Source organism: Camelus bactrianus, chromosome 15, assembly GCF_048773025.1.
Source record: "Camelus bactrianus isolate YW-2024 breed Bactrian camel chromosome 15, ASM4877302v1, whole genome shotgun sequence".
NCBI classification, from domain to species: domain Eukaryota; kingdom Metazoa; phylum Chordata; class Mammalia; order Artiodactyla; family Camelidae; genus Camelus; species Camelus bactrianus.
In genome coordinates this window covers 62780982-63037410 of record NC_133553.1, presented here as the reverse complement: position 1 = coordinate 63037410, position 256429 = coordinate 62780982, and the positions used below count along the sequence as shown (strand labels likewise).

Here is a 256429-nt window from a genome sequence, read left to right as displayed (position 1 = left end):
CATCTAATGACTTTGCTGGGGTATTCTTCACCTTACTTACTTGTTCTAATTATTCCTAAGGGTGAAGTGTTGAAATCTTCAACTGTAATTACGGATTTGCCCATGTCTCTTTTTTCAGGTTTTCCCCTCCCTCTGAACTATCTTCTCTTTCTATTTGGTTTTCAGCAGTTAATTTTTTTAATTGTATTTTTATTGTATTGTTTTCTGAGCTTTCTGGACCTGTGATTTGTTACATTTCACTAATTACGGGAAATTTTTGGCAATTATCTCTTCCAACATTTCCTTTGTTCTTTTATCTTTCTCTTCTCCTGAGCAAGTTCTAATTGTATTTGTTAGATTTTTGATAGTGCCAGCACTCCAGAATTTTTTAATTTGTTTATTTTTGTGTTGCTGTTTCTCTCTTTGTGTTTCAGTTTGGATAATTTCTCATGACATATCTTCAGGCTTACTGATTATTTTCTATCCTGTTTCACTGCTGATCATCTCATCGAAAGAAATGTTTTTCTTTGACATCATGGAGTTTTTTCATCTACAGCACATAATGCACTTTTTAAATAGTTTTTTTTCTCTCTGCTGAATTGTTCCATCTGCTCATGCAAGCTGTCCATCTTTTTTTTACTAGATTCTTCAACAAATTAATCATAATTATTTTAAAATAATCGTTTAGCTGATAGTTTCAACATCTTGGCCGTTTCTGGATCTCATTCTGATCTCCTTATCTTTTGATAATGGATTTTTTTGTTTTTTTTTTCCTTCTGTCTTATAATATTTTATTGAATGCCAGCATGTGAGTATAAAAGAAGAGTAGAGAGTAATTAAATAATATTATGCTGGGAAATTAACATACTTCTTTTTCAGACCGTGTGTGTGTGTGTGAGAGTGAGTGTGTGAAGGGATAGATCGATCTAATCAATAATTGAGCGTGGTTTGGAATTTGTTAGAAATTTTAATTGTTCTGTTGTACACTTAAAACTAATAGAATATTGCAAATCGACTATACTTCGGTTTTTTTAATTTTTTTAACTTGTAAATTTTATGTTATGTGTATTTTACCACAGTAAAGATGGGGGGCTCTATAAGGTCTCCTGCTCTGGCCCAGTCTTTCTCCTGAGTCTGCCTTTTTCTCATTGTTAGCGTAGGAGTGACATCCTTTTTCAGCTTTCTCTGTCCTAAATAGAAGCAGAACTCCCACCTTGATGTTTTACTGTTATTAGATCCTGAATTCCTTGACGACATCAATCAAGGTGACCTATTACCTCAAAATTGAACTCAGAATAAAATATTCCAATTCTATGGATGCTTCTAATATCATATAAACATGACATTTTAACTTCAGTGTATTGTAATATTGATTTCAGTTAAATTACCTATAGAAGTCAAATACCCTGGCTCTAACCTGCCCACACACTTACTCTAGCCCAAGTTATTTCTGGTAGATTCGTGGGTGGTGTACTTAGAGAAATCTCATTCCCATGGTACCTGCACGGTTCCATGGGCATGCACCATGATCTTTGCACCATGGTCGCTCTTCATATCTCCATGGGGCACTGCAATTTCCCAGCTTGTGGCCACCAAGCGGATTCTGCCCCTGCTCCAGTGCAGCTCTGCCAGAGAGAACCATCACTACCATTCTCCCGGGCTATCCTGCTGCAAACAGTAAGCCACGGAGAACTAGAGCCATGCAATGTTCTAGAGAGGAATGAGAGAGAATGGTTCCTTCTCTTTTGTGTTACGTTCGGTGTGACAGATCTCAAAGCAGGATTGCTTGCTCCTGATGTATTATACAATTTCCAGTTTCTCCTTCAATCTTTTCTCCCCCATATTAAGCTATACATGTGGGCATCTAGGCTAAGGGCAGATTTAAGTAATAGCAATTCTGTCCTCCAGATCCCTGTCGCCTCTGGGAAGTACATCTATTTACTGGTTCAGACTCTTCATGCGTGGCCCCTTCTTCCCTGAGGGTACAACCTCCCACAGCAAGCTTCTTTCAGACCACCGCACCAGTTCACCAGAAATACCCATTTATGTCCAAACTCCAACAATTTATGCAGCTTGAATTCCATGCACAGACACAGCACCAATCAGACTCCTTAGTCCCAAATTCACATAGCCATCTGTCATATCTGTTCACCAATTACACAAAAATATCTGAACTCTTCATAGCAGGCTGTGCCTCCAGTTGTAATTCTCATAATGAAAATATGGTTTTCATTAGCAAAGGTGCTCTTCCCCAAAGGAATCTGGAAAAATGCAAAGCAGCTTCAAATTTTCATAGTACAGTTGGAATTGCTGCATTTTAATGTCACCATTTGACATTTACAGATTTTATCCTAAGGAGAGAGGAGATGGTGAAAGAACATATGTGTCCAATGTCAAGATCAGAATTAAGTCAAATGATCTTAACCAAGAAATCGTTTCTTAGAAGTGAGTTAGTGAAACTAAGGGCAGCAAAAAACATTCAACAACAAGAAATATGTTCTTTTCTGTTTATGTAACATTTTAAATGAGGGATAAAGACACAACAAAGACACACAAAGGGCATTAACTTCAGAATGTATATACTATAATAAATCACAAAATCTCAAGTTCTTACACTTGATGTTTTCAGGTCATTTTTAAAAAGATGTAGGAGAATATATATTATTTTCTGTCACTGAGATTTAGGAACAGAATTTGAGACCCTTTAAGTTTTTTTTCATTAAATCCTCAATTTATACAGTAAAACAGAAAAATTAATTCTTGTTAGTCCTTTGATGTATACTCCTTCCTACCACACACGTTGCAATTTTTAATTAGCCCAGACACAGATATGCATTCTTTCCCTCTACCTTCCTTTCCCTGTAGCATCTCTTCCCTTTCATTCTTTCCTACTTCAGATCCCGACTACCCTCCGATATGTCTTTTTGAATAAGTCCTTTGAATAAGTCATTAATTCTTTATACCTTAATGTACATTTACGCCGATGAGTCATCTCTGTCAGAGATGCTTGTATTACAAATCTTTACCTCCAACTGTATACTAGAGTTCTTTAAATAAAAATCCAATATCAAAGGGGGGAGGGTATAGCTTAGTGGTAGAGTGTGTGCTTAGCATGCACGAGGCCCTGGGTTCAATCCCCAGTACCTCCATTAAAATAAATAAATAAGTAATCTAATTACTGCTCTTCTGAAAAAAAACAAAAAACAAACAAAGAAAAAAATCCAATACCACTTGTCCAAGAGATCCAGGCAAACTTGATTTAAAACCCCCAGTTCCACAGCCATCTTTATGATTTTTGTGAATTCTCAAAAGTTATGTACTCTCTTGGTGTTCTCTGCCAGCGCATCCTGAGCTCACGTGTACTGCCTCTGTGAGCCAGCAACTTGGACCCAGAAGTCAGCACCACTTTTTGAGTTTAGATGATTTTGCTAAAGATTTGGAGTTACGATAGACAGCACACGTCCCTCCACCATCTCCTAAGCTTCATTCTCCCTTTTTCCTTCTTTTCTCTGAACACACCCTGTGAACCTCAAATGCTTCCCTTCCTATCACACAGGGCATTTCTTCTCTCTTACAGATTCTGCTCTGAAATGTACAGGCAGAAACTCATCAGGACAAACAGCATAACTCAGAGCCTTCCGTTCGGCAGGAGCAACGTCCTTTACAAGATGGTGGGGATTGTTAAAAAAACAGGTTTTCTCCTTTTGCCTCCATATAAGGGAGTTCTGACAAGAAATGGGAAGGCTGCTGGAGACAACCAACTGTGGTAGTTTGGGCTGAATGAAGACTATTTCCAGCCATCTTTGGAGCACCATCGAGAGAGAGGTTGTGTGAGGAGGGGCACCAGTGGCAATGGCATGGAGTTGGTTCTTGGCAAGGGACTGCTCCTCTGCACACTCAGCAAAGTGTTGTCAGGGCAATTAAGCATAGTGCTACTGCAGCGGTGAGGCCAGCGGAAGCGGGCAATTTACCCAGCTCCCAGAGAAGAGAGGCTTTGGGGGAGTGCGATGAGGTCGGTGCACACTGGCACAGGCCATACTTCTGATTGTTATTTGGAAAAAGTGCTTCTCTCTTAAAGCAGGGTTTCTGCGATGAGCACAAAGATGGATTCAGTACGTTTTTCTTTTTTGAAGATTATGGACATAATGACCCCCACTCCCATAGCCAAAACCTTAAACCATGCCTCCTAACTCAAAGAAAAACAGTCAGACAACTAAATAGTCCTTAAAAATAAGTCAGAGTAAATCAAATATTTTTCCATCTCTTGAGGAACCACCTGCTTCATCCACAATCAAACATCTTAAGCATCCTCTCTCTGTAGCATTTTCCATTCTCAGTATCTCCCATGTAGATGGAAGTTATTCCCTGGGAACATTTTCTCTCTCATCCTCAAATCCCAACTTAAAATTCCATGAAACCTACCCTCCTGGACATTTCTAGTACTCATCTCATTCTTAGATATTTTTTTTTTTCAGTATAAATTTTCTAGCTCACACTTCTGTTCTCTAAAAACCAGGTCTCCATAATAGAAATGACTGTTGGGGACGTGGGGAGAGTGGGGAAAAGGAGAATGGGGAGGGGAACATGGTCAGAGGGAAAGTACTAAGTCACCAACGCTAGAGTCTCTATGGACAAGAGGACAGTCAATGGGAGGGTCAGAGGTTAGGTTTTATGCATTATTTGATTTCATCTGTATTGTACAGGGAAGACAGGATCTCTGGGAAAGGATCAAGGTTTTTGTTTTGTTGGATAGAGAGGAAACATCCCTCCATTACTTTTATATCTGGTAAGGTGTTCTAAAAGGAAAATAAAAGCACAAGTTTCGAGTGGGATTTTCTGAGACTGGCACTAGTAGATGTCCATGACGCCTCTTCCCTACAGCTCTTAACAGGTCCTTTCTGCCAGACGCGACCACAGGGATGAAAGCCTTAACCCGGAGCATGAGAATCCTTGGAAATGTGAGGACCAAGTAGTCCCAGAGACCTTGCGTGGCCCAAGTCTCATCCCTACCTATGACCTGGGGAAGGTCTGACCTCCCCGTCATTTGCTCTTTGCCCCTCAGTAGGATATTTATGAAGCTGTCCAGAATGATCAGCCCCACTTGGACAAGACTTTTCAAGGCCAGGCCCTGTGAGAGACAAGGGCGAGACCCTCCTGCTCCACCTACTGGCAGAGAGTCAGTCTCATTAACTTACTCATGCTGGTTAAAACCTGACGTCTCGCAGACACGGTGCAGAGAAATTGTCCCCCTCAGCTGCACCTTTCTGGAAAGCTTAGTTCCCAGCTGAGCATCTGAATAGATTCGAGGCCTTTCCTGTGTCCAACGACGTGACATTGCAGAATTGGCTTCTCTCCCCAGATGCTCTACCCCTGGGGGTGGGGTGGGAGGGTAGTCTCAGTGCAGTAAACAAACTTTTTCCTGCACAGCGGAGCCCAGACCAGGTGTGCTGGGAAGAACGTGGGCCCCTGTTAAACACCTAATTGTATTCCATGTGAGGGTGCGTGTCTTACTGACGCCGGTCTTATAATTGCCAGGAGGCACGACCAGAAGGTCTTTCATATTTCGATGTCTATTACAGACAGCTTCAACTCCTATAACACTCCTACGGATGATCAGATCTCTGTTTGGAGTTGCTGTTCAGTATTCAAATGTTAAAACAAAAGTGCAGACTAAAACATGAACTCAGACAGGTTAATACTTCTATGGCCTTACGACACCTTTAAAGTAAAGACACGCTGTATTGTGTTTCAAAATAACACTCCCGCGATACTAGGAGCTAAAGAGTGTTATATACATATTATGTATCGGGCACATATTATGTGATTTCATCCAATGCATGGTCTGTTCCTGCCGGTCACTTTTTGCTTCTGCTCCCACTGTGACTCTCAATACTGAGCATGGGTTCAGGCCCCCCAGGGAAGGGACACAGCGCAGAAGGCACAAAGTCACCACACACTGTGTTCCAGGCCAGTTGGAAGACACATCTTCATTATGTGAGTGAATGCAGATGAACACAAGTTAAATGAAGCCTTGTGAAATTACTCAATGGGAAGGCAATGCAAGAGCATTTCAAAAGAAGCCTTGCAGGGAGAGGCAGGCGAGCCACGGGTGGTAACGGCCATTTCATTTCCTGCCAGAACTTTCTCATTCCAGCACACCACTTCTCTGCTTTGCTGTCTTATCAATCAGCACAATGAGAGCCTCATGACGAGACAGTCCAGAGCCCAGAGTTGATGATTAAATGCAATATTCAAAATTGGCTTCCATAAAACTAAGCTCTCACCAAGAAGAGGGTGAGGAAGGTTGCTTAACTTCGCTGGTTTCAGTTCCTTTTCTGTGAAATGAGTTGCTGAACTTCATTTTCTCTGTATCCCTTAGCATCCAGCCCCCTTCCCACCCACCTGACCTAAACCCGCACAGGAGATGCTGATTAGTGGCAGGTGGACAGAAGATGCAGGTCATCATTTGTCCAGTTTTTCATGAAAAACCCTAGAAGCATCCTTGACTCCTGTGTCCTCCTATACCACATCCAATATTGATAAAGTCCTACCATCTTATTTTTCAAAACAAATATGAATCCACCCACTTCTCCCATCTCTGCCACTGCCATCCTCGCTGATGACACATTCATGTTTCATCTGGACAATCGCTTCCTAACTGGCTCCCCTACGTCCACCCCTGTAAGAGAGAGATCGTGTGAAAAAGAAATTCATGTTGGCTACTCCCTTGCTCAAAACTCCTCAGAGGCTTCCCACCCTCTTAGAATAAAATCCAAATCTCTTCATACCTGTAAGATCCTGTGGAATTTTCTCTCCGGCTGCCCTGTTCCTATGACCTATTTTCCCCCCATTTTATTCACTCTGCACCATCCACCCTGGCCTTCTTGCTGTTCCTACACACTCCAGTCTTCTTCCTCTTTCAGGGCTTGTGCACCTGCTGATCCTTCACCCTGGAATGTTCTGTCCCAGATATTTCCAGCTTGTTCCTTTCACTTTCTTAAGGTGTCTGATCACGTGCCAACTCCTCGAAGAAAATTTCCTTGCCCATCAATCTAAAATATCCATCCCCCTGCTCACGTCAGCCTTTCTGACTTTTTTCATGTTCTTCATCAGCTATTCATTTGTTTTCTGGTTTATTCGCTGCCAATCGCCTCCAGGATATGAGCTCCACAAAGCTCAAGCTTTATCTGATTCACCCTGCAGATGTAATGTCCGGAGCACTGCGTGCCACACGGCCGGCCTGTAATGACTATTTGGTGAATGAATGAATGAATGACTTGTAACCTCCTCTGGAACCCTGTCTGAAGGGCAATAACATTTTTCTGAAAGTCTACTACCAGTGAGTCATACAACCTTAAGCAAACTCCTAGGACCAAATTTCCTTTACTGTAAAACATAAAGTTTAGATTAAGTAATCGCTGAGGTCTTTCCCAGCTCAGCTATGGTCTAATGGTAAACCCTGAGGGTTCTGCAGAGATTTTCTTCAGCTCAGATGCTTTTAAAGGGGACCATCCATTGTGAGTGGGTAGTAAGGGTGGAACCTGAGTTTAGGGAGACTGGGCAATAATTGTCCAAATAGGGTCCATCAGATAGTTGACTTCTTGCAGTTCATCGCGTACCAGGAGCGATCCTGGCCAGTGTTATTGGGTGCTCTTGGGCTGGCAGGTTGATACCGATAAGATGCCAAGCCTTGTAGGTGTCTGTTGTTCTGAATTATAGCAGAATTGAGTTAACTTTCTGACATATATTACAGCAAGGTCTTCTCTTTCATAGTTAAAATATTCATCTGGACAAAATATATTAACAAAATATAAAGTCTTCAGCAGATAAGACTTTCCAAACCGTTTCTCCTCCTCTTCCCCTCCCTGGTCCACCGTGCTAGAACACTCATCTTCTTCCCTTAACTTGCTTTATTTGATCCGGGCCCTGATTGGTTCATTGATGCCATTTCTCCCAACTCCTCCTCTATATGTCATCACATTGCTTTGACATATATACACAGTCTCATAGCCTGGTTGTGCTTTTGCCTGAGAAAACTATCATTTTACCCAAAATTCAGGGGAATTTCACCCTCTTGATGAAAGCTAACTTTCATAGGGAAAAGGAGGGGGCTCCCTGGGGTACTAGCTTACCGTGCGGGAAAACAGTTGCTCTCCGAAGTACAGATGACAACGTCATGGGTGAGAAGTATGGGTAAGAAGATGGGGCAGATGAAGAATCAAAACTTTCCAGGCTTTAATAGCAAGCTGGAGGCCGGGGTGAGCTCTTTGATCTTGGCCATTCAGGTCACAAAGAGAGTCTACTCAACTTGATCAAATCAGGTCTCCTGAGCCTCCTCAGGGTCAGGGTGAAGTAGCGGTGCTAATGTCCTGAATGTCTGTGTGCCCCCTAAAATTCATAAGTTGAAACCTAATGCCAAGTGTGGAGGTAGAGGCTTTGGGAGTTCTTAGGTCATGAGGGAGGAGCCCTGGTGATGGGGTTACTGCTCTGATAAAAGGGACCCCAGAGCTACCCTGTGCTTCCTCTTCCATATGAGGACACAGCGAGAAGACAGCTATCTATGAACTGGAAACTGGGCTCTCACTAGACACTAAATCTGCCAGCACCTTGACCTTGGACTTCCTGGCCTCCAGAACTGTGAGAAATAAATTTCTGTTGTTTATAAGCCACCTTGTGTATGGTATTCTGTTTTAGCAACAGAACAGACTAAGACAAGTAGGAAGAACATTTGGCCGCAATCAAAAGAACCCAATCTTAGTTCCATGTTGGCCCCAACCAGCTGTGCAACCTCTCTGGACCTCAGGCTTCACACCTCTAAAATAAGGGACTGAACTGGAGAGTTACAAATGACAGATTAGATACTTACATGTATTTCTGATCCTTCCTAGTATCCATGAAAACAACTGCAAAGGGATTTTTAGCAACAACAACAACAACAAAAACGGAAGAGGAGAAACAGCAGTAGAATTTGGAAGTTAGAGAGCAGATGGACTTAGCGGTCCAAGAAGTCCAAATCCCCAAATTCAGTGATGACAGCTTGAGAAACAGCCACGTTTGCACCAGTGAATCCCCAGAAGGCCCAGGAATTAGTAGGACTTGGTGCTTTGGAAGTAGAGTAAAAATGAGGCTGAAAACAAGAAAACAGGAAGTCTGTTGAAGAAGATTTTGGACTCCAGATCTTCTCCCAACCTTACAGAGTTGGAGCTGGAGGTCTGTCCCAGCTCACCCAGGAGAAGACTGGAGGGCTGTTCTTTGGAGATGATTAAGCAGAGGGACTCTGGATTTGTGACACAAAACACAGTTGATGGATGAATGGAAAACACTCATGGGTACCACTGGAAAACAGGCAGATTACATGAACATTTATAACCTGAACGGTGAGAACTCCAGCCATGATGTGGTACTGTCCAGCCTATAACCTCCAGGTGGAAGGATGGGAGATCCTTCTCTCTGAATCTGATCAGTCCAAGAGAAAAGAACAGAAGTTAGATTTTGTTCCCAAAGGATATATTCCAACCAGGGATGCTAGAGTCATGTCCATAGTGGACAAGCATTTGCCTTGTGCCTAGAGCTCCAAGACAGGCTCCTGGTGCCCCATTCTTAAGTTTGAACAGAGAGTCAAGAATCCCCAGACACCTCAGGAAAGCATCTAATGTAGCAAATAGATCAAAGCAAATAGAAAAAATAAGAGCTGACTCTTACTGACTGTATATATGAACTTGGCACTATTCTAAGTATTTTATATGTATTTACTCATTTAATCCTCTGAACAAGCACTTGAGTTAATATTATTATTAACCCCATTGAAAGGAAGAAACTGACACGCAGACATTAAATAACTTGCCCAAGCTCACCCAGCCAGTTAGTGGGGAAGTTGTTATTTTAACCAAGGCAATCTGGCTTATATCTATGCTGTTAACCATGAAACCAAAAGTAATAATGACAAATTAATTAAATAAAACACCCTTGTTAGTCATTAAGACCATTCAGAGAAAATAGAACTTCAAAAGGTAACAATACAATCCTCTGTAATATAAGAGACGAAATTCCATCTAAGAAAATAAGGATGCTATTAAAAAGGGATATTAAGAGAACCAAAAGAATCTCCTTAGCAATTAAAAATATGGAAACATACTCCTGGGAATGGAAGTCTTCCAGAAAGTAGAGCAAGTCATAGCTTTGTAGCTAGTCTCCCAGCTTCCAGACTCGGCGCCCTCTCCCTAGACTATTCTCAGTGCAATGGGCAGAGTGCTTAATGTTAAACCCTCACTTAGAGCCACATTGATTCCTTGCTTGAAACTCTCCAGCAAACTGCCCTCACAGTCAGGATAAAATTCACACACTTACTGTGGCCTGTGAGGTCCTGCATGATCTGGTGTATGGCCTCCTCATCAATGTCAACTCTGGCCGTTTCTTCCTTACTTCTTCCAGCCACCCTAGCCTCTTGCTATTCTATACCTCACCAGGCTTGCTCCTACCTCAGGGCCTTTGCACTTGCTGGTTCCACAGCTTATAAAGCTCTTCTCCCAGATCTTTACGGAGCTGGCTTCTTCAAATCTGCAAGAAGCCAAGCTTTCCCTGATCTTCCAACCTAAACCACCTCCAATTCCTTTCTGCCTCATTCAATGAATTGTCCCTTGGTGTCCCTTTACCCTGCTCTACTTTTCTCATAACACTATCAGAAATTATATGCCTATGCATGTGCTCTTATTTGTTTGTTTGATTGCTTGACTGATTGATCTAGACATAAACTCCATGGGGGCTGGAACTTTGTCTTATTCACTGCCGAATCCCCAACACCTACATGGTACTGGTACAGAGGGAGCATTAAAGAGATATTTGTTAAAAAAAAAATGAATAAATCATCTGAGAGGCTAAAAACAATGATTCTAACTGCAATGACTGTTTTTATAGAATCCCTGAATTTTCAATCTGCAAAATAATAAAGCAAGCGTTTTTGCCAAGGAAATCGGTTTCATTTTTGTTACGCCCACAAGCCCTGGAGGGGGTAGCTGTGAACATCTTATCTAAGCAGAGCAGTGTGCTCTGACATTTCTTCTGTGAACCCCAGAGGGGTCTCCTTTCTGGCAGAGCCTCAGGCACAGAAGGGGAGCAACACAGCACTTCTGTTAGCTGAGTATGTAAACAAGCCAGCGGCTGGCTCTGCTTGTCATCTGAGTACGTACGATGCTTCCACTGGACACACCAAGGGAGAAGCATTCTCAGTTCCAAATGAGCTAAATTCTCCAGCAAAGTGAGTCTTTTCTTTTCTTTTTTATTGAGGTATAGCTGATGTAAAACATTATATAAATTTTAGGTGAACAACACAGTGATTCACAATTTTAAGGTTATATTTCATTTATAGTCATTATAAAATATTGGCTATATTCCCCTGTACTATATATTCTTGTAGCCTATTTGTTTGATACATGGTATTTTGTACCTCTTACGTCCCTACCCCCATTTGGCTCCTCCCCCTTCCCTCTCCCCTCTGGTAACCGCTAATTTGTTCTCTACATTTGTAAGATTCTTTTTTGTTATATTCACTAGTTTATTTTATTTTCCAGATTCTACATAGAAGTAGTACCACACAGTATTTGTCTTTCTCTGTCTGACTTTCTTCACTTAGTACAATACCCGGCAAGTCCATCCACGTTGTTGCAAATGGCAAAATTTCGTTCTTTTTTTATGGCTGAGTCATATCCAGTCACCTGTTGATGGACACTCAGGTTGCTTCCATATCTTTGCTATTGATAATAATGCCGCTAGGAACATTTCCATGTATCTTTTCGAATTAGTGTTTTCATTACCAACTGCCATTTTAAGAGTCTAGAGACATTTTTTTTCTTGGTGGAATCCAAAAATTAATCACACTAAAATTCAAATACCTGTTCTAATTCAAGGATTCTATAAATTTCTCTGTGTGTTCAGATGAAGGTGACCTTTTTTGTCCTCTATATTTTTTAGTGCTCTTAAAAAACAAAATATACCCATTTGGTTGTTTATTATTTATTGATGCTCAAACTGTTCTTCCTTGAAGTTCATAGAAGACTTTGGTCAACCCACTTCCTAAATAAAAGTGTCAGAGCTACAGACATACATTTTAATGCCTCATGCTGAGAACTGTTCTAACCCTGGGTTTCTGCAAGCTTACTCCCAACAAAAAAGTCTATTAATTTTAGCTTTCTGGTATAAATAATTCAGTGAGTCTAACTTTGAAACAGAGTTATGGGTGCTCGATTCTCTACTATCCACAGCCTCAGAGATCCCACCTTGGTGGCCAGTTTGGGGTCTTTTCCATCAGCAGTGTGTGGAAGCTGACAGCACCATTGGGTCCACCAGCCCTGCCTGTTGCCTTTTGGAGACAGGACAAAAACTCAGAGACCTGCTGTGCTTAGAATTCTCATCACAATGCAGCTAAAAAGTGGAGTCCTTCTCTTAACACTCCTCCGTACACAGATAGATGTAGAAGGGAAAAAGGAAAGGCCAGATAGGGTAGTTCCATATCAATATCATTCAGAGGTATCTCTTCTAATCCTTGGCCTAGCTGCTTTCAATACAAAGGTGGAAGAGACAAGTTTACAAAATAATGCATCCTAGGGACTCCATACTCTGAAACCAAACCATCCTGGTTTTGAACCATAGGCTGACCACAAGGCAAAGGACCCTCAGGAACGATATTACCACCCATCTCATAGAGTTATGAGGATTAAGTAAAATCAATCATGCTTGTAAAGTGCTTAATAGAGTACACAGAGACACTTGATTAATTAGAATTAATAGTATAATTATTATTATTACTACTACTATATTCTATACCACAGTAGTCAAAACGAACATTTCTCTCTTCCCATCCTCAGCAAAGCAGAACGTGGAGCACAAGCTAGCTAGCTGAAGCTCAGTGGAAGGGAACAGAGAGGGAGTGGAATCAAGGGGAATTCACTCATTCTGTATTTGGACAGGAGAGCTGGTTCTGCCCAAGGTGAGTTAAATAAAGCAATGCACATTTATGTGAAAAAGGACGAGCACAAGGAAGAAAGAGGAGAGGAGAAGAAAAAGAAACAAAGAAAGACCTGCGAAAGAAAAATGAGTAGTCTACTCTGGAAGAAAGAAATATCATGGGAGACAAAAGGAAATACACACAAAAATGCTGGAAATCTTAAATACAGAAAGAGAATACGGAAGCCCTGAACCAAGAAATACACTTATCAAACATAATAAAATAAAAAGATATATTTCCGAGCTAAAGATATTCTACACTTCCAACCAAGAGTAAAGTTCTACTCAGGCGAAAACTCACTCCCTTAGCCACGTGCAGGACCCAAGAAAGAATAAAAAGAAGTGTATGTTCAATTCAAGAAAATATGAAAAGGCCAACAAAATTAAAACGAGGAAAGCAGAAGCAAAATAATTCATCTAAGAGCAGAAAGTAACAAACAAGAAAAGAGCAAGCAGTCAACTTGAGAAGTAAATCCACCTCGTGCTTCCCAGCAACCAAATGCCTGGTTTCCTTACAACTGGTCATTAAGGGACAAGAGCCCGAAGTGTGTCCTATTCATTTTTGCAACATCACAGCTTAGGACAACAAACAGCTGTCAGATAATTGTGCGACAGAGTCCTGAATCTCCAGGTTTGCAGCAGAGAGATCATCTCTGCTTTCTTGGCTGAATCTTTGCCACACGGAGGGGCCCCATGAAGGCACAGGGCAGAGAGTGGGGGAACCCCAGTGCCTATGGAGGTGACTTTACAAGAAAAGTGCCCACATAGCACTGTAAACCAATCACACTTTAATAAAAAAAATTTTTTTTTTAATTTAAAAAAGAAATGTGCCCAATAGAGATCTGTGGATTTCATTCCATTTACCTCTTCCTGGCCGCCGTCTCCATTTCTACCGGCGCCCAGTCTGGGGCGCGCTTGCCTTGGCCTCCCGCTCAGGCTCTTAACCAGTTCAGGGGCCATAAACACGGATAGAAAAACATGCCTTGTCATTCTCACTAAACTGCAACTCAACTTCAGCGCTTCCTGCTGTTCTGACATAGGTAACGAGCAGCTCTAGAAAGAGTAGTCCCTGAAACTGGCCCAAGGGAAATGCCAGGTGTTTCTTGTTCCACTGCGGTTTGGTAAGAGATCGCAAAATGTCATTCACAGCCATCGCTGCTTCACAATTATGGTACTTTTCAGCCCTGATATTTGTCTAATAATTTAAGGCTTTCAATGAAGATTTAACATGAAGGAATTTAATATAAATATTCATAAAACTACACTCTAAATTTTTTAAATATTTTGATAAGTGTATATCAGTATAATTAATTTCTCTGGCATCCCTGTCTATTTTATTTAATGAATTTGAAAACACTGGGTTTTTTGTTGGGTTTTTTTGTTGTTGTTGTTTGTTTTTTGTTGTTGTTTTTTGGGGGGGCGGAAAATGTTTTTATTGTGGTAAAATATACATAACATAAAATTTGCCATTTTAGCCATTTTCAAGTGTACAATTAGGTGGCATTAATCACATTCACAGTGTTGTGGGTCCATCACCATGATCTAATTCCAAAATTTCTTCCTGACTCCAAACACAAGTTCTGCACCCATTAAGCAGTAACTCCCCATTCCACTCTGCCCCTAGATCTTGGCAACCTTTAACCTACTCTCTGAATTTGCCTATTCTAGATATTTCATGTAAGTGGAATCATACAACATTTGTCCTTTGTGTTTAGATTATTTCCCTTAGAATGAGACTTTCAAGGTTCATCCATGTTGTAGCATGTTTGAATGTCATTCATTCCTTCTTACAGCTGAACAATAGTCCAGTATATATATACACACACACATCACATTTTGTTGAAAACAGTGCTCTGCGAAGGGACTATGAACGTCACTGGATGCCAAAAGCACCCACACCCATGACACTCAAAGTTTAAGAACTCTGTATCAGGTGAGCTGTTGAGGGTGAATGAGACTTTTCACAGAAGGAAAAAAAAAAAAAAAACAAGTGGGACTTGTACTATGCTCAGGTTTTGAGGCAGTCTAGTTGAACTGAGAGATGATTTATCACTTAATAATAGGACTTAGGGTGGCAGGCATTTAGTTGGCTTATGAGAAAGCACACGGAGGACCTAGGAAAATCATTTAAAGGCTGCAGAGCACAGGGAGATCATGAGCTCGTGCTCTGGAGTCGAACTGCTGAGGCTCAAATCTCAGTCCGCTGTTTATGCCTCGCGTGACTTTGAGCAGCCTTTCTGAGTGGAGGCTTGATTTCCTCATCTGTAACAAGACAATTGCAGGGGCGAGTACAAACGAGCAAGACAATTCCTGTAAAGGGCTTCGGCTCAGCCCCTGACGCACGGTGGGTGCCCCGCGCTGTTAGCAATAAAGCCGGCCACGTTTGCTTCCAGCAACTTCCTCCTCAGCATCCTTTCTCCTGTTTTCCCCGTAATGATGAGATGCCGCCCTCACCGCATCACACAGACCTGCTTCATAAGGTTACTTTCTGTCTCTCCTCCCTGCTTTTTGTCCTCGTACGAGAACCCCCTCTCAGATAAGGCTGCAATATTATTTAGGTTTCTGAGTGTTTCTCCGGTTTTAGTTCCCTCTTCCAGGGATGACAATCCTATCATTGTGTGAGAAGCCTTTTTTCTCCCTAGCAAAAATCATTTTGGTTTCCAAGAGCAGAAAAAGGTATTGTTTCTCTTCCCCTGCGGAGTGCTTGCACTCTGCTTCTCTACACCCCACTTGTCCAGTTCAGTTCAAGTCTGACCTTGTCCAAAAAGCCTCCCCAACTCACATCTTCACTTCTGATGCCGATGAACTCCGAACACGTAGGCCTGCCGGCCATCTGGACATCCGGCCAAGCCTGTCTTCTTTACCTCTCCCCTCTGCTTTTCTAGGGAGCGGCAGCTGTCTTCAGGGATGGGGACCTGGTATCTTTTCTTTTATATCCTTAGGGACCCCCAGCTAAGCAAGGTAAGGACAGACCAGCTGTAATCACTTTTTAGGAGTTCTTCCCTAAAGCCTCCTGATCTCCACGTCTGTGCTGAGTTCCCAGGGGTAGGATGAGCTCAACTTGGCTCATAAAAGAACCAGGAATGTCTCTGCTAAACTCTTTAAGGGTCTCCAGAGAAGGCTAGAGTGGAGGTGAACAGTCACCTCAAGGATTCTTGGAAAGGATCCTTCTCTTTCCAAGATTGATGCTCCCCGAACCCATGAGTGCTGTGGCAGGGAACCTCTGGACTGAGCTCCGTGGGAGCTTTGGGGTCTCACCCTGGCTCTTACAGTGATCAGCTGTGTGACCTTGAACTTCTCTTCCCCACTCTGGGCTTCAGTTTCATTAACTGTAAAAATTAATGATTGGAATTCGATATTCTCACACTCCAGGAAAGAGAGCTAGACTCATTCCTCATGGACACAGTCCAAAATTTCTATTTTTCAAGAAGCAGGACGCACATTTATAATTTGCTGGCAATCTCACAAATTCTTTAGCATTCTTTTCCACAATGAGCATGGAACTTGTTTCACGCTTGAGGGCTTGCTGTGGTGACCGCCACTCCCATGGTGTCTCTGATTTAAGAAATATATTTTTTAAATGTCTGCTCACTAGGCAAAACCTCTAAAAGCTTGGTTCTAAACCTGCCCTTTTCTTTCATTTTAGTGAAAAAAAGATGGTTTGATTTTACAAAATTGTGTTTTTATTCTTCAGTATGTGACAATGTGATATCTCTTTGCATAATGAAAGTATTTCGAGGACAGAAAAGAAACACGTCAGCGCGAGTGCCACCTTGTTGGGCTGTCCACCAGTTTTTGGAGACGCCATCAGCGGGGCAGACCACCACTCAGTGCGATGAATCAGCCACGAATTTGAACGTGACGTGGTATCGGAGGTTCATCTCCTGGTTCAACTTCCACGTGCAGACATTGAACCTATTCAAAGTTTTAGCTCTAGCTTCTGTAATAGGCACAAAGTGGTCCTCGGACTTCCAGTCTTGGCACTCAGATGCTAAAAAGTATTAATGGTTTTACCAAAGCAGACTTACAGGAAGAAGAGATAAATCAGTCAAATCTCGTTAGGACAGAGAGAAGTTTGTAGGCAAGAAGATCACGCATCAGCATTGTTCTCAGAATCCGTAAGGTCATGGAATCAGCACTATGCAGGGCTCACTCAAAAACACGTCACACTGTAACTCGGAACAGGATGTGGGAGGGTGGAAGTTATAGGAACACTCCAGTCAGGGATCATATACATACAGATTGTTAAATTTCACTTGATAACACTTTCATTCACTGTAAAATCACAGACACAATATCTAGAAATAGTACAGAAGGGTAAACAAGTGAAAATGTGGTATTTTAGGCTGAAAATCAGCAAGAGGTTTGGTTGTCACATATTAAAAAAACCCTCCTATTTAATACAGTCAACTCTTGTTTATCATTCCTAATGGAAAAGACGAGCATAATGACAAGTTATATCATCTTATTAATTTTTAGTCCAAATACTTTCTTAATTTTAGCATGCAATATGTAATTTTATAAAAAATAAGAATTGTTTTCAAAGTATGTTGGCTTTAGGCTAATATTGAATTAGTTTTTATTCTCTAAGAGTATTCTGGTTAAACTGTAGGGTAAGTCTGCTGGCTGATGAACAGGAAGAAATAAACAGTTTTTTGAAATGTGTCTTCCAGGGAAATACAGTAACTATTAAAAAAATAAACTTTGCTACCAAAAATAAAGAGTTGACTATAGTTGGAGGGGGAAACGCCAAACACATGTCAATTAAATAGCACTATAATATGCTGCTCTAGAATTATTTAAGAAGAAAAGGACAAATCCACTCTATAGCTGTACACCTTCATGTCATGAAAATAAAATGAGACTGAGAAACAAGTATTACACTGTTCAGATTTAGGCTGGTTACAAACAGGCATAGGAACAGACATCAGTCGCTATTTCTGTGATCACAAAGATGCTCTAATTCTGAAGTTTCTAAAACCCAGAGCTCATCTTCTGACTGGAGACCAAGCTCCCATTTCCTTTCACACTTCTGCCACCAAATATCATTGCCTTGTTGTAACAGCATGTTATTAGGAACATAATGCATGCATAGCACTGTTAAGAAGGGTAAGGGAATAATTCACACAAAGAATAGTGAAAAGGGATGGTGGTGTTTCTAGATACATAAACCAAGGTGACAAGTCTTCCCTTGTCCACGGCACGACAACAGATATTGGTTCATTCTTTTGATTACTAGCATGCTTGAAAGAATTTTCCCATATATCATCTCATTGGCTCTTCACAACCACCTCACTGGTACCTATCACAAGGATGGTCTCCATCCCCACCGAGGGGCTTTACCTTGCCCACACAGGTGATGGAGCCAAGGCTGGATCAGATCTTCTGGTTCCAAATTTGCAAATTCCAAAATTCAAAATGCCAAACAAAGAAGGTGAGCTAGAAAGAGGGACGGGCCCTCAGTAAGCCTGTAGGTGCACTGAATCTCATTGTTGGGTACCCCTCCAACCATCTGGATGTCCTGTTTCTTTCCTGGGGGGCCAGGGTGAGAGTCAGGACCAGTGATGAGAAGAGAAGGTTTCAGAAAGAGCCAGGAGGATTTTTGTATTCTTGCCCAGCCCTGCAAATGCTAGGAGTGAACCCAAGCCTATTAACAGTCCCAGAGTTGGGCTGCATCAGTGTCTGATGAGTAGCTGAGATGGTCCAGAGAGACCCTCACCCTACAAACACATGTACCACAGTCTTAGATGCCTACTGTGGTTGCCTTCTGGAAACCCCATTATTCCAAATTGTCTGTGTACTAATATTTTTCTTGGTTTAATCCCTATTACGTCAATGAAATGTCATCAACATATATGTTTCACCAGTGCCTACTCATTGCACAAATTAGATGCTCAGTGAGTGTCAGCCACAGGTAATGGTGTCTAGTCACACCAGTTTTAGAAATTCCGGAGCTCCTTGAATACAGTGTTCCCACGTTTGTCCATTTACTGTGCCCTCTGCAGCAAACCAAGTTCTTGGTTGATGGTGTGTACCTAAGCACACTGGTCAGTGTCCCAAAGGTCCTGTTCTGTGTTTAAACGTTGAGAGCTATTTCAGCCTGATGCAGTCCACCTCTTCAGTGGCAGGCACCCCCATGGTTTTGAGGTCAAGGTCGCCGCTGGACTTACTTCCGTTGTAAGAAGCCCTCCAGTGGAGTAGCATGATCTTCTTGAAGTACTTGATGGTGTTGTTCTTGACGGTCACGAAGCACACGGTGTTGATCATACTGTTGCTCATGGCGATGCACTCGACGACGTAGAAAGCCGTGAGATAGTGCTTCTCCTTCACGAACACAGTGGGGAAGAAGTCGCGCACGATGGTGAAGCCGTAGAAGGGCGCCCAGCACAGCACGTAGGCGGTGAGGATGCACATGAGCACCAGCACCGTCTTCCGGCGGCAGCGCAGTCGCTTCCGGATCTGCTCCGTCTGGAAACCAGGGACGGCCTTGAACCAGAGTTCCCGGGAGATCCTGGCATAGCACAGGGTCATGGTGACCACCGGGCCCACGAACTCCAGGCCAAAGATGAAGAGGAAGTAGGACTTGTAGTAGATCTGCTGGTCTACCGGCCAGATCTGGCCACAGAAGATCTTCTCTTGGCTCCTGACAATGATGAGGACCGTTTCGGTTGTGAAGTAGGCTGAGGGTATGGCAATGAGGATGGACACCATCCACACCAAGGCAATCAAGCCCGTAGCTGTTTGATACTTCATCCGGGGTCTCAGCGGGTGGACAATGGCCAGATATCTAGGACAAGAACACAAATGGGATCAACCACTGGGATGAGGAAGCGCTGGAAGATGATATTATTTTTGTAACACTGAGGCACAATCAAATGGTACCTGTGGAGGAAAGAGCAATGGTAGGCAGGCTTCGGGAAGGGGAGCCTTGAATGCCAGACCCAGCTGCACCTCTTACAAGCTGTGCAAGCTCAGGCATGTTTTGTTTAATCTCCCTGACTCTCCATTTGCTTATCTGCAAACGTTTTTCTGTTTGTTTGTTTTTAAAGATTAAATGGGATAATATATACACTATTTCTGGCACAGTTTTGAAAGTGGTACTTTTGAAAGTTTTGAAAGTGTACTCAATAAATGGTAACTATTATTATTAAATATAATAATAACATCTCCTATGAGTTTCTAGCCTGGCACTGTTCCCAGATCCTTCCTGTTTTCAGGGTCATTCATCCTAATTACCCCCACAGTTTAGAGTTAAAAGGATCTGATCATTCCAAAGAACTGTTGGGAGAATTTGCCCTTTCTGTTAGAAACAGTGGGCAAAATTTTGTCTTCATTCCACATTTTAAAAAATATTGCTCTCCATGCAAAGGTAGAGGAAAAGCATATGACCATTCATCTTATTTTCCAGGTTGAAAAATGGAGCTTAGTGAGAGATGAGTGACTTTCTCAAGGTCATGTACCACAGGACTCTGGATAGAAAACATTTAACCCTATCTCATATGGTTGGCTTGAAAATCAATTGAGAATATACATGAACACGTTTTTGAAACCACCAAGCAACAGACAGTAAAAGACATTGCTTTTGTTCTTTCCCCCAAAACCACACGGCTGTTAGCACAGTGGTCCAGGAACCAAGAGAGAGCACTTTCTGGGGGATGTGAGTCATCTGTGCAGCATGAAAGCCTCCTTTCCAGAGAGAATACACATACTTATGCAGAAAGCTCTAGTTTCCTGGAAGACTTTCTGTGTCTGGCAGGCGGTAGACGCGGGAGAAGAGAAAGATGGGAAGTGAAGTGGGCGGGAATGAGTAATCAACACTGGAAATAAACACATTCTCACATGTCCACAGCTTATCCCAGGTGGAGCCAAGAGCCAACGTGACAGGGGCCCGAGGGAAAGCCACACAAGGCTGTTTCCTTTGCAGCCAATCCCTTTGAGGTCATATTTCTTGGGATTTTGATTGGAAGAGGAGATTCCTTCTTATTTTTTGTTCTGATCATATTCCTGCTGCTCCTGACCGTCCCTGCCACACAGACAGCCAACTCCATTGAGTGTCATTTGGAGACTTCACGGCAGCAAGACTCCTGCTCTAGCTCCCAGATGTTTGATGAAGTTAGATGGGTTGGATCCACCCTCTGGACACCCAGCTGGCTGCTTGACACACTCCACCACCAGCAACAATCGCTGGCACTCACCAGTCTCCCAGGGTGGATGCTGACAGTGGAATGGGAGTGTCTGTGGGGTGTTGCCAATGCTTTTGTCCATGCGCACACACGAAGGGCCTTCGTAAAGACCCCAGTGCTCCTGCAATAAGGAGGGCACCAAACCTCCTCTGAGTCATAACCAAAACTAAGAGTTTAGAGCTTTTGCTCCCACCAGCTCTCTCCCCCACCGCGTTCTGCTGATTGCTCTGCCAAAGAATATGTCTATATTCATACTTGCTTACTCTCTGAGTGTTCACTCTATAGTTCTATTCCTTCTTTGCCCACTAGTCATTCCCTAAGTCTATGATGTTTCAAACTCAGTGTTTTTTCAACAAACACGTAGAAGAGAATGCTGATCTAGGAGTCAGAATACCAAGAATCCAATCCCAGCTTTGCCACAAACTTGCTATGTGAATTTGTCATTTCCTTAGCTTGTGGACTCAATTTCCTCATCTGTGACATGGGAATATCAACAGCACAGCCAAGCTCACTGAGATACTCTGAGGCTCCAATGAGACACAGCACATAACATAGGTTATGAATATACAAGAAACTGGTCGTATCCAAATGTATTTTTCAGAGCTATTCTGTATACACAGCGATTTTCTGTCACCTTTTATTGGCAAATACTGCATTTGCAAGTTCTCTACTACTTTTTGTTTTAGTGGATTTATTTATCTTCACATCAAAATTTAATCTTCAAGGTAATCTGTGATTACCTAGTTATTTCATCCTGACATCACCCCACGTCCGTCCCCAAGGTTAGCACCAGGAATGTGCAGGAGGCCTTCCAAATACATTTGCCAATAGGCACACTGCAGAAAACTGTTTCAAGGATTGCCACCAGCCTTGGCTATGCTAGGCGCACAACTCCATTACTGGTGATACTTGCTTAAGTTTGTAAAGCAGTTTACAATACCCACATAACTCCAACCCTGTTGAATGGCTAAGACAACAAAGATGCCCATCTTACAGATGAGCAAACTGAGGTTTGGAGAAGTTAAATAACCTGTTGAAAGCCACATGGCTAGTAATTGACAAAACCATGATGCAGACCCTTCTGGATCTTGCTCCAAATCCAGTGGGCCCTCCAATCTGCCATTTGTTCCTTCTCTTTCCAACCAGAGCAAGCCATACCCCTTCCTCCTGCCATCCTGGCATCTTAGCAGACCCTCTCCTCTTTTCTTCATAGTTGGTTTCTACCTATTGATGTTCCAAAAAGGAGTCAGACAATTGGCAGCTATTTTTCTTTGCTTATGAGTATGCCCTTGGCTTGGCATGCGTGTCCACCACTACAATGGCTCAGGTCCAGATCCGCTGAGAGCCAGCATTTCCCAGAGAACAAAGAATAAAGGCTGCTGGACAAAGAAATGCCTGATCAGTAATTGTGTGATGATTGTGGGCCAGGTGATTAAGCAAAGAGGGTATAGCTCAAGTGGTAGAGCGCATGCTTAGCATGCATGAGGTCCTGGGTTCAATCCCCAGTACCTCCTCTAAGAATACATCAATGAGTAAACCTAATTACCTCCCCCCACCATAAAGAAAAAAGAAAGCAAAGAGCATTTGAGCTCCCTCTCTGTCCCCAGAACTCAGCCCCAGATCTAGTCATGGAAATGGTGGTCACAGTAGCGACTAGGTGGGTCACGGGATGGGTAGCAAATGCACAACCTGCCCCTTGGGCCAGCTGGCCCCGACCATTAAGGTCACCAGGGAGCATCTGTGCTTCCTACGGCTGAGTACTGTTACTCGCGCCTTGGCTGCCTCACCCAGGCAGTATAGGAGAGCTGCCGATGGGCAGGCGGATTGGCCAGCTCCTCTTGGATTCTGGGTAGAAGAAAGGAGGAAGATTCCTTAAAAAACTTACCTATGACCATAGACTTACCCTATGATCCAGCAATCCCCCTTCTGGGCATATTTCCAGAGGAAACTAATTCAAAAAGCTACATGCACCCCAATGTTCACAGCAGCACTATTTACAATAGCCAAGACAGGGAAGCAACCTAAATGTCCACTGACACATGATTGGATAAAATAGACGTGGTATATATATACAATGGATTGCGACTTAGCCATTTAAAAAAAAGAATGAAATAATGCCATTTGCAGCAATATGGATGGACCTGGAGATTGTCATTCTAAGTGAAGTAAGCCAGAAAGAGAAAGAAAAATACCATATGATATCACTCATATGTGGAATCTAAGGCAAAAAAGGGCACAAATGAACTTATTTACAAAACAGAGACAGACTCATGGACATAGAAAACAAACTTATGGTTATGCGGGGGTGGGATGGTAAATTGGGAGTTTGGGATTTGCAGATATTAACTACTATATATAAACAGATAAACAATAAAGTCCTACTGTAGAGCACAGGGAACTATATTCAATACCTTGTAATGGCCTATCATGAAAAAGAATATGAAAAGGAATATATGTGTGTATGTGTATATATAACTGAATCACTATGCTGTACAGTGGAAACTAACACAACATTGTAAACTGACTATACTTCAATAAAAAAAGAAATGAGGGTCTCCCAGTGCCCCACATGCCTGAGATCCAAGAGATACACCTGGAGGACACTGCAGGTGTCTCCACATCAAAGAGGAAACCCAGACCTGGGGGGACAGAGTCCTCTGATGGTCTTTTTCAGCTCCCCACTGCCCTCAGGCCTGACTCCCTGTGCCTAGATTTTGTGATGTTCTAGAATAAGACCTTATTCTTTCGGGTCTCCACTCCCCTTATGTTCCATGTCCTGTCCCACACGCCTCCCACGGGACCTCACGCTCACCTCAGGCATCCTCACCTCTCGGCCTTTGCAAACACTGTTCTACCCTCTTGGAAATCTTTTCTTCACCTCTGCTGATCATTTGTTGAAGGCCAGGTAAAAGTCCATCTCCTGCCTGAAGCCTCCGCTGACTACTCCAGTACGCAATGATCTCATCTTTCTCAAAATTTCATTTAAAATTGACCCTTTACTTACCTTCTAATTCTTTCATAGGTTAGCCCCCCACCTGCCTGCACTCTGGATGGGAAGTTTCCCCAGAGCAGGGATCGGGGCTTGCCTTACTTCTTTTGTAACCTTTATGCTGCCTGTGAATTCTGGGCACCTAGCATTGTAGTAAAACTTCGCCCTCAGCAAGTCTCTGAGGCACTGGATGAACAGACACGTAATAAACCATGGTGACGGTTCTTAAAAAGATTGCAACTTTTTTAGAAAACAGGACATCAATGTGTTTACCCAGCATGAGACTGCCAGGCACTCTGGAGCTCAATAATAAAACGGTGGAAAAGCAGATGAAAAGGTTCAGGCCATATTTTGTAGACAAGGGAGTTGTTAGAGGTCCTTGGAGCAAGAGAGGGCATCGTGCACGAGGCAGAAGGTTAATCTGACTGCAGTCTTGCTTTCTTCCCGCCAGCCACCGGGCCCTTCTCTCTCTTCCTAGAAACTTCAGGTTTGCTCCTGACTAGAGGCCTTTGCACTTAGAATTGCCTTTGTCTGGAATGATCTTTCTCAGTCTTCACAAGGCCAGGTTCGGGTTTTTCTTTTTCTGTTCTGCTGTATCTTGAGAGCTGTGTGTCTTAGAAACTTTGTATCATATTTTAAAAATCACATCATAAAAACAATCACTGCAGGGAAAGCAAACAGGTTAGGAAGTCGGAAATAGTTAATTAGTTTACCTGGTTTTGTTGTCGTTCCCTTAAGGGTTAATTTACAAATTGCCACACCCACTGTTTATTGAGTGCTTACTCTGTCTTAAGCCTGGTTCTAAACAATTACAAATATTATTTCATTTAACCCTCAAAGCAACCCAATACAGGAGGTTTTCTTATTATTCCCATTTTATGCATGAGAAAACTGAGGCAGAGGGAGGTCAAATAATTACACACGGCCTTACAGCTCATGGATGGTGCAGTGGGAGTTTAAATCCAGGCAGAATAACTGCTCACACTATTTCTACAGAAATTTCTTTTAAAATAAATACATGTTTATAACTGTGAGTGTTTTTGTTATATCAAGGTCAAAATTAGTTGCCTAAAACTAACCAAACCAAACCTGAAAACCACTGATCAAATGCTGAGCACATGAGGCCCTAGACCACAAAAATTGAAATTCGATGGTAAAAACACATAAAAATAAAAACAAACTGAAGCAAAGATCACAATCATCAATAAAGGAACTTGATGCATTGGAGCAGGCAGTCAGTTGGCCAAGGCCATTGATGGCCCTGTGCAGACAGCAGTGCCTTCCTCCAGTGTCTGGGTGGAAGTTTCCAGTCACCACCCCACTCTAAACAATAGCCGTTTCCATGTGCAAAGCACGTTCCCCAATTTATCTTTCTTATTGTTTCTAAATTCCGTTGTATAAACTCACCCTGTAAGAGAAATGCCGGCACTATTTCAGATAAGTTGAGTTTTGTATGAAAGTACAACGTGAGTTTAAAAGCGTTCAGTAGATGGAGGCAGATATGACAAAAATATTATCTCTTACGTGTTCAAAATAGCCCAATGCCCTAATGTTATCCTGGCTTCCATTATCCTTGAAGCCACTTCTTCGTGCAGTGTTACCCCTCTCGATGAGTCAGCCCGTGTGATAAAAATGGGTCTCCCCCAAGGAGCGGGGTCCCACCCCACAGCAGGCACCTGCTTACTTCACTCTCAGTGGCTGACAGCATCCCGTGTGAAAAGATGTCTTGATGGAATGAAACTTCCAGAAATGACCCCATATGTTTTGTCCCGTTCATGCACCAAGAGAGTTGGTGGCAGCTTCCACTTTCAGAGACAAGGTCCCTGGAGATGTTTCTTGACAGCTGGGAGGAGCTCTTGAGGGCAGATACTCTGCCTGACTGACCTCTCGTGCTCCTTCTGTGGATTCCCCCAGGGTCCGTTCCTGGGTGGACAGAACGCCATGGGGCTCGGAGACTCACGCGGAGGACCTTGGCCAAGGAGAAACAGCCTTCTCCAGGGACGACACCTCTGAATACCTTCTGCGGATGGCAGACCAAGGGCTGTTTAACGTGCTAACTCCCTGACCACCTTCTAGGTTTTAAAGCCAGGCTCTTTGTCAACCCCCTTTCCTAAGGAGTGGCTTATTTCTAGGTACTCTATGCCTGGTTGTCCTGCTGATGGCTTCAGAAAACAGTGTCTGTTCACTGTGTTCCTCCCGGGAACACTGTCCTGGGATGTCCTGTCTGTAAGAGGCAGGCTGACCTCCCCCAGAGCCCTGAGGCCATGCAGCACGAAGGGCATCTGTGTGCCAGGCTCTCTGGGTTAAGGGAGGGAGACGGGCTGTTCAGGTCCAAGTACACAGAGGCCCGATCAGACCCTCTAGCTAACCGTCTCGACACTGGAACAAGGTGTTTTGTAATGAGAGTCGGGCTTGGGGCAGAGGAGCCTGCAAAGATTGTCCCAAGGGAACAAAAACCACTCTGGCCCATGAGCACAGGTGATTAGACTAAATGATGAGACTGAAGATGCGTAAGAAAGATTTGCATAGGCTGCTCGCAGTGTCTTTATCTACCATCACCAGAAACAGCCCTTCCGTACTGTGGCCTGCGAGTGTATGAAAAGGAACAAACCTTTTACTGCAACAACCAAAAAAGAGTAAGTAAGCATATGTTCCCTTTTTGTCTTGTTTTGGTTTGTTTTCAAAACAAATCCCTGAACTTGATTTAAAATCAACCGGTGCTAGTAGTGAGGGAGAAATAATAAAATGGCCGCACTTAGGCTAACTAATTCTTGGCCGTATACTTGCTGTTTGCTTTGAGAGCGGTCAGCAGATCTGACTGACCGGACACGGCTCCCAGCCCCAGGCCCATTGTTAGAGTCAGAGCTATTGATTTTCCTGTTTGTTCTGCCTTACTCTGGTAATTGAAGTTTACAATCATGTTTGGATTTTGAGTCATTCCCCCAGGAAGGGAGTCATGGGACGATAATGTCAGGAGAATGCCCAGATCCTCTGAAGTTCCTCCTGGCACCTGATGAGTCTGATCAGATACAGAAGGTCACAGGCTGATAACCCTCCGGACCACCGGACAGCCCCATGACACCGGGTGGACACGCCAAGATTCCGGAGGAAGCTTTACCAGAGACTTCTGTTAATTAATATCCCCTTTTACACCCCAACTTGTTCACTATATAATCAGTAAGCCCCAACCCTAAGACGGGTTCAGTTTTGAAGGCACTAGCCTGCTATGAGTCCCCCTACCCCGGCAAAACAATAAATCTGTCTCTTTTCTTCTAAGCTCCAAGACCTTGTCTCTGAGTTATTCAGCTCATCAGGAACAGGGGCCGATTTTTCAGCAACAGTAGGGTCGTTAGTAGGGAAATAGTATCTATACAAAACCAAATGTTTGTTACTAGAACTTCTGCATCACAATGAAAATCCAGTTTTTTAAAAAAAAAAACACTCAACCCATGACTTCAGAATCAATAGGTTCTTTGAAGCCACAGTAACACTTGAATATGGTTAAGACTCGAATGCAGAACTTTGGTTGGTTGTAAATCTAATTAAGCTTCCAACTTGCTCAAACAGAATGACAAAAAGACAAAATTATATTTTTTGGAGATACAGTCCACTGGAATCACCAACACTGGACAGCTGTTGGAGTATTTATTTAGAGTCCCAAGATAATAAGAAACGCAGGCATCCTTTAGACAGTCTTCTGTTACCCTTTCTTCCCAATCAGAGATTTGTGAATGTGTGGAATGGCAGCAAAGACACCACCACCAGCAACTGTAGCCTTGATGAGAGATGTTTTAGTAGAGGAAGTCTTGATGAGACAGAGACCTTCCTCAAGATTTCCAGGAACTTAACTTTGCCCCTCCACACCTCCTTGTAGCTGTCTACCTCTAAATCTTGGCCAGATCCAACATCTAGGAGCGTGCCCGTAGAAGTGGGACCCAAAGCTGTCCCACTGCTCAACTCCAGGGGGCTCTGCCACCTCCTGCTGCTTACAGCTGAAAAAACTAGAACTCTTCTCACTGTTCAATAATTGGACCACCTTTGAGCCCCCATGCATCCACACCTCGGGGGAACACAGATACCTCTCATCAGTTACAACAGCCCCTTCCTTCGTTGTCCCCAGCCCTCACTCACCTGTCGATGGCGATGGCCAGCAGGGCATTGGTGGAGACGTAGAGAGAGACGGTGCGCAGGTAGTTGACAGAGGCGCACAGGACGTGGCCGTGCTCCCAGGAGAGCTGGCGCACCACGTAGTAGTCCATCTCAAAGGGGCAGCAGACAATGGCCACCAGGAAATCGGAGATGGCCAAGTTGGCAATGAGCAGATTGGTGAGGTTTCGCAGCTTCTTGTAGCGGGCCAGGGCAGCAATGAAGATGAAGTTGCCAATACCACAGACCAGCATGATGCCCACCAGGGCCATGCCGATGACAATCTTAGCAGCAAAGAAGGTCCGGGAATTGGTCACGTCCTCATCTTCATCCAAGGGCATATCGTAGTCGCCATAGCTGAAGTTGAATGGGAAGGAAGCAGTGTGGGCTCCATGGGGGTCGAGCATAGAAAAATAATTGGCTGAAGTATTGGTGACATTCTCATCCATGACCCCCATGGTGACCTCCATCTGGCCAGGTGAAGCCTTGAGTAACACTCCTGGGAATTCCTCTGGGGTGATGTTAAGAGGCTGAGGTCCCTCCTTTCTGCTGACACTCAGGTCTCCCTTAATGAGTCAGCATGTCATCCTTGGGGTCCAGTAACCAAGCTCCATTCTAAGCCTTTGAAACACAAACAATTAGCTACATATGTAAGTGAACCTGGCCAAGTTTTAAACCATCCTATAACCTAAGCTGACCCATTAGCCACCTGCTCAGAGTGAATATTGGGTGATGGAATGGAAATAAAGGAACCAGTGGAAGGAAGCAAATGAATAAAACCACATACCCTACTCATCCAGGAAAGGTCAGACTGTTCGAGAGACAAATAGGCACCGACTCAGTTTATTTCTATTCCACAGAAGACTGAAATGTTGCACTTTTTCATGTTGCACTTTTTCATGTTGCACTTTTTCTCAGGGACCAAAGTTAGGAGTGTGGGGAGGCTGAAGAGAATTAAAGTGACCTACTCCAAATTCCGTTCCTTGTCCCAACAGCCTGAACTTTGTCCTTGTGGAATTGTCCCATTCTGTGGCTTAAAAGAAATTATTCTGAATACCATGGAAGAGGGGAGGCTTTGAGACATGAGCTGGCCTCCTTCCTTCTGGGAAAACACTGCTTTAAAATCACAGAGTCTATCTAGTGGCTGCCTTCCCCTCTCCCTACTGGGCTTCCTGTTCCCACATCCAAGTCTGCTGTGACCCTAGAAGCCAGGCACAGTATTTACCAAGGCCTGTCCCCAGACAAAACTACAGGGGTAAAGTCACAGCTTAATCACCGAGTGGCTTAGAGAGGACTCTGGAGCGAAATCCTCCCCTGGCTAGTTGTATGTTCTGAGATAAATAGCTTAACTGCTCAGAGTTTCAAAATCCTCCAGGCAAGAAATCAATGATGTCTGTAAAGCACCGAGGTCCCTGGAGAGGGAGGGTGTTACACCCTAGGGCTGCAAGGAATTACCAGTGAGGACCCACTCAGGCCTCCTCAGTCAGCTGCCAGGAAGAGAAGGGCAATCTTGATCCAGATGACTGGACCACAGCACAGGATGGGGCTGGGGTCTCGGGAGAGGGTTGTCAGTTGCACTGCCAGGACGGAGAACCAGGAGGGAGCCAGGGTCCCCCAGACCCTTGCCCTCTCGCTGCAGCCCCCGTCCCTCCCAGAGCCTGCAAACATCAGACTAGGTTGCTGGGATGTAAGGAGACGGCTGGGGTCTGGAGAGCTCCACAGAGATCAGGAAACCCGCAGAGGGAAGGGGAGTGTGGAAATCTGTGGCTCCTGGAAAAAGGAGGCACAAGGAAGACCCCCACCCCCACCCAGGATCCCCCAGGAAAGCCTGTTGCCTGCATCCCTCAAAGGTGACACATCTGGGGCCTGTCTTTGTGGGGAGGACTCAAGTCCCCTGCTCCCCGGGGGAGGCTCAGCCCTAGTCCCATCTCTTTCCCCAACTCCTCACCTCCATTTTTCTCAGATTTTCTCCTGCCTCGGAGCCATCAGTTCTGCCCCTCTCAGGCCCTGCCCTTTGTCCCTGCCAGGTGTGAGAAGCAGAACCCAGAGCTGAAAAGTCAGAGGGGGCCAGGCTTCCTGCCCAGGCAGGAAGGATGCAGTCCCCATGGGACAGTCCTCGCCCCTCGCAGACCCTGAGTGTCTCCCAGGAGCGCCACCTCTGGAGGTGCAAGCTCGCTCGCCACGTGGAATTCTCAACGTCATGTTTAAAAAACAGAGTCATAGAAACTTCTTAGGGAGACGGGGTGTTAGAAAATCTGGCATTTGGGGAGAAATTATCCAGTGGTCTTTTTTTTTTTTTTTCCTCCTTTATTCCCATCTCCCAACCAGAACTCCATTGCCACCAGGTGTCCTCTGGAGCCCCTGAGTTTAGCGCTTGCCGCCTGGCTGGACCCTTCCGATCTCTAGAAGCCTCTCTTTTCAGCCCTTGCTGATAAGCCCTCTCCTGCTCCCAACTTTGTTCTCAGAGCCTCAGGGGCTACGCCTAAGGGCAGAAGGAGGGAGAAGCCCGGCTCCCCCTGAAGCAATGAACTGAATGCGAGTCTGTTGTAAAGCTCCCTCCCGGTTCCACAGCCCCAGCGCCCCGGCGGCCGGCGCCCCGCGGAGTCCTTGGAGCATCGCCCCGGAGGGCGCGCTCGGTACCTGAGGCATCTCGGCGCCGGGCGGACAGGGTCCTGAGCTCTTCATTCCGGGAGCGGGGACACAAGCCGGTTGTTCCAAAGGCCCGCAGGCAGAGCACAGGTTCCCTCTCTCCTTCCTCCGCTCCGGGCTCTTTCCCGACTGGGCTCGGAAGGGAGTTGCGCTCTCGCCGCCGCAGATACGAGGACGCGGTGAGGCCACCCTCCGCGCTCGCTGTCCCCGCCCCGGTGGCCGCGGGGCGCCCAGGGCCACGGCTCGGGGAGGCGTGCTAGGCGGGGTCTGCGAGGCTCCCGGAGGCACAGGGTGGCCGGGCTCCAGGCAGGGGCACGTCGGGTCGCCCGGGCACGCGCGCGGCTGGGGACCCGGGAGTCGCCCCGGGGCCAGAGCGTCGGGGACGCAGAGGCGGCAGCTCCAGGCGAGGACACGCCGCAGGGAGCTCGCGTTCCCTGGGCTCAGGCTTCGGAACGGCCGCCTGGGGCGGGAACTCGGGCGATGGCGCTCGCCGCGGGGCGCAGCGCGGACCTGGCGCCGGAGGCTCGCACCGCGCACCGCTGCGGCCGCCCCGGGGCTCCGCACCTCCCCGCCGGCTCACCTGGGCGGCCCGGGGGCCACCGCCGGGGGGGCGGTCCGTCCCGATGCGCCGGGCCGATTTCAGAGCACCGAGAGCTGCCCCCACTCCGGCCCACGCTGCCCTCGCAGGACACGCTGGGCGTCACCCAAAGCTCGTTCCCTCGGGCAAGCCCAACTGGACAGCGGACTCAGCTTCGTTTCGGCCGCCTGACCTCTGTGTTAGAGGCTCAGAGAACTGCTTTCTGGAAAGCAAGGAAGTGGAGGGAGGGGGACAGTGTGGATGCCTGAGAGAGGGAGGAGCGCCCCCCTCCACCACCACCAGCAAGAATGTCTTTTCAGAGAGCTAGGGTGGCCAGAGATGACTTACAGAGCACACATCTCCTCCAAAAGGCTACAAATTTCTCAAGAAGTTAAGTATAAAATTACTTTCTGATCCAGCAATTCCACTTCCAAAGAAATCAAACGCAGAGACTCGGATCCTTGTGTACCAATGTACATAGCAGAGATACTGACAACAGCCCAAAAGGTGGAAACGGCCCAAATGTTCATCAACTGATGCATGGATTTTTCAAACGTGGTATTTGCATACATTAGAACATTTCTCATCCTTTAAAAAAGTAATGAAGTATAACAAATGTTGTAGCGGATGTGGAGAAATTGGAACCCTTGTCCCCCACCTCTCTCTGGCATCCACACTCTTCCCCTCTCGCCACTTCCTTGCTTTCCAGAAAGCAGTTCTCTGAACCTCTAACACAGAAGTCAAGGTTGGTGGGAAGGTAAAATGATGCAGCCACTGTGGAAAACAGTATGGCAAGTCCTCAAAAAATTAAAAAAAAAATTTTTTTTCATTTGATCCAGATAATTTCACCTCTGGGTATAGTCCCAAAATAATTGAAAGCAGGGCCTCAAACAGATACATGTACACCTATGTTCATAGCAGCATTTACCACAACAGCCAAAAGGTGGAAGCAATCCAAATGTCTATCGATAGATGAATGGGTAAATAAACTGTAGTAGATACATACAAAGGAATATTTTTCAGCCTTTAAAAGGAAGGAAATTCTCACAGATGTTTCACTATGGCTGAACCTTAAGAACATTATGCTAAGTGAAATACACCAGTTGCAAAAAGACAAATACTGTATAATTCCATTTATTTGTGGTACCCAGAGGCATCAAAATCATAGAAACTGAAAATAGAATGCTAGTTGCAGGAGGCTGGGGAGCGGGGACGTAAAGGAAGGGGAGTTCCTATTTAATGGGTACAAAGGTTTAGTTTCTCAAGATAAAAAGGGTTCTGGTGATGCATGGTGGTGATGGTTTTTTAACAGTTTGAGTGTACTGAATTCACTTATCTGTACACTTTTAAATGGTTAAGATGGTAAGTATTATGTATATTTTACTACAGTGGGAAAAAATGGGGGAAAAAAAGAATTGATACAGGCTACAAAATGGGTGAATATTGAAAACATCATGGTGAGTGAAAAAAGCCAGACACAACAGGGCAAATACATGACTCCACATATATGAAGTACCTACAATAGGCAGATTCACAGAGTTAGAAAGTATAGAAGCGGGGAGGAATGGGGAGTTACTGTTTAATAGACACAGGATTTCTGTTTGGGGTGATGACAAAGTTCGGGAAATGGACAGCAGTAATGGCTGCACAACATTGTGAATACACTTAATGTCACTGAATTGTACACTTAAAATTGTTCAAAAAAAATAAGCTATTCGAGAGCTCAGACCTCCTTAGCAAAGCATCAGTTCGGCCTCCAGTTGTCCACGATGGAAAGGGGGCTGCCAGAGATCTGGACTTGACTCCTCTTTGCCGCTCTCAAATGTCAGGCGAGTCACATAACTTTTCTAAGGCTCCCTTTCCTCCTTTACTCAATGAATGAGTTGAGTTTGCGCTAGGAAATCACTGCCAGCTTCCCACACTTCCTGCAGTGTCTTCCCCTGGCCCATATCCCTCCATGGACACCTTCTTCTTCACAATTTTGTTATTGCCACAAAATTCCTGCCTTTTGCAAAAATGTCACCACCCTTTCACATCTCTGAGTCTCGCGTCTTCTGGAGCGTGGAACGTAAGAATGATTAAGGAGAGTGTTTAAAGGAAGTGATTAAATCCGCTGCCTCCTCTCTACCCACCACTGCACACAGGAGCTGTGTGACCCTGGGCAGTGTGCTAACCACAGCCTAGCTTTCCCATCTGTAAAATGGGTGACACTAGCTCCTACTGGGTAAGGTTGTTGTGAGGATTAGGTAAGGTGAGGTGGATGAAGCACTTGGCACAAATGCAGGCACCTGAAAAGTGCCACTGGTTACTCGCACTCTGTGATTCTTTCCATACACTGCCCCCTGAGATCCTAAGCAACCTTTGCTGGCATGTCATCTCTTCCAGGAAGCATTCCTTGATTCCCCCAATGCTTTTCACACCCTTCCTTACCACTGGGAGCCTCTCTTTAAACAGACTTCTGCGTACCAATTTGCTTCTCATCTTGCACAGTTTTCTGAAAAAGGGATGGGTCTTGTTCACTTTTGAATCCTGTTCTGCATTGTTTCTCAGACTTGCCTGATGATAAGATTTTTCTGGGGTGCTAGTTAAACACACTGATTCCTTGGTCCCGCCCCACCCTCGGGGAAGACACGAGTTAGACAGATACTGATCTGTCATTCCATACAGCGTATATGTGTTCATTCCACATTGTGTGTCTTCCTGACCACTTACTTCTACTCAAAAAATCAAAAACAAAGCACAGAGTGCATGAGTTATCTATTACTGTGCTGAATTACCTTCCAAATTAACAGCTTAAGACAACAAACGCATATTATCTCAGAGTGTCTGAGAGTCAGGAATCTGGGAGGGGCTGAGGTGGGGGGGTCCAGGTTTAAGGTCCAGCATGAGATTGGTGTCAGGTTGCAGATCTGGGCTGCACTCTCATCTAAAGGCTCAACTTGGGGGAGGAGCCACCTTCAAGCTCACTCACAAGGTTGTTGTCAGGCCTCTGATTTTCACGGCTGTTGCAGAAGACTTTAGTTCCTCATCATCACGTAGGGCTCGCTCTAGGCTGCCTGAGTGACCGCACTACGTGGTAGCTGGCCTCCTGACTTCTACAATATGCTGCTTATCACACACACACACACACACACACACACACAAACACATACACGCACACACACGCACGCACACACACAGATACCGTATGGGAGGAGACCACACAAGTACATGAATACTAAGAGGTGGAGATCATTGGGGACTGATTTGGGGGCCATCTTGGAGGCTGGGTACCATGTACAACCTAGAACTTTCCTTTTCCCCCTTCCAAAACCTGGCAAGGAACAGTTCTTAAGGCTCACAGTCAAGTTAGCCACATTGAAGATGTTTTTGACCTTCAGAGTAGGGAAGTCCTGGGTGACTTCCGGAGTTAGAGTCAGGAGAGTGTATTTGGGATGTTTTAGTGGCCAGGACCCCCATGGGGGAAACAGAAATATTGGAAGCAGACACAGTCTTGCTGGTTCTATGCACTGCAGGTCCTGGTGGGGACTCCTCTGAAGGACTTGGTCCCTCCCTGTCAGTTTTGGCCAAAGGATTCAGGGGAGCCCCCTCCATCTGAGAAACAGACATCCACTGGGGCCCAATTTTAATTGTTTGTCTCTGTGACTGAGTTAAACCAGGGCTACATAGGCTTCCAGCAAAATCTAGAATTAAAAAAGTTTTTTAAATAATAAAGAGAAGAAGGAAGGAAAAGAAAGAAATCAAAAACAAAATTTGGAACTCCAATTATGTAATTTTTTTTCAGAAATCTAGCCCCAAAGACACCAACAGCCTGGATCTATTTTCTGTGATTAGAGTCTGCTGCCCCAGCGGCCAGGGGAGTCTGGCCTCATCCTACTTGCAAGGCCAGTCACAGTATCCGAGACAATCTGTCATCCCAGGGAGTTCTCCCCAGACAAAACCAAAAGAAACCACTCACTTGAAAAGCACTTTTTTTTTTAGTGCTTTTAGGTGTCCCTCACCCTTGAAGCATGTTCTTGAGCTATCTTGAGCTTTTTTCCTTTCCTGTTCCACTGGCAGAAATCATCTCAAAGGCCTTTTGAAACCTCATTTCTTCATCCTATTATTCTATAATTATGTCCTTTGGTTTAGACATGAAAGTTTTCTGGGGGGAGGTGGTAATCAGGTTTGTTTATTTGTTTGTTGGTTTGTTTGTTTATTTTCATGGGGGTGCTGGGGATCGAACCTAGGACCTCATGCATGCTAAGCATGTGCTCTACCACTCAGCTATACTCTCCCCATCTCCCCCACCCCTGACATGAAAGCTTAACATCCTGGGGCTCTTTTCAGCCATGTAACTCCTGCAGGGCTCTAGTAAATGCCACTCAGAAACCCAGCTCAAGGAGGGCCTCAGAGGTCATACAGGCAGCACCCATGCTGAGGAAGGAGCACGCAGGTACTAAGAGGGAAGGCCTCTGGCCCAGGGGAACAGAGCAGGCTGACTGCAGAGCTCAGACTGGAATCCAAGTCTTCTGACATTTAGCCCAGTGCCCCCTCTCTGGCCAGAACACTCACAACGCACACTGCTACCTGTTCGCAGTTTGCCCCTCTTTCCCTGGCCCTTGGCTCTGGGGTTCAGCCACAATTCCTCCTGTCTGGCAAATTGACTAACTCAGCTTGTTTTCTGCCTTCATCAGATTTGTTCTCTGAGTATACACTCTTCATCCAGTTCTTTAAAAAAAAAAAAAAAAAAATCAAGGATTCCTGGAAGACACCCAGAGCTGGCTCAGAACTCACCCTGTCTCGTTTTCCAACCGCCCGCCCTCCACTAGAGCCAGCAATGCATGATGGATCAGCTCCCCAAAGTCCACTCAGCAGGGGGTTTGGACTGCTCTCCGCCCTTCCTCTCCAGCTCCCCAAATCCCCCTGGAGGAGACGTGAAGGAAGATTCAGCCACACACAGAGACACGCTCTCATTCCTGAGAGCCCAAACACTCCAAAGATGTCAAATCTCTCATCGATTTTATTGGTTTAATGCTATCCTTGACAAATTCTTCATGGTTGACAAAATTATTCATGTGTTTATCTGGCAGAATGCACAAGTGATGGCATACAAGAATTGGTTAAATAAGAAGAGGAATATGAGGAAATTTTACCTATTGATATCAAAATATTACGAAGGTTCCTGAAGACAGCTGGTAATGAGTCTGAGCATGAAGGGTGCCCACTGTTAAGACCTAGATACACCTCGGCATGAAGTCTCATAAATGTGGGATCATCAATCTGGAATATTTCATGTGGGGTCAGTGATGGATGTATGGTGTCTGCCTCGGGTTCTGGTCTTCTGGCTAAGTCCCAGGTGACGGGGCTACAGGCAGGGGACTCTGGGAGACGGGAGAAAATGGGGAGGGCTGTTTGAGGGCTCCTGGTACCGCATGGCTAAGAGAGGCCTTCTCTCCTTGTGTGAGAAACCTTGCCTGGTTCTAATGCAGTGAGGACCACATGGAATGCCACCTTGTAGGAGCAGCTTCTGAAGCTCTGATTCGGGTCCTTCCGCAGACCTTACACACTCTCAGGGGAAGTAGCAGAGCCAGGCCCCCAAAAGTCTTTATGGGAGGGTGTGTTGAGGGGTTGGGCAGAAGAAGAAAAATATAAGAGGATTGTTCAAGAACTAAACTGATAACCACCATTCCCCTGTGCCCCCACCCACGGCCAGGGACGTCCAGAGATACGGGGCTGGGATATTCTGCACTTCGCAGGTGGTGGCAGGATTGAGTTATATCTTTATGTGGGGTCACTGTATCCACAGGCTTGGGAGTCCTGGTAAGCCTGGAGTTAGGGGAGAAATTATAAAGGAAGCAGCCCGCACCACCTATATCCCCAAGTAGGACCCTAGGAGACTTGGAGGATCATAGCCATCGTCTTACTAAGTCCATTGTACTTACAGTGTCTACTAGTATAATTTGATACAGATTCTTCACTTTTATAGTTTCTTCTAAGGAACTATATTGAAAGGAATATAAAGGAATGTTCTATAAAATAAGAAAATGTTAGAGAAATCCCAAAGCCATCAAAATTGCGTTAGTTGTTAGTTTCTTAAGCCTGCCATAAAAGAGTTCCCCAAATAGGTGGCTTGAAGCAAGAGAAATTCATTCTCTCACATTTCTGGAGGCTAAAGTCTGAAACTGAGGTGTCCGCAGGGCCATGGTCCCTCTGAGTCTCTAAGTGGGATCCTTCCCTGCCTCTCCCTGGCTTCTGGTGATGACTGTCAGTCCTTGGTCTTCCTCGGCTTGTAGCTGTGTCACTCCCGTCTCTGACTCCGTCACCACAGGGCTTTCTCCCCGTGTGTCTCCGTCTTCAGGTGGCATTGTCCTTGTATAAGGACACTAGCCATGTTGGATTAGGACTCACCCTAATGACTTCACCTTACCTTGATTGCATCTGCGAAGACCCTATTTCCAAAGAAAGGTTATATTTCAGGTACTCGGGGGTTAGAATTTCAATATATGCTTTGGGAGGACACAATTTAACCCACAGTAAGTATATTGTGATCCATTTATGTGTGATGGAATACTGTGTAGCTATCGAAAAGGGAAATGAATCGATGCTGTGAGAAGTCAGGACAGAAGAACAGTGTTCACCTTTGGGGAAGGGAGATCACAGGAAGGGACTTTTTGTAGGGCTTGGAGATGCTAGCAATATTCTTTTTCTTGGTCTGGTAGCTGGTTACATTGGTGTGTTCAGCCAGCAAACATTCGTCTAGCTATATCCTTATGAAATGTTCACACTTCTGGATGTACAGTATATTTCAATGAAAAGTTAATTAGGACATAATGCTGTGAAAGAATATTGATTGACATGGAAAGATAGTTATAATAGATTACCAACTGGAAAAAAATCAGAATACAAAACCATATTACAATATGATTCCATTTGAAGGGGAAATACACACATACATCTATAGAAGAAAATGTCTGGAAGGCAGAGCAAATAGCTAACACTCAACTCAGAGTGGGAAGAAAATACAAGCGTTTCCCCCCTCATTTCAATTATTTGTATTTTCTGATTTTCTTAAATGAACCTATGTTATCTGTATAATGCTTTAAATTTCATAAGTGGGAAAAAGATGAGCTAATTGATTACAACAAATAGGAGATTCAACTATTAGGGAAAATCATTCATTTAGATCTTTATTTCATACTATATTCCAGGATGCAGTAAGGAAGGATGAAAGACTTAAATTCAAAGAATTAAAACTGAAAGAAAACAGCGATAAAAATTTATGAGATTCATAAGATTTCAGGGTGCCGCAGGCTTAACTCAGCAAAAAACCAGGAACTAACAGACGATCTCCTAAAGGCAATGGATACATTTTTCTACATTAACCTTTAAAACACTTGAAAGTCAGAAAAACCATAAACAAAACTAAAAGATAAATGTCAAACTAGGAAAAATATTTCAGACAAATACTGTAAACAAAAGATCAAGATCCTTCATCTATGAAGCAATCTAATATGTATTGTCTTACAATACATTGTAATAAGGACAAAGCTAGAACCCCAAAAGAATAATGGACAAAATACACAAACAGGCAATTCACAAGAAGAAATGCCCATAACAATAAAAATGTATTTTAAGGTGCTTACCCTCCCCAGTAATCAAGGACATTTCATCTAGAAACAATAAGATAGAATTTTGCCTATCAAATTAGCCAAGATCACAAACTGTAAAAAATGGAAATTGGATCGGTAGCTTAATTTGAGAATTCAAATAAACACTCTCTCTCTTTGGAGCTATCTTAATCTTTCTCTGATTCTTCAGCCTTTATCACCTTCTGCTCAGAGTCGCTTTGTAATCAGCATGGGTCGATTCAGTTGATTTCACACAACCATTTTTCCCTCTTCTGATTTTTGATCTGCCTGACATTTGCTTGCATTGCAGCCAGGAGACCAGCCACGGGCACAGGGCCAGGAAGATGACCTCATTCTAAGCCAAGTCAAGTCTCAGAGTTCTGTGCTCCTTGTACTGGGAGAGAGATGCACCGGAGCAGGTGGAAGTCAAATCACACGTAAAACAGTGTCATTAATCTCTTCCATGCTGTAGTGAGTACATTACAAAACTGTCTTATATTCAGATTGTTTTCAAGTTGTGTGGGTGTGTATGTGTGTGTGTGTAGTGGGTGTGGTGGGGGAGACACGTGATGCACACGGCAAACCCCTGTGAGCACTTTTATCACTGGCTGACAGCCAGGCTGTAATGAGTGGTACAGCTGATGTGATGAGACCGCTTTCATTGTTAATTAACCTAAAGTGGTGGTTGGGGGAGGAGTGGGAATATTGAGACAAAGGACTAGGACTTTCTGTGATTTAGGTGAGTAGAGCAGACGCCATCGCTGAGAAGAGTTGACGCTGCTCAGATGGAAGCGCCACTTCGTGTGGTAGCACTTTGGCTTCCTCATCAGCTCTTTACCTGTTGATGACGTCACCTTATCCACGCACAGGTGTGTCCCCAGAGTCCACGCTCACTTGCGCATGCTCGTGCTCTCTCTCCCCGCACATCAAATACTATTTCAACAAGGATACATAGATGATAGAGAGATAGAGAGATAGATAAATAGATAGATAGCGAATGTTTAATTAGGCATAGTACATGAAGTATATACTTCCAATGTCTTTAAGTTTTGTCTGTGATCACAAAAGTAACATGTGTTGTTGTTAAAAAAAATTTCAAACCATATCACGTACAGAAGATGAAAATTCTCAACTTACTTTTATCCTTAACCCCATTACTTGCAGTTTGGTGTAAATATTTTCCTAAGAACAGAGTGTCTTAAAAATAATCTTACACAGAATTCATTGTGTGACACTAGCATGTGGCAGTGTCTGTTTTCAATACACAGATAGAGAGGACAGACTACACACAAATGTTCAATGTGCCAGAGGACTGGCTTCACATTCTACAGGTGGACGCAGTTTATTACAAGAGCCCCTGTTGTATGTATTGAGGAGACCAGATGGGAGACTGAACAGAATTCCGAGCTCAGATTATTTTCCCTGGGGACACTGCCTCTTGGCATCCAGGAGGAAAAGACAATAATGCAGCTATTCCGCATCTCAGTCACAGTCGACAGGAAATGGGTGGGCACTGGGCCCGCGGAAGGATGGAGCTTCTGGGAGTATATGGCAGGAGGCCCGGAGAGGCCGTATGGAAGGTCCAGCGGTGGAACTGAACTGCCCTGGTCTTAGAGAGACAAGACGGTTGTGCAGCCAGACTTTTCCTCCGCTTCCCTGACGGATGATGTGTCGGCCATCAGAAAAGCCTTGGCAGTGTGCTGGAGCCCCAGGTTCCAGGCAGGGGGCCTCAGTGCCACCTCTAGCCAGGAAGACAGCTAGAACGATGCACCCAATACAGGGGAGAGATGCTTCTGGTACTGGAGGCAACGGCAGGAGAGAGAGGCTTCTGGTGAGAGCCTCTGAGTGTCGTGGTTTAAGCAGTGACAAGAGACAGAGCTTAGCTACACATCCTGGGGGAATCAAGTCGGGTAACAGTGTGGAGCCCTCCAGCTTCTAGGGGCCACGCCTGAGCTCTGACTCCACTAGCTAGCCCAGAGCACTTAAAGACACCAGGAAATCCCAGTAGGACATCATTCTCTTTTCTTGTTTTGTAATCCTTGAATCACACAAGGCTGTCCAGGTCTCCACCAACAAGAGCTGTTCTTTTTCCTGTCCTCAATTCAATTCAGTCCTTTTTTTTTTTTTGAATGCCTACTGTTTGAAAAGCTACATTTTTTTAGATGTCACAGCAAGAAGAAATGCCTAAATTCAACAATACCTTTAACAAGCACTTATTAACTGCTTGATGTATGCAACGCCCCACGCCAGGCAATGCAGGCCCTGAGAGGAGGAAAGGAGAGATGGGGAGGGCACTTCAAGACAATCTAACACAGCGTTGGTTCAGAAAGCTGCTAGATTTTAATTAATATAAATACGATCAATTTATATATATAATCTTATAAAATGAACAAATGAGCTTCTTTTAAGCCTTAGGGACTATGTGGTAGGTTGTATTATTTAGTTAGTAATTATTTGTTCATATTTGTCTCACAGTTGTGAGATTAGGTTAAGGAAGACTAGGGCTCTGTATTGGGCACACTCTCTTGCTCTCTCATTTTGATCTAGAGCCAGCAAGCGGCCGTACTGTGAGTTGCCCTTTGTAAAGGCCCACGGGACAAGGACCTGATGTCTCTGGACAGTAGCCAGTGAGGCCCTAAGGCTTGCCACCAGGCACAGGAGTGAGCTCGGAAGTGGACTGTCCCAAGTTGAGCCTTCAGTCATCCGCAGCCTGGTCTGACACTTCAACTGCAGTTTTGTGAGGAGTCCTAATGCAGAGGCTCCCAGCTAAGCCACGCCCATGGAAACTGAAGATAATAAGCATTTGTTGTTTTGGGTAATTTTTATACATTAATCAATAATTAGTACACCCATAAACATTTGATTCCTTTAACCACCACTGCCTCAATCTCATTCAGCTTCCATTGAAAAAACAGAACAGATGAGTCATGAATCATGCAGGTTCAATGTCCCATGAGACTTAGGGCTCCTCGGGACCCGGACTCTTCCTCCCAGGCAGCCGTGAGGAGGAGTTTCATGAGAAAAAGCAGGTGCATTCACGGAAGGAATGGCCAGAAGGCTGTCTTATCCTTACAAGGCAATCGTCAACCACTCAGGTATGGTCCTCAACCTCATGAGCTCAGCAACCTGATTTTGTGGCCGAATGAGCACTGACCCTTCTCTTAAGAGTGGGCTCACAAGAGTCAAGCATGTGAGACTGAAGAATAAAATCCCCACGTTTCCATTTACAAATTTAAAAAGAGAATCCTAACTCACATGCCATTGTGAGTACCCTGCTTGCCATGAATCATCTCTTCTCTCTGGTAAGTTTCCTGGGCAGCAATGGAAGATGAATAAGGTTGGCAAGTTGGTGAAAGGAATCAAATGAAACATTCATTATATTAATTATCGATTGCTACATAAAAATTACCCAAACCAATCAGCTTAAAACAACCACTTGAAACTCTGAAGTGCTTCAGAACCTAGAATGCTTACCGCAGGACCTGGCAGCGCTCAACAAACAGGGCCATTGATACCATCCATCATCTGTGCTTAGGCACAAGAAAGGGCGGCACCGAGCCCTGGATGTAGCATGGGACTTGAGATCAGATAAATCTAGGTCCAAATTCCTGTGCTGCCATTTATTGTCTGTACTTTCCACTTCTACTGCAGGGAGGGGAGCAGCACTCTGCTTCGTCAGGGGCATTTGAGAAAGTAAGTGGATGTGCAGCAGAGGTATTTAGACCATCTGGATACAACAAACAAGCCTCAGAGGTAAAAGGCACAGTACTGTGCAGCATATTGCATTGTAACCACCAGCTTGCTGAAATACTATCATTTAACTATTCCAGCTACTTAAAACAAGGATAATTATGTAAAGTGATAAATGTGCTAAATTTTGCTACAATGGCAATCACATCGCAATATACAAATGTATCAAATCACCAGGTTGCACAAGTCAAAAATATTTCAGTAACAATAAATAAATGAAATAAAACTAGATAACATATTGCCACAAAAAGAAAGAAAGAAAGAAAAAGAAATCATCTAGAGAAATCTAAAGATTATAAACAATCATACACTGTTAACAAGGCTGAATGGCAAAAACATTTTAGAACCAGGCGTTATAAACTCACGTCTGCCCGGAAGGCGATGGAAACAGGTGAATCCTCTAGAGGGAAGATAAAACCGGGTTTGAGGGTCATCTAACTCCTTCAGGTCTTCACCGCTTCTGTTTGTGCTGGCTACTTGGTGATCCAGCCATTTGTGCCATGCCCACGTGCTGTGGCCCGCAAACTACTTCAAGCTTCCCTGCCATCAGCCGTCAGGGTTCCTGGCAAACATGGGAAATGATGGGACAGGAGTGTGGGAACGGAGGCTGAGCTGTCCTGCCTTGGAGGATAGAGAGAGTAGTCTGCATGCTTGCGCTGCAGGGGTTTCATCATTTTTGGTATGGCGTAAATCTAGATCTGTGTATTTATTTTAATGTTTGTGTGTTGTAAGGAACCATTATGTTAGTTAAATTTTTTTTTAATGTTGATCATTCTGGTTCAGACACAGAATTACACCAAAGAAAGGCATATGAGACTGCAAGAGATTTACTACACTCACGGGTCCTAGAAGAGGTAAGCCCAGCCCAGGGGGACACACAGGACAGGTGCTAGAGAAATTGAAAAATTTAAATCAGAGTTTTAACTGATTTTTTTAGATTGTGCTTTGAAATATCTCTACTTGTGAGAATTTCTTTCTTTTTAATTGTGGTAAAATATATATAACATAATATTTACCATCCTAGCCATTTTTAAGTGTGCAGTTCAGTAATGCTAAGTATATTCACATTATTTTGCAAGCAATCCTCAGAACTTTTTTACTTTGCGAAACTGAAACTCTAGACCCATAAAACAGCAATCGCATGCCTTCCTCCTCCCCCACAACCTTCTGGAACCCTGTTTCTATGAACTTGGCTAATCTACTACCTCATGAAAGTGGAACTATTCCAGTATTTGTCTTGTGTGACCGGCTTATTTCGCTTAGCACAATGTCTTCAAGGTTCATCCACGTTGTGTGTCAGAACTTCCCTCTGTTGAGTAATATTCCGTTGTCCGTATGTAACCCACTTTGTCTGTCCTTTCGTCTGTCAATGAACATTTGAGTTTGCTTCCACCTTTTGCGTACTGTAAATAATGCTGCTATGAACACGGGTGTACGAATATCTCTTTGAGACCCTGCTTTCAATTCCTTTGGGTATATATGCAGAAGTGAAATTGCTGGACCACACAGTAATTCTATTTTTAATTTTTCGAGGAACTGCCATAATGTTTCCAACAGTGGCTGCATCGTTTTACATGCTGCCAACGGTGCACAAGGTTTCCAGTTTCTCCATATCCTCACCAACACTTGTTATTTGGGTTTTGTGTCTGTTGTTATTTGTTTTTTGAAAGGAGCCATCCTCGGGGGTGTGAGGTGATATTTTACTGCATTTTTTATCTGCATTTCCCTAATGATAAGGGGTGTTGAGCATCTTTTCAGATACTTGTTGGCCATTTGTATATCTTCTTTGGAGAAACGTCTATTCAAGTCCTTGTCCTTTGCACATATTTTGATCAGGGTATCTTCCTTTTTGTTGTAGAATTGTAGAGATTCTTTATATATCCTGGATATTAACTCCTTCTTAGATACATGATTTGCAAAGAGCGGAGGACTCTTTGCTGCCGCACCACCAGGTCGTCCCCAGTAGAGGGGGCTGGAGAGCAATAGGGAATCGAGAGAGGGGAAAAAAGGAACGAGCAGAAGGTGAAGACAGGCAGGAAAATAAGAAAATCAACGCTCCAGCTTGAGAAAACTATTTGTTATATGAACCAGCATGAACAAAGACCTGGGCAGAATATGAGAAATCTAGAGGTTCAAAACTGGTCACCTAGAGCCTTTATCCATTCGATCAGGAGCCAACACGCCCTCTTTCGGTGATGGGCGTGCAGAGAGCCAAGGCTGGGCACTAATTACAGAGTGGCTGCAGTACCAGCCATCCCCCAGAAGCCTGCTGTGAAGTGGAACGTTGGAGTAACAGAGGTAATCAGATCTGGGGATTGCTGGGGATGATACAAACACATCATTCTCCCCAAATTAAAGCACTCTATTCATGTCTAGAGCTTGAAAATTCATTTCTCAGTAAAGGTCAAGAAAAGCAAACACTGCTTAAATTTAATTAGTAAGCCAGCTGTCAGTCACCGGCAGTGACAGAGGCAGGAAGACATTTCGAGGCAGGAAATTGGCTGGAATTAGCAATGACAGGGTCCTTGCATCTTTAATCAGGAACTCTTCTTTCAGAGATATTTGATTCATCACTGAAAGAACGATGCCAAGTTGGCATCTATTTTATTCCCTTATAGATTTATCTCATTCTTTTAAGTAGCAAACCCAGCAAATAAGACCTTAGTTCACTAAGAAGATGGATTTCAGTGGGGCTGATAATCGGATGAATCTGTCACTGATTGTCCACATTCTAAAGGACTGCCCTGGAGCAAAATCAAAGCAGGAGATAAAAATCCAACCGACTGGCTTTTTGTTTTGTTTATAAGATTAGGTGGGGAAGAGGTTACGGTTAGGTGTGAGAGAGGTGGTTCAGGCATCAGGTGAACCAGGTCTATCCCGGAACCCACCACTATTAACTAGGGGCAGCTGGTGGGTTGGGGAATACTTGAACTGTTGATGTCAGTGAATGAAGAACAGGTCTAAATCACCCGCCATCCCCTCCCAGGACCACCACTGCTACTAATTTTTCCTCTGTAACTTTGGAGGATTCCTTAACATCTAGATCTTAAGTTAACCAGTTGCAAAATGGGAATAGGATGCTCAAAAAGGGAGTTAGTAGTGACGGTCTGCAGGTGGTTCTGGGGAATTTTTCTGCGCCTCTGTTTTCTCCGATTTTTTGCCAAAGAAATCTTAAGCATAAAAAATTTAAATATTTGATCTTTATACACCAAGATTTCCCTAAGATTGTTACTGCCTCGCCACTGATGAATATTCTTCTATATTTTTTGATGGCCCTTTACACATGGGGTCATCAGAGGAAGCAATCTCATTGTCTCGAATTGCAGTCAACAATTCCTCCACAGTCTGTGTTGCTCTCCAATAAATTCTAAAGCTTCTCCCAGCAGTAAAAGTAACTGATAATGATACGTTTACTACTTTCATCCAGTTCATATTCTCCAGTCATCATGATGAAACAGAAAGGCTTTTGAGGTTAATGTCTGACAGGGAGTTAATGAGCTATCTAGAAAAGTTCAGGAATATTAGCTAACCTGTCATCAATTCGAGATACTACTTAAAGGGCATGATCAGTTACATTTTCAATAGCTTTTCTTTTTTTTTTTTTTTTCCAGCATAATGATGGCCATGGAGAAGAAATGATGTTTTTAAGTTCGATGGAGTTGGAGAAAAATATTACCTCTAAAAGGAAAACGGTTTTAAATACTCACCCCACACCAAAGAGGGTTTCATTTCTAAGTTCAGTATCTCTTACACACATATCAACACTTAATATAGTAACATTTTATTAATATGCATACAAGGTGTTCATTATTTTCATTTAAAGTTTTTAAACTTTTAATAATTTGGGTGTTATTAATGGTTATGGGTAGAAATATTGGTAAGGTTACTTGTGTTATAGATTTATCTTTCTCTCAGCTGACGCGGACTTGGATTCTGTCGGTTAGAGTGTAAGTCACTTTCTCTTGTAGAATATTCATTGTCTCAAAGTCACAAGATCTAAATGAACTCACTTTGAAAAAAACGCATTTGCTGACACAGCTCTGTATACAGCATGGGCTGAGGATTGTGAGAGAAAAAGAGAACACAGCCCTCACCCTCAAGGACACTGGACCAGCGTGACACCCCTGGGATGACTGCCTTTCTCTGCTGGGGTAGGGCTTTTAGTTCGAAATACTGAAACCCCAGAGTTCTGAATGTTCCTAGTACTGCTTCCTCTTCCCCTCCTTCAGGACACCACAAGCCTCAGGTGCCCGTAGACCAAGCCAAGCTGGAGGCTGCAGTCAGAGTGAATTCTTTCTTTGGGATTTATCCCGTCAATGCCTCGCAGCCCCGTCTACCTCAGTCAAGTCTAAGATCATTCCTCACCCAGTTATCTTATGTGTGTTCAGCGTGTATACAAATCTGACTTGGTTTCTCACTCCTTCTCAACCCCAGAACTTACCCTCTGTAATTCACAGTCATCTCCAAACCCCCCTCAATGCTCACCTCTTTCTGAACATCCCCATGTTCTGGCGGTGCGTGATCCAGCTCCTGCCTCCCTCCACTAAAGGGGGACATCTCCTATCCGTCCTTGCCTCCTCCTGAATGTCATCTAATATTCTGTCCATATTCAAATTTCTCCACTAGTTCTAAAAATATCTTTTATGGCTGTTTTCCCCAAAGAAAGGTCAAATCAAGATTCATGCACTGAATGTGGTGGTTATGATTTTTTTTCTCTTTAAGTCTAGAGTGCCCCCCCATCTTTTCAGAGCATTATCTTTTTGTAAGAGATCAGATAGAATGTTCTACATTGTGTGTTTAGCTGATTATTTTATTGTGGTGTCATTTACCATGTTCCTCCATCCAGTATATTTTCTGTATCCTGGGAGTTAGGTTCAAAGGCTTAATTAGAGTCAGTAAAACATTCTGGTCAAGAACATTTTTCAGGAAGCACGTAAGGTCATGTTGGTGAGTGACACCTATCTCTCCACTGCAAAGTTACGTTTTCTCCTTTGTAAATTACCTTCAGGATGATGATACTTCCCAGGATGTGTGATGGTCCTTGCCTGAATCAGTGGTTACACTGGAGGTTAGAAAATGGTGATTTCCTAGTTTTCCCATTCCTCCTCCATTCATTAGCTGGCATTCTGTTATAAAGAAGAGATTGTCCTCATCCACTGGGAATGAAATACAGTTCCTCCCCAAAGGCAGGATAAATATTCCATTTAATTTCCAGAGTAGGAAGTTAGTGAGAATGAGTTTTTTCCCTTCCTTTACTTTGTGAAAAATATTTATTATTAATAGTAGTAACAGTAGTATCGCTGTGTACTCATAAAGTTGTATTTATTTCATGTTTCACTATGAATTAGTCACTAGTGTTTTGTTTCACTTCTAACTGCAGTAGTTTAAAGCTAAATAAATGTCGGTGCACTGGGGTCTGAAGATCTGCAAGAATTTTTTTCCTTTAAGAAATCCTTACGTATATTTGAGCTTAGAAAGCATTGAAATAGCGTCTGTATAACAATAAACTTTGAGACTTATCACAAGACAAAATGCCAAGAAGTTCACGGTAAAGCATTGCATCAGACATTTTAGAAGACAAACCGTAACTTTTCAACATTTCTACCTCAGTCTGCCTCCTTCGTTACTTCCGACTTTTGGAGAAAACAGGAAAGGAAAAGATCATAACAATTAGCGACTAAAATTCCTTTAATTAAATGAAGACTGTAATGTTGATTACATACCTTAATCAGAATGTACACTTTAGGGTAATAAGTTTTTTTTTTTTTTCTTTTTGCTGGAGGCAGCAGACCTCAATTCTAGCTAGCTTAAGGGAAATTAAAAAGAAAAATTCCGTGTAGTTCAATCAAAGATCTGGGGACCCGCTCTCCAGATGGCCACAGTGTCCCAGTACCCCAGCTCCAACTCCTCCTCTCTGTCCTCATCCAGCACAAATCCCCTGGGAGGAGCAGCTAATGGACCGGGCAGGGTCTGGGCTCACACTGCATCAGTGGCTGAGGTCAGAGGCAGGATCACGGAGCTGGGATGTGGCCCCCGGAGCCACTCCTGGGCATGTTCTCAGAGACAGTGGGTCATCACCAGTGGGCAGCTCCACTAAGGAAATGTCAAACATTCTTTAACAATGAACTGAGGGTGGCTGTCATTGGTGTGATAGTGTGTGGAGTGAAGATGTGGGAACTTCATTAACTTTACACTGTCATTCTGTTACGGCCAATAGCTCTTTTGTTAAAACCAAACCTCTCAGGTGACTGCCTGCGATCTTTCTGGTTTAGGGGGACTCTAGATAGGCTGCCAGTTTGGAAGAAAAAAGTTTGGGGGAACAAACATGTCTCTTTGATTAGGGAAGATGTACATAAATACCCAGACTGCTAATTCCAGACTTTTATTTATTTCACAGACTCGTAAACCTGCTAAGTCTTAAAAGGGTCACCTTTTTATCAGGTGACATGGTTACTATTAGGCAGAGATGATTTATGCCATCTTGAGATGTCAACCATTAATCAGAAATAACAAGTGTTATATCCAGGAAGAAAACAGGCAGATTGATCTGTGGCTATTAATTAGACACACCAAGCAACACGATTTTCTCTCCTGTCAGTTAGCACTTAGACAGCACTATCAAAGGCAGGCAAACTTCTCCGGCAAGTAATCAAGGGTGCTGGACAGTTTGCTTAATCTCAGTTTTGGAAGAACAAATTTCTCTTTCAAAAAAGAAGAGATCAGGGTAGGTATAGCTCAGTATTTAGCAGATTCTGGATAAATTCTGAAAGTAGAACCATCGAGATTTTGCGGCGTGTGGGAGAAAGTGGAAGGTCAAGCATATCAAGTTGTGTCGACTGATCAGGAGAGGACGGTTTGCGGGGAGTGAGGAGGGCAATTAGAATTCAGTACTGAACGTGTGAAGTTTGAGATGTCTATCACACACTTAAGTAGAGATGCCAAGGGGACAACTGGGTGGGTCTGGAACTTAGGGAAGAGCTCAGGGCTTGAGATACAAATTTAGGAGTTATCTGCACATATTAAAAAGCCACAAGATTGCATAAAATCACCAAACAAAGCAATGTAAATAGGAACATGAAGACCAAGGACTCTGCTTCAAGGTACTCTTAACATTAAGAACTCATGGACAAATGAAACATCCAGCAGTGGATACTGGGAGTCAAGGAGAGAAAACTCAAGGTGTTCTAACTTCCTAGCAGTCAAGTCAAGGAAGTGTTTCAAGGAGGCAGGAGTGACATATTATTTCAAATGTTGCAGAAAGGTCAAGAAGAATGAGAGCTGAGAACTGATCACAGGATTTAGCACAGTGATCACTGATGCCCTTGATCAACGCAGTTTCAGTGGAGAGGTGGTAAGGAAAGCTGGATTTCAATGAGTTTCCAAGGAGGAGAGGCACTGGTGACAGCAAGGATAGATAACACTCTAGACGAATTTTGCTGTTAAGGGGAGAAGAGAAGTGAGAGTAGTAACGCTGTGGGGAAAAGTGAAGTCGAGGGAAGATACTCATTTGTTCTTTAGGATGGAAGAAATATTCTTTATATAGTGATGGGAATGGTTCAGTATTTGGGCAGAAACGGATGAGGCGGGATCCAAAGGGAAGAATTACCAGTATGATACCCATAAGCACGGAAGAGGTGACTGAGTCTCAGGGGTTGGCTTTAAATAGGAACACAGGCAATTCAACTGTTCTATCAGGAAAGACAACAGACAATACGGGAGTAGCTGGGAGATGGGTAGACACAGGTGCAAGTCTGTGCAAGTTCTCAGAACTTCAATTATCTCCACGAAGTAGGAAGGCAAATGCAATCTCAGTTCTCGGGCTTGTAACCATTCTGTAGCAACCAACAATGTCGGCTACTTTCTCTTTTAACACTCGCTCTACTTTTAGCGTCTGCAACACAGCAGGCCCCTGGCACCCCTCTTCTCCCTCTAACTCCTTTAAAGAGTCTTCTTTCTACTTCTACTCCTTAAATGGTTACACCCCAGATCTCGTCCTCATCTCTCCTCTCCCTATCTATCACTCGCCCCTTTAGTGACTGTAGACATTACTAGTGTTCATTCACTGTGTCTGGTTCTCATCTTTTCTGGGCTACAAAACTGTACTTCCCGGGTCCTTTTCAATGGGAGAGGCCATGTGACTACTTCTGGCCAATGGGCTGTGAGTATGAGTGTCACTTCCAGCCTGAAGCATTTAAGTTTCAGGGTACAACCCTCCACTTTCTCTATTTCTCTTGCAGTCAGGATTATTAAGTTCTCACATCCCAGTGGTGCAACCATGATACGAGATTTCTGAGCTTCTGAAAGCCTGGAATGCTGAATTGCCACCTGGAAGACAGCGCCCTAGTCACCTAACAGAAAATCTTGGGAGAAGGAAACTTCCCCTGTGTCAGAACACAGAGATTTTGGAGTTTACCCTCCCTGACCCATAACTAGCCTAATCGAATGGCACAGTGATCTAATTGAGTGCTTCTCAAAATTTTGAGGCTTAGGACTTCTTTAACTCTTAAAAATTTTTGATGACCCCAAAGAGCTTTTGTTTATGAGGGTCAGATCTAAATATATGTACCATTTTGGAAATTACAATTGAGAAATTTTAAATATTTATTTGCTAATGCATTTTAAAATAATAAACCTACTACATATTAACATAGATAATGTATTTTATAAAAAATAATTAATTGAATAATATGAGTGGCATTGTTTCACATTTTTGTAGATTTCTTTAATGCCTCGCTTAATAGAAGACAGCTGAATTCTCGTATCTGCTCTCAGATGTCATTTGCTTGAAGTATATAGAGAAAATTAGGCCTTACCCAGATATGTAGTTGGAAAAGGAAGGAGTATTTTAATAGGCTTTTCAGATAATTGTGAATATTATTTTTGATATATCACCAAAAATAGATAGCAGCTTCTGAAAGGTTAGGTGCAACGTGTAATCTGAAACCACATTAATGAATTTAACAGACTCTGAATCACCAAGTTTCATTGGTCTATCTTACGCTTTGAATAAATCTTTAACCCATGCCTGACTTTATAACATACATTGGTCATTTGGAAAATGCCAACTTGCTCAGTTTTGTAGATCTTCCAAATGTTGATACATTTCATTGTATTATATCAACAGTAGCATCAGTTTTAAAAGTTTTGGGAAGCTCTCAGTGACAGATACCAGTTTTCCAAAACTCTAATTTAAAAAATACTTTATTTATTTACTTATTGTATCATTTAATTATCTTATTTTGGCAGGTGGAGGGTAATTGAGTTTGTTTATTTTTAGAGGAGGTACTGGGGGTTGAACCCAGGACCTTATGCATGCTAAGCATGCCCTCTACCACTTGAGCTACACCCTCAACCCCAAAATTCTAATTTCTGTTTGAAAGCTCAGTTTTTACAATTACAACATATACTGTTGGTTGTTTTTCTTGGGGAAAAAAAACAATACAGGCTTAGTTCATTTTGGAGGAATACTCAAGGTTGTCACATACCGTCACATACTCAAGTTTGAAATAACCACAGTAGGTCTGCCAGTCATTCCTTCGAGTAAAAACTGTGTTGCATGAAGAAATCTACTAGTTCAGCTTGCAGCTGAATCAGAAGAGGCTCTTCCTCAAGACTGAGATTGTATGTCAATACGCAGCAAGACAGGACATTTACAGCACGCTCCAGCTTCCCCTTCTTAGACTGTTTCCTTTCTACCCATTTCGTTCTTTGCGTTCCTGCCTCATTGCCTGCGAGCTCTTTGACTGTAGACCCCAGGTCCTTTTCTTTCTTGTTTTCTCACCGTTACTGAATGAAGAAATAGCCTATCTTCCCAAACAGACTGAAAGCACATAGAAAACAGAAACTCCATCTTATTCTTCTTTGACTCACCAGCACCTCACACAGGGTCTTGGGCGCAAGACAGCACAACTGTGGTTGTTTATGATAACGGAGTTTATTATGTACATTGTATCAGGCTGGCCAGTAATGAACTCAGCAATCATTACTCTTTATCATTTTCTTTCAATACCTATTATAGAGGAACAGCTTCGTAAGTTAGGTTTGCAGATTGGCAGGAAGAACCCCCCCCCCACCACCGCACACACACACTTATAGATTCCTGCTCAAGAAGGCGAACGGAATGGGAACGAGGTGGTCTCCCAGAGCAGGGCTGAATGTAGCACCTCGTGTGTGGTTTCTCCCTCCACGGGGTGTGTTGGTGACTCTGAGCTCTGCACAGATTAACCAGAAGAAATCCACTATCCATTTATTTAGTCTCAGCTTTAGATCACCACTCTGGAAAAATTATGCTCATAAACTATTCGCTTTGATTACAACGAATGTTCACAACCACTAGGACTGTCCAGTTCTAGAAACTCACAGAGTCAACAAGGCTGTCCTCGACGTGGGGGAAAAGCAGAATCAGTGCCCACGCGTCACCAAAACATCCTCACGTCTCCAGCCTCCCAAGGTCCCTGAAAACCCACTTCCCCTCCAAGTCAACAAAAATATTTGCTTTTAGAATTAAACATGTAGGTGAAAAATTGATCATTTTTAGCTTGATGGAAGAGACTGAGATAGAGTTTAAATTCCACAAATACCAGGATAAGGAGAGTTGGCTCTTCTCCACTGGTCAGGACAGCAATCAAAGAATCAAGTTTCGGTTAACATTGCTTCTGAGCCCACAATCTCACGAGTTTTCCCTCTATTTTGAAAATCACAGATTTAAACACAGTCCAGTTACAAGTGGCAAATTTTCATTACAATTAAGTTACATATTTATACATTGGTTATACTCAAAAGTGACTTCAGGACGATTATGAAGGCGCAGCAAACTCTCCTTAAAAAACAGCTACCGTGTGCTATCACATTCCTCTACTTCCAAGAAGAACGTATTGATATTGAATGCTGCTTTTTCTTTCTGAAAGACAATTCTCACCTTTTGTATTCTTTTTTTTTTATAACAGCCTTATTGAGATACATAATCCACATACCATAAAACCTACGCTGAGAAAGTGTACAGTTCAGTGGGGTTTAGCTTACTGACAGTTTTGTGACCATCGCCACTAATTTAGAATATTTTTTATCAATTTATAAAGAAATTATCTATTAGTAGTCACCTTCTATCCCCTCCACTCCCCCAGACCCTGGCAACCACCAATCTAATTTCTGTCTCAATGGATTTGTTAATTTGGGGTATTTTATATAAATGAGCTGATTCAACACATGGCCTTTCGTATCTGGTTTCTTTCACTTAGCGTAATGTTTCCAGGGTTTTTCCACACTGCGATATGTTTCAAGACTTTAGTTCTTTTTCTATGGCTGAAAACTATTCCCTTATAGAGACAGACCATGTTTTGTTTATCCATTCATCAGCTGATGGACATTTAGGGTGTTTCTACCTTTGACTATTGTGAAGAATGCTTCTGAGGACATTGTGTCTGAGGTTTTTTGGTGAACACACATCTTTTAATTCCTTTGGGATACATCTATGAGTAGGTCAAGGAACACTTTAAAGATTAAATTAGTGCAGGAATGAGGATAAGTTTAAAGAATTTTTTTCACAGGTTTGTCAAGCCCCCAAGATAAAAGGGCCTTAGGAGAAGAAAATTAGTTCCTAAATAACAAGAGACTAAGTCAGAATAATAGATAATAATGGTCTAGAGAAATATTTATCTTCTCCTTGCTGTAGTGTAAGTAAATTTTAATTTTATGCAATTACCTGAAAACATTTAAAAACACTAAGAAAACAATTATAAATCTGTCTTCCTCTTTTAAGATATAAATTTTTAGGTTCTCTTAGAATAAAAGGTATCAGTGTTCAACAAGGAAGCTTCTTGGTTCAGTGAATTATGATTTCAGTACTAAACCTGCTTCTCTGTATACACATCCCCAACTGTTTAATTTAAAGATTCTAAACTGTATTTCAAAGATCCTAAGTCACCGAAAATGAAAAGTATTACATGCTCTATGGTATTTTAAGAATAGAGATACACTTCATAAATGTGAAAGGGTCTCTTCTTGAAATAAGAGGCCAGAATCTTGAGTGCTGGCAGACAACTTACTAGTTTCATCTGACTATAAAAGAATGAATGCCATTTGAGAAAATTATCGTCAAAAATAATTTCTATATTCTTAATGTAAAGACAGCATATTGAGAGTTAAAATAACCAGGCGGGCCTTCAGTATGAAAAAGAAATGGCCAAATTCCTTGAGTTTTTCTACCTTTCAACTCAGATGCACAGTAAATCACAGACTTGAGCATTCCCTGCAGGTTGGACATTTCTATAGTCTAGCTGAATCTATTTTCAGTATCCATTTGATAATTTTCCCAAGTTTCAAAGAATCAAAGTAGTAAATGAAATGGCAAAGCTCACATCCAGGGTACTAGAAAAAATAATTGCCATTATATGATGGCTGTTATTTCTTCCAGCCTGCTTCTGCTTGAAGAATTACTTCAGCAGGAATGAACGAAGGACGCTTTCCCACCAGTTACGTCATTTGCCTGGTTACACCTGCACAGCATTCTACTCAAAGACAGAATCTTTGGGAAAAAGGCCAAAGTTTTGTGCAACCCATAGCTTTTACTTTTTATTACCGACACACAAAGTACATGAAAAATATCAATTATTTCTCTTTAATTCTCTGGCTGCTTACTATTTCTAGGTGCTTTAAATAGGAATGAAAAAGCAAAATAACATAGCAAATTCCATCCACTACACTGCAGGTTGACATTTCCATGTTTCATTTACAGAGAATCAATAGTAGAGTCATATCTATAAAAAGAAAGAAAATAATTATTGCTTAAGTGTTTCCTTAGTTCCTGCATTATTTTTCCATACGGGAAGAGTAAATATGAGCCATATATTATCTCAGAGAAGAGTTACTTTTTTCTTTTCATAAACTTTTGTGCTTCTTTCAAAAGCTCTTCCATGTCTTCCTTCTCCAGGTCTTCCTTTCCTGGCTCCCAGTCGGAATCTTCATCTGTTGGCTCGTATTCCTCTTCCTCATCATCTAGAAAACTGTCATCCAGGGGGTACTCACTGGGTTGCCCAACGTTATCGTCTTCATCTGAAATGCTTCTCACTGAAACACAGGTGTCCAGTACACAGACCATCAAGCCCCACTCAACCCAGGATCAGAAACACCTAACTGTAAATTATCTTTCTCCGCCAAGAAGAACTAATTGTACTTAATACATAGCTAACCACTACAAATTTCTAGAAAGGGGGCTAAAATTATCATCTGCCAAAATTCTAACCTTTTTTTTTTTTAAACATTTGCTTAATCCTAACTGTTCCTACCACGAGGCTCCCGGGACTAAAAGGTCCTCTGAGATTCATAATAATGGCTCTTTAATAATATCACAATCATATTCTTCCCAAGGGGCAGGATGTATTTCTGTCCCAGTTCTTCACCGTCCCTCCTTGTGATGTGATCCTTGTTACCTACCCCACTGATACTAGACTTGGCCAAAGAAAAGTGAGTGGAAGTAGTGAGTGCTACTTCCACGGAGATGCTTAAAGAGCCTTTCTGTGGTTCTACTCCTGCCACTTCCCCTCCGCCACGAGAACAGCGTGTCCCAGATGGTGCTGCTCCTCTAGCCTGGATTTCAGGATGAGGAAACACATGGGGCAGGGCCACAGCCACATGCGTGTAACATGAAGGAGAAATACATCCATTTCTTGTAAAGCGCTAAAATTTGGGTATTGTTTGTTATTGCAGCAAACCTAACACAATCGGACTGACACATCAGGGTTGTGATCAAATGAGGAGATACTGGTTTACATACTTTGGGAAGTTTTATAGCTCTTACAGTTCATGCTTCAATAAGACGAGGATTACTATGATAACAGCCATTAGAATTTATGGATTTCTAAATAATATTATAATACTAGAATTCTGTTGCAAAATTCATGTCTTCCTTCATCCCACTCTCTTTTATTTTCTTTCCACAGCGAGCAACAGAGATGGTTTAAAATAAGGCCAAGAGAGACTCAAGGATGATGTGGGGCACTTGTTAACTCAAGGAGGAAGATTCTATCTGGAAATCTTCTGAGTGGCAGAGGACAACCCCTATGATGAACAGCAAATTATGGGTTAAAAATGTCTGTAATTTTTGTATATACTTTAGCTAACTTCTTTCTAAAATGTTCATATGTAATGGATAGGTATGATTTAGATGACAGTCCAGAAATGTGATGTGAAAAAAATGAGAATGATGACAAAGGAAGTAATTTATCCGTCCTCTTACCTCCCACAGCCCAGACATTTATATTTTCCTTAATATCACTACTCACTCCAAGAGCATTTGAGTAGCTCGTAACAGTAATAATGAGATAATTAAAAATACAAATAAAAGCAGAAAGTAACAAAAAGAGCAGCACACAACCCCAATTTTTAACAGAATTAGTATAAACCAAGCATCAGATTTCTCCCTGAGTTTCTTGGAGGCCAAGACTAAAAAGGCTGAGTAGTAATTTGCACAATTCTCATTAGCATAAGCAGCATACCAGTTCCTAAAGGGAAGCTTGGCACTGTATTTACTTGGATACATGTCTCATCTCCTGTATCTTGAGGGCATGGTTTACGTCCAGTTAATCTCGATTCCCCATATAACTTTTATGATAGAATACATTTAAAAATCATTTAGAGGACAGTTTGTTGACGGAGAAGGGAACGAGCAGGAAAGAACATCAGGATTTCTGTTCCCGTCCATTTTGCTCTTGGAAGTGTCTCACATATACAGCCAATGGCATCTCAATAGAGCTTCCTTTCAGATTCAGAAATTATCTTAGCACATTTATAAGAAATGCATATATATATATATAAAGCTGAAGCAACTACAGGTTCTCCTACTCTATTCCTTCTCCATCTCCTTTGCTGAATCTTTCTCATCCTCCTAACCTCTAAATTTCGGACTGCCCAAATTTCAGGCTGGGACCTCTTCTCTAATATATTCCTTCGATGAGTCCATCTAGTCTTATATCCTAAATTCCCAAATTTGTATCATACGCTCTGACCATTGCCTAAATTTCACACTCATTGTATTTTACTGTCTGTATATTATCTCTGCTTGGATGACTGACAGGCATCTGAAGCGTAACATTCCTGTAACACCGTTCTTGAGGTGCTTCACCCAGATCTGGTCATTGTCTCATGAATATATGACTCCTCTAGCCTTCCAAGCTTCTAGTTGTTTTGGCAAGAAACCTTGGAGTCATCCTTGAACATCCCCCACTGGAAACCTATTATTTAATATGTCAAGAGGTCCTACTGGCTCCACCATCAACATATAGCCACCACTTCTCACCACATCCACTCCAGTAACCCTAGTCCCAGCCCCATCGTCTTCTTCCTGGTCTATTCTAGTATCTTCCTAACTGGGTTCCCTGCTTCCACTCTTTGTCCGTCCTACACAAAGAAGCCAGAAAACTTTCCAATAGCTTTTCGTCTCCGTCTGATTAAGATCTGGAGGCCTTCCTTGTAGCTCTTGGCCTCTAAGACCCCACACAGCCGGCTCACTGCTAGCTCTTCTGACCTCATCTGCCACTCTTCACTTCCACTGTTCCACTTCTACCCTCTCTTTGCTGCTCCTTGAGTAGTCCAAGCAGGGTCATCTCCAGGGCTTTAGGAGCACCATTCCCACCGGCTGGTATGCTCTTCCCTCACAGACTCACCAGGCTTGCTCTCTCCTTCAGCCTTCTGCTCTAATGTCAAATTATCAGAGTCCTTCCTTTACTGTCCTAGCTGGAATGGCACCAGCCTCCCACCCCCCAGACACACCCTCGCCATGCTATCCTCCCACACAGCTTTATTTTCCTTCTTAGCAGTCATCACTGCATGACATCATACAGTTGTTAACATGTGCACCGTCCATCTTTGTGAAATTCTACAAGAGCAGGGTTTTGTTTCTATTGTAGCCTCAGCTCCCACAACAGTGCCTAACACACATACAGCAATTAACATACATATATTTGTTGAAGATATGAATGGACGAACAAATGAACCAGTTGCAAATCAACTGCTGAACACCTTTAGTTTACAGAAACCCTTCTAATTATAACCTACACTTTTAACGACTAGCCTGCCTGTTAATGCGATGAGTTACATTAAAGACTTTTATGTAAACCCTGCTAACTGAAGGCACTTTAAGCCTTAATGAACCCTGCAAATCCTTAGCAATTTATTGAGCAGGCTTATTTGTTGAAGCAATAAGGACATGTTAGTCAGAAGAATTCCATTTGTTTCCTTAAAAATTTGTTTTTATCTATCAAATCATCATTACATTTGATGCTTACATAAGCATCCCATTCATGTTCTTTTAACAGGAGGTTCAGATTCTGAAAAAAAAACCCTACATAACAATGGAGCTGGTGGTCAAATTTCATCCCCTTGACTTCACATGAACGGGTACCACGTGCTTTAAGTGAAAGCATCTGAAAAGCCAAAGTTGTGACAAGGGCGAAGTCAGCGCTCGAACCCAGCACTATGTCCCTTGTTAGTGGCGCAACGTTCACATTTCCTAACAGGATTTTAAATGCTGACATGTGATTATCTCTGTGGAATCAATTAAATAGACTCTCTTGTTGCAAATGTAAGTAGTGACTTAAAATATTCCACATTACAAATGCCATCTAGATGGGAGTTCCTATTCTTTTTTTTTTTTTTTTAAGTCCTGAAGGTATTTTTAGAGAAATAACAGTGTATGAAACTGGGCCACAGAGATAATGAAACTTTACTTACTTGGAAAGTGCTCTGAATCAGCGTACTTGTTGATCTGAATTAGTACATGATTTCCTGAATTGTGGGAATAATTTCCGGAAGCAGGGTTCTGAAATAAATATGACTAGCACCTAACCTAGGAATAAAACGTCTGTCTTTGCCATAACAATTAGTAAGTAAGCTTTTACGCAAAAGGGATTCGCAGAAAGCAAGAAAAAAACACCCATGTATGTATTCTCCGGACAAGCTGAAGCATGGTATCTGAATATCTGGATTTAAAGTGATGAAACCAGTAAAGTTCACGTAAACCTTGCTATAAATAATACTGTTTTGTTATACAAAAATTTCAAAGAAAGCCTCTCAGACAAGGGAGCTTGTTAGCTAGAGAACCAGGCGGCTCAGATACGAGGAGCCACGTAATAGAAGACCCCGAGCCAAGAGCCCAGTGCTGGAGAGAACGCCACAGTTAGGGAAAAGCTCACAGGGGCACAAAAATCATAACGGGAGGTGAAGTAGCAGTTGTTTAATTTTTCAGTCAATAGCAAAAGATAAAATTCTTGTAGTTTTATTGGAAGTTGTGACTTCCAACAGATTTCCACAGAATTAAAACGTTTAAAAGCCAGTTTTGAAAAAAAGTAAGTCTATACCTACACGTAGCATTTTCTTATACTGCGACTAGCTCATTGGAAACATAATTGTTAAACTTCAATTTTTTAAAAAAATAAATGTAATTGTTGAGCATGTCTGAGAAATGAGAAGTGAGCTTGTTTCTTCCAAATCAAGGTGTGCTTGGAAGGAACGCTTTTTTCCCCTCTGTCTTCACCTAGGTCTCTTTTAAGTTTCTAGCTGCTATTTACTGCTGTTTTTATGGGGTGTTCCATCCCCTCGCCCAACAAGAAGTCTCTTTAAAAAATAGCATGGTTTGAGGAAAAGAGATAGACCAGGAGGGCAGAAGTATAAAGATCTGTGTTATAAACAAGCCATGACAATGAACTAGGCACTTAATGGAATTTGTCTTTTTATCTGTGAATCCAAGGATGCTGATTAAATGACCTCAAAGATCTTTTCTGACTCCAAAATCCTAATTCGATGGCCAAAGCAGGAAGCATCATTTTCTCTACACATCCGTAAAGTAATATGAAATGAAGGGACAGATTGACAACTTGACTACTTGAAAGCAGCACAAGAGAAAAAAGCTGTCACTTATTTTTAAAAACTGACAGATAACCTATACCCATCATTCCCATAACAATGAAAGAAACAACCTTTCGAAAAAGCAACAAACTCTTTAACAAGTTTGAAGGAACATGCTATTAACTATCGGCATTAGGATGTGCTGATTTCTGACTTTTCTATTTACGCAGAGGAATCTGTGATATCAGAATGACAACTCTGAAATTTGTATCTAACATTTCCTTGACAATTTAGAATGTCACTGCCAATTCTCATCCCCAGAACCAAGTCTGTGGAGCTAATGAAGGGTATACTGTGTCACAAGCAGGCTGGAAGACTTTTACTTGAAAAAAAAATGTTTCCAAATTGCTGATTTTCTCCAAATAGTTTTCTGGTAACAGGATCTAAGAAAACAGATGCCTCACAGCAGACTTACAGTTTAACATCGGTAATTCTTCAGGTTTTACTTTCCTTTCTCCTCCAGTAAACCTTAGGACTAGTTAGGATGTCAATTTTCATTTAAGTGAAAAAAAAAAAACACTTTAGCCCCAAATTTCTAAAGATAAAAACTTGAAACATATTACAAGAATAAACATTTTTTAATGCCTCATTTTACTACTAAACACTCATCTTTCTAATGTACCAAGCTACTATTTGGGTATTTACATTTTAACTCTGGGAAAGCAGTTTGTGCAGGTCTGATTCACTTTTTTATACATGAAATCTTTTTTTCTTTTTAAAAACACCATTGTGTTAGCCTTTTTCATGTTCCAAAATCTCTCCACTTTCCCCACACTTAAATTTCATTTAAGTACCACTAACCTTCCTTAATAGATTTCTTTCTAGATCTTTTGGCTTCTACTTCTGAAAAAAAAAAAAGTATACATAAGCACATGTATGCATACAATTGCAGAACTAGAGAAATATTAAAACAGCTATCCGTAGAGCATTCTGAATTTTCATCCACGAGTGGTACTGACCACCTAAAATCATGGATATCACATAATAATAAAAGTCAGAAAGAATGATCCAATAATCAGGTGATAACATGCTGATGACAGCTTCTTTCAAATGCTGTCAACAGGTAAGGCAGCTAAGGAAGTACAAAATACAATTGTCCTGGCATTGGTCACTCTTGTATTCAGTATTTTGTGTCAATGCTGCAGCACTCTGAAAAAAGTGTGGAAAGTTAGTGAAATTTTAAACCAATTAGATATGCAAGAAACTTAACAGATGACAGCAGTCAAACCTACAAAAATTGGAATACACTGCACACACTGCTACATGTGTGGAAGAACTTTCTTTATACAGTCAAGTGTTTCAGGAATGCTACAAATCAGAAGTGGAATAATAAGTTTAATGTAGATGTTTTATATTGTAACATTCTACAGTATTTGGTACTGTATATGGGTCTATATTAACTTTTATTGTTTCATTATGTAGTTATGACACCCCCACCTCAAATTTAACATGTTTAAACTTTAAAAACCCCATAACTACCTGGTTCTTCCTCCTGATCTCTATTACCATCTCCAGTCTCCTGATAATTTATACCATAATTCTGAGCCATTCCTAGTTCCTCTACCGTATCCCATCCCCCACACCACAGCCAATCAATTGGCAAATCCTATGGAGTCTTCCATCAAAATCTCTCGTGTAACCAGTCCTTCCTTTCCATTCTCATGGTGGCCTCATTCTGGTCCTTTATTCAACTGCCTCACTAGTCTCCTCTCTAGTTCAGACTGCACAACATCACCAGTTTCATTTTGGTAAAATACCTGCTCACCATTATATCGCTATTTGTCCACGTACGTACAACACTGGACTAGCTTTCAAGAGCTTCTATGATCTGACCTCAATACATCCTTCTCTAGTACCATTCAAAGTAACTACAGAGATTCTCCCTGTCAGTTAAACTGATCCACCTGCTAACTCCAAACACAACTTACTATTTCCTCAATGGCCTTGACTGCCCTGTTACTCACTTTGTCTGGGATGTTCTACACCCACTCCCCCAGAGCTAAGAAACAAAGACGACTGAAATCCTACCACCTTAAAGACCAGTTTAATTTAAGATTCCCCCATCAAGTCTACCCTGAAAAACCCCAGCAGAGAGTGCTCCTTCCCTTTCCACCAAGATTTTAGAGCATCTCACCACAAGTATGTAGAGCCGGGGCTGGCTCTCCTGTTACATCTGTAACTTTGCTCACATGCAAGACATATAATAAATGAATAAATGAGTGTATCAGTAAATGGATCGTTACATAAATGAGATTAAGATCTTGGGTAATGTTGAACTTTCAGGATTTGGGAAATAAGAAGAACAAGTATGTTAGAATTCTGTGTCAGGTATCTCCAAATTAAGAAATATAATGAGACCTCAACATTTAATATTTGAAATACTCCAGACACTTTAATTTGTAGGTTTTAGAGTAGGGAAAGCTACTGTGTCTATATTACATTATTCTTGAAAGTACATTAAAAATATAAGGTTAGACTGTTACTTTAAAATATCATATATTTTTTTTCAAAAATTGTCTTTCCAATGAAATAAAAAGCTTTTCTTAAAAACATTGTTTTAAAAATATGCCCTTTATCCAGAAAATACTTCAGTGATAATTCAAAGACTTTTCAAAGGAAATTCAGATACTTTTAAATTAACTATGCCATATGATGTATATCGACGGTTTTTGGGAAAAATGGTTCCTAGTTCTGTAAAGATATACAAATATATCAAAGGATCTTTCATAAAACAATGCTAGAATTTGTCAATAAAATCAAGTTTAATATAATATATTAAGTTACTGTTTGAAATAAAGATCATTTAACAACCATAAATGCTATAGCTTTAGATACAGCCTTAGTAAAGAAAGTATTACATTTAACCTCCATACCATCTTAGCTCAGATAAAATGATTATATTCGTGTCTGGAGTATTAAAGCACTGGAGTGTGTTTCAATAAGAAATAGCAAATGTCCCTTATGGTGACACTGATTGTTTTTATCACTTGGTTACGAGTTGGCTGTGTTTATACACATACAAGGCCTGTGGGCATAGCCTGGATCAGTACGTATTTATCCTCTCACTCTGTGGGCAGACATACTGGGTGCTGAATTGGCCTCTACACTATAAATGGCATGAAGAAGCCAGGATTTGTTAAAGGGAAAAAATATCAGCATTTAGAAGCAGGGGAAATACAAGGTAAAACAGACTGATGTAAACTGGACTGATGGACATTCAATAATTGCTCCTCTGGTGTCTTAACACCCCTTCTCCATCCTGCAAAACTTTAGTTTCTATTAGGGATCCCTGTGGTTCTGAAGAAAGTGACTGTACCCTGCTTCCAAGGGTGGTACAAACTAATCAGTGGTCATAGTGATTCATCAACAATAAGAATGTGATCTAAACCAGCTTTTTTTTTTTTAAGTGAATTTCATGATATTTCCTGGGAATAGTGAGTCAAAAGCTGCCCTCTCTTTCTCTCTCTTTACATGTAAACACAGGTGCTTATCACCCCAACTGAATAAGGATGCGTATAGTCCCTTCGTGGGGAGAGGAGCAAGTCTTAGGATAAAAGTCACCCCTCTAAAGACAGAATGATGGGAAGGACATTGGGTTGTTGGTGACATTGATGACATTATTAATGAACCAAAGCAATAAATCTTGTCTAAATCTAGCCCGACTTCTGGACTTTTCAGTTATAGAAGTCAATAAAGCCTCTGTATCACTTAGGCCAGTTTGAGATTTTGTTTTAAGGTACGTGCAAACCAAAGAATCATAACAGATGCAAAGGCAAACATACATCGTTAGACAATGATTGCAGTAAACATGCATATACAAATTAACCATTTTTTTAAATTGAAGAAAATCATTAAAATCAGCAGTTCAACAAATCCACAGAAGCACAGAGAAAAAAAATCACAATAACTGCAAACTGTATCTAGGTTTAACAGGAGAATCATTTAAAGGTTCCATTCTGGGTTTCCTGAAGTAAAATTTCTTACCTGGAAGTGTACTATGTCTATATTCTATCTTGTGCTGGGGATTCTTCCTAAAAAAAAAAAGAAAAAAGAAAAAAAGAAAGAAAGGAAATATAAGGTCTAGTTTGACAATCACTAAAAATGAATAAGGCTATTTAAATTAAACTATAGTACTCACTAATCTACAAATAAAATTAACAATAAGCCTCTTATTGAAAAGCATTTACTTTGTTACTGTTGTTGTTGTTAACCACAGTCACCACGCTGTACAAAGCATCAGCTTTTTAATTACAACATTTATTGGGTGCCAACTCCAGGCCAGGCACATTTCTAGATGCAAAGACAGAGTGGTGAACCGGACAAAATTCTTCCCTCATGACTTACATTCTACAGAAAGGCAGTATGACACAAATCTAACATACGGTATTTCTAAAATGTCAATGTCATATGTCACATACATAAAATACAATGTGCATTAGTATATAAAATATATAACACAAAATAGCAAGTGTGTGTGTGTGTGTGTGTGTGTGTAATGCCTAAAGGATATTTTTAAGGCTCTTCTTGAATCCAAAGACAAAAGCTCATGTCATGTCTCTCCAAAGATTATCAACCAATTATTAGGAGAAAACAGGTCAGTTTGCATTGAGAAAGTTATATAACATACAGCAAAGTCAGACAGACACTACTGTTTGAATCTACTTTTGATTATATGCACTGATGACCCCACCTACTATTTTATTAAACAAATATTTGGGTACACTGTATATACAAGACATTCTCTAGATAATGCAAAACTACCCAGGCAGCAAAACCCCAAAGCTCTAACTGGTTGATCATGATCCACTCGGTGGGTACCTTTCTCTTAGGGGAATGACAAAGGAGAGCTGGGGAATGTCGACAATAGATAAGCGCCACGGTGTACGGTTCATATGAAGCTGTTGTGAGGATAACAAAATGCACAGTAAGTCCTTAGTCTAAGGGTGCAGTAGGTGGTAAGTAATTAATGTTAGCCATTGACTCATCATCAGCGGTCCAAGAAACACGCAGGGGGTACTTATTACATGCCAGGCTCTGTGTCAGGTGTCAGCAACATTTCTTATTGGTTAAGATCTTTTCTTTTGGGGTAACTTTTCCCGCAATATGAGCAATAAACACCATATAAGAGTGCAAGCACACAGTTAACTGGGGTCATAAGTCAACAGTTTTTAAAAGTGGAAAAAAGATTCACCAAAAGATTGTGTGTTTGGGGTAATTAACCCAAATTGGACCTTTTGATGGAAACGAAAGAAACTGGGCAGCTTAAATGTGATGAAGAGAGATGCAAATGATGCTTTGTGGGGAGATCTTCCCTTACTGAACACAGTGGCACAGGTTACTGACTTGTGTAATTCAGTCTTTATCAAAGTACAGTTAATACTGGACATCAGGGGAGGTGGAACAGAAAAATGAGGGACATTAATATCAAAGGTATTTTTCATCAATAATCTGGAAAAAAATGCTAACTGTTTGAGATTACTTTTTGCAGTCTTTTTAAAATCTTTTTTTTTTTTTATTGTGGTAAAATACAGTGGTAACTTTTTATCCTGAAAAAATTTCAAACCACTGAAGAGTGGCAAGTTTAGTACACAAAAATCCCATACATCTTCATCAAGATTCTTCAAGTGCTAACACTATACACATGTCCCCCTCTACCCACAATCATTTTTAAAGGCTTTTTCTCCTTCTTGTTAATGCATGTTTGCTTCAGACACCAAGCAGTTCTGTCTTTTTCTGTTTTGCCCTTAACAGAGCATGATTATTGGAAAGTTCAACATGGACTTAATCGTTTGCTACTAGAGCCTCCCTCAAATACTGCTTTAGAAACTTTCAAGTAACTAAACGTCAGGCCTGAAAAACAAGCACAGGAAGGGAACCAAGGGGGCTGACAGGGACAAGTACACTTGCGGACCAAATGCCGGTTAAAAGGCTGCTGGCATCAGTTATCGGGCTAGAAAGACTGTAAAGGAGATTCAGTTCTTTAAAAGGCCAAATGAAGGCACAGCATCAGAAAACAGGGCGGGGGTGGGGGTACCGGTTCCACCTTAAAGTTGCCGAAGGTAGTTCCCCAATCCCTGTTATCTTGGAACGCATGCCCTGGGGTGCTTACATACCCAATCTGCACAACCTAACCTCCCATACTACCGAGGAAAGGGCAAGTCATTTCAGACTAAATGAATAGGGGAAAAGCCTTACACCGGTATATTCCAAAAAGAAGAGCAGAAATACGTCTTATGAAATTCTGTACTCAGAAAAGGAAGAGATTTCCAGCTCCACGTGCAGAGTGTAATCTGCCTTACAGGGCAAAAGTTGTTTCTTTGCGGTTCTGCTAATAGTTTCCATCCGTTTCTAAGAGAACTCGCTATTTTCATTAAAGACAGCTGCAAGCCTGCAGTGTAGACCAGAAGAAACCAGCTGAGTTGGTGCTTTTCCACGTTTAACTTAAGAGACGAAATTTCCAATTAATAATTAACGTCAGTAAAGATTTTGCTAGTTATTTCATTGAAAATGAAGAAGAAAATACCAGGACAGGTTTGAAAGTTTCCTGTTTTAGGGTATTTTCAAATATACTTTATTCTTTCTTGATACTATAACTCACAGACTACACAGGCATCAATAAGAAAATGAGCCAAAGCGGAAACAAAAATATATCATCAAAGGCAACAGCACATACTCACAGCAAAACCAGATTTTAGACATGTTTCTTTTACCCAGCATTTTAAATGTAAAAAAATTTAAGAAAATTAAGAACTCTGAATGCTAAATTCCTTAAATTATCCTCTCCTTCAAGGCCCCCATAATCTCAGTCCTCACCTTTATTTGCAGCCCAATCCTTCATTTCTACTATGGAAAAATAGCTTTTGAGTCTTTGCCATTGATAGGTCCTTGCTCATAGCCTTTTTGCCAAGAATATTCTTCTAACTCTACGCTGCTTGTCTAAGTTCAAATCATACCTTCCTCAGGAAGGCAATTCTGGTAACTACTGAGAAATATCTCTGGAACATATTGTCTATATCTACCATTTGGTACTTACCACATAATTTCTTATATTATCACCTAAATGTCCAACACAAGTGTGTGTGTGTGTGTGTGTGTGTGTGTGTGTGTATTATTTCTGTCATCTGTCAAATGAGCTGCTGGAAGCCATGGATTTTTCTTATACTTTTTAATATCTTTTACAGCACTTATGCATATCTTTCACAAGGTGGCATTCAACTATATTTGTCATAAATTATCTATCTACAAGAATATAATCAACTTTTTTCCTACAAAAAAGTTTTTTAAATTAAGCTTTTACGTGAGTTTCCGAAACGATGAAATATTTTCTATTTCCCTATTTAATGGGAAAAAAAGACACTTGTTTTTTGCTACCTTTACTGTCATTTCTTAAGAAAATGGCTGTTGGAAAGAACTTGCAAGAATCATTCACAATACAAATCAAAATTTAAAATTCCCATTGGTTAGCGTACAAAAAAAAAAGCAGTTTTTAATAATTTCTAGACTGGTGAGTTTTCTTAGTTTAATGTTAATATTTAATTTTTTTATTTTTAGTAAATTGTAATCCATGAATTCTGATGTTTTGAGAAGTCTGTCCTTTGAAAGGCAGTTTTCTTATTGGATATAAGCCAAATGCCCATTCTCATTAGGGTGAGAAGAATGTCAATGTGCTGAAATTGCTTTGCACTCACACCTATAAAGTTAATAAAGTACTCACTGAATCTTCTTACATAAACCTAAATACACAAAATACGTTAGAATTTCCTGCCATTAACAATTCATATTACTTCCCCAGGAAACAATGAAAATCTGACGATCATCTTAAGCGGACTCTCCTGAAGTCAGGTTCCTGAGATACTGACTACTCAGCATTACAGGCTACACTCAGCTCTAGTCAGTCACTCACCCTGGTCAACTAGGAACATAGTGAGTCCTTCACAGACGCTTAAGAGACAGAGGCCACTGCGACCTGGACCTGTTCTCACCTGGTTTGTTAAACTTTAGATCACCCACATTCTGCTGTGGAAGGCTTAGGTTTCAAGATCAGAAGAACTGAGTCTGAATTCAAACCATGCCCTCTACTGGTTAATGCAGGGCGCGTCCTATGGCCAAGCCTCCACTTCCTCATCTGTAAAGCAGGTGTAGTACTGCCTACCCCACACAGGGTTGTTCTAAGCATTAAGTGAAGTGATGTGTATAAACATTTGCAGCCCATTAAGCATTTTATAGGCGTCAGCTACTTTTATAGAAACAGAAATCAATTTTACTTCAAGATAGCCAACAATGACTAAAATCTCTACGTGCCGGTAAAAGTAACTGCCAATTAATACCAAGTAGCTGAATCTTTCCTTCAATAATACACACAGTTATTATAGTTGAATATTCCCCCAATCACACATCACATATTTACAGAATATTTTCTAACATTTGCCTATGCGTATCCCATTTTCAAAAATCAGTTATTTTGCAACAAGGCAAGAATGTCTTTTTCATATAACCCTGGGTTAAGGCGAAGTGGCAATCCTGTACAGATCTTTGGGGACATATGAACATCTGAAATAACTTTCAAGGACGATGTCAAATTCCATCCAGGACTTTTTCCTAAAAATGAATGGAAATACTTACTCAGAGTTCATTCACAAAGGATTTACATCAACCTTTTACACAAATGGTCATTTTCTGTAACTCAGCAGGCCTCAAAATCCTGTTTTGTTTTGTTTTTTTTTAAATCTTTGGGTTCTAAACACAGAGGTATACATCCATAACCACATCAAATTTTTGTGAGCTGTTATATTTTAAAATATACAACTTCCGAAATACTTCTGATTTTAATGATATAGATCTATGAATAACAAATACGTACCTGAAGGAAGAACGCTCCAAGAAGATAAAATAGAAAATGTCTTCAAATTTCCTAAGGCACTGAGGGGGGAAGAAGCTAGGGTATTTGGAAAAACATACAAAGATTTGTACAGATCAAGAGGAACGGGTGAGAAGGAAGATAGTAGGAAGTGAAGTCAGAGAAGAACTTGTAAGTCATGGGAATGAGTTTTGTGGGATGCTATTGGAAGATTTTGTGTAAGAAATCAACAAAATATGACTTATTTTTCAAAAACTGCATGGAAAATGAACTATTAAAGGGCAAGAGAAGAAACAAGGATATCAGTGAAGAAGCTACTGCAGTACACCGGGTAAGAGACGATGACCAAGATGATGGCAGTAGCAGAAGTAAGAAGCGGCCAGGTCCCTAACACATTTTATGGCAAAAACTGCTGATGGACTGAATGAGTGATGTGAAGCAAAGAGAAGAATCAAGGGTGCTTCTTGGTTTGGGACCTAAACCCTATGTGAACAGTAAAGTCATTTACAAAGGGGGAGAACACGGGAAAGCAGTTTTCCTGATAAAGTCGAGAGTCCTGTTTCAGGTGCGGTACATCTGAACTACCTATTTTACAACCAAGTGAAGGTATCTGAACATATGAGTCTGGAGCCATTAAAGTGAATTAGTTCACCTAGGGAGCAAGTACAGAAGAGAGAAGGAAAAGGATCAGAGAACTGAGAGCCCTGTGGCCTGGGAATAATTACCAGCGGGAAAACAGAGGAGACAGCAAAGAAGGCTAAGGAAGAGAAGATACGAATGTAACTGATGTGACCATATGAACACGACTACACTGCTCTCTGCTCTAGATGTCCGCTCTTTTGAGGGGAGGCCCCCAGCGCACACGTGAGCCAACCTTCCTGTTTCCATGAGGAACTTTGAAGCCCAGGAAAACCAGATGACATGCAAAGTTTTGCTACAGAATTGGCATAACCCTAACTAGAACCTAAGCCTGCTGATTTAAAAACTCATTATCTCTCCATCACGAAGAGCTACCTGAAGATTAACTAGGCAGTGACAAGAACAGAGTAATTTTTATTTTTGCTTACTTCCAAAAAATTTCATAACCTAATACCAAAACTCACCTCTCAAAATTTTAAATGAACCAAAAGTACCGTTTTACACCAGCTTCTATAATACTGATTAGCATTTCAGATGTTCAGTTTGTGCAAAGAACAATCATACTATATTTTTGTTTTTATTCCCAAATAATTTATCGTGCACTTTTGAAATTCAAGTTATTTTAAAAACCTAAAGCAAAAACATGAATCATTTGTTATCAAATATCTAAGTCTCAAATTTAGGAGAAAAAGGAAAATTAAGAAATATGGCCTCTATTAAATACTGAAAGATTAAACCAGCATAAAATAAGAGAAAGGAGTCATTCTGTTCATTGAAAATCGTTACAATTTATCATCTATGCCAGAATAATTCCAAAAATTCTTATACGTGTGCAATTAACACTAAATACAACAAAGAAAAACAAATGTATTATTATGAAAATGAATGCATATTCAAATAATGGAGAAAGAAAAACAAAACCAGAGAAGACACTCCAGCATGTTTTAACAAGGCTGCCTGACATTACATGTCAGGCAGCAATGTTGTTACCGCTATTTCTAAACGAAGTTTTAAAAAATTAGAGCCAAATCTCGTCTAAAACTGTATAGCAAGTAACACTTACTCTAAGATACCGTCTTCTAAGATTGCACTCTTACACATGGTTAAAAAACCGTAAGCATGGCCAGCGATGATGAGTTACTTCCTCCATATGCAGATCGTATAGAAATGGATTAAGATCTATCAACTCTGATTATTCTTAACTACAAATAAAATTATCAATAACCCCACATGACTGATTCCAGGAATCTTAACCACCAGGCAACTAGAGTTTCTCTATTAAAACCTATTTATTTTGCCTCAAATAATATAATATGAACTTACACTAAACACCCATCTGTATGTCTGCATATATATGACCAATTAAGATAATACTGAAATAGCTTGGGACACTTTTCAAAAATAAAAGAGGAGATAGCAAAAAATTTTAGATCACAGCTATACATCTGGGTTAGTAAATAATAAAAGATAATAATTTTACCATCAAATATATGTTTTTAAAAATGAATTACGCTTGTGGCAAAAACACTATGTTCTTCCACAATATACAGATTATACCGCAGATTCATTATAATGAGAGCACTTATTAGTTGATGACTGATACGTTTCCTGATGTCATCCCTCTTAGAAGGCATTATAGTTAAAAAAAAAAAAAAATGTAGGGCATTGGCTTCTGACAAACATGAAGGCACCAACGTTTTCATTTGTATAATATATGCCTGCCGAAAGTTTTGTAAATCTAAGGCAATGTATGTGAGCTTCCCTTTACGTTTTTACACTAAGCTGGTTGAAGTAGGATTCCATTCATTTTAATGTATATGTATATTCTAAGATTAGTGCTTAATTTAATAAACAAGAACAGGAGTAATGCATTGCATCAAACCCTATTATGCACCAGAGGAAGTGAATGAGTCAGAGGCAGGCGCTGCCATCACTGGGTTATCCTGGACATTAAGTATCTAATGTTCTCATTTGGACAAGTACCGTAAGCTAATCAAATGCATTAAACTGAGTGAGTCCTCTGACAGACTGCAGTGTACAGCACAAAAGGAAAAAAATCAGCTAAATGGGCAAGATACCGAAAATGACATCAACCAGTTCTTTCAAATTATCATTTTTTTCCAAGTTGATTTAATTTTGTTAGATTTTTTTTGGGGGAGTATAATGTCAAGAGAAAATACTAATAATGCCCATAGTCTAGAAAAAACTTTAATAATTAAAGATCCTTTTCCCAACATCAGCCTTCTATATATTATATTACCTGGGCTATGAGAATCTTTATTCTTACCCTAGAATATATTTATTAATATGTGAACCATATCTGTTTTTCTATTTTACTCCCTGGATGAAATTTCTGAAAATTAAGTATATGCATGTATGTACAGTGTCATGTTTTTATATTTGCCCTACAGTGATAAAAATATTATCCATAGGTGACAATACTTGTGAATACAATACATAAATATATAAATATAAAAATACAAATTTAGGTAGCTGATGCAGTATAAGACTGAGATTATTTAATGCATTATATAACATTTGAGATCACCTAGACTTATTAGAAAGAGAAAACACACATTTAAGGGATTAGAAATTAAGACTGGTAAGTAAACAAATTAAAAGCCAATGTAGTATTTCACTTGAGAGAATAATTCTTATCTTGTTTTGTGAAGACAAATTTTTAAAGATAAAAAGTAGACAAAGATCTTTCATTTTAGCTCATGAATTTCATCTCCATTCCAAATGTGTCAATCATCGTGGAATAAAGGCTTATCATGACTCTATTTTTTGAGCATATCTTTTTACTTTTTTAAATACAGTAATTTCTGGCTGATTTTGTGGGTTATTTTATGATCAGCAAGGTTTCAAAATTTTTCTTCTGCGGCTACTGGAAAAATCTGGCATACATTTACATGAAATAGGCAAGCTCAATTAGAACATTCTATCATTCTGATACAGCAGGCTTACACTCTAACACTGCTGAAATAAACATCTAGGCCCAAGATGGAGCTGCTCCTGCCTGGGCCACCAAGTCAGCAAACTGAAACTTAGATGACTTTCAGGCCCCTGTAAATGCTCTGCTTGGCCAGAGACACAGTGCATCCAGTCTGCCAATCCCCAAAGCCCAAGCCAACTCTGGGCTCTATTTTCTTGTTCCTTCTCATCCCACACAAGGCTGACTATGTGTCCCCAGCCAATCATATATTTTCTGTTTTTCTCTTCCTCATTCTTTATTCTTCATCCTATAATAGCTTCCTGCCTTCTGCCCCACGTTGCAGTTCCCCGAATGGAGACTGACTGCTTCATGCAGTGTTAAAGTTAGTTCGTGTCACCCAAACTGTCTTATTTAAATCATTTTTTAACAGCATTAAACAGTATACGGCAAAAAAAAATTTTATTCTTGCAAATTAAGACTGTTAATGAGTAAACTGATCATAATATAATATCAGTTTACATGATACAAAATAAATCTACTAGATCATGTTTTTCGCCTAACTAAAAATGATAATATGACAAAAAAAGGGTTCAAAAATATATATCATGCTTCTGCAGTCAGGGTTTCAATTATCTTGTTGATCTGAAAAATTCATGATTTCTTCAATCAAAGTTACTTATCAGGGTTTTAAATTATTTTTTAGTTAAAAAAAATTTTTTTAATTTTTAAATTCTTTTTGTGGGGGTGGGGGTGGTACTTAGGTTTATAATGGAGGTACTGGGGATTGAACCCAGGACCTTCTGCAGGCTAAGCCCACGCTCTACCACTGAGCTATACCCTCCCCACTGAGTTTCTCTTAAACTCCAAAATATTGTTTTGTCATTGGGCCAAAAAGATAACCACTATTAATACTTTAGCAGCCATGACTAACAACGGTGGAATCAGGCCATGCCACAGAGAAATGCTGGACTGGAGGAGGGAAGACACTTGGTTCTGATCTCCCTAGCTTTGGAGTCTTAGGCAATTAATTTAATCTTTCTTAGTTTCCATTCCCTTATTTCTAAAGCAGTAGTCAGAGAAAGCGATCATATCTAACGTTCTCCAAGAGTTTCCCTGAACTGCAATTACAATTAATGAGGGGGGCAAAAAAGCCTTAAGACTTAATCTCCAAATAGAAACAGGACACCAAGCAACTCAACAGATATAAAAGAAAAATACAATACATGTACCCATAAATATACTTAGGTATAGATTCGAAGTTTCTGCTAGTTGATGTGAGTCACTGGACTTCGAGTAATTTCTCCTGGCTACTCCATACTGCACCCTACTTTAAAGAGATTAATGAAATAAAGCAGCAACTTTTGACATCATTATTTTTAGGAACACTTTATATTTTGTTTTTATTCTCCTCAAGAATAGGCATATTGGGATTTTGATTCTGAAAAGGGTACAGGATGTCACACCAGCCCATTACTCTTGTTCTAACAACTAGGTGGAAAAAAAATCTCATGAATTGTAAAAATTCTTTTTATGAGAGAATTGCGGGAGCAACGAGAATTTTATATCATCTAAAATTCCACAGAGGAAAAAGTCTTTCCTAGGCAAGCCGGCAATTACTGGCTCTTTTCTTCCCTAGAGGCCTCTGACAATGCTTACTGTGGGCTAAGGATGAGATCGGACCAAGTGGAGGAGCGCTATTTGAGGAAATAGACACTAGCTGAGTAAGGTAGAGTGTAATCCGTCAGCGATGCCTATTAAAACCTAGTGCAACTAGTGAAAAAATTAGTGAAGGAGAAAAAGACAGAATGAAAAACAAAGAATAAAAGAATCCAAAAGGAAAAGAAGAATAAAGGAACAAAGACTATGCGGGACAAATAGAAAACAAACAGCAAAAAAGACAAAACTGAACTCAAATATGTCGGTAATTATATTAAATATAATTGGACTAAGCACTCATTCACTCTTTAAACATAAAGTTGCTGATAAAAGAGTCCTCACTGTTAAGAAACTTACTGTCTGGAGGGGAAGCCAATCCAGGAAAGAACCAAACACAATCTCATGAGATAAATTCCACTGTGCATCACACGCACGGGCACAAGGTGCTATGGAAGGAGAGAGGGGAGGCACTGTCTTCTTTAAGGATTGAGTGTCATGTGTTGGCAGGAGCGGTGGAATGGCAGGAGTCGAGGGAGGCAGACATAACATCCAGACTTGATTTATGTCACACTGAGGAGTCTGGATAGACTGTATAATGGGGTAGCACTGACAGCTTTTAAATGATCTGATTTGCATTTTAGAAAGTTGGAAATGAGGAACAGTTTCAGGCATTTATAAGGTTAATAACTTCAACAATTTAGAACTATCTAAAAAGAATTATAATCCTATTTATTAACAAAATGAAAACCTATTATCTATGGAAGTTTAAAAACTAAAAGTTAAAGGCTTGAGATGAAAAGCTTGCCTGCGGTTTCTCCTGAATAAGTAACAGAGATGAAGCAGAAAAGGAGGCCAGCCAAACAGGTCAGGTTTCCATACCTATAACAAGATGCTCCATAGGGACACTCGGGTCGGCCATCAGCCTCATCTTGACACGTGACGTGCACACCTCCATAGTCACCATCGCCTGGGTGACTGAAGTGCTGAAAATGGACAGGATTCTTCCTATGACAGGGACAAATATGCTGTCAGAATAAATAATTAATAGGACAGACTAGATTTCTAGATATACTAGAAAAGATAATTAATAGGATATAGCAGGAAACCAAACAATAACACATCTGATTATTCCAGAATGTGAACCAACATGCCACATTGTTAAAAACAAAGCTCATGACATCCAGTCAGTACAGAACTCTCATGGGAGCAAATTTCTGGTGACATGGGGTAGGCCATGAATGTCAATGAACAATTTGAAAGCAGTATTTTATATAGGCTATATATACAATAGGATATATGGGATATATAAAATAAATATAAACATATATAATATAAATATTATAAGCATACATAGTTTCAAAGTGAACACACCTACACGCCCTCAGTCAACATAAAAAACAGAACATTATCAACATTCTAAAAGCCCTGTATGTCCCCTTCTAATCACTAAACCCATTTTGCTACCAAAAGGTAACCCTATCCTGTCATCTGAAACAGTATTTCTCAAACTTTTTGGTCTTTGGGAAAACATTATTAAAACTCCAGAAAATTTTTATTTATGTGCATTATTTACCCTATTAGAAACGAAAAGGGAGAAAGTTTTAAAATATTTATTTTAAAATAACAATAAACCCCTTACATATTATCACAAATAGCACATCTTAAAGTAAATACCTATGTTGAAAAAAAAATTCATGGAGACATTGTCTTATACTTTGGAAATTTCTTTAATGTCTGGCTTTATAGAGGACATCTGGATTCTCATGCCTGCTTCTGCATTTAATCGTTAACACAGACCATGCAGCCGCTGAGAAATTCTACTGTAACTTGTGAGTGAGAAAATCAGTATGAAAAAGACACACATATAGTAAATATTGTTATGAAAATGGCTTTGGCCCAATAGATTTCCTAAAAGCATCTTGGGACCAGGACCACAGGAGTCTCTGAACCATACTTTGAGAAGCAATGTTATAAAATAACAGTATCAGTTTTGTCTGTTCCTGAATTAAAATGGAAATAGATAGTATGTACTTCTTTTTATGCTGGTATGATTATTCCATATTGTTGCATGTAACAATTTTATTACTGCGTAACACTCCATTGTATGAAACTGCTATAATTTATTTGTCCATTTGACTATTAATAGACTTTTGGATTCATTCTAGGTATTGATTTTATAAATAATACTGCCATGAACATTCCACTTTTGGTGTACTGTTGAAAAAATAAATTCACCAAAGTTGTAGGATACAAAAATCGACACTCAAAAACCAGTGAGGTTTCTATACACTTACAATGAACAATTCCAAAAGGAAATTAAGAAAACAATTCAATCTACAATAACATTTAAAAATAAAACATTTAGGAAATAAACTTAATTAAGGAGGTGAAAGACATACACGGGCTTAATTTCCATTAAAAGATTTCATACTTCCTTATTTCAAAATTTATTACAAAACTACAGCTATCAAAACAGTATGGTACTGACACAGAAACAGGCATATAGACAACACGGAAGAGAACAGACAGCCCAGAAATAAATTCTTGCTTATATGGTCAAATGATTTTCAACAAAGGTGCCAAAACTGTTTCAAAAGTAAAGAACTGTCTTTTCAACAAATGGTGTTGAGAAAACTGGATATTCACATGCAAAAGAATGAAGCTGGACCCTTCCCTTACACCCCATTACAAAATTAATTCAAAATGTATCAAAAACCTAAACTAAGACCTAAATTATAAGACTTTCAGAAGAAAACAGGGAGAAAGTGCCATGACGTTGTATTTGTAAAGGCTTCTTGCTAAATGCAAAGGCAAGAAATGTAAAAACAGACAAGTTGGACTACAGAATTAAAATTTTGTGTGCATCTAAGGACACAATTAACAAAGTGAAAGGGCAGCCTACAGAATAGGAGGAAAATATTTGCAATCATGTACCTAATGAAGGGTTAATATCCAGAATATATAAAGAACTCCCACAACTCAATGACGAAAAAATAACTCAATTCAAGAACGGGCAAAGAACTTGAATAGACATTTCTCCAAAGAAGAATGGTCAAGAAGCATATGGAAAGATGTTCAACATCACTAATCTTTAGGGAGATGAAAGTAAAAAATGTAGTGATGTTATCATACCTCACACCTATTAAAATGGCCACTAAAAAAAAAAAAAAAAAAAAAAACCAGAAAATAACAAGTGTTGACAAAGATGTGGAGAGACTGTAACCCTTGTGTTTTGCTGGCAGAAATATAAAATAGTACCATGGCTATTATGGAAAACAGTATGATGGTTCCTCAAAAAATTAGGAATTAACATACGACCCAGCAATTCTACTTCGGGGCATATACCCAAAATAATTGAAAGCAGGATCTCAGAGAGTTATTTGTGTTCACAGCAGCAATATTCACCATAGCCAAGAGATGGAAGCAACTCAAATGTCCACTGACAGAAGAATGGATAAACAAAACATGATATACACATATAATGGAGTATTATTCAGCCTTAAAGAGGAAGGAAATTCTGACACACGCTACAATATGGATGAACCTTGAGGACCGAACAAGTAAAATAAGTCAGTCACTAAATAACAAGTACTGTATTTTTCCAACTTACATAATGTAACTAGAGTAGTCAAAACTGACTTGCTTTAATCTCCAACCACTTCTGGGCTATTTCCATATATGTTAATTTCACAAAAATTTTATATGGAAGTTATTACTGCTTTATATAATCAATATTCAATTTTATTATGCTATTTTCCCTCCCGACTGTGTATACTCCCAAACGAGGCCCCTCCTACTTAGAAATACTGAACTCCGTTTTTCTTGCCGAAGCTCCATGAGACTGCCCAAAGCTCTGCCTGTCCTCAGAGCTCTCGCCTGAAATACTGAAGTATCAGCAAATGTCACAAGGGGGAAACGAGCCTCAAGGTCCTGGCTGCCTCTGATGTTCTCAAACATGGGCGTTCAGCTTTGCTAGCTGTTTTCAGAGGGAGGTTTGATCCTCAATGAGACACTTCACCTTTATCAGAGATGAAAGCCTTATTGTATATACTATTAACTCAGATAATTTATACGACCTTATGTTGATAAAAGCTACAAGTTTTAATAAAGGTATAAATTTCTTATATGCTAAAAAGAGACGTTTCAACTTCTGTCCCATGTTTAAAATCAGTTTACTAATGGAACCATATGCGATTAAACAGAAGAACTATATGAGCCCAAAAGAGTACATCTTTCAAAGAGTTTTTTGGAAGCAGAAGTTTCTACAAAGTTAAATGCTATTTTGTTGTTATTTTGTTTCACACAGGATCGAAATAAGACGTGACTGCTTTAGACAGGTTGCATTTGAAGTGCCTGTGAGACAAGTGCTGATTACCTGGATCTAGAATTCAGTACAGAAATCTGCACTGGAGACACAGACTTGGGAGTCAACAGCATGACAACAAGGGACAGACTATGACTACTCTTGAGGAATAATTTTCTATAACAAGGCAGAACATACAAATAAATCATTAGAGATCAATGATCAGATATTAAATATTAGATCTAATATCAAATATTAGAAACTGTATGAGGCAAAAAGTTGCATAGATTAGGTGATGAGCAATTTGGGGAAGAATGGGCATGTCAGAAAGGAGTTGAATGTGAGCAGGGTCTTGAAGCAGGGCGGGAGTGAGAAAAAGGAGACAGTTTGTCCAAAGGACATACAACAGCCTGACGGCACGGTGCAGCCAAACAATTAACTGGGAGTTCGGGGCCTTCTGCATTAGGCTAAGAAACCCAGCCGTCAGATATTGAAACATTCCGCACGGGAGGGTAATATTGTCAGGTTGGGGTTTTTTTGGTCTTTCTTCTCTTCTTTTTTATCTTTGTTTTTATTTTCTTAGCCAGATCACTCAGGCAACAATGAGGAAGTACTATGAACTTGAAGGAAAGGGTAGAGACTTGGGAGGTTATTCACCTGTCCTGGAGAGACCATGGCATGAGCTAATGCAGTGTCACTGAGGCTGGAGAAAAGACACATGTAAATGATTGTTATGATGTATGTACATAGATACCAAGAACTCAATACAGGCTACTTTTTTCCCTTTGTTACAAACATAAACCTTTTGTTTTCAAGATTTCAGTGGCAAATATTTCCCAGGTATTAAATATGTATATCAAAATTAGTGAAAAAAGTAAAATAACTATTCATAAGCTATGAAGGAGTAACATGTATTATCATCATAAAATACGAATGAAGTCATTATGAACCTGATAAAACATTTAATAAAGACAAATGCCAGGGCTGAACACTGTTATGGACTAAATTGTGTCCCCCCTCCCCCGTCAATTTATACATTGAAGCCCTAACCCCTCCTGTGACTATATTTGGAGACAGGGCCTTTAAAGAGATAATTCAGATTAAACAAGGTCCTAAAGGGAGAGCCTTAATCCAAAGTGACTGGTGTCCCTGTAAGATGAGGAGGACACACGAGGGCTGCATGCACAGAGAAAAGGCCACACGGGGACACAACGAGAAGGCGCCGTCCGCAAGCCAAGAAGACAGACAGCCAGGGCCGCAGGAGAAGCCAAATCTGCCGACGCCCTGATCCTAGGCTCCCAGCTGCTACAACCGTGAGATAAGAAACTCCAGTTGTTAAACCACCCGGGCTGTGGCGTTTTGTTATGGCAGCTCTAGTGAACTAAGTAAGACAACCACCAAGCGGGATTTTTCAAAACCCCAAAGTAACAGAAAGTTTATACACTTCCATTCCACAACTTTCTACATTGTGTTCTACACGTGGAGATAAAGCCCTTGCAAACAGACAAAGTTGGGAATAAATGCATACATTACAGCTGTTGAAATGGAAAAATATGGTTATTCAAGTGTTACCATGGCACTGCATTTTAGAGAGAGAATACGAAATTAGAAAATACGGTGCAATGTAATCAAATGAAGTTCAGTACAGGGGTAACCCATCAACCCAGTTGTCTGAGAAGATATCACGGAGATGCAAAAGCACCACTAGAAAAACATAAAGGAAAATGCACCGGAGTAATAAGATGCTCAAACACAACCTACAATTCTCTTGGCAGTGATACTGCATACAATGACTGTGTATGAAGCCATCTTTCTAGCAGCTACATAAGACATTAAATAAGCAGGTATTCAGGACTGAGTGATTCTGTTTTCAAGCCTGGATTCCCCAGTTCAGATCTTCGCATTGCACAGTATATCAACATACAAAACACCCATAATTCCACACCATATTTTAAAAGCCTCCAGCAGGCTCGCTAGAATGCGTGCTGACAAAGTGCAAACCAGCAGAAACATGGTGACGCTCCTAGCCTTGAGGCCAGTGGGCTTTACCAGGCTTTTAACACTCACAGTTTACACCTACATAGTTACCTACTGTTGAAATAACAGAACTATATGCTACCTGTGATTTCATTTTACCTGTAGCAGTTTGCCCCATACATGCAGGATGTCCGCTTGACCTTGTGTTCCTCAGAGCCATGTGGAACTGCATCGGTTGCCTCTGCTTTTGTGTGCGAAGTTTCAGGACTGCAGGGACCAGAGCTGGACTGAGGATGAGATCTTTGAGACCCATCACGGAAGGACTTGCCCTGGGCACTCGAACGGCTCTCAGAACAGCTCCTCGTCTCGTCATCTTTATTTCGTGTTCCTTTAGTGATGAGTTTATGCTCAGAAGCCTTACCAAGCTCCTCTGTTGGGATTTTGTTTCTCTGTGTACCAGTTTTCACGTTACTCACTTCTGTGCTATGTAACGTGGTTGCAGAACATGACTGTGGCACTTCCTATCAGACAAGTTGGAAAAATAAATAATAAAGCGAGTTTCAAAAGAAATATGTAAATTTTAGCATAAAAGCATGAAACTACAAGATTCATGCAATATACATATTTTAAAACTTTAAGATTCACATTTGAAAGTTATTAAAAATACCATGCACTGTCCTTACAATTTTTTATGTTACTGTAATACTTTATTTCTACCCTTTAAATATAATCATGATTTTTTCCCTATAGCTAAATAATTGCTCCTCCCTCACAGGAAAATTTGCATGAAGCTATGACAGACTTAGAAAATAAACATGATTCCTCTGAAGTAGTATAAACAACAGTTTCAGTTTAACCAATTAAAAGTATTCCGAGTCAAGTAAATATTCTCATTAGCACTGCAAAAACTTTTTAATGCATACTTATTACCAGTACAAAGAATAAGCCTGGTCTCATCCTATTAAAAATAACCTCTTAATTATCCATCCTTCCTGTGGAGCGGAAACATTGCTCAGATAAACCCCAGTCCTCCCAGCAACAATTTCTAGCATGTGATGACAACATACCAGATATACGTCAATGTTCACCCCTACATGTAACTAAGAACTCATGTACGCTGGCTGTCTTCTGGAAAATAGCTGGTTTTACTATTATTTACTATCCAATAGCTCAAATTTCTTGAGAAGATATTAGCATGACTTCTTTTCAACTAATTACTTAGATGTTTTGGTAAGTTTTTTCTTTTTTAAGAAACACAGTATGCAACTTGAAAATGTCATCCAAACTGACAAAAGACCTGGCAGAAAGAACCTAGGTCTAATCATGGCTCTTGCAGAGTAACAGATAACCTAGGGGAAAAGCAATCACGTGGCTACCTCTTGGAGCTGGCCCTCAGCTGGTGGCATTCATGCCACATCCTTCTAACATACACATTCTTTTCTCCCAAGCTGCTCAGCTGCACCCCGATCCCACCTCCCTTTGCTACGGGACCAACTAACACACGCCAGGAACTGGAACTGTGGGGTGGGAACAGAGCAATCCCGACCCGCCTCCCCACCTGGCGGTCCCCCACTGGGTCAACTCGCACCAACTGTCTTTTCCCCTGTAGAGGAAGCAATGGGGTAGGTCAGCAAATCCACTGGCTAAGTTGTCCAATAAAACGTCACTCTCTTACTCCTGTCGGCATCTCGAAACTCCACAATAAATTCTCTTAGAGTCTCTTTAACTTCTTCCCACAAGCACAGCACTATCCCCAGTGTTAAAACCTTCTGGGCTCTCGGTTCTCTCTGCATAAAGCCCGGGGGTGGGAATGTGAGTATGTCTCATACCTTTCAATCAGCCCCACGGGGAAAGGTCTGGTCTCACTGCTGGGGGCTCCTTTCAAACATAAGATACTTATACCAATTAATGTAAGCCCCCAGCTTTGGGCCTCAACAACAGTTTGGGGACAATGGGGTGAAAACAGCCCACTCAGTGTCCTGTCACATTTATTAAAGGGAAAAAAGGGCACACCTAGGGAAATAGTTAAGTAAAGCAGAATACATTCCTACCGTGAAACACTATGCAGAGGCTGAAAAGCATGAGGAAGATCTATGTATATCTAAGGATTTTTAAAATTAAACAACATATACTATGATTTCATCTAGCTTAAAAAAAAATCCCTATATATCTATGTGAGTATTTACTTGTGGAAATCCAAATGAGAAGATTTAAGATGCAAACCAAAACATCAGTAAGGCAATGGGACTGAAGGATGAGGCAAATCAGGATTCTCACTTTTTACCCCATATGCATCTGAATATTCTAACTTTTTACAACAAGCATCTACTATACTACCATTTAAAAATGAAAAACCAAAGGAATGAAATAAAAGAAATGAAATGTAGAGCATCATATTTCAACCTCCTCTACTTCCATGAAATGTAAAGGAGGATTTGGTTGTTTGTTCTGTTTTTCTTTTTAAGTATCTTTACAAGGAATATGTTTAATAGGTCAGTTTATTCCAAAAGAGAAAAGAGTAATCAAGCCACAGATATCAACACTACGGGTCAGGGGTTAATATATTCTAAGAGGTACAAAAGCTGGAATTCATAATGTTCTTTATGGAACTCTATGAAATATTGATATTCAGTAGACCCTTGGCATTCAAGAATTTAACATTTGTGGTTTCAATTATTTATAAACAGTCCCAAAAATCCATTACATGCAGTAATTTGTAAGTTTGCTGAGACATAAATTTGTACTGTGCCAGTTACGAAGCTCATGAGCCAGAGCAAGTCACTGAACTGGCAAATGAGGGAAGAGGAAAGATGCAGGATGCTCTGTACTTGGAAGAAGTAGGGGGAGGCAGAAGCCCTGTAGTTTGCAGCGCCCACATTGTTTATGCCCTAGATTAGATGAAAACAGGAAGAATGAAGTGTGGGAGGCTAGAGATCATGACAGAAGAGGCCAGATCCCTTACATTTTGTAAAATACATGCAAGACACCTCAGGGGATGGAGGAGCATGGAGCTGGTATAAGGTGACCTTGGTGCTTGAAGGTGGCCAGAATGTACTATCAAGGCGATTAAAATCCCCTGTGAACGCCCCAACAAGCCCTCCCCTGTCCCTCAACCACCTGAAGTTCTAATATACTACAAAGGAGAGGATAAAAAAGATCCCCCTAATACAAGTTCAGTGACGTAATTCGTTGTTTCCAAGCTGCACTTGGAAAGACTGACTGTGCTACTAAGTTGCCTTAAGAGCCCTGCATCAATGCCATTAGGACCCACACGGTAAGGACTGAGAAATCCAAAACTCCGGCCCCAACTCCACTCTTGAGCTTCAAACTCAGATATTCAACCACTAGCTAGACATTTCTTCCTCAAACTCAAAACGCCAAAATTGAAGTCCTCCCTCTGTATCATAGTTTTAGCCAACATAACCTATCCACTCATTGTAGCCAGAACTTTCAAAGTCTAACTTTCACTTCTTTCTTTCATTTTTCCGCAGATCTAAGCAACAAGTCCTGCAGTTTGCTTCTTAAATATTGACCTAATTTAACGCCTCTGCAAAGGAAGTTCCCTAGAGGTTCTACTTTGTTGTACTACGTGGATGGTTTGCTTCTTCGCTCTCCTTCTCAAGCCCCCCTCACAGGAAGACAGCATCCACTTGCTAAAGCTTTTAGCTTTAAAGGGACATAAGGTCACCAAAGGAAAACTGCAGTTTGCCCAAACCCAGGTTCGACATTTAGGGCATCTGGTATCAGAACAAAAGCTACACGTAGACCCAGATGTATTCTGTGATGATACTTCACGGTGCCCTAAGTTTCCCCGAGCCCAGAACCAAGTGCCACGGCAAGGTTTTCTCAGGCTAGTTGGTTACTGCCAACATGGAATTCCAGGCTTCTCTCTCTCGTGGGCCAACCTCTGTATGCTTTACCAAACTGCAACAACTGTGTCCCCACCTTTACGGGAAGAATCAAACAACATAGCCTTTATGGCCTTAAAGTTGAGTTTGACGAATCCACCTGCCCTTGGGGACCCCAATTATTAACAGCTTCTCTTTTTTCCTTTTTGTACATGAAAAGGAAGGGAATGCCCTTGGGGTGCTTACCCAAAACCATGGGGACCACCATCAACCCACAGTGTATGACAGGCAGCAACTGGCCCTGTGACACAGGGATCGCCTGCTTACCTTAAAGCCATTATGGCTACTGCGCTTCTCGTTAAGGCGACCAAGAAAACTGTGGGATCCTCCTTAGCGATTTTTGCGCCTCATGCAGTAGAAGCCCCCCTGAACTTCCATCATACTCAACATTTCTCGGCCAGCTGCCTCACCTATGAAGTCCTTCTGTTAAGAGCTCCTCACCTAATTCTCTCATGCTGTAATCACCTTAACCCTGCTACCCTCCTCTCCCTTCTGTCACCAAAGAAGTCGCTTAAGACTGCTTAGCACTGTGCTAATCACCTCCTGACTCCTCATGATGATTTACAGGAAACACCTCTTGGCAACCCTGACTTCTCATGGCTCACTGATGATTCACTATTTAAAAGGTGACGGTGGCAAACACTGTGCTGGGTGTGTTATTGCAACTGCCCTTGACATTGCTGAGGGCACATCTTCACCTTGGCTGCTTTGGTCCGACAGGCTAAATTATATGCTGTCACACGGGCTTGTTCCTTAGCCAAGGGCAAACCTGTCAATATTGATACTGATGGTACATATGTTTTCAGAATAGTTCATGAGTTCGGAATGTTGTGGAAGCAACATGGCTCCCTTACTTCCCACAGAAATAAAATTTTAAATGGTCCTTATGTTCAGGAATTACTGGATACAATACTTTTACCTACCACTGTAGCTATTATTAAGATTCCGGGGCATTCCCAACTTGACTCTCTGGAAGCTAAGGGAAATCACCTTGCTGACATTTCTGCAGGGAACGCTCTGCCCTTAAAGGGGCCAACAGCAGCCACACCACTGCCACGGTCCAAAGGGACGTTTTCCCAAATGATAACTTAGAAAAACTGGCTAGAGAAGCCCAACAACTGGCCTCAGAAAATGAAAAACAAGATTGCAAATTCAAAACCCGTTGGTTAGATAAAAAGAGAAAGCTCTGGTCTGGACCAAGTTACAACCAAGCCTGACTGGAGACTCTAAACTCCCCTCTCCTCACCACAATACGTGCACTATAGCACTGGTCTACTGACAAAATGATAGCATTCCTGAATCGATATTGATGGGGAAACATTAACAAGGCCACCAAAGGTGTCTACCTCACTTGCCCTACTTGTCCCAAATACAAGCCAGGGAAGCCTGTTTGTACTGCTCCCAATTTAAACGGCCTAACGCACCACTCAAGGGCTGGCAGATGGATTTCATATAACTTGTTCTGTCTCATGGATATAAGTATGTTTTATTAGTGGTCTGTATGTTTTTACATACAAATAGGCTTCCCTTGCAGACAGGCTGCTGCTGCTTCTGTGTTAAAGTCCTTTTAGAAAAGATTATCCCTACCTGAGGAACACCTCTCAAACTTCACGGTGATCAAGGAACACATTTTATTGACTGAGCATGCCAACAAGTCTATGCTGCCTGGCCAGTTTTACAACACGTTCACTGTGCTTACCACCCTCAGTCTTCTGGTTTAGCTGAATGCACTAATGGTGTTATTATAACTCAATTGGCAAAATTTGTTAAGGCCCTCCAAACACCTCGGCCAAATGCATTGTCATTGATCTTTCTAAATCTCAGATCCACCCCTTTTGGAATGCATAAGCTCTCACCCTTTAAGACACTCACAGGATGCTCAGTGCACTTGGCTCTTGCCTCTTTTGACTCACAAGCGATAAAGGAAGAGACACTCCAATATTGCAAAGGCCTAATTCCTTCATTTAAAATAACCACGTTTTGACTAGAGCAATCTTTTCACAGTATATTCTCAGGAGATGATGAACTGAAACGTCACATCTGGCAACCCGGATATTTCATCTATTGGAAAACACCTCCAGAAGAATTCTCTTCAACCTTGCTAGAAAGGCCCCTATCAGGTACGGCTAACCAACCCTTGTGCTACCAAACTCTAAGGAATAGACTCTTGGATTCATGTGACACACCTAAAAAATGCACCAAACCCTGACTGGACCTGCATATCATCTGATGACCTGAAAGTAAAGATGTCCCATAACTGACGCAGATGATATCTGATGACACAGCTTTCCCAAGATATCCAGACCAGGCCCATTGGAAGTTTGTCTGCCAAACCTTTGATGATGACGTAACACTTCAGATGCTCTCTAATCTCTACAGTCTTGATAACATACAGACTTTAGACTAAAAAATGCCTGAAAGTTCTTCCTCCTACCCCTCCTCAGACTTGAATGTGACTACAATAAGTTTCCAATCTGTGCACTTTCCCACCAATGTGAGACACCATACCCAGGAAAGGTCCCTCCTGGCATGAAGGTACAAAGCCACTAAAACAAGAAAATATGACTCTTGATCAGCAATGCTTTCAGAGAATGACCTTGATCAAAAGGGGGAAATGTAAAAAATTAATAAACAGAAACCTCAATTAAATAGTCAAGAGACAAGAAGGCAGAGCTCTCATGCTCTGTGATGACAGCAGAGCACAACAGGAAGAAGAAAGACTCCTCTTCTTTCCTGGCAAAAACTCAGCCAATGAAAAATCATGGACTCTACTACCGCCCTCCCAACTTCCTTTTCCCCTCTATAAAAGCATTTTCCTTCCCTTGCCATGAGGAACTTGCACGTGGCTCACCCATGACTGCAGACTCGGAATTGCAATTCTCTGCTGATCCCAAATAAACACATCTTTGCTGGAGAAATATCTGGAAGTCTATTTGCTTTAAGTCAGCAATATGTTTAGAGGGTAGAAGATATTAGGGCTCAAAGTTATATAAAACAATTTTATCTTAAGTTTTTATGGCCAACATATATGAGTCAGAATACATTTTGTTTTCATTTATTAAACTTGACTCCATAAGTAAGCAAAGGAGCTGAGTGTATCGTGACTAGACCCCACTTCTCTAGCTGGAAGAAAGGAAGCAGAATCTTCCCTAAATGGACAGGAGGCAGGAGTGAGAGGAGTACTGTAAAAGGACTGACTCTCTGGGCCAGCTGCTGGCATTTCAATCAATCCAGTGCATCCTATTCTAAAACCAATCCTACTCCTCTGGCTCTCGCTGAGATTAAAAAGCTGGGGACCCACAGAGCTTAGCCATAGGTTTACAAGGATCATGAAAACTGTCATCTAAAGTCACCCCTCTCCTGAAATGAAGAACACTTGATCTTTCACCCAAGGGCCATCTCTCCCTCTCTCTCTTTTTAACCTTCTCTCTCTCTCTCTCTAAATGCACCCAATAAATGGAATTTACTTGCTTTAAGTACCCAGTATCGAAGAATGCTCAAGTCAATCAAACCATAGCAAAGAAAAGATTTACAAACACCGCAAGTTAGCCCAGAAGCAATCCTGCAAAAGGCTGTCAGGAACTACCCATCAGTTCTTCTCTTCATACGTATCAAGAAAAAGGTAGTGACAGGCAGTCTGAGAATGGCCAACAGAATAGAAGAAACCAGGTTTTCAAAATGGAGATACCAAATTATGACTGGAGTCAGGTGGTTTCCACCCTTTTCCAGTCCGAAAATTTCTAAATTAAATAGCCTTATTTTCTACAATGCAAATACTATAAAAAAAAAAAAACAAAAAAAAAAAACAAAAAAAAACACCCGGGCTAGTTTTTATTTTGATAAACTCAATAATAAAAAGCAGTTTTGGTTTTCTCCTTCACGTATACAGCATATAATTATTTCTAACTAGAACACTTGATGAAGAAAATAAACAATCAAGTAACGAATTTTTAAAACTCACCTTGGATGGGATGACAGACTCTTCCTGACCAGCATTTTTACACTTTTTCCCTGCGTCTTCTTCTGCTGATGTACCTTCTGAATTTCCTGATGAAATAGATAGCTTTCTTCCTTGCTGTGTTATGTTTACTTGGGTTTTATCTTTGCAGATTCCTTCTTTTCCACTTTCCTGGATTACGTTATTATCTGACACATATACAAGTATATACACATAAAAAAAAAAAAAGAAAAAAATTATCTCCTGTACGTTTAAATGTCAATAATCTGAACCAAAAACAAAAGGAAGAAGAAAAGAAAAGATGGAAGGAAAGAAAAAGGGATGAGGAAAACTAAAGTTCTATTTATATTAAGGCCAACCTGAAAATGCACATTTGCAAATCTCAAAAAGTACTAAGCAGCACCACGGCCAAGAGCTCCTGCCCGGGAGTCACCCAGGCCAAGATGCTGACGTGGGCAGGCCCCATCCTTTAACAGTTTCATCTCACCTCTCTGAACTTTGGCTTCATCATCTAGAAAAAGGGAGTTACAATCATAACTCATGGAGTTATCAGGAGAAGTAAATGAGGTGAGATATATATAAACTATCAGAGCGCCACATGCATCTTAGCTATCATGTATGTTCTTTTTAATTTTAACACTGAATTTCTCTAACAGAGAACCTGACACATAGCGACCCAACGAGTTTTACATATCCATTGAGCCCCAAACATCCACAGTGAGGAATGCAACTTCAGTTATCTTAGATATAGATTGAGAACCCAAAATAACCAGAAAGGGAGAGCAATCTATAAAATTTACTGATAAAGACAACAAGTCTCTTGGAAATGTTAGCCCTCTTGATTGTGGTGGTGGTTTCATGGGTGTAGACATCTATTAAAATTCACCAAACTGTGCATCTGAAATATGTGTGATTTACTGTACAGGAATCATACCACAATAAAGGTGTTAAAAAACAAAACAAAATTAAAAACAGAAAGCAAGTCTTAACAATGGGCACTACATCCCATATACGTAAGGTTCAACATAGTGGGGACAATTAGGTCAGTATCATATTTTGTTAACAAATTCATGAACAAATTTCTAATCAGAAAAGAAAAAAGATGTACTTATTTTAAGAGAAAAATCTTCATTGTTAGTTGTCTTTTTCCCCTACCTCATAAGGGCAGAGACTTTCTGTGCCTTGTTCACTGTTCCCAACTTGTGCCTCCAGTATCTAGAGCTGAGCCTAACATAAAACTCGTGCTCAATGAATATGCCTGAGTAAATGAACTGTGAGCACAAACAGAAACTGTCCGCAGATCCCCCTGAGAGCCTGGATGCCTGGATACAGGTATGTAAGGCCATCCGTAGTCACCATCCTAATGCTCTAAAGCCAGGGTTAGCAAACTTTTTCTGTAAAAAGTCAGACTAAGTATTTTAAGCACTGTGGGCCACATAATATTTGTCACAACTACCCAACTCTGCCTTTGTGGTGTGAAAGCAGCCACAGACAATACATACATGGATGAGAATGGCTGTGCTCCAATAAAATGTTCTTTATAGAAGCAGGCAGTGTGCTGAATTTGGCTTATGGGCTGTAATTGGCTCAGAGCTGTTCTAAAGGATATTCAAATGGCCTGAAATCATACTCCTTTATTAAGTTCAGTAAAGAAATACTAATAGAACACTGTCCATATTATTAAACAGGAAGAAAATCACTGAACCGATCTAAAAATAATGTATTATTAAAGGGAACTTATGAATAAACTATCTAATAACTAAACTTGGCCTCACTTACTTAAAACTTCATTTTAAATATAGATTAGGAAATATTTCATATCATCTTAGAAACTGTCAGAAATAAGACTAAAAAGGGCTGACTGTACAGCTTGGTGAAGCAAATGACCAAATGCTACAACAGTTATGAGTTAGCTGAACCAAGGAAAATAATCAACTATGATATTGCTTATTAAGCTAAGACCTAAAAAACTGTAAGTTAAATAAGACACAGCTTTTGCCCAAATGGCAGTTTACCACATTCCAAGTGTCACACATGTATATAAAATTCTAAAATTAAATATATATATATTTAAAATATTAAATTCTTTAAAATTCCAAATTATCTACTACAAATATTCGTTCTGGGGACCAGTTAATTTCTCTTTGCATAAGGCATTTTGATATTGTTAAAATGCTCTTCACAAAGTATATATAAAATAAATAACTGGCTCAGAAAAATCTTTATATCTGGCATATAAAATATTTTTCTAAATCCAAGATAAGTACAGTTAAATAACAGAAGTAGAAAAAAAAATTAGCTATTAGAACAAATCACTTTATTTCCAGCAATTACATTTGAATTGCATTTACTTGCATGAGCTACCACACCAGTACTATATGAATGCTAGCTCAACTACATGCATAGACGTCGCTAAAATCACATCCATGCAATCTTGTCCTCCAAAGAAACCACTCCTAACAGTTACATTAGCAATGTGATGAAACAGACTTGCACTCATAGTAAACAATTTCACGGTTACCGGAAGAAAGGGGATGGAAAGGGATAAATCGGGGAGTTTGAGATTTGCAAAGGTTAACCACTATATATAAAAATGGCTAAAAAACAGATTTCTTCTGTATAGCACAGGGAACTACATTCAATATCTTGTAATAACCTTTAATAAGAAAGAAAATGAACATGAATATATGTATATATATGCATGACTGGGACATTATGCTGTATGCCAGAAATTGACACATTGTAACTGACTATACGTCAATTAAAAAAAACAAAAAAGAAACAAACAAATTTGATGTGTATCCTTCTTAACTTTTTCCTAAGTTTAAGCAAATATATCTACAAATGCATAAACACACACAGGGCTAAAAGTATACATGTTACTATTTCTGTGGGATAAATATCTAGAATTGTAATTTCTGGATCAAAATGTATTGTATATTTAAAGATTTAACAGATTTTTGGCAAATAACTTTAAAAGGCTATACCAGCTTACAGTTCCACCAGCCATGTTTGATGATACCTATTTCTGTCAGTACTGGATATTATCAATTGCTTAGATTTTGAAGAGTTTAATGAATAAAAACTAATATCTGGTTGTTTAAATTTACATGTTCCTATCTGATAATAGTCCTATATTTATTGGCTATTTATATTTATTCTTCTGTGGTATATAATATACAATACCCAAAATTTCTACTGAGTTCTACTTTCTTTTATATTACTAAGTAGACAATTATTAAAAATCTTCTATTTCATAACCAAGACAAATAATATATCCCAGTATATTGTTTGTCAGTCTGCTATCTGCCTCTGACTTTGTTTACAGTGTCTTTTGCATAAAAATTTTTTTTCATCTTTAAGTACATCTGTCAAGTTTTTCCTTACAGTTCAAGGTTCCCCATCATCTTAAGAAAGTCTCCCAGAACTAATAAAAATATTTCTTCATAGTGTCTTCAAATGCCTTAACAGTTTCAATTTTTACATTGGTTATTAACGTAATAGAAGTTTATTTATGAATATGTTATGAGCATTGCTCTATTATTATTTTCTTTCAAATGCAAAGCTGATTTTCCCAACATCGTATTTAATAATAATATATCCTTTCCCCAGCAATTTGAACTGATAATTTTTTATACATTAAATGTATGTTATTCTAATCTGTTTCATTCTTTTTCACTGATAGAACTTACCTATTCCTATGCCAGAACTACCAACTACTAAAAGTAGGCACCAGGCCCAGATTGCGATAAAGTAAAATTCAACAAAGAAACAGATATTTCTGTTATTCACGCTGCCCTTGAACATGTATGGAAAGTCTTCTAATTCACTTTATACAGTGCTGACATAGTTTTAACGCCAAAATCTGATATGGACGGCACACACGGAGAAAAATACTAACCACACTTATGAATATAGACATAAGTGTCCTAAACTAAATATTAGCAAATCTAGCCAAGCACAAAAATAATAAGCCACCATGATAAAATCAACTTATTCCAGGAACACAAGCATGGTACGTTAGGAAATCTACCAACACCAGTAGTTACGTTAATACATGAAAATGCAGGACTGTTTCTACACCAAAAATTTTTTCAAAGTAGTCAACAGTTATTCCTCAATTGATCAATCAATCAATCAATCACTCTAAATACAGTAAGAGTATCAGAATCGAATCCTAATCATATCAAATGCTGAAACACTAACAGAATTTCTGTTAAAATCCGGAATAAAATATAGATGCCAGTTTTATCCATTTTTATTTAGAATTTATAGGATCTACTTACAAAATAAAATAAAAAATGTTTTAAAAAGCACTAGATAGATCTGAAGAGCCAAAATTATCACAACTCTGTAGATACGATTATACAGCTAGAAAATCCAAGAGGCAAAAAAAAAAAAGAGTTAATTAGATCACTGAGCAAGTTGCTGAAAATAAATACATAGAATAACTAGCACTTTAGGTAAACTCTGAACCATAATTAGATTAAACAATGTCAGTTAAGTATTTATAATCTGTACCGAGTTGTCATACAGAAAATATTCAGAGTGCAAAATTAAATGCAAACCAAATGGTTTGGGGACTACTTACTACTTCAGTCTTTATCAGCATGTGTCACTTTTCATGACTTCATGTTGGAGGGTTAGAAGATGGGGAAAGGAGTACTAAAGGGTACCATGATACCCGTGAAAATGTAAGAGCTCTTTTTTCAGTCTAGCAAGCGCGCCATACACTAGGAGTTGTAACTCGTCCTGGGGCCCAGAAGGCTGAGAGAACACAGATAAGTGGAAGCGAAGAGAGGGAAGGTTCTAATAGCCTTTGCCCAAATATATTCACTTATCGATCACTACAGAGACGAAAAAAATTTTAGCCCAAGCCTAAGAAATTCATGATAACATCCAAGGGCTAGTATCTGGGGACCCAGAGAAATAAATAAACTAGAACAATACTGGCTGAAAAACAGAAAGGATAGACTGATCACACCAACAGTCAAATACATACAAGAACTAAGCCAACAGTTACAATGAGAAAAGATCCAGGAGGGCAAGGGCATATTAATAAAATAAGAAACAGAACCAAAACCAAACTCCGAGAACATATATTTAGGTGGCCATATAGTGATATGGTTCGGGGCATGAGCTTTATAAAGAGTCAAGCAGAGCTGTTCTCAATTACAGCTTTGGCATTTATGATCTTAGACAGGTCATTTAACATCAATTAACATTATTACATGTCCTGTGCTTAATGATACAGAAGGTTCCAAAATACCAAGATGGTTTAAATAAAGATCCATGAACACAGTATAGTACTAACGCTGTAAAAGACATAAGAAACTATCCTACATCTAAATGAGCCTACAGTGCATCCGGGAAATTGATTTTTAAAAATCACTAGCATTGGTCTATTGACCTGGATGATACATTACTTAAAAAACAAAACAATAACAATAATAATAAAAACTACACAGAAGAAGTCAAATTATTCCAACCTTTAACTAGCTGGATTCAAGCACTAAACTGCCCTTTACTTCTAAGTCTTCCTGTCTTTAAAGGAGTTAAGTAACCTAACTTTGTTCTTACAAGTGTTTCCCCAAAGTCTAAAATATAAGACTATATGACTGAATGCAAAGGCTTTTTTATTTTCTCTTGAAGCTTTAATATTTTAAGTACATTGTGAACTATACAGTGTTCCTGTCCAAATCAATGTCACATTATTCTCATTTGCATTTTCAAGGCAAAGTGCCCAAAAAAGTGCTTCTTATTTTATATGGTGCATCTATCAAGTGAAAGTTAAAGGCTATATTTATAATCTGAAGCAAACATATTTTGGACTATTATAAATAACGTAACAGCGGAAGTCAAGAAGCAGTTGCAGCACAAAACAACTCCGAAAGAAAAGAATTTGTAAGGAGTCAGTTCACGCTGGTCTAATTTTTGGTCATATAGTTACTCTCTCTATATTAGAGAAAATGTTCTGCTGAGGGAAAGTACCTGCCCCTTCTCCACTACCATCCCCCGTTCTCCAATCCATTCCTGCAAATTGAGGAGCACCACACTTAATGAGAAATGTTACCGGTAAGAATATATTATATATGTAATGATGGGTGATAGGAGATTGAAAACCACTGTCCTGGAATACAACTCGTGCCAGGAAATCTTAGATTTAGATGTGAAAATTCTCCAGATTAAATAGCATCTCCCTCAACACATAATACATAACCTATTTTTCCCACAAGATCGCTCTGATCCTACTATAATCAAAACTAGCATTAAATAAGGAATATTCTGTACACAACATATTTGATCAAAAACTTTAGAAGACTTCTATGATCACTATGCTGAGTATGAGAAGTGATAAGAATCATAACATTCAACTGAAATATTTATACAATTGTGCTGTTAACTGATAAAAGATAATGTCCAAAGTAAAATGGCAGAGTAGCTTGATTGAGTGAATCATCCCAAACAAAGCCATTATAAATTTTGGACAAAATATTAAAAAAAACAACAAGTATTTGAAGGCACTGGAGAGTAACCAAAAAGGCAGAAATAAAGAGTCTGACCTTGAAAAATTAACTACGGCCTGTGAGGTTTGTGAATTTGTGGTGTTTCTCCTGAGGGCAAACCTCAATTCACAGGTGACAGAAAGCTGCAGCCTTATTGGCTTAACTGGTCAGGGGACAGAGTCTGAAGCTCATGGAGCAGATAGAAAGTTAAAGACAAAATCCCAGAAGGAAGAAAGGTTTAGAGGAACAAGAACCAAAATCTACATGTAAAATTGACCCAAATCCTTGGCTAGTTGCTAAACTTCACGTGCACGGGGGAAACCCCAGGAACCCGGAGGAAGAGCAGCAGCTGGAAGCTGGAAGAACCAGGCGGGGACTGCAGCTGCTGTACACACAGGAGAAAGAGAGTTCAGGGCCTGAATTAAATGCCCATTAAGAAACCAGTAAGAAAATTTCCTATTACGCCAACGTAACTGCCTGTTGGAATAAAAATACGTATTCAGAGGAACATAAAATCAAAGCCTCTACACGCTGTCATTCATAACATCCATCCAGTAGAATAACCAGGAAAACGTGACCCAGATAAAGGAAAAACAAGCAGCCAACAGATACTAAACCGAAGATGACTGAAAAAAACAACTAGTAAAACTTTTAATAATCTTGGCTTAATGGGAACACCCAGCAGATGACGTAAGTCATTGCAGTATCTGCCATGACAGTGAGCTATATGCTAGGACACTGGTCTCATCTAATTGGACTCCTTCGACACTTAACATTGTGTTCTTGGCACTTTTATATTTAATTAAATAAAATTTAAACACTCTTACTGAGCTTGTCTTTTATCTTAGACGTGATCCAACAAGTTAGTTTGAAAATGTATGTTAATAAGTCCAGCATATAAGATTAACAGTACTTGTTAAATCAAAAAATAATTAGCAGAATGGTGTTTGATAGGTGGCATAAAATAGCTTATGTTTTAAGTTAGACTTCATGGATACATCTAAAAAAAAATGTTAGCTTAAGTTATACACTTACGCAATCACTATTCTATCTCCATCATTTGTTCAGAAAAGCTTTCGAATTCTGCTTAATGTTGTCTTGAAGCAAAACCCACCTCCACTGCTGACTGGCGCTGAAAGGTTTTGCTCACTTAGATCTTCTGTTAACATCCAGGCTGGAAGGATTCTTCTCCTCTGGGCAGGGTTTGGCTGTTGCTTACTCATGCCTCTGCATTCACCTAGGAGGGACTAAAAAGACATCTATATATTAACTGCTAAAAAGAGCCCGCATCCTTAATGGAACTGTAACGTTATTTACTTTGCAGGAAACTGCCATTAAAAAACAAATCCATCTGCAACCGTGGACTGAGTTAGTCAAATTTCTCCAAGAGAGAAATTCAATATCTCTATTAGCTGAAGTGTTGGTCTCGGCGATATTCTCTAGAGCTTAACTTCAAAACAGCAAAAGCAGATCAATGCTAGCAAGACTGTCATGCTACGTCTAACAGCGGCTGTCTTTTCTCTCCTCAGATTACCTAAGAGCAAATTTTAAATGGATGAGACCTTAAATTTCTCACCACGCTGTTTGCGGTAGGCTGGGTCTCTGCTATTTCTGTGCTGCTTTCCAGCTGTGGGTCACCAGTTGTCTCAACAGGCAAGTCAACTGAGGAAGATTTTGGTGTCTCATTCAATACATCATCTTCATCAAGCATTTGACTGTTCCTATAAAGTAAAACTGAAATTCATTTAGTAATCATTTAAACTCAAACCACTTCTATTGTCTACCACGGCATTCTCCCGAGTACATCTAGCTCGTGAGTTACGCCACTTTCCCAGACTTAGCAAGACAAAAAAGCAGATTACAACGTGCTAGAATAACATCTACAGACTACAACGTGGTCTTCGTCGTCTACCCACCGCATCACCATAAAAGACATCAATCTTTCCAAATCATGGGCCTAGAAACCACAGCTACTTATACAGTGGGCAGTAGCCACCTCTGTCAAGGCTGAAGGGCTGTTTACTTATTTAGTGTTTGTCCAGATAATCCATAAAAGTTCAGATCACTACCCATTAGGCTCCTGAAGAAAAAAAAAAAAGAAAATCTTGAGGTCAAGTTCACACATAGCTGCTACTGGGGTTCTGGCCAGTACCGCCATTCGTGAAATCTCCCCCAAACTTGTAGTCCAACTGAAAGCTAAACGTTCTGACACAAGAGCATCCAAGGTCACATGTGGGACATACCAGTGGAACCGATTACCTCCTCCTCACAGCAAAGTGTGGTAAGATCGTGCAGAGTTGATGGATCATTATTCCTCATGTCTGCCTAGCGATGACCGAACAGACTTATTTTTGAAATTTTTAAGATGTAGATATGAATACCACTCGGAAATAAAAAGGAAAAAACTACTATCATTGATCCAAGTACAACAACTTGGATGAATCTCAAAGGCAGTTTGCAAAGTGAAAGAAGCCAGACACAAAATGTACATATACCATGTGATTCCATTTAGATGACATTCCGAACAGGTGAAGCATCAAGGACAGAAATCAGATCAGTGGCTGCCAGAAGCTGGGGGTGGAGGAGGGGAATGACCACAAAGCAGCAGCAGGGAACTTTCTGGGGAAAGGAAAATGTTCTATATCTCACTGTGGTGGCACTGACATGACCATACACATTTGTCAAAGTGCACTGAATTACACATTTACCCGGGGTAGACTTTACTATGTGTAAACTGTTCCTCAAGTAAAAGTAAATTTTAAAATACTGAAGATACAAGATGTTAAAAATTTGTCTAGCTGAGAAGAGAATTAATGGCTTGTTTTGTTTGATTTAGTGCATCTTACAGGAATAACCTCCTCCAAAGGCAGACTTGAATTCATGGCAGAAATCAGCCAAAAGAGAATAACTTAGACTAAACCTCTGTGCAACACCACAGTTTTCGTTCATTCAATAAATGTTTTTTTAAAACACCTAGTGTATGTCAGACACTGTTCCAGGCACTGGGGATTCAGACTTGAAAATGTATTTTCAAGATTTACTTACTTTCCTCATCAGTGTCTTAAAGAAAATAACCTCTCTAGAGAGACAATGTACTTCCTCATCAGCAATGAAATTCAGATAAAACGTTTTACAATATTCAAAGTCACGTATTCAAGAAATCAGTGCCTGCTAAGCACCCACCAATGGAGAGGCAACAGGAATGCAAGACAAAATTAATGTTAGTCCTTCTATATGAAGCATGTCATAATTTAATGAACTAAAATATAAATTTTTTTTTTTTTTTTTGGTTTTCTCTTACCTTGACTTCTCAAACAAGTATGAGTTTTGGTAATTCTAGCAGAACAATTTCATGGAAACATACAGAAAAGAGTGAAAAATGAACAAACTAGGCCTGGTGTATACAGACCACACATATGCTCCCACTGAGTTGGTTATGAATGGGTTTCATTACACAGTCTAAATACTAAACAAAAAGCATACTGACATGAGAAAAATGGAATCCTCAAGAAACGACCAGTTTTTGTACTGTTATTTTGTTGTTCAAACCTGTTTCTTAGATTCACAACTGGTTGGGAAAAAAAAATTTATAGTGGTATCAGGGTCCTTAAAACTGCCATAAAGCACATTTACAAATTTAGATATAATTTATATATTCTGGAAAGCAAAGATCTGAGGTGCACAGTTTGATCAGTTTTGACAAATGCATACATGCATGTAACCTACACCCTTATCAAGACACAGAATATGGAAGTCAATCAAGATGGCAGAGTAGGAGGACATGGAGCTCAACTCCCCCAACAGACGCATCAAAAACATATCTACATGTGGACAATCCTCACTGAAAACTGACTGGAAACTGGCAGAAAGAGTCTTGTACTTCCATGCACAGTAGGTACCGTTTTGTGCCTTGCTTCATTGGTAGATTCCTTAGGATTTCCTAAATAGACAATCATGTCATCTGCCAATAAAGACAGTTTTATTTCTTTCTTTCCAACATTATGTACTTTATTTCTTTTTCCTGCTTTACTGGACTGGCTAGGACCTCCAGTAAATGTTGAACAGAAGTTGTGCAAATGGATGTCTTTGTTTTGTTCCCAGTCTCAGGGAGAGAAATTCTAATACTTCATTATTAAGTATTTTTTATAGGAAGGAAATTCCCTGCTTTTACTAGTTTTCTATAAATCTTGTTTGTAATTTATCATGAACAGATATTTAATTTTTGTCAGAGTCATTTTTAATACATCTAACTGAAATGATAGTTCTTTCATCTGTTACAACTAATTGCATTGATTGATTTTTATATGATAAATCCATCTTGCATTTCTCAGAAAAATTCCACTTGGTCATAGTGTATTAAAATCCTTTACACAAAAATAAAATAAAATAAAATAAAATAAAATAAAATCCTTTATACAAATTGCTGGATTTGACTTGTAAATATTTTGTTACGAAGAATTTGGATCTGTATTTGCTTTTCTTACAATGTTCTTGTGTGATTTTAGTATCAGGGTTATGGAAGTGTCATAAACAAGTGGGGAAGTATATCCTCTTCTACTTTAGAGAAAAAGTATAATATTGGTATTATTTCTTCCTTATGAGTTTAAGAGAATTCACTAGTGAAGTTCTTGTGGGAAATTCTTAAATTGTGAACTCAATTTCTTTAATGGACATAGGATTCATCAGATTTTCTATTTCTTCCTGTATCGGTTTTAGTTGACTGTGTTTTTCCAGGAACGAATCCATTCATTTAGCCTGTCAATTTTACTGGCATAAAGTTTTAAATATTTCTTTGTTATTCTCTTAAGGTCTGCAGGCTCAGTGCTGACCTCCCATCTCTCACTCCTGATAGTGATCATTTGTGTTTTCTAGCTTTTTTTCTTGGTAAGACTTACAGAAGTTTTATGAATTTTGTTAGTCTTTTCAAAAACCAACTTTTGGTTTTGTTGATTTTCTTTGGTATTAATTTTCTGTTTCATTCATTTCTAGTCTTATTCTTACTACTTCCTTTTTTCTATTTTGGATTAATTTACTCTTTTTGGTCTATCTTCTTAAAGCAGAAGCACAAAGCATTAGTTGTACAGCTTTCTTCTCTCCTAATATAGGCATTTTATATAAATTTCCCTCAAAGGACTACTTTAGATGTAGCTCATAAATGTTTTTGTTGTGTTTTCAGTATTATTCTGTTCAAAATATTTTCTAATTGCCCTTGTGATTTCTCTTGGTCCCATGGGTTCCTTAGGTATGTGTTGTTTAATTTCAAAGCACTTAAAGATACTCCTAGATATTGTATTTCTATGGATTTTTAATTTAATACAGTGCAATCAAAGAACAAACTCTATATTAATTTTGTCCATCTACTTCTATAGGTTCAGTTTAAGTATTCTATAATTTAAAAGCTAAAACAAAGGCAAACAATCTGCTAATGACTGCCTCAATAAAACTAGTATATTAATTTCAATTTCACACCAGATATTTATTACAATACCCCATTTCATCAGTTTCCCTATTCTGTATTTTCTGTTATTCTTATAAGAAAGAAGAGTTATACAACTGTAGCCTAAGCAGAAGTTAATACCTTAAGAAAATTTTAAAAGCTAAGAAAAAGATTAAGAAAATGTAGCCAGTTTCAAATTAACTATCCTCTTATTATTGAAAATACACTCTAAGTACAATGGTAAAAGATACAACAAACAGGAACGTATTACTATTGAGGTACAAGTTTCCAAAATCAAATGTTTTCTAGAAACACACGCACATACACACATCACGGAAGTCCTACGTCACCAACAGAGTTGAATTCTAGAATGGTTTCTACTCAAGCATTTGTCCATGACTGAGGAATTAGATTACAAATCCCATTACTTAATCTCATCTCATCAGGCAATCCTACCTTAAAGTACATTCCATTTCTGTTTCAGAATGTGTAGATAAAACACGGAAAATGTATTTGTCAACTAATAGAGAAAAACTATCTCCAGGATTCAACCAGCGCCATAGGTTTGTCTTCAATGGTAAGAGCTGGCCCTTCTCAGAAGACTGATAAAAACATGGATTTGTGTGTATCTATCAAAAAAAAAAAAGAAGTGATGTTATAACTCAAAATTATGACAAAAATAAAACTAAAATGAACTGATATAAAATTTTAGTATCAAAACAATTTTAAGTATAAACTTGGACTTAAAAGTCTAATAAATCCAGCACTTATAAGTACCATAATTAATATCTACATGTAAGAAAGAAAAATAGCTTTACTGTACCCCCCATTTCTCCAGGAATCAAAGGAGAAAGCAAAGTTATCAATTAACTGGTTAAAAGATACTTCTTTTTTGCTTAAGACAGATGACAGGACATTGGGAAGAGAAACATGAAGAATTCTCAGTCCAGAAACTGAGTCCCCCCAAATTCACTAATCCCTTGAAACTGGCAAGCTTCTTTTCTGCTCAGTTTCCCCTAATAATTTCTTACTATGATTAAGAAATGAGAAACTATGAGAAGGAGAATTTTGATCAAATCTCTCAGGCAAACAACGCAGCTTTTTTTTTTTCCAGTCCTCACAGAGGAATTTCTTTGTTTTGTTTGAATGAAACTCCCACTATGAAGATCACCACCCATATTCAAATTGCAAGAGGTAAACATGTCTCGATGTCAAAACTATTACAATGGCCACTATCTTGAATTATGTTTCCAATGATTACTTCATGTTAGCAAAGATAAAGAGGGTTGCCTCCATAACTAAGATCTACTGAAAGGTACCTTAAAAATTCTAACTAGAGCTGAAACTGGCCATCTCCAAAGAAATGGAACAATGATTAAGTAGACATGAAACAAAACTTTGGAAAAATAATAGAATACTATAAATACTTTATACCAATGTATTTGTAGATATGGCCAAAATTGACAATTATCTTAAAGAATATGAACCAAACTGACTTTAGAAAAAAGCACGTATATTTACATGTATGTGTGATCTGTTTAAAAAATATTATAAAAGGAGATTGAATTATACCTATATTTTAAAAATATAATCAATAACTAAAATCTAATCCTTCCCAAAACCAGACTCAAATGGATTTAAAGATTTTTCTTAATATTCAAACTCTTCCCCAAACCAGAAAAGATGGAAGGCTCTGACTCCTTCAAGGACGTTAGTTTAACTTTGATTCTAAAAGCAGACACGGGCAGAAAAAATCCTGGCAAACTCAAACCCACAGTGAATAAAAGACACAAGCTACCAATATGAGAGGCACGTCTGAAGTACCCACATATTTTTTCACATATCCATGGGATTATAGATGTGAACTTAGATTATGCGATGTTCTTAGAAGTGGTGCAAAGGATACCATTATCCCTGAAGAAATGGAACTAAAATACATATCAATCTTCTATAGCTTTCTCTTGGAGTTATCATTAAATATTAAAGAAAGATTGATATGTACCAAAAAAAAAAAAAAAGAGAGAGCTTCTCTTCTTTTCAGTGCTTTTTTTTTAATTTGGAAAAAAAATTTTAACCAAATGAGTTGTGGAAAAGCTATTTTAGTATTTTATAGCTAGTTTACAAGTGCATTCATAATTTCAAGGGAAGAAAAACAATCACAACTCAGAAATTTTATTGTGCAATAGAAAAACTACAGTCACCCAAAGATGCATATTTTGAGAATCAACACCAAATAGTCAAAAAAAAAAAAAACTTTTGCAACTTACATGTATTTATAGAACTACCCCCTCAATCAACCAAAAACCAAAGAGTAAGTTTTTATTAAAATGAAATAAAAGCGTTAACAGCTATGAATTCACCCTGAGGACATAACTAACTACTGGCGATAGTCATTTACAGAGAATATCATCGTTTTGCCTTTATAATGCATTTTCTCCCTGCTGATACCAGACTGTAGATTAAATTTAAATGACACATAAAAAAGCTAACATCATCTCCTTGTGAGCTAACATTATCTGCTCATGCACTATTTCCAAGAACTGGTAAGAGCCAGAGCCTTTTCTAAAGGGAAATATCAGAAGGAAGAAAGACAAATTCATCCAATTTAAAAATACAAATTAGTTACTGCCCTAATTGCATTCATCTATCATTGTCAAAGCTACTTTTTTATTTGGTTGGATCCCTAATTTGAGGGAAACAAGAAAAATATCTAATCACTTAAACAAAGTATGCAGCATACAGAAGGGATCACTGTAACAAAATATTTGCTATATTCATTTATATAATTTTACATAGCTTTTTAAACTAAAGCTTCTGTCTCAACACTTTATTACAATTGTATATATAGCTTGCTTTAGCTAAGGGATCAAATAATTTCTGATTGACTAGGGAATAGGGAATAAATGATATTTATCGTACATTATAAATAAAATGAATAACCTAGACGTCATTTGTCCATCTCGTACTCATTATTTTTTTTATTTTACTTAAATTTTTTTTTATTGAGGTATAATTGACATATAATTTTATATTGGTCTCAGGTGTACAACAGAATGATTCAATATTTATATACACCTTGAAATGATCACCACAGTAAGTCTAATGACCATCACCATACAACGTTAACTTTCAGGATTTACTCTCTTGGCAACTTTCAAGTCTGTTGTATGATATTACTGACTGTAGTCATCATGCTGGACATTACATCCCCATGATTTATTTATTTTGTAACTGGATGTTAATACCTCTTGACCCGCCCCTTTCCCATTTTGCCCAGCCCCCAAAATCCTTCCCTCTGGCAACCACCATTCTGCTTTTTGTATCTGTGGTTTTTCCCAGGCCCATTCTTTTTTTTTTTTTCTCCATACTCATAATTTCTGATCTTACACTTCTATTAACAAAGGTAGTTTGAGAATCTCTCTAAATTTCTCTAAATTGCACCTGGAAGGCACAGCTACAAGAAGTAGTTGACTAAATAAATAAGTCTATTTCAAGGGGACAGACATTTTATTGAAACTATATTGATATAAACAAGAGACCAAGCATTATATAAAGCAGAGAATTTACACATATATCACTAAGTCCAAGAAGCAGCTTTCCTTCAACTAATATAATGCGAATATAATAATTCTTGGAATAAAATTCAAAACCCAATTACATATTTTTCTAGAAGAACAATCAAATTCTAGTACTAGAGCTGCACATTTCCTTTTTAAAATAAACTTTTTCGTGTCTCACAGTGTTTGGTCGTTCGGAATTACAGAAATAACTGCAGTACATCGTACTAGTCTTTACATCTTTTTCATGATGTGAGTGTTCCATAATAATGTTTTAGAGACATAATACATGTAAGATATTATGCGCAGGTTCACCACCCAGTTTAAGAATATTACCATTAGTTTTGATGCTCCCTGTGTCTTTTCCTATCCATTCTCTTCTCAGTTCCCTCAGACGTAATTATTCTGATTTTTGTGTTTAATTACTTCTTTGATTTTCTTTATGGTTTTACCACCTATGTTTATGATCTTGAATATATTGTTTATTTCGTAGGATTTGTAATCTTATAAAAATGGAGCCATACTATATATATTCTTCCAATGCTTGCTCTCATCATTCAGTGCTATGTTCCTGATTTCAAACCATGTTTTTTCAGCTTTCACTGTAATGTATCCTCACTGTTGTACTACATTTCATTAAATGAATATATCCCAGTACATTTATCAATTTCACCGTTGATGGAAATTTACCTTGCTTCCAGTGTTTTGCCGTCACATAAACAATTCTGCTCTCCAGGCTCTTGTACACAGCTGTTGGTACCTGTGTGTGTGTGAGGTCTGACTTGGATGGAATACGAGCCTTCATCTTTAGGAACTAACGTCACACTATTTTCCAGAGTGGCTGTGCCATTTAAACTCTCACCCATAGTTTATAATACTCCACTTGTGCTATATCCTCACCAACACTTGAAGTTGTTAGACTTTCCATTTTTGCTCATCTGTTGAGTGTGGAATGATATCTCACTGTGGTTTCATTTATTTCTCCATTTAATAAGGAGGCTGAGAATCTGCTTTTCATGTTTAGTAACCACGGGTTTCCACTTCTGCGATGTGCCACTAATGTCTTCAGCCCATTTTTCTACTGGATTATCTTTTTCTCACTGATTGAAGGCATTTGCTATGAACTTTGAGTATCATTCCTTTGTCAGTTAATTGTGTTTTAAATATCTTCTCCCTATTGTACTTTTCATTTTCATTAGACTGTCTTTTGACAAGCAACAGTTCTTAATTTCAATGTAACTGGCTGGTTTTTTATTGATTTATAATCATTTTACAATGTTGTGTCAAATTCCAGCATAGAGCACAATTTTTCAGTTATACATGAACATATATATATATACTCATTGTCACATTTTTTTCTCTGTGAGCTACCATAAGATCCTGTATATATTTCCCTGTGCTATACAGTATAATCTTGTTTACCTGTTCTACAATTTTGAAATCCTGTCTATCCCTTCCCACCCTCCGCCCCCTTGGCAACCACAAGTTTCTATTCTATGTCTGTGAATCTGTTTCTGTTTTGTGTTTATGCTTTGTTTGTTTTTGTTTTTGTTTAGATTCCACACATGAGCGATCTCATATGGTATTTTTCTTCCTCTTTCTGGCTTACTTCACTTAGAATGACATTCTCCAGGAGCATCCATGTTGCTGCAAATGGCGTTATGTTGTTGGTTCTTATGGCTGAGTAGTATTCCATTGTATAAATATATCACATCTTCTTTATCCAGTCATCCATTGATGGATATTTAGGCTGTCCCTATGTCTTGGCTATTGTAAATAGTGCTGCTATGAACATTGGGGTGCAGGTGTCATCCTGAAGTAGGGTTCCTTCTGGATATATGCTCAGGAGCAGGATTCCTGGGTCATACAGTTGTAACTGGCTGTTTTCCAATCTTTTCTTTTACAGTTTCTGCTTTCTATATCTTAATTAAAAACCTTTCCCTACTCTAAGGTCATAAAGGTTTTTTCCTAAATTTTATAGTTTTGATTTTCACATTTAATCTACCTGGAATTGACTTTTGAGTATGGTGTGAGGTAGGGGGTCTAATTTTTTTTTTTCCTGCCCGAACAACAAACTGTCCTAGTACAGTTTACTGATAAAAAAGTCCTCTTCTCCACTGACAGGTAATGCCAGCCCTGGTCCAAATCAGATCCCCACATATTTAAGCTTGAACCTAAGATTGCTTTCAGTTCTGAAAGTCTATTCAACTGAAAGCACTAAAACTTCCTACAAAGATAAAGCAACGATTAGTCTGAATTTCAAGAACTTTTTAAAAGAAGAGAACACCAAATGGCCAAAGAATCCTAACCTGGAAAATATGATGAAAAAAAGAATCTGAGTTCTAATTCTCATTCAACAACTTGCTGCCTATGCAGAATTAGACATTCTAAGATGTCAGAAATAATGGTACCAATGACACAACATTGTAAGCTGATGATACTTCAATAAAAAAAATATAAAATAATAATAATGATACCAAGAATAGGGTAAAAATGTTTACATTTTTCCCATGTGTATATTAAGTAATATTTTTAAAAATATAAACAAAAGTATAATTTATATAAATAAACTTTATCATCCCAAATTTTAGTTTTATATCTATAATCTAATGAGGAGTTTTTGCTCTAATTTCTAGAATTGCTCTTTTAATTTCGCATCTACCACAGTTTGGTGCTCAAAAGTCACCTGTTGACTGTACATAAGTACAGTCTAATGAAAGACCAAGAAAAGGTAAAGAATGTTTTCTAAAAGGTGTCTTCTTTGATTGAACATTGTTAAACTCCCATTCAGAAATCTGACCCACTTCATAATGGATAAAGTTTAACTCAAAGAGAGAATTTTCCACTAACAAAATCACCTTTGAGAATACTTACTTTATATTATCAACACTCTTTTAAATAGTCAGAGAAGTTCCAAATACATCTGAATATTTTTCATCCAAGTATAGACACAACTCCAATTAGTATTTTTATTAATAAGCCAATTTGGAAAATACTCTAGGCATAGAAATCTATTAAAGTAAACCTATAATATTTAAGTGACTCTGGTTGCTACCCCACCGCCTAAAACCCAATCATTACAGTTACGGACTTTCTTACAGAATCTTACTTGTAATAAGCACTCATAAACAAAATCATAATGTGTACATGAACTGGTAGTCACCTTTGATGAAAACTCTAAGCATATAAATGTAGCACCACCCTATGGGGGAAAAAAGGTGGTGGTTTAAATAGGTTAGACCTTTAACTCCCAATTATCTTTTGGCAATAAGAAAAATATACCCTGAAGTTAATTCCCTGTTTCCATAATCTTTAAAATAAGCCCCTCTAATCAGGAGCTCCAATCAGGTGAGAAAGAAAGAGTTAAAGTAAATTATTAATAACATATTTACCGGTTTGATTCGAAGCTGACCACCCACCACCTCAAGAATGGCATGTCTTCTGGACACTCTCTTGTCTGTTATCTACAGGGGGAAAAAAGTAAAAATTTCAAACACAGCCACTTCCCTAAAAAATAAGAACAATGACAGTAACAACAACAAAAAACACAGCAATGTTTCTGAAATAAGTAGACTAGATATGAAATCTATGATTCATTCAACAACTGTATATTGAAATGACTGTCCTCACCAAACAAATAATGAGACAACTCAGAGATTAAGGGACCTGCCCAAAGTCACAGAAGAATAAATGGCAGAACAGTGACTCAAGCTTGGAATCTAACAGATCCCAGAACCTTTCTTGATAGTTTCCATTCAAGACAGACATTTAGTGGGGATGCTTATCAATAAAATTCATAAAATCTGAAAAAAAAAACTATATAAATATGTACTTATCAGTAAACATTTCAAACACAGGAAATATAAATTTGTTACAATGACAAGAGGTCTTAAAAAGCAGCAGTCTGGTAAATGGGAGAGGAATGACTACCAGCTTTGGGGTCAGGCAGACCCAGGTCAGGCAGACCTGCATTTGAGCTGAGGGCCATCAGCAGCAGAGAGCACAGCAAGGCAGGAGGGGGAGCAGTGAACACCAAGCACTGACAGTGAAGAAATTTTTTTAATATTTATTTGCTTCCTGTTCTGAGCCAAGTGTTCTACTTAACGCCCACAATCACTTCTGCAGAGCAAAGTTTAACAATTGCTTACACTTTATAAATGTTGAAACTGCCAATCAAGCCTTCCCTGCACGGCTATTAACACAATACTTAAGATCACTGTTGTAATTTGTGGCTGATATGTAATGAAAACATTTTAATCACCAGCTTTACTTAACACCACAATTATCTGGCTTATCTCTTGGTCACCTGAATATCTATCACTTCATCTCTGACCTTATCCACATCAGGACCAAAATTATCAGTAAAAGCAGACTATAGCAATGCCTAAATTCAATTAAACCCATTAGTTCAGCAAAACCTTACAAAAATATGAAACTTACAGGAATCAGTACTCATTTTTTTAACCAGACAGCAATTCCACACTTAAGGCTGTGACTATATAAAAATAGTAACATCAAGCATCCCAGGGGAATAAATTCCACATACGTGAATATTTCACACAGCTATAGTTAACTTTTAGAACATTTTCTAAAATAAAGTATCTTAAAGGTAACCTATTTTAAATATACCCACTACCGGCCACAATGGACATTTCAAAAAATGAAATACAACTAGGAACCTATTCTATCAGAAAAGAGAAGACAGAAATTTGGAGGTTCCTATATTTTTCCAGTAATGTGCCTTAATGGGCCCAAAACAGCAGTTATCTGATAATGCACTTTACGATTCACATAGATTTTATCATTTGCATAGAACTTGCACTTAAATGTCGAGCATCACCATAATACTGTCAGAGCTATTATTCACATCCTACACATCCGGAAGTTGAAAGTCCAGAGAATTTAAGTTGCATGTGCAGATGACTCTTTGGGTAGGCAGTGCTCCGAATCCATACTTATTAACAAAAATAAATACATGAGAAATGTTGCATATATTACTCTCCACCTACAGGTAATCATTCAGAAGTAGTTTCAAGAATTGCAAATCGCTCTGTGGCAGGGGGTAAGAAGCTTCTATTTATAACGTGGGTAATAATATCTCATTGTTAACTTCAACAATACAAATTGATTTCCTAACCAATGGAGTAACAAATTGTCAAACATAAAACCATGACATATAATGATGGCTCTTGTAATAGTCCAGCTTGGGTTTCTTTCTTTTTCAAGCCATATTTTTGCAGGAAGCAATGATATAAAAGTGCAGGGTGACCTCCAGTGGACACATGTTTCTACAACAGTGTAATTTCATCACAAACTATGCATTTCTAAACTACCCAAAAGTGTTTTAAAGAGTCTTTGAAATTAACAGCACTCAGACATTTAACTGTAACTGTCCTTTTTAAACCATTCCTCTATATAATGAGTAAGCTGCACAATAATAATTTGTGCTTTTTCAATGGAAAGATTAAAGGTTTAACAAATTATCATTAAAACTTATTTTAATTTCAGGATGGGTGGCAGGGGTGATAAGATCACAAACAGATCGTAGAAGATCGAATGATCCACTTTACGAAAAAGTGATCACTGCTTCCTGCCCAGAGTAAATAACCATACGTTCTTATTAATATACTAACTGTAATAGCAATTATTTATGAAGACCAAGGCACTGTTCTATATTTATCACATATATCTTTTTTAATCTTCACAAACTCTGTGGGAGACACTACTAGCTTCATTTTGCAGGTGAGAAATGGAAGTGCAGAGAGGTTAAGCAACTACTTCAAGTGAGAAAACCAAAAAGCAGCAGGACTAGGATTGGAACCCAACGAACGTGATTCTAGAGACATCTTCGCTCTTAACTGTACTGCCTCCCTCACTATCATTATGCAAAACATCGTTTTTTAGATGATTTACCATCAGCTATTGTATCAGCTTTAGAACATCCTAAAAACACTGACTGATTTAATAAGCCAGTAGACACTCTGAGAAAACTCAAGCTATAAATAAAGTAGTTCTAAGAGGACTTCAGGCTTTCATGTGGTCCTGTTTACTCTCATGTCACACCCAAGTCTAGCAAGATGAGTTATCTGAATTCCCAGCTCTCTGCTCACAGCAGACAATAAAGTGCGTAGGGTTTAGTAGGCAGGGCACCGACAATGATGTTGCTCTGCAAGTGGAGGAAGGCCACAGCAAAGCAACGCAACGCAACTTAAGGACTCAAAGAAGTACACAGGCTAGAGGCTACTGGGAGGAGAATGAAGGGCATAACATCCCTCCAAAGGTACTGCAGGCCTACCTGAGTTAACTTACTAATTACCAACTCCCAATTTACCCCTCCCCTCTCCCTCTCCTCCCGGTAGCCAGAAGTTTGTTTTCTATGTCTGTGAGTCTGTTTCTATTTTGTAGATAAGTTCATTTGTGTCATTTTTTTTTTTTTTTAGATTCCACATATAAGTGATATCACATGGTATTTTTCTTTCTCTTTCTGGCTGACTTCACTTAGTATGATAATCTCTAGGTCCATCCATGTTACTACAAATGGCATTATTTCATTCTTTTTTATGGCTGAGTAGTTTTCCATTGTGTGTGTGTATGTGTATGTGTGTGTGTGTATGTATACACACACATATATACAACGATATATATATCACATCTTATTTATCCAGTCACCTGTCAGTGGACATTGAGGTTGCTTCTATGTCTTGGTTATTGTAAATAGTGCTGCTGTGAATACTGGGAGCATGTATCTTTTCAAATTAGAGTTTCCTCCGCATATATGCCGAGGATTCGGATTGCTGGATCATATGAGAGTCACCAGGTTTAAATGAAAACTTCATTTGAAAGTCAGGCACTTCACTTCTTAGGAAGTCATAAAAATAGTTAAAATAGAGGAATTCCAGTGTCCCAGTGAATAACTGTAGCCATTTAACCCTAATCACACCACATAGCCTCCAAAAAATTAGAGATCAACAAAGAGGGCAAATAAAGCCACCTATATTTCACATCTAAAGCACAACTAGGAGATAGATTACCACTAACTTTAGTTTATACAGAAGAGGGGAAATGCAGATAAAGCTTCGGGACCTATGCTGGAACAGAAGTCAGGTGGCAATTGGGAGGAAGAGAGAAGAGAGGGAGCGGAAACCACAGAGTGGGAAATGCTGCAAATGCATCTCACATCGAGAAGTTCAGAGGTCCAGCAAACCTGGAAACAATTTGGGCATCAACATGAATGATGATAATAATGGAATATAATAGTCCATACACAAAGAATCCGAGTTCATACTGAACTCCAGAAAGGGGCTGGGGTTAGGGCTGGGAGGAAAGGCCTTTCTTTATAAAAGAATGACAGCTAATACAGAAGAAGATGATGGAGCCAGTAAATGACAAGTTTGTAACTACCAGTGTAATCACGGACTCGGTAAAGGATCAACGGATGTTAATTTTCAGGTGAAGGCTTGATGGGAAGCAGAATATTCTTGAAGTCTCAGAGCATCACCCACAGATTACTCACAAGAGAACGTGCCTTCACTGGAGGAGACACCACTTTCCCCAAGAGATCACACTTACAACGCCAACAACAGGACAAACCAAGAGCGAGCTGCGCCTCCTGACCTGCTGCTGAGTTCACGTCACTAATAAAGGGAATGTTCTTGCCCAAAGTGTTTAACCTGAATCTAATTATGTGGAAACCACCAGACAAATCGAAATTGTGGCCATTCTATGAAACAGCTGGCCGGGCCTCCTAAAAGCATTAATGCCATGGAAGACAGTTCTAGATTGAAGATAATATATGATTGGATTCTAAAATTTTTTAATGCTGAAAAGAGCATTATTTGAAAAGTTGGGTAAAACTGAATATGAAATACTAAAATTGATGCACAATTATAAATTTCTCAGGTATAATTTTATGCAGTTTACACACATAATTTATGTAGAAATAGTCTTGTCTTTAGGTGATGTGTGCTGACATAGGGAAGAAGCACCACAAAGCATGAATGTACTTCCAAATAGGTTCAGGAGAAAGGGGGAGAGAGAAAGAGAGAGAAAAAGAAAGTAAATGTGGCAAAAAGTTAACCCTTAATGGATCTAAGTTAAGGGCACATAGGTGTTCGTTGTACAGTCTTTCAACTTTTCTGCAGGTCTGAAATCTTTTGAAGAAAAAGCTGAAGGAAAAATAGCTAAAATTTCAAAAATGTTGGTACATTTTTCGTTGGTACTAAAAGAGTCATCATCAGGAAATCGAAAATGTAGTGTACGTGATTGCTAAATACGATAATTGAAGTGTGATTCAATTTATAGCCATTCCAGTGAAATTTTTAATTTTTAATAGCATCTGTTTAGTTATGTGCTTTTCTTTTAAAAAAAAAAAAAGTCTTTGATTTAGACTAAGCACCCCAAACTGTAGTCAACACACTATAAATCACACAGTATCTTTTTTAAACTGTTACTCTGAGGAGTATCCGTACCCTCCTTTTCTCCACAGTCCCCAGCACTCCCTACAATCTTCCACATAGCCCATTTCACTCTTTATTGCATACCTGGCCTCCGCAGGCGTTTTGAACTTGTAATTCATGATTTACACTACACTTATCCCTTCCAGATGCTAATTCTTCACAAATGACACTGTGTACCAGAGGCTACCAATTGCTTAATCAGTATCTATTCATTTCTTCTTTCAGACTAATATTATTTCCAATTTTTCAAGGGTAACAATACACCCAGCCCAGAATTCGTCTTAGCTGTGGGTGACTGAGGCACATTTCCAGCCAAGGATATACGAAAGGGTGTGTACCGAGGGCTTTTTCTAGTTTCTGTATCTGATGTTTTGATATCTAAGAATTTGCTGACTGGGGAAGTACCACCCCTCCCAGGGTTACCAGATTCTCAGATAAGAAATGACTCACCTGCAAGTGAACCTTTCACACGCAAAGGGACACATCCAAAGCCACACCCCATCAGGGCTTTACCTGGATCAGAAAACTAGGGGTGGCCCCTACACCTGTGCCCCCTGCCTTGTCCATTCCTTCCCAAGAAAACCACAATAAAGGCTTTCCTGCAGTCCCCTAGCTCTCTGCCTTCTGCCTTCCACCAACAGGGCCTGGTGTGGCTGTCCTGCTCTCTTCTGCAAACTGTGAGTAATAAGTTATCTTTTCAATGATCATCTCCCAGCCCGCAGGCCTCACCATACCCAGCAAAACAACAAAACTACATTTTAAAGCACAGTGGCGCTTCCGAGAAGATTACAGTCTTCCTGATAAAAAGGAACAAGTTCAACTGGCATGCGCCTTTCCCCGCTACCTTCCTCCTTTTTTTCCTGCTTAAATGCGACACTTCAAGATACAGCGGCCACCTTATGAGAACAGGAACACAGGAAAGCCCAGGTCTTGAGTAGTTACCCCTGTCCTGGACTGACTGTCCCTGAGGTTCTGTTAGAGGAAAAAAAAAAATCAATTTGATTAAGCTGCTGTCAGTCATGTTGCTGTTCCGTGCAGCCAAAGCTTTTATGACCAGCACACATTACTCGAGCAATGGTTATATTAATACTGGACAACTGATGGCAAATTCACTTATGCTCGGTCAGTCACAGAAGGACTATCAGGAAACAGAAAATTGAGCGTTCAAGAACAGTTAATATTAAAAGAACCGCACAGCATACAGCAGGAGCTTAGAAGAGAGATCCTGGAGGCCACACAGACTGAAGAACGATGCTGAAATCACTTCTGGTCTTTGTTAGCAATAGCTAAAATGACAGCAATTTTTCTTCAGATACTATGGAAAAAACCCTTCTACTTGAATTCTTCCTACTGTTTCTTGACTGGGGACAGGGCTCTCTGTTTCTGTACCACTTTTGTGCTGATACAATGTGGATCCCTTATCTCTGATCTTCTCGCTTTGAATTAGATATTTCGTGTATCATGACGTACATATTTAAGATGTGAAGTTTGTGGCAGAAGACATGAAAACACAATAGAACTGTTTGTGATTTGTCTGCCAAATATTTATTTGTGGCATTTATAGAAGTCAAACGAAATGAAGATTTTCTTATGCTACCAGCAGAAATGCTTAGATGTTTTGAATCAAGGTCTCTGACCTATTTGTTTAATATTTCCAAAATTCTAAAAATAAAAAAATTAACCTGAAAAAAGTAAAAGCAGAAAAGCTACTGGACCCTGAAACAGAAGAGAACGGTACCTTTCATTTCATTTTTGCCCGTATGTAACACTGAATGAAAAACCAACATCAGTTAATTTTTCTGCCAATGCTTTCCTAGAAAAATTTCTCATTATCATAGACAGAATATAATACATCTCATGAATTCAGTGTTCCCATTTAGCCTGATTCCTATAAAAGGAAGAATAGAGAAGAGGCAAAATTTGTTTGTTTTTCTTAGTATAAACTACATAACAAACCAAGGGCTAAGATGATAAAAAATTTCCTTGTACAATACTTTATAATTTACAGTGCTTCCACACAAGATTGCCTGGTTTGCTCTATCAACAACAAAGTCAAACTTCCATGGTAGAGAAAAACAGAAAATCAAAATGGTATGGGATTTCAGCCTGTATTATGAGATAATACATACGCCTAAAGAAATACGAAAACTACTTCAGGCATAATTGGCATAAAATTCTTTCCTAGAATTTATTTTGTAGGTGTGGCAAGTAACTAAAATCTAAAAGGAAGACCTAAATTGAAGAGAGTTGACAAACGATAAAATTTTCTTATCTAAGGTGTTTCTCAGTATCGGGTCCAGCATCCACTCCAGAGTCCAGCTGTCAACGCTGAGATGGCTGTAACGTGAGGTGATAAGGGAATCTAATTTAAAGAGCCAAGCTGACTGGCACAAGGTGTTTGACATCACTGCACGTGGAACGCACCAAGGTCCAACTTCTGATATTCAGAAACGACACGTCTAAGGAAATGGACTCGAGTTTGGCCAGAGGCTCTCAGGGCAGACTCCAGCTCATGAATAATCTCTCTTTCAAAGGTTACTAATATACTGGACACGGCCTTTGAAACTTGTGAACTGACTTTCACGTATGAGAAACCGTGTAAATAGCAGTTCGGGTTTCAGGCTACCTCACAAGCGCCTGTGTAATCCATAATACTGATAAATATGGATCATTTAAACTTTTCAAAGTAAGATCTGATGCTTTCTGAGCTCCTAATTCAATGTGGCTGAATTGTTAGGCAATATGATCGAATTTTGTGCTGACTTGTTTCCAATGAAATTTCAACTCAACCTGTCTGGACTGCGGTCCTGCTTACACAGTGAATGCGGTACAAATGTGATCATCATCTCCATAATTATTATGATAGAGGCAACACAGTGAGTAACAACAGAAGCACAGCTTAGTAAGATAAAACTGGGTCTAAAGCCCCACTTGGGACTTTGGTAAATTGAGGTTTCTAAGTACTTATTTGGTTCAGTTTGGCAAACGTTTCTCAAAGACCTATTCCATGCCAAATCTGGTTTCTAAACAGAACTATATTTAGAGGTTTTAAAAATACAGATACTCCGAAATTACCTACAGAATCTTATTACCAGAGAAGGGAGCTGAGACAGAGGTCTGGAGGCATGTGAGAAGATGGCGTATTAACACTGAGTAGCACGTGGGAGACGATAATTTGGAGATGTTGATTTTGAAATAAATAAGTATGTATGAAAAATAACTCACTGCACACCTATTAGAATGGCCAAAATCCAAATGCTGACAAGGATGTGGAACAAAAGGAACTCTCACCCACTGATGGTGGGAATGCACAATGGTACAGCTGCTTTGGAAAAGAGTTGGCAGCTTCTGTCAAAACTAAACACACTCCCACCATACTATCCAGCAACTGCACTAATATTTACCCAAAAGAACTGAAAGCTGATGTTCACACAAAAACTTGCACACAGATGTTTATAACAGCTTTATTCATAATTGCCAAAATGTGGAAGTAACCTAGATACCCTTCAGTAGGCAGATAACTGTGGAACATCCAGACAATGGAACATTACTCACCACTAAAAAAGCCATGAAAAGCCATGGAAGAAACTTGAATACATATTAGTAAGTGAAAGAAGCCAATCTAAAAAGTCTACATATACACATGGCATGATTCCAACTGTATGATATTCTGGAAAAGGTAAAACTATGGTAGAAAGATGGTAAAAATGTTCAGTAGTTGCCAGGGGTTGGGAGGGGAAGGGAAGATGAACAGACAGAGGAGCACAGAGGATTTTCAGGGCAGTGAAACTATTCTGTGACTACAGTGGTGGATACATGTCATTACACATTTGTCCAAACCCGCAGAATGTACACCAAGCGTGAACCCTACTGTAAACTGTGGGCTTCGGGTGATAATGACACTTCAATACAGGTTCATCAGATATACTGCTGTGGTACCAGATGTTGACGTGGGGGAGGCTGAGCGGGGAGGGGGCAGAGGGTACATGGGAACTCTGTATTTTCTGCTCCATTCTGCTGTAAACCTAGTAAAATAAAGCCAAGGAAGGAAGGAAGGAAAAAAGAAAGAAACAGAAAGAAAGGAGGAAAGAAACAGAAAGGAGGAAAGGAAGCAAGGAAGAAAAGAAAGAATGGAAGAAAAGAAAGAAAGAAAAAAAGCAAGAAAGAAAACAAACTAGTCCATAATATGAAAGCAACGTCTGTAAAAGTTTAACAGAATCACTGATTTAATACGATCATCCCTCAAGTCTACTCAGCACTTGACCAATCATCCAATATGCCACACACTTTCTAATCTTGGAGCCTTAAAGTACACATTCATTTAGCCTGACGGGCCCTCCCCGTGCCACCCCCCGTCCCCCACCCACTAAAATTCTAACTGTCCAAACACTTCAAAGTCAGCGCCGTATGTCCCTGAGGTCACGAAGCCATCCGACCCTTCATCTGAATGGTGGGTTCCTTCCTCCGCCTCTCTGTACCACGTCACATCCTTCTGTTTGGCTCATGGTATGGAAACAAAACTTCTCACGTGACCTTTTAAAGATCAGAGGTTACAGTATCTAAAAATCTAGGTGTCTTGCTTTTGAGAGCAATGGTATGACACTACTTACCAGGTGGGCATGGGGGTGGGCAGCGGGAACAGCACTACAGGTCCCTCTCCTCGTGGCCTCCCCAGCGCCGAGGCAGTGGTCATCTACGACACTGCTGTCATTCACCATTGTCCCTGCGTTATTTTTCTTACTCCCTCTCACTCCGCCCCCTGGAGATGCCTGCCTAGCTCCCTTCCCTAGTCACTCGCTTCTCTGTCTCTCCTACCTACTGCCTGTAAGTCTCCTGAGAACAAGGTTTTATTTCTCTTTCCTCATTCCCATCTAATTATAGATATTTTCATTAACTATTTTCTCTTTTTTCTGTGTATATATATATATATATATATATATATATATATTTTTTAGTTGAAGTATACTCAGTTTACAATGTTTTGTCAATTTCTGGTATATAGCATAATGTCTCAGTCATACATGTACAAGCATATATTCCCTTTCATATTCTTTTTCATCATAAGTTACCATTAACTACTTTCTGAATTTACTAGTCAACAAAATAGGAAAACTGTTAAGACAATCCATCACAAATGCTGCTCCTTAAGCTGTAGCAGTTGGTAGCCCTGCCTCTTAATATTTATATTCACTTCCAAACTCTACGCTATCCTTTTCACATCTAAGTTTCAGGTAGGCGCTTTATGAGCGAGGCTGAGATGCAGATCAGAAAGAGATCATGTGTTGAAGGCCTATTATGTGCCAGGCATTGTACTAGGCTCGAAGGAGGGGTTAAAAACCCAGCAGCTGGGAGTGTTTGGCATAACCTTAGGGACAAACCTTGCCAGCCTAGGTAGGCCTAGCATTCCAGGATAGCCGGTGGCCTCTGGCAACAAGCAGGAACAGGGCACGGTTACCAGGCCCGTAACCCGGAGGGGTGGGGGCGGGGTTACATCATATACACTTAGTGGGACACCCAGCAGTCTTAGATGTGTGAACTGAAGCCAGGTGAAGGGTCTACACCAGAGCCCAGGACTACCCCCATCCCCGACTGGGGGCCTCCTCTCTGTTTAACTAAAGCAGTAGATTCAATCACATCTGCCGTTAGAAATCTCACTGGACACCTGGTGCTATCCTAGGCCCTCAGAAAGAAGCCTGATCATAAAGAAATGTATCCTATTATCCCTGTTATCAAAACAGAATAAGGAAAATTTGGAATCAGAAAGAGTAGTTTTCATCTAAGAGTACAATCAGATTTAATTAAAGAAAAACCATTAAAGCAAATAATTGGGCCTAATGGTATGCTGTTGAGATGCTGTAAAACCTTTTTCTTAACTAAATTTTTTACTTAAGATAGTTGTAGATTTGTGGTTAAAAGATATGTTACAGAAAGAGCTCTTGTACCATTTACTGTTTCCCCCAGCGGTAACATCCTGCAAAACTACAGCAGTGTCACAACCGTATACTGATACTTATGTACTCAAGACACAAAGCAAATCCCTCACTGCTGTTTTACAGCCATACCAGATTCCCTCCTGCTCCCTTCACCTCCTGAACCCCTGGCAATCCCTAATCTGCTCTCTATGTTTATAATTTTGTCATTTTAATAATAGGTAAGTGAAATCATATAATATGTAACTTTGGGGATTGGCTGTTTTCACCCAGGATAATGCATCCTGCTGTAAAACCTTTTAATTGGTGATCATGAGACAAGTACAACTCAGAAAACAAACACCTTGGTTTCGCTGATTCACGCGAACTCAAACAGCACAAGGAAATGAAATTTCCCTGTGCTCTGTAACCTACAACGGTCATCCATAAGGGTTTTCCTGCCAGTGTAATGACATGAAGATATCCTCACTGTCAGACTGTTTTACCACAAAGAATGTTTTACACGTTGGAATTATAAACCTTTACGCTTGTGTGACCATGAAGCTTTGTGAAACTTGTCTCCAAAAGACACAGCTTGTTATGTTCAAAAATCATCCTTATTATTATAAATCACTTTAGATGGATATGAAATTTACAATGAACTAGTTGAGTTTTCCCACTCAGAACTAAGTCTTTGCTCTCACACTACAAAAAAAAAAAAAAAAAAAAGAGAGAGAGAGAGAAAGAAAAAGAAAGAAAGAAAGAAAAACCCTCACTGGAATTGCTGTTGTTTGAAACAGCAGCAGCGCTCATGTAGAGTTTAAACTACGGCAGAGAAGAAACACCTGTCAGCTCCAAAATCTTAAAAAAACCCAAGGTGGTTTGCTGATTCTTCAAAGTTTTCCTTCAACACATTCAAAACCACTTCTCGTATCTGCCAAACCTAGCCAGAGTCTCATCACTGAATGACTATTCAAAAAGGAAAAGCAAAATCCTGACCCGTTACCATTTTTAAAAACAGAAACCAAACAGGCTTGTCACACATTAGCAGGCCAATAACACGAAGATCAAGCAGCAAATAATGAGGGGGTTTGCAACCTGTTAAAACATAAGCCTAAAATTCATCCACCATTCAAACCATGCACAGCACACTCTGTTGGTGATACACTTTGTTTTGGAAACCAAAATTCATCAGTCACCAGACATAAGATTCTAGATGAATCTCCACTAAGTTTTTAATTCAGATACAGACAGACAGAGAAATGGGGGGGGGGGGGGAGGAAGGAAGGAAAAGAAGGAAGGAAGAGGAGGGAAGAAGAGGGAGGAAGGGAAACTCCCAGGCAGTTCCTTCAGAAGTCTGTATAGGTTAATAAACTATGGAGAAAACAATGTTATTTAAACATTTAAGTAACTATTTGTCCAGTAAAAAAACCCAAAAAACAGCAAACTTTCTTGGTAACCTTAACACATATATGTACACACACATCCCCCTTTAGAACTGACTTCCCCTTCACAACCTCAAACCATCAGTCCTCCTTTTCCTGCCTGGAGAAGGATCCTAAGACTAACAGCAATGAATCCATTTAGGCACTAGCGGTTAACCAGGGTAACAGTCCACACTCCTTCCTCCGTGGTATTAGCTCCCTGACACAGGTTTGGCGGGACAGTTCAAGAGAAAACCAGAGGGCAAGGGAGACCCAAGCCTCTTCCATCTGTCTGCCCCACAGTGCTAGGGTCTGCACAACCTGCTGCACAAAGTGGGCACTAAACAAGATATGCTGAACGTTAAGAAAACAATATATATGCATTTTGGGAGAGACCTACAAAATTCCAGAAGATAGCACGCAAGTTCTCTAACTCCTCAACATCCCAAAGAAACAGAGCCTCGTGGCACTCTATGTCCAAAAGCTTCTGCGTGCCCTTTAAAAACCCAATCTATAGCTCAATTTTCTCATCTGAAAAATGAGGACAAGAGCACCTAACTCAAAGGGTTTTGAAAGGATTGAAGAAATTGGTTAACAGGTGAAGTCCTGAGATCACTGCCTGGAGCACTACACACTACACAAGGGTTAGCCATTGATATTACTGAAAAAGGCTAGTACAGTAAAAGTCAGGCCCACGCAGCTCAAAAAGAGGCCAAAAGCTTAAGAGAAATTCTTCTAGAAAAGCTAAGATCACAGGTTGGCAAACTTTTCCTGTAAAGGGACAAATAGTACTGTAAACATTGTTGGCTTATCAAGCCAAGAAGCACTATCCTTAGTGCAATTATTCTCCCTGAAAGACTAATACAGGTTTTGTTTTAAATTTGTTTACATTTTACATTTTAAAATTTGAGAACCATTCTTAGTATGTGGGGGCCATAAAAAAACAGCTGGATTTGGACCCAGAGCCACAGTTGGCCGACCCGTGGACCAGATTACGATGGTAACCCAAGTCAGTGCTTTCCAAAGGCCACAGAAGGAAATGTCTGCGAGTTGATGAAAAGTAGCTGAAAAAAAAGTGCTACCCCCCCAAACTTCTAAAATCCACACTGGCGGGGCGGGCGTGATGGGGAATAGGGCGAGGACCCGGAGTCGGGCCTCCGGGGCCGGCCAAGCCCTGCCACACTTACTCCCAGCAGCGGCCCGCGGCCGATCACCGTCTCCCCAGGCGCCAGGGCCACCCGGGGGCCGCCGTCCTGCGGCTGCAGCTCGAAGCCCCCGGACATGGCGGCGAGAATGAGACCCCTTCGCAAGGAGACAGACCCCGCAGCCGCTTCCGCCTTCCATGGACAGCCGAGGGGCCTACGCAGGCCCCAGGAAAACACAGGGGGAGAGGGAACAAAGCCTGCGCCCTGGTGTGTCCCGTCCGCGAGCAGCTCGTGCCCCCGCGCTGGGTACCGAGTCCCGCCCCTCCACCCGGACCAGTGACGCACTCGGGGGTTCCTACTTCACGCCGCCTCCAAACTATTGTTTAAAAGCCCCGGTTAAACACCCCCAGCCGTTCTCGCCGCCCACACGGCTCGGAGGACGCCGGACCTTGTAGTTCGGCGCGCCCCACTTCCGCAGGGTTGCTGAACTGAGACGCCCTTAGAAAACTACCCGTCCCAAGAGGCAACGCGCGCTCCTCTCTGCGCCTGTGCGAAATCGAGTCGGCAAGGCGGAGCTAGAGTGGGCGGGACTTGAGGGACTACGGGGAAGGATTCGAATTCGGCGAATTTAAATCGCGGAAGGAGTGGTCGCTGCGGCCCAGTAGGTAGGGGAGGGTCTTCCCTTCCGGCTGACGTATGGCGGTCGTGCTTCGGGGCGCGGCCCTGGCGTTGGCGCAGCCTCCCTCGGCGGCCGGGAGCTGCGGTGACAGTCGGGAGCTGCGGTGACAGTCGGTGCTGACGGTTGTTTCCGTTGTTTACCTGTCAGTGCAGTGTTCCCTGGACTCCAGCAGCTGCCGCCAGCGCGGGGCACGCCAGGAGAGTGGCTCAGATGGGACGTGGGGCCGTTCCTTCCGACCTGCGCGGTCTACATGGGGTGGGGGCTCCCCGAGAGCCGGGCGTCGGCTCGGGATCCGAAGATCCCTCTCTTTGTGTGACACCTGAAACAGGGGTGAGCGCTCACCCACATAGAGAGGTAATTCAGCAAAGTTTGGTCCATAAAGAAGAAGGGGATAGCTTTCTAGGCATCCAAGCAAAACTGGACCTGGAAGAAGAAAAATGCCTAGTGGGATTTTGGGAACCTCACCAAGTCACCCCCGAGTGTTCAATTAAAAAGCCTTCATCTGCCTCCTGTGGAATGACTAGCGGGAGCACACACTTTATTCCCACTGAGCTCCTGGGAGAAGTACAAATGTGCATTTAAATGCACAGTAACTACTATTTTCAAGAACAGAGTAGTTTGGCTTTGGTTTGTATTGCTGGGGGTGGGGTGGGGGGGTGGGGACGGAGCTGGTGGCAAAAACTTGATTTTACCAGTTTGCTTTCTTACTTCCCCAAGCTGTCAAGGGGAAGTTCTCTGTTGAACACAGTCATTAAAATTCTAACCACCGTAACTAACTTGGATCACAAACAACCAAATGAATGGAAGCGTCTGTGGTCTTGGCAAGTCCAGAAACATATAGGTGAGTAGCACACCTGGAAAGGGGGATTTGTCACTAGCTCAGCTGAAATAAGTATTTAGCTGTTTCTGAAACCCCTCCTGCACCGCCACCCCTCGTTATAAAAAGAAGTGCAAAATGGAATCAACTGATTTTAAGTAAACAGAACTGTCTTCACATGCAAAAATAGCTCCATTCTTTCAACTCATTTCAGAATGTACCTTCGGTAAATTAGCTGAAACTGAACTTAAAGCTTTAGTCACATACTATATCTAGCTGAGTTATAAACATTATTTATAGTTCTTAGTCACTGTTACTTATTGGCCTCGTGACTGTTATCTTAGTTTATGATTAACTTAGATTATAATTAACTATGCATGTATGCATGCATATATATGTATGTTGAAGAAGCCGTTTCTAAAATATTAATCTTACAACTAATGACTATTGGAGACTTCATGTCATTATAACCCAGACCTCAACCTCTTCTACATTCCAGATAGGATCTAGAGTCTGATCTAAAGAGAGTGAGTGTTTTTAATCTTTGCCTTTTAGGCTACATATGACGATAATTTACTAAAACATCAAGCTATGAAGAAAAACTCCAAGAGGAACAACAATTCAAGAGTTTCTAACATAGAATCGAACTCTGTGGATACTGAGAAGGGAAAAAAAGAGAGTCAGAATAACTTTGTGGATCTGCTGCCTCCAGAAGTTACTTTTAAAATTTTCAGTCAGCTGGACGTCCAGAGTTTGTGCAGGGCTTCGATGACTTGCAGGAGCTGGAATCATGTAATAAGAAACAACAACTCCTTATGGAAACCTCATTGCCTGACTCTGAGAGCCGTGTGCCAAAGAGAGATCGATGATGATGTAGAAAGTGGTTATCCTTGGAGGGTAAGTTTCATCCTTGTCGTCTGCAGTGTTTTTTGACAACGTGGTGGCAGTTTTGAGCCCACTCCACCCTCTGCTCGGAGGAGGGAGCATCGCATACAGAGTGACGTACAGAGTGTGTTGGCTTTGGGGGTTAAAGTTGAATTATAATTCTTTTCCTGCAAGTCACGTGCTCTCTCGTCCATCCTTTTACATTTTTTAAAATCCTAAATTTAGGCATGCACCTCTGTTAACCACAGGGAAGTGGCTGCTTCATTTCACTCCACCTTATCCAGACCCCCACCAAACTCTGGCTCACTCCGTGATACATGCACAGACACACACACACTTACTGGTATATGTGTATATCAATGTCAATATGTAATCTTTTCAGCCCTGTCAGTCACATTCTCTAGTTTCAGACAAACTCACCCACCAACCACCTACTAGGTTCTTTGACAATGCTGGTTTACCTCTTTCAGGTAATACTCCTGAGGAATTACCAGAAGAGTAAAGTGAAACATGACTGGCTAAGTGGCAGATACAGCAACATATGTTCTCCTGTTAGCCTACCAGAAAAAATCATGTACCCGATGGATGCGGACACATGGGGGGAAATTTTAGAAGCAGAAATGGAAAGATAAGCAGAAAAATCACACACAGATCTCCTAACTTTGAGAGTTTAAAAGTAAAATGACTCTTGAGGTTGTAAAAGGTATATCTTTAACCGTCCATTTTTTGGTTTGCCTTTTTACTACTTAGCATTTAAAAGAAAACTAAGTAGAAAATATAAAAATAAAGCTTTGTTTTTATTGCATGCTTTAGCAAAAAAATGTTTCTGGTTTAACTGTAATGTGAAAAAATCATGAAATATTATTTAAACTGTACTAATAGAGTGATTTCAGAATGTACTATTTCATGTATTTGTGTTAGTCGGTTGCAATGCATTAATGACAAGACAATTCGATTGGTGCTTTTTACTTAATGATAATTTGAAAATTCAGGAAGCCATTTGAAGAAACTGACTTAGAGATTTATAATTAGTAGACATAACTAGGTTCATGGGAAGACTCCCTAAATGAAATTAATAGCACTGTGTTTAAATGTATAGTAAATTTATATTTCAGTAACTTTAAAGTTTTCATTTCTAGGGAATCGAATTGAACTGTCAAAACATTGAAACCATTTTAAAAATGTGTTAAACTTGTGGTTTAGTTTAAAATTAATCTGACCAGAGGGCTAAAACTTGAGATTAAGATTCCCCATTACTTGCCTACAAACCTGGAATTGTTCTCAGGGCTGAAAATATATGGAGAGTTTCCAGAGCACTTAACTGCCATCTAGGCCTCCAACCAATTTTTCTTGGTAAAACGTACCATCTTTCTAACAGCCTTAGAGCGCCATCTAGTGTACTACTGGTGCATAACCACGACAAAGGACTTCAACTCCTTTTTCCCTCCACTCTCAAAAGAAAGAAAAATATTATTTTAGAGAAACCTACATACTTGACTTTGTTGAAGTTTATTGCTTTGTAAGAACCTTTAACTTTTTTTCTCTTTTTCTTAAAACTAGGTGATATAGTACTCACTGTACCCGATTGTTCATTTTGAATCTGTGGCCAGCACCGTAGTTAAAAGTGTTTACAAAACATTGTAGTCATTATGGGTTTTTCTCCTTAAATTGTGCTCGACAGCATGAAAAATAGGAGTCCAGGAAACCAGGGTTTAACGAATAGGCAAATATCAGAAGGATGCCCCACACTGTACAAACTCCTTTTGTTGGGTCAAGTAGGCGATGCTTGATTGTCGCCTGCTGTCTTCGTAGAGTTGGAAGGCGCCTTGAACATCGGGCAGTCCACTCTCTAAGATTGTCCTGTAATCCCGCCGTGGGAACGGTCTTCCTCTCACCCATCATTGATTCTTTTCTTGGCAAACTCATTTGTAAAACTCATCATCTTGACCTGGAAACCATCCTTAACTTCTACCGTCCTCAATTAAGTGACCCCGACCCTCTTAAGTTTCCCATAGTTCTTTGTGCATACCGTTCTCAGCACTGTCATACTACCTTAAATTGTCTGTTCTGTTTGTCTGTCTCCCCTTTTAGACTATGAGCTTTTTACACTTGATCTTAGCCAAAAGGCCGAGAAGCAATGACTGTGAGCTTTTTAATGGCAGGGACCATTTATTTATTTTTGTATTTCCAAACATGGAACACAGTAGGTATTCCATAAAGATGTATTAAATTATTTCTTTATTATTTATTTTAATCCTACCCAGAATGTATAATAAAAATAATTTATCATATTGTTAGTGGACAAGATTGTATTGAAATGCAATGTACAATCCATAAAATATATGAGAAGCTTGATATGAATGCTGATATGTGAATTATTCTCGTCTTCTCCAAAGCTGTGAGAGAAAAACAGGAAAGTAAACATTTTTTAAATTTTTTGAATAAACACTTGAAAATAAACTTAACCCAGAAATATCACTTATTATTTTTAATTATTGGGTCACCCCCAATCAGTTTTAAACATTATTTTGTTATATGACTAATCTTTAGGTTTTTTTAGTTCTATACTATGAAAACAATTCTTTATAAACTAAGTTATAAGCTATGATCACAGTCTATAGTAAAGGGAAAATTTTGGATACCTTTTATGGAATGGGCTTAGAATGAACTGTACATTTATCAGACCAAGCCATTGGCATCTGAGAACATGTGCAGGTGGAACAGAATGGAAGGAAGGAAGGGGTGTTTTTACTCAGAGATAAAATGTCATGTGCACCCAGTTTGTAAAAAGAGACAAGTTTACTGGGGACAGAGGATTAAGGAATTTCCGAGTTTTAAAAAATACTTGACCAGCTCAAGATCTAGTTTTTTGGTTTTGTTTTGTTTTTTTTTTTTTAATTTAGGAATCTTTCTCTAGTTGCCTCTAGTTTATAACAATCTTAGACCAGGATAATCATCAATAAAAATTTACCTTAGAATTGTCATGTATACAAGCCTAATTTGAAAAATACACCCCTAACCGCTAATTTTCATCTTTGCTTTGACTTGATATGATATCTTCTTTCCAAAACTTCAAATGCCCTAGTAATAGTAATAAAAATAAGTTGAGGAGTAACACTAAGAAATGGCTTGGGAAGAATCATCCATAAGATTGACAATCACACATTTTTATTTAGAGTTGAAAGACCAAAACCATCAAATGGATGAAATTAGATCAGCAATGAACAAAGTTGATTAATTACAATAGCCAACATTTATTGAATGCCTACTCTGCCCCAAGCCTTGTGCTTATGTGGGGGGTACTATTACTCCATACCCATTTTATGCCTGAGGAAACTGATAGTTAAGAGAATGATCTCATGTATCAAGTTCAACCCTCCTCCCCAGCACCTATAAAAGTATGTAATACACAGTAGGTGCTTATTAAATTTTTATTTTGAACGAATTAAAAACTTCTATGAGAATGAGTAACTCAAACAAAAGAGCCAAGACTGTTCTTCAACTTTCCATTTTGAAAAATTTCAAACCCACAGAAAAGTAAAAATATATGACAAAAAAACTCTTACGTATACCCTTCACCTAAATACACCAGTTGTTAACGTTTCCACATTTTATTATTTGTTTTTGCTGAAGCATTTGAAAATAAGTTGCAGACATGACACTTCACCCCTAAATACTTCAGCTTTCATCTCCTAAGAGTAAGTACACTCTCCTATAGACAATATTTCTCATCTAAAATGTTTTATATTAATTCACTAATATCATCTAATTTACAATCCCTATTTAAGTTTAACCAATGGTTAACCAGAGTTAATCTGTTGAAAAGTAAAGACAAAGAGAACAATGAAAGCAGTCAAAGAAGACGGACAAACTACCTCTGGATAAACAGTAATTAAACTGAATGATTTTTTTTTTAAGTCTTCTGAAATTCAAAGCAGCTAATTCCTTTCTTCTTAGCTGGATCCACCCTCCCCACAAAGCTCTGGATGCCTGTCTTCACAGGTGGAGGGTGACTTATTGGGGATGAAAAGTACAGTGGGAAGTGTTACCAGAAAAAAAAAAAAATCACCCATTCTATTGTTCCTCTACACGGTAAAACAAGGCAGGAAAAGGAAGAAAGAGTAAGAATGGTAGAGACTGAATAAGACCGAAAAAGGTCAGAGTACAAAGCAAGGATGCAAATCAGTTCTGACAAAAGCTCAGCATTTTTTTGTTGTTGTTTATTTTTTGGCAGAGGAGGTGGGGTAATCAAGTTTGTTTCTTTCTTTGTTTATTTTGATGGAGGTACTGGGGATTGACCCAGGACCTTGTGCGTGCTAAGCACGCGCTCTACCACTGAGCTATACCCCCCCAAACAAAAGCTCTCTATATATTATAGATAGATATATAATATTTTTATATTCAACCATACTATAAATAACCCCACATTTTTAGTAAGCCCTTTTCACATTTTCCAACACCTCCCTAGTCCCTGCCAGTCAGGGCAGAATGGATGATAAAATAAAATAAAACTAGAGGTTTGCAAACCACACCAATTATGCCCTGTTACCGTAAACACTAACTTGTCGAGGAAAAAAATTTTCATAACCATTTTCTGAGGCCTGTTTTACAGCTACGGGTCTTCTGAGCTCTGCAGGGAAGAAACTGACTGCTGGTTTCCCAGTTTGCTCATTTTGATTTAGTTTTAATACGACAAAATTATCTATTTGAGTATCACACAGTGAAAGCCTTGTGGGAAATACATAAAATCATAGAAGAAGCTTTCTAAAAGTCACATTTGAAAATTTCTTAACTCAATGCAGTGTCTGTGTTTTTTATCGCCAGTAAGAAGCCTAGGCAGGATTTTGTTTTTTTCTTTATTCTTATAAGTTAATTATAATAATTTTTAAAGACTTTTTAGCATTGTTTTTTCCTGTGTGGCCTATTGTTTTGTCAGTTCAGCTTCTTTTTTCTCTCCTAGATTTCTTTTATGATATATTTTTAAAATTTACCTTTTCCCTAAATGTTTTGTCTTGAAAATTTTCAAACATACAGAAAGTTGAAAGAATAATTTAATGATACAATCAGCCCAGATGATCCAATTGTTAACTTTAGCCACATTTGCTTTCTGTATAGCAGGTTTCTAGACCTTGGCACTGTTGACATTTTGGGTTGTTTAAGGGGCTGTCCTGTACTTGCGGGATGTTTAATAGCATCTTTGGCCTCTAGTCATTAGATGCCAGGAGTCCCCCTTCCCAAATAGTGACACAAAAATGCCTCCACGCATTGCCACATATCTCTGATACACAATCGCTCTATAATAAACACACACACACCACTTTTGTTGAGCTGAAGTATTTCAAACTAGGTTTTCAGGCCTCATGGTATTTTACTCATAAATAACCAAAGCATGTATTTCCTCAGGACATACACCCACTCTAATACAACCACAACCCTATAATCATACCCAAGAAATTTAACTTTCATACAATTGTATATTATCTTAATACTCAGCTCAGATCCAAATGCCACTCAATTGATCACAGAAGAGTATGATTTCGAGCTTTTGAATGCTTGCCAATCTGTTAGTGAGAAATATCTTAATGTAGCTTTTTGGCAATGATTTATTTTGAACGTTTTCAAACATACAAGAAAGTTGAGATAACGTCCTCATTGTAGATTTCATTTGCATTTCTCTTGTCATGAATTAGGTTCATACGTTTAAAGGCACCTGTATTTTAAAGTCTTTGCTTTTCTCAAGTTTTGAATGCTTTGTAAATAGAAGTTAGCTCTTTGTCTATTGTATGTGGCAATTATATTTCTCCCAGTTTGTCACTTGTCTTTTGATCTTGCTTGAAGTGGCTTTTTTCCCAAAACTTCTTATTAACGTAGTCAACTTTGTTGATGTTTTTCATTATCGCATCTGGATGATGAGCTTATTATAAAAGGGTTTCCCACAGCAAGACTATAAATAAATTAACTTGGGGTTTTTTTTTTCTAGTATGCTTTTAGTTCACTTTTCCATTTGGAGTTTGTCCTGGAGTATGATGTATGTTACGGATCCCAAACGATTTTTTTTTTTTCAAATAACTGTGCGGTTGTCCTGACACTGTTTTCTAACAAGTCTGTCTTTAACCCAGTCAGTTGAGATGCCACTTTACCCATTAATAAGGTCTACTTGGTCCTATTTCTGAATTTTCAGTTATGTTCCAAATCTATCCATCTATTCATGCCATACTGTTTTGGTTATAGAGGATATAATAGTATTTCATATTTAATATTTAAATTAATATATTAGTGTTTAATATATTTTCCTATATATGCATGTATGTTCATTTTTCCATGCAAACTTCAGAATCTTGTCTAGCTTCAAGAAAAACACTTGTTGAAATTTTATGAAAGTAGTGTTAAATTAGGGATAAGTTACATACTTAGGATGTCAAATTATCTTACCGCAGACCAAGGAATTTATCTTGCAGGAATATTTTACGTTATTCCTCATATGGGTTTTGTACATTTCTTTTTAAGTTTATTTTTCAAGTATTTTTATCTTTTATGCTATTATTGGAAGTGAGATTTCCCCCTCGTTTATCTTCTAATAGGTTACCATCACAAATACACACACACACATACAGACACAGCATCAATTTTTGGACATTGTACATTTGTTGCTTGCTAACTTATTGAATTCTTTTGTTCATATTAGTGTTATTATTGATTCCCCTGGAGTTTCCAGATGTATTACCACAGGACTTGCAAATGCAGTTTTACTTTTTTAACCCCAATATTTTATGTCCGTATTGTTTCCTTGAATGAGTACACTGACTAATGCATCCAGCATGATGTTAAACAGTGAACATCTTTGCCTTGTTCCTTACCTTAGTGGTAATGCTTCCAGTATTTCTCCATCATAACATTTCCTCTTTCTATTATATATCTAAATCTGTATCTATAATTTGTGTATATATAATCACGTTAAGGGAATATCCATTAATTTCTATTTTATCTAATACTTTTTATTAGGAATGCGTAATGAAATTTATTAAGGGACTTTAAATCTATAAATTAAGTTGTGCATTTCTCACCTGAGAATGTTTAAGAACTTTACAAATACTATGTTACTCTTCTACACACTATAACAATGGTTTCTTCGGTTGACATAACACGTGTATTTTCTCAGACCCAGAAAACCAACAATATTGAAGATCATATGCTGCAACTTTGAAAAACTTGATGAACAAGCATCTTTCTTCTCTAAAATAATCTTATCTATAATTATCTATTATACAATAATAATATCTTTCATGAATTAAGTACATTTTATGTGGCCATTTACCCATAAAAGTCTTGAAAAGTAGTTTTTGCCATCACTGTTTTAAAGATGCACACATGAAGGCTCAAAAAAGCAAAGTAACTTAAATGGTATGACATAGCTTTTACATGGGGGATAGAGACTCTGACCCTGGGTCTGACTCAAACTTTCTGCCACACAGTTCCTGAGACCTGGTGAATGCTAACCGGCTGCCAGCAGAGGGAGCGCTATTCCTATGGAAACTTAGACAAAGAACTTGAGCCAGAGAGGAAACAGTTCATTTCAACTTTGTTAACTGACTGGAAAATTTCAGACATCAGAATTTGTCTAAACCCTTTTAATTACAAATGACAGAACTGAAACTAGCCCTGCCCATCCCAGGTGAAAGGGTTGGTTGGACTGAGAGTCGAGTGGAGTCTTTCCTGGAAGAGAATATAGGATATAATCCAAAAATAATAAACAGATTCTATAGCAAAAAAGTTAAGATGTCAGAAAATATAATCCTCTCCAATGAAGAGATTTTCACTTTATACCGCCCTCCAGTCCTGCCCTGACCGCCCAGTGGGTTTCCACCTTAATCGCCAAAGGCACAATTAAAAACATCTGAATTCAATGGTTTTTTTTGGTCCAGAAAAAAAAAAAAAAAAAAAAAGTCCACGTCATTATTCTGTGCAGATGTTTTTCCATGGGGGTATTGTTTCATTTTCCATGGGTTTGTTCTCCACATCTTCAGCTCCGTGCCTCCGCTGATTCTGCAGTCCTTTGAGGTTGGGCTGTAGTTGTGAGTCTATTGTACTGAGGTAATGAAATGCAAGCTCTGAAGTTGGTTCCAAAAGCTTAAAATTAGACATTTATGGTTTAACAGTCTTTAAAGGTAAAGAAATTTCTCAGCCTTTTACTAACATTGTGAATAAATTCTGCTCCCTTATATGAAAAGACTAGAAAAGGAATTCAGCCAGGAGTCAAGACACTTCTAGAATCATGTTTTATCCTTTCCCTTTGAAACTCTCTTAGGCAGAAAGAGTGAGCCAGGGACCTTGGGAAGTCGAGCAAGGTAATCAAAATTCACATGCAAGATTCCGTTTCATTTGAAAACACACCTGTCATGTGTAAGCTTTGAAATTTATCTTCTGAATTACACACTTTATTATGTATACAGTATCTACATCTCAGAATGGAAAGCAAAATATTCCCAAGTACAATGTAAAATTGTATCTCAATATGACTTAGTTTTGACTCCATATGACTCCTTTCCTGAACCTGCGGAGAGCACAGTATATTGGTGATACAAAAGTCACCACTCAAGTTTAATGGACAGATATTTAAAGAGATATGTTCCCTCTATACCCACTTTGATAAAAGTTTTTATCATGAGTGGGTATTGAATTTTATCAAATGCTTTTTCTGCATCTATTGAGATGAACATGTGGTTTTTGTCCTGCCTTTGGTTGATGTGGTGTATCACATTGACTTGTGTGTATTGAACCATCCTTGTGACCCTGGATAAATCCAACTTGACTGTAGTATATGATCCTTTCTTTATGCGTTGTTGGATTTGGTTTGCTAATATTTTGTTGAGAATTGTTGCATATTCACTATGCTGTATGCCAGAAACTAAAACAACATTGTAAATCAACTATACTTCAATTTAAAAAAAAATACATTGATTGATACTCAAGGAATGTTGTCTTTCTGGTGTTTTCTGTATTGTACACTTTTGTGCAGTTGCAAACAGGAGCAGGTTTAGGGTAATAGAAATATCACTAACACTAGTTAGTAGTAACAGTCTAGGCTGCCTGCCTGCTGCTGGCGTTAAAGGGGCATTTGCAGAATCACAGAGCCTGGCAGTAGACCACCCCTGCCCTCAAGAAGCTTGCTGAAGACCCCAACCCCTGGGGGCTACTTCAGCCCAGAGGTCACTCTGGTAACGCATGTCACTTGTCAGCGTTTGTCTCTTTTTAGGTAACGGGAACGTATTTTTCCAGACCTTCGTTCCATAAATACTTGGGGATTTGGAGTTACATGTTAACAAGTTTTAACATTTTGATTTTGCACATTTCTTCCTTTGGTCTTTTGTCACCTCTGTTTTTGTTCTCTGCATTTATCTTTTAGCTTCTTTTGGCTTTGTCATGATTTTATCCTTCTAAACCTTGGGCTCTAGAATTTTAACTTTTCACCATTTCTATTCTTGACTTTACAGTATGTATTTTAGCCTTTTTATATTCTTTTTTATTTAGCCCTAATTGTTATCCTTAATCTGTGTTTAACATTTTAGTTCTGTCCATTTTCATCCCTCTTTTTTATTTTATTTTTTTAAATTTTTAATCAACTGTATTACTTTAATTTTCTGAGTCATTCTGGGCTCAGACCTCTTATTTATAGTTCCTTTTTTATTCTTTTAACTTAAATTTCTGTTCACATGTTTTTCTTTTTAACTGTTTTCTCTTGTGTCCATAGTAACTTTTTTAAATCTGTTTTTAACTCCCGAACTGTAACGACAGGCAAGATTTATGGGTCTAAGAGTAACCCAGCTGTGGTGAGAGCCACACCACAGACAGAAATGTGGGGTGCGCTCCTCCTTCTAGCCGGCTCTCCGCTTGCTTCCCTGGCTCTGCCTGGCAGATCATCTGTCTTAGTCAGTGTTCTTCTCCAAAAATAGATGTTAACTGGGTTGTACCAGAAACTCAGAAATGACAACTCCTTCACTTCCTGCTTATGTAAAAAGCATATTTGAGATGCTGGAATGACTGCTCTTTAGAAAGAGTTCTAAGATCTATTCTATTCCGTATTCTAAAATCTAGGGTCTGTGCCATACATAGCTCGTCTACATAAGGGGCTGAGATTTAGGCAGGAAGGACCTCTTCTTCCTCCAATTTTCCCTCTTGCAACATATCAGGTATCAGCTGCTCAAACCAAAACCCCATGAGATCATAGAAGCCAAAGTGATTTGTGAATAAATCAAATTATGTCGTCCCCTGTGCAAAACCTGTCAATATCTATCTTTCCATCATACCTCAGATGAATCAGAACTCTTTCCCAGAGCCTCCCCCCCTGCTGACCTGGTCCCTGCCTCTCTCCTCCTCCTCACCTGACCCTTTCCTGACCACACCGAGCTCTGGCCCACCCCAGAGCCTTTGCACATGCGATTCCTTCTTCCAGGGTGCTTGTTTCCTACTCTTTGCAAAGCGGGCCCTTTCTCGTCCTTCAGGCAGGGTGGCCAGCCTTCCAGGTTTGCCCAGGCCTGAAGGGATTCTAGGGATGCAGGACCTTTAGCTTGAAAACCAAGGAAGCCCTAAGCAAACTGGGCCAAGCTGATCACTTACTGTCATTCCTCAGCTAAGCTTTCCTGGCCTGTGGTATCCAGAGTGGGTTCCGCACCCAACTGCCTAAAAGTCCTCATTTCAACGTGGTGATGGCAAGCCCACTGGCTCTCAACATGGAGCCAAGAAAGGCTTGTGTCTGTGCCAGAGCTGCCTCCTCCTCGGCCTTGCCCAGCAGCTCTCTCGGCTGTGCTGGGTCACCGGTTTGCCACGGAGCCTCCACATAGGAGTCTCTTCCAGAATCTCCAAGTGGAAGCAGGAAAAGCCATCCTCCCTTCAGTTTACCTGCCTCTTCCCACTCTCCACACCAAGGCCCAAAGATGGACATTCACAACACACTTCTTCAGTCCCTCCTGATTCTTTCTTTCCGCCTTTCCCCACAATCCCACAACCAGAATGGGCGGCTTTCATGACCACCAGCGCTTCCCACATCCTGGCCTCACCATCTGGCCACTCCAGCAGGAGTCCCGTCTTTCCTGGGCTTACACACTCCGTGGTCTCAGTGCTAGGTCTTCAGAAAACTTAAACCCTCTCTCTCTCACCATGAACTAGATTTCAAGCCTACTGTCTTGCTGTAAATCTCAAAGAATGGCAAACAAAGGAATAGTACCCTTTTCTTACTCTCACATTGCCTCTGTAACAGATCAAAATCACCCCCAAGTCTAACCAGGGAGATGGTCATATACCAGGAAAGGCACAATATTACTTTTCTCTCAATATCACCTCTGTTAAATTACATTTTCCTTTTTTAATTGGTTGCGCCTTTAGTCTGGAACTAAAAATCTCACGCATTTCCTTCCTCCCTAAGATGTCACTGTCAGGTTTGCAGTTCTTGTTCCAGTTCGCAGAAATTAGCCTTAAATCTTTTAAGTAAGAGAGAGGTGCTTAGTTTTATTCATACTGAAATCTGCTGATTACAAACACAGGTATTTCCGAATGCAGATACAATCTTTGCCCCATGGTTTTCATATCTAGACTAACCACTCTAAAGATAATTATAAAATTCTGCTCTTCTGGCATCTCTTCATTTCTTTTTTATGCTTTTGTTGAACTGCAATTTAGTAACTTCCCCTTGGTAGCAGTTTTTCATTCCATGAATATTCAGTTAGATGGTAAAAAGAATAGTCTCAGTTCATTTTCACCACGTCTGAAATCAGAGAACTTTTTGAAACTTAGTTCTTAGCTTCACAGTTATACTTCATACCATGATTCCTATTTTTGGAGACTGACTTCAGTGTAGCAAAGTGGGTCAGATTATTATTTGCTAATCGAGTTTCCTCAAGAAAGATTTCTCCAGGAATAAGTAGATTGTGTAATATGTTTATGTCACCATTTATGAATCCCCACGCAGGATCATGTTCAGTGTGATAAGCTGAAATGTCAACCAAATGGCCAAGTCTTTGATCCAATCTTGCTGGTTACTTAAGGCAGGCATTCTTTTTCTTTTTTTTTTTTTTTAAGGCCTAGGAAAGTTTTTTTATAAGTATCTTTTATTACCTTTTTGGGGGGGGGGGCGGGTAATTCGTTTATTTATTTATTTATTTTTAGAGGAGGTACTGAGGATGGAACCCAGGACCCCGTGCATGCTAAGCATGTGCTCTACCACTGAGCTACCCCCCCCCCCCACCTAGGCTTTCTTTTTTTAATAGCATAAAAGAAGTTTGCTGTTTTGTTTTGTTCTACACGTCAAGCAATCTCTTCAACATTTTGCAGAACTAAGTCATTTAATTGCTGCAGCCACATTGTGCAGCTGATTTATTAAGCAGCGTATACGACTGTCTGGGTATTAAGTAATGGGGCCATGTTGAGTTCATCGTGAGGCATCCGTAGTGTTTCCCGTCTTTTATTTCAAGGACAGAGTATTCTTGGTGACTCTGTCATGAACATTTGTATGTATCATGTTCTGCCTCTGAATTTAAGTTTTGTAACAAGCCCAGCATTAACACTAACCATCACAGGAGCATAATCATTTTGATCAGATTATATTAGAAATTTTTGGACTGTTCACAGCACAGGATTAAGTAGATGAAGAAAATGTCCAAGCCCTGAGAGCCCTGAGAAACTCCATTATTCAGAGATGAAGAAGATGAAGAGGAGCCAGCAAAGGGGACTGAGAAGTGAAGTAGAGGGAAAACTAGGAAATAAAGTGAAAGGCTTTAAAAAGGCACTAGGCATCAATGACTCCACATACCACTAGGTCAAATAATAGGATGACAGGGACCATTGGTTTAATAATGTAGGGGTCATTTTTGTGTCTAAGAAATTGACAGGTATGATTTATTGCATGTATAAATCTAACTGGAAATATTATTGCTCAAGAGTTGAAAAAATGCCTGCGCACTTAGAGGACACATTGCATGAAAATTTGTATTTATTTGTAGTATTTCCAAAAATGATCCTATATGACCAGGACTCCACTGCTGCTTTGATCTTATCTTCAGGATCTTTTTCTCTCCCACCTCCCACTCCTGCTTTGCCCTACAGGCATCCTTGATGTTCCTCAAGCATACTCCCACCTCAGGGCCTTTGCACTTGCTGTTATCTGTCTAGAATGCCTTTCCCCCAGATATCAGCATGGCTCAATCTCTTCCTTTAGGTCTCTGCTCCAATGCTATCTTATCAGAGAGAATTTCCCCAACTCCTTTCACTAAAAGAGCACCGTTAGCCTCTCACCCCCAACTCTTCTTTCCTGGTAGCTAACTTTGTATGTAAGAACTATCACTATATTATAATTTTATCTATTTAACGAGAATATAAACTCAATGAGATCAGCAGCTGAAACAGTCCCTGGCACTTAGTGGTTATTCAATAAATATTTTGAATGGGTATTAATTAAATAAATGAAATGAAAGAAAAGCAACTGGCCAGGGTATTTTCACAGTAACTAGATACAGCATAATTATTAATCTGCCAAGAAGGATGAAAACCTCAACTTTGACTACAGAACATATTTTTAGAATCAACAAGGCAAATGTCTTGCAAACATCCCCACACCCACCCTTTTATCTAACAAGATGTAAATATCCATCTCAGAGCGTTCTGGTAAGAACTCTACTGTAGTCTTTCCTAGTCTCTGGTACCCAGTTTCAATATTGCTGTTGAGGAGACTAATAGCGTCCTTACTCCTAGTTCCTTACATGTGCCCTATTTTTATTTCTTTTCTTCTCTGATGTTCTTAAATTTCACAGTGACATGCTTTGAAAAATCAGTACTAGACTCTCTATTCTAAAGTTTCCATCTTTATACCCTAAGCTTTTTTTTTTTCCCAGTCAAATCCAAGCTTGGGATTTTTTCAGCCTTCAGCCTACTGCCTTATTTGCAGTCAAACTTCCAGTTGGTTTTCTAACCTACAAATTATACAGGATTACAAAACTACCAGGTTGTTTAGTGCCATCACCTCCAGCATCGTAGTCGGCAGTGCTTCCCCGTCGGGACTTCAGAGAATCTATGTGGCAGTTAAGAGAGTGAGGACTTACCATCGACCTTGTTTAAAATTAAAAGCAGTATAAGCCACGTTAATTGTGTGCCTTGTCTTGCCTAGAAAATATGCTCTTTTATAAGTATTGCCTAAAAATTTGAAAAATGCGCAGGGTAGACTGGATCATTGCCCCTGAGGGTATTTGTTGGGCTGTCTGACCAGGGGAATGGCGTCACAGCCGAAGGGCAGAACTCCCGGAAAGCAAAGGCCCCCTCCACTCTAACGACACAGCCAGCCTTCCAGGTTGGTCAAGGTCAAGGAGGCTGCCTGTTTGTGTTGCTCCTGGAAAGGTCCTTCTCCATCAAAAGGAAAATAAAACTGTTTGAAGGATGTATTGACCTTGGTTTTCTCGAGATGGAAGTCACAGCTGATTAATTTTCTTCTTTCTCAAGTGCATTTTGCTATTTTTTTCCCCACAGAAACCTGGGTTTTTTTATCCTTTTACAGCTGAATTTTCTCTATTTGATTTCAAAGAATGGCCAGGACAGGAGACTGGCTCGTCACGAGGTGCATTATGAGCACCTGAGCCCTCAAAGAGCACCCCTGGAAAATGATGTTGCTGGAGAATCGGTTCTTGCCTTGCACAGGATAGAATTCAAGAGCGAGGCATAGCAGAGTGAAAGCAAGTTTATTTAGAGAGATACACACTCAGTAGACAGAGTGCAGGCCACCTCCGAAGGCAAGAGACAGGGCAACCATGAGGCTGGGGGCTGTTAGTTCTCATGCGCTCAGTAATTTCATATGCTTCAAGCAGCAGGATTTTTCCAACCATTTTGGGGAATGGTTGGGAATTACCAGGAACTGGGCCGCACCTACTTTTTGACCTTTTATGGTCAGCCTAGGAACTGTCATGGCGCCTGAGGGTGTCCCGTGAGGCTTAAGGTCCCCTGGAAGTCGAATCTCCTGCCATCTTGGTTCTAACCAGTTTGTCCTTCCTCAATGGCTGTGTCATTCCTTCAATGGTTGTGCCCTGCCCCCTTCAGTCCTGTCTCAGTGGGATCAAATTTTTATGGTGAATAATATAAAAAATTTTTTTGATTGGGACTTTATCTTGAAAACTTTCACTACAAGGTAAGAAACTATAATAGAATAATAATTGTGGTAGACAGGATAACGGCCCCCTCAAAGACGTGCAGATTCTATTCCCTGGAACCTGTATATTAGGCTATGTAGTGAGAGGAAATGAAGGTGTTAATCCACTGACTTTAAAATAGAGAGATTGTACCGGATTATTCAGGTGGGCTGGATACATTCACAGGGGTGCTAAACAGGGATGAGCGAGGCAGAAGAGTCGGAACCAGAGAGATGGCATCAACCGAGCCATTGCTGGCTTTGAAAACGCAAAGGGTTTCTGAGCCAAAGAATGTGGGAAGCTTCCGGAGCTCCAAAAGGCAAAACAAAACAAAACATGGTTGTCCCCCACCCCCAGAGCCTCCAGGAAGGAACACTGACTGCTCTGTAGACGCCCCGATTCGAGCCCAGAGAGGCCCATTTTGGACTTCTAACCTCCAGAATGATTAGATAATAAATCTGTGCTATTTTAAGCCACTAAATTTGTGGTAATTTATTACAACAGTAAAAGGAAACTACTACAATAAATTTTTATTGAAAGACAACACAATTAAATTCAAAAAGCACATTAATCTTAAGTGTACAGATCATAAATTTGTCTTCCCCATATTAATACACCCAGTTATGGAACATTCCAGCATTCTATAAGATTGTCTCCTGCAATTTCTCAGATTATACACTACACCTCTAAAAGTAATCAATACTCTTACTTATACGAGCATCAATTTTGCCTGATCTTCTTAAACTTTACATAAATATAATCATGCAATATATATTCTTTGCAGGCTGGTTTCTATCATGCAACATAGTGTCTATGAGAGTAACTTATGCAGGATAATCATTTGAAATATTAACAGAAGCACTTTTTATTCCGGGCCATTTTTATTACTCCCTTAGCCTCTCCAGAGCGGGGAGCAGAACCCAGCTACAAAAAAAAGGAAACCGTGTTCAGTGTTTAGTCCCAAACTAGGCGTTTGATACCCATTTTAGAGATAACAGTTATGAAAGACAACGTTTTCATTAGCGAGTGCTCAGTTTTACTAGGAGAGGAAAGAAATTTTATGTTCAGTTAAATCAAAGCTGCGGGACTAGATGGAGTTCACATCAAAGTTAACAAGACAGTAGGGAAATATAAGGGTAAGATTTAGAAAGACATTTTCTGAAATACAGGAAAAGCTTTTTAAAAAATTCATTCCAACCAAATATCTTTTCCCAACTGCCTTGGTGCTATAAACACCGCACTCCCCTCACACAAGCAGGTATCACCTTAAGGAGGAGGCAGGAAAACAGCCTTGAATTTGAATCTTGAGTATTTCAAGCTTAAGGTCCCAGTGTGCTCTCTCTGCAGGGTCTGCAACGTGCACCCTCTCTCCAGCACCAGGCTCCTAAGTGCATGGTGATCAGCGGTACCTGTTGGCCAGTGTCTTCCTCTAGTACCACCCATTTTCCAGCAGAATCCCTCCTCTGAGATTTCCCTGTCGATAGCTTTCCCCAGCACCCTGGAGAGTAGATTTCCAGTAAGTTCCACCAGTAGGGCACCTGAATGACTTCTCCACCATCCAGTGAACCAGGGCAACAGCCTCCCCAACTAGGTCTGAATCTCAGCCCCCAGGGGACCTTCTCTCTTGGGTGTTCTAGATCTGCCTCTCACTTAAATCCTTGGCAGGTGCCTTCCTCTCTTGCTTTAGAGAGATGTCAGAGGGCAGGCAGCATAAACTCCACCCTCTTTCTTCCTCTCAACCTCTAAAGAACTCTGTTTCTACAACTGTCTCAATTTCCTTTTTCACATCAGTAGTACCCCTCCTGCTTTCCATGACATGCTCTGTCTGGGCCAGTGATCCAATCTTTCACCGCCTCCTCCAAAACTCTCCTCACTTCCTCCTTTCTTCTCCTCTCCAGCGTATTCCTACTCTCAGTCCACAAACACTGAGTTCCCCACTAAGAGAAAAATCTCTCACTTTGTTCTGACCAGTCCTCCAAACCCCACCTCTACGTGGATGACTCAGAACATGAAACATATGAGCAAAATCAACCCCTGACGCTACTGACCTACCACATCCCACATCTGTGCCTCCCCCAGTCTTCCCACATCAGTAAACGTTTCCACCGTTTGTCCAGTCAGTCAGGTCAAACACCTCGCAGTCAGCCTTCCTTTGTCTTTCTCCCGTAACCCAGCATCATTCAGCAGGTCTTGATTGATCGTTCTACCGCCAAAACACATCCCAAATCTGACCCTTTCTCTCCATCTTCAGTGCTACTAGTCTGGTCCTTGCAAGTCTTACTCTTGGCCTGAATGATTCAGCAACTTCCCATGTTTCCGAGCGTTAATACATGCCTCCTGTGGTCCATTCTTCATGAAGCAGCCAAAGAGAATTTGAAAGTTGTCACTTCTCTAAAATCCACAAATGGTGAATCACGTCACTTCTCTAAAATCCATCAATGATGTCCTCTCACCCTTAGAATGAAACCCAAGCTCCTTCCCTGTCTCTCTGATGTCTCCTATCACTTTCCCCCTAGTTTATCAAGCCCCGGACACACTGGCCTTCTTTGTGTTCCTTGATGACGCGGCGTTCAGTCCTGCCCTGGGATCTATGCACTTTCTCTTTCCACAGGCCAGAAGGTGCTTATTTCGTGCCTGTTTACTTTCATCAGTAGCACATTCAGTGTCTGAAGTTGTCTCGATTGTTTACGGACCGTCCCTGCACACTAGATCGCAAGCTCCCTGGCAGTGGGGATCGTGCTGCCTTAATCACCTAGGAAAGAACAAGCACTAATGAACTAACATGGGCCCGTTGAGCAAATAAATGAGTGAGTTACTCTGAGTTACCATCTGAGGTCCTATTACTCCTGGAAGCTACAAAGCAGTTCTCTGTAATTCACCATGACATGCTTTTAGAGTGAATCGTCCGCAACCACTGCTTGTTCTTTTTACTTACTTACCCTCACCGTTTTCTCTGTGCTGTGACTTTTCACCTCACCGTCCTTCTGAAAATTCTCCCTTGAAGGTCACTGCTAGCTCTCATGACCAAACCCAGCAGCCTACATGAAGCCTCAGCCTTCTCACCCACCATGCCTGTGACACCGCTGCCCACTTCCCTTTTCTTGCGGAATCACACTTGTTTCTAAGCTTCTGTAGACCGTGTCTTGCCAACCCCTTTGCTGGCCCCTCTTCCGGCTCCTGATCTCCATCCACGGGTCGTCCTGCTTGTCAACATAGAGTTGTGTTAATTTCTTAATTCTACGCGTCCTCCTCTGGTGATCACATCTGTCTCCTAGGACTGCAGATCCTCAATCTCCACTCTCTCTCCTTACAACAAACTCATGTCCCGAACACGCCCTCATGCTACGATTTTCTTTTCTCGATTAAGGAACTGTTCTTCTCAGAGGATGAAATTACTACAGTCCTCTCTGAGTACCTCTTAACTCTCACCATCTTATTCAGACAGTGCCATCTGTGGATTCTTGCTTTGACATGATTGTGTTTATCATTATTTTTACTACCTACCCTCTGATACATCCCATGAAGGTGAGCCACCAGAGTCCACTAACTGATTTCCTAGTCCATGAGTCACCTTCCTCCAAGCTACCTCCATCCCTTGAACGAATGGCTCCCCATTGCCTCCGAGGAAAAAGGAAAATCTCAGATTCTTTAGTTATTCATTCAGTACAGAGTCTTTAGCCAGTCTTCTAGACTTTCCTCAACATTTCTTTTGAAGCAGAAATCTTCTAAGTCCATTATTCACAGAGCAGAAGAATCAGATAGTAAAAGTGAATGAACTGTCTATTATAATCATTAATAAAGATTATCAAAATCTCTGCAAATTTTAACATTGTTATGTAATCAACTGAAATTTTTGTTATATTTCTTTCATTGACAAGGAAACTTTCTTTTTCAAGTGTAGGTGAAATTCAACTACATTTCCAGCTCCATAAAGTCTCTCTCACCATTGAAAAGTGTTCTCTTGGTTTTCTATCCCATCTCTATCAGCTATGTATCTATTTCCCTGTGCAATCAAGTGTCTTAAAAGAAGAGTTTACACTCTTGTTTGTCTTTAATGTATACACTTACCCAGGTTGAGCTCACGTTTCTTCAGTTCCCACATCATGGGTGCACAGTAAATAGTGAACACATGAGTGGATGAATACGTGGGCTCTTGTTCTCCCTGGGCATCCTCTCTCATTACCACAGCTTCAAATACCCACAGACAAGCTCGTGACTCCAAAACCTCAAACTCCACTTTGACCCTTCTTCTTCGCTCCACTCCTGTACATCCCCAACTGCTACTGGGCAGTGACTCCTACCCAGGACTTTAGGTTTAGTATTTTCCTATCTAGATGTATCATCTTTACCACTAACCAGGTTGTTCTTTTTGTATTTATTACACTCACCAATCAAGTGATCATCTTCCAGGTCCACTGGATACAGGTCAAGGTCAGAGTCTTCTTGAAGCCCTTGAAGGTCTGCTTGGGGTGAAGGGAAGTACCCTCCCCCCACCCCCACGGAGTGGAAAGGAAAATTCCACTGCATTACAAGTCTTTTCCCCAACGAAACAACCTCCTTAATTTCCAACTGATCTCTCCAAGTTCTTCTTTCTTAGATTCCCCCAGACAGGAGAAGAGCCAAGGTTCACACATCTGGCTTTTGTTCTCCTTTAGCAAGTTTTGATATGAGAGTACCTGTCATCTACTATTTGTTCTGGACCTTTTAAGGACATTAGCTGAACAGAGACAGAAAGAATCTCATTTTACCACCTTGTTAAACTACTGTATATTGACCTCCATGCCAGCGTCAGTAATTTCACTTCTGTGATTTTATTTTATCCTTACCTCAGTGCTGCAACATAGGTGCCAGTCTCTCCATATTCTGATGCAGATTCAAGGCTCAGAGGGGTCAGTTAGGAACTGATGAAGTAGGTGTGGCATTTGATCTCCCTCCTGACTATGAGACAAAACCCCCTTCTGCAGTGGGGGTGGAAGAATTCAGAATCATTTAAAATTGTTTGACTTCAGTGGGTTGATCTCGCATCAGAAGTGCCCTGTGAGGAAGAATGACAGTCTTCCTTGTCTGAACGTGAAGCCGACAACGCTTAAATCTTCATGCGAGCTCACCAGCAAACGCACTACTTTTCTGTCATCGTGGCCTTTCTTGGGAAGCTTGTTCAGCTTCACTGATTCGCGTACATCAGACAATCTATTTCCTCTGAGCCGCCATTCAGAGGGAAATTTGATTATCAGAATTACAGGAAGCATTTGGCTGAACAAAACCCCACTGATCAAAACTCCCAAATAACAGGAACTTTCTTCTATATTCCAGTTTAAAGATAAAGAGGCAAGTCACAAGGCAGGAGATCAATGTGAGAGATGGGGGAGGAAGAGGGATGGAGTGTTTAAGAGAAGAGCTTCCTGTTGGTTGTGGGTTGGGGCCACCTGAGCTGCTGATCCTGCGTCGAGATGCTTTGAAACCTTATTAAGAATGTTACCAGGAGAGTTGGGTGGGGATGGGGTTGATGGGCTCCATTGTTTAAAAAATCAGGAGTGCTGATAAAAGAAGTAAAATCTTGAAAGCTTCCAGTCCTGCGCCTGCTCATGTTCACCATTAGCTAGCTTTACGTGGATGGAACGTCGGTCTGGCTGTGTTGGATGGGAACGTGGGGCGTCTTGTTGACTTGTAGACATGCCACTGCCCTCATGTATGAGTAAACATACCTGTAAGATCCACCAAAAAAAAAAAAAAAAAAAATAGAGAGAGAGAAGAGCTTCCCCATTTCCTTCTCCTGCCTTGGGCAATGATAGCTGAAGACCAGAAGGCTATCATTGCCTCCAGTAATGCAGACTCCTCACTCAGCAAAGAGAATCTCACATAGCTTCATCGCACTCCTTAGGAAGACAGGGGCCTGGCCTTGCAACTTTAAGAAGGTTGTCAAGCTAAAGATTTGATATTAGGAAGCTGCCTGTTTAATATTCAAAGAGCAAGAACTCTGGGTTATCCTGAACATTCCCAAAGCACTCTGGGTATCCACATTTTACTCTCAGGTGCTCCTCGGCCCACTATGGAAGGAGACAAGGGACAGTGCTTTAAATCCTGGTGACTTCTGGACTAGCCCCTCGGGAGTCCCAGCCAAGAAAGTCATGAGCAGCTACCCATGCTACGGGGCACTTGTGTCTGCCAGACCCCAAATACAAAGCCTCCTATGTGCAAAGCATGGCTTTATTGAGATATAACTGACATACAAAAGGCTGCATATGTTTAAAGCATACAACTTGATGAGCTTTGACGTAAGTATATGCCTGCAAAACCATCACCACAATCAAGGTAAATGGACACATCCATCACTCTCAAAAATGTCCAGTCCTTTGAAATTCCTACCTGCTCCCCCAAATCCTGCCTCCTCTCCAGCCCCAGGCAACCCCTGATCTGTTTTCTGTCACTATAGATTCGTTTACATTTTCTAGAATTTCATAATAATACAGTATGTATTCTTGTTTGTCTGACTTTTTCCACTCAGCATACTTATTTTGAGATTCATCTGTGTTGCATGTATCAGTAGTTCATTTATTTTTATAATAATCCTTTGTATGAATATACACAATTTGTCTCTCTATTAACCTTTTATTGTGTATTTGGGTTGTTTCCATTTTATGGCTGTTACAGGCAAAGCTTCTATGAACATTCAGGTATGCGTTTTGTATAGACATATGTTTTCATTTCTCTTAAGTACCTGTCCACGAGTGGGCTGGCTGGTACACATTAAACTTTTTTTAGAAACTGTCAAATTGTTCTCCAGAGTGGTTGTAACTATTTTGCTTTCCCATCAGCAGCGTAGGAGAGTTTCACTTCCTTCGCACTTTTTTGACACTTGGGGTGGTCAGTCTTTGTAATTTTGGCCATTCTACTAGGCAAGCACTCGCATCTCATCACAGTTTTAATTTGCGTTTCCCTGATGACTTATGATATTGAGCATCTTTTCACGTGCTTAATCAGCCACCCATACCTCTTCTTCGGTAAAATGGCCCACCTTTTCATTAGGTTTTGTTTTCTTATTATTAACAAAACACGACTTTTGACCACATAGTGTTGTTGTTGTTGTTTTTTTTCCTTTGCATGCACCCAGTGATATCAGTACAGTTAGGTTAAAAAAAGTTTAAATACACACACAAAGGCACAAGTGTATATATATATATATATATTCAGAAGCCTCAAAACCAATATGAGCACGGCAGGGCAGAGTTATTTGCAAAGCTATATCTGACAACAGAGGTTTCCTTTTAGGTAAAGAAGGGCCTGGGAGTTGGCCGTGGCCTAGCCGGAAGTGCTGCGGAGGCTGATAAGCATGCGCGGTGGGTGTAGCAAGCGGGGGTGTTCCCATGGCAACAAGAGAGCCAGCCAAAAGGTGGCTAGAACCAGCGGTATCTACGACAGAGCAGGGCGCTTAAGCACTTGGATTTAGAAGCCAGGCTGACCTGGGTTTGAATGTCCTTAAGTAGTGGGCTTGGGGCTCTTAGGTTATTTTGATTAACCTCATATTCTTCATTGTCAAGTGTGGATGCAGAAGCCTTGCATTAACTGTTGTACAAATTAGGTGAAAATCTTGTGTGGTACGTAGCAAAGTTCCTGGCACTTAAAGTCTGAGCTCATTAAACTCCGGCTCTTATTATGAAGGGAAAGTTAAAAGTAGTAGTTAAAAGCATGAACTCTGGAGCCAGCCAGACCCAGCTAGACCTTCAGCGCTGAAAATTCCTAGCTGTGTGTCCTTGGACAAGTCCCTTTCCTTCTCTGTGCCACAATTTCCTCATCCACAAAATGAGAATAATATGCTATAAATCTCCTTGGGTTGTTATGAACATTAACTGAGTTCACGTCTGCAAAGTACTTAGCATGGTGGGAGCAGACAGGAAGTGTTTGCTATGACAGCCACGGTGGTCCCCCAAAGCTCCAGTCGGTGTGGAAGGAGCCTCCTGACCGTGACTAATAATTACCTCATTCACATTACTCCACCAACAGCTATTTCTAGGGCACCTGCTACACACAACCGCTGAGCTAGGTGTTAAGAAGGATTGAAAGAATTGTATATACAGATATTTTTCTGACCCCAAAGAACACAAACCCTAAAACAGGAATCATGGTGGACAGCTTCAACCAACACGGTATATGATTATTCATAAATGCTTGCTGCAGATTGATGATGGAGAAGTTCAGAGGGATAATGTCTGCCACGGACGTGGAGCGACGTACAAGAGAAACGGGGAGCCAAGGCATTAAGCTGGGCCAAGGAGGAATAAGAATGAGGGAGCCAAAGAGACAGGGAATCGAGAGGGTTCTAGAACTTGGGGATGCATGAGCAGGAGGAGGCTTCAGAAGTGTCCCGGTCTCCCAAGGACCAGGGAGAGGGCAGATGTCTGGAGTGGTCAGGGGGCAAGGGACAAATCAGTTAGGAAGGCAAGTGGGGGCCAGTTCTTGAAAGGCCTTTAAGCATGGCTATTAATTCAATGTCTACACTAGAGGCGGTGGGGATTCACACAGTTTATTGGTAGTTTTTAGTTTTTAGTTTTTAACTTTACTGTTGATTAAAATTACCCATCTGATTAAAAAAAAAATGTAGAAGTGCAAATCTACAGGCCCCTCTGCCCAGTGATGAAGTCAGAATCCCTGACTTTGAGGCTCAAGCTCATGTTCAGGGAAGGGATTCCAAAGGCTGTTCTGACACAGACCAAAAGTTCAAAGCCATTGCTACAGAGCCTTCGCAGCCGGTGGTTAGGTTCTTGTCTCATCACAGAAAGAATTCAGAGACACGGAGGTCAAGAAAGTAAAGTGAGGATTTATCAAGCTATAGGTAGTACGCTCTCAAAGGGAGAGAGGGCAGACTCAGGCGATCAGCTGTGCTGAATAACTCTGGCAAGTTGGTTATACAGGGTGTAAAAATGAATGGGAGAAATAATCATTGTGGAGGGCAGGGTTAGGGATCATAGTCCCTGATTTTCATCCCAGCTCCACCTTCTTGAGGGGAGGAGGGATTTTTGTCCTTAGTTAGTCTGGATCAGAAGTGTTGTGGTGTCAGTGCGTGATCGGGACTTCTAATCGGCAAGGCTAATTTTAGGGGTCAGAAGAAAGGAAACTAGGATCTGTTGAGTGCCCACACGGGCCAGGGGACTGACAGGTATTTTTCGAGTGCTACAACAATCCTAAGAGATGGACATTCTGATTCTCATTTTAGGGACAAAGAAGCCAATACTCAGATGTGTTGCAAACATAGTAAGTGACAGATGGGCCGTATCACCCAGCGTCCCCAGAAACACTCTTGTGCATCTTTCCTCCGAAACTTAATGCGACTCTAACCAAGTCCAGTAGCAAATGTGGCATCATAAACACTCTCCTCCCACCCTGATTTCTCTCCTCCAGTAAAATCTTAATTTACCTTCCTTTTGCCCTGAAGCTGAGCCAAAATCACTGAGGGCCATCATTGGAAGTGGAGTTTATTTTTGTTACTAAGCTTCTTCTCACTTCCTTTTCCCTCCACCTTTTCCTCTGTGCCGTCTCCTAATTCACGCTATGGAGTTTTGTTTTGTTTTGTTTTTCTAAGTTTCAGGCATGCAGCTTATAGGTCAGCCTCTCTCTGCTTTACAGAGTGACCGTCACCACAAGACTAGTTACCATCCATGACCACACAGCTGACCCCCTTCCCCCGTTTCCCCCTTCCCCCTACCCTCTTCCCCTCTGGTAACCATGAATCTGATCTCTGTATGTAAGAGTTTGTTTTTTGTTTTATTTTGCTTGTTCGTTTTTTTCATTTGTTTTTTAGATCCCACATATAAGTGAAATCATACTATATTGGTCTATCTCTGACTTATTTCAATCAGCCTAATACCTTCAATGTCTATCCATGTTGTCACAAATGCCAAGATTTCATTCTTTTTTATGACTGAGTAGTATTTCAGGTGTGTGTGTGTGTGTGTGTGTCCCATCTTCTTTATCCATTCATCCATTGATGGACACTTACGTTGCTTCCATATCTTGGTTATTGTAAATAATGCTGCAATGAACATGGAAGCAGCACCCTAAGCAGGTCTGAAACTCCTTATTCAGAGTAGAACATGAAGTGGAACCTGAAATTTTAAATAAGTCCTTTTGTGGTTTTCTTTTTGCCCTAAGGGTGACATGGGGTGGCCGTTAGGGGTGGAGGAGGGCGTGTCCATAGTAGGCCTCACCTAAAATCCACTGGAACTTACGTGAATGCTCTATTTAGCTTTCTCTAATGTCCACCAACTAGCACTGGGAAACTGGTTGTTATTTTAATCTAAGCAAGTTCCCCATTCTGTTTTTGAAAGCCATCTCCCATTGGTAGGATTTTAGCCACTGTATGTGGGTCTGTGTCTGTGTGTGTCTACAAGAGACACTTAGCAACTTTCCTTAAATTAGTACTGTGGTCTCCACCTGAGTGTAAGGTTCTCACCTTTCTCGTCCTCCTTCTATTTTTTTTTTTTTTAACCAAAAGGGTGTTAGATTTTTCAGATTTAATGCTTTATTTTCCTGACTTGCTGTCGGTCACATGATGCAAGAAGCCATTTCCCCCCTTTATATATACTCTCCTCATTCTCCCACAAATGATTCTTTTACAGTTTTTGTTTTTCTCCCCACTCTAAATTGGAATCCTGGGTAAATTCCAAGCAGTCTTTTTTTCCAGCTTCTCATGTCCTTCAAATGGGACTGACAGTTCTACATTCCGTCATCCACACCACTGAGGACAGTGTCTGTCACTCTGGGGCTCAGCCCCTTGTGACTTTGCTTATTACTATGCTGAAAGGGCCTGAGCATGATTTCTAAGCCAGAGAGGTTCAGATGTAATGTCTATCCCTAGATTCTAAACATCCGCTTTGGTAAGTGACACCTTCGTTCCACTGGGAAGAATTGATTGCCCCGGTTACGAAGCCATAATGATGCTTGGAATTGTGTACAAGTTGTGTACACTGTGGTGAAGACTGTGTAAGTAATACAAATCCCAAAGAGTGACAATCACCTGGACTACAGTGAGAATAGTGCCCCCTGGAGATGAACAGTGCACACCCTGCTCAACCATACTTAGCGGCCTTTCAGTTAGAAACTTATTTTCCCCTAATGTAAATCGTTTTCTGCAGTCTTAACAAATAACAGCCATTTATGGATTCTTTTGCTTGCCTAAACATTATAATCAAGGTCTCATAAATTAAAAATTAGTGATAAAAGGTTAGGGAGTAGGAAGATATGCTGCCCATATAGCTTCCTATTCCCTAAGCCTCATCTTTATTTTCCTCATATTCTTGTTCCCTAGAATACAATTTGGTGTTGGTTTGGTTTGGTTTTTCAGTTTTCAGTTTTATTAGGTAGAATTGTTACAACAGAATACACATCGTTTTTTAAAAAAGTCATAAAGTCGTTGACATGACTCACGAGATGAGAGATGGTTTTATCCTCAGCAAGTGGAAGTAGGTTGTAGAAAAGGAAAGTCACTAACAGCAGGAAAAACATCAGAGTCATCACACCAAGAAGACACCATACACGGTAAGATTTATTTCAAAACATAAAGTGGGCTCTATGTTAATAAATACTTTTAACCTTGTATGTAGGCAAACTACTGTGCACGTTCTAAGACAGGTCACTAAAGAATCAGGGAAAAGGTAGTCTTTTACCTCTCAGCCACTGAGAAAACAACCTGGGAGTAGGAACAGCCTCAAGGACGCTGTATGTGATTGGGGGAGGGAAAGGCAGGAGCCAACAAAGTCAGGGAGAGGTTTCTACTTTCTTTTCCTCACTAGGTCCGTCGAATTAAAAATCTGAAGTTGGAAAATACACCTTCACGCTCATACCTGGTTTCTTTCTCAAGTCTGGATTCGAATCACTAGTGGACAGGGTCAAAAATTGGAAACAGGTACACAGTTTGAGTGTAGATCAGATCCCTCTGGTTGATAATGGGCTCGTGAGGCCCCTCGGAGGCCAAGCAGGAGCTGGGACAGTTTGGGTTTAAAGCTCAGGCACGCCCACAATATCGTTAACTGGAGAACTGAAGGCACGGCACAGTGTGACGGCCACCTCCACGCATTAAGTCCTTTCAGTGCTGTCTTTGTATAAACCCATCATCCAATCAGCTGGCCTGTGATCCAGCCCCTCCCACCTGCTGGAGCTGGGGGGACACGTCGGCCCAGCCCCCTCACCCATGGAGAGACTCCGTAGGGAAAACCCACCTGACTGCTTTTTTCTGTAAACGCTAGAATGAAACAGAGTCTTGCAGACTTGGGGTTCCCACTCCTAATCAGAATACATGACAGAGCAATGCTCTGGAAAGGGACAAAGACAGCCGCTTGTCAGACCAGCCTCCAGTAGGCATGGAACGTTCCTGACTGGCACCCTTGGCTACTTCTGGTTTCCACCAGTCCCCGTCTCAGAAGACGAAACTTTCCAGGCTGTAGTCACAAGGCTTCAAGCTAGAAGCCACCCCTGAGGGACTGGCTTTCAGGGAGTTTCTGGGTAGGGCAAAGAAGGAAGAAGAGAGTTCTTCTTCACTGAGCTGAAACATGATCTTGTGGCCAAGAGCAAGGAAAGGCAGCCAAAGGGAACCAAAGAGGTTTGTACCTCATGCTCTTAGGATAGATGGGCAAACAGCTTAAAGGGAGGAGTTGTTTCAGGTTCTGAAGACCAAGACTGGGTCACGGAGGGACTCCGGCTGCACTGCCATGGGTATTAGAAGCACAGGGCTTTGGGTTCTGGTGCTAGGGAGGACCTCAGGGCTCTCCTAGTCCATCTCCTTTGTTTTCCAGAGGAGGAACCTGAGACCTGGGCAGAGTAAGCGATGTCCCCAGGCCGCACAGCTTGTCACATCTGCTTGGGCGATGTGGAGAGTGGCCGAGAGCTTTCAGTGAGCAATGTGGTTGGTGCAGGTGAACATCACGTGGCATGTGGTTAGTAACATTCAGGACCCCCAGGGATGACAATGTCCCACCCCTGGGCCCTTTCTCATTGATCTATCCTAGAAGTGGCCGCAGGTCCTGGACCAAGCTTATCCGTGTGGTCCCCTTGGGATGGGGGTGTCGAGCTGCAGATGCGTCCTCACTTCCTGGTCCGGGAGGCCACCTGGATGGCTTTGATCCACTCGGTGCGCTCCTTGGGGGTGGCCGCTTGCAAGAGATAGTGAATTTCATCAGCCGTGATGATCTCAAAGAGGTTCTCTTCTTCATTCTTCTTGCCTGGCGAGACAGAAAGTGAATGACCGTGCACATGGGTACCCAAAAGGCCACCTAGCCCACCCCCCTTCTGCAAGTAATGAAATCCCCATTTTTTTGAGTGTTCTAAGAAAATTAAACGCGTGCCTTTCAAACTTACCATCATTGTGCGATCATATATGTTCATTGCATGATTTTATATATAGTATTTATAGAGACAGGTACAAAGCATGATTGTGTATGTGTGTGTGTGTGTGTGTGTGTGTGTGTTTAAGAAATAAGTAAAACACTCAAGGAGAATCGTTTTCTTTTATAGTTTATAAGCAAACTAAAATTCTCACTTTTGTGTACAAATGCTGTTTAATGAGTATCTTACAACAGTGTGTAGTGAATACCTTTCCTCTGCTCATAATATAAACCAAGGGCTTACCTTTATAGAGTTTTTAAAAAAAAGTGAAACAAGAAACAAACAATCAAAAAAACAGGTACACTACCAGTCCCACCAGTATAACCTGAACTGGTTGTTGTTTGTTTGTTTGTTTGTTTATCGAGGGCTAAGTGAGAGTCTCTGCTGAAAGATCAGAAGGCAGCAAACTGGCCAATATTGTGACAAGACTTAAAACACCCGTCCCAGATCAAAAAACAGCACTCTCCCCACCCTGACACCAAAGATAACTCTTCAGGGAGAAGGGGGTGGGCGGATCAGGGCATAGTAAAACTCTTGGGGTTTGCAGCTGTGGTGTTTCCCTGTCAACCTCTATAACATCACAAACCCCAAATGACAAGGCAAAGCCAGGGTCCGGATGTCTGAACCACCTCCTCCCACTGACACACTCATCCCTGCACCTGAGAAGTCAAGTCTACACTGACATGGTTACTCCATCACTGAATCACAGACTTATGATCAGGACCCAGAGGTCATCTGGTAAGACTCCATCACTCTCAGAGGAGGAACTAAAACCCAGAGGAGTTAAGGAACTCACCCAAGGTCATACCACTAACTAACTAGCATAGCTCTAACTAGAACCCAGGAGTACTTCCCACCCCCTATGCTGCCTAACTGCACAAACGTCCCTTTTGTTGGGGGGGGGGGTCCTGGTCTGGATACATAAAGGCCCTTTGAAGGACTGCCAGGGCTCAGTCACAGGCGTCCACAGGTAACAAGTCTCTCCATCTAAGCTGGCTCTGAGATGATGGACTCAGCATTGCTCAAGGATTCATCCAGAGGTGCCCGCACAACCACTCCAGCTCCCTGGGGCCCAGAGATCCAGGGCAGCAGTTGGGAGACAAGGAGTCTGGGTCTCTCCAAAGTTTTCAGACAGTAAATTCATTCATGCCTGAGTCAGCAAGGGAGGGAGGGAGTGCTGTCGGCTCAGAACGACCAGGTGTGGGGAGGGAGCCTGCGTAGACACACCTCCCTCCCACAAAAAGTCATTCTTACCATCTGGGTTGCTCTCCACGGAGGTCACCACACAGCCTCTCAAGTGAATCGCTCCCAAGGGATCTTCCCCCTGGAGGAGAGAGGAGTCCTTCAGCATGGTTCCAAAGTACAATGAATGGGTATACCTTGTCCTGCTGGTGCAAAGCCACACAGACTCACTCTGGGATAGACCGAGGGCTCTCAAATAGATAAGAGCAGAAGGAGACAAAAGGAAATCCCTTCCGGATCCTCCACCAGCCACTTCCCCTGGGGGACAGGGCAGGCGGGGTGGAAGCTGGATAAGGAGACACAAGTCAGTCTATGCTTCAGATCTGGAGAAAAGGGGCAGGGGAGGTGGTAAGGCTGAATCACCACGTCCCGTGAGAGGAGAGCCGTGTGTTTCCAGAGCCCCTTGGCCCCACGCAACTGACGTCACAGTAAAACATCACGGGAGGGAATCAAAGAGCCTGCCCTGCAAGCAGAGGCTGAGGACCCAGCTCAGACCCACGGGCTTCATTTTACTGGGAAAAGCCCTCTTCTGAATAATCAACAGCCCAAAAGGCTGGACTCAAGCAATGGTCTCATCCAAGTTGGCCTAGAAGAGGAATTACCACTTTTTTGTGTCTTAAACCAAATCCAAGTGTTGGACTGGTTGAGTTCCTCTGAAAATATCCAATTGGAGCAAACAAAAAAATTTATGTTAAAAAAGAATGAAATATTGCCATTTGCAGCAACATGGATGGGCCTAGAGATTATCATACTGAGTGAAGTAAGTCAGAGAAAGATGAATATCATATGATATTGCTTATATGTGGAATCTAAAAAAAAATGATACAAATCTTATCTACAAACCAAAAACAGACCACAGACACAGAAAACAAACTATGGTTACCACGGAGGGAAAAGGCAGGGGAGGGATAAATAAGGAGTTTGAGATTAAAGACACACATTATTGCACATAAAATAGATAAGCAATAAGGACTTATTGTTTAGCACAGAGAATTATATTCAGTTTCTTTTAATAATGTATAATGGAAAAGAATCTGAAAAAATATATATGTATGTTAAAAATTATGTTGAGTTGACCAAATAAATGATTATAGAGTGACATCTTCTTCCCTCCCTGAGGTTCTGTTGGCCTCCAAGCCAAAGATCTCAGATCTCTGAAATAAGAGGGGGTAAGAAAAGGTAGAGGAGGGTGGGAGGAAAAGAAGGGAGTGGGTGAAGAGGGAAGGACTGTCAACAGAGCAGAAAGAGGGCTGGGGAGCCCAGTGAACAGATGCAGCGGAAGCTTCTGGGGGAACAGAGTTATCGCCCACAGCATCTCACCCCAGCAGGGTCGTAGTAGTGTAGGTACGCAGGGTCTTCTCTCAGAACGAACTTCCTCACTTTCCAGTTCTTCCTCCTATGCCCCTGTGTCCAGGATCAACACAGAAAAAGGAATGATGAGTTTTCAGCATCACTCTGTACTCAGAGTACCTACAAATAAGTTTCGTTGAATTGAAAAAAGAAAAAGAATGAAATACTAACTTCAGGAGAAACCAGACCACAGCCCAGGTCTTTGTCAGAGACAGCACTGGAGCCAGTGAACAATTTGAATGTTGTTAAATTACGGATTAAATGATTTCTAAGATCGTCTCACAGCTTGAGCCTGATAGAAGCTAGTCACCTGTACAATTTACTATGTTAGATAATGTGGGGGCTATAAAGAGATTTAAGACATGGCTCTGATCTTCAAAGAGTTTATAAGCTGTGTGGAAATATAAAATAGCAAAAGTCCAAATCAAATCATGTGTGCAGATAATGGGTTTCAAAGGATTTAAATGAAGTGGGTGGGTTTGGGATGTCAAGAAGACCCCCACCTACCCACATGGGACACACAGGATGGGAGAGAAAGAGGTGAGTGGGGAGACAGACCATCGACAAGAAAAAAGCAGCAGTGGGAATATACAAGGACATTCAGATGCTGACGAGTCAGACCAGTCAGGCTAGAAGGCAAGGTTCATGAGGAACAGCAGAGGCAAGGCTGGAAAAGTGGGAAGAGACTTAGGAGAAACAAAACATGGGGGCTGTTGTCACTGATGGCTTTTGAGTTGGAAGCGAAAAGGTTACAAGGACATTTTTACGAAGATTAACATGGGGGACAACCTACAGGATGGACCAGCTGGCTAAGTTAAAGATAAGCCAGGGGGAAAGATAAGAAGATAGAAAGGAGGTTGTTAAGAAATGATTGCAACAATCTCAGCATAAAATTATTCGGGACTAACAATAGAATGCAACAATGGAAATGGGAAGCCACAGTGGTTGTGACAGACATAATGAAAGAGAACAGGACATGGCCCTTCCCCGTAGAATGAAACACGACATTGTCTATACTGTGGGTCTTCAGGCAAGATCTGTGTCTTATGTATCTTTGTTCCTCCGATACCCAGCACTGTGCCCAGCACAAGGGAGCCACCTCACATCTGTTTGTAATTGCTTTGAATTGCCCAGTTATTTTAACTAGCTTATAGCAGTTTTTTAAAAATGTTATGTTAAACCTGATTCTATGATTTCCCACAGTAAATTCAAAAGGCTTAAATAACCCAGAAGCCCCCAAAATTAGATTAGAAAATATGTAATTTCTATCTTGCCAATCTGAAGATTATTTGTTAAGTCTGAAGCAACACTCATTGAGAGACACACATACACAAATTTTCCAAAAGTCTTCATTGTGCTTGTAGAGAAAGCAATGAAATGTTTGTGATTTTAGCAAACTCTCTCCTTCCTAATGCCAGGTCAGAGGAACTTAAAAAGAGCTTTCAAGAATAGATCTAATCAGAAATTGACACACTGTAATTGACTGTACTTCAATTAAAAACAAAATTAATTAATCTTAAAAAAAGAATGGGTGTAAGTTCTCCGTCACTCTTGGTAGGAATGTAACTTGGTGCAACCACTATGGAAAACAATACGGAAGCTCCTTAAAAAACTAAAAATAGATTTACTCTATGATCCAGCAATCCCACTCCTCAGCATATATCCAGAAAAGAAGAAAATTCTAATTCGAAAAGATGCATGCACCCCATGTTCATAGCAGCACTATTTACAATCGTCAAGACATGGTAGCAACCTCAATGTCTATTGACAGACAAATGATACACACACACACACACACACACAATAGAATACTACTCAGCCATAAAAAAGAATAAAATAATGCCATTTGCAGCAACATGGATGGACCTAGAGATTATACCAAGTGAAATAAATCAGACAAAGACAAATGAACTTTTACCAAACAGAAAAAGACTCACAGACAGAGTTACCACATAACCCACAGTTACCAAAGGGGAAGGTGGGTGGGGAGAGATAAATTTAGAGTTTGGGATTAGCAGTAGAAACTACTATATATAAAATGATAAACAACAAGATCCTACTGTATAGCACAGGGAGCTATATTCAATGGTAATAACCTATAGGAAAAAAGAATATGAAAAAGAATATATATATGCGTGTGTACATTGAAGAATCACTGTGTTGTACACCTGAAACTAATAAAACATTGTAGAGTAACTAAACTTCAATAAAAATTTTAAAAATTAAAAAAAAAGAATGGATCTAAGTTATTTGGCAGAGCATTTGGTCAAGGAGCTCATCTCCAAAGAACCTTTTACTTGCCTGAAGGGTAGAACCAGGAACCCTACAGAGTCATATGGGAGAACAGAGAATATTTCTAGCTGCAATATCATATCCAGAATGGCTTCTGTAAAGCATCAACTTCTAAAATTCTTATTATGAGTTTCTGCTCTTTGCCTTAGCTGATGTCGCCCATAGGATGAGGACACTAAGGTTTCTGCCCCACCCCATTTCCTCCTGATCTACTGACACACAAATTGTGTTCTTTTATGCAATCACTAGGTGAATATCAAGTTCTCATGTGTCAATGGAAGAGGAAAGGACTGGTGGATGTGAAATCAGCCGACCCTGGCCAACCGCCATATCACCTTTAAGCCCTCACTGGCATCACAAAGTGATGCACTGAAGAGCTATCTTTCATTGAGTGAGTATTTCCTGAGGCATTTTAAGGAATGCACACATGCTTGGGGTTTTCCAGAATTGTCAAGTCATCTATGCACGACGCCATTTTCTGTAAGGGACTTGAGCATCCACAGATTTCAGTATCCGTGGCAGGTCCTGGAACCAATGCCCTGCAGATACTGAGAAACAACTGTACATATATTCAATTCAATTCACTCGACAAATGTTTACTGCCTATTACAGACCCACCAAGGATGCCGAACTCTGCAGCAGATACAAGAAAAACACACATAACACAGTGTCCCTCCTCATCAGAGAAAGTACACGTGGTAGAGGAACTAGATATTTCATTCAGCATCATAGCAGAATGAATTACAGAAAAAAATAATTATATTGACTATAACCCAATATCATTCATCCTCAAACTTGCTACAGCCCCAAATAGAATTATTTCCTCTGGGATGGGAGGAGTGGGGAGAACTAGTGGAGAGAGCGGGGACTGACCTCCAGTTGGATGCAGCTGCTTCCCACCTGTGAGGCATGGAGCACAGGTGTCCTTTTTTGAGATGAGCTTTCTACACGGGTTAACCCTGGCTGACTCCCAGCAGTAGACACGAGGTGCTTTAGTTTTGTGGTACTTAAAAAGGAGATTTTTGAAAATTTCTTGGGTGATTCTGATATGAACCAGAGTTATAAACCACTGAGATAAGAGATGGGAAACATTAAAGGGGGCTGTCAATTCAAGTCAAAGAGGTTTTTGTTCCCTTTCCCTCCCTGCAAAATCAGGGGGGAGAAAATTGAAAAAGAACAAAATTCCTCAATACACAAAGATTTCCGTTTTCCTCGTGTTAAAAGGAGGCTTATAAACATGACAATTTACAGAGTGGTATTTTGATAACAGGATAAATTAACATTTAAGAAAAAGGTTAACTCTGTGGTTCTTAGCCTTGACCAGACATCAGAATCTCTTCGGGATCCGTAAAATCCAGAGACCGATTTAACTGGCCTGGGATGCAATTTTAACAGACCCTGCTTGGATTAAAATATGCACCAATGGGCTAGGTAAGGCTAAACTGTGCCCGTCAAAGGCCACGCAAGGGAAGGCAAAGGATAAAAAGGAAGTACGCCTGCTTCTAGCCCCCATTATCCTCAACCCACACTCACACCCATTACCTCATCCGACTTTTGACCATCAGCATCTCCATTAGGTCCTTTGCCCAGACGTGACTCCAGTCCAGCCTGGACTTTGTCTACCCCCTTTTCAACCTTCATGTTCAGTTTTCTCAGGGTTCTACCCTAACCTAAGCCTTGTCAGAGCATCAAGCAAAGTCACTAATAGCAGATACCAATCTAGAATTATAGATGGAATCAACAAAATAAGGAAAAGATGCAATGCCCTCCCAAGTTACTTCTGCCTTAACAGCCACCTTTCAGCACCTGTAGTCAAAGAGCTAGGAACATTGGAACGTTCGCCAGAGCCGAAGAGGAAGCACGTGATGGGCAAACTCATCATAGTTGCTTGGCCTTTAATTTAGTCGGTGGGCACCTTGTCATAAGAGTTATTAGAATAGTCTGTGAATTCTTCTAAACCCTTGCAGGATTGTTTCTTAGGACACTGTTCTCTCAAAATACCTGATATTACGGTAAGTTTTCCGCCCTAATGCCCCACCGCCCCGTATCTATAGTTAATCTCAATTAACCCCAAGTCCTCCTTTTTAAATGCAAGTACATGCTCAACCTTGGGTCTTCCCTCTTCACCCTGGAAGTTCAGAGTCGTATGACAAGTCAAATCTCTCAGTCCCATGGGACCTTTAGACAATGCACAGAAATCTCCTAACAGCAACCAGACTCTCTCTGTTGTATACTGAGCAGTGCCTTTATGACCGCGCACAGCACAGCCACGAAGCAAGACCTTGGCCTTAGAAAGCAGCTTTGGCTTCTATGACAACATATGCAAGCAGCAGCTGTTTCACCCTGAAAATCCCCGTGTTCCCCTGTTACTTCTTCCTCTGCAAGGAGCTGGCCCCAGCTTCCTCACTCAGCCCCAGCCCTTGTGTTGTCTTGTCTCTTGGCATCCTGTGCGTTGGTGCCTGGTAACTTACAGAGCTCTTCAGCTCACCCCAGCCCCTGCCTGCCAGACCAACAGTGGCTGGTACCCGTGGATACCTAGTGATGACTCCCCCCCAGGACTGAATCCATGCCCTCTGGCTGGATTTGACCTTTGTCGGCTGCTGCTCTTGCATAGTTGGCCTGAATTTGGTCTCACCATGACCTTCCCACAGTCTGGAGTGGTACTTCCTGGCTGTCAGCGGTTTATGGTGTTCCTCTTTTGGATGTGGCTTGTTTCCTGGTTACTTTGTGAAGTAGGGCTAGGCTGGTGGAAACACTTTTACTATGAAACATCTCCATCTTTTGGATGGCATCTCTTCACCAGTTGATATCCTCCAGCTCGTGAAAAGGTCAGCATTTTCACTGAAACATGTATTTTCCCATGAATTGATAAAAGAGGTGTTTCCCTGTATCGAGAGGTGCTCCCCGCCTTGCCTGCCTCTGTTCTCCTGACCTGATGCCGTGGTGATCACCTCCTTAGCTATGTGTCTCGTTTTCACTCAGTGAGTTTCATTTTCTGGTTGACTATTGGACAAACAAAATACCGTCTGGTAATTTAGAAACAAAAGGGACCTGGGAAGGGAGAAAGGCTAGAAGGAAACAATGGTGTCACTCACCTGTTTGAGTAAACATCCCTGCTTGATAATGACTCCTCTGAATTCTTCTTTTAGAATCACATCATCATCACTGGAATTCTCTTCACAGAAGAACCCACTGTCTGGCTATTGGGAAACCAAACAGCAAGTTTACTTTCCCAGTCTTAGACACATGGCTCTTTAAACAAGCTGCACCTCTCCCTCCCCTCCAGGCACTGGGGCAGGTGCCTTCTCCTTCCCTCTGTGGTTCATACCCCAACCACAATTTGACAGTTGTCTTTGGGTAGTTCGCTTCCCCTCCCCTCTTTTCTTATTTCTAGAGGCTTGTTTCTTGCTGTTAGAGGCTCTCTTGTCTCCATTCCAGCACAATCTTGTCAATATCCTTTCAGTTTCTTGGTCTCCGAGCCTTACTTAAAGTCCAGCTCAGCACTTATCTTCCTTCAAAGCCTTCCTTCTCTTGGGACCTCATGGCCACAACTGTGAGAGCAGAAGCTGGCTAGCTTGTACGACACTGCACCGCCCAGTCTCTGGGACGACCTCGGCCCCTCAGCTCCTTCACTCTGACACGACCAAGATCATGTGCCTGGCCGCCTCTTCTGAGGGCAGGAGGGGACTGGGACTTGCTCAACTCGAAGAGAGCAATGAACTGCACAGAGGAAGAGGAGTCGCTGTGCTGGGTGTTTTTAGAATCCCACATTTAAATAGTCATAAATAACCAGATCAAAATTCTGAAAAAAAGAAATTCTGACAGGGGAACTTCCCCCAAAGTGAAGTGAAACTCTCTTAGGGACATTCACTTCAGTTTTGTAAGTAGCTTCCTTACTTTTGTGCTCTGACCTCAAATAGAATCAAAACTGCCAAAAATTCCCCTAGAGATCCACTGTGGCCGGATTTCTCATGTTAACCCAAGATTAGGTGCATATTCTATAAAATCGCGTTTCCCAGTCTGCGGTAAGCGTGCCACCAGCGGGACGCAAGAGGGCTGGAGGAGGGAGCGCAGAGGGACACGTTTTGTATGGAGTCACGTGCTTTAATGTCTATGTGGAAACACACAGCTAGTACATTGTGATTTTGCACACCTCCCTCCAGAAAGGAAGCTCTCAGAGGGCCTTCATTTTTGCCTGTTATTTTTTTTTCCACTACTGTATCCCCTTTGTCTTGGTGAGTGCCTGCCATGCACTAGGGCCTAATACATTTTTATAAATGAATTATTGCTTAGAATAAGAATAGATATGGCATCTTTTAAGTAAATAAAGAAAACCGTTCAAGTAAATAATATTTTCCTCTGAATGGACTCAATGGATGTGACAGGCATTGTAGAAGGGGACAACTGTCAGGTCAGGGACATGGAACAACTCTGTAGGGCTAAGCTCTATTTTTTTTTTTTTTTTTTTTTTGCAATGCAGATATGAACTGAAATCAACCTAGAACCTGCCCGAGGCAGCCCCCATCCCAGGAGGAGTGGACGGGTGGCTCCCTCACTTACAAAGTAGTAGAAGGCGTCGGGGTTGTCGAGGAAAGGGTTCTCAGCAATTCCGTCCACAGCGTTCTTGGAGAGGTCCCCAGCGGGCTGCAGGTACCCTTCGTTGAGCAGGGAGGAGGCGATCATGAGGCCTTCCTGGCGATTCCGAACAGACTTGTTGGAAAGTAGCCAGTCAATGACACAGTTACCTGGAAAGGACCGTCAGAGGGAAGGTTAACTCTCTGAACCAAAGGACAAGTCACTGACAGTCACCCTTGGAGACAGCTTCACAGCACCCAAGTATCTGATTTGTCTCATCTTCCCTGCTATTCCAAGAAGGAAAAATGGAATCAGTGAGATAGATACCTGGAAAGAAAAGGAACCATGTGGAAGAAAGAAAGAAAGGAAGAAAGGAAGGAAGGAAGAAAGGAAGGAAGAAAGGAAGGAAGGAAGGAAGGAAGGAAGGAAGGAAGGAAGGAAGGAAGGAAGAAAGAAAGAAAGAAAGAAAGAAAGAAAGAAAGAAAGAAAGAAAGAAAGAGAAAGAAAGAAAGAAAGACAAAGGAAGGAAAGAAGAAAGAGCGAGAGAAAGAAAGGGAGAGAGAGAGAGAAAGAAAGAAACAAAGAAACAAACAAACAAACAAACAAACAAACCATCTACATGCTCCTTAAGGAGTAAGGCATGCATAAAGAAATAGTTGTTAGCAGTACCATAAAAAATAACAAAATAATGCCATTTGCAGCAACATGGATGGACCTGAAGAATGTCATTCTAAGTGAAGAAAGCCAAAAAGAGAAACAAAAATGCCACAAGATATAGATTATATGTGGAATCTTAAAAAAAAAAAAAAAAGACAAACAAACTTATTTACAAAACAGAAATAGACTGACAGATATAGTAAACAAACTCATGGTTACCGGGGAGGGGAAACGGGCTGGGAAGGGATAAATTGGGAGTTTGAGATTTGCAGATACTGACTACCATATATAAAATAGATAAATAACAAGTTCATACTATATAGCACAGGGAACTATATTCAATATCTTGTAGTAACTTATGGTGAAAAAGAATATGAAAACGAGTATGTGTATGTTCCTATATGACTGAAGCACTGTGCTGTACACCAGAAATTGGCACAACACTGTAAACTGACTATACTTCAATAAAAATATATTTAAAAAAGAAATCGTTTTTACTAGCCCCCTCATTTATCCCATTAACTATTGAGCATCTGCTAAGTGCTAAGTACTGCCATGGGTGTGAGGGGGCTCCCCCCGCCCCGAGAAGCTAAAAGTAGATCTGGGGGATAAGTTAAGTGTTGTTCACGGGTGTTTTGTTGTGGGTCAGTGCAGTGGGGCTGCTGGGTCAAATCTGCAGGAAGGGGTGGAGGGGGTGGGCAGGGGGAAGGGTACTATGCATAACTCATCAGGAAAAGATTCACAGAGGAAGTGACACTGAGTAGATGTTTGCCGAGCACCTACTCAGGCCGGGGCTGACAGGAACCAGCAGGAGCTGAGGCAACAGCAGCATGAAGAGTTACACGCAGGAATGAAGTCATCCCGCTGGGAGGTGGAGGGAGGAGTTGGTGGAGAGAAGGCAAAAGAAGGCCAGAGAGAGAGGAAGACACAGGGTGAGGGGGGAGAGCTTTGATGGCACATTGAGAAATTTGGCAGTGGGGAGCCATTGCAAGTTTTTAAGCAGAAAACAACATGCTCGTACGTGTTTATGTCCTAAGTTAAAAATGGGTGACATCCCTTGCACTAAATGTCACATCTTTGCAGGGGCTAGCAGGAGCCTTGAGAAGTCATTCAATCAGAGAGGAGTGCAAGGAGAATAAAAGGACATTGACCCATCAACTGGATTGTTAGCAGGCTACAATGAAGCTTTGTATTACAAATATTCTGCACAAATGTAGCCAACCAGGGAGACAACATAACAGGTCCCAGGTCTTCAAAGCAAGAGCAGTAGGGTAAGCCATCCTTGAAACAAGGATGAAAGGGGCTGACGAGTGCACCTTCCATGAATTTCATATATGAAAGGCTTTGCCCACTGTCCTTTCTCTAGAAGGATAAACTAATTATACTGCAGTTCAGCTTTAAATCCTTGTGGTGGCCCTGTAAAGGACGTAGGGCAGGAATTACATGTCTCTGTCAAGAATGAGAAAATCAAGACTCAGAGGGTTTGTGATCTTTGGCCTGAGTTACACCTGCAATGGACCGTCACTTAAGTGTTCTAACCCTACATTCCATATTTGTTCAGCTGGGCGTGCTGGCAGCTTGAAAGACAAGTTCAGTCTAGTTTCCCTGTCACCCGACACTCAAGGTCCTCCTTCACATGCCTGAGTCCCAGTCTCTGCCACAAATTTGTCTCTCTGCTGAGATGGCCTGACTCCTACACCAAGGCTCAACTCCACCTGAATTTCTAGAGCCCACTCTGACCTTCAATGGAAAGGACTTAAGAAGTTCAAGTCCAACACTCAGGACTCAGTAACAGGTTTCACGGGAAGTAAGACTCGCCTGGACCTTGTGCCCAGATCGACAGCAGAGCCTCCCCCTTGTTTCCTTTTCCAGAGGCTCTGTCTTGGTGGCCTCAGTCCTGCTAGAGTTTGGGCCCTGTGTGCTCTTGTTGGTTTCCGTTGCACGGTCCACAGCGTGGTATCCTGATCCCAAATCTCAGCCCTGAGTTCTCCGATGTTAATGGGCTGCTACCTTGGCTGAGGGTGAATTCCCCTGGGATACCACCTGCTCTGTCCAGGTCACACCCTGTATCCCGCCACCTTCCTGAGCTCGACTTCTACCATTTTGGTGAATTACCTGTTGATTGGGCATCCCTTCGGGTTCTGTGTCTGTTGCATCTTCTCAGAGTATTCCTCCCTTGACCTCTCCTATCACCATAGGTCAGCCATGTCTGACGTCTGACAACCTGGTCCCGAACTGTATGTCCCATTTTCACCCCTACTGAACTTTCAACCCTACCAGGCTGGTCATTTTCTTTCCATAATGAATATTGTAGAAATCCCAGCCCCATAACTTTGTCCTCACCATCCTCTGCTCAGCCTCCTGATCAGAATTCCTTCCCACAAATACTAAGTGAAATTCTACCCATCTTTCAAGGTAAAATTTAGGCACCACCTTTACGCATCTCGACTGCCCCTGAGTTCTCTCTCTTTCCTGACCTCACAGAATTGATCGTCTGTGCAGACATATGACTTCTTAATCATAATAACCATACTGAGAACTTGCACCACATAGTACGTAGCTTGTGCCAGGCACTGTTCTAAGCACATTACAGTTACAGCAAGCTTTAAAGTAGGTGCACTATGATTGTCCCCATTTGATAGACAAGGAGAGTGAAGCACAGAAAGCCTAAGTTATTGGCCTGTGGTTTTACAGCTAGTAAGTTGCAGAGATGGGATTTGAACCAAGGCAGTCTGGCTCCAAAGAACATGTCTGTAATCCCTACATCACCTACCTAAACTCACAGCACATCATGCCTGACCCTGTGCAGCCTCAGACATCCCTAACATTGTCACTTAGACCTTACAGTGTGTATCTTGATGCCTGCGTATCATCTTATTCAACCCTGTGTCTATTTCAATGTACCGTCATTTATTGGGGCGGGAGGGGGAATGACTCTTTGACTGATACAGCTGGAACTTCAGAAATTTTATCTTGAACAACCAAGTTTTTTTTTTTTTCCCTACCTTTCTTTCTCTTTCCATGCTAAGGAAGTTCAATTATCATGTTCACCTGTCTGTGTTCCATGACCCCACCCTCCGACCACACTCCACGTCCCCCACCCACCCCTGAGGCCAAGCAAGAACCCCACACTGCCTGCCCCAGCCACCCCCGTTCACGCCGCAGGGCCGTTTACCTGTGAAGCAGTGATTAAAAATCTTCTTGTCTTTCTCCAGGTTCAATTCTTTCACCCCTTTCTCGGTGTCTTTCATGGACAAATACAAGGCACTGCACAGACAAAAACAGATGGATAAGCAGGAACATTCCAGAACGACCAGTCCGCTCCGGGTGTGAGCACAAGGTTTCCCCTCCCCAGGTGACCCCTGAGCCTAATCTCTCCACTAGATCATAAGTAGTTAAAGGGTAGAGTTCATACCTGCACACATCTGTGGCCTGCACAGCATTCAGCAAAATGTACTAGGAAGCTACTTAATGTCTCAAATTCATTCAACTCTGTTGATTTAACGCCTAGTGCCTGAGATGGGGAGTTGTCCCAGTTAGGCGCCAAGCATTAAAGGTTCTCCAGCCGATTTTCTATACATATTCTTGATCTTTAAGGTCCCTCAGTCCTCATGTGCCAGTTCCTTAAGTGTCCTTCAAGAGGACACTTCAAGCAACAAAACAGAATGTGGTTACTTGACCACCCCACCCAGAGTAGGTGCCTCCTCTTGGGTCTTTACCAAAAAGCATCCTTGATGAGAGAAAGTGCTCATTCTCGCCAAGCTCGATGCACAAACTTCATCAAACTCCTGTGACCTGCCCAGTCCTGTGTTAAGCTTGTAGAGGGCTTTCTTCAGTCCCCTTCTAGGGACTCCCCGCCTCCCACATTATGTAAACAGAGTTCTGGTTGGACACTTTAAGTAGCCAACATGGAATTCCTCCTGGCATGGCTCCTGTTTCAGGGTATGTTCCCCATAAAAGCAAAAACTAGCAAAAAGTAAAGAGACTCCTAGGGAAAGGGGCTCATGTGATAACAACTTTGAGGCAACAACTTATCACCTGCAATTCCAGGCCAGTTATCATCAGAGGCCATTAAACTAGGTCAGGGCACAAATGGCTTCTGCCCAGGATGGGTGTTCACCCTTGCTGAATACATGAACTTGAACTTGAAACCTTCCCTACCTGGACACATAGCTCCTGCCTTTTCCTACCTATAGATCCTGAAGCTGTCTTTTAAGATGAACTTATTATGGCTACTTCATAAATGGAATGATGCATTTTCTCTTACTGTCTCTGTTTCTGTCTCTCTCTCCCTCTCTCACCTCTCTCTGTCTCTCTCTCCGCCCCCCCTCCCCTTTATCTCTGCCAAGATTATTCAGAATGAGGGTATTTAATCTCCATTAGCCTCCAATCCTCAGCTGCTGGGACTTGGAGAAGACACGATCTCTCCTCCATACTCAGATAAACATCTTAGTACATCAAGCAACAGCACTAAGGATGGGGAAGGGTGGATACAGCCTTCCGAGGTGACTAAGTCAAGGTTTAGAGTGGGATATGTTGTGACATTTCCTCAAGCGGATGGGAGGAGAGGGGGTGAAGGGAAGCAAACACAGAAATTCACCCTAAGTCAATGGTTTCTGGCAGTCGAATGGACCTCCTGGTGGATCTCCTAGCAAACTTCTGGCCTCCTTCAATGCATTTAATGGCCTTCTTGATGTCCCGAACCCAGGCATCTCTCTCCTCCAGGAAGGCTGCCTGGAAGAAGTGGTCCTGCTGTTTGGTCGTAGTGATCTTAAACACAAACTGAAATCAAAAGACATCCCATTAGGACTGACTCCTTTCAAGGCGCCGAGCTGCCTTAGGAAGCACGGCAGTTGAGTCAACCACATTCTGGACATGCTCGGCCAAGAGAGACCCAAATGGCCAGGGTGGAGGTAAGTGGTGGGGAGAGGGACCGGCCCAGGGAGCATCACTCTTGTGTAGGCTCTGCATGGGCTCAAGGTGTTCGTTGGGACATCAACTCACCATCCTTTTGCCAAAGTCCTGGCAAGGGCTCGTCAGAGTGCTTCCTTTCAGGGGAATCATTCCTTTGGGGCTGTTGTCACTTTTCTTCTTATAGAATTCAATTCCATCTTCTAACAACACAACCCACATGGCTTTCCAGGTGTTGAACACGCTCCCCTGTCATGAAAATGAAAAGAGCTGAGTAACAATGTTTTCTAAAGCTCTTCTATGGATGGCACAGGACTTGGTGAATAGCCGAGCTTTGGCCAGCGTGGACGCAGGTGACCCATATTTGTGTGACCAGGCTGCTAGAAGAGAAGCCTTCAAGGGATGAAGGGAATGACATTCTGTTGGAACTTAAAACAAATAGATTTAGGATGCAATGTATACACACCTCATGGGCCGTTACCAAGGGAACTCTCCTTGTGCATTTCAGGCTGACATTCTGTAGCTTATTTTCTGTCCCCAACCCTACCCATTGCCTTCAGTTCAAATAGGTTCTCCCTCAAGTGCCAACTCAGACTGAATAGTAGCTAATGCCTGAAGTTGGACTTTCTGGAAAAGGGCCACCATCAGTAGCTAGTGTCCACCATCAATAATGTCCACCATCAATAATGTCCACCATGGGTGTGGAGGCCACACATGGCTAGCTGCAGTTACTTCCATCCTTTGCTCTAATCAGATTTTATCTGAATACAAATGTCAGGAAGAAACTGAGAATACAGCCTTGTGTACAGGCATGACTAAGAGGTATGAAAAACACTTGCAGAATGCTGGAGTGATGTCATCGTGTCAACGTGGCCTTTAGGAAAATCCTTACTTAATTAATTTTCAGTTTGGGTTAATGCCAACTCCTCCTTTAGCAACAGATAACCATTCTGACCACATCAAGGAAGGAGTAGACAAGTCTCTTTCTTGTCTATACTTTGAGAGGGCTTTGGAAGAGGAAGAGAATAGGGTTCTTTCCTTCTCCTCTTTGAACCCACGATGTCACACTGTCATGACTACTACAAAATAGAATTATCATCCAGTTCCCAGAAGATCCTGAAGCTTATCTGAAAATACAAAGAGCCTCTATATAAAGGTCCAGTTGCCCAAAAGGAAGACTATTTACACAAAGAAGATAAATACTCGTGGGACTGTCATTTTGCTTGTCCAAGCGTTTCCTTTCTCTTAGCTACTAAAAAAAAATTTTTTTTTTAAATTAAAACGCACTATCTCTTTTCTATACAAATGGAATAACTATCCATGCCAACAGTGGGTTATTTCCATTTTTAGAAAAATGGGCAAGGTCAGACATTATGCCAACACATGAAATAATTTCAATCAAATGTCTATCTGAGAGAAATTCAGAAAATAAAGAGCTCCTGCAAATCAATAAGAAAAAATACAATCTGTTCTTTAAAACAGCGAAAGACTGGAAGAGGCATTTCATTAAAGAGGATATCCAAAAAGGCTCTGAAAAGGTGTTCAACATCATTATTCATTGGGGAAATGCAGATTAAAACCACAATGAAATACCTTTCCCCACTCACTAGAGAATCTAAAAACTTAAAAGATTGAGGAAAGCAAGACTTGGCAAGGATGGTAACTGGAACTTCCATACGTGACTGTCAGGAATGCAAACGGGTACATCCAATTTGGAAAACAGTAGAGAATGTTCTAATTCTTAGAAGATATATCTTGATGAATTTAGGCATGAGGGGTGAACCTTATTCTCAGATATCTCAGCATAAAAATATGTACATATATTTATTTTAAAATACTCTGCCTCAAACTCCAAAAAAAAAAAAGAAAGAAAAATATAGAGATAGGGAGAGATAAGGCAAATGTATCCATGTGTTAACAGTTGATAAATACAGGGAAAATGTATATAAGTAGTCTTACTATTTTTTTCCATTTTCTGTGGGTTTGAAATTTTTCAAAATAATTGAGAAAAATTAATAAATACATGAACAACACATGAAACTACTACATATTAAAATTTGGGATGCGCTTTTAGGGTAATATGTAGGTAAGTCTAATAAAAATTTAAATACTGGAAAGTAATAAAAGATATATTCGCAGATATATTTAGGTGTAAAAAGTTGGACTAAATGACTGTTAAAATGCCTTTCAAATTTAAAATTCTATATTCCACCTCAGACCTATCAAAGATTTATAACTGCCATAGTCACTCAGGGATTTTGACCTTGGAATTGGGATAAATTGGAAGAGGTTAGCCAGCAGTGCCCTCCTTCTGAGGACAATTAAAATAAACCTTCTACGGAGCCAACAGTTCAAAGTGAGTCTGTGCTTTCCTAATTCAAATGTAGCCTCAGGGTCTGGCTCAGTCGGAGAAGGATGTGTCATTTGGGATTCAGGGCCATTATGCACATTGAGGAGGCTGATTCTCAGTACAAGAGAAATTGAGTAGCTCATAAAGGGGAACTTTCTTGGCAGTGGTTAGTTAGGTTTTGGTGATGGAATGATGGGTCATCTCTCTCCTCTCAACCATCACTGCACCCGCTAGCTTCCCACTAGAGTAACCCGACAGCATCTCCCCTCTGCTGCCCCTATATCTACCCATCTCCATCCTTAACCCTCTTGATGTTCACCCGAGAGCAACCCGGAAGTGCGATCACCGAGTGCCCGTGCTAGAAAGGCATTGACAGGCAACCACCAACACCCTCATCATACCAGTAAGAAAGCTGGGGACCAGTTAAGTGACTGAGGCTAGTACACCAGGCCAGGTGATGTGGAACTGGGATTAAAATCCAGGTCTTCCCAATTGTGTGTTCTTTCCACTTCCCCTTAGATGCCATCTTCCTTTTGATTCTCATGTAACTGTGAGTAATTCTGGAATCTAAATCAATTTTTAGGCCACTTAGCTGCATGTCTATCTATCTACATAGCTATAATTATGTATTTTATATATATATATATATAACCTCATATATGTATGTGTGTGTATAATATAATCATAAAACATATCTAAGTCATAAATCACATCATAATATGATTATATATAATAGATACATTTTATATTATACATATATACATACATATGCAAAAGGTTTTATATATATATATATATAGCATATGTCTTCTTTCTTTCATTATAAGTCAAAACCTATACAATTACAGTCAGAAGGGGCAGGTTTTAGATGTTGAGTCAGATTTAAAGTTTCCAAATGAGTCACTGTACATACTCATGGAAAGGGTATAGTTTAGTGCGTGAACATTGCCTGACACCAAAAGAAGAAATCTTAAATGACAAGCTGTTTGACCATATTAAAAAACTGAATTTCTGTACAGTAAAAAACAAAAAACAACAAAATAAACCTGAACAACTGAAAAGCAAATGAAAATGTGTGGATATTCACAATATATTATCGTATAATTAAAGGTTAATATTCTTAATATACTTTTCAAACTCTTGAGAATCACAAGTTTAAAAATATATTTATAGATTAAATATATTTGTAAGAAATATACAAACCCTCTCAAATTTTTTTAGGTGGGCAAACAATAGAAAGAGGCAATTCTCAAAAGAAGAAATAGCTGGGTTTAACAAACAGAACAATAGTCATCTTCAACAGCATTCAAAGAAATGCAAATTAAATAAGGTAAGGTCATACTCTTTCATAAGTTTTATAAAAAAGATTTATAAAATATTTAGGCGAAGATTTGGGGAAATGGGTATGGGAGGGGGAGAAAACAAGAAGCTCTATGAGTCAGCAGTTTGAAGTGGGCTGTCAAAAAACTAACGTCACTCATGGGCTATATAAATAGGAACATGGACTCTAAATGGAAGAAAGTAATGCTCTGACTCTAAACGGAGCATAACCAGTGGGTGACCATGGGCCCTGGAGCTGGATGGCCCAAACCCCAGCTCTACCACATTCCAGCAATGTGACCTTGAGGAAGGTTTTAAACCTCATTTTCTATACCTGGCAAATGGGAATAATGCTACTATCTATTTCTTAGGATTACTGGGAGATTAAATAAAATAATCCATGTAAAAGCTGCTTAGGGCAGTATCTAGAACCTAGGAAGCCCTCAATAAATACTTCCTCTTCCCTGTCATTCTGTGCACCTAAAGAATGTTCTAGAATCTTGATGCTGCAGATAAAGTGGAGCCTGTTCAACAGAGAGTGACAGGATGGCATCTCTGGTGGGGAATTATTGAAGGAACTGGTAAGTTTTAGCCCAAAAAGGGACAGGCAGAGCAGATGACTGCTGTCTTCAGAGGTGTGAAACATTGCCATGGCTTGTTTTGAAGTCCCAGGAGGTGAAAGTTTCAGGGAAAAAAAAAACTCAAACAATTTGCTGCATCATTTCAGGAAGAAAGTTGAATTAGTGAGTTTCTCTGATCCCAGAGGTCTCCAAGCATGCTGGGGAATGGGTCAGCGAAAGAAATGCAGGCCACATTGGAGAAGTTCGATTCAATACTTATCAGAATACCTAACATTCCTTTCACCCCTCAGATTCTGCATATCAGTTACAAACACCCACTGTCCATATTATTCCTTTAGTCTCCTAATTCCAGGCGCCCCTGTCCTCATATGAAACCTTGGGCCTCATCTGCAAGCAAAAAAACCAAAACAAAATAAAACCTAAAAACCCTCAAGGACATTTAGCATGAATAGCTAAAAATGACCCCATTAGAATTTTTTTTTTAAGTTACTATGATACGAAGCTCTGATTCTTTGGTTTCTCTGAGCCTCTTTTGGGCCAGTCTCTTTCTTTGAGATATGTTCATACAACAAATAATGATAGATCAGCTCCAACATGCAGACCCTGGCCTGGGGGAGGGGGTAGGAAAATGAACAAGAAGCCATCTCTGCTGTCAAAAGGTTCACAAGCCACCAGGGGAGAGTGCCCTTGACCAGCGACTCCAGACCAGTGTGATAAACACACAAACTGGGACAAGCCTTCCTTTGTGTGTGCAGCTTCGCAGAAAGAAGCCATGACTCATCTCTGAGGGAGGGGCAGCTAGGTTGTGGGGTGCCGAACCCCCCCCAGGATCCTCCCACCAAGTGAAGACACCTTCCTTCACTTCTCTTTTGCCCCAAACTTCCCTTTTCACACGTTCCCAGCTAGAATTCTAAGGAACGCACATATGGTTAGAACTACATATAAAAGCAAAGCAGAACCGTGAGTTATGATCATCCATCCTCCCACACTCGTGGGACGTGTTATTTTAAGTTGGTGCTGCATGAAATGAGATCCTTATTTCTGCTGCATTGTAAATTGCATCATCCACGTTTCCCACGTGATCCATGACGCCACCTGTGTAACAGCCTCAAGAAATGGCCATCGGGGGCCTGTTTAAATACTTGGAAGACGAGGAAATGAATCTGTTCACTATAAACTCTTCTGGTTTGGACAATTCCTCAATAAAAACATATTAGGTAAGCAATGGAGAAATGGCACAGAGTGCTTACCAGCATGATGTCTGGAGTTTTAGGGATTTGGGTTCAAATCTCAACTTTGCCTCTTCGGGCCTGTGTGGCCTTAGGCAAGTTCCTTAGTTTTTCCAAACCTTAGTCTTTTCATTTGTAAAATAAAACTAATACAGTTCCCATAGTCATAAAGACTAAATGAGATAATACACTTAGAGGGCCTATCTCTATGCCCAGCTTGCAGTCGGTGCTCAAAATACGGTACCCACACACACAGACAGAATGACACAGTTTTGCAGGCGATGCTGTGAAGTCATCCTGGTGTTCGGTTCTCCTGGGTACCACCCATCACAACAACAGTGCTTTGGAAAAGACAGTCCCCTCAATGAGAGCCCATGAAGGCCACGTGCAATGTGATTAGGCACGGCTCTTTGTGAAAATGGGGCCACGCTGGCGGGTTCCAGTCCAGCTCTGCCACTTAATAGCTGTGTGACCTCAGGCAAGGCCCTTTGCGTCTCTGTACCTCACTTCATTATCTGTAAAGTGAGGATAATTGTTGTACCCACTTTCTAGGGTTGTCATGAGTTTTTAAATGCACTGACGCATTAAATGCTCAGATTTGCCCCTGCTGCGGGGCAAGAACCACGTACATTGATGGTGAATCAGTGATGACAGTGAACAGTGGGTGTAAATCGAGGCGCATTATTATTTCATTGTGTCCAGAAGACAGGTGCCATGTGGCAGAATTGCTGGGCCGGGACCCCTGAGTCCTGCTCTCTGTTTCCCCCCAGGCTTTCCATCTTCTGCATCAGCTTTTTGCAGCCTTTTTATTTGTTGGCCAAGCCCCCTGTCCTTCGCTTTCTCACCACCCCAATCCCTGTGCTTTCTCCCAGCCTCACCGGCCACCGAGATCCCTAATACACTCCTTGGAGCAGCCCTGCCACTCAACGTGCTTGCTGGATTGGTTGTGGCAGAAATGCCGGTTGGCCCCGTAAACCTCTCGGAATGAGGCTGGTTTGGGATGTGACTTGGTAGAGTCTAGGTGACTGCTTGCATGGAACCTGCCCCTCTCTCTGTTTTTAAGCTCTGAGTATCAACATATCCAAATCAGTAGTATGTTTTCAAGAACCTCCAATGTATGTTTATGTTGACTGGCTGGAAGTAATCCCCTTATCAGAGAGAAAGGAAAGTTGACAAGGTCACAACCCTCAGCCTTGCCCACAGTGCAGTTTGTCCAGGCCCCACTCTGGCTCTGCAAACTTCATCCAACCGCCCTTCTGCTGGCTTGCGGAGCTCACCTTTCAGAATGACTGGGTTTGAATCCCAGGTCATCCCGTTACAGCTGTTGAACTGTGGGCAAGTCACATATTCTCTCTGAGCCTCAGTTTTCCCATCTGTAAGATGGGAATAAAGATACCATGGCACAGGGTGGTTAAGATTGAACGAAGTGAAGTTAATACAATGGCTAACTGCTACATGTTAAGCTCTATGTACTTTTTTTTTTTTTTTTTTGTCAAAATGGCAAGACTTTGAGGCAAGGAAATCTGGATCTTGTTTAAAATGAAAAAGCTACAAAATGACCAAATCATGTATTTTCCCCTCCTGCTCTTAACCATCATCTTTATTTAAAGATCTTAGGCAGGAGGCAAAGAAGGAAACCTGAACTGTGAACTGTGGATGGTTATCTTGCACAGAAGAAAAGCAGAAACATTTTATAGTCCGTGCCATTGACCGCTGACCCCAAGATTTCTGACTTGACAAAACGCTTGCACCAGTGTATTCTAATGTATTTTTCCACCTCAAATAGCTTTATCTTCAATAAAAAGAATATTTCATAAAACAAAAATAAGGAGAAAGATATTCTTTATTACCCTCGAGGTATCTTAAACTGCATAAGAAGAAAAGGTGACCGGGAGGCAGATTTATATATCATTGTCCATTATGGTTTAGCATCAATTCCCACAGTCCAGGCATCTCACAGCCTCGTTAGAAAGATCTCCAAGCTCCTTCTTCACTATTAGCTTGGCAAACAACCCAGGAAGCAGGACATATGCCCATCAGCATCTAGAAGGGGACTCCCAACCTACTGACGTGTACAGCACCCCTGATACCAATAATCATTGTCACTTATGTGGCACCTACTGTGTGCTAGGGTCCTGACATATACTTTTTAACCTGGAAGAAGCTGAAATAAGTGCGACATCTAAATAAGTTAAAAACTTTAACATCTTACTGGGAAATTCTAGCTTCAGGTGTAGTTCTGGAGCTGACAGAGGAAATATTTCTCTTTTTTTTTTTTTTTTTTTTTTTTTGGACAGAGGAAATATTTCTACAGCAAACATTTCTTTAAAATAACAAATTAGTGGACCTTAATATATGATAGCAACCAGTGTTCAAAAAGTCCCAGAGAGAAATGCAGAAACTATGAAAGATGTAAATTGTAGACATGCAAATTATGGGAAATGTAAATTGTGGAAAAATCAGTATGAAATTTCGATATGTTTTTCCCTAGGTGCATTTTCTAAACTGACATTCACAGGACATAAGCTGAGAGAATTACTCTCACTAATTAAAAACTATTTCTTAATTTAAGTCCATACACTTGACAACCCTAACTCTTCCATCCTCGTGTTCTAGTGGGCAGACTCACTTACTAGAGATTTAGACTTCAATTTCTTTGTAATTTATAGAGTTTAAAATATGAGTATACAAACTTAGCAACAACAATTTGCATTATAAGATGCTTAAGTTGTTTGGGGATTTTTTTTTTTTTGAGGGAAAAAAAAACCTTTGCAACCTTTGCAGAAAATATTTCCATCCACCTACTCTTCTCAGGATACTAGCCTAAGCGATCAGGGAAGAAATGTCAAAATTTATTATTATTGGTTTTCAAAGAGAGTATGAATGTCTATTGCAAAGAATCTGCATACATCTCTGTGTATACATGTGTCTTTTCCAAAGAATATTTCAAAATATAGCCAGTTAGAGAGAACACCAGCTGAGGGCTCACTTATTCTCCGGCATCTGCCTGTAACTCTCACAGCCATAGACACATTACAAACCCTGACCTAGACTGAATTTACTTTAAGGAAATCCCAGTGTACCAACAGGACTCAGTGCCAGGAGTTGAGGAGTCCGTTTCTCGTTCCAACTCTGTCACAGCCTTGTGACCTCGAGCAGTCCCCCAGCTTCTGGGTCTCAGCTAACTCTACTGGAAATGAGGGAATGAGGTCAGACGGTCCATGGTCCCTTCCAGATGTAAATCAACACAGACTCAAGCAGCCATACGTGCTGTTTCACCCCTTCATATGTAGGACATTCAGGCTAAAATGTTAAACCATGAATGGCCTGAAACAGAGCCCCATGACACTCTTAGTTAATTAAAAAGCTGAACCTCTACAGGAACGGACTGAATTTAGCTCAGTTCTGACACCCTGAGCTCATCACGTGGGTCAGTGTGAGGGTACGTGTTCACATAGGTGTTGTCCACAGGATGCCAACAAGCGGCATGTGAACCTACCCTGGTGTGAGTCTCACAGCGACACCACATTCACTGGGCGTCAGGAGAAAAACCAGCAGTGCTACCAAAATTCAATTTCCTGATGCCACGCCAGTGAGACTCAGCGATTACGAGTAAACGCATGTCTGTTTTCTAATCTTCAACAGGGTACCTCCACCTGCCATCTCAACGGCACACAGTACAAATTGACTACGAACTGTGAATGAAGAGATTTCAGTCCAATAAAGAAAAGATAAAGAAGATACAATTACTGTATCACTATGTTAGCTCATCTTTTATCATTTTCTTCTTCCTCCTCTCCATAAAATAAAAAGAGGCGGAGGGGAATTTAAATCGCGAATGAATGGTCTCGCGGAGTAACCGCTCTAGCAGACCAGTCTGAGTCTTGGAGCATAACATACCTGCGTGACTCTTACAAAGGATGCTCTAAGTCATGGGGGACGTTGCCTAGGACCTCACCTTCCAGACCCTGCCGCCTGGAATTCTCAGCCGCACAAAATCAAGCTGTACTGGCACCTGAGCTGGATTAGTTCACCTTTAAGAACCAAAAAGCAGTGGAACACGTGCTGGCTTCTCCCAGCCAACCTCACACTCTACGTGCTGCGATGCGCTCCTGTTTCAGCCCAACAGGTTCAGCGGGCAGTGAGCGCCAAGCTGGACCCCAATCGTCCCCAACCCTCCCTCCAGGGACGCCCCTGTAGGTGGCACCTCGCTTACCTTCTTCACAAGGTAGCCCTCCCTGATCCGCTTCGGCTCCATGTCGGATGGACAAACAGACGGCCGGGTCCCGTCTCAGACACGTCGTCCCAGAAGCTCGCCCTCCTCTGAGAGCTGGGGCCGATGTCGGTGGCTTTTCTAGAGCCACAGCCCTTTCACAATTTCCCGTAGGCTGTTGATCGCGTGATCACACCCTCTTCCCCTCACCCGGGTGGAAGATCAGAAAAAGGAACTGCAGAGCAAAACAACCCACTCTTTGCTAATGTTGGAAACATTAAAAGTACAACCGGGTTGAATATTTATCCAAGGTAAATTTTTATGGCCATTAAAAAAAAAATCATTCTCCTGAAGAGAAGAAAAAATGAAAAATAAAAACAAAAAATAAAACGCAATCTTGTAAATCAACTATAATTTAAAAAATTAAAAAATAAAAAATATATGATAAAAGGAAGAGGAAACGTTACTGGTGGAAATTGCCCTGGCTGAGGAATTAGTCCTGAGATCCCAGAAACACTTAATGAAAAGGCCAAGAAATTCAGAACCGTCTGGTTAGCATAACAAAGGCAAAAGCTAGTAAGTGAACACCTGCTTCTATCTCAGGTATTCTGCTTGGTGTTTCTCAGCCGACCTCATTTAACATAGTTCTTACAAGAAGCCCCCAGGGGAAGGTACACTGTTGTCTGTATCTTAGACATAAGGAATCTCATGGTCAGAGAAGAAAGCAGTTGTCTTAAGGTGAAATTGCAGGTAAGAGATAGAACAGAAGCGCAGGGAGGGTCCCCACCAGGGTGGCACTGCCTCCCATCGCGCCTGAGATCCATGTCACACAGAACGCTAACCCCACAGCAGGCCTGTGAAAAGAAGTCCACACTCAAACATGTTCGACAAACTGTATGCTACAGCCCCAATTTGGTGGCCCCCCCTCTCAGATTAACAAATTAAAGACCCTCCCAAGATACTACAGCTGAGAATCCTATTGTAATGGTGTTTAATCCTGTGCTTTCTAAATTTATTTGACCACAGAATTCTTTTTTGAGCAGTTTCTATGAACATTCTTGTTATGAGTTGAATTGTGTTTCCTCCCCCACCCCCTACAAGAGTCCTAACCCTCTGTACCTTAGAATGTGACTTCATTTGGCAATAGTGTTATTGCAGATGTAATCAGTTAAGATGAGGTTACACTGAAGTAGGTGGGTCCTTAAATATCCAATATGACTAGTGTCCTTAGAAGAAGAGGAGGGAAGGGTATGATCATACCGTGGAATATTATACACCAGTGAAAAGCATGGTCCCTTGTAAAATATGTCTGAATCTCCATATACAGCTGAGGGAAAGAAGCAAGATACACAGAAACAAAAATATGCAGTATCACTCACTTATTTTCATTCAAAAATAAGTAAAAATCACCCATGGGGTTGTAAGTCAGGAAAGCTCTTTCCTTTGGAGAGGAAAAAATGAATAGTGATTAAAAATCAGATGTGATGGGAGAGGGTAGTGATGGAGAGATACTGGAAACATTCTAGGTCCTGAACTGTGTGGTGATTACACATGTGTGTTCACTCTGATCATTTATCCAGCTGTATCTTTATAGCTGTGCCATTTTCTTTATGTATTACTTTGATTAAAATGTTTATAGTAGAAAAAAAATCTTACTGTTTGATTTTTGTTTCCATTGTGGTTTAGAGAGAATAAAGAACAATGATTCTGTTGTGTTATGTTTTTAAAAAAAGAAGAGGAGTGAGACACAGAGAGAGAAGACAGCCATGTAACAGCAGAGGCAGAGATTGGAGCAATTCTCTACATGCCAAAAAATGCCAAGGATTGCCAGCAAATACCAGCAGCTAGAAGAAGCAGGCTAGGATTCTCTTCTAAAGCAGTCATAGAGAGCGTGGCCTGGCCAATGCCTTGATTTCTGACTTCTACCCTCTAGATCTGTGAGACAATAAATGTCTGTTGTTCTAAGTCACCCAGTTTATGGTATTTTTCCAGAGCAGCCCCAGGACACTGCTACACTTTGGAAAACCTAGTGTTCTAGAGAACAGACTTTGAGAGTGTTAATCTTGTCATGTGAAAATGGGCAGGCTATTTAATCATCTGTGCCTCAGTTTTCTCACCTGTAAAATGGGAGTAATGACATCTATTCAATGGGGTCATTCGGAAGATTAAATAAGAATACAGGTAAATGCTTAGAAAAGTGTCTGGAACCTAGTATGTGTCCATATATGTTAGCAATGCCTCATTTTCAAGGAATCTCCATTTCTTTATGGCTAGTCCTTTTCAATAAGCCCAGCAGAGATTAAAGACATAACGTAGGACTAGATTTTTGATTAGTTCCGCTTCCGCATTACATCAGTCAGTATCCTTTGGCTGCAGCCAATAGACACCAACTCTGGCTTGTCTAGGCAAATAGGAATTTACTAGAAGAGTGTGGGGTGGCTCACAGACTTGAAGGAAAAAGGAAAGACCCAGATCTTTGAAAGAACAGGAACTAAGACAGTTGTGGGGTTCCAGGAAACAAGAACTAATGGCCCGTCTCTTTGAGACACCAAGCTGAAAGAATCCCAGTGGTTTTCAGGCTTCCCAAGAGTTTCCAGGGACTGGGCTCTTGGTTGGCCTCACTTGGCTTAGTGCTTACCCCCTCAGCCATCCGAAGGGGGAGCATGTGAACTGACAGCCCCATCAGGGTAGTGCCCAACGAGGGAAGCGTTCATCCCCAAGGGGAAAAATCAAGGTGCTATTTTTTAAAATTAACTTTAAATTTTTTTTTAGCCGGGGAGATAATTAGATTCATGTATTTACTGCTTTTAACTGAGGTACTGGGGATTGGACCCAGGACCTCATGCATGCTAAGCATGTGCTCTGCCACTGAGCTCTACCCTCCCCTCCCCACCAAGATGCTATTAACAGTAGAAGAATGAAATGTTCCTATGCAGGCAAAACCAACAGATGTACAAAGACGGCATGAAAGGAACCAGGAAAGTCAAGGGCAGGAAGAAACTCTGTTCTTGGGGTTTCCTAAGAGCTTCCTGATTCACGCTCCTCCTTCCTCCCAGCTGTGGATCTAACCAGCAGTCACTGCCCTTTATTCTCCACTTTGTATTTTATGCTAATCGATGGTGTAAAAATTATAGATGGCTTTCCATCAGTTTCTCACTGCACCAAAATTAATAAGAAATTATTAGAAACTTGTGGAGGATAAGAGTGGAAGAGTCAACATTTGATGGCAACTGGGCAGAAGAGAATCAAATAAAGGGTAACTTGTCATGTCCGCATTGAAACAAGTATCTTGCTATGTTTGTGTTTGGACAGGCAATGGAAACCGTTCACAGATTTTCCAAGTCTAATTTCACGGCTAAATGTATCTCTTTTTGTTTAATTAACCTAGTGACTTCGAATTTATGTTTTCTCCCTTTATCCTCATATGACCAGAGGTCTTAACAAATCCTAACTCCATAATACCTTAACTCTTGGATGCCGACAGTGTAAAAGCATCCCCCGCGTTCTGAAGAATTCATTTCAAGAAATATGTATTGAATGCTTACAGTGTAAAAATGCCTTGCCACTCAGGAGCTTCCCAAAACAACTTACCATGGGTGGGTTAGACGCTGCCACTTCCGCTCCTCCTCCTCCTGCCGGGGGGTCTCGCGCCTGCTTAGCGACCCCTACTGGTCAGTAGAGGGACCTGTCTGAATCAATGACGTATTAGGACTTCCCCCTTCTCTTACAAGAGTCTTGAGCAAAAACTGCTCTTCCGCTCTGGCAGCTCCCATTCCCAGATCAAATCATTAGATCTCTTCCAATATCTTTTTTTATGTGCATGTGTGTAGGCTTACTTTTAAAAATCCATTTCTGTCCTACTTTCCTACTTTTAATTCTCCCACATCGGGTCAATACCTTGAAAACATTCCTATAGTACATTTTATTGGTGTAAGGAAAATTTAAGACTTTGGAACTAGTTAAAAAAAAAAAAAAAAGGATTACGTGCATCTCCAGTAGAAGACTATGCATCATTTACACACCTTTCCAGGTTATCCTATTCTATGTAGTCTTATGATTTTCCTTGCATTTGAATTATTTTACAACCCTATACATTGTGGCTAACTGATTCCAATGCAAATAATCCTTGTCTATGAACATGCAAATAAATTCTGTCTGATGAAGTTTCAATAGACTCCATGCTACTCCACTACCCTACCCCACCCCCCATGGAAAAAGCCAAATTGTTTGTCCATTTGGAAATTGATTTTAATGTTCCTCTACTCCACTTTAATTTGTCTTTGACTTCTCCTTTGAACCAGTTGTGATCACTAACAAGTTCCCTCTTCAAATCATGAGCTAAGTAAAATTTTCATTATATTATATGTGAGTCATGATTTTATTTTTAAACAAGTTTTAATTTGTTTTTTAAATTTTTTTAAATGTATACTTTAGCATTGGTAACTCCAAAAAGGTCTTATGTCTGGCTGAGAAATATCAGAATACTGTTCGTGCTCAACCTAAATGCAGGTCCAAACCAGGGAAGAGTCTGAGGTCTACCTACATGCAAACTAACAAGCAGTCTGCACAGTTTCGTGGAACTTACCAGAAGACACCAGACTTCCGGAACTTACAATGGGACGAAGGGCTTTACAACACAATAGGGGAGATAAGCTTCACGTTTGTGTTGTTCCTCCTGCCTCAACTGCTGTGAGGCAAGATGAAGTAGTCCAGAAGGATGCTGCAAGTGCAGAATGTTCACACCACAGCTGAGGATCCCCGAGATTAGGCAATCCAAATTTTTGGTCATGCGCTGCAAGCAAACCTGCTTAAACTTTGCCTCATTGGGAGATACTATCCTTATGATGTAACCAAGCAGGACCCCATGGGGGACCCCATGTCCTCTGCCTGCCTCTTGTTTGCAGAAGAAATTTAGCCTCCTCAGTGTTCCCTGAGTTCCAAAGAAAAAATTTAATCAGAGAGGTGAGAAAATGCAGAAACAGGGAGGCAGTCAAGCAAGACAAAATAATCATAGTCTAGCCATTAAACAAAGTCAAGGACATTTAGTTCCTCCTCAAGGGCTATAGATAACATTCTGAACCATGTCCTTTGAGCTGTTTTGCCAATACTGAAACCCTCACCACGTGGAAGAAGCTAACTGCATTCTGACCACAAGCATGTAGACCTCAGACTGGTTGGAACCAGAAGGTTGATGATGTTCGCTCCTGATAACCTCACCACCAGCCCATCAGAAGAATGTCCATGAGCTGATCACGCACCCCACAACCCTCTCCCTCACCCTGTCTTTTAAAACCTTTCCCCGAAAGCCATCAGGGCCTTTTGAGTATTAGCCACCCGCCCGTACTCCTTGCTTGACGCTACAGTAAATGCTGCACTTTCCTTCACCACAACCCAGTGGTGGTAGATTGCCTTTACTGCACGTGGGTGCACGGCCCCAAGTTGACTTCAGTAACAACTATACTGGCCAATATACAAATTTGCCCTTGCTCTGAAGAGAGACACTATCTCTACCCTCCAAGGCTGTTGTTCACTATACAAACATCCATGAAAAGATAGTGCTTCCACTTGCAAGTTATAGAGAAACACAAGAGATCCACGGAGAATTATCTCCTGACCAGAGGAAAGCCTTAAGTTGTTCATTTATTTAAATCCATTAGAGAATACCTGGTTGCTGCCCAACGGGCCTCCGGCTCAAAATAGGTAACTAAGCACACATACTAAGAAACTCCTCCCAACAGACACGTGACACAAAATTCATGTGGAAATGATAATAGAAATATAAAAGTGTGCACATGCATACGCCCAGTTGCTTCAATGAAAACATTTCCACACGTCTATTTCCTTCCTTCGTCAGCTGAGAAGGCCCAGGAGCAACAACTCTCTAATAGCAACAGGCACAAGGCTGTAGACGTACGTGGCTCCAAAATTCCTAGGTTGCAATTCTAATTCCCTATGTGACGGTGTTAGGAGATGGGGCCTTTGAGGGGTAATGAGGCCATGAGGGTGGAGCCCTCATGAATGGGGTTAGTGCCCAATGAAAAGACACCAGAAATCTTGCTTCCTCTCTCTCTGCTCTCCTGACACATGGAGACACAATGAGGAGATGGCAGTCTGCAGCCCGGAGGAAGGCCCTCATCAGAACCGAACTATGCTCCACCCCAATCAGACCTGTAGCCCCCAGAGCTGTGAGAAACAAATTTCTGTCGTTTATCACTCAGTCTGCAGTAGCTTGTTACAGCAGCTTAAACTGACTGAGACATACACCCAGTGCCCCAGATCTTGTTATGCCATCTCCAGTGAAAGGAACTAGGGCTCTTTGGAGAGTGAGATGATTCTAGGATTGGGGCGGGAAATAGACGGGATGAGCCTGGAGTGTCTTGTAGTGTCAGAAATTAAGGAAGTGCTAAATAAATAAATAAAACCGCATGATGGGTTATGTTGAAGGAACACAGACGCCAGCTGAAAGAAGTCCCAGTGGCCAAAGCTGGGAGAAGTTGGGCAACAAAATACATAAAGTAGCATTTTTTTTTTTTTCAGAAACTAAAGTGACTTCTATTTTTTTTTTTATTGAGATATATAATCAGTTGACAATGTTATGTCAATTTCTGGTATACAGCATAATGTTTCAGTCATATACATATACATACATATATATGTTTTCATATTCTTTTTCATTATAGGTTCCTACAAGATATTGAATACAGTTCCCTGCACTACACAGAAGAAACTTGTTTTCCTATTTCATATATAGTAGTTAGTATCTGCAAACCTCATGGTCGCAACTTACCCCTTCCCTCCCCTTTCCCCACTGGTTATCATGTTTGTTTTCCATGTCTGTATGTCTGCTTCTGTTTTGTAAATAAGTTCACTTTTTTTCAGATTACACATGTGAGATATCATATGGTATTTTTATTAATAATTAATTAATTAATTAATAATTAAACAAACAAACCTAATTACCACCCTACCCCCCACAAAAGAAAATATACAACTCCTTTGACTCAGCAGTCAGGATCCCCCACACCTTGAGAAGAACTATAGTTGTGGGGAGGAAATATAACCATGAGGATGTTCTTTGCTGCATGGTTTATATATAGTACAGTTGGCCCTCCAAATCTACGGGTTCCAAATCTGAGGATTCAACCAAGCACAGAAAGAAAATATTCAGGAAAAAAACTTCCAGAAATTTCCAAAAAGTAAAATTCGCTTTGCTGAGCACTTACATAGCATTTATATTGTCTTTTTTAACATTTTTATTGAGTTATAGTCATTTTACAATGTTGTGTCAAATTCCAGTGTCGAGCACAATTTTTCAGTTGTACATGAACGTACATACATTCATTGTCACATTCTCTTTCGCTGTGAGCCACCACAAGATCCTGTATATATTTCCCTGTGCTACACAGTACAATCTTGTGTATCTATTCTACATTTTGAAATCCCAGTGTGTCACTTCCCACCCCCAGCCCCTTGGCAACCACAAGTTTGTATTCTATGGCTATGAGTCTGTTTCTGTTTTGTATTTATGTGTTTTTTGGTTTTGGGGGTTTTTTTTTTAGATTCTGAACATGAGTGATCTCATATGGTGTTTTCCTTTCTCTTTCTGGCTTACTTCACTTAGAATGACATTCTCCAGGAGTATCCATATTGCTGCAAATGGTGTTATGTTGTCTGTTTTTATGGCTGAATAATATTCCATTGTATAAATATACCACATCTTCTTTATCCAGTCATCTGTTGATGGACATTTAGGCTGTTTCCATGTCTTGGCTATTGTACATAGTGCTGCTATGAACATTGGGATGCAGGTGTCATTTTGAAGTAGGGTTCCTTCTGGATATATGCCCAGGAGCGAGATTCCTGGATCATGTGGTAAGTCTATTCCTAGTCTTTTGAGGAATCTCCATACTGTTTTCCACAGTGGCTGCACCAAACTGCATTCCCACCAGCAGCATTTATATTGTATTAGGTGTTATAAGTAATCTAGAGATGATCTAAAGTATACAGGAAGATATGCATAGGTTATATGCAAATGACATGACATGACATGACATGACATGACATTTTATATAAGGGACTTGGCCATCTGCTAATTTTGGTATCTGAGAGGGTCCTGGAACCAGTCCCCTGTGGGTACCAAGGAACAACTGTAATGAGAAGTTAGAAGGAAATCTAAATGTGCAAGAATAAAAAGTTGGTTAAATAAATTATAAAACATGTATAGACTGAAATAAAGGCATTAGATAGAAATAAGTGGAAGAATTAGGACATGAACCAGTTCGAACGTTTATGTGCTAATTTTTGCACAACAAACTTGGAACTTTTTTATGAGTCTGAAAAGGTGTTGAGTTCTCTGATGATCTAGGTGCTGTGGAATAAACTGTCGAATTTTTTTTAAATTGAAGAATAGTCAGTTTACGATGTTGTGTCAATTGTCGAATTTTTAAAAGAGCATGTTTGATAAAGGTCTAAAGATTTCGGTAGTAACAGGCATAGAGTGCTGGAGATTTTAGTGTATAGCTTCGGGGTCCAATGAACAGATAAATAGCATTAACAAATGCCAAAATGCCCTCTGCTGTTGGTGTAGCTTCAGCTACACTGAAGGCTCCAGAAGACTAAGCACAGTTTTTTCAGGGGATCAGACCCACACTTCTGCTGGCAGCAGCCCCCTCACCTGGTCTCTGCAAAGAGGGGATGTGCTCTCAGTCCAGACATTAGCATCCTCAGCGTCATGCATCCGCAGCAGGGATGCAGCAGACGTGGGCAGGCATCACCTGCTGTGGTGGCAGCAACAGGGGAAACCCACGGTAACTGATAGGGCTGCCCATGGGTCCACGTGAATCATCTCCTGCAGAATTTCCAAAATACACAGGGGACCAGGGAAGGGAGCCAGAGCTCCCATCACAGAAGGTATGTGCTGAGCTCAAGAAATACCATGTGCAACTGTCGTTGTGTAGCTAGATTTTCCCCAGACTTGCTCGGCTGGGGATACACAAGTTCTATATCTGCATCGCGGTCACTGGATGCCAAGGGTATCTTCAATCTTCAGCTTGTTCAGACAAGTTCTTTCCCAAAACAGGCTTCTGGAGATACAGCTGCTTGAAGTTCCAGTTGTCATCCATCCTTCTTATATTTCCTGCCTGTGTCCAGATGAGCTAAGTGGCATTGAGTGTAGCTGAGGTCACTGAAGAGATTTTTAAATGAGCTATTTTAAAAGTTACTGACATCATCAGCTCAGAGCTGTTATTCCCAGGTCAGCACAACGTCGTCTCTGCGGCAGTGGCCGTGGTGCAGAGTGATGTTACTGCCTGACTGCGCAGAACAGTGGTGGGTACCAGACCTGAGTGGGTGCCACGGGCAAGGTGAGATCTCGCACCCTCTAGCAGCTAACCTCCCATAAAAGATGGAGGAAACTGTGTCCCAAGAGAATTTAAAGCAAATGAAGTATCAGATGATCATTTGATTCTGAAAATACTTGACAATTAAGAAATAATATGAATGTATTTCATTCTGATTCAGACCGACTTCCCTTTTCTTTTGAAGACACCTTAGTCTCACTCATAGGGAAAAAAAGTTAAAATTTGGATTTGTTTAACTATTTAGCAAATAACTCTGGGAAGGAAAACCAGGTAACATCTAAGTTCCTTTCCAACACCTAGATTTTGTAATTCTGTGAAATGAATAAGATTCAGTCACATTTGCCTTGTGTTTGTTTGTTGATAGTTTGATCTTTTTCAGGCCCTCAGTTTCTAGGATGTTAACAACAATAAAAAAAAAGAGAAATAATTCACATCTTCATGGGAAAGACAGATTGCAGTGCAGCTAAGGCTTGTGTTTATCTTGCAAATGCCATCAACCATTTTTAAAACGGCAATGGTCCTTAACACTTTGTTCAACATGAATCCATAAGAAGAAGAGCTAAGATTTATTGAATGCTTACTATGTTTCTGCATTGTGCTACATCCTTCATTTATTTTAATCTTATCTAATCCTCCCAATCTAATGAACTATTATTATTACCCTTGATGTACAGTTGAGGCAGCAAACACAGAGAAGTTAAATGACTTGCCCAAGGCAGCTCAGGTCGTAAGGACAATGGGCTGAGATTTGATCCAGGTCTGTCTCATTCCAGAGCCTGCATGCTCCGCACAACACCTGGCATACAGTCCCCTCTAAGCTCTAGCGCTTGGCAGCCAGGAGAAATCCATCATTAAATTCAAATCAACCCCCCCAAAAGAGCCACCATTTCAACATAAGAAAAAAAGCTACACCAACTCTTCATTTTTAAAAAAATTTGCTGTGTATTTTTTTATTGACGTATAGTTGATTTATAATGTTGTGTTAGTTTCTAGTGTGCAGCATAATGATTCAATTATATATATATTCCTCTTCATATTCTTTTTCATTATAGGCCATTATGAGGTATTGAATATAGTACCGTGTGCTGTACAGTAGATCCTTGTTGTTTCTCTATTTTGTATATAGTCGTTTGTATCTGCTAATCCCAAACTCCTAATTTATCCCTCCTCCAACCTTTCCCCCTTTGGTAAACATAAGTTTGTTTTCTATGTCTGTGAATCTGTTTCTGTTTTGTAAATAAGTTCACTTGTGTCATCTTTGTAGGTTCACCATATAAATGATATCATATGATATTCGTCTTTCTCTGTCTGACTTACTTCACTTAGTATAGTAATCTCTAGGTTCATCCACATTGCTGAAAATGGCATTATTTCATTCCTTTTTATGGCTGTGTAGTATTCCATTGTATATATATACCACATCTTCTTTATCCATTCATCTGTCGATGGATATTTAGGTTGCTTCCATGGCTTGGCTATTGTAAATAGTGCTGCTATGAACACTGAGGTGCATGTATCTTTTCAAATTGGAGTTTTCTCCAGACATATGCCCAAGAGTGGGATTGCTGGTACAGTCAATTAATCTTTGACAGAGGAGGCTTTAATATACAATGGAGAAAAGACTGTCTCTTTGGCAAGTGATGCTGGGAAAAGCTAGACAGCTGCGTGTAAATCAATGAAGTTAGAACACTCCCTCACACCATACACAAAAATAAACTCAAAATAGTTTAAAGATGTAAACATAAGACAGGGCACCATAAATCTCCTAGAGGAGAACATAGGCAAAACATCCTCTGACATAAATCCTAGCAATGTTTTCCTAGGTCACTCTACCAAGGCAACAGAAATAAAAGCCAAATTAATGGGATCTAATTAAACTTATAAGCTTTTGCACAGCAAAGGAAACCATAAACAAAATGAAAAGACAACGTACGGAATGGGAGAAAATATTTGCAAATGGTGAGACTGACAAGGGCTTCACTTCCAGAATACACAAACAGCTCAGACAACTCAATGACAAAGAAAAACAAACAACCCAATCAAAAAATGGGCAGAACAGCTAAACAGACATTTCTCCAATGAAGACATATAGGTGGCCAATAGGCACATGAAAAGTTACTGTGTATTTTTATATAGAAGTCACTGAATAAAATATCCCTGAAATAAATGCACTCTTGGATTTTGTAAAGAAATTTGTTAAAATCTCTCAACAAATCTGACGGAAGGAAGTGAGTGTTCACCTTCCAAAAGGTGTTAAAACAATAGGAGTTACAGATAAAACTCTGTCTTAGTCCAGAAAGAAAACTTGAAAACACACACACACACATAAAATGGCAGATGAATATCCTTTAAACAATCTTCCATGTAAATTATCTTTCATCTCAGTGCTTAAGATAAAAGTTGAGTAGTAAAAATTTGAGGTCAGTCTTTGGCAAAGGCTTAAAGTGTGTATATTCTAGGTGGCCAATTAAGAGCAGATACATATGCTCTGAAATAATATCAAGTTGTTATTCAATATATCAAAGTGATGATAACCATATAGAAAAAAACAGATGTATTTAGATTCTGCATCTCACACCTTATATCAAAATAAATTCCAGATGGATTGAAAATGTAAATATTAAAAATTATATCAGGAAAGTTCTATCAGAAAATGTGAGTAAAATTAGTTTTATAATCCCAGAGTGGTGATGCCGGAAGACACTGATAAATTACAGGAAAGTTTAAAAACAAAAACAAAAATAAAACTATGAGAAAAGCACCACGAAGCAAAAAGACAAGAGTCAAATTGAAAAATAAATGTGTTACATATTCTAGACAAAAGACTTTTTCCCTTGATGTACTAAAAACTCACACAAAGATAAAGACAATAGGAAATGGTCAGAGAACTTGAGCAGTTCACAGGAAAGGGAGTTGAAATGATTCTTAAACTTACGGGAAAATGTATGAACCCATTTGTGATAAAAGGAGTCACAAAAAAGCAAATGAGACACTATTCTTTATGCATCAGATGGCTCCGATCAAAACCTAGATTGCACCCTGTGTTGAAGAAGATGTGGGGAAATAGGTATGTGGCTGGAAGCAACATATAGTAAACTCTACAGAAGGAAATTTGGCAATATTTATCAAAAATTATAAAAATCACATATCCTTTGGGTGCTTCTGAGCAGAAATCCTATGAATGTACTTACCTGTGTGCATAAAACAAATGTACAAGGACTTACCCCATCAAAGTATAAAGTAGTACCTTCCATCACTCTCCATTTCTTCCTTCTCACTGCTCATCACTTACCAATACTGTCCTTACAACATTCTGTTTGTTTTGTCTGTCTCCCCCCTCGAGAGTGTGCATGTGAGTACGAGGTAAGCAGCAGGCTTGCTTGAAAACATGACCCTGGGTTTGCTTTCTCAAAGCCCCTCTTCCTTGCATAAATGTGCACTATCACATACTACGTTTTTGCCATCTGTCTTGTTTACTGAGAAAGCAGTGAATGGGCGCTCAAGCCCTGGGGGGACGTACTGGAGACAGGCAGGGGACTAGGGGATCACATTCTCTGTTTCAAGCTGAATCACACATACCCTGACCTTGTTTGTGGAAGCTATGTTTGCGCTCCCTGCATGGAGTTGCTGGATCGCTGATGAGCCCAAAGATGCTTTGCGTGCTGCTTTCCATGACCCGTTTCCGTATACAGAGCAAACTAATCACCAGACTCAGTCCCACTGAGTCCTGCCGGTTGGATTGCCCGTCTGAACCTGGAGCTACTGCTGGGGACAGGACAAAGCACCAAAAGGCAGGCTGCACGCCCAGCATGTGCAACGATACCTGGCACACGTTGAGAACGCTATCAATTGTATTTAAATGATGAATGAATGGGTGAATGAATATATTGTTAAGTGGAACACAGCAGGGTACACAAGGGTGACACTGCACGTTATCATTTGTGTAAAGAGATAATATTGCTTGCATCTGCACAGGCTAACCCTGATCAAATGCACAGATAATTCACACCTCAATAGATGAATATCCCACTTCTGCATTTGATGGTTACAAGATTTTTTTACACGAGGATGGAGATTCTTCTTGGATAACAGGTGTTGGTCTGCACTGCCATATTTATAAACACGTAAACGATTCATCAATGTTGTAAATCATAGGCAACGATTTTGAACTAGAAAAGTATCAAACAGACGTTACTGAAATAGCTCCATTGTCTGCTTTCAGAAGCATAGTGTTCTAGACGCTCTGAGGGACATGGATGTGCCACACTGAGAAAAAAAAAAAGGCCCTGGGCAAAGCTGGGAGTGGTAGACAGGAGACAGGCAGATATGAAGCAACATAGGATCATACTGATCCCCCCGGGACAGAAGGTTGGAGAGTGAGATTTCACAAATCGCAAAACAAAGTAACACAGCCAAAAGTAATTAATCATACTGCTCTTCCCTGTGAAGTTGTTGAATATCCATCCATAGGTTCTGAGGGAAGGGATGCTGGTTGAAAAATAACAAGTTTTAAGGAGTTTGTATTAAGCTTTCCGATCATAGATAACAACACACACACTCCAATTCTTATCTTTCAGGGATTCTGTTGAAGTATTTCAGGACTAAGTGATATGATTGCTGATATTTGCTTCAAAAATATGGGTGAGGTTGACTTGCAACAGGATAACCATTGGTCATGAACTGATAACATTGAGGTTGGGTGATGAGTGCTGTCTGCTTTGTAATGTTTGAAATTTTCCATAATAAAAAGTTTTCTGAAATCAGTGGTAAGACCCTCTATGTTTAATGCCCACAACACGACTTCTACTTTGTCAGCTTGGCGAGAACAAATAATCTGAGGGCAGGCCTTGGATGGTAGAAAGGGCAGAACGTGAAGGCACGCGATGTGAAAAAGAAACTGAAGGAGAGGGAGACTGAAAAGCTAATGGCCATCTTCAACTGCTGTATCTTATCAGTTCAGACGACAGCCCCTCCTGATCAACCCAGGTATCCAGGACCTGGCACCAAGCCACGCCGACAATAGTTTCTCCACTTACACGTGTGACTGAGAGGTGGCAGGAGCTCCACCCAACACCATGTTGTTCCTGCTGCCATGACTGCCTGGTCCTTATTTTAGAGGGTGCGATTTCACAAATCGCAAAACCAATCTGTCCTATCACAAACTCTGGCGAAATAGAACCTGGATCACCATGGCAACAGCCAAGGCAGGCAGTGCAGGACGGTTGCTACTTTGTCAGAGACAAAAAAGCTGGTGAAAAGCAGAAGTCAGAGAAAGCAGCCCATGCATTCCTCCAGATTCAGCCCAGATTTCTGTCTCCTCTCAACCCTCATTGCCATCGAGTCCAGACACATTCTGCTCGCCTCAGGACAGATCAATAAATCGGGAGATGAGGTGTTGGGGCAAGGAATAATGACTTTATTCGGAAAGCCAGCAGACCAAGAAGATGGATGGCAGACTAATGTCCTGGAGAGCCATCTTCCTCGAGTCAGAATTCAGGCTCCTTCTATACTACAAGGGGAAGGAATGTGGTTGGTTGCTGCAAACTTCTTGGTGTCTGGATCCTTTGTTCTCACAGCTGTCCACGTAGGTCAGGTCATGATGTTCCTGTAAAAACCTCCAGCAAGACAAACGGTATTCTCTGTTCTGCAACTTTTTATCTCCATAAGAATAGAATAATGTTACACCTTTAAAGATCAGAGCGTTGAGGATGGGCCATCCTGTCTATTTCAGGCTGTAGGCAACATTCTTTGCAAAAGCTGCAGAACCAGCGTGACAGAGCACAGGGGACAGAGCACAGGGTTAGAGCTGGAGGAACAGATCTAACATGGAGTCAGATTTGTTCTTCCCTATTATACCACGGCCTCCTCTATATAACTACATTTATAAAGCAGCTAGTCTTTGCATTCAAGGAAAGTATCATTATCTCCATTTTACAGAAGGGAAAACTGAGGCTCAGAGAGAGGAAGAAAGTCTCTAAAGTCTAATCAGAGCCAAAGCGGAGACTGAAGCCCCCGTCTGCCTAGTGCCAGGGCCCGTGCTCTCCCATCTCCGATCCTGTAGCATTCAGCATTTGAGAGCACTCATCTAGAAATTATCCGTGTAAACCGGTCAGTCATCACTTATAAAATGAACACAATGGACCATATCAAAAAGGCAAAGGTACACATAAAAGTAATTGTTCAATTTAAAGATCCAGGGTGTTTCAAGAACTCGTATTTCATTTCCCTCCTCTCCCAAATTTCAACCAAATAAGAGCATAACATTGGAATATAATAACAAGGGGGAAATCTCTTTCCATCATAGAAACCTGAGAATAGACACATAAACAAAGAGCCGCATTAAGAGATGGACCAAGCAAGCAATATTCTAAGACATCAATCTATTTATTTAAATATCATCGGGCTAAATAAAAATTACACCGTTTCATTCAGGCCTCCTCATATAACTCCTCGAACAAAGAGTACAATGTAAATTAGTCTGGGTCAGTATCTATAATAAAAAAACTCTTTTATCAAAACATTTTAAAATGTGGCGGAGAAAAGGATATTTATCATCACAAACTGGTTTCTAAGGAAGGAGTTTTTGTTTGTTGTTGATGTTATTTGGGGGGCTTTGTGTGTTTAGGGGCTTTTTTATGTTTTGTTGAACACAAATGCAATTTTTATCTTCAGTCTAGTTGCCTTGTCATGCTTGAAGATAGAAATTAAGGGTATTCTGGAAGGAGCGCTATGACCGAGAGGCTACTACCAGCACAGAACACCCAGCACTGACCACCACTGCAGCTGATGAATTCTCACTGTATTTCAGTCTTTGTCTCATTCACTCAAGATTTAAATCCTGAAAAATGTTTAAATGATGTAAAAAGACCTATGCCTCACACCTTATGCAAAAATTAACTCAACATGGACAATAGCTCTAAATGTAAAGCCTAAAACTAGGAAACTTGCAGAAGAAAAACAGGGAAAAAATTTGTGAGACCTTAGATTAGGCAAATATTTCTTAGATATGACAGCAAATCATGACCCATAAGAAAAATAAATTGGAGCTCTTCAAAATTAACAACTCTTCTCCTCAAAAGGCACCACTAAGGAAATGACAAAACAAGGCATACATGGGGAGAAAATATTTGCAGACAACACTTCTGTATTATATCTAGAATATATGAAGAACTCTCAGAATTTAGTAATAAATAAAGCCAATACAGAAGCTGGGGGAAAAATTCACCACTTTGTGGTAGGATGAGCAATGACCTCCCAAAGATGTCCACATCCTAGTCCCAGGTATCTGTGACTGGTACCCTTACCTTACCTGGCAGAAGAAACTTTGTAAATGTGACTAAGGATCTTGGGATGGGAGGGTATCCTGAATTATTCAGTTATGCCCGATGTAATCACAAGGGTCTTTATAAAAGGGAGGCAGGAGGGTCAGAATCAGGAAAAGGCAATGTAATGACAGAAGCAGAGAGATGGGAAGATGCTATGCTGCTGGTTTTGAAGAAGAATGTTGCAGACACAAGCCAAGAGTACAGGCAGCCTCTAGAAGCTTGATGAGGCAAGGAAGGGTCCCTCCCAGAGCCATCGAAAGAAAGGCAGTCCTGCCAACACCTTATTTTAGACTTTGACCTCCAAACTGTAAGATTATAAGTTTGTATTGTTTGAAGCCACTAACTTTGTTATAATTTGTTACAACAGGAAAAAGAAAAAAAACCACACTTATATATATACATGGATATATGTATATATAATATGCATATACATATGTACCTGCATATACATATATGCACACATATTCATTTTGTAATTTTTCTTTGAACTGTTTATATATTTTATGCACTACTCTGTGTGTATATATATACACACATATATGTATATATGTATTCACACATCTTAAAGAAAAAGTTAAAATTTTTATATATATACATAAAACATATAAACAGTTTAAAGAAAAATTACAAAGTGGATACTGTGTAACCACCATCCAAGTCAAGAAATAAAATATCTCCAGCAGCCTAGACACCCCATATGCCCCTCCAGGTCGTATCCTTCTCCCTTCTCCCAGAAATCACCGTGACCTTAACTGCATGATACATCACTTTCTTGTTTTCCTTTGTCATTTGTAATGCACGTGTAGAAGTGTGTTTCTAGCCAGTATAGTAACTTTGTCTTCTGAAATTTTTAATTGTGGTAACATACAAGTAACATAAAACCGTCCATCTTAACTATTTCATTCACACGTTGTGCAACAGAGCTCCAGAATTTGTCATCTTGCAAAACTGAAGCTTTACCCCCATTAAGCAACTCCCATCCCCTCCTTCCCCCAACCCTTGCTAACCTCCATGCTTTGTTTATATGATTTTGACTACTTTAAATAACTCAGTAAGCGAAGTAATACAATATTTGTCTTTTGTGTGACTAGTGTATTTCACATACCGTAATGCCTTCAAAGGTCATCTGTGTTGTGGAATGTGTCCGAATTTTCCTTTTTAAGGCTAAATGTTATTCCACAGTATATATAAATCACATCTTGCTTGTCTAATTATCTATCAACAGGCATTTGGGTTGCTTTTTACCTTTTGGCTCTGGTGACTAATGCTGCTACAAACATGGTTGTACAATTATCTCTTCAAGTCCCTGCTTTCAATTCTTTTGGGTATATACCCATTAGCAGCATTACTGGGCCACATGGTAATTTAATTCTATTTTAATTTCTTGAAGAGACACCATACAGTTTCCCAAAGCAGCTGCACCATTTTATATTCCCACAGGGCTCCAATCTCTCCACATCCTCGCCAACACTTGTTATTTCCTGTCCTTCTTTTTAAAACACCATACTGGGTGTCAGATGATATTGTGTTTCTGATTTGCATTTCTCTAATGATAAGTGATGTTGAGCATCTTTTCATATTTTTTTGGTCATTTTTGTATCTTCTTTAAAGAAATGTTTATTCAAGTCATTTGCCCATTTTTTAATAGTTATTTGAGTTTTTGTTGTTGAGTTGTACAAGTTCTTTATATATCTTGAATATGAACCTTTATCACGTATATGATTTACAAATATTTTCTCCCACTTCTTGAGTTGCCTTTTCACTCTGTTGATTGTGCCCTTTCACACAGAGAAGCTGTTAATTTCGGTGTAGTCCAATTAACCTATTTTTACTTTTACTGCCTCTGCTTTTGGTATTATATTCAAGAAGTCATTGCCAAATCCAATGCCATAGAGCTTTTCCCCTAGGTTTTGTTCTAAGGATTCTATAGTTTAGATCTTACATTTAGATCTTTGACTCATTTTTAGTTAATATTTTATTGTGTCAGTTAAGAGTCCAACTTCATTCTTTTGCATGTGGATATCCAGTTTTCCTAACACCATTTGTTGAAGACTGTTCTTTGCCCCACTGAAAAGCATCTGAGTATATATGCAAGGGTTTATTTCTGGGCTCTCTATTCCATCCCATCTGTCTATATGTCTGTCTTTATACCAGTACCACACGGTTTTGATTATTGTAGCTTAATTGTGCTTGTTTTAGAACTAGTTTAGAACTAGAACTTTTATTACAATCCTATTTGTATTCTTGAGGATCTTGTTTCTTTGTTTAGCACCGAGAGATACATTTATATTGTTGCACAGAGTCTGGTTTTTATTGAAGTATAATATTCTATTGTCCAAAGTGTATCCATTCTACTCCTGGTGAATATTTGATTCTTTCTCCAATTATTTTTTGGAAATGGATTGCTGCTACTTGGTCTCATTGAGTTTTAAATCCTTTTTCATAGCCACATGGGTCTATTTTACAGTCGCTTGTGACCTACTACATCATTGTGATTTCATCTTTTGTTTCTTTAAGCATTTTATTCATGGCTATTTTATAGTGCCTGTCTGATACTCTAATTTCTGAAGTTCTTGGTGGCCTAAATTTGTTGTTTATTGTTTGTGTGGAATCTCATTCTTTTCTCTTCTCTACATGGGTTTGGTGATCTTTGACTGTAAGCTGACATTTGGTTGAAATTCACCTGTTTAAAAAATCTCTGGTCCAAACTGAGGCTTCTTCCTCCAGATACAATTTCTATTCACATCTACAAGGAGCCTGGGACTGCTGCAAACCTGGAACCACTTTTAACCTGTATTTGGAGCATCAGGAGTCCCAGGAGCACCCCTTCCCCCCTCCCCCCACCTCCATCTCGCCCCTGATCTAACAGCTTCGTTTCTGGATTACTGGCTGGATACTGTACTTTCATTCACCTCCTGTTCAAGTCTACCTTCTCAGAGGCATGAGATTCATTGGGATTTTGTTTTTTCCTTTGGAAAATTCCCTCTTTGCTGTGATACAAGCAATATAACAAAAATTGTGTTTTATGTAAGTTCTAGGTGGTTTGTAAGTGGAGACTCTCTGGTCCACCATCACGACAACAGCAGAAGACCTTCAGATGACATTTTTTGGTAGGTTGGTAAGGCATTACAGTCTTGCTTGAGAACAATAAAAGTTATTCCACTAACCAAACCAGGCTTTGGTTTTATTGAATACAGTAGACAAGAGCTGGACTGTCCTCAGCTGAGGACAAAAGCTAAATCTAGACCACAGAGAGGACTTGTAGTAATTCAGGGAAAAGGAAGATGAAAAAGGGGTACCTGGAAAGAGGAACCAATTCTACTGGGTGAGTTTGATTAAGTTTTTGCTGTTTGGTGAGGAATGTGACTCACAAACTAACTACAAATATGACCATTTTTAAAAAAAAATAATGTGAATTTGGATCTGTTTTGGAAGAGTAATGAATGTCTGTGTTTGGCTCTGAGGCAGGTGAGAGAGACAGGGTGTATTACCTACATTAGGTAATATCTGGAGACTGAAACTTACCTCGATCTTATTATTTTGGTCTCTTGCAGAAATGTCTTTACTATATTAAGATGTCATGTAAGTTTCATAGTTTTATAGAATACTAATATAAGAAACTCAACTGAAGAACATTCTGTCTTTTGCAAAAACACATTTTAAGATATGTATTAAATTCCTCAGCATACCTTAAACAAGAACCCACACATACCAAATTTTTCCTTAAATTCAATGCCAGGAAAAACATTGCCTTTTTAGAAAAATATGTTTGCTTCTTTTTATCAGACTAAATAACCCATATGTTTCCTGTCTCAACTTTTTTCATTAACCCCCAAAAAAGTCAGATCTAAACTAAGCTCACTTGTGGTAACCAGTGCATCCTCTGGTCTCACCTCTGTCTCTGATTCTGTTTGTAAAAGTAGTTTGATCATCCTGCCATATTGTGTTATAAAAGTAATACATACTCATTATTCATTGTAGGATATATAGACACAAAAATATAGAAAAAATCAACTGTTACTTCTGAAACCTTAATGCACATTTCCCTGGTTATACCAGCCCCACCCCCACCCCAGCTTTATTATTAATATTTGGCTGCCAGAAAGGAAAACTGACTCTGACTTACGCAGGGCAGGGAATTTTTCTTTTTCTTCTACACATCTTAGGTGCCTTGAGTGGGGCCCTGAAAATTAGACTGACAACAGATAGGTTAACGAGGGAAAACAAACAGAGGTTTATTAACAGGTGCATCACATTTACACTTGGGAGACTCCAGTAAACTTATATAGCATGTTAGCAGAGAACAATAATTTTGTGGAGAATTAATAGGACAAAAGAAAAAGACTGAGTTTCTAGGGGCAGCAAATTATGGGAAGACCAACGTCCGGGGACATGAATGGTAGATAAGGGCTAATTTCAGCAAGGTTCGTTATGTGGATCCCTCTGGTGCCTTCTCTGGGTTGATAAGGGTCTAGCACAGTCTTGGTGATTAACTTCTGACCTTCCTGATAGAAAGAGGAGTGGGGGACATCTTTACAAATTTACATCTGTCCTGCTTGTAGGCGAATAGGGGAGGGCAGAGAGCTTCTCTTGTATCTGCTCTTCTCAGTTGCCTTCAGCTCAAGTTAACCGTTATGCCAACGTGGCGTATATGGGGGGTGGCAAATTCTACTACCCTTCAGCTACTTAAACAATAAAAAGTATTTATTAGAAGGATACTCGTAAGCTCCCATGATTCAAGTAAAACGCCCCGGTCTCAGGATGCACAGGAACCTTGGTAGCTTTCAGCCTCCAGCAATGAAAATCACAGACAACCTCTCGAGGACTCATCTCCAAACTGCTTTTCTTCCTGCCAGGATGAAACACCGCATTCCGCGATCCCACTAAGACTGTGTGGAATGGGGCAGGGCCAGGGAGCCAGTGCAAATGAGTGTGGGGTGATTCTGTTACCATAAAAATGGTGTAGATAAAAATGGTGGAGTGTTTCAGACCACGGAGCCATCTGCTTTTTCTCCTGTCTTTGTGGTCACATCCAACTGTTCAGGAATTTATGCTGCTATGGAAAGGAAGCCCCAGGCTGACTCTCATTCTGGTGGATTTCCTGACCAGATGCCCATCGCTGAGGACTGGCTTTCCACTGCCTCTGTGCCCTTCCTGCCCCTTGTCCCACCAAAGGTTGCTGGGGGGCCCGGAGGAGAGAGAAGAGGGAGTCCACACTGGACAGGAGGCCATAATCCCCCCTAAGTGCATTACATGTAATTAAAGCAAAATAAAGGCTGGCTGTATTTATTTTAAAAATCACTGGTAGATGATGTGAGTCTGTGCTATGCCCTCAGCAAATGAGACATAAAGGCAACATCCTCAGATGTGTATCTAAGGCAGTGTTTCTTAGTACTTATAGGAACACTCATTTATAGAACGCTAGTACACTCAGTGATATTACTGTTAATTTTGAGGAAAGAGTTTTGGCAGCCAAAATACATTTGGGAAACATTGCATACTACGTTATATTTTTGGATATGCAAAATACACTGTATCAAACTAAAGGCTCTAGGAAATTCTGCAATTCCTTTGCTCACGCTGTCTCTTTAATGTGTAAATACATACACTAAAATATCCAATGATTATATTCCATGGGGTAAGTGGAACTGTAGACATTTTGTTTTGTTTTGTTTGTCATTATATTCTGACCACCCTTGATATCATATTCTGATTTTGATACTATATTCTGATTTTTCTGTAACTTATATATTTAAAAAGTTAAAAATCTATATGAAATAGATGACAATTTAAAGATTAAATATCTGTTAAATACAAGAAATAAGGAGAATTTACTCTCATCAAAGAACAGAAGTGTTTGATAATGTCTCCCATTATCTTTAAAGTACACCACGTTATTCAGTAAATATCTGAATTGGATATATGAACACAGCAATATCAGGGTGTCTATAAGAGTTAACATAATATCCCTGTGTCATTACACAAATATTAATCCCTAAGACGTTATCAATTTTAAAATTTCCTTATATTCTTTTACCATTACAAATAACAACTTTTTACGTAAAAAGCTAAATAGTAAATCTTTTAGAATTTGCAGGCCATACAGTCTTGGTTGCAATTATTCAACTCTGCTGTTTTAGTATGAGAGCAGCTCTAGACAATACCTAAATAAATGAGTATAGCTGTGTTCCAGTTAAAGTTTATTTTGGACACTAAAATTTGAATCATGTACTTCTCAAGTCATTAAGTATAATTACTCTTTTTTTCTCTCTAACCATTTCAAAATGTAAAATCATTTTCAGTTCAAGGGCCATGTGTAGTCCCCTCCCACATCACAGTAGCATATGGGAGAAGTGATGGGATGTCCTTCCTAAGATGAGGTCGTAAAGACTGCAGTTTCTGTCTTGGATGCATGCTCACTCGCTCTCGGATCTCTGCCATGCTGTGTGGTGAGGTCCACGCAGCAAGGAACTGAAGGCTCCAGCCAACAGTCAGAGAGGAACCGAGGACTCCAGACCACACCCATGTGAGTGAGCTTGGAAGCAGACCTTCCTCTCCCAATCGAGCCTTCGGATGACTGCAGCCTCGGCTAACAGCTCACACGCAACCTGCTGGGAGACTGCAACAAAGTCACCCTCTACCCTCCTAGGCTCCCAACCCCACAGGAACTGTAGAATAATCAATGTGTGTTGTTTTTAGCTGCTAAGTTTCGGGGGTAATTTTTTACACAGACATAGACCATTAATACAGCACCTGTGTTAGACCAGATCTGTTGGACTCCAAACACTAACCCCTCACATACTGCTGTTCTGACTCAAAACCCAACCCCTTGTCTGGGTGCCCCGTCTATGAACCCTGCTGTGCTAAGACACTCCCTGAAACGGAGACTTAACTCCAGCCGTTGGAATGTCTGTGTGTCACATGTGGAACTAGTAAAAGAAGGGGGGTATTTTCCTGCACATTATTTTCCATAAAACACTGGTCAGATTTTCTGAAACTTGTGGTTTAATTGCATCTTTCCCTCTAAAGGAAAAAAAAATGTTTATTCACTGCTTCCTAACCTGCCCAGTAACACCTTATCTCTTCTCAATTAACTTTCCAGTGTCTTTCCAGACAGTATGTGGTGCTTTGAGTGACAATTTTGTTTTTAAGAATTGTGTTCTGTTTTTCAGTTAGTCCCCTGATTTTCCTTTGTAATGAACAATCTATTCCACTGTTTATTGCTTCTTTCTCATCAGTATTAAAGGTCTTGTGAATGTTCGAGATCACATTTTGTAAAACATGAGGCAGGAAAAGCAAGAAAATAATGATCACTCTGCTAAGCCAGTCACATGCTCCTGAGAGAAGCTTGGAGCCGGGCCAATCATCACTAGCACGAAAACATCTTGTATTTTGTGATGTCAGGGTATTTAAATTTCTTCTTGTCCACAAATACCTTCTATACACTTAGAAAATGACTGGATCTCTGCATTCTGTCTCAATGTGAAGGGGTTTCAGGCACCTGAGCCTGTGGGCACACATGTGCATGAGGAAGAGAGCCAAAGGGTGGGAACTGGAAAATACCCAGTGTTCTAACTTCCTTTATTCAACTTGTTTCTTAATTAATCAGGGACCTCTAAATGTAGAATAAACTACAAGAGCTCATTAAAAATTCCCATCTGGTCTTCAAACCGCATAACTATGTCTTCTATGAAGTTGAACAGAATCATGGGAGCCAAATTTGACTAACTTCAGACGGGCTCTCAGTGATGACAGGGTTGCCAGGCACTGCGCTCAGAGCTCAGGTGCCGGACTTGGACCATTTCAGCTCACATCCCCTTCTGTCACTTATTTTTGTTCTTATTTTTCCTTTTGCCTGCCCAGAACCTTCCCTGGTCCTTCTTTGGGAACCAGCACCCCCTTATTTGGGGAAATGATTCTCTCCAAGTATCTGGTTCTAAAATTTCTAGTTCCAGTTATCCCTGAGGTCCAGCTGAGCCTTTCCCTCCACTGTACACTGCCTCATCCATTCTTCCTTTTGTTACATTATATGCACAGATAGTCTTTCCCTAAACTGGTTAGAACTGAGTTATTTTATGTGCAACCAGTTGCAAATGAATCCCAACTAATTCAACTGTGCTAGGTGTTGTGGTGTAAATAAAAGAATAAGAAATACAAGGTATATGAAAAAGAAAAAAAGTAGAGAATTATGTCAGAAAGTGAATATAGGTAATTATTATGTACTATATATTGTACATAATAATTATATGTAAATATAATATAATAATTATATGTAAAACTACATATAATATAATAATTATACCAATATATGTACTGCATTAAATATACATATATGTATTATGTATTATAAAAAATGCATATATTGTATTATGATATATACACTACATATATAATATATAATTATATTGTAGTAATATAATATAGTAATTATAATAATTATTATAATAATCGATTATCTGGTGGTGTATTAGGTGGTTTTCAGCTAAAGTGCATTTAAAGAACAATATTGCAAACATAAAAAATAAAATAAAAATAAATAAATAAATAAATAAATAAAAACAATATTGCATTTGTGAAAAAAATCATTAAAAATTGTCACAACACCTATTAGTTATGATCATATGCTTAGCATTAAACAAACCCCTCACTAATGAGATACAACCTATAATGCTGTGTTACAACCAGACATTCTGCCGTTGTTCTGTGCGTTCATTGAGTTAAAAACCTTGAATTAGGGAAGATGAAAACATTCTGGAGATGGATGTTGGTAAAGATCGCACAACAATAATGTACTTAATGCCGCAGAGCTGTACACTTCAAAATGATTAAAATAGTCAATTTTCTGTTATGCATATTTTAACTACAATTTTAAAACAAGATGTTATTTTTAAAAGTATCAGAAGAAATAGAAAGCCACCTTCAAGGAACCTAGTTTTAATGGAATATTTATTTACATCTGTGGAGAAAAAGTGCGTCCTGTTGTCCTGGTTGTTCAGATAACATCTGTGGCAGAAAACAGCAGGAGTTTTATTTGGATGTCAGTTTCTATGCTAAATTGGTCCAGAACAAATGCAAGTATTAAGCTCAACACCGCTGAGACAGAGTCTGCCCTGTGACTGTAGGAGGAGGTAACCATGTTCCCTCAAGAATCTAGCAGGCAAACAGGAGGTGTGCTGCTCATTGCCATGGCTACAAGATCCTCTGGGCCTAAGGTAGGACCTAGATTCTTCAGAACTGGTCCAGGAGGATGGCTTTGTCTTCAAGTCGAGCAAGTGAAGCTAGGAGAGGAAGTCTTAACATAAACGTACAGTGATCTAGTTAAAAATCTCTGATGCCAAGGCATCCTGAGGCTAGAGAAGGGAAGGAATCTGGCACATTGAAACCCATTTAAAAAAGAAAAGAAAAGAAGAATGAAATAGCTCCAGCAGTTGTTAAACTGCACATGAATATAGATTGAATGATAAACACAATAAAGTGTCTGCTAGGATTGCCTTACACACACACACACACACACACACACACACACACACACACACACATTGCTATGCCCCGGGTCATAATTCTGATTGTTCTTGAAGTCTATGACATGAATTCAGCGCTGAGACTGGGACAGTGAACATGAAATGTTAGCCCAGTTCCTCTGCCAAGCCCACCATTTACTTGGGCTTAATTTACCAGTTTCCAAAAGAATGGTAATAATGGTTGCCACTTAAGGTCACCAATTTGAGGTAATAATGCTAGACACCTTAAAACTGTAGTAATATATTGTCATATAAGCAATAATAGCTACAATTTACTGAGTGTCTATATATGACTGATACTTGTGTGTTTTATATAATCCCATTTGGTTCTATGAGCATTGTATATATTACCATTACCATTGAAAAAACAGAAAAACCAGGGCTCTGAGAGGCTAAGTAGCTTGGTTGGTTCAAGGTCACCCAGCTTGTAATCAACAGAACTGGGACACAAACACATCCATTAGACACTATACCTGTATCCTTTGCACATTTGTATCAATAATGAGAAATTGTCCCGTTACTTTGACATCTACTTATTCCATTCTAAGAAGCTGCATTTTCTTGTTCTGAAAAGGTCAGTCCTAATGCAAGTTGCCCAGCATTTGTAACACCTCATATTTGAAAAGTAATATATTTTTTCAAATGCTTTCCATTTTCTCATTTAATTCTTACAACACTGAGAAAGGAGTATTTTCATTCCCATTTTACAAATAATGAAAATTGAAATGCAAAGATGTAAGTGCATTGCATAAAAAACCAGTTAGTGGCTGAGCCAGGACTCAAAGTGAAGTCATCTTCCTCGATGTCCAACACTGTCTTCAATACACAGTTGGAAGTTGACTAGACTGTGGGATTGTTCAAAAAGTTGAGAAAAAATGACATTTTCAAAAAGACTTTAAAACAATTCCAAAAGGGTATCACTTTCTTTCTAGTCCCCATCCACCAGCGTAACCAACATTAAGTGTGCTATATACCCTCTGATTCTTTTAAAAGTGCTAATAAAAACATATACAAATGTATGTGTTTTAAATAATATCATACCATAGATATTATTTACAATTAGATTTTTTTCCTCTTAACATTGTTCCAGATAAATCATTTGGATCCAATTACTTTTCAAGATATGCAGAAAAACCACATAAAGACATGTTTAAAGCAAGGACAGAAATTCAATTCAACAAATATTTATGGAGTGCCTCCTGTGTGGCACACACTGTTCTGTGCACTCTGGGGGTACAACAATGAACAACACAAGCAAAAATACCTGGCCTTGGGTTTCCACAACTTGCCACTATGGAACCACCCCACTTTTATCATTAACAATTTTAAGCATACATGTTTGCCAATACAACGTATAATTTATTATTTTAACAGTGGCATAAATTCTATAGTATGGGTATATGAGAAATTTTTTTCAGCCATTTATTGGTTAACCTTCAATTTATGGTTGGTTTTGATCTTTACAATCAACACTACAATAAACACCTGTATTACAATTATATACAGTGTAACGATGCTTTTACTTCTTCTGAAGGATACATATTTAAAAGTAGGATTTCTGATGAGATATATATGTAGTTTAATTTGATTTTGATTTTAATTTAATAGATTCATCTGATTACTTCTAAGAGCACTGATTTCCCTACATCTTTACCAACACTGAATTTTAAGTCTCTTAAAATTTTGCCAAGCTGATAGGCCAAATAGTTCGATGTTACTGATTTAATTTGCATCCTCTGGCTCTTCTGCTAGAGATGGTGAACGTCCTTATATATGCTTACTGACCATTTGCATTTCCACTTAAGAATAATTGCTAATATTAGAATCGGGAACTGGAATATGCATTATCTTATTTGATCCTCACAACAACTCTACCAAAGAGATAGCACCTGCTTCCCTCCACCCATTTTACAGATGAGAAAACCATTTCCAAGAGATTATGAAATTTACCCAAGGTCACACACCTGGCAAAGTGGTAGGGTGGGGATTTTAACAAGTTTGATTGTAGTGCTTCTGGGCTTAATCACTGCACAAATTACTTCTGCTGCCAGGAACATTTTCAAGCCATTCCCTCCGGTCTTACTCTTTACCTTCTAGAGAAGTCTGAACAACTTAGCTAAATTAGCAAATGCTTGAAGGCTCCCTTTGCAGAAGACACTATGGTAGACATCATTGGGTGGGTGATCTGAATCTTCTTGGGGAACCAAAATACACCATATGTAAGGAATATACATCAGTGTCTTTAGAAGGAATACGATTTAACGTCAGTAACTGTGGTGTGATCAGCAAATCTATCCAACGTCAAATAGACTGAGAAACAAATGACTACACACAATTCTGGAGCCCTACAGAACCGAATACCCTTCAAGGAATAGTGTAGGGAGTATTGCAAACAACTCTGAAATGAGGGTTAAAACTGATTTATTTTTGTAGAATACTGTAGAAAACAAATCACGTTCGAGATGATGCTATTTCTAAAGAAAAGCAGTTCTAACTTGAGTGAACAAAAACTATCAAACAGACCCAACCCTCCCCGTTTATCCCCACTAACCCGCTTCTGCGTGTCGCAGGTGTGCTCACTGGCCCTGGTACTATCCACCTAGGTGGTGCTGAAGCAGGTGCTCACTCTCTGCTATCTGAAGCCATACCAGCGGAGCCACAGCACCCTTGGTCTCCCCCGGCCTCCAAAATCACGAGCTGTCAATCGACTTCTGCGTTAAAGACTTTCTAATCACTCTTAATATGCAAATATAAACCCTGCCGTATCGCTCCGGGTGCCCCGCCAATAATCTTTCGACCGATCCCTCCTCTTGGCCACGATAAGCAGCTACGCCTTAGACCCATGCCAGTTGCCTTTTACAGGGTTAATATTTCATCCTACAAGATCTGTGTAAACATACGTGATAATTTACACCGTGTCATTCTTGAAACAAGCTTATGTATAATGGAAATACACACTCACAAGAAGGTGTAGCTCCTTAAATACATATTGGTTACTTTCCTTTTTCCCATGCACATTCCTAATCCAGTATGGCTCGCAGTCCACATTAGATGGAATTGCGCCTTCCCTCAGCCATTTCCCCTAAGCTTTGGAAAGATGTATTTCCTGAAATTAAAAACACTGGCTAGCGGTTTCCTGCCCTGCTTCCCGTCTCCCGTTCGCCTCTCGGTCTCCTCCCGCCTGGCTGGGGCTCGATCGGGGTGGTGTCCAGATTCCGAGGTCTCGCTGGTTGGCGTGTGCGGCTTAACTCCAGGACCTACCCTCTCCCCCCCAGTCCTCTCCTCCGCCCGCCCCGCGCCGCTCTAGGAGGAGCCTAAATGTCCTCTTCCCCCGCTGAAGGGGATTGCGCTGCGTAAACAGGATTAACTCTCTCGCCCCCAGCAGCGCTGATCTGCCCGCGGCCTGAGGGCCGGAGCGAGCTCCCTGGTTCGCGGAGGGAGCGGCACGGAAATAGGGGAATGGGGCCGCTCGGGACCTCGGAGCTGTCTCTGGAGCGCACTTCCTCGCTGAGGGGGGCGGGGGCCTGCGGCCCTGGGAGCTGCTCCTCGGAAGCCGGGGCTGGCCGCGGCGACAGCGCGGGCTCCTAGCGGCAGCCTCCGCTCCGCCACCTCCCTCTCCCTCCCCGCTCTTCCTCTCCGCCCACCGCGCTCCAGCCGCTCGATCGCAGCCCGCGCCGTCCTCACCCCCCGGAGCCGCCGCGCCCGCCCGCGCTCAGTCATGGGGGACCTGCCGGGCCTCGTGCGCCTCTCCATCGCGCTGCGCATCCAGCCCAACGACGGCCCGGTCTTCTACAAGGTGGACGGGCAGCGCTTCGGCCAGAACCGCACCATCAAGCTGCTCACGGGGTCCTCCTACAAGGTGGAGGTGAAGATTAAGCCCACCACGCTGCAGGTCGAGTGAGTGCGGGCGCGCGCCGCCGCAGACCGGCCCCGCTTGGGGCACGCGGGGTGGGTCGAGGCCCCCGGGACAGCCGGAGCCTCTCTCGGGCGCCCCTTGCCTCGCGCCCAGCAGGCCTGGGCGGGGTAGGGGGATGAGGTCAGCTCCTTGCTCCCTTGGACCCCATTCAGCCTTACGCTTCTCTTTCCTCTTTTCTCTCTTCCCTCCACCCATCGCGGGGTGGGATGTTTAAATCAGCGACAGGAAACCAGGGAGTCGGGGGGCTTTTGCTTTAATTGTAAATTTTTCATCCTTTCTGTTCAGCCATCAGCATGGACCCCGGGAGGCCGGGGTAGGGCGAAGGGGAGAAGCTCGCCGCGGGCTTCACCTACCGCAGTCCCCGTCCTCCTCTCCCAAGTCCCGGCCTCTCGCCCTGTTCTGCCCACGAGGGTGAAGGAGGGAGAAAGGCTGAGGGATGAGGTGTAAAGGTGGAGTGGGGTGGTTACTGGGGCTCCCTGAGGGATGCTCCCCCCTTCTCCATCTGCCCCTAAAGTGGCTCGGACCCCTCGGCTGGAAGAGCAGCCACAAGACAGAAGGCAGCCTCCTCTGCTTGGGCCTAGTTTCACGGTTTCCCTTGCCTGGTGTTTTTCTTTTTCTCCTGTTCAGCCTGGTGATGGTGCCCGCGATTAGCAACATCTTTACAACAAAAGGATTTTTTTTTAATTTATTTATTGGTGGCAAGGATTATCTCTTCTCTGCTACCACGGTTTGATGCACCCAGCAGCCCTCTGGCTGGAAAGTCAGTGTGGAAGCGTGCAGTAGCTTATGGGGAAGTTTCCAGAGGTGGAGTCCTTTACCTCCCAGCTTCCACCTAAGCGTGGTGTGAGGTCTAGTGTGGAAAGAGGAAATAAACCACCATGTATTGTATCTACCATTTGCTGAGCTTGGGAGTTGCAATGGAGAAGGCTTTGAATCCACCAGACACCTTTTATAGCTTCTGCCCACCAGTAGTTATTAATCCAATGAATTTGTGCTGGCCTTCTAGGTTCCAGGCCCAAGTTCAAGGACCTAGAACCAAACCTGGGCTGTTGCTGGTTCTCCTGGTCCATTTACTTGTCAGCATCTCTGACAGCTCCATGCACCTATTACCCACATATTTCCTAGTGTTCTGTGCAACTGGCTATGATCTAGGCTTCTTTCCTGGCAACCCCTTCTCCCAAGTCATCTGTTCTATTTTCTTTAGGGCAGTTCTCTATTTTTCAGGCTAATCTAAAAACAAATTTGTGTTCATGATATGACTTTTTTTTTTTTCTTGTTATGCTTTAATTTTATCAAGGTTTTTCAATGCCTTAACCCAGTGGTTCTCCAACTTGAATGTATGTCAGAATCACCTAGAGGGCTTTAGTAAAACACAGATGGCTGAGACTCATCCTAGAGTTCCTGGTTTACTACAGTGAAGTTACTGCTAGTTTCTAGAGTGAAGTGTAAGAATTTGCTTTCTAGCAGGTTGGTAGGTGATACTGATTCTGCGGGTCCAAGGATGACACTTTAAGAACCACTACTCTAACACAAAGAAGTGATGCTAGTGAGAATTTTGGGCGTGTGGCTGGCTTGAGGAAGAGTATCTTGAATCATGGGACCCCTGATTGTTGGAACAGAAAAAAAATCATTAGAGAACTAGTTTAGTGTTTCTAAACCCTACCTGCACATTGGAATCTCCTAGGCAATCTTAAAATATATTTACCAGTGCCCAAACCACACCCCAGATCAACTGAATCCTAATCTCTGGGGTTTGAGATAGGCTGGGTGTAGTAAGTTTTTAACAGCGCCACAGATGAGAAACTGAAGAGGAAGACCACTGACAGAGTCCGACTCACCCTTGTACAAGTATTCTGGATGAGAAAACTGATGCCAGTCCAGAGAAATTGAATAGTTGGTCTAGGGTCACATGACTGCTTAGTTGGGAACTCAAGCCTCCTAAACTTTCAGAACTTTCTACCATACCACAGTGTTTCCTTCAGTCACACCCTATAGAGTTTCTGCCTAGGGTTGTGGTCCAGCCCAGGACAGGGTGCCTAAGCTAATTCCTACCATATATGATCAACTCGAGTCCATTGCAGGAATATTTCCATTGGTGGTGTGGTTGTCCCACTGGAGCTGAAGTCTAAAGAACCTGATGGGGACAGAATTGTATATACAGGCACATACGACACAGAAGGTGTGGCCCCAACCAAGAGTGGAGAACGGCAACCCATCCAGATCACCATGCCGGTAAGGACTGCTTGGGGGTGCTGGGATGTGGTACCAAGGAGAATGGAAACCATGGAAAAGAAGATAATCACTATCTCCCCTTAAGAAAAGGTCTAAAATGAAATATTGTGAAATTATGAAACATTATTTTAATTCATGCTTTTGTATTAGAATATGTTTGTTCATAATATCCCAGCACAATCAATTAACTGGGAGATTGAATTTCATCTAATTCCTTTTCCCATCTCTGGAGATAATTTATCTCTTTTGGTATATTAATGGAATAATTATATGACATACTTTGAAATACTAAACTTCATTTATTATGTAAAATAAATCCTACTTAATGTCATTAATCATTTTTAACATATTGCTACATGCAATATGCTAATATTTCATTAAGGGTTTTTAAATTTTCATTTTATTGATTTTTTATTTGCTTGATTTGTCTGCAAATATATAAGGATTTCCTATATATCAGGTACTGGGAGAAGAGTGGTAAACAAAATAGATATCCTTGGCTTCATGAGGCTTCTAAAGGAGGAAAACATACTGTATACATGAGTGTCAATAATAAAGTAAATAATTATTATTATATAAAATATACTGAAAAAGTAGTGGTGAGTGGAGCATATACCAGAAGTCTTATCCTAGTCCAAGATTTTGGGGATTGCTTTCTTAAGAAAGAACTAAAGAATACGTTGAGGGAAGAGGGACCACTAGAGGAAAGAGGAGCTACAAAGGTCAAGAGATGGGGGAGAGCATCACATGTTCCAATGAATTAGAGAAGCCCAATATGGCTGGAGTAGAGAGTGAGGCAGAGACTGGCTCAAGATTAAGCTGGAGAGGTAAGTAGAAGTTAGATGTTACAGTACCTTCCTCCCTTATTGGATTTATCCTATTGCCTCTAGGAATTCATTGAAGGTTTGTAAGTCAACCTTGATATGCAATTTACATACAAACTGCATGTAAATACATAAACGCACCAATTTAAAGTGTACAGTTACATAGCTTTTGACTACTGCATAATCACTACCCCAATAAAAACATAGAACATTTATGTCACCCAGAAAAATTACTGTTTGTAATGGATGCCCCAAATTCTAGCCCACTCTGAGCTTTTTGTCTCAGTGACTTAGTTTTAACTATTCTAGAGTTCCTTCACTTAGCGTAATGTCCTTGAGACTTGTCCATGTTGTTACCTGTATAAGTAGCTAAGTCTTTTGATCACTGAGTAGTATATACCATTGTATGGATATACTAGAGTTTAATTATCCCTTCAACAATAAATGAACATCTGGGAGGTTTTCAGCTTTTGGTGTTATGAATAAAGTTGCTATGAATATTTGAATAAGAGTCTTAATGTGAGTATGTTTTCGGGTCTCTTGAGTAAATACCTGAGAGGAGATTTGACAAGTCACATGGTAAGCATGTGTTTCACCATGTAAGAAATATCCAGACCGTTGTACTATTGCATATTTCTACCAGCAATGTATGAGAATTCTAGTTGCTTTCAATACTTACTAATATATCAATTTTTTTTAATTTGGAAAAAAATTAATTTTTTAATTTTTAATTTTAATTAATTTTTTAATTTAATTTAATTTTAATTGGAAGAGCCAATATTATTTCATGATCTATATTGTGGTCTTTCAGTCAGATAGCCTAAATCTTCCAGTTGTGTTTATTCAAAGTGATTTTGGCTGTTCTTTGCACTGTTATGTAGATTTTAGAATGAGCTTGTGGATTTCTCCAAAAATTGGAATATTAAATGGTTTTGCGTTAAATGTATAGGTCAATTTGGAGAGATTTGACACTTTAATATTAAGTCTTTTGATACATGAATATGGTACATCTCCCTATTTAGGTCTTCTTCAATTTCTCTCTATAATGTATTATAGTGTGCCCTGTATAGGTTTTATACATATTTTGTTAAATTTATCACTAAGTATTTCATATTTGAATGCTACTATAAATGGTGGTTTTTATCACTAGTACATAGAAATAAAATTGATTTTTTTGTCCTATATTCATCTTGAAGCCTGAGGCCTTGGTAATCCCACTCATTAGTCCTAATAGGTTTTGGGTTTTTTTTTTTTTTATAGAATCCCTAAGATTTCCTACGTATAATATAATGTCATCTGCAAATAAAAATTTTTTCTTCTTCCTTTCCAATCCATATTCCTTTTATTTCTGTCCCCATGGCAATGGCTAGGACCTCCAGTTTGATGCTAAATAGAAATGGTAAGAATGGACATCCTTGTCCCTCAGTCTTAGGGAGAAAGCATTCAGTTTTTCAACACTAACTGGCTGTAGGTTTTTTTCATAAATGCCTTTTATCACATTAAGGAAGTTCCCTTCTATCCCTAATTTACTGAGAGTTTACTGAGAGTTTTTAAGAAAAAAACATGAATGTATCATAAAATGTTTTCAAATATTTTTTATTTATCTATTGAGAAGATCATATGATGTCTTCTTCATTCTGTAGTAGATTATATTGTTCTTTTGTGTTAAAACAGCTTTGAATTACTGGGATAAATGCCACTTGGTCATGGTATATTCTCTGTATATATGACTGGATTTGATTGATAAACATTTCATTGAGGATTTTACATCTGTTTTCCTAGGAATAATGGTCTGTGGTTTTCTTTTCTTGTAATGTCTTTGTCTAGTTTTGGTATCTGAATAATAATGCTAGCTGCATAAAGTGATTTGCAAAGTTGTTCACTCTTCTGTCTTCTGGAAGAGTTTGTATAGAATTAACATTATTCTTCTTTAATATTGGATAGAATTCACCAATAAAGGTATGCATTTTACTTTGTATAAAAGTTTTTAGTTACAAATTCAACTTCCTTGATTAATATTGGGCTATTCAGGTTTTATTTCTTGAGTTAATTTTTGTAATTTGTCTTTGATATCATTTATTTATTTCAATTAAACCGTCAAATTTGTTGGTACAAAATTGTTGGCAATAATCCTCCACCATCCTTTGCTGTCTTAGGATCTCTAATGGTGTCCACTCTTTCATTCTTTTTTTTTTTTTTCAATGTATAGTATTTTACTAAAGGTTTAAATGATGATATACATTATACAGAAGGAAATTGTAGGAGATGGAAGGTTAGCTCAGTGATAGAGTGTGTGTCTAGCATGCACGAGGTCCTGAGTTCAATTCCCAATATCTCTATTTAAAATAAATAAATAAATAAATAAACCTAATTACCTCCCCACCAAGAAAAATTAAAAATAAATATTAAAAAAAAAAGAAGAAGGAAATTGTAATAGTTGTATTTTTTAAATATACTGTGCCACACAACGTAAGGAAAAAGTACCTAAGAAGTTAAATCTTTTATAGGAATCAACATTTCCTAAATTAGCTCTCTTAACCTAAGGTTGTATATTCTCTCTGGGTGATTATCTTCTTTTTTATTTCTTTCTTTCTTTTTATTGAAGTACAGTCAGTTAGAATGTGTCAATTTCTGGTGTACAGCACAATGTCCCAGCCATGCATATACATATATATATATTCATTTTCATGTACTTTTTCATTAAAGGTTATTACAAGATATTGAACATAGTTCCCTGTGCCATCAGTAGAAACTTGTCACTCTTTCATTCTTGATATTCATTATTTTTCTTTTCCCCCCAACTGATCTAGCTAGAGATTTATCAATTTTATTGACTTTTCAAAAACCTAGCTTTGTTTTCATATGCTTCACTGACCCATTTTTCTGTTTCATTGATTTCTGGTCCTATCTTAATTCTTTATTTTCTTAAGATATTTTAATTGAGGTTACACACACACGCGCGCGCGCGCGCACGTGAGCACGAGTAAAATGTCCCCTTTGTATATGGCACAGTTCTGGTTTTCAATAGTTTGACTTTATGCACCCAAGTGTGCATTTCTTTGAATCGTTTCTGCTTGGGCCCATTGAATTTCTTGAATCTATAACTTAATGTTCTTACTGAATTTGGGTTGTTTTTAACATTATTTTGTTTCAAATTTCTTTTCAACTTTATTCTCTCCTTCTCTTGTAGTACTGCAACATCACGCACATTGGACAGCTTGGTATTATCCCACAGGTCTTTATGGTCCTGTTCGATTTTCTTTTATGGTTCTTCAAATTAGATAATTTCTATTGAGATATACTCAAGCTCACTAATTTTTTCTTCCACCATTTCCAGTCTACTCTTGTGCTTATTTTTTGAATTTTTTTCTATCATTGTATTTTTCAGCTCCAGGATTTTTATTTGTATTTTTTATAGCTTCCTCGAGATGTTCTTCCTCAATGCTCACTCACTGAGACCATGTGTCCTTTACTTCTTCAAGCATATTTGTAAAGTCTGGTTTGAAATAGTTGTCTGATAAATTTCAGCATCTAGCCCTATTTAGAGTAAGTTACCACAGAATGACTTTTTTCCTGAATGTGGGTCACACTTTCCTGTTTTATTACATGTTTGATAATATTTGATTAGAAACTCAACATTGTAGATAACATAGTATTGATTCTAGTTTCTTTTAGTCTTATGAGGATTATTCTTTTTAAATTCTAGCATTCAGTAACATTCCTGGACTCAAACTACAAATCCTGTCTTTCCAACAGCTGATACCTTTGCTAATTTTTTTTCAACTTCCAATTTCTGCTTTTTAGCCTGGTCCCCTTATGCCAGTGGAGTTTAGGAGTCAGCCAAGAAATTGGACAATTTATACTGAGATTTTGTGATCCACCCACCCTGAGGTCCCTCTGTATTTCCAGCTGCTTTGCCAGTCCTGAGCCCTTTGCTTTGACAATTCAAGCCAGTAAGGCTCCAACTTCTTGGATTTGGGAATGTATTCAAGCCAAAAAAAGAAGGAAAGAAAAGAAAAGGAAAAAGACAGTGAACTTACAAATCTTATTCAGCATAATTTTCTCTTTCAAGAATAGACTTTTCACTGATTTCTCTGCTTGAAAAAGCCTTCTCCCACCAGCCCATACATGCAGTTAGCCAAGAATTATGGCAGAGTTATAGTCAGATTTGGGATCTCACCTCTTTTTTTGCAGCTCTCTTGCTTCCAGGATTTTTTCCCTAAATTGCCAGCTACTCTGCTGGCCCTGAACACTATCTTCTGCCACTTTTAGCAGATAAAGCTGCTGTTTTCTTCTGTCTGAACTTCCAGGAACTGGGGAGTACCTTGAGGCAAAAAAGCCACAAAGATAATTCTTATCTTTTGTAGTTGAGGCCTTTCAAGGGTAACAGTCTGGTTTCTGCCTTGCTTTTAGTTGCTTTTTAAAGGCTTCAAATAGTTTTTGTTTCTATTTTGTCAGATATTATAATTTTCTGCGTAAGTTTCACCCAGTGACTCCACTCCACCATTACCCACCCCACCCCCCCTTTTAGAGACATTTCAATGTAGGACTTCTGGTTTCTGGTACTGTGATAAGATTTGCATGTTGTTAAAATCAGTCTGTTAACATTGTGCAGATTGGAAGGAGAGATGGGCAAAGGACAAATTAGAAGTCTTCACAATTTAAGATTTGTTGTTAAGGTTAACAACTTTAAGAAATGAATTGGGCACATTTTCATAGTTTGTGCTCTGAAACAATTTACCTAGCATAGGACTTAGCTGTTAACTCAAAAGTCGGACAGAATTTCCCCATAAAAGTCAGGATCCAAAATAAAGATATTTGGAGGGAGTATCTCCAATTTTCAACTTCGCCCATAACTTTCGCCTTTGGGGGTCTTTGAAGATTTTACTGAGTCCATTTCAGTTGTTTTTCTGAGGAAACCATCCATGGCTACAGAAACACATTTTAAAATGTATTTTCAGACTTCTAGGAAAATATCTGCAAATCACATATCCAACAAAGGGCTGGTGAATAAAAATAAATCTCTTTTATATCAAAGTGCCCTTCCATTCTAGTGTATCAAGAATAGCATATGTAATTAGAGTTGAAAGGAAATATTGACGCAGAACTGCAAGTACTAAAGTTATGAGAATTTTAATGAGTGCCCAGAGAGTCAATGAGCTAACTCATTCAAGTTGTTCATTCTTTCACTGAACTTGTGCAGAGCACTGGGTCAGGTGCAGAGATGGCCACCATAAATGAATGCACCCTCTCTTCTGAGTGCTCACAGAGCAGGAGACGAGACCTCCCCACCTTCTGCCTGGAGCCAGCATGGCCTTGAGGGGACCAGAGCCATAACTTCTTCTGGTCTTAGAAGGGTGGAGTCATACTTCTTTTGCTAGAGGTATAAACAGAACACTAGGGAGGGAGGTTAACTCAAACAATTTAGAAAGGGCTTGATTAAAGACTTCTTACTTGGATCTGTAGCGTGAGAACTTCTACATTATTTTGAATGGGGTTGAAGCATAGGTTCGGTTTCCTTTTGTTTTTTAATGTGAGAATGATTTAGACTTAGTCATGTAAAGAAAGATTTTATAAGTCTAGATTGCTAGCAGCCAGGCACCTGCTGAAAGGTTGGAGAGCCTTTAAGTTGCTAGATGCTTTGGGATTATATAGTAGGGAAAAGATTCTCTAGACTATAACTCACGAATCCTAAGTCTCAGCAGGACAGCCCAGATTCTTACGTATAATTTCCACTCTAGAAGAAGCAGACGACTGAGAGTTGATTGTTCCAACAGTGATCACAACTTTTTGTTTGAGTATTGTTTGTATCTTATCTGTAATAGCTGATTCTAAGGAAAACAGTTAAAATCAGAGAAGCTTTTTTGATCAAGTCAGCAGCTCTGATGCAAATTCAGATGTTCATCCTAGTGGTGAATGGTGAAGCTTTCAGCCAGCCTTCATCGTTACCCTGTGCCACTTTTAAGTTACCAGTATTCCAAACTTAAGTTTTTAAAGGATAGGTGTGCCATACTCTCACAGACAACGTGGAAACCTTGACACATCCAGGTAAATGCAATCAATTAAGCAGCAAGTTCCTGGATTATTGAGTTCACATACCCCGTAAAGGGAAACATCAGTGGTGTGTGGGTGCCTGAGAAGCACCAAGAATGTCAGAATCAGAACTGGAAGCTAGGAAGAGATCGGGACGCCTCCGACCTGTGTAATTAACTGAGATCCCAGGCAAACCTTAACTCAAAGCGCCTGTTTCTTCAAAGCAGCATAAGTGACTTTCACTATCTGATCACCAAGACCACTTCCAGCTCTAGCATGATATGAAGATTATAAACTTACCTTTAGGGTCAGGATACTACTTATTTGCTGAAGAAAGTCACTTTGTCAAATACTGTCATTTAGGATCACACCAAATAAGACTGAAGGCCAACAAATCCATGTAGGAATCTTTTTTGGTTGGTCGCAGACACAGAGAGGAGGGTGGGAATGCACCCCAGCATCTCAAGAGATTTGCATAACTTTTTTTTTAACTGTGAAATAACCAAGTTCAGAATTGTGAGCAGACTTTTAAAGCACCAGTAACCCCTATATTTTGATTTGGTTCATTTTCAGATTACCCTCCACATATATATACATTTTACAATTGCAATCAGTTTTAATACATATTTTGTCCAAGTTTCTACATATTCATTGTTATAATTTTAATGGTAACATAAAACTCTATCATATCGTAATGATGTATCACTATCAAATATATCACAATGATAAGACTACTCTCCAGATATTAGATATGCTGGTTGTCCCATCAAAAAAAAAGTGCTGTAATGAATAATTTTGTGCATATATCTACCTCAATCTGCATAAAAATATTTGCTCAAAAGAACTGAATCTTTATGGCTATTCCCACTAGGGTCTTTTTTTTTTTTTTTTAAGTTGTACATATCATTTTACTGTTACTAGTAATAAAGAAATTTACTGGCTTTGTTATAATTATGACTTCATTCAGAATTACCCTAAAGATAATACTTTTTAGTTTATTTTTCACTATCACAAGAATGAACATTTTCACATGTTAATTTTGTTTTGTCAGTACTTCTATTGGAAATTGTTATTTTTTTAAAAATCAGACTCCTCACAAAGATTAAAAAAAAAATCTGTCATATCTGTCATATTTCTCCCACTACAGCTATTTTATTTTCCATTGTGTAGGAACATAATTACATTTAAATTTTTCATTTTCTGCTATGATTTCTTCTTTTATAATGAAAACGGTAATTTTTCCATAGATTTGACAGTCTGTTTTGATTTTCCTGTAATTTCGGATTTTATGTGACTTAACTTTCCTCTGATTCAAACTTGATTTGTATGTTTACACTGTACATCACTTTACAAAAGATTTAAGATGGTATTTAGCATTTTATGAGTCCCAGCAGTAGAGCCCGGGTTCTTAAATGTAATTTTCACTCTAGAAGAAGCAGGTGATTGAGAGTTGAGTGTTTCAGCAGTGATTACACAGTTTTTGGTTTGTACATTGGCCATGCATTTGTGTTTTATCTGCAATAGGCTGACTCTATGACAATTGAAGTTAGAATTATTATTCAGTGAAATTAGAAAAGGTTTCCTGATCAAGTCAGCAGCTCGAATTTTAAGTGAAAGTTTCATGCCAGTGATGAAAGTCTGACATATGATTTAAGACTATTTTATGACTTTTGTCAGGCTTAAGTATCATAAATTACAGGCATAACCACTTTCACCGGTCGGTTGTAAGGAAGGCTGGCAATGTCCAAGTATATCCGATTAATCAAGTAGTCGAATCCAGCGAGGGAAGCTGAATTAAAGATATACCAAAGCACCTTCTTATGCATGTAAAGTTGCCTCAAAGTAGCTTTTCAGATTTTTTAGATCATTGGATAAATCATGCTGAGATAATTGGCTGTTTGGGGGAAAACATCACTGTTGTTCTTTCCTGATACCATACTTCAAAAAATATTCCAGATGGCTCATGGGATTATCCATAAAAAGTCAACTTTAAAAAAAATTAAAAATGAAAAGAATTAATCTAAACCTAAAAGAAATGGAAATAATCCAGAGGTAAAAATGAAAAACTTTGATTACATACAATGTAAAATTCCTGTTAAACACTGCAAACAAAGTTAAATTTCCCTTAAAAGCCACTTTAAATTAAAAGGCAAATGACAATGGATGAAAAACTAATTTGCAAAGTAGATTGTTACGCTATGTTGCCTCGATTTGCCACTGCCCCTACAGACCCTGCTGGTGCCTTAGTACCTGTCCCCAGCCCTTTACCGCCCACTGAAGCCAAACTCAGGAAATAGTCAAATGCCATCTGATTTAGATTAATGGAAGTAATTTCTTTATTCAGATACTCCCAGAGCCCCTGGTACAGGGAGTTAATAAGCGATACCCAGCTCTAAAAGCTCTCCACTCCCACTTCAAAGAGCAGTGCTGACTTGTATTTTAATGTGACTAAGTCTCCACTCTGTCCCTCCAAGGAGAGAGCCCGGGTAGAGATTCTGTCTGAATCATGGTATTTATCCTGACATTCCCATTGTTGATCCTCTTCGGTGAGAGAGGGTGGGAGTTTGGAGCAATAAGGCAGGGAGGTGCATAAGCTTGTTGTGTGACTGTGTGTGCGGAGAGAGGTAGACTTACACATGACTCCCAAATATAAAAGGCTTCCCTCATGTCATTTCTTTCTAGCCACTTGGGAAGATCTTTAACTTAAGGCTGCAAACTTGCTAAATTTCATGATCAGCTTCTCCAAGAAAAGCTCAGAAATCCTTAAAAATAGCTGTAACGTCTGCGTCAGGGGAGATGGTGTTTATCCCAGTTTGCATTCTTGTGGCGAAATAAAATCCTTTTCCAATGAAAAAACAAAAGAATTCTTAGAAACTGGTAAGAAAAAGATAACTATAGGGTGTGGGAAATAGAAAAATAAGCAAAAAACATAGAAGCAATTCACAGAAGAAATGTAAATGATCAATAAGTATATAAAATGGTTTAATTTCACTATTAGTAAAAAATATATACACAGATAATGAAATGCCAATTTCACCTACGAAATTGGTGAAATAATAAAAAATAGTTTTAATCATTCAGTGCTAGTATATTTCTTTATGAAACATGGTGATTTTTATACATTGATTTTGGATCCTGCAAACTTGTTAAATTCACTCGTTAATCCTAGTAGCTTTTTGTTAGATTGCTTAGTATTTTCTGCCAACAGTTGTTCACCTGTGAATAGAAAGTTTTTATTCCCTTTTTTCCCCTCTTGCCTTAAGGTACTGGTGGGGACCTCTAATACGATGCTGAACAAAAATAGTAAGAGCTTCTATCCTTGTGTTATTTCAACCTTATAGAGGAAGGACTCAGTCTCTTACCATTGATGGTGATGTTAGCAATAGGTCCGTTATTGGTGCCCCTTAATCAATTTGAAGAACCTTCCCTCTATTCCTAGTTTGCTAAGACTTTTTATTGTGGATGGAAATTGAATTGCCAAATACTTTCTGCATCTATGGATATAACTGTATGGTGTTTTAACTTTATTTTGTTAATATGGCGAATTACATGGATTTTCAAATATTAAACCATCCTTGAGTTCTAAGGATAAACCTCTCTTGGTCCCAATGTAATATCCTTATTATGTATTGCTGGATTTGACTTAACTAATATATCAAGCAAATAAAATTAAAAGCAAATTTTATGCATAAATCCGTGAGGAATTTTTGTCTGTAATTTTCCTTTACTCATAGTATCTTTGTCAGGTTTTGGTATTAAGGTAACAATGGCTTCACAAAATGAATTGAGAAGTGTTCCCTCCTCTGTTACATAGAATTGGTATTTTTTCCCTTAAATATATGAATTTATCAGTGAAGCCACTAGGGCCTGAAATTTTCCTTTCTGGGAAGATTTTTTAACTACAAATTTGATGTCTTTGGTAGTCAGAGGTCTAGTGATAGCTTGTGTCTTTTAAAGAATGTGTCCATTTCTTTAAATGTATTGGTTGTTCTTAACCTGAGAATCCCACATTGTTCCTAATATAGAATCTATAGTGATGGCATCTCTCTCATTCCTGATACTGGTCATTTGTTTTCTTTTTCCTGCACAGTTTTGCCGGGATTTATCAATTATAAAGACTTTTTTAAAAAGAACAGAGTTTAGTTTCATCGATTCTTCTTTATGGTTTTTCCTTCTTCTATTTCTTTGATTTCTGCTCTTTATTGCCTTTCTTCTTCTTACAACTAGGCTGGCTAGAATGAAAAGGACTGGGAACGCCAACTTTTGGAAAGGGTGTAGGACAACTGAGACTCTCATATTGCTGGTATGAGTGTAAAATGGTGCAATCATGTGGGAAAAAATTGAGTTTCTTATAAAGTTAAGCATACTTTGTAAGACCCAGAACTTTTAGTCCTATCTATTCAGCTAAGAGAAATGGAAAACATATATTTACTAGTAAAGCTTCAAGCAGTACAGGAATATAGGGGCTTGGAACCCAACAGGAACTGGTAAGTCACACCACACTAAAAGTCACAGATGCCTTTTTACACTGCAAATTCGTTTACTAATGAAGTAACATCATGTTTCTATCAATATAATAAGCTTGTTCTGTGCTCCTAAGTTGATGGATTTCTTATTCTCGGTGAATTTCATGTCTCCAGTGGTGTTAGGTGGCAGGGGGAGTGGACAGAAGGGCTCTGGGGATTCTAAACCCTCTGATTGTAAGACCACCACAGAAATTGTTTAAAACCAGCTCTTCTGACTCCTCATTTGTTGCTGAGGACAACAGATGAGTCTCCTATCCTTGCAATCTGAGAGGTTCTCTTTCACATTGGCTGTGAAGTAAAAGATGTCCCAAGGCTTGCAACTTGGAAGAACACTAAGACAAATGAAATGTCCAGCTGTCTAGTAGAGTGTCAGTTTCAGAATTCAATAGACGAGGTGGCTTACACACAGATATTTATTTCTCCCAGTTCTGGACGCTGGATGTCCAAGTTCAAGGTGCCAGCAGACCTGGTGTCTGGTGCGAGCACTCTACCTAATTCACAGACAGCTGCTTTCTTGCTGTGTTCCAGCATGAAGGAAAGAGAGAGACAGAGAGATAGAGACAGAAAGAGAGCAATCATCGTTCTCCTGTGACTATTTTCACAAGGGCACTAATCCCATTCCTGTGGGTTCCACCCTCATGCTTTAATTACTTCTGGAAGGCCCCACTTCCAAATGCCATCACATTGGGGCTTTAGGCTTCAACATATGAATTTGGGGGAGATACAAATATTCAGTCCATAGTACTATACGAAAACATTCTACGCATGACAGTCCATATATGTTCTCACTCTGGGAGAAAAAGGAAGAACCATTCAGCAACTCTTAGCTCATTTGCTTAAAAAAACAGTTTAGTACATTGATTCTAGTTTCTAGATAGGAATTAGGAAACCTGGGTTCCTGCCCTGCCCCTATTATTAGCTGGACACACAGTCCAGACCTAGAGTGAGTCACTTAACCTCTCTGAATCTCAATTCTCACATCCATAAAATGGAGATGTTAAAACCAGTCACAAGACCAATATGGAATGACACGTGTGGAAGTAATTGTATTTTTTAAAAAAAGAGAGTTTTAAATGCACAGAATTATACTATGTATAATTGCATCACCCAAGGAGCCTGCCTGGGTAAATTTCCCTTCGAAGGCACAGATGGGTTGGGAGGGAGGAGAGAGCTGTGTGTTGCTTCTGTTCTTCAAAGGAAATGCCAGCTTTGGAGACCCCATCTGTTCTCAGCCAGAGCAGAAGAATTCCTGAGCTAGGTAGTGAGATGCCCAGGAAATAGAGCTCCAGAATAAAGAATCGGAAGAAGGCTAATAGGAAGCTGAAACAACTAAAGTGTGGGAGAGAGGAAAATATATGCCTAACTCGCAGCAGTTAATTAACTATAACATGACCTTGGGTCCAACATTAATAAAAGAGAAACAAAGTAAAAGCACTTAGATGTCCCATGTCTTAACTGTGACTTGCCGTCACAGACCTGATTTTGCTCTCCTGTGTTCCTGAGAACTCTCAGATTGAAGCTTCCTTAGTTTTAAGGTTATTCAAATGTAAGTGCAGTGCCTTAAGGGTTCAGGGTTTGGGGTTTTTTTGTTTTGTTTTTTTTTTTTCCTTGCCTGTGGTCAAAATCATCTTTGTATGTTTGTTTGTTTGTTTGTTTGTTTTGATGACCAACTTGATTTATATCTATTTCAAAAAAGGCCTCAGCATTGTTTCTCCCACTTACCCAGCCTGGTTTCAAGCTACTCCCTCCAAAGATTAGACGGTGTTTATAGAATATTTCTATAACTTTATTTAATTCAGTTGCACTTAAAATGTACAATGTCTTGTGCTAATCAAAAATAATAAGAAGTCATCTTGGTGATTTGTAAAATGAGATTTCAGTTTATTCTTACCACCCTTACCCTACTGTAAACAAAGTTGTAATATTTTCATTAGCATATGTGTATCCTTAATAGAATTTATAAAATCCCTAGGATTTGAGGGATATGTATGTTAAGATTTCAGGGATGACAAATCCATTTCACCATCGAAATATTCTTTCTGATGATAAAAGTAAGTGTTTATTGCAGAAAATCTAAGTAGAAAAGATAAGAGAGCATTCCATTTCTTTACTTAGAGATCTATTGTTAATTTTTTTCATTTTCTTTTCTCTATACATCTTATTTTGTATATTTGAGCACATAATGTATATAAATATTTTAATCCATCTTTTTCTTGTTAACATTGTCCTAATCATTTTCTCTCATCAAAATTCCTGAAACTCCTGTTTAATGGTTATATAAAACCTAAATTCCTGTTGAATGGTTATATAAATTCATTATACAGATAAGCCGCCATTTGCATAATAATTTCATCAAGTTGGATGCTAACATTGTTTCCAGTATTTAGAAATGTTTGCTAAGTTGATAAGTAAATAATATCTCTATAAATTTGTATTTCTTTAATTACTAATAATATTACATTTGAATATTTTTCCAGATGTTAGCCATTTTTTTTAATGAATTGTGTTCCAGTTTTATCCAAATATCCTTAGTAGTTCTTATTAATTAATTCATATAACATTTTATGCTAAGGATATTAACCATTTGGTCATACTTGTAAATACTTAACAGTTTGGCTTAACATTTTTTTCTGGCTATAAAAGTAAAATTAGATTATTAAATTTTGAAAATACAAGTAAGTACACAGAAGAAAATAAAAACTTATTCCATCAGCATTAACATGTATAATTTTAATGGAATTAATACTAGATATTCTTGTTGGTACTCTGCTCAGTTCAGGTAACAATATAGAACAGTAGAAAATGTTTATTAAATATTTACATTTAGAATTGCTACATACTATTTTATTGTATAGATATGCCATAATTAATTAATGTCATAAAGGTGGAAATTTAGTGTTCAATTTTTCACTACTTCAAACACTATGTAGTTCTTAAAATAAACTTTAAGTGAAATGGCTTGACACAATTATATTTATACCTTTAACTTGATACAAATCCTCCTTCCAAAAGGCTGTATAATTCAGTGTCCACTGGCAGTGTTTAGAATATCTGTTTCCTTGTAACTCATTAAAAATCAATATTTCCCCAGTACCTCCTCTAAAAATAAACAAATAAACTTAATCATACTTTTCCCTGCCAAAAAAAAAATCAATATTTCTATTTTTTAATCAACTTTGTGTTATAATAAATGACCCATTTAAGCACACTGATCAATGAGTTTTGACAAACATATACATACACTCTTGTAACCACAACCCCAATCAAGATGTACAATGTTTCACCCTAAAAAGCTCCCTTTTGCACATTTTCATCAATCATCAATGCCCTCCTCCCACCCCAGGCTCTAGGTAACCACAGATGTCTCCTGTCAACATAGATTATATTCTATCACTATAAATTATACATATACATAATTATATATATATATGACTTTTGTGTAAATGGAGTCATCTGGGGTCTGGATTCTTCTGCTCAACATGTTTTTGAGATCCATCCTTTTGCTGCCCGAATCAGTATGCTCTGCTTTATTGTTGAGTAAAAAGCTATCCTGTAGATAGACAAAAATGTGTCTACCCCCAGGTGGAAGATGAAATTTTGGGTTGATTCCAGTCTGGGGCTTTTGTGAATAAAGCTGTGTGTACATGTACATGTCTTTAAGCCATGACTTTAAAAAGAGATGCTTCGTTTTCTTACCTGGGAGAAGATTTGTGGACTCCAGGTATGTCACCCAGTGTTTCAAGTCAAGCAGATTTCCCAAAGGAAAGCCAGACCTTGTCTGGGGATCAGATTAGCAGGATGAGGCAATGGTGCAGGATATAATTTTGAGAGCATCTTGGAAAGCTCTCTGGGAAGCACCTGATTGCCCTTCTGCAGCCGCCACAAGCATAAGGCTCCTATTGCTCACTGCCCTTCCCCCGCCGCCACGTCTTCTGGCGCCTGACAAGTCTAAGAACCCTGCTAAGTCAGTCCCTGGCCCCTCCCATGACAGGGGAGGGTCAGAGGAGAAAAATAATGACAGGCATCATGCTGTTTGATGCCAGATCCCCTAAATAGCTCCCGGAGGCGGGAGCAGGGTCAGGCTACCCCGCCGGCCGCTTGAGCCCCTGCCCAGTGGCCTCTAGGGTATTCTGTGCCCTCTTCTCGGCTACATGAGAACTGCATGCTCATGGCTCTGGAGAATTCTGTGCAGTGTTTGCAGGGCCTACCTGCTGGAAGTAGAATGCATACTTCTTGAGAGCAAGATCATGCCTTATACAAATTTTTCTATGGAAAAGGCACAGAGTAGGCACTCAAATATGGTTTTGGATAATGTGTAATTGGAGCCTGAGACATGGGCATGCATTCCTGGCTTTACAAGTACTCGATACTGCTTGAAAGTTAAAGTAAGGTCTTTCACAGTCAAATGCTTCCAGTACAATAGTTTTCCCCGGAATTGAAATGAATGATGGTGGGCAGTTGTATCTCCTGTTTAGTTATGTTGCACATGCGTTATTTTGTACAGCTGGTTTTTGAAATAGACACCAGCAGACAATCATTCCACACCATTCCCTGTCTGCTCTTCCCAGTCTCCTTTCTGTGGCCGGCTCTGAACCTCTGAGGCTGCAAGCACAGCTTCCAGAAATCAAATCTGGGAAACAGATCAATTGGGGGAGTTATTTTTATACGAGGCAATATGATAGCAAATGCCATGTGTACGATGGGAATAATATGTTATAGAGAAAAATGTGGTTTACAGACAGCTTTTCAGGAAAATTTCTTGTAATAAAGGAAGATCGTTCATTAAAATCAAGGTCCCAGCTTTCAGACCACACAAGCCTGGGGTGATCACATCTCATTACACACCCCTTTCCCGGACAGTAGCTCTTGTCTATTGCTCGTGGCAGAATGAGGGTTTGATGTGGCGTGTTTCTTTCTCTTCCCTCAGTTCACTGATATAGGGACCTTCGAGACCGTGTGGCAGGTCAAGTTCTACAATTACCACAAGCGAGATCACTGCCAGTGGGGAAGCCCCTTCTCTGTCATTGAGTACGAATGCAAACCCAATGAGACCCGCAGCCTCATGTGGGTGAACAAGGAGTCCTTCCTCTGAAGATGGTTCTTCCTGATGCTGCTGGACAATCTCTCCAAAAATCCACCTTCAGATAACCCAGCACAAGCCTTCATCAAGGCATACCACACCGTTGCTATCTCCCCTCGGGTGCCAATGACCTACTAGCCCCGATTATTTTGCAAGTGTAATTCTCCTCTGATGCAATGTCCCTGACATAAAAGATCGTGATGTTCCCTGCCCAAGAGGCTCCCTTTCTGTATTCCGCGTTGGTGTTCCTGCCTCCAATTGTTCTCGGTCCTGCCGGTGACTGCCTGCCAGGAGCTCCGTGGAATCGGCAGGCTGTGTCTGGCACTTCACATGGCCACTGAATGACCATGGTGTTCTGTTTCCAAGTTGAGTGATTCCTTCTTTTTTGTTAAATGTTAAATAAAAAAAAATAATAATAACAGTGTGCATGGGTTTCATCCCAAGTGTGCTACAGTAACACGTAACTGGTGATGCTTTCCAGCTCTCAAAGCAGGCTTTGTGAAAATGGTATGCAGACAGCAGTCAAAGGGACTCAAGTGTAAACAGCAGTCAGTGGGACTCAAGTGGTGTGCTTTCCATAAACAGCTCGGCTTTTTCAGGGAAAGATAATGACAGAATAAAAGGGCAAATATTTAAGAAGTATTTATAACCTATGAAAACTCTTTGAAGTAACGAAAGGTATTGCACAGTGACCTGGAAGTGGGAAAGAGCCCCGTGTGGACCACTGTTAAACAAGGTGACCAAAGCGACAGGGTTACCTCTCTGGCAAGCGACTGTAGTGTCCAAATGTTCTTACTGATGGCTCCTTACATCCCCTTCACGTGAACTTTGTAAAACTGTGTATGGGACTGTAATCAACTTTTGATATTTCTTAATAAAGGGATTGAAAATCATCATGACTTGCCTTCTTTAATTTGGGCAACATCTGGCTAGCAGGTGGACCTCTTCTCCAGACCAGCTCCACTAAGACTCTGACTGAATCCAGTCTCCTACCGCTTGCCGCACGACAGGCCAGTAAATCGAGAGGAGGTGTTGGGGCAAGAAATAGCGACTTTATTCGGAAAGTCAGCAGACCGAGAGAATGGTGGATTTGTGTCCCAAAGAATCCTATCCCCTGAGTTAGAATTCAGGCTTCTTTTATACTAAAAGGGGAGGGTGTGTGGCTGTTTGTTGCAAATTTTTGGTGCCCGAATCCTTTGTTCTTGCAGCTGTCCATCTAGCTCTGGTCACAATGTTCCTATAAACCCACCAATGAGACAAATGTTACTCTTTGTTCTGCAACTTTTTATCTCTATATGAAAGGGGAAATTTTAGACCTTTAAAGGCCAGAGCCTCGAGAATGGGCTATCCTGGCTATTTCAGGCTACGGGCAGCCTTCTTTTATGAAGGGTGCAGAACCAGTGTGACCAAGAACAGACAAAAGAGCACAGGGTTGGAGTTAAAGGGATAGACCCAATACAGAGTCAGGTCTTTTCTTCTGTTACAAGATCTCCGTCTGCACTGCAGGGTGACGGGCATATACCTGGAGTAGAATTAGCACACTTACTCCTAGATCAGTTCTGACAATTAAACAGGGAGTACTCTATCCAGCTCCAACAGAGCTAAGCACAGGCTGAGGCTCTTGGTGGGCAATCAAAAAATGCTTGTTCCTGACCTCTCTCCAGTCCTCCTCTGGGCTGACCACTCCCTTATCAGCTGACTATGCAGCTGAGAAGCTTGAGGATGTGGTGCTGTAACAGCGCGTAGCCACCAGGCTGGAAACCTCCTTGCCTGCTCCCAGTTATTGCAAGGTACCTGGCACAAAGCCCCAATTCCGGGGCAGTTTGAAGATGAATTCCCTAAGAGGGAAGGAAACATTCTCTCGAAAAATAACTTACCACTTTGCAACAGTATCATCGTGTTCACTTGGAAAGCACAAGTCCTATTGCGCTGGAAAAGTGACCCAGGGATTTGTGATTTGCTGCCTGTGAACCTTCCATGTAAGAATGCGCAAGGTTAATGGGACTATTGCAAAGAGTCAGTTTGTTATAGAAATGAACTTGGAAGGCTGGCACCAAACCCTCGGCACCTCTGAGTCACTTACCTGCAATGGGGCTGTGCAGCCAGCAGGGCACAGCAATGCCTTGGATTTGGGCTAATCGTGAGCGATGTCAGAAGAGAGGCGTATGCTTCGCGACTTGCTCGTTTTTCAAAAACGATAAGTGTCTACCACACTGCTGCTAAACATAAGCGTGAATCCCTTCCTAATTATTGTGTTTTAAAAACCAACACTCGACTGATTATTTAAACACTGAGATATTTAAAGCCATGGATGTACTACAGAGGCTTAAGTTTCCTTCCAGAATATCCAGTAGACACGCAGAGGTATTAGAAGGCGGGAAAAGGCGAGAACTACATAGTTTAGCCTATATATTTGAAACTTCTGATGAGTAAATATTTTCATCTGGGAAAGAAGGGCTTTTGAGCTAGTGACTCATCCATCAGAGCTGTAGTATTTGTTCTGAGGAGTAGAAGCAAGATCATGGCTTTTGCCATTTTTCCATGGGTTGGTTTGTGGTTTTTGTTTGTTTGTTTGTTTGATTGATTGATTGATTGTTGTTGTTTGCTTTCTTGCTTGTTTTAACTAGAGGCATTAATTTTTGAGTTCAGAATGACTCAAGACCAGGCTAGGGGAAATATGGCCCATGTAACTGGACCCACTCTCCCACAGAAGAGCAGGAAGGTGAGTCCCGGAGACACGCTGCATGAGTCTAAGTGGTTACCATCATTCAGTGTCTCAGTTTGCTTGTGTCTAAAACAAGGACTTCAGCTAGTGGGGTTCTAAAGCACGTTAAGATTTATAGTTTGTACCTAAACTATATTCCTTTTTTTTTTTTAATGTGTGTGTGTGTGTGTGTGTGTCCCTTAGGGCTAAGAGGTAAGGTTGGATCAAGGGAGGGAGGAGGGGTGATGGAGATGAAATAAACAGGAAATCTTAACAGCTAATCTGCTGCGTTAAGTGATCTCTCCTGGCATCGACTGTTCTACTTATGATTGGACCCAAGCCCAGTCTCTCTGGCCACTTCTCACATAGCTCTCCTCCTACTCCCAAATTCGAGTACTCAGCTATATCGAGCTGCTGAGTTGTAACTTTGCCCCTCAGCCATCTGGAAGGGCTATTTTTATACAAGTTGTAGCCATGTCTCTCTACTTCTAAGCATCGGATGGCTACCCAGAAGCTTGAGGAACCAGGCCACCCTTCTAATTATGATGATGACTGAAGAACTTTGGAACAGGTGGAAGAGTAGAAATGCCTTGAATTCAGATTTTGTGACACCTTGATCACTGGGAAGTCACTCGTCCAGCCCTCTAGACTATCTGGATCACAGCTGAGAACAGTAAACATGCCAAAAAGGGAAGATCTCTCTAGCAGATGTCACAGAGTCCAGTCACTCAAGGCTTGGGTCTTCTCTCAAGGCCTCATGACTTGTATTTTAGAGACAGTTCTAATAGGGTGAGTTGGTTTCTGGCCCTTAGGAAATTGGAATCAGAATAATTAGGGGAGAGAGGGCAATTTGTAGAGGTAGATACACCAGAAATAAATGTTTTGCAAAGAGAAACAGGCTTTTATCAAGTCTCTTTTATGGAGAACCAGTTCTGAATAATATGCAAACATCAGGACAAAATCAGAGAACTTAAAAGCTGGTAAAAGTCAAGAGTAATGTCGAAAGTTCTAGTTGTTATTTCTTTTAATCCCCCCAACTCTGTGAGGTGGGCAGCGCGTGTCATATCTCCACTGTCCAGAAGAGAAATAAGTCTCAGATGTTGAAAAGTAAGGCTCAGGTTTAAACAGCTGATTTTACAAGAAACTATGTGATCCTCATTTCCTCATTTATGAAATGGTGACAATACTGTCCACTTCACAAAGTGTGTTAGGGTTAAATAATATGTCACGTGCAAAGCCCCTTCCTTCTGTTCTCATCACATTCTCCCTGACACATTTTATTTAAAATGACTTCACAGACAAAGACAAATATCATATGATATGACTTCTATGTGGAATCTTTAAAAAATGACCCAAATGAACTTATTTACAAAACAGAGACTCACAGACATAGAAAAGAAACTCATGGTTACCAAGGGGGAGAGGGGAGAGGAATGGATAAATTAGGAGTTTGGAATTCACAGACACAAACTACTATATATAAAATAGATAAACAACAAGGTCCTACTGTATAGCACAGGGAGCTATATTCAATAGCTTATAATAACCTATAATGACAAAGAATATATGTATGGATAACTGAATCAGCATGCTGTACACCAAAAACTAACACAACATTGTAAATCAACTATACTTCAATAAAATAAATTAAATACAAAATATGTTTTAAGGACAGGAGGGTATAGCTCAGTGGTAGAGCCTGTGCTTAGCATGCACAAGGTCCTGGGTTCAATCCCCAGTACTTCTGATAAATAAATAAATAAACTTAATTATCTCCCCCCCAAAAAAGCAAACAAAAAACAAAACAAAAAAATATATGCTTTAAAATGACATCATCATGTGCCCACACTCTGACAGTGTTTGCGTTTTCAACCTGCTGCTTTTGCCTTCATTTGTTTGCAGTCTAGTATATCAAATGCTTGAAAATTGCTGTGAATGTGTTATATATATATATATATAACTTAAAATTATTGTCAGTAAATAGAAGTGTGAAATTTCTAGAAACTCAGTGTTCAATTAGAAACCTCTAACTCTCTACACAGCAAATTACTTGAAGATGACAATTTCTCTCTGAAGTCGTGCAAACTACTGTTAGAGCACTAGATAAGACTAATGCAATTCTTTTTCTTAATAAGGATGGTATGCCATTCCCAATCTGCTGACAAATGAAAAATGTGATGAGGGGAGGGTGTAGCTCAGTGGTTAGTGGACATGCTTAGCATGCTCGAGATCCTGGGTTCAATCCCCAGTACCTCCATTAAAATAACTAACTAAATAAACCTAATTACCTTCCCCCCCCACATACACACACAAATCAAAATAATTTTTTAAAAGGAAAAGAAAAACAGGACAGTATTTTTGGCCCCAATCTCGTGCTTGAACGGTAACCCTGGGAGGTACTCTCGCCTCAGTATGCAGTGGATTTCTGATTCTCCTTCAGATATTCAGAGCCAGGACAGTTTCCTTGCACAGCCTGTTCCCTCTGCTTGGAATGCCCTGCTCCATTTCTACCTAGCAAATGCCTCCAAGTGCCAACTTAAATGTCACCTCCGCTGAGAAGTCTTTCCTGACTCCTCAAAAATGTTGAGTCAAGAATAATTTTGCAGTCATGTTTATTCAAATCTTTTCTCTTATTACCCCATTTCTGAAAAGTGTCACCAACCTCCCTCTAACTTCTGCTTTTCTTAAGTCCCCTGGATGGCTTCCATGTATTCTGACTGACTCCATGAAAATGAGCTGACTCAATAAAAAAAGGATGAGATTCTAGAAAGAGCTAGCTGGTTGGCTGACTGGCTGGAAAAAAAAAAAAAAAAAAAAAAAAAACAGCCAGCAAGAAGTTTGGAAGATACGAGCTTTTAATGGGTTAGCTCTGCTCCTTTTAAAGGATATTGAAAGAAAAAAAGTGGCTGAGAAAGAAAAAGTATCTGAGGTCTCTTTTCTGACATTGCTTGAAATGAATATGTCTTTTCATGTCAGTACTATGAATGATGGCGGCACTAAGGTGTGAAGTCCTTTTAAAGGAGTTTATTTATGTCAGGTAATCATTTTGTGCTGTTCACCAGATGTTTCCAGCCCTTCCCTGTCTAGCCACGTGCCCAGACTGCACATTCAGGATGGGGGTAGGGCCATGTGAGAGTAGTTCAGACAATGAGATGTGAGCAGAGGTGATGTGTGTCACTTCCAGGCTGAACTAGCCAACCGTCAGTGGAAGACCCAGCGGAGCTTGCTTTCCCTTTGCCATGGCAACCAGCCACCTTCAAGATGATCCATCATCCTGCATCCTGGAGTGAGAAGGCATGGAGCTGAGCCTTAGCTTCATTGGATCTGTAGCATTAGTAAGAAATAAACGTTCCCCCCAACTGTTTATTGTGAAAAATGTTGAAATACAGTACAGGAGAAAGAACTGTACAGCAAAACCCCACATACCCATCACCTGGATTTCATAATGAACATTTTGCTATAATGGCTTTATCACTTATTTATCCATCCATCCATCCTGCATCAGTCCACCTTTTTTTTGGGGGGGGGTCAAGGGTGGGGAGTGAGAGACTATTGTAAAACACTACTGAGATTTGGGGGTTGTTCATCACCCCGACATAATCCAGACTTCCCTCGCAACATCTGGGGAACCCCAGCCAACTACTCTGTTTCGGTGGAGGACCCTATAATGGAAATACTCCAAAAAGAAAAATTGTTCTATGTTGGTATTTATTGTTTTAAGTTCTAAGAAATCATTTTCTGCCAAGAAAAGTTAAAAGCCCTGGGGTGAATTAGGAGAAAGAGTAAATCACCTTTTTTTCTCTCATGGGCTTAAAAAAAAAAAAAGATAAACTCTGAGTGAGCTAATTTAGATAGGGTTCTGTTTAGAGGCAGAGGGATGGATTAAATAGGGAAAAGCAAAGCAAAAATCACATTCACTTAGTGCTTGTTACTTGGCAGATATTCTAGGTACACAAGCTTCGTACATCATTCAAATCATTAAATATATATGATTTCCCCTTGTAACGTGAGATTAAGCTCAGAGAGGTTAGTTAAGCTGCCTGCTCAGGGTCACACAGCTAGTGTAAGTGGAAGAGGCAGAATGAAAATCCAAATGAATTCAACACATTTCTTTTGATTTCTGACAGCCTTGGAAGCTAACATTTTCCTCCCACTGAAAATTTTGTCCTCAGAGAGGCATTGCCCATGAGGTAACAATGGTGTTAGTGGCAACCTCTCTCATGGCTTGAAGCAGAATTTCAAATTTTGAAGTTATTTGACAAGAATATTTTTTGAATGTTCAGAAAAGCTCAACAAACCCATGAAACACAGGCATTGTGAATTTCTCAAAGCTGAAACAGCTGGCTTTTCTTTTGGCTTTATTAGTCACTTTCTCTGACCAAAAAAAAAAAAAACTAAAATACAATTTTTTTTCATTTTTTTCAGTTGAAAGCCCAGTTGGAATGTTGATTTACTCACAGTTCATTCTTTATGCTTGTATTTTGTTGTGGAGTGTGTGTGTGTGTGTGTGTGTGTGTGTGTGTGTGTGTGTGTGTATGTGTGTGTGTGTGTGTGTGTGTCTTATTTCCCCAAATCTAGAGGATTACACCTTGAAATTTAATGACTATGACCACGCTGACAGTTCATTTTCAGAACTCTCAAGGCTATAGCCTAATGATTTCCAATTGATGTGAGTTATGCTCAGGAGAATGGATATGTTGGATGTGACCTTAAATCATCAGATTCCTACTGGGGACAAGGATGTTTTTCCTGAGCTAAGCAGCTCTTCCTTGTCTGAGCAGGAGGGAATAACTCAGCCAGCTTGCCTGGGAAGACAGCCTAAGAACCCACTGAGAACCCACTGAGAACTTGGGATCATGAGAATTTGTCCTCATCCTGTAATAGTAAGCCAATCCTGAGTGAAAATTTCCTTCAAATACTGGAACACAGGTTATCTTTCTTAACTTTTCTATAGAGCTTAACCTTTTCCTAGGGTAAGGGAGGTTGGGTAACCAAGGCTCAGGAGATTAAGGCCTTAAAATAAAATGTGGATACTTAAAGGGACAGCATGAGGGAGTTTCCTGAGTGATGGAACTCTTTTGTGTCCTGATAGTGGTGGTTCTGGCATGAATCTGTACAGGTGTTAAAACTCATAGACCTGTGCCCCCCACACACACACACACACACACACACACACACACAGAGTTAATTTTACGGTATGTTTACTCTTCTAAAAACCTAAAGATACTAATGCGAAGGGGCCCATGAGGCTAGGACTCAAGCTGTCACGGCCAGCCCATCCCCACAAGGCATCAGGGGGTAAAATTCCAGAGGGTGGACCCCTAAACAGATTTCCAAGGGCTCATTGCCAAGTACCACCCTCTCCTCTTTCCTTCAGATATATAAATCCTTCCAGAAAACTGCCAGGTCAAATGTTCTTCATAAACCATCAAAGAGTTCAATGTTTCCCTCAGATGGTCCGCTGATCCTCTGTGTGTCTGCATTGAGGCTGGAGTTCTGAGGCTGAAGGCTGACGGTGCCAAGGTGGCAGTTACCGATAAGGCAGAACCTAGCCAATGTGGGTATGGGAAGTACCTAAAACAGAATCTGGGTTCGTTCAACTGGGTTGACCTCAGTGGGTCTGAGGAAATCAGTCTGTGGAGTTGAGACAGGGTTCACTCAAAGGAAATTCACACGATTGAGGAGTCAGGGCATTTCCAGGCAGATCCACCTGGCTGTGGTTGGAGAGCCTGGACGTGGGTTGGAGAGCCCCTGGGGGACATCTGCTGCCTGGAAACCCTGCCCCTGCACCAGAGCCTAACCCGTGTCCACCTCAGTCTCTGCAAGAGCCCACCCGTTATTTGTCAGAGTCTTCAATTTGGCCAGTGCCGTCCTGGGCTGTCATGCATTGTCTAGAACCTGTGAATCTTCACGGAGCTCATTTATCTTGGGAGGGAAACTCTGAGCAGACTTGAAGGCAGGGGTAGGAGCCACCTGCTGAAGACACCAGGGAGCATTTGGCAGGGTGGGTGGGGAAATGAGGCAGAACAGAGCATGGGGAGCTGGGAGTTAGCCCACGCTCCCCCTCCTGCCGGCATCTGGTGCCCCAGGAGCTGCTCTTAGCAATGCTGGCATGAGCCTGTACTGGTCCCTCCCTCTGGGAGTGAGGAGAGACAGGCTTAAAGGTGTTAAAATGTTTGGAGAACATCCAAGGAAAAGCTTGTCGCAAACACAACGTATTAATGAAAACAGCTTGGGCCTGGCTAAATAGTGACTATTCGAACAAAACAAACAGATGGGACTTGACGACAATCGTTCTGAAAAAGAAACAGTCCAGCCCTGGTACACGGAGCCTGATGCTTCCTCAATGTCTTCCCAGAATTCTCCACGCTGCGGTTTTCTCCAATGTAGGCTGGTATCTATTTATTCTCAGGAACACCAACAACCACCTCAAGGGACCTCTTATGGGCATAAGCACATTCTCTAATGTATGCCAGCTGGAGGAACAAAGGTTCTTTGCTTTTTTTTTTTTTTTCTCCAGATTATTTGCTTTGCATTCTAGGGGAGGGCCTCTCATGGGCCATTGGAATGATCTGAGATGCTTATTAAAATTATTATTTGTGGGGGGAGGGTATAGCTCAAGTGGTAGAGTGCATATTTAGCACGCAGGAGGTCCTGGGTTCAATCCCCAGTCCCTCCTCTAAAAATAAATAAATAGACCTAATTATATTCTTCCCCCCCCAAAAAAAAACTATTTAAAAATTATTATTTTTATTAAATGTAGATTCCTGAGCTTCACCTTGTCACACCTGCCAAATTAGGTGGAGTCTCTGGGAGGAAATCGAAAGCATCTGCATTTTAACAAGCACCTTCGTGATCCTTATGGCAGGAAAGTTGGGAAACCACTGCCCTAAGGGCTATTCACTCTGGTCCTTCCGTTTAACGATCGTTGACTCTTTCAACAAACGTTCACGTGCCAGCTACTCTGTGGGAGCGGAAACGGTGAGGGCGCTCTGATAAACATTTAAGTGGCTCCTCACCAGTTAGTTACAGTTCAAGGTGGTAAACGCTGTGCCAGAAGGGGATATAAAATCCATGAAAGGAGAGAGGAGGCGGCTGCAGGAGTTGAAGGCAGTTTTGTAGACGATATCTTGACAAATAAGTAGCATCTCTTCAGGAGGCTTGGGAGAAAGCACACTGAACGCATAGGGAAGGTATCACAGGGAGTCGGCCCGTGAGGGCGTGTGGTCCACTCTGGAAGGTGGGATTCTGCGCACCTGGAGCCCAGGGAGTAGTGGAGGAGGAAAGAGGCGTAGACCTGACTATGAGCAGCTTGGCATAGAAGCTGAGCAGTGTAGGCTTTGCTCTATGGAAAACGGGAGCCGGAGGAATATTTGAAGCATCAAATGACAGGATGCTAGGTGTGTCCTGCCTCATTGTTTGGAGCAGAGAGAGGAGGAGAGAAGCATCTGCAATGATGAGAGGGCAGGAGGCTAAACCCAGACAAGGGCACGCGGGGGGCAGAGAGGGCTTGGGGGTGGAGTTCAGGGGCTGTGAGAATCCTGGGGAGGGGGAGGCCTAGAGGGAGCTTAGGCCACAGGATGGAGAGGTAGAGAGGCCATTGCCCAGGACAGGAAATGAGGTAGGTCCAGATTCAGCAGGGGATGTGAGAAACAGCCAGTCCGCATCCAGAGCCTCATCCAGGGGAAGACACTTTCGACACCCATGTGAGCCTCCCAGCTCAGAATTTGAAAGCCGACCTGACATTTGAGCTTGTGAGCAAATTGCCTATAGGTGACAGCTTCTGCTGAGCTAGGCAATAGGTTTAAAGCTATCTGGTAAGTGGGAAAAAAAGTCATCACATAATATGTAGTTTGATTCCTTTTATGTTTTTAAAAACTAAGTGCAGGGAGATAGATTGGGAGAGAGACAGAGAGAGGCTGGGATTTGAGGAAATACAGAGCAAAGGCAGGTTACTATTAAAAAGAAGATGAGTGGCGCCAGGAGAGGAAATGGAAGGACTCTCGACAATTTACTCTGAATCCTTGCACATTTTACTAAAGTAGCAAACATTTTATTTAAGTCATTCTTAAGAACAAGCTCTATGGATGTATATGCTTTTGTAACTTCTTACAGCAACTTTTACAAAGACGCTTACACATCTTCTTGGCTGCCACTAGATGGTACTAGCGGCAGGACAGACTGGGTTCGTCCGTGACACCTGCCTGTGGGTCTAACTCCCTAATGTCAAAGAGTGAAGCAAATGAATTGACCAACTATTACAGCTCAGGGCTCCAGACGCCAAGACTTCCCATTTATTCCCTTTTGGATGTGAGACATAAGATTTTCTATTTAATTTAATTTTCTATTTCCATTTTCAAGTAAAAATAAGATCTCTCTGTATCAATCTAAGTTGTACACAGTTTGGTTCACATGCATTCTGTTCATCTCAAGATCTCCATTTCACAATGATATTCCCAAGACAAATTTTAATCAGATGCATAAAAATAATTGTACATTTCTCTGTAATGGTGCCCTCCACCTGAGGCTCCCTAATTCCAAGACCATACCCTCCTTTCCACCTGCTTACCCTTAATTCTCTTGGAGAGTCATTCCTTCCATCACCTCAATTGATGTAGGCAGGAGACAGAGATGTTACACCTGTCCTGTCTCTCCATCCCATGATAACGCAGCATTTGTGATTTCACAGCTGGCAGGCTTTCCCGCTTTTCAGCCAGGGCTAATCTCTTCTCATATCCTAGAGTCTGAATTCACTCATGTGTTGTTCTTTGTGCTAAAACAATATTTCATTCCAAAACCTGGTGCCTGAGATTCCCAGTCCCTGAACTAGCATAGCCTAGCAGGATGCAGGGGAAATACTTGTGTGTTCTATTTGGGACGCCAAGGAGGCCAGCCTGGTGCACAGAAGCTACTCAGTCCCAAAGGGTGCCATGCCAAGAGGTGTCTGCAGTGGCTCTGGCTTGGCTAAGCCATGCACCTGGTCATAATCCCCAACAGACCTGGCGTGATTTATTCCCTTCTTACCGCCACCCTCCACCCCATCCCTCCAGCAGGGCCATTGTGCTGAGCTGGCCTCTGGAAAAAACCCAAGAAGAAGAGCAGCAAGGTTACAGAGTTGTAATTGACACTCCCTGCATGGCCAGTTGAGCCGCCGATAAATACCAGAGGGGAAAGTCAGGAACATCCCCTGCAAACGATGCTAGATAGTAAATGGATATTAGCCACTGTCCAACGTTCATAATGACAAAGACTACTATTTCTCTGAGCTCTTGCTATTTGCCAAGCCCTGTGCTAAGTATGTTATCTAGTTCATCTTACTTGATTTCCTCAATTACCCTGTAAGATAGCATTATTGCTCCATTTTACAGACATGGATACAGAGACTTGGAAAGTTTCAAGTGACAGGCTCAAGTTTATATGTTTTCAAAGCTTGTCTTTTTCTTAATTGAAGTGTAGTTGATTTACAATGTCATGTTAGTTTCCGGAGTACAGCATAGTGATTCAGTTATATTTTTTTTCTTTTTCATGTTCTTTTTCATTATAGGTTATTACAAGATATTGAATACAGTTCCTGTGCTGTATGGTAGGACCTTGTCGTTCATCTATTTTATATACAGTAGTTTGTATCTGCTGATCCCAAACTGCCAATTTATCCCTCCCGACTTTCCCCTTTGGTAACCATAAATCTGTTTTCTGTGTCTGGGAGTCTCTTTCTGTTTTGTAAATAAGTTCATCTGTGTCATTTTTTTTTCAGATTCCACATATAAATGATATTTGTCTTTGTCTGACTTACTTCACTTAGCGTGATAATCTCTCGGTCCATCCATGTTGCTGTAAATGGCCTTATTCATTCTTTTTTATGGCTGAGTCAAAGCTTGTCTTCTTAATACTTATCCTGTTCTGAAAATAGTTGAGGGTTCTGATTGTTCAGAGATATGTTTACACCCCATTTGGTAGGTTATGAGGACCCTCGATTCCTTCCTCCTTAGCCCCATAGTTCACCATCCTTGACGAAGGAGAGAAAAAAATCAAGGCAAGAAAGTGCATGAAAACACCCACATACTTTGTCCTGACCTTTCGACTCAGTCATACACTTTTTAAAGGCAAGACCTATGCTCTTTGGTTACTTCTTGTCTCCCCTCAGCAGCTCCCAAGATGTTCCACCCACGACAGTTTCTCAGTACTGTGTGGCTTCCGTGACCAGCTGGCCTCTTGTTCACATCTGGGATTGAGAAAGTTAGTGATGGAATTTAACCCAAGGTTGGCGATTTTCTGTGGGTCCGGATAATTTTTACCATCTGCTTCCCCTTACCACGAATCCTTGGAAATGGAATATCTATTGTTTCCCAAGTTGAAATACTTCATCGAATTTTTTTAGATGAGTCTAATTGTATTATTGTAAGAAACACTAATCAACTGTGGTTGGTTGAAAATAGTAAACGAGAATAAATCCACAATCACCTTCTCCTTCTTAGGAACTTGGCGCTGTAGCTTGTTTTCATGGTGTAATTAGGCAGGGACTTCAGTGACTTAATTTTAAAAGTCTGAATTATAATCACCTATCTCTTTTTTTTTTTTCAAAAAAGTTTTCTTCTCCGCTACCCTTGGATGAACCTGATTGCTTTTCCAAATTCAATGATGTCAGGTCAGCAGGGAGCAAATTTGAGACTGTGCGATTCCCATCAGCTATTAGCTGGGGAGAGCGTTCCATCCCCAAGGTCCAAGTTCAGTTCTAAAGGGCATGTTTTCTTTTCAACAGATGGAGTTATCCCTGTTAACGGTAATGGGTGTTATGAGTGAGCACGCAGAAGTCTCCGTGTCCCTAAGATTTTCCCAAGCATGAATTTCGCGAGGCCAAGTTAAACACAGTTCGGCTCACTGGCTCCATCCTCCTCTGTGTTCAGATAAATGTTGATACTTGAATAAGACTCTAAGTGATGAAATGCCAACACATGTGGCTTCTGCATCTGTCATCTAAAGGACGTGCCTTTAAAAATGGATTCCTTTCTTCTCTGTTTAATTCTTGTCCTGGCAAGTCATTGTAACCCTGCGAGAGAGGCAAGGAGATGTTTCTGAACAGTTTTTTTTTCTGCCCAGATATCCAACAGCTTGTGCCAGGGAGTGAGACATATCGGTACTGAATTAACATCCTATTCTGAAACACTTGCATCCTAATCTATCATCCTTGGCTCGATCGGTATCAGATATTCTGCTATCATGAAGTGAAAACAAGAGTGACTGAAATATGAATAACAAACCGTTCAACAGGAGACGGCCAGTTCCAGAGGGCTGACTCCACTGCCTCGAGGTGTGTACCAACGCCAAAGAAGCCGAAATAAGACGCAGCCTTGTTTGTGCAGTTCTTAATAGGCCCCAGAGGGAAAGGGGACAGCTCAATGAGACAATCTTGCCTAAATTTTTTTTCCTTAGGTTCTTTACTCTATTTCATGTAACTTGTGATTTAGAAAGGTCTCGAAAATGCGATGGGTCTAAGAGCATCAGTCTGCCAAGGCTCTTAAAATGCGTGTTAACAGCTTTGATCTTGTTGCCTATAAAGCTATCTATAGCAGGAATGGCATTTAATGTGTGTTTAAACTCAGTTATTTCTGCATAGGAAGGCCTTCACAGGCATTTGTCAATTCTTTGCCAGAAAAAAAGAGTGCGAATTGATCTGACTAATAAGAAGGTGAAGACTTGCATGTCTTTTGAAACTATGTTTAAGGTTGTAAACAACTCACCCCCTTCTTTGCCTACCAAACACAAAATGTCAACTTGTGGTTTTTGTTTTTTGTTTTTTGTTTTTTTTCATGACTGTTGGCCTCAATTCTTGGCTCAGGAGATAATAGAAAACAGTTTAACTGGCTTTGTCTTGTTTGAGAAACTAAAATTAAAATCTCAGGAGTTATTTATTTTAACCCACAAACAGGAAAGAAAGCAGTCTGTCAGAGAAAGTCACAAAGACAATTTTCCAAATGTGGGGACCAGTTTAATGTAGTACCAATCTAAAAAAAAAGTGTCTTTAAAAAATATTTGTAATGTGGTTTTTGTAATTGCTTTCTCGAGTTGCAACTGGACACTAGGCTTTATTCTCATCTTTCAGTTACTGGCATGTCATAATCTACTCGAGGGAATGGCTGCCTAAATTACTGTAGCCATAAATATTCTAGTGGAAAACATTTGCAAGGCTCATTTTCAGAAGCACACTGCAGTACCCCGAAGTTGACATCTATCTCATAAGACTAAATTCGATTCTATTTTTCTATATTATGGTCAACAATGTCTAGGTGTCATTTTAAACATGGCAACTGCAGAAACACGACAGAAAAGAGTTATATGGATGCTGCACAAACCAACATGGCAGTTTATTATGGAAAAAAAAAAAGAACTACCTAGTAATGGTGACTTCCATTTTTTATACTACCCAACTTTGATGGCCAAGCACCCTCAAGTATTTACTCTTGGCTAGAATAAGTGATTTTTTGGAAAATGAAACTTGGACAAGTGTATGTTATGCTGACTCTTGACACATTCAATCTCTTTCTGGTTTTTAAAAACCATAAATCAGACCCTGGTTGTCAGCGTTTTAGCTTTTGAAGAAGGAATAGCACTAAGTGTTTATTCACCAAAGTTAACCGAGTTGAAGTCACCATGGCTAATTCTGGCTCATTCCTGGTATTCTTCTCATCACAAATTACTTGGCTAAACCAGTAAATGTGCTTTATTAACTGAATGTTTGAGTGAGTGGTTGTGTATACATTGTGTTGCCAGTTATACAACATTCGGTACTAGTCCCCGGTCGATCTGTAACTGGGAGGCATATTTGTGTTTCAGCCAATAAGTCTTTATCGCGTGCCCAGTATACACTAAGGGGTTGGAACAGAAAAGGAGACTGTGAAACAATCTGTGGATTACCTTACAAGTTACAATGTTGAGGCAAAAATGTAAATGTCAACCACAATAAGCAAGTCAATCACTTACCGGCTTAAGGAGAAAATCTTTTACTTTCCTTGTTGCTTTTGATCGTCATTGTATTTATTAAGTTCCATTTTTTTTTTAATCCATGCATAGGAGCTATTTGAAGCTTACTAAGTAAATTTATATCTCGAAGTCTGAAGTGTTAGTAGTGCCAGCAAGTGATTTGTGACTGCAGGTCCTGGAAACAAATTGCTCACATTTTTGAGAGTCTCAATTGGATACTCAAACCACTCTCCCTCAACTCTATTAATCTAAAGAGAAGCAGGAATGTTTTTATATGTGAGGAATGAGTCTCTTCTCAAGCTGTAAACACATAGGGCTCTGAGTCCAACCTCCTGGGCTCCGTTTCTGGGCTGGGCAACTTCTTCCACACGTCCCCAGGGTAAGTTGCCTGGTCTCATGGGATCTTCCTCTCCCTGCCTGTTAAAAGGGGAGGAGGGCTAATAACGCTTTTACCACAGGGGTGTTGGTAAAAATTAATTACTATTTATTATGTGCTCCATTAACTTCCTAAGGTGATTCTTCACTTAGAATTTACATGGCACTTGCTGGTTACTTAAAGTCTTTAAAACAGTCCTTGGTTTTTCACCTCAGGCAAAAAAAATATAACAAATCTTTATACTTCAAACAGTAGGATTAAGCGTAGGAACATTTGGCTTTCCCAGGAACAATTATTTTCCTGAGGTGAAAATACGAGCATGTTACAAAAGCTTATTTCCCCAGCTTTAGACTATGAATAGAGCCGCTTTCATTTATAGTTGATAAAAGCCAAAGGAAGAAGGTTTTTTTTCAATAAAAGCCACTTTAATAGCTTATTCTGCCATCTTTGGTGATGTTTGCAACTGCTCACTGTTGAAGGGAAATTGGTTAATCTATTTTACGATGATTTAATTCTAGCACTTAAAGGAAACCCGAGGGGTGATTTGGTTGCTGTCTCCTGCCTGAGATAATAGTACTGAGTACCTAATCTACAAAGCAACATTCTCGTATTACAGATGAGGAAACCGAGGCTCTGAGAGCTTAAATAAAAGAGCAGAGATTGAAACCCTCACCATTGGACCCCACAGTCCATTCTCTTTCCACCACCTCAAACAGCCACCTCCAAGAAGTTATGCCTAAAGCTCTCCTGCTCTATACAGACATGCATTTCTTCTCTTCTTTGTCCCCACCCTCTCTCTGAACTTGAAAATTAAACCAAGATATTCTGCTGAACTCCAGTCCCATCCCCAGAGAGCCCAAGAGCACTCCCAAATCATCTGTTAAAAGTTATTTCAAAGAATAGGCAGTTTGAAATCACTTTAAAAAGACACTTTTTATCCATTTTTATTAAAGGGGAAAAAAGCTACATATACCCTTTCTTAAGAATTGACTTAATCTACTCTGTTTTAGCAATTTCTTATACCAAATCAAAATGCATATTAGATTATCAAAGCCCTTAAACTTTGTACTGGAGTATAATATACATATAGAAATGAAGTATCCTTAATTTTTGAAATGGCTAAAATCCATCCCATCTTCATCTTGTAATAAGACAAGATGCCATTTCACATCTCAGAGAAACGTATCTAAGGAATAATTAGCTCTCCTGATGTATAAATTAGCTCATATACCTAAGATTGCTTTGAAAGGTTAAGCTCATTATTTAAATGAAAGCATTATTGGTAAAGTATTATTATAATTACGATTATCACTTAAATGATAATAATATATTTTCCTATGTCTTTGGACAACAGGCAAGACAAGTTAAAAATAATAAAAAAAAATTACAGGCACTCTGCACACTATCAGTATCTTTCAACAGTGATTAATAACCAATATGTACAATATGTATAAAATGTACCACCACATAAATTGCATATCATCCTCATTGCCTATTATTGGAATGATATGGCCTTAAAGTCCCGAAGTACCCAAAAATTTGAATAGCAATTGCGAGAAGTCAGTCTTAAGTAAATGTTCATCTTTGACCTTTCATTTTGACTCATATTCCCCTGTTTAACATTCACTGACAATTCAATGGATGGAGAACGCTCATCAAACTCACATCACTGTTCTAAGCTGGTGAGTGTCAGACCCCCAGCTATGGAGGCTCAGTGAGGCTCCTGGGCTGAGAACACATATTTATTGAAATGTTACCAGTGAGCATAGGTCTTTAATTGTAGTTAGATGCACTGCTCTTATCTTTAGGCAATGAATCAATTCAGCACTACCTTTAACTTATTTAATTTATTTTTTTGGGGGGGGAGGTAATTAGGTCTATTCAGTTACTTATTTTTAGAGGAGGTACTGGGGGTTGAAGCCATGACCTTGTCCATGCTAATCATGCGCTCTACCAATTGAGCTCTGCCCACCCTCCCTACCTTTAACAGGTGGGAGAATGTAAGTCAGCAAATATCCTGTCCTATGCCAAGACTCAGATGAAAGAAAAACATAGTAGCCATTCTCCATTTGCCTTGAAAGGTTGGCTGGGACTGAACCCCTATTCTCACTGTCTACTGTGGCAGGTGCAGGAGCTGAGAAGCCCTCTGGGTACCACATCTCAGTTCTGCCGCTCCCTCTGGGTCAGGGACTCTGGCACCATTAGCAGAAAACACTCTGAGAAGGTCCCCTGAGGGTCTGAATTCAGCTTTTGTCTGCCTAGTGAAAAACATAATTCTCCTCCAACAATTCCCCTAGGATTCTGCCCAGGGAGTAACATGTAACACTAAACCTACCCACTTTGAAGAACAAGTGAGCTAGATGAGAAAGAAAACAATGTTCCACAAACTTGCTGATGGAAACCTTGGTAGTTTGAGTTCAACGTGCTATCAGAGGTTGATTAATTATACTCATAGCACTAAATTCTGGCTGTAAGGTTTCAGGGGGAAAAAGTCATAGTTTTAGAGAGTATTACATATAAACAGATATTTAAAAGATCATAAAACTTTTTTATCTAAGAGCTTTGTTGAGAGTAACGTATTTATGAAATTTAGAGTCCAATATAATGACTTACTTAAATCATTTGATTTTCTAACTTCTTTTCTTTAGCATTGAAATCTTTACACTCTTTCAGATCCTGCCCCAAAATTATTTACATAGAAATATGTTTAAAGGTTTTCATTTTATAAACTCTATATATGGTCCTAGAGCTTAAATTAAAAAAAAAAGAAACAAATACCAAATTTTAAAAAGAAGTTATGGGGCGAGGGGTGGAAAGGAATTAGACCTGATCTATTAGTCATATAATATGTTCTCCTGCTAAATCAGACAGAGAAATTCTAGGGCAGAGATAAAAAGCTATTCTAATTTCACTTATAAATGCTTGCTGATACTTTAACAACTCCTATGGTGAGAAAGTGCTTTCAGATACCCAAAATTAATGATAAAGAATGAGGGGTCATTATCTACATAGAAACACTGTACTTTTGGTACAATTAACTCAAAAATGAAATTCATAAAGCCACTAAAAATAAGTAAACAAAGTCTGTATGACTCTATTCCAGAGACAAAGGCTCTTGACTAATTCAGAAAATACTGGTCTTCCCTCCCCTTCCAATACTCACTTGATTTCCTTAACTTAGGTAGTTACATAACCGATTCTGTGACTTGTAAACAAACAGCCCTATTGCTTGACAATTCTGGATCTGTGGGTTTGTACTGCTGTTTCCCTGTGGAGGTTCAAAGCTGCGTAATGATTTATTCTTTCCCCACCCCTGCCTTTTTTCTTATTTTGCTTCCTTTTTTTTTTTTTTTTCTTGTCAAAGTAGGTTAAAAAAAAAAATCCTGGAGAAGTAAGTGTGAAAACAAACCCTGGTGCTACAGGATTGAGGCCACCAGTCTAAACACTCTAGGCACAAGAAATGCAAAATATGAGGGTCTCCTACCCAGACGAGCTCCCCAGAAGGAGACTACTAATATGTAGCAGTTTATTATTTTTTTTCCAGCATCCCCCAGACTCCTAACCATATGCTCTTGTATAAGGCAGCTTTGATTTCCCGTAATTTCCCACGCATGAAGCTCTCACAGCTTCAAAGCGAGCTCTGTGTGCAAAAAATACATGGGGGTGTAGTTCAGGAGGAGAATGAGGCTAGTAGGCAGAAGGTGGGTGAATTAACGCTCGAGTCTGTGCTTTAATGCCAGTGCTACCTTTCAGTGATGTGCCCTAGTTATAAAACTGACTGCTGGCAAGTTAGAAGCTTTCTATTTTGGTAATTAGACCTAATCAATTACCTGGAATGGAAACACACCTAATGCCACCATAGAGAAGTTAGATTCCAGACTGGTTTTTAGGTTGTGGATTTGATTTATTTTCCATGGTGTAGATAAAGTTCAATACCATGGTGTGTTGTGCCACGCATGTGCCGGCATCTTGTGTCGCTGATGGAAGCTTCAGGAAGACTTTTCATTGCATAATAATGTAACACAGTTAAAAATAAATACAGAATAAATTATCTGAGATTTTAAAAAACCTAGAAATTTATGTAGGCTCGAGTGAAGGAAAACAACAGAAGTTTTAAACGCCTTAAGTGATTACATAAAACTTTAACTAATTCTCCTTTTGTGTATGCTATTTCAGGAGACCTTTATTTCAAAACATTTTCAAATCGTTTTCTCTCCCATTTATCACCTATTCTTCTAGCAGTTTGGGCACTGTAAATTAATTCTATGCCAAAGAATCTTCTGGAACATTAGAATCTAATTTACTAGTAGATTTTCTTCTTTAAAGGAGCCCCTGGAAGTAGTTTATTAGCTGCACCAGGACAGAAACACAGATCTTTTGAAAATTGCAAAAGACTTCTTTGAATGCTGTCTTTGGAGGTTTCATCTTATTTTCATGAATGTAATAAGAAATTTGTGATTAAGGGATACTTGGTGATCTCTTTATTTAAAGGTTTTAAAAATTTTGTGCAATTTTTAAAGATTACGTTTCACTGGTGATCTCTTTATAAGAAATGTATCCCTCCCAAAAAGTGGGGCAGGAGGGATAAATGAGGAGTTTGGGATTAACAGATACACACTACTACATATAAAATAGATAAACAACAAGGACCTACTGTATAGCACAGGGAACTGTATTCAATTTTTTGTAATAAGCTATAATGAAAAAGAATCTTAGAAAAACACGTATGTATGTACATGTATAACTGAACCTCTTTGCATTTCACCTGAAACTAACACTGTAAATCAACTACACTTCAATTAAAAAATAAAATCAAAAAAAAAGAAATTTACCTCACCCTCTTTTAATAATCATTTTGTCATGAGAACTTTTTCATATATTCCCTAACTTTGGCTTGTAGATTTATTTTCATGTGTATATTTTGAATAAGAGTGCCCGATTCTTTCTGACCTTGGTCCACGTGATCCTGGATAAAACGAAAGTGACGGGCCCCAGTTCTGTAGCCAGCAGACTGAAATGAAATCCTGACGTGAAATAGTCACTGAGCCCAAGAAATGAAGAGGAGCCTCTTTGTTTTTCTCAAAGGCTGCCGTTGGAACTTGCCGGGTGTTGCTCTGGCAGGTCCACAAGGTCTGTTAGAAACAATGGAAGCACAGACCCCGAGGGCTGGAAGGAATGATGCTTAAATCTTCATCTGCTCTAAATCCCTCACGTTAGAGATGCGGAAATGCATCCCAAACAGGGATTGTGATCTTGAGAGGCGTGTTTTCTATTTCTTATTTTTTAAGTTGTTTAAAAAATTCAAGTTCACTTTAATAATATTTATACTCTACTAATGCACAGGGACCTCAACATTTGTTGTGATTACTCTGCCCACATGGTGGAGGACATGGAGGGAAGGAAAAAAAGCTCTGAAGAGGGGGAGGGGATATAGCTCAGTGGTAAAGAATGCTATGCAGAGCATGCAGAAGGTTCTGGGTTCAATCCCTAGTACCTTCATTAAAAAACAAACAAAAAACAAACAAACAAACAAAAAGGAAAAGAAAAAAACTGGGGAAAATGCAGAGCTAAACACTGGACAAAACTTAAGGGACCTGGATCTGATTTACCAACCTCCAAATTAGTAAAACACACGATCTGATTTACTTTATATAATCACAGACTCCAAGCATGAAATATAATAACAAGACAGCAATATGGAACACTTCATGTTTGGAACCATAGTCGGGTTTAAAAAGAAAAAAGGGAGTTTAAAAATTCACTTTCTTCACATTATCTGCTTCCTGTGTATCTTGGAAACATACTTATTTATTGTATAAACCAAGTTGTAATTTTTTTTGACATTCACTGTTACATATTTCTACGTAATGAGTAGAAACACTAGTTGAGAAAATGGTGGAGATTATATTTTTGTTATTTTTACACAATAGCCCAAAACATTCCAAATGAGAAAAAGTTGGTGAGTCTGTGGTTATGAGTGTTCCCAAATGTCTCCATGATTTGACTGTTTTCACAAAGTCAGAGAAATTGGACTGCTAATCTTTCCCCTCATTTCAACTTCCAGGCTTGCTATCTGACGGACTAAAGGCCCACATCATTGGTGGCTTTAGTATGGCCTCCTGGGACCATTCTTCACGGAGGGGATTGACTTTTATTTAAATTCAGTTCTTAGACTTATGGTTGGGCAGCTGGAACCATTGTTATCAGAGCCCTCAGAAGCCTAGTGTGTTACATGAACACAAGAGCTGATGAGGGAAACAGCTACAAAACAGCATGATCTGATCTTTATCTTAAAAAGAAAATCAAATACATAAAAAATGATACAGTGTGGATACACACACACACACCACAATTATGTATTTCAAACAGCAGCAGTATAATAAAGTGATGAAAATCTTGAGTTTTGGAATCATGCAGACCTGAGTTTTACTTCCAGCCCCAGCAATTAATCTCCACTTGTCTCAGACCCACAAGATTATTTTCAGTCAACTGAAAAGACTTTAAAATATGGTACAAGTTTCAAAGTATTTAAAATTGTGTCTTTATAAATTACTCATACTCATTCCCATGCTCTTCCAGCAATACCAATGATTCTTTATGCCCTGCTAGCCAGCCAGGCTCAGATCCCTCAGTGCTTCACCAACGCTGGGTACTGGCGTGCTTTATTGGCGTTCAAAGTTCTTAAACTCGGTGTTTATAGTGTCTAATCCTTCCACCCACTACTATCTAAACATCCTGTAGCCCCTGCCTGTCCGATTCCTATTTACTCTGTCACAAGAACATGCACATTTCAACCCCGGGTTGATCTGAGTCTGCTAAAACTTCTCTCCTGAACTCAACTCCATTAAGTCCTTATTCTTAAACACACACCCTCTGAGCACAAGGATCACTTTGTCCTGGGTCTCCAAACACCAGTCTTTGTCTCAAAGCATCTGCTAAAGGCAAATGATCAAATTTCAACATCTCTCTGGTGTTCAGGTTAACGAAGCTTTATCCTACACTGAAAATATCCATTGCTAATTAGACCTTCAACGTGTACTTATTTAGTTAACTTCAAATGACAACTATTATACAGAAAGTTTTCATTTTGTAAAATCTCTCTATCTGATATCATAAGAAGAGTTTTCTTGAATTGCTGCATAACAGAAAAGGTGAAAATAAGAGATACAGTCACGGTTAAAACGAACTATAGGGTTCCGGACTTCTCAATTAGAAGAAAGTCTTTCTCCTATAGCATCAAGATTGTTTTGGAATGAATAGCAGATTAAAATATATTGTGGTGGGTTGTGCTCTTATTTTGCAATTTATTCAACTGCACGACAGACAGGAGGTTCCGTTCGGTCATGGCCCAGTATTTACCCAGGATTGTAGACATTGCAATCAATTTTAAAGTACTTTCTGTAACTTGCTTTCTGCAAATAAAACCATCCTTTGGCTCTTGGGTGTGTCCATTCTGATTGCTAATTTTAGTGTTTTATAGAATCCCATAAAAGGAAGCAAGGGAACAAGGGGACCCAGGGACTGAGTGTGGGTTGGAAGAGAGAGTAGGGTGAGGATTTCAAAGCTCAGGACTTGAGATTAGCGTAGGGGCAAGAGAGGAGAAGTGATGGTCAGAAAGAGTACAATTACATCTCTGGCTGGACCTGAATGCAGTTGTTAATGCTGGACCAGAGGCTCTACTGTTTCCTCATTCTGTCACTGACCCCCATTGCTTTTTGCAAAAATCTTTTTGTTTCTTGGCAAACTATGCTTCTAAGGCTACTGCTACTACACTGAAAAAGGACACAGGTCCTGCTAGTAGAAAATGCTTTGACAGTTTGAAAGAGAGAGTCTTCTCTGCTTAGAAGTAGTTAATGACTATACTGGTGTCTTGGAACTAGTATGAGCAGCTATTTTGGAAAAAACAGTGGAAAAAGCTAATTGAGACTAACTAAGTGAAATCATCACTGACAAAATCCACGTCTAAGGTGGGATGGGCCCTGGAACACAACGGCTACTGGGCAAAGGTGATCTGCTTGTATGTTAACATACCTCTTCCCTTAGATTTGTCACTCAGAATGATTAAGAGAATGCAGTCAACTTTTATGATACCCTGAAAATCTTCTTTAAAAATCACAGAACACATAGAATTCAATGAAGAAAACTTACCAAAGTCTAACCAAAGTTACCAAACATTTCATCCTTACTCAAAAATACACAATTTTTAATTAAAACATTTTCTTAGAAATACAACTTCCCCATTCTGACAAAATGCAGAAAATGTATCTACACTGCAATTTCTAGCTGTGACCTTGAGAATTTTAGCACTAGTACAATTTGCCAATTTTCCAGAACAAGTTCTACCTGTTATTAAATTTTGTGTATCTCATATATTTTTATAATTTCTTTTCAAAAGAGAAAGTTGTATATTTTTAAAAGCATATTCATTAATCTTAGTGATATAATTCTGAACATGCAGGTATGCTTCATTTATTGAGTATTCTTAATTTACAACATAAATACTTTTGTATTATGTTGTACACTTTTATGTCCACAAGTATATTTCTTTAAAATAGTCCCTCCCTAGGGGGAGGGAAATAGCTCAGAGGTAGAGCACGTGAGTGGCATGGAAGAGGTCCTGGGTTCAATCCGCAGTACTTCCATTGAAAGAAAATATGCCTTTTTGGTTATTCTTACATTTTCTGGAAGAAATGCATTATAGAGAATACGCTAGTGAAAATTTTAAATGTGGTTCCAACGAGTTTGCCCTGAAAAAAATAAATTTCTATAATAAATTTAATCATTACAAGGAAAACTGATATAACCAGTCAATTATTATTTTTTCATTAAGATATTTCTAATTTAGAATATTGCACAAGGAAGAACTCATTCCAGCAGAAAATCAGAATGAGAATTAACCACCCAGTATGGATCTCAGGCTTGTCAATATATTTAGTTACAACGCTACTTTTGTTGAAGCAAATTGTTTTCATATGTCCATAGAATGTAAACATAGAGAAACTACCTTGCAATTACCTTTATGTATAAATAATAGGCTGGTTTAATTTTCTGCCACTTACTTAGGATACCACAGAGAGAAAGAAAAATATGATACAACTTTTCATGTAATTTTCCAGTAGTGTACGTACTTGATAGAGAAAAAACATAAAGCAATGTGTATCACACAAACCATTTTATTATCATATACATTGGACAGGCTATGAGTGCAACTGGTAGATATTATAACAAAATAGCACACACAGTTGACCTTAGAGCATGTGACATTTTCAGGAGATATCTTCAGCTGTTTTCAGTTTCTGAAGATTTCATATTCAGGTGCATGCGTAGCTCACTATGTGGCTTTGGTGCAACATTTTCATACGTTCCATTCTTCTTCATTGAGGATGACTGACAGATCGGCTTTGCTTATCTTTAAAGTCAAATGAAGTTTTGAATGAATCGGATTCGCTATTCAACAGAAAACAGAGTAAGTAAGGAGCCACTGTCCAGTCAGCCTTAATTAACCCATATTCTGTAAGTAAAGAGTGGTTGGTAATTCACTCGATATTCAAACTTCCAATCTAACCACTGAATACGTATTTTATAATGTTCAGTATAGGAGAGATAGATTAATAATATGAAAAAAGTTCTTACTTAACTAGAAGGAGATTTATATATGAAAGGTACGAATTTTTTTTTTTTACTGAAGTATAGTTGATTTACAATGTTGTGTTAGTTTCAGGTGGACAGCAAAGTGATTCTGTTATACATACGTATATATCTATTTGTTTTCATATTCCTTTCCATTAGAGGTTAAATATCCATATGTTATTTTTCCCCCATGTGCAGAATGGGAAAATAATCTTTAAAAATGCCACAAACAGAATCAAAAGTCAAACTACAAGCTTGCGAGACAGCGTCCTAATATAGGATAAGGGGATTGTACTCTTCATATACAAAATATTTTTATAAATCCCTAAAAATGACACATTTCCCTAAGAAAAGCAGGCAATGGACAGGTACGTCACAGGGATATATTCTTGGCAGTTGAGTTAAAAGATCAAAACTTAAGAAAAATGTTCAATAGTGCCAATAAACCAAGAAATACAAATTATGATGAGGTACCAGTTTTTAAAAAACCTACATTTAAACAAAATGTCAATACATCGTCTGTACAGCTATTGGCAAATGGGCACCGCTGGTTGGAGTCTACAATGATACAAACTTCCTTGAGAGTAAAATTATATATTATAGAAAATCTTTAAAACATTTATACCTTTTGTTTCTATAATTCCACTACTATGAATGTATCCTACAAAAACAGAGATATGCACAAAGATTTACTAAGATGTTTAACACACTGTTGTCTGTAATAGAAAAAGCTGAAAACAACCAAAATCAAAATTAAGTGATAGGAGATTCTTTAAATCAATTATGGCATACATTAGCATTAATGAATTTATAAAAATTAAAAATTCTTGAAGAATATGTACAGATGTGGGAAATTGTTCCAAAATATTAAGTAGAAAAGTATGTTAAAGACAGTAGGTCCCAATTATATATATATGATATATATTTAAATATACTACATATATATAAATTTTTTTTTGGTATATATACATAGAGGAAAGATTGGATACAATCTTTGGATACACATCCAAATATAAATAATGATTATCTCTTGCTGATACGATTACAGATGATTTGCCTTTCTTCGTAATTTTCTGTATGTAAAACATTTTCCATAATAACCACATTACTGATGCAACAGTTCTCCCCCAACGGGCCCTTTACAATTAAGTTTTTCCATTTATGCCACTAAAAACATCACCCAGTGTCCAGAGTCAGGCAAAAGAGAGAGCAGACTTGCTCAGAAGTGGACCGTTCAGAGTAGTTCCCTCTAGTGGAAACAATGGAGGTAAAGGACAGGTTACTAATGCTGTAATATTGAGACTCAGTGCTCCTCACTCTCCACACACCCATCTAGAAAACGCCATACTACAATACGCCCCAGTTACGGTTTCCTGTGCCACAAGGGTGTGGATTAGCCTTAACGGCACTATAATGACATTGCATTGCCTCCCTATGCCCAAGAAAAATCAGGGGGGACCTCGGAGATCTGCCATCCAAAAACAATTAATTCCTAGTAGCTGTGGGTAATAATCTGCAAAACATTGTTCTTTTTTCTAGGGATCAGCCTGTCCTGGTTTGGATACCTTTTCATATAGCAGATGGGGTAAGTCAAAGAATGGATATTCTATGCCAAACCAATCTTCTCTTGCCAGTTTACTCATTTCCTTTCCTTTGGAAGCCCAGGTCTACCTTGAAAATTCCCCGATAAAAAAAAAACTCGATGATTCCAAGAAGAGGATTCAGTCTGTTGCTCAAAGTCCTGATTCAGCAGTAAGGAATGTTATTTTTACATGGAATATAAAACTGAAACCCTGATCCCTTATTTATTAAAGCTCTCCTAGGAATCTTTGTGAGAGGACAGATTTAGTACTTTATCCTTTACACACTCTCTTAGTATTTTAAAACTTCTCTATAGTGTCCTGATTGCTACTTGAAACCTGTATTAACGCTGTGGGTAAAATATAGAAATCAGATTATAGTAAAAAATAAAAATCTTTAGTGAAAGCAAAGTAGATTAACTACTAATTCTATGCAGTTGCCAAACATTTTTATAAATTTCAAATCGTCTATTATGTTGAAAAAGCCACATTAAACATTTTAATATAGAATATATGCATTTTTGTTGATAAAAGTACTGACAATATTCTTAAAGTTTTTCGCTTTTCAGTCTCTCTCTAATATGTTCACAACGCATTTTTTCTGACATTAGCACAGTTTTGTTTGTTCAAATATGCTTTTCTGGGTCCTTTTTTTTTTTTTTTTTTGAGTGTCTATTACACGTTTGTTCAAACGCCAAGGGCTCCTAAGCTAGTTTCACTTAACTTGTTATGTCTGAAATTCGCTCATCCTCCTAATAAACAAACAGTGTATTAGTGGTTGGTGAGGGATATTTTCAGGTAAAGGACCTAGATGAGTGATGTCCCATGGAACTTTTTGTGATGGCCAATATGGCAGCCACGAAGTATACAACTATCAAGCACTTGAAATGTAGCTACTGAGACAGAAAAACTGACTTTTAATTTTATTAAATTTTAATTGAAATGTAAACAGCTACCGTGGCTCATGGCTACCATATTACACAGCATAGATTTAGTCTTAAATGAGTATCCAAAATTCATACAGAAAAAGACTGGAGCCAGAGGTGGAGTCAGAACTAGGACCTCACTCTTATGGAGCATATGCAGATGCTGTGAGCGTGTAAGTATATAAAAGAGTTAACAAGTATGACAAACAGGTCTTCTCAAGTACAATAATATATCTGCTTTACATTTAAATCGTATTTTCTCTTATGTTTGGGTGAGTATTGTTTACACAGATGCTATAAGGTAAACATTCAGTGAATTAGTAAAATGGAAATACTATCAAAGTTCAAATAAATGGCTTTTTCTTCGTTCTCACTTGTATGTACAAGAGTCAAAGAAATAAGCAAGAATTCTAATTCAGAACCACTATTTCAAGACACACTCTAGGACATCTCAGTGGATATACATGAACGTAAACCAACTGCCTGCACGACTCCACCTGTCTTGGTCCCCTTGACCACACCGCTGGACCACTCCTTTCATCTTGGACCCCTCTCCTTCAGCTCCCTGAGCATCCTTGCTAGGTCTCCTGCCCTTCTGCTCAGTCCATTATCTTCTCTGTGACTTCTTTCTCTTTTGGCCACTTGAGTGTAGGTGTTACCTTTGTTTCTGCCCTTAGTCTGGCCCTATTGCTTCTATGCTTTCTGATTTCTGCCCTCTATCTCATGGTTTCAATTGTTATCTTCATGCAGATAATCACCCAAGTGACCCAATTTAATGTACTTATCATATGGAAAAATAACCAGCACAGAAATAGAAAGTTCATCATGTAAAGAGCGTAAATACATTGCCTTTAAAAACACTGGGTTTTTCCTTCAACACATGGAATTAGATATGGATTTTCGAGGTTCCAGAAAAATCTCAGGAAGTCTCGTTACTCCTTTTCTTTTTGGCCCGGTATATAATATAGAAATAACTTACATAATTAACTTATCACATAGTTTTGGGGAACTTTTTCTAATTAAGAAGTATTTCTAATCTGTGTTGCATCTGAAAAGCAAATGATAGAGAATTTTATTTTGAACAGATTCAATGTTATTAATCCCCTTATGGGAATTAGGAAAGTTGCATGCAACTCATACTTAAAAAGTAGTTACGCTCAAAATTTAAAAAAAATTCCATCCAGTACTTGGTATACATTTTCCCCAAACTCATTAATTCATAAAGTCATATATTTTTAAGAGCATTGTTTTCTATCATGTTTTTAATAGCAAATATGCAGAGTTCCAACTACATTATAATTTAGGTAGGCTTTTGTAAGGAAGGCCATTGTTTACAGAACTCTTTGTAAAATGGTTTCTATGGAGAAATGAGTTTCCAAGATGGAACTTAGAATCCTTGGCTCATACCTCCACTGCTTAGCAAGACGGGAACTAGCCACTTCCCTGCTGTCTCAGGTGCCAAGGAACCTTCCCTCCACCACACCCTGGAGCAGGGGGCCAGCCCGCATCCTTGCTTTCTTCTCACTACAAAAAAGGACTCTGGGAAGGATGGTGAGCAACCTTAGTGCCTACTGCAATGGCAAAAAGGTACAAAATAGTCTTTTCTGTTTTTTAAGGAGGGAGGTAATTAGGTTTGTTTGTTTGTTTGTTTGTGATGGAGGTACTGGGGATTGAACCAGGACCTTGCGCATGCTAGGCACACACTCTACCCCTGAGCTATATATACCCTTTCTTCCAAAATATTCTTAAATCTGGATTCCAGAACTTGGACATACACGTTTTACCTAGGAGAGGTAGATGTTTCCCCTAAACATGTACTAAAAAGGAACAGACATTACTGACAGTGGTTTAAATGGTTTCTCCTTTTTAATTGGTATTTTCTTCCCACGTATGAGTATAAAATTAAACATGATTTCTCATTGACGTTAGTCAATACAATCATGAGTAAGAGTGGGTATTTTGGGGGTAATACTGCACTGGAATGTTTTAAACAATTACAGGAACAGTCATTTATTTCTTCTGCCACTCTTAAAGATTAAGTGTAAGTAAATGCCAGTAATCAGGCCTTTAAGAATAAGGCAGATCTCTGGATATCACAATGATCTTGAAGGTCTACACATGATAAAACTTCCTGTGACACTTCTAACTTCTTAAAGATAATTGCAGAGACATCGAAGCCTAAGGCTGCCTATGGTTACAAAGGACTGGAAACGTTACTCTATCTCTTTCTTAAAACTTTTCTCTCCTTCTTTTCTTTTCCACTTAGTAGCTTTATTACCATCTCTGGGTCCTTTCTTTTTCTTATCATGATGTAAGGGGGAACTTGAAGATTTCAA

The 256429-nt window shown here is 40.3% G+C and overlaps 5 protein-coding genes across 15 annotated transcripts; 2 read left to right on the top strand and 3 right to left on the bottom strand.

The window, feature by feature from the left end:
• Window positions 1-16661: 16661 nt before the first annotated feature.
• Window positions 16662-31624, bottom strand: PROKR1 (prokineticin receptor 1). The gene is made up of 3 exons (XM_010963761.3): window positions 30937-31624; window positions 28282-28917; window positions 16662-19765 (listed from the first exon to the last, which is right to left on the bottom strand). Exons 2-3 carry the CDS (start codon window positions 28764-28766, stop codon window positions 19069-19071), a joined length of 1182 nt encoding a protein of 393 aa, XP_010962063.1. The 5' UTR covers window positions 28767-28917; window positions 30937-31624; the 3' UTR covers window positions 16662-19068.
• Window positions 31625-38663: 7039 nt separating this feature from the next.
• Window positions 38664-121817, bottom strand: APLF (aprataxin and PNKP like factor). Of its 8 annotated transcripts, XR_012499000.1 has the most exons (12): window positions 121490-121817; window positions 107906-107977; window positions 101413-101585; window positions 97096-97240; window positions 96634-96766; window positions 89017-89201; window positions 81307-81668; window positions 75747-75872; window positions 64765-64811; window positions 47885-48008; window positions 43248-43444; window positions 38664-40065 (listed from the first exon to the last, which is right to left on the bottom strand). XR_012499000.1 is itself a non-coding variant. In XM_074341257.1 (11 exons), exons 1-10 carry the CDS (start codon window positions 121583-121585, stop codon window positions 47887-47889), a joined length of 1461 nt encoding a protein of 486 aa, XP_074197358.1. In that variant the 5' UTR covers window positions 121586-121817; the 3' UTR covers window positions 38664-43444; window positions 47885-47886. The 8 variants fall into 8 exon arrangements, 7 of the variants coding, with proteins under 7 accessions (XP_074197358.1, XP_074197360.1, XP_045379160.2 ...); XM_074341257.1 differs by having other exon boundaries at window positions 38664-43444; XM_045523204.2 differs by lacking the exons at window positions 38664-40065; window positions 43248-43444; window positions 47885-48008 and adding exons at window positions 52798-55947; window positions 61582-61623.
• Window positions 121818-121999: 182 nt separating this feature from the next.
• Window positions 122000-132797, top strand: FBXO48 (F-box protein 48). 4 transcript variants are annotated; one of them, XM_010963763.3, is made up of 5 exons: window positions 122012-122112; window positions 122274-122480; window positions 122844-122967; window positions 123499-123840; window positions 124299-132797. In XM_010963763.3, exons 4-5 carry the CDS (start codon window positions 123535-123537, stop codon window positions 124458-124460), a joined length of 468 nt encoding a protein of 155 aa, XP_010962065.1. In that variant the 5' UTR covers window positions 122012-122112; window positions 122274-122480; window positions 122844-122967; window positions 123499-123534; the 3' UTR covers window positions 124461-132797. The 4 variants fall into 4 exon arrangements, with proteins under 4 accessions (XP_010962066.1, XP_010962065.1, XP_074197355.1 ...); XM_074341254.1 differs by having other exon boundaries at window positions 122035-122112; window positions 122279-122480; XM_074341255.1 differs by having other exon boundaries at window positions 122036-122108.
• A 17711-nt stretch (window positions 132798-150508) lies between these two features.
• PLEK (pleckstrin) lies at window positions 150509-177241 on the bottom strand. The gene is made up of 9 exons (XM_010963765.3): window positions 177087-177241; window positions 167484-167639; window positions 167080-167261; window positions 165655-165746; window positions 161808-161992; window positions 160343-160447; window positions 154926-155009; window positions 153618-153687; window positions 150509-152200 (listed from the first exon to the last, which is right to left on the bottom strand). The coding sequence occupies exons 1-9, from the start codon at window positions 177126-177128 to the stop codon at window positions 152064-152066; spliced, it is 1053 nt and encodes a 350-aa protein (XP_010962067.1). The 5' UTR covers window positions 177129-177241; the 3' UTR covers window positions 150509-152063.
• A 29308-nt stretch (window positions 177242-206549) lies between these two features.
• On the top strand, window positions 206550-226792 carry CNRIP1 (cannabinoid receptor interacting protein 1). Its single transcript, XM_010963767.3, has 3 exons — window positions 206550-207185; window positions 209286-209436; window positions 225747-226792. Exons 1-3 carry the CDS (start codon window positions 207007-207009, stop codon window positions 225909-225911), a joined length of 495 nt encoding a protein of 164 aa, XP_010962069.1. The 5' UTR covers window positions 206550-207006; the 3' UTR covers window positions 225912-226792.
• Window positions 226793-256429: the final 29637 nt, after the last annotated feature.

What these genes read in the sequence shown, in the direction of transcription:
- APLF (XM_045523204.2), bottom strand. Translation starts at nt 121,585, where the DNA reads ATGTCCGGGGGCTTCGAGCTGCAGCCGCAGGACGGCGGCCCCCGGGTG. An exon ending in GCCGCGGGCCGCTGCTGGGA is followed by an intron (nt 107,978 to 121,489) that starts GTAAGTGTGGCA and finishes TTCCCCCTGTAG; the next exon opens with ATAACAGACAAGAGAGTGTC. An exon ending in GAAATGGAATGTACTTTAAG is followed by an intron (nt 97,241 to 101,412) that starts GTAGGATTGCCT and finishes TTTACTTTATAG; the next exon opens with GAACAGTCAAATGCTTGATG.
- PROKR1 (XM_010963761.3), bottom strand. Translation starts at nt 28,766, where the DNA reads ATGGAGGTCACCATGGGGGTCATGGATGAGAATGTCACCAATACTTCA. An exon ending in CTGGCCATCGCCATCGACAG is followed by an intron (nt 19,766 to 28,281) that starts GTGAGTGAGGGC and finishes TTCTTGTCCTAG; the next exon opens with ATATCTGGCCATTGTCCACC.
- CNRIP1 (XM_010963767.3), top strand. Translation starts at nt 207,007, where the DNA reads ATGGGGGACCTGCCGGGCCTCGTGCGCCTCTCCATCGCGCTGCGCATC. An exon ending in CCCACCACGCTGCAGGTCGA is followed by an intron (nt 207,186 to 209,285) that starts GTGAGTGCGGGC and finishes AGTCCATTGCAG; the next exon opens with GAATATTTCCATTGGTGGTG. An exon ending in CCATCCAGATCACCATGCCG is followed by an intron (nt 209,437 to 225,746) that starts GTAAGGACTGCT and finishes CTCTTCCCTCAG; the next exon opens with TTCACTGATATAGGGACCTT.
- PLEK (XM_010963765.3), bottom strand. Translation starts at nt 177,128, where the DNA reads ATGGAGCCGAAGCGGATCAGGGAGGGCTACCTTGTGAAGAAG. An exon ending in AGGGCTACCTTGTGAAGAAG is followed by an intron (nt 167,640 to 177,086) that starts GTAAGCGAGGTG and finishes TTTTCATGACAG; the next exon opens with GGGAGCGTGTTCAACACCTG. An exon ending in AGGACTTTGGCAAAAGGATG is followed by an intron (nt 167,262 to 167,483) that starts GTGAGTTGATGT and finishes TTTTGATTTCAG; the next exon opens with TTTGTGTTTAAGATCACTAC.
- FBXO48 (XM_010963764.3), top strand. Translation starts at nt 123,535, where the DNA reads ATGAAGAAAAACTCCAAGAGGAACAACAATTCAAGAGTTTCTAACATA. An exon ending in AAAGTGGTTATCCTTGGAGG is followed by an intron (nt 123,841 to 124,298) that starts GTAAGTTTCATC and finishes TACCTCTTTCAG; the next exon opens with GTAATACTCCTGAGGAATTA.